A 288,358-nucleotide genomic window follows, 5' to 3' on the forward strand; every position below is an offset into this window, starting at 1 on the left:
GAGCTTACCGCTTATGTTTGTTGCTTTTGTTGTTGATAAGAGATGATTCGCTTTGCGTGTTTTAGTTAAGCAATTAAATTGGCCAACAACAAATAAGTCAGAGTTATTGTGGTTTTATCGAAGGATAATGACTTTTCATGTTTCGGATTTTCTTGTTTGGCTTAATAGACCGTGTGAAGTATAAATAACTTATTTTTAATTGATTTAAATTATTACTAGGCCCCACCACTTGGGTGGGTCATTTCCCTTGACTGACTATCAATACTTTCAATAATTCCAGTCCCAGTTGTCTTACCATTTTTAAAAAAGCTGGTGTTTTTAAGAACACAAAATTATAGTCAGATGAAAAAGCGCAACAAGAATGGTCTATTTGCTACATCATTAACTAAGTATATCTTTTATTTTCACTGGGAGTTTAGAAAACTCAGAATTAATTTAATTTTCTGAGGAGCTGCGTGAATCGAAGGTTCAGCGAGCGATGTTTTACATCCAATAAATATGAGTACTTAAAAACGCTTTTAAAATGGCATATTTCTTGCCTACCTCTTGAATAAATTAAACTCGTGTGAATTACGGCCCTCGCTTCGCTCTCGCCGCAAAGTTCACACTCGTTCAAACATTTTAGGAACGAAAAAAATTCTTTTAAGAATACGGATTTCACGCAAAAATTGTCGTATATCCCAGATTACTAGTCCAATTAAATTCCAATGTTAGAGTTTAACCACGTGAATTACGCTACTGGTCGAAATTGATTTTTGAAGCATCTGAGAATCTGAGCTATCGGTTTCTCAAGCAAGGAAAAACTCTTTTGGTAAGTACTTCTTAATTGTTTCTGGAAATCCGTTGCAAAAATGTCGTGGTATAACAAGTTAGGTTTGCAACTACTCCAAACTCACTACTCCAATATCATTCTCTGTCAATTAAAACAAAAGATTTGAAAATCGGGTAAAAATTACTCAAGTTATCGCGTGGTAACAAGAGAAAGCGTCTGTGTAGAATTTCTCCCATCTCGTTGTTCGAACATTATCCATCTGCAAACTCAGCCTCAAGAGTTTCAATCTTCGTCGATTAAGACAAAATCTTTGAAAATCGGATAAGAATTATGGAAGTTATCGCGGTAACAAGTAAAAAAATCTCTTGAGAATTACTCCCATCTCATTACTCCAACATTGCCCATCTACGAACTTAACCTCATGATTTTAATTATCCGTCGATTAAAACCAAAATTTTGCAAATCGGTAAAGAATTACTCGAGTTATCGAGTCCACAAATGTACGGACGTTTTCTGTATTTAACGTTTTTTGCCAATGTAGAACATTTTCAAAATATCAAAGTGAACTTAGCGTTACGGACATTTAAGGGTATTTTCTTTCATAAGACCCTGACTTTCAGTCAAGGGAATTATGTAGAACAAAAGTGCAAACAGAATATCTGAAAAACGTCTGCTTGATTTTGTATCTCACTTTAAAAGCTGTAATTTGAATGAGACTAAAAGGATATCCGATCCATTCTAATTCATTCTAATTGTATTCTTACTTAGATTCTAATAAGTGGGATGGCATCGGGATGGCAACAATATTTTTCAATAATTTCTATAAAATAAATTAAATATTTTTGTTCAATGGTTTTCATGGTAAATCTTTATTTTATTAAAATATGAAACTTTTTTCTCAAAATCGCACACGGTCTATTAATTGGCCGAGGAATATATTCTTGTAAAAAAAATACAAACAAAAACCCAAAATATTCTCTGAAATAATCCCAAAATTAACTCCTTCCTTCATATGGTGGTATTAGATCATCCTCTTCCCTCTTGGTCAAATGTTCAGTTCATTTATCTGTATCACTCATCTGAATGTAGCGTATGAATTTCGCAAGAGACTTCCACAGTTTTTATTTTATTCACTGTCAATGCGAAATGTTTTTGACGTGCTGTTGTGGATGATGAGTAATGATAATAATGTGACCTTTCAAAATTCGTTAGATTTTCATCGGATATTTTCAATTTTGGAGGTATAATGAGATTTTCCAATTCTGTCTCTACTTCGGAAACATCATTTTCTTTGCACGAAACAGGATTTAAATTTAAAAAATCAATTGATGCATCACTCCTAGTCCACAGCGATGAAATATCAATGTTTGGTTACAATGGATGGAAACGACCTACAGTCCATGAACTGAATGCGAATTTAACCTGGAATTTGCGAACACTCTAAATAGGTTTTTCCAAGAGGGTAGATCAGGTGATGGTAGATGTTATGTAGAAAATATCAAATTATGAAGAAGGCAAAAAAAATTATTAAAAATCTCAAATTCTGTTCGAACGCGAACTAAAACTCAACCGACTCAAACATATAGCTTAAACGGCGTTTTTTTGGAACTTTTTTTGATTATTATCAGCTTCTGCCGAAGTAGTTGATTTCGACAATTTCTGTTTCAACTCTTCATTTTCATTTTTGGCGTTCAACAGTTCCTTTCGCAATGACTCTAGTTCGACTTCCATAAAACCCACAGGGGCGTTCAATTCTATACTTTTCGTAGTTATTTGTTGATGCGCCAGCTCAATTGATGTTTTAGCTAAAATTAACTCTGTGTCTTTCGTTGTTAATTGTTGCCGTAGCAGTTCCACTTGCGATTTGGCGTTGTTTGTTTCCGACTCCAACAACTCCAATTTGGTCTTAGTTACTTCAAATTCTATATTTTTGTCCCTCAGTTGCTGACGCAATAGATCCACAGTTGATTCGCCAGCTGCCATCGGACTGGATTGAATGAACAGATTATTTGGACTTTTTCACCGGGTAAAAATAGTTGACGGCAATTTTAGCAGTATCCCCTTGACGTTATCGACATCACTGCTTCAACACATCACGAAACACAATCGTGCTTTTTGTAATTCTCATCTACAATGTTATTTTTAGAAACGAACGAATGCAGTAGCTTTGGATCCAGACCCCCAATTTCAGCAATAAACGATTGGCTCAAGACACGGCCTGAAATATGAAATGTAACCTTTTTGTTGTTTGTTGATACGGGCCATTATTGTTAGTTGAATTGAAATTAATTTTGTTTCGCCGATTCTCACGAATTGTGCAAAAAACAGGTTATTATTATAAAAATAAGTTTTACCTCCTATGTGCTGCGAAAATTAATTTAAAGAAAAATTCACTTTCACCGCACTTAAGAGGTAAAATAACTTACATTTCCGCACAAGTATGTAATCTACTATTGTTCGACGATGACTCAGACTTAAGACTGAAAGATTTAAAAAAAAAAAAACATTTTTTAAAGAATTGGATTTTTTAGAATTCTTAAAAGTTTTCAATAATCAGCGCTGAGGTCACTTCTTCGAATAATAGAGCTATCTCAGTTAGGATATAATAAGTTTTATTTGATTTTCTTCAATGAACACAATGTACATAAAAGGAAATGATTTCCACATCCACATCGCAATGAAGCGACCAAGTTCAATTGTCTTTAGTTACCATTAACAGGTCTATGTAGCTGGTCAATCCACTTTGAACTCAAAACCCTGAACTAAAAATAAGCCAAGAAAAAACTAACCGAACGGAGGTGTTGGTCGCTGTGTATATATTCTGATGCTCTTTTTCGGTTTTTCATTGTTGCAACCTTGAAGAAAACCTTTCAAGATTTCACATACACAGAGTCTCCCGTTTATTATATTTTCTTTATGGAATAATAAATTATTAAAATTGCCATCATTTCATATTTGGCCAACGTCCAACGTTTAACAGAGAATAAATATAATACACAATACGCATGCTGGGCAGGTTGTTTGGCTTATTCATACATTACAAATAATATAAACGTCAATTTTCCCTACGTTTATACAACACCATTAACATCGTGATGCTTTAATTTTATATATCGTACGTACAAAGTTCTTTTCATATCTTTTATTGGTCCTGGTGGCTTCGATACATTGTCTGTAAAACAAGCACCGAACGTAAAGAAAGAAAGGAAGATTTTTTGTGTGTGTGTCCATTCATTATTTCAACCAAGAAATTAAATTTTACGGAAAGAACGTGCTACTCAAATTAATGGGTGCATGTTACGAGTTCTCAAAATTAAGAGTCATATAAAATCAAGAACATACGAAGACCACACTTGTCGTTTCTCAAATATTAGCAATCATTCTCTTTTCTTTTTTTAAATTGGGGCTTGAACCAGGGCAAGTCACAATCCAACTGCAATCAGAAAATCGTAAACCAATTCATGTTCCAGGATGACCGATTTTTAGATCAATGGATACCTGACCTGTTTCGAACCGTATTTGAAAGATAAAAACTCAAGTTGCCAGTATCTAAAGTTTCTAAACCTTTCACAGACGGCAGACACATCACCTGTATAATTATCAAGTTCTTTCTTGTTATCTAAGTTTTTTCAACAGTGGAGGAAGTAGTAGTTTAGCGACCGCAGCTCGTGTCTAAATAATAATCCATTGCGTAATATATTTTACTCACGAAGACAACTGAAAACGCTACTGTCATTGACGGAAATTGAGTTTACTTCCTTGTTTGGAACTTTTTATATTGATAAGTGTCAGTCAGGACTCAAGATGGGAAGTGAGTAAACAATTATTGCCTGCCCCATGCGAAAGTTATAAATACTCGAATTACATGAAGAATATTTTCAGTTCATGTTAGTAAGTCTTAGATCCACTAATCTATATGTGTATGGGGGAAAAAATCAAAGTGACAAAAGTTGTTTAACTTTAAAGTTTAAATTTTAGCGTTTTTTTAGGTAAAATGGAAAACTGTGAAAAACTCGTGAGAAAAGGAAAATTTGTGATTTTTTTTTTCACTAAAATATAGTTCGGTCTTTTACCTTTCATTTGAGTACCATATCGATATATTTTAGTCGGACTTTCTATCTTCCATAATTCATACAAAAAGACTCTGCAAATGATCTTCAAAGGGCGCCCAGGGCGCGGGGAGTGAGGAAAATTTTTGGCTCCCCTTCCAGGATCTCTTATTTTTCGACCCTTAACAATATTTAATCATCAAAACGCGAATTCCCGAGTTTTAAACGTTTTGGTCGTTAACTTCCTAACTATTACTGTCGTAGCATCCAACGTACTATTGCTTCTCATTAGTTTTAATATTTCCTATATATTTTGCTCTTAAAGATCAAACCATAGCTAAAGATTATCAAATATTTTTGTCGTCCCCGCCAATCATAAAAGTGTAAGAAAAGTAGGGATGGGAGGCGTTCAAAATTATCGATAATATCAATCGAAAGAAATTATCGATAATCGATTAATCATATCGTTATCGATAATTTAATAATTATCGATAATTATCAAAATATCGAAATTCGATAATTATCAAAATATCGAAATTCGATAATTATCAAAATATCGATATTTTGATATTTATCTGAAAATTCATGATAATATACCGATATTGTTGGAAGAAACAAAGTAGCATGATCTACTGGAAATGATTATCTATCTATCATACATAGTAGACCTAAGCTAAATTCTGAATCTACGTTGTCATTATTAAAATTATTTCGGTCCAACAACATCGTTCGTATATTTATCCGTCCTCAGTTTCCAACAGGTTATGGGCCCAGTCGCGTTTAATAATATCGTGTGCGGGAAACGAATAAGTATAATTGCCAAACGTAATTTTGCATAGCGGCATAGCAAGACATTGCAGCATAGCAAGACATTGCGGCATAGCAAGACATTGCGACATAGCAAGACATTGCGGCATATCAAGACATTGCGGCATAGCAAGACATTGCGGCATAGCAAGACATTGCGGCATAGCAAGACATAGCTGCATACCAGCGTAGTCCGGCATAGCAGCGTCGTCTGGCATAGCAGCGTAGTCTTGCATAGCAACGTAGTCCGGCATAGCAGCGTAGTAAAGTATTGTTTGGGCAATTACGAACGATAGTGGCAAATGAAAAGGATGAATGCTTCATATTTTTAAGGAGGAGCATGGATTATGCAACTTTGAGGAGGAGTGTTGGAAGAAACAAAGTAGAATGATCTACTGGAAATGATTATCTATCTATCATACATAGTAGACTTAAGCTAAATTCTGAATCTACGTTGTCATTATTAAAATTATTTCGGTCCAACAACATCGTTCGTATCTTTATCCGTCCTCAGTTTCCAACAGATATATCGGAATATATCGATAAATATCGGATTTTCGGACCGAAATATCTTTATATCGAATTATCGATATTTTGATAATTATCAAAATATCAATAATTATCGATTATCGATATTTTTTTGATAATTTTCGATAAAAAAAAGTCGATAATTATCGATTATTGATAATCGATAATTATCGATAATCATTATCATTATCGCCCATGCCTAAAGAAAAGTGCGATCCAAAACTTTGCGTAGCTCTTTCATCTCATATATCTGTTATTTAAATTTGTGTATTATTCTTTAGACGCAACTTAGCCGTGAATAATATTTATTAAATAAGCTGTTAACAGATGGCAGCATGCCATTTCTATCATCCAACAATTTTGAGCGTAATATTTTGACGATGCGAAAATCTAACACAGCCTAAATCAACAATGTCGATTTTATTTCGCTGAAATAAATTTAAAATACTTATAACGATGCGGCGCCGCCATTTCGTGTGATTTATAAGTTGTACACCAACTAATATGAGTATATACATACATAGGTGTGCGAATACCATCTTCAAATTCTATATAAATAAATAAATATATCGAACAATATTGTATATATAATAACGAATTTTCCGAATTGTTTAGTCCGGTATGTTGTGTTCGGTGTGCGCTAATACAATTTCGATTGACAGATTGAATCTAATTAACATTTTTCACGTTGAATTTGTGTGATGATGCAGTATTTTAATTATGAAAATTCTGAAAATGAACTCACCTGCAATTTGGACGTTTTTATGTCCTGTTTGAAGGTTTTACTCGAGATTTCTGAGCCAAACACTGAAAAGAGAATAAATTGAAATTGATTTCCGGCAACGGCTTTCAGTGATTAAAATAATTATAGATAATGTGGGCGGTTATTCCGCTGAATCAAAATTTTTTCGTGATTTGTGATTTTGTAACGTTTTTGCTTGAAAATGTTGGACTTGTCTGAGAGAGTGAACCTTTTTCAGTGCTAGCATCAGTGCACAATCATTAAGTCAAATGCATCTCCGACACCCAAATTATAATCTATAATTAGATCAAGGACTATTCTTTTAATTTTTTTTCCATATTTTCCTGAATTTTCCCATATTTTCGTAGATTTTCCAATATTTTCTTATATTTTGCTTAATTTTCCCAAAATTTGTGAAAATTTGGAAAAATGTAGAAAAGTTCAGTAAAATTTGGAAAAATTAAGGAAAATATTTTCCAGAAAAATATATATTCCCTGAATCAGACACATTTGATTTCGTAGATTGTCCATTTTCTGCGTTATTGATGATATAAATGTGTTCACACTCTGACACAGATGGATGAAATAAGTAAAATCTTCACAAACACAAAATAATGTAGGCTTCAGAAGTAATGTGAACCTTTCTCGCCCTCATTCCGCAAGTAGTGACTTATTAGGGGATTTTTTCAATGGCCATTTAGGGTATATTTTTGGTATTTTGAATTTGACCGAACTTACGTTTTAGTAATTTTGTCAGTAATTTGGGTTATTTCGGTAATTTCATCGGTAAATCAGTTAAATTCATAACTGAATGTGAATACGGGCTAACATACACCACATGACACAATCTGTTCCTTTGAACGTTTCGTGTACAGACCCTTAGCGCAGCAACTGCCTATTACAGTGTACACTAATAAAAACATCTAGAACTTCTAAAATTTGTTGGCTAGACACGGCATTAGATTTTCAACGGGCATTTAATTAGGTGCAGTAATTTATAGGTACAAATCCACATTTATGTGGCATGAATGTATGTGGGCAATAAATCATTCAATTCATGTCTCGGTTGTCGGTATAAACGTTGTAAAATCTAGTGAAATTATAGTTTTAAAAATTCATTACGAAAATCCTTGGAACTAAATAAGAATATTGAACTTCTCATGTTTCGTTTAATTTTTGTTTGCTATTTTACGTTGAGTACTTCCAGTTCATTTGAAACATGTTTGAGCTGAGTGTTTTCTGAATTTTTCGTAATCATTTCCGTAATAACTCTTTTTTCGTCGCACAAATGGCACCACTTTCGTGCAACACAGTTTTCCATCTGGACTAACGCCACATTTTCTCGAATTAAAATTCAAATTCATTTGAAAATTTTCATTAAGTTTGTTTACGCTTATCTGATCAACTATTTCGAGAAGTGAAATGAAGTTGTTTTTGATCACCATCAACACATCATTTATATAAAATTTACCTTGCCTAATTTTAAAGTCACGGTTAAATTCAAGGATGTGTGATCAAGAAATGCATAATATTTTAAGTGTGTCGATTGAATTATAATTAGTGCCTGTCATTTTCAGTTAGTACGATTACGTGCACGCATACTGAATCTAGAATACAAATTTTAGATGCCAAATTGGTTCAAGTTTGTTTGCATTTAGTAAATATATTCAGAGGATAGAGTGAACTTTAAACACATTTCCATGGTCTTGGTGTTGCATTTCTATCCGTGTAATATGCGCAGGGCACAGTAGGAGCCGTATTTTGTTTTAAATCGTTAAAACGACGAAATGTTACCCAAACAAGAAGGTGTGAATTTAATTTGGTTTATTACAGTTCCTTACGATAATCCTAATACAAAACTGTATTTGTATAACTTTTCTAGGATCACAAGGGCCATAAAACTACTGGCTCCTCAAGAGGTAGGCCAAAATCATAAACTTGAGGTCGCGTACCGATATCTCTACTCTATGGACTTGTAGGTCTAAAACAAAAACGTAACTCTTGTGTGTATAACAGTCAGAAATTCAAAAATTTTACTGGCACATCAAGCTTTTAAATAAAATTTTATTTTCAAATTTCATTCATCATTCAAATCGGGTCAAACTCAAGTAAAGACGATTCAGGTATCTATATGGTGAAGCACTGTACACTGTGTTATTGAGCAACCTTCGATACGGAGGCAGTATCTTTATTTTAAATAAATGTTTTCTTCTTCCCCTGATTTTAATAGTTACAGTGGTAAACTCTCTAAATGACAGTCTTTTTCTAAATCTCTTATTTCTCCAACTTCTCTTGATGTTACAACGTATAGAGTGTTATGATGAAAGAGATAGAAATATTTTGACAAGTACCCCAAAGCAACTTATAATAAACTGGTCTTCGGTCCTCTCGCTCTCAACGTAACACGTTGAAAGAGAAAGCAATATTTTGACAAGTACCCCAAGGCAAGTTAAATTAACTAGTCTTCGGATCTCTCGCTCTGATCATAACAATCTATTGAAAAAAGCATTCACGCACCGGTCGTCAACGAATATATAGAGAACTGAGAGAAGTAAGAAAAATAAGAAATTTAGAAAAAGACGGTCATTTAGAGAGTTTATCACATACCGATTTGACCGTCTAAACTCTGCAAAAAAGTCAAAAGCTACATTACGACTACGACTAATGAAATCTTCTAGGATGTTTTAGTTCTAGATGTGAGATGTGACTGGATTCGGGATAATAGCTTCATTTTAACATGAATTTTTCTTTGGCGTGTAATGGCTCTAATACTTCGAATATATGATCGAAATATAAAGGTCACAGAACAAAAAGGTTTTTCGTATTTAATAGTATGACATAAGTTTCAAACACTATACTCTTTGAGAGCCCGATATGCGATCAGGATCTTTGCCTGTGCGGTTGAGGACTCTTGAGGACTTGTAACTCTTTTATTCGTAGGAACATGTTGTTGTTAGCCCAACCATTTCCATGAAATTGGGTTAACAGCAATATGGCATAAACTACCTATCGCCAAGGAAGAGACTTTGTAGACAATATGTTCTCGATCACCGAAACTTAATTCAATTTTTGGTCTTGAACTATTTCCCACCTTCTACTGTTTCAGTCAGTGATCAACATTTTTATTTCACGCATTGTTACCGTAAAACCATTAACAAATTGTAAAATGTGTTGTTCATAAAACCGACCGAATTGATTGAAAAACATCAACTACAGCAATAAAAAGCTGTAAATTTAAGCACCAAAGCGATGATTCTCGTTAATGAAACATTTCATTAAAATATTTATGTTCAAATAAATGTGCCAAGAAGATGTCAAATAAAATTCATGCTATTCGAAATGACGATTTTTTTTTTCTCTACATTTATTCTGTATGGGAATTGTTAAAATAGTTCAGGTATAATGCCCTGTGAGACAATATAATCATTATGTGAAACATATAAATTAATCTCACTTCATAAATCTTTATTTATTTGGGTTTGTATTTTGGTCTTTAGATATTTAGAAATGAAGACAGAGACATGTTTATATCTTCGGGACCAAATTGGTTTTTATAGAAAGGGTGTTGGCTGACTTAAATCACTAAGAATAAGAACTGAATTGTCTCTTGACTGTAACAGGCAGAGATGTATCTTTGGACAGGAAACCTACACGTAAAACAAATTGCGTCACAAATTCGGTTCGGTTTAACTGCACTAAAGACTTACTGCATCAGAGAGAAATGAACCTAGCATAGTAATATAACCATTGGTTGTGTCAAAATATCGCTCTTAGTGCTGAGGGTATTAAATAATAGTATAGTTAACCCCAACCAAGTTTGTGATGCAATTTGCTTCAGCTGTTTTTCATCTGGTTCACTCATACTACCACTGTCTAATACGAGCTTATTAGATTTTTATAGTCATACGCGCTCGAGATAAAACCGTATAAAACAGTAAGGCTGTATCAGTGGACCAGTTGCACCAAAGAGTCAATGCACCTAGCATAGTAATACAATACTTGGTATGTCAAAATACTAAACTATTGGAACTACACATACTTTTTCAGGAACGTTATAAACTTTTAAGAAAGTAAATAATATTCGAAAAGTGCCTATGGCGGAGTAAGTTAAAATTTACGATAATTTAGACTTTCGAGACTACAGCAATTCATCGAAAAAGCAAGATTTATCCACAGTATTGTACTTAGACAGTTATAAGCTTAAATCTGTTATTCTAATTGTGCTCTAGTGTTCAGTGTACCCTTCAGTCTGTTAGTTTTTACATACAACTGAATTTAGAGCGCCTTAATGACTTTTACAACTAAGCCTGATCCATCCCAATAGCATACTGCAATTCATAAACAGTGTGAATAGAATCTAACTTAAATGGGTACGCACAATAGGCCCAACGGAGACTTAGGTGCAACTATTAATCTTACTCACCTCTAACTTAACATAAACCACAGGGAAAGTTTTTCACAATCCTAACCTAAAGAACATATTTTTAACACAACCTGTCTCTATGCCATTAATACTAAACTATTATGCATTGATTGTCACTGACTTAGTCTGTTATGTTAAGAGGATTGGAATGCAGTTTCGTATCGGCACCATGGATGAACATGGATGCTTCACAGACGGCAAATATCATCAATAGACGAAAATAAAAGAAAGAAGAAAATAGCTGTGCTAAGTGTTTTCAAATTTTGTTGTTCATTTGTGAAAGCGTTGCATGCAACTTGGTGATAAATACCCTGCTGAGATAGCCAAACGTTTAAGTGGAGCAATACGCTCAAGTCGTACATACCTGTTTTCCTTTTAACAGAGTTCATCGTTCCTTGATTTCAAAAGTCTCCAATAATCCAAATTGTATGTTTCGAGTGCGTTAATCCATATTACTGTTCACTCATTCATTCATTCACAATTCACTTGAATCCGTTAACAATTTCAAAAATTATTTTTTTTCTTCATTTATTTTGCCACTGATTTAAATCAAAAATCATTCTTTCTTGTCACAATACGAGACCAATTTATTTCCGCATTGTTAATTGTGTTCGCTAAAATACCGACGCATAGAACGCACCACACAATTTAATTATCATACTCTGCTTAAAAGTTGATCGGTCCTCCGGTTCTATTTTAATTCTTTTCTAATTCACTGATCTCTCGCAATATCATTACACTGGTTATAAGATGGTTTTTGATTCGACGTTTTAAAACTGAAAATAAAATTTCGAAAATTCATTTTAAATACGCGATGCGATGAACTACATTAAATTTTTTTTTTGATAAATTCGGTATGATTTAACTTCATGTTAAAATTATTGAGATTCACAAATATTCCGAAAATAATTTCTTTCGTTTTTCCTACAGAAAAATTTTATTATGAAATTAATCCACTAATGAATATGATCATAAATTTGAAACCACACATCGCCATCAGTAAAATATACGAGTGAAAACAAAAAAAAAATCCAATTAAAATCCAAAAATATCTCAAAAATTACGGTTTGAAAAATCCGACTATTCAATTCCGTGTTGACCTAACTCAAACTAATCACAAGAGAGTTCGTTGAAAACTAAACCTTATTTCAAATACTCGGATTGTAAATACTAAATAGTGTGATGTGATTGAATGTACTCGGTACATATTATAAAACATAAAATAAATTCAATTTATAGTTACACCGAATACACTCTATACCCGTGTGTACACCGATGTATTGTCTAAGTTAAGACAAGTTGGATACACAGATAAAACATACAATTTCGTTTATACACTTCAGAACACACGGTACGATACCAGAACAACTTTTACTCTATTAAAGACTCAGTTCTATTAGATGCGTACGTATCTATTCTCTATTCAATATACGTATGTATAAATTGGAAGCTAACTTTACATAAATACTGTTCGAATGATGAACATTTGATTACGATAAAAACTAATGCAGAAGCCAGCAGGTTGCAATCTAAAACAGTACAGACACGTATTCGGACTTTAATTTTCCAACAGCACAATTCACGAGTCGGTTACTTCTGTTGATCTAAGTCTCATGAACAGATTGACAGAAATCTATTACTTCATTGTTTGAACACAATATAAGACCACAGTAGACAGTAGTAGAGTTGCGAGCTGATTGTATGTTGATTAAATCGTCAAAAATCTATCTCTATATTAGGCTCGTGTTAGTGCAACATCGGCATTTGCACTAAATATAGGGCATTAATTCGCTCAAATGTCCAACACTGGTCTTGCGAATAATTTAAATGCTGCCAAACTCTAAAATTAGAATCACTCATCAGCATCAATATCATAGAAAGAGAATGTGTAAATACACATAAAAATGATTGCTCAGTGCGGTTGGGTACATGGTCTACGCAGTCTGGCTTCAACGAAGAAAAAAAAATCGAAAAATAATCTAATCCAAATATAATTAATGGCAAATAATCAAATATACACGCAGTGTTGTTGATCTATCTGATTGGTTTAGAGTTTATTCGAACATGTAATTATGTACACACAAGACGCACTTTCTCGTTTACATTTCTCAATTTCTTGTTAATTTTCACAAAATACATTTTTCCCAGACACTTGTTAATAGAGCCGGTTAGGATATTTACGATCATCGCTAGAAATCAACACATCAACTTCTGGAAAGAATTTTAGATCAATTCGGTTCATTTATCAGAGCACGACTGAATCTAACACTGAATTATCCACATCGTGAAAGTACCAATGAAGAAAAGGCATTTAAGTTTCGACCAACAAAAAATATCTTCACACACAAGCGGTAGCCATAAATTCAACAGCCAAAATATCAAAGAAAATATAAAAATGTGATAAAAACATTATAAAATGTAGTAGAATTAGTAGTTTAGTTGAGTTGTCGCTGTCAGACATAATAATTCTTCGGAAGGATTCAGATAGTATCATTGTGACCAATTTTTAATGTGTTGACGATAATCTGGATGTACACTTTACCAGTTTTAACGGGTAAGTATGTAACTATCATGGCAGCTCGACAGCATAGTGGGAAAAGGGAAATCGAAAGCAAATCTTTCGCAAACTGACAATAGCCATAGGTATCGAGTTTAATAGTTCTCCACGACATGTGACATGCAATTAGCTATTATAAGACAACGTTAGAATGACTATTACTTCATCGCTGATTTTTCATCGTCACTGTAGTCAACTGATGAGATAAATAACCACCTGCTAAAGACTATAAAAAAATGGCAAAAATATACTCAAATAAAAACGCGCACAAAAATACAGGAAACTTAAAATCCTCTAACACAAACTCTAGTAGATTTTCAGATTTTCCGACAAAATTTTTTATCGTAAAAATCTCAACGTCGAGACCTTGTTAATGTTTGGAACAGGGTTAACACACGCGTTACATAATCTTGTTTACGTTTTAAATCAGACGTGGATACCTACGAGAATTCGATAACATTAATTTAAGGCCAGTTCATGGTCGCATATATCGCAAAAATCTATGCGAGTATGAACTGGCCTTAAGATGTTACGGAAAAGTCGGTCGGTTCAACAAATTGGAAAATTATAAATCTTCGTAGAATGTGAAATTTAACAAACTCGATAGTCGTCTGTTCGAATCTATTTTTTGTCAATAGATCATCTTCAAAGACGTTTAATGCCGTCCACGTGAAAAAAAACTCCTCTTTTAAGAGTGTCAGGCGGAAGCATACGATTTCAGCGAAATTCAGTGGTATAAGGTAATCGTATTTGCTTAATACTGTCTAAACGTTGGATAAAAACTTTAAAGATCAGTTTGCCGAGCGACGGTGATTATTGATAGGACTTATAGCAAAGTATGAATTTTGCAAACTGAATTCGAAGACATACCAACTAGCAGGTGCAAGAAAATTAGTCACAAGAAAATGTGATGATGAAAACAAGAAAAATGAATTTGCCTTAACGTCGAGATCCGTAAATTTTTCTGATCCGCTGAGGGTTTCAGTGTTTATATACTTTGTTTATTAGTTCCACATCTCCAAGAGCGACACTGTGCAATGCACGTTCATTATAACTAGGGACTAAATAGCAGACACACGTAGAAAACTTCCACTATAGGTGACCTCATGTTCAAGCTCTTGCGAGGTTGTAACGGTCATGGGTACAAACGTTACAAAATCCCAAAGGAATACTAACCAGTAAACATCACTGCGGTACCCAGTGGGACCTTTATTGCTTCCGAGATAATAATTTTACTGGATAAGACCCAGACCCGGGTTCGCTTCAGACATTTAGAAAAAAAACACCCTAATGACCCTAATCTTTGCAGTAAGACAGAGAAAAAAGTCGGATTAAATGTTTAATCTACAGAAAGATTACGAGTATTTCAAATATTTCGAAAGATTTCGTTTCAATCTTTTTTCAAAGATTACAAAAATAAAATCTTTCGATAGATTGCGTTTCGGGTTAAAATGACTAAAATTGACAGTATCAAAGAGAAGTAAAGATTTTGCCATGAAAATGTTTTGTTTTTGTGAAAGTTCGTTGTTCTGGTATCTAGAGTTTATGATTAGAAGCTACTGCCATGTGTAATTTTTAGTCATCTGTTAGCGATTCAAAAGTAAAAACCATAGCACACATAGCACACGCAAATGCTTGAGATTTTTTTTCTTTTCTTAAAGGATATTGATTTCCGAGTACAGAAATCGTTAAAAAAGTTAATAATTCTTCCATGCAAACTGGTCTGTTATACTTCTGAATCAATGGTACAATTAAATATGGGTGCAAAATATCGTTTTATTATAATATTTTCCAGACGTTTATGGTACTTTTCAATAGTTTTGCCAGGCTCGACAGGCTCAACTTCCTTATCGTTGCTCATACAGATTTATGAAGTATGACAGAGCCTAATATTTGGGAATTAATTCTCTAAATTCCCAAAATTCCCAAAAATTCCCAAAAAAAACAACAAATATTTCAGAACATATTGAATATGATATATTCAGTAAATTGAGCTTAAGCGGCATATCGCCAAAACTGGAGGTGATGGTGATAGGGGAACAAGTGGTCTCCGATTTTAATGAGTGATAGATTCGTCTTCAATTCTAGAGAATCGTATCTTTCATTTTTTCGAACATTTTTTTAAATTTTCGGTTAAAGTGTTCAAAGGTGAAAGCATGTCAGAGGGTACCGAAAACCCTTTTTCGGCTATAACTCAAAAATAATTATTTTAAGAGCAATCTACACTCCGACCTTCTATGAAAAACATTTTCGATGATAACTTCTTATTAGAATATTTTTTTTAAAAATTGGTTTCATCGTTTGGTGCCACAACATATAAAGTTTCGATAGCCACCAGAATAAACCGCGAGCCTTTTTTAATAAAAGTCTATTTTTGTTATAAACACTTTTTATATTTTTTTATAGAATCACTGCCATGATGAACTCACGTACGGAAACTCTAAACAATCGAAATGGGATATTAGGTATCTGTCAGCTGATAGGAATATTTTGTTTGGTAGTGTTGGTTTTTTGGTTATCTCGGTGATCACAATTAAAACAAACTGTCAACAAATAAAACATCCCAATTTGTTAAGTCACGAAATTGTTTTTTTTTTCAAGCGAGAGATTTTTTGAAAATTGGAGCGGCTTTTTAAACTGAAATTAAAAATTTCAAATTCCACTTTTCCAATATCAATATACATTTTCAGTGTGTTTTTGATGTGTTCATTGAAAAAAAAATAATATGGACAAAGGCTCGCGGTTTATTGTCAAGATTGATGCAGTCTACGTCGAGAAAACTCAAAAGTCCAAAAAATATCATAAAAACACAAATTTTAGGAGTTTTGAGTTTTTTCGCATCAATCTGGACAATTCCAGTGGCTATCGAAACCTTATGTTCTCTGGCACCAAACGATGAGGCCACTTTTTTCAAAAATAATTCGAATAAAAAGTTATCATCAAAAATGTCTTTCATAGGGGGTTCGAGTGTAGATTGCTCTTAAATTATTGTGGTGTTGTACTAATGTCGGCCTACAAGTAGAGTATACGCCCTGGCTGGTGCGAGTATATCGACGAGAATTATATCCTTCAGAGCATAATATTTGGGAACCAATTTTCAAAAGTTCACTAAAATTCCAAAAAAAAACCAATTTTTTTTCTTTGCTTGTTCATAGTTTTTAAAGGTTTTTGAACTTTTCCTGATCTTTTACGAGCATTTAATTATAAAAATGCAAAGAAAAGAAATTTTTTGGGAAGTTTAGGGAATTTTTGGAAATGAATTCCCAAAATTCCCAAAAATTCACAAAAATTCCCTAAATTCCCAAAAATTCCCTAAATTCCCAAAAATTCCCAAAAACGATTCCCAAATATTAGGCTCTGAAATATGATAATAGTTTATTGAATAATTAGAAAAATGTTGCCTTCGATTAGGATTTGAACTCGTTTACTATGATGGTTACCTCAGTTGGTACAAAGGTTTCGTTCAGAAGATTATTTTTTAATCTTTGAAAGAGTAAAATCTCCGCAACAACGGTTCGAAAATAAATCTTGCTAACACATTGAAATTAATTGCGGCTCGTCAACTTTCGGCACCCTGGGTTTTACTTAAATAGTCCTGGAATGCCTCCAAATAAATTTCTAAAAATCTAGAATTCAGTCTTGGATTTTTAGAAATTTATTTGGAGGTATTCCACGACTATTTAAGTAAAACCCAGGGTGCCGAAAGTTGACGAGCCGCAATTAATTTCAATGTGTTAAGAACCCAATAGCTCAGTGGTAAAGTACAGGACTGGAGATACGGAGGTACCGAGGTGAACGAGTTCAAATCCTGATCAAAAGTGTAAGTAAAAAAAACATTTAATTTCAACTAAACAAAGAAAATTTCCAATTTCAGAATAAATAAAACAAATAAATCTGAGTTAATATTCAAATAAATGTTGAAAAAAAAAATAATTTCAAAATAAATAAAATTAAATCTCTTGTAAGATTTCGATCTAATACATCGATAGATTATTTTCGAAAGATTAAATGCAAGTAATCTTTCGAAAAATTAGATTTCAATCCAAAAATAAATTTGGTCCTATATGTAATCCGAAAAAGTTTTAAATCTAATCCAAGATTTTTCTCTGTGTAAGTTGATATCAACAACAATTTTTTCCACATATGAATATTGAATTTTCGTTAAATTTCTATTTACAACGAATGTTGTTACAACCTTAATTAAAATTTCTGAATGGTGTATCCAACGGCAACCGTAAAAAACAAACAAACGAATGTTATTTCCATTCAAGAAATATACCACTTGTGAAAAAATAAATTTTGGACATGTTAAGCAAAAACTAGTAACAATTCAAATAAAATTCATTTTTTTCCAAGATGTTACGGAAATATTCGTCCGTTGATCGAATTGACAAGGAAAACAGAAGGTACTTTGAATACGTGCATTGAACAAATCGAATTAATTTTCTTACCGAAAACTTGAACAGAAAACCATTGGATCCATCACCATATTCATTGCATTACAAATCGAATTTAACACATGACCAAAGGGAGTTAATTTCTCACAGGCAACATGTTAAGAAATTGCATCGAAACGATTTGGAGGATCGTTACCTGGAATTATTGGATGAAAATTTTGCTATCAAAAAGGAGAACACCAGCAATCATGATAAAATACGGAAACTAGTCACGAAGGTCATACGTTTATCCTCCGATGATAAACGGACCAGACCAAGTTCTAGTGATCCAACGAATACGACCAAATCAAAGCTGTCGACCGATGAGAATTTAAAAATCAAGTAAAATTTCGTTTATGAATTACACTCAATAAATCGGTTCACAGTTCATTGATTTTTTTCGCTTTAGAATCATCGATCTTGAATCGTATAACGCGCAATTAAGAGACCGCTTGAATTTAGTTATTCGTTATGTGAATTCGAACAAAAGGAGCACATCATCGGCTACATATCGTAGGACCGGCTCAGGACTGCTGAAGAAATCTAAAATGTAAAGGAAATGTAAAAGTCACTGTGTAGAATCATTTGTATTCGATGTTTTGTAGGTTCAAGAGTCAAGACGAATTTATATTCAACATTCCATTATCTCGACCAGAGACTCAGAACAGCCGAATGTTGTGCTTTGAAGACGAAAACATAAAAAGTGCAGTTGCACACTACGAAGACACTATTACTGAAACAGACGAAACTTCAAAACTGGAAATGCAGAAAGAAGTTGGCAAAGCTGAGGATGTTCTTAATACACTCAAAGTGACTATCGAGCAGCTTCAAAACGTAATTGATTAAATCATGCCACGGCATATCATAAGCATAACATCGCCACATAAAGACTCAATCGGTCCCAAGTGTCACAAAATGTTTGATACCAAATCTTGTACTTCATTACTTTTACTATAATATTTGCTGTATATGAGAGAACCCTAGCTCAAGACAATCGTTTGTGGCTGACTTCATTGTCAATTAACAGAGGATTATCTAAAAAACGAGCCATCAGAACAGTCGGAGCGTTTGCTGCGACTGAGCCCCGTACAAACCCGTATATCTATTGCGTACGTGACCCTATTGCGTCTGTCACCCTACTTTGACCGTAAACCTATTGCGCCGGTTAATGTAGTTAAAGTAAAATTATTATGGAATGTGTACATCTTAGAAATTGCGCATAGCGCAATTACGAAGCCCCGTACGACGTTCCTTTCAAATGAAACAAAAATTTCAAATAGCCCTAAAATTTTAATTTATTGAGTATAAATACACATAGGGCCCTAGTACCGGCCTTAGTCCGAGGACCCAAATTTATTTTTTTTCAACTATATTCTATTCGGCCTTCGATTACCTTCTAAATTAAACAAAAATTACGACAAACGGATGAAATTTACGCGAGTTGTATGTAAAATACACATAGGGCCCTAATACCGGCCTTAGTCCGAGGACCAATTTTTTTTTTTTTCAACTACATTCTATTCGACCTTTGATTACCCTCCAAATAAAACAAAAAATACGGAAAACAGATGAAATTTGCTCGAGTTCTATGTAAAATACACATAGGGCCCTAGTAGCGGCCTTAGTCCGAGGACCCAAATTTAATTTTTTTTTTCAACAACATTCTATTCGGCCTTTGATTACCTTCCAAATGACACAAAAATTACGAAAAACGAATGAAATTTACTCGAGTTCAATGTAAAATACACATAGGGCCCTAGTAGTGGACTTAGTCCAAGGACCCAAATTTAATTTTTTTTCAACAACATTCTATTCGGTCTTTGATTACCTTCCAAATGAAACAAAAATTACGAAAAACGGATGAAATTTGCTCGAGTTATATGTAAAATACACATAGGGCCATAGTAGCGGCCTTAGTCCAAGGACCCAAATTTATTTTTTTTTTTTCAACAACATTCTATTCGGTGTTCGATTATCTTTCAAATGAAACAAAAATTACGAAAAACGGATGAAATTTACTCGAGTTGTATGTAAAATACGCATAGGGCCCTAGTAGCGGCCTTAGCCCGAGGACCCAAATTTAATTTTTTTTCAACAACATTCTATTCGGCTTTTGATTACCTTCCAAATGACACAAAAATTACGAAAAACGAATGAAATTTACTTGAGTTCTATGTAAAATACACATAGGGCCCTAGTAGCTTTTCACTTCTAAGGCCCTAACTCCCGGTCCACTCACCCGATTTAAAAAAACTTTTTTTTCCTGGATTGGTATTGACAATACCTATCATTTGCCGTGTCATTTACATTTCCATCGTTTATTTTGCCATAAATATCACCAAAAGACCTTAAATCACTTAGGTGGCCCTAACTCACGAAGGGCCGACCCGAATATCTTCGAACCCATCTACGAACTTAGCCTCACTATTTTGACTATCTTTCAGGGAAATTTTTTTTTTTTGAAATCGGATTTGATTTACTCAAGATATCGACGTGACGGACAGACGGACAGACGGCCCAAATTTTTATTGCGGATTCGTCATCTATGAACATAGGCAAACACTTTGCCCTTACCGTCTGCTTCGAATTCCATCAATTACACACGGCATCGTAATCCTATAAGCCCCTTCGTACTTCGTACGGGGCTAAAAACGGTCTACCGAAATCGAACGCATTTTCAGTGGCACCGACTTGAAAGAACAAGTGACAAGGCTTGGGTACCGCTACTCGAAGGTTGATTCATACTGAGAGCTAGTTCATTTACAGCACGATGAATTAAAAGTTTCTCGTAAACCCCACTACTCATAAATACAAGTCGGCTCCCCTGGACTTTTTTTGGTTGCAGAAGAACTGTGAGAACCTCGTCAAGATAGTCAAATTTTTACCAATTTTTTTTTCAACTACTTAACATATCTCAGTGCGGATGAGTTTTAAACCCAACAAGACCCTATTTGTTTCGAAAGTAGATGCAATTGCCTTCCTAGATGCAAATTGACACCTAACGCGACCTTTTATGTTTCATGTAGCTGGAGAAAAGTGCATTTTTGAAAGTTCTTTTGGCTTCTAGTGAAAAATAGAAAAGTTCACTCGATAATGCGTCCGATTTAGATAGATTTTTTTAAAGAATCCCTCAGCCTCAGATGATTTTCCGACCACTTTAGTTCCTAATTCTTCTAATTTGTTTTCAGGATCTGTCCACCGAAAAGCTAAACAATCAGCGATTAGTACAGATTCAAACCGAATTGGAGAAGACGATTCAAGAACAGGAAACGAATTCAAAGCAGTACGTCGATAGTAATGAATTGGATGGAATGAACGAGCGTCTTCGAAATTATGAAATTGAAATCGGTCAATTGCAGAAGGACTGTTTGAATATTAAAAGTATTTCAGAGAATGAGTTGGAAGACGAGAGAACAAAGTTGTGTAAGTTACTCGAGAATTTAAGAAAAAACAAAATCCAAAAAAGTAATTCTGAAACCTACAACCATTAGTTGAACTGAAGGCCATTCTCGACAAAGAAATGGAGAAAAATAAAAAACTTCTGAAAGAAAAAGAATTTCTTGAGGAGAAGGTCGAAAGTGCAAACCAAATGAAACAGGAATCGTGTGACATGCAGGTACATACTAAGCGTCCTAGCTAGAGACAATCATTTATTGTTGGCTTCGTTGTCGATTACTAAATGATTTCTAAAAGATTTTTGTAAATGATTTTTTTCAACTTATATTTGAAAGGCGGAAAACGAACTGCTGCGAAAACATCGCGAAAATATTTCTTCATTGGCATCAGAATTGGCTCTAAGAAATGAAACGATCAAAAAATTAACCAAAACAAATGAAGAGCTCACGTCTGATGTTATGGATAGTAAGGCACAATTACAGGCGTTGAACGATATCCATCATGATTTGATGAACAAAATACGAGATTTGCAAGATTTAAATGACAGTCTGACTATTCAAGTCGAAGGATTGAAGGCAAGATGTCAATGTTTGATGGAACAAAATACGGAATTGAATAAGAAATATCACTCGGTGAACCTAATAATTGAGGTTTGAGGTTGAAATTGTATCGCAAATAAATCGATTTTTGTTTGAATAGAAACATGTTCGTTTAGAAATGGACAGGATTCTACATTCGGGAATCGCACGCCCATAGAAAAAAATGCCCCAAAACATTATCCTCTCCACCACCCTATTCTAGCAAACGCCTATGAATTTCATCAAACATTTCTTTTGCAAAGTCTAGTAGTAAAGTTCTTTCTGTGGGCACCATTCCACATTTTACTGTAGAAAACCCATGCATGTTTGACGATTTAAACCTTTGCAACATTGTTTTCATTGAGCTGCTGACGATGGTGTGCGGAAGAATTTTGATGTTAATTTACACTTACCATTCTTCACCAGACACGTCCTTTTTTCGAGTATCAATAAATCGGTTTCCTTTAGATGTTATTCACGAACAACGGAGGTTGGGATATGTCGAAGAGAATCAGTTGAAAACGCAGCCTATCAATATTTCCCAATTTTATTATCAGTCAAATCTCGTTTTACAATTATTCTTCTGGCTTTTTGAGCTGAGGTTCGGCGATCTCATCATCCGAAGGTTTATTTTTTTTCGGCTGATGGTCGACGTCTTCTTTGTCAGGAGATTTAAATGTACGTTTGGTTCCCTTTGGTGGTGATTTGGATGCTTCTTTCGGTGGTGACTTGGGGACCGTCCTGGCGATTAGCCTTGGCGGCGTCCTGGTTCGGCGTTTTGGCGACGTCTCGGTGACTTGTCCACTTGTCGTTGACGGCAAATTCGATCCTTCTGATCGTATTGTTATTTTCGGAGATTGCATTGTTGTTGGCGACGAACGTATTGTTATCGGTGGCGAACGCAATCTTATTGGCGGCGAATGCATTGGTATTGGTGGCGAACGTAATCTTATTGGCGGCGAACGCATTGGTATTGACGGTGAAGTGGTGCTTTTTGTCGGTGAAGTGGTGCTTTTTGTAGGCGAAGAAGTGCTTTTTGTCGGCGAAGTAGAGCTTTTCGTTGGCAAAGTCGAGCTTTTTGTCGGCGAAGGAGAGCTTTTTGTCGGCGAAGGAGAGCTTTTTGTCGGCGAAATACTGACTTCTACCTTCCGCATTAGTGGCCCCTCATCAACCAAGACATATGTGATAGTCTTTCGATTTGGACTGGTTTGAGTTTTGCTGCTTCCAGGTATTTTTCTTTCATCGCGCTTAGATACGTTGGGCTTATCACGCTTAGTTTGTTGTACACCACTCGTTCCCGGTTTCGGTGCATCGGCTACGTTGCCTGCCCGACCAGCTACATTGCTACATTCGATCTCGTCGCAATATTGGTTGATCCTGTCTCTGAGCTGAGAAAATTTGTATCTTTCGTTGTAATCGAAAAACACCTGTTGTTGTAACAATGTACGATCCGGAAATGGAACTATTTTATGAGCTCGGTTGCATATATTTTTCATTTGCAGTATCCTGTAAGCTCTTATTATGTGTTTGTCTTTCACCACGTTTCTCGGTGCTTTGAATTCATTTTCCACACGCAATTTTAAGTCATCCACATCCACGTCTAGTAAAACTGATCTGCAGAATTGTGGTGTGATATTTTTGTTATCCTCAGGTACATGTAGGGCCTTGACAAGTAAATCTTGGACCATTTCATCTAAACGGTTTTTAACGTCGAAATCGTGATACTCGATGACAAGTTCTGCGATTCTAACAATTTTACTTCGTTCAGTCTCTTTCAATTTTCCGAAATTATTTTGGTTAATTGCAGTCAATGCTTGTCTATGATATGCAGTAATTTGTTGTAGAGTATACCTCGGAAACAAACGATAAAACCATGCCATTAAAGCGTTTTCATCATTGAATCTCGATTTTTCCAATTGTTTTATGATATCCTCCTCGTGCATCAGTAAGGGAAAAAGGCTACCTCCTTGATCTAGTTCGTATTTTATGTAAAATTCAGCTTCCTTTTTGATAAGGGACTTTATTCGATCTATCAGCGATGGATCCTTCAGAATGTTTTCGAAAATTTCTCTACTCTCAGCGATCGAGTGTTCACTCGGATGCGTGTCTTCCATGTCTTGCATCATTTTCTCGATTTGTTTTTCGTCAAAACCGTGGAAATGTAAAAATTTGGCCGCTTTCTTGTTGATTTCACCGAGTTCCTCCAGTGCATCCATTTTCAAGTCGATTCCAATTCACTCTGTTGCACCAAGCTTAAAAAATCGTTGTCGTCTGTTACGTATTTCTTTGTCTAAAACGAACTACGTCCGATGCTTTTTCTGCTTTGTCTGGCACTAAAAAATGTTTTGCTGGGAATCTCACACCGCACTTTTTTTTATAAGCCACAGCCGTCGTAGCTGTTGCTGCTGTATTATCTTCGAAATGTTTCATATTGCGGTGAACATTAAACACCAATTTGTTGCACCAGATAATTTGAATGAATAAAAATTTAACTGAAAATTTATTTCAACACTCAAAAATGAGTTGAGACCATGGCCCTCTCGCAGAAAGCATGCACACTCAAATGTGATACTGATACATTTTCTGTTAGCATTTCTCGAACATTTTGCATAGACCAATTTTTCACTAACTGCGTACTTAGGTTAGTAGCAAATTTTATGCAGACGCCACAGTGTGGAACTTTTAAAAAAATTGGGCATTTCGATAACTTTTCTGGGATAATACGTGAGAATCCGGTAAAGACGGTTCACAAACCCAAGCTGGAATCGTCTATGTATACACATATGTGTATACTTGTATACACATTCGACAATTCCAGCTGGGGTTTGTGAACCGCCTTCACCGGATTCTCCCGTATTATCCCAGAAAGTGTTAGACCAAATGTCCATTTTTTTAAAAATTTCACACTGTGAGACGCCCGTTTTTTACAGAGGCAGTGGAAATTGTACCTTTTTTGTCATAATCATGGCAACACGAGGAAAACTTACCGAAATTTTCTGATTTCGTTCCAATGGTCTGCTTTACCTCCAAAAACAACACATCATTAGCGTATCCCTACTAAGATTAATGTGCTATTGGGCTAGTAAAACCTGTATGTTGATCTCTAAATAAATAAACAACAACACCAACAAATCTCTAAGAATTTCCGGTGACGTGCCTACTGTCGAATTGTTGAATAAATTTGCAGGTCCTTCATACGTTTTTCATAATTTCGGTGGGTGTGACGAATATTTTGAGTCAACCGGGTCAACCGCTAAGTGAACTGTTTGAGAAACACAAGAGGCACATGTACGCACAAAATCTGTTTTAAATAACTGAAATTATTACATTTTTCGCAACAAGTGATGAAAAGTAGGACTTTTAGTTCGTTGCCTTTACTGCGAAAAATGTTATATATACAACTCGATGATGAATGTTGTTTTAGGTCTACACATCTAGTGCCTAAAAAAGCATTTATCACTCGGTTGTATAAATAACTATTTCAAAACCGACAGTAAATTTCTGATCTGACGCTTTAACAACAATACTCGACTTTTACCGACGATTTTACTATATCTTCTTTTTGTAAAATCTTTTGAAAATGTTTCTTATTTTTCGTGTTTATGTGACAAAAATAACGAAAAAAAATTGTTCTGTACCTTCCTTCATAAACTGCTGAGTTTTCTCAGAGCAGGTCAAACTTCTGCAATCAAATATTTCTTCCAAGGGCTCTCTCAATAGAACAAACTGACAAATTAAAATGAAAAATCATATATTTAAATGTGTGTGTGTATGTCAAAAGAATACTAAGGTTGACGTTTTCGTTTTATTGGTCAAGTCAAAGTCCTCACGTTCAAATAATCTCATGGGTGAGCCCACAGGGGCAAGCTTGTTATTGCGAAAGTCAAGTCAAGTTGACGTTTTCGTTTTATTGGTGTGTGTGATATAACTTTTCAATGAATTTCGAGTCATAATTCCTCTAGGTAGACTCTCTATGATTTCTTCTGTTCACATTCGTGGTCGTTATTGCGGTCCCATATTTCTGAAAAAAGATTTTGGTGGAAAGATATCATCAAAAGTAAACTAAAATCCAGTATTTAAAAAACGTCAAACAAGGCATCAACACCTCATAAGAGGAATCACAACTTAGCAAATTTGTAGCCTAAATGTGGACGCAAAAATTTTCATTTTTCGATGTTTTCTGAGAACCAAAATCTTTTTTCGAAAAAGTAAAACCATCGTATCAATAAATAGAACCAAGTTCAAATTAAAAATGCAAAACTGTGAAATCTAGGTTTTCAATTTTTAATGTGCCAACGCACAACGACACAAAAGTGACAGATGCGAAATTTTTCTTTTGTTCTTTGACATTAGAACAAAAGAAAAATGTCGCATCTGTCACTTTCGCGTCGCTGTGCGAAGGCACAGTTAGAATAAGCAAAAAACAGTTATAAAACAATGTTGAACTCAAATGTGCTCTTTTAACACGTTATGTAAATCCCACAGTTTTTTGAATTTGCAATGCGATCCGAATTTACCGATTCAACCGTAGTGTAGCACTTTATTCAGCCCTGCTCGTAGCATTATGCAGCTTAAAAAATGTCAAAAATTGTCAAAAAAAATTGTTCGTCGTACAGTTCTTATGAAAAATATAGCGAAAATTAAAAAAAAAATGTTTTAAACGATTGATAAAAAATGAGTGGCAAAATAAATGCAGAAATTGAAGAATGTGTCCGATCCAACGTTAAATGGCAATTGTTGCCGGTGCATTTGAAACAGGTAAATCAGAAAATGAAATGAAAACATTTTATTGACGTGACGGAATTTCATGTTTCGTGTTATTGTTTTGTTTTCTTGGCAAATGTCTCGTCGTGTTACGTTTTGACGAGACTCGCAAAAGTTTCACATATCAAACATTGAATGTGGCTATGCCTTCATTTAACAATGAAATTTTACAAATTAGGTCCTCAAAAGCACCCCGAAGAGCTACGACCGATATGTTTTCAATTACAGTCTTAAAAATCAATTGAGATACAAAGGGAATTTGGGTGAGTTCCATTTATGTCGTGTGTGTGCGTTAAAATAGTTTCGCTTAGCTGATAAATAACCATTATCTAATACTTACACTTCCGATGATTGCACCACACACCTACCGAAGTTAATTTATTTATTTTGTTGTGTTTCGGATTGGTTACGATAACAGTTCGTCATGTATTTCGCAACGAACAACGATACTACGAGTTGTTATTGGAAAAGAGCAAATCGAGCTTGTGTTTGTTTCCATACCATTTGGCTGATATTGTGACGAAAGGATTGCGAGTTACTCCTTTTAACTACTACATTGACGTCCTATGTTTGCTACTCAAAAACGACAAGAGCTATGACACGCTGCCTAATTTTACTGCCGCTGATTGTAAGTCCCTTTTTGCATTTCATGATGTTTGTAATAATTGTTATAGTGAAAAAAAAGCTCGCTAGGTCCAGAGCCCATTTGCATAGTCATTTATTCGGCCACGGTGAAACTTATGCCTCAGGTGGCAAACCGTGACCGTATGCAGTTGCATATGGCCCCTGGACCTTCTTTATGCCTTTAGAAACGGCAAGCGTATCTCAGTACGGATTAAATAATCCTGTTACGGACGACCCGTGACTAGCCGTTTCTAAAAGACTAAGTGGTCTCACACTTCGTTACTATTTTCATCACAATCTTTATATCCAACTATTCCACACAGGCCTCCGTGTGATTGGTATCGGTCGCAATGAATATTTGGCGCTGGTTAGTGATCTAAAAACCAATTCATCGAAAATATTCCGGAAACCGAATCCGATAAACATTCTGCCAAAATTTCCGGTTAAGGTGAAGATCGAACCGTGGTGGAAAGTGGAAATTGGCTATGTGCTGGAAAGTGATATTGCATTTGTAACCGAAGCTGAACGATCGATGATTGACGATCTGATTGATTTCGGTTCGCAGACGGCTGGCAAAATGAATTTTTATTCGTTGCACAGTCTGTACAAAAAGGGTCTCATATACTTGGACGTTCCAATTAGTGGTGAGGATTGTATATGCATTCCACCGCTTCGGAATTTCGTTATGAATCGGATCAGCGGCGATTACTTCGAGAATTTACTCTACAAAATATTTGTCAGCGCTGATGAAACAACAACCATTTCGGAGCTGGCACAGATGTTGCAAATTAATTTGGACACCGTCAAACATGCAATTTCACTGATTTGTCGGCTCGGCTTTGCTAGAAAACAGATTGCCAACGATGACCCAACGAATGCCACCTTACACGAAAGCTGGCACAATCGAGGTCCTTTGGACACCGAACTTCGACCAGAGATAACGCCATTGAACTATCATGCGCTCTTGGTGAACGAAACGAACGATCGACTAATTGGTATGGAATCACCGAAAGTCTCGAATGCGAACACTGCAGCTGTAAAGCGTGATTCCACCAGTCCAGTGAAACAGCAGCATTTAGACGCTCTTAGCAATTCGAATGAGTACATTTCGTCCGATGGCAATACTAGTGATTTTTCTATTATCAGTCCCGGTGGATTGGATGTAAGCAAAAAGAGTTCCGACAGCCAGAACGAGTGCTCGGAAATCGAAGAGATTCCACCGATTACCATTCCGCTACCAATTAGTCCATTGACTAAGACGGGAAAACGTATCGCATTTTTGTTCGATTCCACGCTGACGGCATTCCTAATGATGGGTAACTTATCACCGGTAAGCCATAGGACTCAGTAAATGTTCGATAGGCAGAAGTTACCTTCATACCATTTCAGGGCCTAAAAAATCACGCTGTGACAATGTTCGAGGTTGGCAAATTGTGTGATGAAAGTATGGATTCGTTCCTCGGAGAGTTGGAAAAGGTTTCGCTGATAGACGCAGAGGGCGAGGGAGAAGTTTCGCGCTACTTTCAACATGCTGTATGTCTTGCTGTGAAGATAAATCGCCAGTGAATTAATCCTTTCCATCAATGCAGGTTATATTGAGGTCAACCATAATTGCCCTGCGTCATGTGCTAGGCGCTGGACTGGACCTATTGCGATTGGAATGTTTGGAAAGTTTAGACACAAAGACTAGAGATCGTCTGCTGGAGAAGAAGTACAAGTAAGATTGTTTTGCGATTGATTAGTCTCTCAGGGCACTCATCCGATTCGTTTACAGATTCATAATATCGGCATCACCCTTATCGAGCGCTCTGTCCAGCATGTTCACCATACCGTTTTTTGGTCAATTTTACAAAGGAACCGACAATTCACACATTTGGTCCAAAATGTTTTACTATCACATGTCAGGCTATGGACCGCCAAGTTTGTTAATCATTAAAGGAACCGTTCTGAAATCCTTACCGCGCATATTTCTGGGCTATGGCAAACTGTTAGTGACCATCATACATACAGACTCGTATGTCATCAATTCCGAGAACTATCGAAGCTTGAACGATCAGCTGAAGAATGGCTGTGTCTTGGTGCAAGGTTATGGCATCCGTAATCCGGCTGACATTCATTATGAAGCATTTCCCTTCAACAAATCGGGTAAATGGTTGCCATAAGTTGTACCACTGGTCATCTTTGTAATCTTGCAAATCTTCTGATCTCTTTGCAGATTCGTCCAAAGTCAAATGGTCGAAACACAAAGGAATTGAAAAGCTAGGCCAAGTATTAAATATGGAAAATACTTGCGGCTACTTAACATTCGTCAAAACCGGTGTCACCGATCTGGGTTGCGAGTCATACGACGAGAATGTTTCGCTTGCCCGTCCTAAATCGCGAAAAGAACGAAAAAATTCTTCAGCGGGTGGCATCATTCCACGGATGGTGAATTCGCCGTCCGTTCAAAGCATTACGTTACAATCGCCTGTGGATGAGATCACCAGTTTCAATGTGATTAAGAAATCGGACACTACGTACACACTGAAGTCACCGAATGAGGACTACTTTGCGGTGACGCCGTTGAACAGTTCGCCGGCAAATGTTTTTCGAAGTGACGATTGCAATGAGTTGCTAGCTAAGGAACTGGCGGGATTAGAAGAGAATTCATCCGATCAAGACGATGGTAAGTTGTGTGGTGTGTGTGGCTTTGTCTCATCATTCGATCGTTCACCGTATGACCGTACTACCAGCTGATTATTTTTGATCGAGGGACAAAACCCTTTGAATTTATGGTTTTACGATATGCTGGACGAACAAATGAATTTTGCTGCGTCGATGATCAAACTACAATCACTCGTTTCTTCTCTGATTTTTTCCAGGCAAATCGAAGAGACTCTACTCCCAATCATCCATCGAAATTCCATTCGATAATCATTCCATAAATGAAGAGGAGGACATTTTGTCAGAGTCAAAGGAATTTTTCGGTGAAGAGTGGACAATATTGGACTGTCACTTCGGTATACCATTATTCGATGTGGACTGCAATACACGCATATGCGAATACATTGTGCGAAATTTGTGCAACGACGGAAAGTGAGTCGAATTGATTCGCTGGTTCAAGTTCGAATTCGGGTTAACCTTTTTTTTCAGTTTACAGAAACTGCCGGTAATCAATGCGGAGATGAATAAAAAATTCCTGAAATTTATCGCTCAATGTTTGTACTTTGACGACGAAAATATGGAATTGATCAAAATTGGCAAATTGATTCCGCAGCCAAGAATTAATTTAGCATTCGAGAATGGCAAAATCTGTTACTGGAATGGCAAGTAGTGGTGGCACATAAAATGTAAAAGTTATTTGGCACAGCCAAATGTCTCAGTGAACAGTTTTTATTTTGATACGTACTAATCCCTCACAATATATAAGACGAAGATGAAAGGAAAACAATTTTCTCCCAACCATGGTGCTCGTTGTCCAAATTATGTAAAAATTTAGCGAAATGATTAAATTCAAATGCCACAGAGAAAAAAACGGATTTGTTTTGCTTGATTTTTCCATTTCTTTTTCTCTTTCTTAAATCGATCGTTAGTTTATAAATTTACAGAAACAAAATGACTAAGATTATACGGACAATGTTTACCGGCTAAAGTTTTAGTTTCTTAAAAAATACTCTTACAAGCGTTATTACTGTATATCGCAAGAAAAAAATAATTTAAATTTCGTTGCCAAACGACTACGTCAAATGCTACAAAATTCTGCACTTTTTGAGCATTGTTTTCTTTCGCGATGACTTCTTTGTTGGTCTTAAAATAATTGTTCCATTCGACTTTGTAAAGGTCGGGCTAAAGGCACCTGAAAAATAAAACATTTTCGTCAGTCCAACGAATTCAATTTCGGAGTTTCAACTAGAATTTCGTCTTCAATTAAGAAACCACAACTATGACGCGATATTGATAGATGCCTTTCAAATTCAAGTCTTCTGTTCGACTTGAACAAGAACTCGACTACCTTTTAGTGTTGTGCTTGTTGGTACATGTCGATTGACAAACCAATAGAAGGAAAAAGAAACAAAAGGAACTAGTACATCAATGGAAGGAAATGGCACCACAACTGCACCAATAGAAGGGTACGCCAAAACTGAAATACTTTCTCCCACACGTCATGTACTTCCTTCTAAAAATCGGTGTCCCACGACAATTTGAGTCCCTCACAACCCTATTAGCAGTGGTTGGTATTGGTAGACGGGAAAGCCACGGCTTGAAACCTGTGCCATATTATTACTTTACCCGATACGAAAAACATTTGTTCTACCACTGTTTGGCTAACAAGGGCAATTCTAGTGTATTCTCAGCCGTCACACATACTAGAAAATTGATGTCAAAATGGAGGTGCTGGTTCCGAATGAAGAACTGACGCTATTAGAACTTACATTTGCCGAATGACAAAAACATATTTCTCGAGATTTAAAATACGAAGGATTATTGTCTAAATACACGGCACAACGACTATTTTTGGGAAATTAGGTTTTTTTGGACTTTCGAGAATTTTCTCTAATTTTATCGGAAGCTTAAGAGTTTTGGTAAAAAACCAGAAAATTCGTGACAATTTAATCAAATAATTTTTCAAAAAAACGGACCTAGAACTCATATCATTCGTTAATATAACCATCTTAACATGTGCCCAAAACAGAAATTATGGTTTCTCTCAGAGAGAATCTTTCATTTTCAGACTTTCATAGACTTTGATCTTCATCTGATCTAATTTCATATAAAATCTTCTACTTCATTGGTTTTAATATAACACACATTTGCTATTTGTGGACATATTATGTGCGTTCATCTCTTATTCTCTCTTAACTGTCCATAATACAAGTGATAGTCGAATGATTATACTTACTTATCGTTGGCTGACCAACTGGCACAACATTATTATATTGCTGCATCATGAGCTGATGGCATTTTGTGGCTAAAAATCGGAAAACCGTTGCGACATTCACATCCTCCTTGACAGATGTTCGAATTAAACGACAGCCTAGATTTCTGGATAAATTGTCGGCTTCGTCGCTAAAAGTTAATTCAAAGAATTTAACCACAAAAATTCGATAAAACGAATAAGAAATGGCTTACGGCGTAACGACCGCTTGTTCCATTAAATCAATCTTATTTTGGACGATAACCGTTGGCACCTCACCACATTCGTTTTCAACCTAAAATCATCCAAAATCCATTCTGAACAGAAAACTAATTTTTTGTTGTTGTTTTACCTTCATTTTCCAGTCTTTAACTGCCTCGAATGACATACGATCGGTCGTACTAAATGCAAGGACACACGCCTGTGCGCCTCGATAATAGGCTTTGGTAATAGCATCGAATTCCTCTTGCCCGGCTGTATCCCATAACATAATTCGAATGTCTTCTCCATCGATTCTGTAAGTAATTTCAAATTTTAAATCCGTGTCTGAATATCATTAGACATAGGTCATCACTAACTCAATTTGTCGCTCAAGAAAATCGACTCCAATTGTCTTTTTGTAGTCTTTTGTGTACGTTCCTTTGCAGTATCTCTGAATCATTGAACTTTTACCTACACCTCCATTTCCAACGATCACAACCTGTTTGAGTGATTTTGGTAAGTTGAAATTTTGATTGTCAAGATGATAAAGTCACAGCAATTTACCTTGATCGCTATTTCCAATTCCTCCTCTCTCATTTTGTGCAGGCACTATAATTTATTCGCCAGAGTCATTTAGAAACTATTTGAAAATGTGTTCTCCACAAATATATGCCAAGCCATCACGTTTGAGTAAGTTTTCTGAAAGAAAACAAAAACGAAAGTCAATTTACGAATATTATGCATTGTGCAACAAGCATACGATATGAAAGATTAATTTAAAAATTTAATTAAACTCAAGCAATTTGTCACACGAGATAACGAGCATTTTCAACTCGTTTGTGTGTTGTTATTTTAGCATGAGAATAGAAGGAACGAAACTACGAAGACAGGCGAGATAGTTTAGATGCATTTAATTAGCATTAAAATTGGCTTAATTGTACCGGTAATTGCGAGAAATTCAATTTTCTGCTTTGTCTTTTCCATACAGAAAACAGTGTTTGTCCAGAATTTATGCATGAATTTTCACTTTTACAAACATTGTATCTTATATCTCTAAAGTCAGATTGCACTTGCAAAGCAAAAAAAACAATTAAGTTAAATATGACGAGCCAGTTAGCTTTGTTATAAGTTCATAAATTTACATGACCCTACGTTAGTAAGGGGCCGTGACGCACGTCCGTTAACTCTAAAAAATTTGACAGACTTTTTGTCTCAGGACTGAGTTTACATGGCCCTACGTTAGTGAAGGGCCGTGACGCAAGTCCGTTCACACAAAAAAATTGGAAAAAAGTTTTTCCGGAGGACTGAGGAATATATATACATGACTTCTCCCCTTCACTCCTGCTACTCCCCACTTATTTTATTTGCTGGGCGTCCATACGAGTTCAACGAGCTATCACACACTACATAAGGTTAAAATTTGGTTGCGATATTAAATTTCAAAACTTGGAATTTTGTACGAAGAAAGGGATTTTCACACATTTTGAAATAGAAGAATTTTACCAACCTTTGTTACTTTGTCACTTTGTTACGACGAAACTATTGAATTTACCGGTGGATTTGACTGAAATTTTCAGGGACGTTATTCTAAGAAACTAATTTGAAGGAATTTTCATAAAAGACCTACAACTCAGAAAATATGGCAGATAGATCGTTTAAAAGGCAAAATTATCGAGTTTCAAATTTTAGTCTACCCGTGTTTCATAGTTTTCCTAAAAAGTCGCTTATTTGGAAGCTATGAGCTTTTTAAGTGCGAACTATGTCAACCATAACTAGGAAAATATGGCAGATAGAGAGTTCGTTTAAAAGGCAAAGTTATCGAGTTTCAAATTCTAGTATTTTGTTTTGCAGTAAAAATAAGTTTGTTTCGCTTTGACATTGTCGTAAATTCAATTGAATACTTTGTAAAAACTACGTAAAATAATAATAACACAAAATAAGAACAAAAATTAGAAATAAACAGAAGTTTGTCTGCGTTTGGATTTTTCCTCTTAAGAGTGATATCGCCAAATCTTCAGGTGATTTTTTTAACTTTGGAAACAAGCGGTCTCCGATTTTAATGAGTGATAGCTCGTTGGATTCGTCTTTCAATTCTAGGAAACACGTGTCTTTCACTTTTTCCTAAAAAAAATTGTTTTCTTTGAAAAGAGCTCAAAAGTGGAGACATGTCAGAGGGTACCGAAAACAGTTTTTCAGCAATAACTCAAGAAAAAATTATTTTAAATGGTTGTAATGTTGTACGATTGTCGGCCTTGAAAAGACCTACAGGTGGCGTATACGCACCGCTTGGTGCTAGTTGATCCACTAGAGTTATGACTAGAAATATAATGAATGTTCGGAGAGTCCGCCTTCTCTGCAGCTTCGATGTACCACGGAACTGAGTATGGGGTGTTGTAGCTGGCCTCACCCACTATCGTTGCACATATAAATGAATCCAGTACTTTTGGTCTGCAAGCCTACAGGAGTCTTGAAAAAAAAGTTGGTGCCAAAATGTAGATTTTTTCCTTCTTTCTGAGGGCCCAACTGCCAGAACTGCGTCTGGAACGGTTCTACGTGAGTAATTTATCGTCTACTATTCCCTTACCGTATACGCTTCACTTTGACTCGAATATAGGTCGTTACAACATATCCAGTGTTAGTAATTCTTGTGAAAAATTATTAAATTTTTCTCGGAGGATTTTAGTCAAATAAAGTGTTACGATACGATCAAGTGGGAGCAAACGGTTTTCCAAACTCCTGTCACGTAGCAAATATTGGTCCAATTGAAAAACTAATTACTGTTCCGTAGTCCTGAGGTCATTTGCTTTACGCTAACACTTTATTTGACTAAAATCCTCGGAGAAAACTTTAATGATTTTTCTCTTGATATTACTAATAGTGGATCTGATATATTCGCGACATAGCGAAGCGTTTTTCTATTGAAAGAATAGTAGACAATAAAAAATGATTGCCGTAGTACCGTTCCAGATGCTCTTCTGGCAGTTGGGCCCTCAGAAAGAAGGAAAAAATCTACATTTTGGCACCAACTTTTTTTTCAAGACTTCTGTAGGCTTGCAGCCCAAAAGTACTGGGTTCATTTATATGTGCAACGATAGTGGATGAGGCCAGCTACAACACCCCATACTCAGTTCCGTGGTACATCGAAGCTGCAGAGAAGGCGGACTCTCCGAACATTCACTATATTTCTAGTCATAACTCTAGTGGATCAACTAGCACCAAGCGGTGCGTATACTCTACCTGTAGGTCTTTTCAAGGCCGACAATCGTACAACATTACAACCATTAAAAATAAATTTTTCTTGAGTTATTGCCGAAAAACTGTTTTCGGTACCATCTGGCATGTCTTCACTTTTGAGCGCTTTTCACAGAAAACAAATTTTTTTAAGAAAAAGTGAAAGACACGTGTTTCCTAGAATTGAAAGACGAATCCAACGAGCTATCACTCATTAAAATCTGAGACCGCTTGTTTCCCAATCACCTGAAGAATTGGCGATATCACTCTTAACTTTTTGACATTGCCACCGAGACAAGCAGAGAAATAATAAACAGGTGTTGCTGCTACAGATGCGTCACTGATAGAATCTGGGTCTCTGTGGTTACCGAACAACAACGGGAAGTTGTATTTGACACTAGAATCGGTATAAACGGAAGAGACTATTGTGCGAAAAACAATCAAAGTAAAAAACAATTAAGGGCACCGTTGGCTAAAGGCGCCCTTAGCATTTGGCGGGTTGACTGCGACAGCAATTATTTCCTTTGACATCAGCATGTCGTGGATAAGACTAAATGAAGCAACACCATTTTCCCATAATGGTTGCGACTTCACGCTTCGTGCAAGTAAGGTAAATAAAGCGAGTAAATATAAGTTGAGTGGTGATGAAGATTGTAGTCCTGTTGTCTTCGCAGTTTTTGTCATCTTACATATAGTTATACTGTCTGCTAAACTAACACAATCTTTGATTCCGAATGCTACTAATTTTAGATGTTCTGGTATCATTCTAGTCTTATTATGACCTGTTCACTTTCACACGTGGTATTGAGTGTAAAGGTACTAGCGAAGGTAAGCGAAGGCACATGACCTGCTCTTTACTGCTTTTCTCACAGTGAAATCATGATAGACAAAGCAGTATATTAAAAGTGTGTTATTGTTGCAATGATATTACTCTCGTTACCACCCACGGATGAAGCTATTATGATCGTCTATTACATGCGACCATCAATTATTATTGATGAAATTGTAATCTCCGTCAGTTTCTACAGACATCGTAAATAGTAAAAAAATTTCACTTTCTAAACGAACAACCAACGCTTCGGATTATATTCGTATAAAAGATGCAAATATCTACATGCAAATCCCATTGATTTATTGTGAATCTAGCATTTATAGCGCACACACCTTTTGCGGATAAATTGAAATTCACATTATAAATATAATTATACACCAAGTGTTTCCCGACAAGAAATGCTCGCGATTCTTTTTTTTTATATTAAAAACATAAAATTTGCATGCATGTTGCCTTTCATTGAACAGCATGAAGGTTTACAATTTCAGTTTTGAACCGATAATCTGCATTCTCTACAAAAGAATATGTAAATGGCCTATTGAGTAACATCGACGCGTATAAATAATATCAAACATTATCATACCACTCTCGTTTGGTTTACTATTCACATTTCACTACATCGGCTCCAATTACTGGCGGAGAATATTAGGTCTTCATACTTTTCCATTACTGCTTACAGTGTAAACCTATTCAGGTTGGTATAATAAACACCTCAATGTATAACATGATGTAGGAAACCATTCCTTGTTGGTACACCGTACGAAATTATTTTAATGGCTCAACCCATTGAATTTATCGAGTACATCTGATCTTTCTTTGTGTGGCTTGGATCTTAATAATATTCATTCTTGAAGCCATTATTTTAATTGTAAATGAAATACACTTACTGAATAGCCCTCGGATTTTTGTATCAGATTCAAAAAAAATCTATAATAAAAATCGAACTCAATTATGGCGTTTATGATGCTACATCAACGTAGCGGAATTAAATTTTAATTTTAAACTCTAAAAGAAAACGGTAAAGAAATTCCGCAAAGAATTGAAAGAAATCAGCTAAATAATTTCGAAATTTCTTACCATTACCAAAGTCGTAAAAATTAAACATTTCGACAACGTCTCCGATTGACATTATTATCAGAACAAGTCAGAAGGTATATGCACATTCAGACTTAACTTGACTTTCGAGCGTTCTCATGTTCACATCCCAATAGAGTCAATGAAACGTTTTCGTTAACCTGAACGGAGCTGCCGATAATTAAGTAAATGAAGAAAACATTTTTATTACGCTGGAAGTCTCACAGTGTTAATAAACAGGCGAATTGCATAATATATCAATGCGTCATATCTGCCATATATACATTCTCCTTGTTTAGCTTAGCTTATTATACATATACCAATAAGAATGCCGTCTGACAAGTCTTATGTTTCAAAAGAATATTTTTCATAGACGTGATAATTTATCCAATTTAACCTCTTTGGAAGAGAATAAAAGCTGTTCAGGAACAAGATGAATTCCGACAAATTATCGCCGTGCTAACGTTAGCTCTGTAGATGGGGGTCGGGGAACGGCAACTAGAAAATTATCGGTATGGCATCTTATGAGCACCTGATATCGAGAACGACGAAAAAATAATCAATGAGCTTAAGCTATCGGTCAATTATATAGCCATCATGCATATAGACAAATGAAGCACAGCAGAGTAAAATAAACCAGACAGGAGCGGTTCATTTTTGAAACATCAAATAAGGGACCTAATACACTGTATGAATATGAACTCAAATGAACACTGACATAAATTGAAAAAATGTATTCGTAAAACACAAATCAAGCGCTACTTCCTGCCTGGTTTACTTTACTCTGCCGTGAATGAAGTAATAGTAGGGAAGGAATTTGATATTTCGTATCCAGATGAGTAAAAGTGTCCGATGGCTTTAGCCCGAGGTACTTTTACTCATCGTGATAGGAAATATCAAATTATTATGTGATGTAACAATTTTTTAAGAATACATCAATACACCACACAGACGTGTTATATAGATGACGGCAACGATAGTTTTAACACCTTCCAAACAAAAAGATTTAAACTTTAATTACTGTTTACATGTTCTTATGTTTTTCTTTGCATTATCACAGTATATACGTAATACGAAAACTTTTCGATTAAGTAGGTAACTCTAAATTGCCAAACTTGTCCCATTGCCAAGTAAGGTATTTTACTCAAAAACTTGAGGTAAAGTTTGGCAATGTAGAATTTTCAGCATAAATAATCGTGAGAATATCATTGTTCCAAAGCGTTGTAATTGACCGCGAAACTAGCGTAGAGAATTTCTTAATATCATTCGTTTTATGGAAAATCCGGGTGATTTTATACAGAGCTATGCAAAAAAAAAACCTAATGAAAGCAGACGATAGAGTTAGCTGTGTTAACTGTATACTAAATATCTGACGGTGAGGATTTCTAATTAAAAAAAGACGAATTTCTTTTATCAGTAAAGACACGCTAAAATAGGTCAGGTCAACTGTTTCAACCTGTTTTTACGTCTGATAGGAATTTTCTCGTATCGTAACATATCTGTTGCCTTACATTTGAGAAAAAACAAATCCGATAGTATTTAGAACGGTCTTTCAGGTCTTTCCTGTAATATGATAAAAACATAGATCAACACCACATTATGAGAAAACATGTTTGTCATCTTATTAGATAATGCTCGCATAAGAGTCTTTAATTAAGCGATCAGCTGAAATTTGAATAATGGCGCCATAATGAAAGATGAATGAACCGTTAACGTTTTAAGCTTTTCAGCGGTGTCGTAATGGTGTTGGATATAGTAATGCGTTAAGAAATCAATTTACAGCAATGATTGTAATTAAATTGATCAGTTTTCGATAAAAGTTCATAGCTAATGCGTATGGCTATCTATTACACTGTATCAATGTGATCATCAACCAGCATCCATAAAAGTTAATTTCGCATTTGACTAACAAGGTTGAGTAGTTTATGATTATTTTCAATACATGGTGGTATGCTATGCACAGTGAATGGTATATTAGGAATGTGTTTAGTAATAGTAAATGCGAAGAGTCAGCGTAATGCGTATAATGCGAAAGAACTATTTTCCAAAGGTAAAAATAATGAGAAGGTAAATTTGTGTTTCGGTTCTAGAAAAACCACTCTTGTGTAATGTGTAAAGTAAGAACGCAATATGCAGATATTTGACTACACACGTTTTGTCTACAATAAATATTAATTTCTTAATTTCTTCTGACGAGACTTACACAAAACCCTTGAACATCGTATTTAGACGAAATATGCCGTATGCAGAGTAGGGAATGTAACCGGGAAATTAAAAACCGGGAAAAACCGGTTAACCGGTTTACCATTTCCCGGGAATTTTTTTTGTCATTTACCGGTTAACCGACCTTCAAAAATTGAATGATTTTTTCATTTTTCCTTTGCAATAATACTTTGAATTGAATTATTCTTCTAGTTGCATTTAAGCATTACATCTGATTTGAACTCGTTGTGAACATTTTCATCACCTTTTCATCGTAAATTGCAACTCAAGGTCAGCCCTAGGCTAAGAAAAAAGGATCAGTTTTGCGTTGCTGAGTTGGACAATCATGCTGTAATTTCTATTGTAATCGAATTTTCACCACAGGCTAAACAAAAGAAAATGCAGCATAATTGTCGATCTGAGCAACGCAAAATGTCTCATTTGTTCTTAGGCTTAAGTTTGCAACTCCGAAATTGCTGTTCCTTAGGAATTCTACAGAATTCGAAGTTTAGAAGATCGGGTTACTACATCTTTAAGAAACCAATTGAAATAACGTCCATCAAAAATTCAAGAAAACAGTTCAATAAGGAGCTTACCTTTCATTTATTTCCTTTTTCAGGATATGTAAAAATGCAATTTTTACACTGTTCAACAGAAATTTTGAAATTAGCTCACACGATCGATTTCCAATATTTCTGTTGAACTGTGTAGATATGGAATTCTTTATCATCCTGAAAAATGCAAATAAAGGAACGGTAAACTCATTTCTGAAGGGCTTCGCGAGCACAATAAGCCACTTAGTAGGGGTAGGATACAAGCATTTGCCATCGGTGCAAGTTACAAACTCCCAACTCATCAAAAAAAAAAATGTCTAAACGAGTACTATTCATTTCCCGGGAAATTTTTTCTCATTTACCGTTTTTCCCGTTTCCCGGTTTTTCAAAATCGACGGTAAATGCATTCCCTAATGCAGAGCCCTTCTTCTGAAGGACCACACTATTTTCTCGTTGGAATCTCGATGCTGGATATTTTCAGTCGCAATGATTGTACAGAGTTTTTTCGCTAAACCTTTCACAGACATCAAGCATGTCATCATAGCAATCATCGAATCTGTTACTTGCATTTGAATACTACGTTTGTTTAAATTTTTATTTTGCAATGTAAGACGCCGGAAGTTAGACATGGAGTGATTATTTGTTTTCGTAACTAGTGTTGAAATGTCGCGACTTTGTCGCTTATTTCCCACGTGTTTAGGACAAACGTTGTTCCTAACTTATGCTAAAGGGCTTTTTCAGCGAATTCGATTCGAGCACTCGCCTCAAGCTGCAAACTTCTGATTCGCTAAAAAAAACATTTTAGGATGGGTCATACGTTATAAGCAATGAAGAGGTGTGGAGCCGGACAAATAGGGAAGTGGATTGGATATACATTGAGGAGACCCGAAGGAGATACAGCAAAAACTGCAATGGACTGGAATGACTGGAATCCTCAGGGTACGCGAAAAGTTGGCTGTCCCAAAATTACGTGGAAAAGAACAGTCGTAAGCGAAGCAGGTGCAGCGAACAAAGAATGGCTGGAAGTTGAATCACTTGTAAAGAACCGAGTTAGATGGCGACATTTCGTGTTGTAGCGTAAATGACTAAAGGCTTTATGAGCCATTGAAAATCTGTTTATTTGTTATTCGCATTCGAGGCATAATAAAATCAAAATAAAGAAATAATTAATAAGCAAGGCTGCATACTTTGGGATGGTCACGCGGATGCAGATACGCGGGTTACACACCAAGTTTCATACAAAAAATTCACCACGCCATACAAATTCAATTTTGGTGAATTTGCTTGTAGGTAAAAGGTGTGTTCCCGCGTATCTAATAAAATGGTGATCTGCGTGCCCTCCCCAAAGTATAAAGCCTTGGTAATAAGCATGAAATGGATTTTTCGAATTAAGACTGAAACTACCGCACTTCAAGCTAAAGTGCTTGAAATGACAGCTGCCACTTAGAGTACTATTTTGTATGAAAAATTTTTCCAGATTTTTCCAGTGCAAAAAGTTGTTTGATACACTGTCCAGTTTCAGTACTCATTAAGAGTGCCACTCATGGTTGAGGTGCGTAGCTGGCTATTCTTTTCGAAAAACAAACATATTGGACTAATTAGGTCACTCGGCAAAAGTAAGCAAACCCTGAAATTGAGAGCCTCAATACAAACTTCATTAACCTGTCACCTGTCATCTGTTAACGATAACGAAGACAAAAATAATGACAAGCTCTGGGTAATATGGTCAGTTATATAGTAAAAATGTATGTTAAAACAATTGAAGTACAAGATTTGAAATCAACCGATTAAAAATAACTTGATGGATGGAATTAATAGACCCGATAATAAAACTGGTCAGATGTTTGCCGTCTGTACAGGTTAAACACCCAACAACACATTAATAGCGGAAGAGTCAAAATTTTGGTCGACAACCTTTTCAGTTGTTTTAAGTGGATCCTGGTTCCCGGAAGATTCCTTTGTAAAAAAAATAAAAGTGATGCAAGGAGAGGCAAGGAGCTACTTTTGAACTTTTCCAGAATTTTTTAAAATTGAAATTCACAGAAATAGGTGCTGATGGAAGGTCGCAGTCCTATTATTGATAAATTAACAATCTTCATTAAACCAAAAATTTAGCCGCCAGAACTTTGGTACATTTTAACTCAGCTCAACCGCTATTATTCGTAGTGTGTATTGTGTGAATTAAGGCTTATTACCTTACTCTTCTTCTTTGTCAGAGAACCGGGAAGACTAATGAAGGAAAATGAAGAACAGTCGATTGATCGAATCGTGTAAATAGAAAAGATGCACAAAATTCGATCCCAAATGTGTTCGTTTCTCATGCAACTGTCGTCTCAATGACCGAAAAAACTTGTAAATTTATGAGCATGTAGTTTGGAAATGATCACACCAAAATTTGTACTGAACAGATTCATTTTTTTAATGTGCCAGCCAACATCCATTAATATTTCTGTAGAAGATCAAACATTCGTTCTATTGTCGATTTACTATATGGTCTTCAAATACAATACAAACTATTATAAACCGGTTCTCTATAATTCCATTTGACTTATAAAATAAGAAGGAAAAAAAACCATAAATTTTTATAGAAAAATAGAAAACAAATAAGCACATCGTTCATTAAAATTCACCTTTTTTAGTCAGCGAACTGTTCACGTTCTTTTGAACGGCAAATTAACCCATCCAAAACCATTAAGAGCAAGAATATCCACAAAATATATTGAGAAAAGTTCTTTGACTTTGTTTCATTTAATTTTTTTTTCTTCGTATTATTCAAATTTTCTTTACAACAATTTTAATATCAACACCTTGGAATGATTTGAATATTCTTTTTTCCGTACACCTTTTTCTCTCGCTGCTTCTTGTGATTTCAATTAAACGCGGTTTCACATTTGTTTCGGTGTATTACTTAAAAATTTAATTTTTGCACACTGATAAATGAGTACACCAATTTCACATTGCTAAGAAGAAACCTTTCAATTCACTGAATGAAGATGATATATAGATGTTTCCAACAACAAGTACTACAACTAAGACGTGTAGCGCAATAATTCTTTTTTTCGTAAACTTTTTCTTCTCATCACTTCCACTTACATTTAACAATCAAACAGATGGCTGATTCAATGTAATATGCAGCAACATTATAGTATATCAAAGTTAAACAAGTGAAGAATGAAAATTGTGCATAAAACAGCCGGAGTTAAGTGACCTTGAAAGTTGGTTACAAGCAAAATTTGAAGATTTATTCGACGCAAACAATAAAACTACATTTTCACTTAATTCAACAATAAATTTCGATTAATCTATTCGCCAAGTTATAACCAAGTGATTGTTTAGTAAATTGACCACAATAATTGTGTTGACACGTCATATCGAAATGTAATTATTTATATATCCAATAAGGTGAAGACCGATTGAAAAAGACATCAATGCTTGGTTGGATGCGGTGTGAATATATTTTTGCTAAATACGATCACAACACAAGCAATGCTGCTGTTGAACTGAAGAGTGCGGTTAAAACGCTTCAGCAGCAGCAGTTGATGTTGTTGAGGATAGTTCTTTTCCCCGTTCGTTTTTATTTCGTCTTTCTTTTATGTGCGCGAGTATTATTACATACAACATTTTGTTTGGTCATTTCATGCATGAGAACTTTTATGCGAGTTGAATGTAATGGAGATGAAGTGTTTTTACGATGATAATACCAATGAACGAACAAGTGATTGAAGATGAGTATGGTGTGTCCATACCGTTTATATGTTGACATATTAATGAAAAAACGGTTTACGGTTTAATATTTAGCAATGGCTGTGGGGTATGGAAACGATGCGAATAACATTCAGCATGTTTACAGAATCAACAGCGATATTTTCACTTTAACATTTAATTCAATTTGTATTATGGATGTGAGAGTACGCACCTGCTCACAGAACGAAAGGTGTTTGGTTATATAACAAGGAATAAGATTTTTCGTTCGTATTACAGCGAACAAGTTGAAATGGGTTTGTGTTTTCGAAAATAAATGAGCTGCAAGCTACACCCCTTTTCAATTCACAAATGTTGTTGCTTCAAATACTTCATTTGATTCGAAGGGGTTTGCATATTGAGCCGATGGTGAGAGGAGCAATTTCACGACTAGTTACGAGTCAACAAGAATTCGAAGTATTATTGCACAGCATCATCAATGACAACATTACAAATGCGAAGCATTGAACATTGTATTACAGTCCGAAATCTGTTGATCCTTTATTTATAAAGTAATGATCCTTTCCCGATACTTGTCCGACGGGACAATTGCAAACAGCGATTCATCAATTTCGTTTGATTAGTGTACATAAGAACGGAATAATTTCAACGATACCAATACAACGAATCGTAGATTTTATAATAGTTCGAGGAATTTTTTAGCGCTGACGTCCTTCGCTTTCCGTGAAGAAAACATAATTTCCATCAGCCTTTTCTATTCTAAATAAATTCGCTAAGGTCGAGCACACCATGTCAATTTTGAGTTGCTGAGATAGCCAATTCAGCTGCTTAACGTATTCTAAAGGTCCAAGACGGAAAATTATTCGCAGTGTAGGGTTCCTATGTCTTCTTCTACTAACTAGTATTTCAATAGTTGATGAGACTTGTAGGTACTTATTAAGACTGGAAAACAATCCACATTTTCGTTTTACTGTCTAACTAGGACTCACATAGTAATTTACAGTGCTACTAATTTCTATAGTGAGTCGTTTTGAGAGTAAAATCTAGACTCTTTAAATAAACGAAATCTAGTACTTCAATTTTCATTCTCTAGAATAACCTTTGTTCTAAGATTGGTCGGTTTGTGCTGAATTCGGACAGATATACAATCGCACAGCTCGAACACATATTTTCTTCGAAATTCTACTATGTTATCGACGACAATAATTTTAAATTATTCGCGTACAAATGTGTGCATGATACTGACTTGAATGATAAAACGACAGCTCAGTCCTTATCATCTCGTCAAGTTAGTGTCAATGACAACAGAGATCAACATTATTTATATTAGCCGTGTATCTTGTAGATAGTATCTCATCAGACTGTAGTATTCTAATTAAAATGACCTTCATTAAAACGGCTGTAATAACTAGTTGCGTGATTTTACAACAATACAAAAATCAGCAAATATTTTGCCAAGCTGTACGACCGGAGAATAGGTAAAACCATTTTCAACAATTTAATCTAACGAACAGTAGGTACTAAGTAAACATAATCCTCATACAGACTTGCTTGTTACGATTTGGTAGTGGTTGGTGGTGGTATTGTGGGTGTTGCCACTGCAAGAGAACTGAAAGAAAGACATCCGGGATGGAAAGTGGCAATTGTGGAGAAAGAGAATAAATTGGCCGTTCATCAAAGTGGTCACAACAGTGGAGTTATTCATGCTGGTATCTACTACAAACCAGGGTCATTAAAAGCGAAATTATGCGTGGAAGGAATGAAGCTGATGTATGAGTACCTGGATAAGAAGAACATTCCTTACAAGAAATGCGGGAAGTTAATTGTAGCAACAGATGAGACAGAAGTGGAACAATTGAACGTAAGTTTTGCATTCTTCATTCGAATTCCTCAAACTTCTAGTTCTATCTACGTGTTAATTTATAGGAGTTACATCGCAGAGGTCTGGCAAATAACGTTCCAGATCTCGTGGAAGTAGATAAAGAAGGGATTGGTAAAATTGCTCCTGGTTGTCGGGGAGTAAAAGCTTTATGGTCACCTCACACTGGAATCGTCGATTACAAATTGGTTACTGAATCGTATGCTGAAGACTTTACAAATGCAGGAGGAGAAATCTACTTGAATTTCGAATTGGATCAATTCAGCGAAAGTCAAGGGGAAAGTAAGGGGGACTCCAGTAATTATCCAATTAAACTAAATGCGAAATCTGTAAAGGACTCTACCAACGAAATTCACGCAAAGTATGTTCTTACATGCGGTGGTCTGCATTCGGATAAGCTAGCTGAATTAACAGGTTGTTCAGCTGCACCAAGAATTATTCCATTCCGCGGGGAGTATCTACTGCTATCTAAAGAAAAATGTGCGACGATTCAGACCAATGTGTATCCGGTGCCAGATCCCAAATTTCCATTCCTAGGCGTTCATTTTACGCCACGCATGGACGGTAGCGTTTGGGTTGGACCGAATGCGGTTCTTGCATTGAGGCGCGAAGGATACAGCTGGTCGGAAGTTAGTTTCGGCGAGTTATCTGAATATGTACGGTATCCTGGGTTCTTACGATTAGCAACGAAATACTGGCTTTTCGGATTAAAAGAAATGTTCCGATCGAGCCGAATCGGCTTCCAAATCGACCACGTTCAACGCTTTTATCCAGACATTAGCGTAAAGGATTTGGGACCAGGTCCGGCAGGAGTTCGAGCTCAGGCTGTCGACGAAGATGGTTCATTGGTCGATGATTTCGTTTTTGAATACGGTAAGGGAGACGGAGCAATGTCGAAACGGGTTCTTCATTGTCGTAACGCACCATCGCCTGGAGCGACGAGTTCGTTGGCTATTGCTAGAATGATTTCTGATAAGGTCGATCAAGAATTCAAAATCTAGAGCATGGATTTTTGCTTGCTGGAATTAAGTCGTTTGAAATAGGATGACGGTTACTCATGCAAATGTAAAGCAGAATCTGGTGTTGGTTGTTGGTATAATGATAAAATTGTTTATTGTGAAAATAAATTTGTTTTAAATGTACAGACTGCTGGAAGAGCTTTTGCGTTCTATTACAGCCCCGATAAAAATACATTGGCAAATGTAATTCAAACACTTAAGATATCTTACAAATTGTAGGCGGTTGGATGATACTAGCACTGAAGTATGAGGCTTATCATAAGCGCATAAAAATGAGGAAAAGTTTCACCTGTAGTTAAGTCTCCGATTCCGAATTGACTATACCCAGCGAGTGATATATTTCAACTTTAATGCCTCCTAGATTGTGGTAAAGAATCATCTCACAAAGAGCCGACCATCAATTGGCGTAAATTCCGACTATATGATCAAGCTGTACAAATAATAACGAATAGGTGATCGAGGGGGAACTACGCGAGGAAATCTTGGCGCACTATTTTTCATAGCTGTTTCCCCCTCGTAGGAGACTCACTATGTTTGGCTAAAATTCCTTATCCGATCTTCTGGGATATTCACCTACTATATGACAAAATATATATGTGGTTATGCGTCCACTTCACCCGTGGATATACTTATAGTTGAATCTCGTACAGAAAAGGCATTACTATTTTTCATGAGATGTTTTACCCAAATTTTACCATAGTTATACAGACGATTTATTGTATTTGTTCAGCTGAAACCAGAACACACTTCATTTCCTCGTTCCATAATGTTAATACTGCCAACTAAAAAATTTATTGTTGCTAAATAGTGGTTCAAACTCAGCTTTAAAAATTATAAAATTTTTGTACTGAAGGAGACGGTTTGATCAGTTGCAATTTTAGACGGTAAATACTGATTAACAGTGAACGAACTCACATCGTTAACCAAAATGCCTATCATAAAAAGGGCTATTATATCCAGTTCGGTGATTTTGTACCACTATCGAAAATATCCAGTATTTTGTCAAGTAAATCAATCACAGAAGAAGTAAGTCAATTGATCGCATACAAAGTGTTTCTAATTTACTCACAACTCGATGTAGACTTTAATTCACTTCGCGATTGAAAAACTCTTGCTTGTTTTTTGTTTGTGGGACGAATGATGTAAAAAGCTTTCAGATGATTCTTGCCCTCCGCATGGATCAATTGAAATTATTTGGAATCCAATATTTTTACTCATTTATTACTTTTGTACAGACTAACTTGCTACGATCTAGTTGTAGTCGGTGGTGGTATTGTGGGTGTTGCTACTGCAAGAGAACTGAAAGAAAGACATCTAAAGTGGAAAATAGCAATTGTCGAGAAAGAGACTAAACTGGCTGTTCATCAAAGTGGTCACAACAGCGGAGTGATTCATGCTGGTATCTATTATTATGAATTCACAGAAATAGGTCAAAATTTCTAGGTATCCATTCAATAGGTATCTACTATAAACCGGGGTCATTAAAAGCGAAGTTATGCGTGGAAGGAATGAAGCTAATGTATGAGTACCTGGATACGAAGAACATTCCTTACAAGAGATGCGGGAAGCTAATTGTAGCAACAGATGAGACAGAAGTGGAACAACTGAATGTAGTTGGCGATGAACTTTTGTGGTAATTTGTTTTCTAAACATTTCTTCAACTTTAGGAATTACATAGCAGAGGTCTGGAGAACAAAGTTCCTGACCTCGTTTTAGTTGGTAGAGAGGAAATAGGCAAGATTGCACCTGGCTGTCGAGCAGTGAAAGCAATATGGTCGCCTCACACTGGAATTGTGGACTACAAACTAGTTACTGAATCGTACGCAGAAGATTTCACGAAGGCCGGGGGTGAAATACACTTGAAATTTGAATTGAATCGAATTAGCGAAAAAGAAGCTGGAGCCAGCGATTATCCAATTAAATTGATTGCCAAAAATGCAGAGATCTCAGACAAAGAAATCCATGCAAAATATGTTCTGACATGCGGTGGCCTATATTCTGATAAATTAGCTGAAATGACAGGCTGTCCAGCTGCTCCAAGAATCATTCCATTCCGCGGTGAGTATTTATTGTTGTCACCAGAGAAAAGTTCAACGATACAAACCAACATTTACCCGGTGCCAAACTCTAAATTTACCTTCCTCGGAGTACATTTTACACCGCGTATGGACGGTAGTGTTTGGGTCGGACCGAATTCAGTTCTCGCACTAAGACGTGAAGGATACAGTTGGTCGGAGATTAGTTTCAAGGAATTATTCGAATATGTACGGTATCCCGGTTTTCTACGCTTTGCATCTAAGTACTGGCTGTTCGGCTTAAAGGAAATGTTCCGATCGAGCCGAATCAGTTTTCAACTAGATCACATTCAACGATTTTATCCCGATATCAATGTAAATGATTTAATCGCGGGACCAGCCGGCGTTCGGGCACAAGCGATTCACGAAGACGGTTCGCTGGTCGATGATTTTGTATTCGAATATGGCAAGGAGAATGGAGCGTTGTCCAAGCGTGTACTTCATTGTCGAAATGCACCATCTCCCGGTGCTACTAGTTCGTTGGCTATTGCAAAAATGATTTCTGATAAAGTTGACATGGATTTTCAGATTTAGTGGTTGGATCTGTTCAATTTTCGTGTAAAACAAAATTCTTAGCCTTGACGTAATTTGAACACTTTTCCTAGACTTTATGGATGTGGTGACCTTCTTTAGCTCTTCCTATTTTCTCGACTAAACGTTATTTACTTAATTTTACGGAAAAACAGCTGGTCCTGCAGACCCAAACTGGGCGTATTGGGCATTTCCGAAGGGTTTCTGATAGTTTTATTAAATTGAGTTTATGACTGGTCTTTTTCAAGTTTAATGGGTCTTTCGCTAAGTTTTCCGAAAGGCCTTTTAATTGCCAGTCCAGCCCTGTATTGCGGTGATCGCACCTTCATCAACTTTTCCATTCCGGGCTGGTGTCTTCACCACATTTCGCTCTCTGTACGAAACTACATTCATTTGAGTGGCTCATCGGAAAAACCTTTAACAATTTACACGAAAATACAACCACTTACGAACACACCACCATTCGAAATCCAAGTCATTACTTTCAAAATGAGGAACGACCGAATTTTTCTTTTATGTTTTTCTGTTGTCAATCGATGCAACTCTTGATTCTCAGTAAAAAAAATGTTCTTCACTGTGCCTCGAAAACGTACCATTTTTTATATCGCTCCCCAAAATCTAGTCCTTCAAAAAAAACTTTCAAATTTTCAACGATTTCCATTTTTTTGTCGATATAAAATTTAAATCTGAGCAAAAAATTGTTCTACAAAGGCAAATGCCTGCAAGAATGTCTGTAGGAGGGGTAATTAAATTTATTTAAAAAAATCCGTTCATTTTCGAGGCATGTCGTAGAACAATTTTCTGTCCAACAAAATATCGGTTTCTCATCGGCTCATTGGTACTTTATTTTAGATAACTCGTATCGAAGAACGTGATTGCGAAAACAAAATTTGTTTGTTTGTTACGCACTTTTTGAATAAACAGATTGTGATGATTGAAATACCGCAGAGTTTCATTGTAAAAATATAATATTCTCATATCAAATTCCATTATCATATGCAGTAAAATACAAAAAAAAAGTATCTGAAATACCATTTGGTATTATAGCGGTGAACTTACATTATTATTAAGATCAATATTGAATGTCATTTCGGTCGTTGAAAATGTTTTTTTTAAGTTTTGTTGTTGTTTATTGGTAAATCAGACTTTCTATTGCTGTCGGTATGTGTCTCATGCAAAATATTGTTTATGTCTTTGGAGCACTTTGAGCAATTTTCCAAGCTATTCCTGGAATGCGGACAGGTCATTCACATTTAAATAAAATTTCAAACGGAAAATACTCTGAATTTGGCATACCTCATAGCCTTCTCCATAATGTCCTTCTCCAGCAGAGCTGCTTTCAATTTCTGTTCTAACGATTCAATTGTCTGCTCCTTACCATTCAACTGAATTTTCAAATGTGTAATCGTTTCCTCTTGCGCCTCAAAAATCGCCTAAAATATTCAGCCATCAGTTTTGCAACGACGTCATTCACACGTCAGTATTCGATTACTCACTCTACACTCTTCCATGCTTTCCGAATAAGTTGGTGGCTCGTCCAGGCAGAAAAAATCTTTGACTACCTGTAAATGCTTCAGACGATCATTGCCCATAATCGAATTGACAAACAATTGCAGGCCCTGAGCACGATTGTCTAGGAATCCCGGTCCAAAGTTGTCCCCGAAAATCTTTTTCCGCGGCAATGTCAATGTTAAGCTGGGTATCATTGACTTCAGCTTATTGTTCAATCGCACAAAGTCGGTGTATCGTCGCAGTACTAGCCAACAGTCGTTTCTGAATGGATTTTCCACGCGTAGCTTGTACACCTGTAACATAGAGTTTTCGTTTTCAAATTTTACCCACAGCCCATCATCGAATCGAACTCAATTGCTTACCGTAAATCTCGCCCGTTCCTCCATCACTTCGTATCCAATTATCGGAATTCGAATGTTATTTGGATCGGCGAATCCACGATTTTGCGATTCGGATGTTGGTGAGTGTGAGGCGCTACTCCGCTCCGACATACGTCTCGATTGTTGCGACGAATTCGGCATATTTTCGGATTCACGTAACCGTTCTGCAGCCATTGTGTGATGAATGGACAGTGTTTTCAAGCAAATTTCTGATTTGGCGTTAATTGAATTAGCAAATGTTTGTTCGATAGCTGGCAATTCATTCAATGTTGACAGCTGCGACTCGGATTTGGAAATGTGTAGGGCGACGTTCTGATGTGACGCGCTTAGGCTTGGATACGAATTAGATCTTTTCTTGAGATGTGTTTGATTGTTTGATATGTGATGCTGATTGAAGGAGGGCGTCTGTTGCTTCTGTAGCTGACTGCGCGTTTGATTTTCTCTCTTTTTTATTGCACGAACTGACATTATTTGGTAAATTATTTCACTTTTTTCGGACACTCTGTATTATAAACTATGTCATGACGAGGAATCAGTTGCACCGAAATTCGTTTGTTCGATGCACATATCTGCGTGCAAAATTAGAACAAGGAATTGAAAGTCAGAAGTATACAAAAAAAACAACAAAAATATTGCAATTAAAATGTGTCATCGACACCAGCTGATGAAGGAAAATGTCCCAATGGTCCCAATGACAAATTTTACAAGCTCTGTCAGAGACATGACTTCCATCACGAGCGCGCGAAAATATGAATTTGAAAAAGACTGTCTTAGAAACCGTGATAGATTTTTTTAATGTGTATGAGGGAACAGATTTGGATTAGTCTACGGGAAAATATTAACAGAGCTTCATACGAAGGGCTATTTTACACATTAGAGCATAGCATATTAGCATAGCCCCAATCAAAAGTTGATCAAAACACATCAGGTTACTCTCTGTGAAAATGATCTACTTCATTAATTGGGAATCAAATTACCAAGCGAGCCAATCTTAATCTATATATCTACCAAACTAAAGAATCTTTAAATGCAGATGTTTAATGGAATAATTTTTCTGTGGTGTGGAAATGGGATCGTGATCAGGGCGTTTCCAAAAAGTGTCCCTAAAAAGTCATCAATTTGGATATCATTTTTTCTGATCATTTCAAAACTCAAAACTCATTAGGACGCTAGAACCTTATATAGCTGCTCCTTATTTTTGCCGGCCGGCCAGGATCCATCCAGATGAACCAAGTTTTCTTCGGTCTTATAAAGTCTCATCCTGGCGCTCCTACATAGTCTTAGTTCTAGAAACTGGACATTTTATATGTTTTTGCCTATTTTATCGAATAACTTTTGGAATGATGACTTTTTTGACGCTGCCAAGGTCAGATCTAAGAAACACGTGACGTCATTTTGATCCACTGTCTTCCCTGTTCTAGAACTTTGGAACAATATTAATAATAGAGGTTATAGTAGAAATCACGTTTAAAAATTTATTTTCATTAGAAGCTAAACGACAGCGGAATTACGCAATCTCCTGGACATGTTTTTATCACAAAATCCAATGTTATATACTATTGGGATTTTAGGGACTTTTAAAGACAAATTGAAGATGGACAAGAATATTCAGAGAATTTAAAATATTTCAAATAAATAAAATCTATTAAAAAGCGAATGAAAATTACCTAAAATTAGGTGTAATTGATCGTACCCTGCTTTGACGTAATCGATGAATTATGTCATCTGTTATCGGCAACGATATGATAAAAATGAGCGACAATTTTTTTTCTGTTCGGTCTTACATGGCTTTATTTTCTTACACACGCGGAATTCTGAAAACCGACATATTTTCCTGCTTTTGTGTTTTACGCGAGTTCTTGATTTCTCCCTTTAAAAATACATGCAAAAATCACAAAACATTGAAAAAACACAAAACTGAAAATGTGTCGGTTTTCAGAAATCCGTAAGTGTAAACTTTAAGATCAAAAGAAGTAATAGATTCGCTAGTAATATACCTGGCGTCATATTTAAACTTAAAGAATAAAATGGGTATCAGGATGTTACCCTGTTAGGGATGGGAGGCGTTCAAAATTATCGATAATATCAATCGAAAGAAATTATCGATAATCGATTAATCATGTCGTTATCGATAATTTAATAATTATCGATAATTATCAAAATATCGAAATTCGATAATTATCAAAATATCGATATTTTGATATTTATCTGAAAATTCATGATAATATACCGATATATCGGAATATATCGATAAATATCGGATTTCCGGACCGAAATATCGATATATCGAATTATCGATATCTTGATAATTATCAAAATATCAATAAAATGATAATTTTCGATAAAAAAAGTCGATAATTATCGATTATCGATAATTGATAATTATCGATAATTGATAATTATCGATAATCATTTTCATTATCGCCCATGCCTATACCCTGTTACATACGGTTAATCATATGCTATCTATAACGACTACAAAAATAATGACAAGCTGTGGGTAATATGGTCCTTCATATAGTAAAATGCATGTTAAAAAAATTGAAGCACAAGAATTGAAATCAAGCGACTAAAAATACTTTGATAGATGGAAGTAATAGACCTGATAATAATACTGGTCATATGATTGCCGTCTGTAAAAGGTTAATAGTCCTAATGAGTAGGTCCTTAGTTTAAAAATTACACCCAGAAAAAGAAAATTCATACAATACTCCGGGTATGTGTAAAATTCTTCGGAAAGGTGGAATATACTTCATTAATGTATATGATATATGGACAATGTCTTCTATACGTGGAACACGTTGAAAACGTAGTTACGTATTTCGATTGTCAGATTAGAATATTCATGTGTTACGTATTGTGGTGATACACGTGGAATATGAATAACTTACGAGTGGGACGGAAGCTAAACGCACATCAAGTATGCTAAACGCACATCAAGTATGCTAAACGTATATAGTGGATGCTGGTCTCAGACATTAAATTTGGATCATATTTATATTTCTTAACACGAAGAAGATAAACGACAAAAAAAATATTTCAGTAAATTAGAAAAATTCTCGTTAAAATACTTTCATTTTTTATTAAGTAATTTCATTTTGATAAAAAGTGTCCATAGCTATCTTGCCATCAAGTTGTAGCTAATTACGCGTGCTTTATGAACTGCAATTCAATTATGTTAAAAAACGACATATCACCATTATTGTGCGCAACGTTATAACGTGCTCTGCGTAACTTATACGCCAAACACGTTTATGGCTTTCAAAGTACGCTTCAACAATACGAAATGTCCACCAACACTACTGTACTGCTACATTAGAAAGATCGTTGGCTCATGATTAAGAGGTCCCCGGTTCAATTCCCAAAGAAGTCAATTTTTAATTTAAAGTATTTGTTACCAATGACTACTAAAATGTATAATAACTACTATAAACTGGTTAATATGGTGTAAATCGTAGGTAAGTTCAATAAAATTCATATTTTTAAATCTCTGTCAAAGCGAAATACGTCTCTTACGTATTATATTCGAGCCCGCTGTATAACTACCTTACCACACTTTTTAACAGGTGGCACGAAGGATATACGCATAGCACGTAAGAAATTTCGCTCAGTGTAGGACAGTAGGAAAGAAACTTTCAATACCTCAAGTAACACAACGTCTAACTATAACAACTACAACTCTGCTTAGATAATTCCGAAATTTTTGTTTCTATTTGGCTGCTTTTGAGTTTTCTCTCTTCATCACAAACTTACTTTTACTGTATGGTGAATAGTAGTCAGCGTAATTTATAATTGTTTCAATTAAATTAAAAAGAAAAAAAATATTTTGTATTCATTTACTTAACCTTATGGTACTGACTGCTATAACACGATAACTTAATTTCAGTTTCTTTTCAAGAGCCATTTAATGCAACCAAACTATTTTATGCACATTACTTTGAATTCTGAATTCAATGAGTAGCTACATGCGTGCTCGTCAAAATCAATTTATACATTTTATGATAACCAGGACAGTTTAGAGCTGAGCGATCGAACAATGACCACACGCAATCGGATTTAAAATGTACGTACTCAACACACTCCAAGCAAAAGTGCTTTGATTGACACCTGACAAACAGAGTACTATTTTGTCTGAAATTGTATCCCCACTCTTTTTACAGTGGAAAATTTTGTATGGAGTCCTGTCAAGTTTCAGTACCCTATTTAGAGAGTACCACTTTTGCTTGAAGTGCGTTGACATATCTAGATTTTCACTGATGAGGCTAAAGTTAAATTGAGAAGCGTATGCATTACTGATAACACCATCAATACTGAATGGGTGGTATTAACCCCATTTCACACAAATACTTAACCTTTCAGAAGCGGCATGTCATCGATGGAAAATGTCGATCATCGATGTTATTCAGAATGCATGTTCAATCGAATGAAGTAAAAGATGTTGTGTTAATTGTTCTATGGGGGTACGCTTCCTGACGCCAAAATATTGAAATATTCTTATTCGGAGCATAAAATTTGTAAAAACTTTTGGTATGTCAATTTTTAGGTCATCATATCAAGTCCAAATTAATTACACTCGCACAGCTTCATTAAATTTGGATATATACAGATATAACAGCTACACAACTCTTCATACAAATTTTTGTCATACAAAACATCAAATATAAAAATCAAATTAATGCAAAAGACGGAAGAATCATTTCATTCAGCTTTTTTACAGTTCTATTTAAGAAACTTGATGAATACTGAAAGAAGAGAACGTCTCTTTTAAAACACTTTCAATTGGCATTAATGTTCCTTTATTGACTCGTCAACCATAAACGACCGCTTTCAGCACCAAAAGACAATAGCAAAACAGTATTTTTAGTAATCCAAGTATAGTACTTGGCAAATGCATGTAAGGATGTAGCGGTTTTAAATGTCTTATTTCTTGTAAGGCTCAGCCGGAAATACACTCAACTCAGCTGGTCCATCTGACCATTTTTTTAAAGAAAAAAAATTTTCAAACTTTAATTTTGTGCTACCGCCAGATCGATTTTTAAAAATTTCGTCGGTTTCGGTCCACGTCGCAAATATGGATTTTTTACGGTCGGCTCAGTGTACATAAAAAGTTGGGTCCATATGGTAATCTAATCTCCAGACTTCACAGATTATTTTACAAAAAAGATCGAGTCTTTTTTTGAGTTCGTGACTGATTGTCAAAGTTCACCGATGGTGATTTGGAGACTTTAATCTCGCTACAAAATTTGATGAAAATGTGCAAAAATGTAAATTAAACGTTAAATATGCAAAATGGACCGCTGTGAGTCAAGCAAAACATCTGATTTGATTTGGGATATCTGAATTTGATATTTATCTGACAAAAAGTTGTGATTTTGGTACATGGAATATTGGCGACGAAAGTCAAATCAATAATTTTTTTAGCTTAGAATGTGTTCTGACAATACGAAACCTTTAATATTAAACGTTTTCTAAGACCACAAATTAGAGATACCACTGTTCGTTGCTGGTATTGAAATCGTATCGTAATCGATCCTATACCACACTTAAAGCATAAAAATCATAAAATGAGCTGATAAATCGCATTTCTCAGATGCGCCACATTATGACATCATTGATATGCTATCATATCGTGCTTATTTTAGCACATAATAGGCGAAGTAATAGTTGGAAGGTTAGAATGGAAAAACTAAAAAAATTAAGAGGAAAAGACTTGTTAAATAATTAGTTTTGTGTTTGCATAGTAATAAGACGTCGTTCGTACTTGTACATGCTCGAATTCTTTTTATTTTTGCATAGATATAAGCAATAATAAGACAATGCCCGCTGTAAGTCTGATTCGAATTGAATTAAATTCAAAAGCAATATCATCCAATTTAACGCAAGAGCGTATTGTAAGGCCTTTTGAGATGCGCTGTAAAATTACAGTTGATTCATTTTGAATTAGAAGCAATTTTTATCTTAACGTGTGCTGCATTAGTTGCACTGTTAAGTGATAGTCGTATGACTTACACGTCTAAGAATTGAGTAATTTTTGATTTATCAAAGCTTTCGCAGAATCAGTATGAATAATTGAAAATTAAGAGACAAAATTGGGATGTGGGACAATTGGCATAATGGCTAATTGTTTCACGAAATGGAATGAGACACTCATTGAGCATAGTCGGAGTTTTATTTTTGGGGGTATAATGTTCGTACCCCCTGTGAATCCGAATATTATTGAAGATTTTATTATAGTCCTGGTTCATCGTAAAAGAAACCATTTTTATTTTTATAAATAAAAAGTCAGCAAATCAACCGCGTCAGATCACGAGGGTTTTTCTTCGTACAAATGGAACTAAAAGTATCCCTTCGAATGACATGATTCATTATTTTGCCTCCTGAGGCAAATGAATGGGACATTCACAGTGACCAAAAGACTATTCGCCACAGCGAACAGCATCTTCCAATTTTATACAATGAAAATGTTGTCCAATAATATATATAAAGACGAAATATAACTTTATGATACAGAGGTGATTAGTTGAGGATACGTAAAAAGATGTTCTTTCCATAGGTTAAGAAAAATCCAGTGAGACTATGTCTCGGTTGTACGAGAGAGTCCATACGTAAAGATGAGTATAATATTGCCGTCTAGGATAAGTAGCTGAAAGTTTTGGCAATCATTAATAGTACATTACGTCCGAGGTTCCAAATTTTGACGTTATGGCCCGATCCGAAGGGATGGGCTGTATTCTCACTCGTCAAAATAAAAATTTGGAACCTCATACGTACAGTGCTTTACGTGCTTCTGGTCGGTAAATGCGAAAAATGAACTCAAAAGATTACATCGATCGACCAGAAGCACGTAAAAGTTTAAAATAAGCGAGACTCATCGTCAAAATGCCGCTAGTTGAACTGTCAAAATAATTTCCATAGAATTTGGCTGATGATCTACTACATAGAGGTAGACTACCTAGAAGAATTATGACCTGAAATTCATTGAAAAATTGTATCACACACACCAAAAACATAAAAACGTCAACTTTGCTTCTTTTGACGTTATGAGTCCTTTTACTTGATCTACAATGATACCTCCATATATGGCCAAAGAAAATGTTAAAACAAATGAAGTACAAGATTTTTTCAGATACTACCGATACTTTGAAGAATGTATAGTAACAGATTTTTCTGGTTATATAACGATACTCTTGCCGTGTTTAAAAGTATGGAAAGTCATAAAATTCGTGTGTTAAAATGTAAGAAAAGGAATTAAAGTCACCTAAAAAGGACTCAAACGTCAAATATAAAAGATGGCGATGCTTCTGCCTCACCGGAAGCAGCGCTGTTTGTTATCATTTCTCTCATATTTAACGTATCGAGCATTCGATAGCATAGAGTCAGGAGTATCATAATTAAAGTCACGTTTTAGTCGTTTAAAACAAAGTATCCTATATTGAAATATTTCTTGAAAAAAAAACTCGTAAAACAATTAAACCGCAGTTAAATGCACCAAATTAAAACTGCTGTAATTAACGGCAAATTTTCATTGAAAAGAATTTTCATTAATTAATTGAGAACTTCTAATGTGATCATTCTAAGGCTTCCAACTAACAGAGAAGCAAATGAATTAATCCGCTCAGAGAGTAACATCAGAAGCACATACGAAGTGATGGTCTTCTTTTTCATTATTAGTGAATATCAACAAGTATTATAAGCGCACGTCCTAATGTAATCTCTCTTTAGAATAGAATACGCGTTCAGACCGAACGGACATATGAATATTTTTTGTGAAAGAAATTCTGGGTCGTGCTTATTTGTGCATTTTGAACCATTTGATTTTTATTTTATCAATTATTATTCCGTCGCATTGATAAAAATTATTCGAGCGTGAAAGTGAATGCATTATATACCTTTACAAAAACAATTTGAATTTTTGATTCAACCGTGTATCGAGATTTTTATTGAAAATTTTTATTTTCGTAAAAGTCGTTGGAACTTAAAATTGAGTTTGTAGTGAATGGGACTTTGCGAATTTCGTTGTTAACTATATTTCGCAAAAGTGTCCGAAATAAACACAGCGATGGATATACATTCGGACAAAGAATCGTCGCCAATATTCAAACTGTTTACGCCGCGAACCGCTTCGAAAGAAAATGGAAATATCAACAAAACAACGGAGGTATACAATTTTGAAAATAATTTTTGATTTTTGCTTCCAATTTTTTTGTTATTGAAGCAGATGTTAGGCATATAATATCTTTAAAGTATCTAATCCAACCGAATTCTATGCTTTGTTCAATTATAGAACTTCCGTAGTCTACGATGTATTACGGTGATAAACAATCTTTTTTTACATTTGCATATATATGCTTGGAACCATATAACCGTGACAAGAAAAAAATTCGTCTCTTTATTTATTGCGTTTGAATTATATTTTGTGCAGAAGTGCAAACGGTTAATGAATGTGATTGGACAATAATGGACTGTTTAACCTTTTTGTGTCAAATGTGTGTGCTGAGCAACTCAATTTAAAAGAAATTATTTCCATGAATATTTGAACTAATAAAGGAACTAATTAGGCGTATGATGCTGGTGTCTATTCAGTCACTTTAAAAGACAAATTTAATCAGCACTAAATATCATCTCCGTTAAAAATGGTTTAATTCATGTCTTTAGAGTGCGAACAACTGAAGAAAAGAAGTGTTGATAAAAGAGGATTGAAATATGATTCACAGAATGCAGATAAAGATTAATAAGGCGAACAATATTAGATTAATGTTGCTGTAGGTTATTTACGTATAATTTATTAAACATATCATCATTGTTAATTTGCACTTTAATGCGATAATGTTGACATGAATAATTTACTGGTTTCAAGACAGGGTCTAGATTGTTTCTAGTCAAATCGGCAGATTCGAATTTTCCAGGCCGCACACTTCAACAAAATTTATCTCAAATCTCATTGTCGTATTAAAAGTTCAAACTCAAAAGATTAAGAATTGGATATCGGTCACAGATGAGTGCTTTTCATTCATATTTTTGCAGAACCTACTTTTGAGAAAATATTTTCTTAATTTTTTCAAATTCTTTGAAAGTTTGTTATTTGAAAGTATGTTTCGATTTTGGAAAGATTATCAAAAAATTTCAAGAAAACCGAAGGAGAATTCAAGAAAAAAATTCGAAAATAATGGCTGAACAGATTACACAAAATCATAAGACTTTTCGATGTTCCAGTCTTGCAGAAATGTATTGAATATCATCTATATTGAGTTTTGTTCTGTTACTTCTTTTGTACGAAGTATTTTGGACAATTTAATAAATAGTATTTTACATGACTAGGGATAAAAAGATGAAAAGTAGAGTTTTCGTGTGAATTTTGTTGATCCGAGGCGAAGCCGAGGTCAATAAACACACGAAAACGAGACTTTTCATTTTTATCCCGAGTTATGTAATGGATTTGACATGCTGAGGGCGTTGAAAGAAGTGCTTGAAACATGAAAAGTACGGTTTTCGACGCATGTAGCATGTAAAAATCTTTTACTTCATTTGTTTCAACATTAATTTTAACATAAAATTTTACAAAAATGGTTCTATCACATGCTTCGAAAACCTTCGGTTGATCGTTGATTTTATATCGTAGTTTCAAAAAAAAAGTTTTAGTGTATTTTTCAATTTTTATGAAGATGCACTAGACTCGAGTAATTTACTTCTTATTTAAGTTTTACCTGCATTTTAATAGTATTTTGCATGCGTCGAAAACCGTACTTTTCAAGTTTCAAGCAATTCTTTCGACGCCCTCAACATGTAAAATCCATTACATAACGGCATGTAATTAAAGTGATAGCTATTTAATAAGAAATGATCACAAGAAAATAGGAAATGATCACTAGAAAAAGAGAAATGATCACAATTTTTTTATGATAGCAATAAAAATAGAATTTGATCACCAAAAAATAAGAATTTGATCACTAAATATATGCAATTTTACCACTAACATATGATCGTCTCGAAATAAGAAATGATCTACAATTATACGAATTTGATTACAAAAAATAAAGAAATGATCGTGCAAAATAAAAAATTTGATTGCAAGAAATAAGGATATGCTATCTATTATTCTGTTTGATTATTAGACGATGCAAGAGAAAAAAAAATTAACACCTAAGTTACCAACACCGTTCCGGCGCCCGGCTCGCATTGCGGCCCTCCGCTTCGCTACGGGGCAATGGGCCGGATCGCTCGGCGGGTTAAAACGCTTTTTATGTGCAATGAATTACACAGACTAATTATTAGACGATGCGAGAGAAAAAAAATTAACTCCTAAGTTACCAACACCGTTCCGGCGCCCGGCTCGCATTGCGGCCCTCCGCTTCGCTCCGGGGCAATGGGCCGGATCGCTCGGCGTGTTAAAACGCTTTTTATGTGTATTCGTTCGGACTTTTAGTGATCAAATTCTTTACTTTTAGTGATCAAATTCTTTATTTTTAGTGATCAAATTCTTTATTTTTAGTGATCACATTTGATTTAGCGGGTGGTAGGTACTACTTGTGATCACTTCCTATTTTAGGTTGATAGAATCTTATTTCGTAGTGTTATATTTGAAAAACTGGTTGTGATCACATTCTTATTTTCCTGCAATCATCTTTATTTTCAAGTGATCAATTCTTATTTTAGATTTATCGCTTTTATTTCTTCCCTTACATAACTAGGGGTAAAAAAAAATCTCGTTTTTGTATGTTTATTGACTCGGATCAACAAAATTCACACGAACACTCTACTCTTAATTTTTTTTATCCCGTGTCATATAAAATACCATTGTACTGAAAAAGTAAATTTTTCTTAGGATCTTTTTCGAAGGAGGCCCAAATGGCCTCAAATTATCAAACATGAAAGGGAGGGCGTGATATGAACTACAAGTAGACATTAAAGTAGAGTTCGGATGCTATGAAGAATTCTTTGGGTAAAATTACAAATAGAAGTGAAAACGCTCTACCATTTATCCAAACAATTTTTTTGTTTTTGTTGATTTATCATCTCCTATTAAAAGTTAACTTATTTTGCCCAATTGAATTAATTAAAAAACAATGAATTTTAGAAAAATATATGAACCGGCTTCAAACCAACTGTTCAATTTTAAATAATCGTTGAATAGCAATTAACTTTTAGTTTTGTAGTCACCCCATCATAAGATATTCAAAGACTCATGACGTTATTATAAGTTTTATGTGCGCAATATTTTGACTTAACTTAGATCATCTCCAATTTTTTGTTCTCGTTAATTTAATGATGTTTAATAAATACTCAGATAATTTTTATCAATTCAAATCAAAACAAGAAAAATCAAGAGCCACTATTTCTTCACAGGACGGAATTCCTCAATACATCCGGTGGATTGTACCAATTGTAATATACGAAACCGCGAATAATTAATTTTTTTTTCTCAATGTTTATAAACAAAAATGCATAAATTATCAATTGTAATTAATATTAAAATCAAATCAGCTATGAATATAATAATAATTATTTTATCAGCACATGCAATGTTACGTACATAATTCAATTTCCTTTAATCAAGATTTTGTTCCATTACAACTCGTTCATTACGAGTCAAAACAAAAGTTCTCTCTAAATATGTATTCATCTCTAAAATATGCACTGAGATTGTTGCAAAACGCTATTAAGTAATTCAAACGAATTTACAAATGATAAACCATTTAATGTGAGGATGTGTTTAGTGTCTGAGAAAACACACACTGCACCCTGGAAAGTGAATTATGTCTCTTCTCGCATTTTTTTATGTTCGAAAAAACTTACGAAAAGATCTATGTGCTTTTTATTTTGGCTACGGGTAGGAGCTATTTTTTCACATTTTTCTTCCTGATTTTTCTTTACTTTTTATTCCGTGTTTGTTCTGTTTTTTTTCTGATTTCACGGTTGTGGGGTTATCTCATTTTTTCCGCATAGTTGTTGATGTTGTTTATTATATTCAACGATTGAAATTTGCTTACAGTGTAATATTTCCTACTTCATTATTTAGATCAATCAAAATGATCAAATTAATATAATTTGTCGCCTTGCGATTGCGACAAAATTACAGAATTTTTCTCGTAATTTTGTCCCAAAGCATGGAATAGTTACTTACGTATCTGCTGTTGACCGCAGATACACAAAGCAACGCAAGTATGACATAAAAATCTTTTGTATTCGGGCAAACAAACTCTCAGCTCTCTGCTGTGTCAAATTCACACCTTACTTCTTTGTATTCTGCAAACACTATACATTTTGATTGACTACGCTGTAATTTACATGTAATTTCCAAAGGCTACTGACACTTTCACCACCAATAAAAGTAGTTTGTTTGCTAGAGAGAGTATTGGTTCGGGCCTTTTCCAATTGTTTGAAATTTCAAACTTGCAAATACTGAACTGAATTAATCAACCGAATTGCGTAGTCTTCGCAAGTGTTACATTTCAAAACAATTTTTCGCTTATCGTTACTTCGTTTGGGCTACAACTCGCAAAATTCTACCGTCCACAACAGATAGGTAGATAAATATTTGAGATATTTCCGATATTTGTGAAGAACATGTCTTTAACTTTTTTGATTTTATTGTGGTTGTGATGCTTGGTCCGAAGTCCGAACCATAAAACTTTCGCACTCACCTTGACGAAATTACGCTGTATAGAAACGCAACTCTGGTCTCTTATCAGCTCGTGCATGTTAAAACAACTGAAGTAAAAGATTGTATATATTACTTAATTCAATGAATAAGTGTAACTTTTCAAAAAGGAAATGTTGTTTCGATATTAGTTACCATACCTGAATCGAAAAACCTTGGCGAAATTTTCTATCTTTAAATTGTAAAATCGTTCATTTGAATATTATCTAATAAATCTAATAAATGTAGTATTGGGAGCACGAACATAATATCAAACACTTAACAAAAGAAGTAACAGATTTAATGGTTCGCGGTTCATGTATCCATAATAAAAGCTTAATTGATTTCGTACTTACTTTTTAATTAGTTGATTAAGCCGAGCCCCGCAAAGGGTTCACATGCGTCAGATGACGCCTGCATGTGTCTACTGCGATGAAAATATGTTTGATGTAAGGAATTATAAGCGATTCGTACTAATACTCGATCAAGCTCGTGACGTACACGTTGCCAATATCCTTCCTTATAGCAGTAATGTACTATGTAGTGTGTGTATTGGTTTTGTGTACACAACGAACGTAATGTCTTGTTCCCTAAGGGGCATGAAGAATTTTCAAGCAGAATTGTATCACTAGTCTCGATCGAGAAATTTCTAATACATACCTCGATAGGAAATGTAAGTAGTTAAAATTCGATTCTCCAATCGGACCTTTCTCCTTTTGTAAGTTAGAACATTAAATATCAACCGAATTCAAGATTTTTTTTTTTCGTGGGTATATAATCGAAACATTGCGTGTAAACTAAAAATAAACATCTTTCGGCAGAATACCACAGCCACGCAAACGAGTCAGTTAACCAACAATGATTTTGATGATTGCTCACAACTTCCGGACGGATTAAAGAAATGCGTTTCGACCGTACTTATTGGTAAACCTCTGGACGATCCATTCTATGCGAACAAAGAGGTATGTAGAACACATCCATTTAAAAGTGTTAAATTAAAATGGACAATTTCCTAGAGAAGCATAAAAGATAATTGGCAAATATTTTCGCTAACGCCAACGTTCTGGAACAATAAAAATGTTGATAAGAAAGACGAATGACTTCATCACTTCATTTCTAGTGATCTTGAAAAAAAATGTGCATGAAATTGATACCAAGTCGCGAAATTAAATATCGCCGTTATAAAAATGTTGTAAACAGAAAGGTCACATTTGTTTGCGTTCCTCAATTTCGTATACAATAATATTTAACATTAACATTTTTGATGTTAGGACAGTGCTTGATGGATGTTACTTCACTATATATTTTCCTGGTAGCAAAATAATAAAAAAATTTAATTTTCCAACTCCATTTAGACATTTGTCGTTGTCAACAACAACAAACAATTATTTCGATTCTCCTCTACAAACGCATTGGGAATGTTTGCGCCAACCAGTGCTATTCGATCGAATGCCATTCGAATTATAACTCATCGAATTTATGCGATTTTTATGGTGCTCATGATTTTAACATTCTGTCTAATGAATGCTACTGTTCGGCCGACTCTTTTCGATCTGTAAGACGCCGAGGAATGCTTGAGTCGATGCTACTAATTGCAATAATTTCAGACGCTACTTTTTGATCGTATTTTTGTTGGAGTCTATACTGAAGATAGTATCACATGGACTAATTCTATCGCCATTCTCCTACTTAAGAAACGGTTGGAACATCCTGGATGTCGTTTTAAATATTTTGTTGTAAGTGCTGGTAAAAACAAAAAACAACTCAGAAGTAAAACGAACTTTCTTAATGGCAGGCTCTGCGGAACATTCTACTTATCCGAACTAAGAATTTTGAAAATTATTTCTTATTCGCTGAATCTGCGTAGGACCGTTAGACTGTACTGGTCGTCATGTAAATTATTGAAAGATTTTATTATCTACATGGCTTTAATGATAATGATACTCGCGACGGTATTGCTTCAAGTCTATATGGGGATATTGACTCAGGCTTGCGTTAAAGAAGGTATTGTAAGGATCAACTAACTTTTTGTTGCTGTTAATAGAAAACTTTAATTTAATCTCCCAAGGACACATTTTTGAGTTAAATAATGAGGATAAATTGTGTGGAAACTCATCTGGCAGTCAAGAATGTCCATATTCGTACACTTGCATGCACGAAAGCATACCGAATCCCGATTTCGGTTATACCAACTTTGATAACATATTCAGTTCAATTCTGTCGACCTTTCGATTGATAACGCGAGACTTCTGGGAACATCCGCTGCAAATGGTGTTGGCCACAGCTGGTCCATGGCACATTTTGACTTTTATTGTAATTATTTTCATCATTTCGTATCAAGTACTATCGTTGATTTGGGGACAGATTGCTGTGTCGTATAATTATATAAGACTTGAACGATGGGAACAGAAATTGATTGGCGAAGATGTTGATGCCGAAGATACGGTGTCACAAGTAACGAATAATGACAAATGTGAGCACCTTCAGTTTGTGAAACGTTTGGTCACGAATTAAAATGAATTGTATTTTTTAACGGTTTATACAGCTCCTGGATGCTGGTCGAAATTCCAACGAGCTATCTTCTTCATAATCTACAATCCATTCGTTGTTTTGTTCGTAATTATTTGCATAATACTGAACACATTGTTCATGGCATTAGATCATCATGATATGTCAAGAGAATTCGAGAAAGTTTTACAATATGCGAATTATGTAAGTATAAGGCTGTGGAATGTGAGCAATGGGTTTTTTCTTGCCATTTGCGCTAATAAAACGTTTTTTCTTCTCTTGCATCCATTAATTTATTCATGTTTCTTAAGGCATCTCTTTTAATTAACACTCATCATCACCACTTGAGATCGTTTTAAACAAACTAAATATAAATGACTTTATCACTTGAGATCATTTTGAAAAATGGATTTTCTGAAAGTGAATTTTTGGCCTATTTTATCCGTTACAGGTCTTCGTTATAGTCTTCATCATTGAGGCGATTATGAAGTTGCTTGCGCTGGGTGTCAAACGGTATTTCAAGGATGAATGGAATACATTTGATTTCATCGTCACCGCGCTTGGTGCAATGGAACTGGCTTTGGAAGGTCTTCAAGGCTTATCCGTGTTTCGTTCATTCAGATTGGTATGTAAAATGCATCTCTAAAGTCCAATTAATTAATTGATCACAATTAAGAGGAATTCATATGATTTGTATGAGTTTAATTATCAAATATTTTGTTCTTGTCGGGTGGATACTACCGTGTTGTAAAGCAAAACATTATGCTACGCATTCATTTTTGTTAGCTTTGAAGAGCTTTTGAGTGCGTTGAGCTTGTTTTGGATTCTCGTGACATTATATTTTTCCAATGGAATCGAAAAGAATTTGGAGCTATCCAAATAGTTGACAGACTGAGTATGCGACACATGTGTCGTCGTATGTAAACCTTTCACGGGCGGCTTTTTCATGTTATATCTGGCTATGACGACCTTTATTGTAAGCTGTAGGTTAATGGTAAAAATTATGAAGTAAAAGATTTTCGATCAATGTATTGGTCTACTAAGTTCGAAAAGGTCTCAAAAGACAGATTTCTGAACTGGAGTGCCATATTTTACAAATCTATGTCTTCCTTTCTTATACGTGCCAATAGTTTCACTTTTTTATACGAACAACAGTGGAACTAAAAGAGTGGTACTGTTGTAACGCTGGTCTTTATTATCATAGCAAAAACAATTCCATTTCCACAGCTCCGGCCGTTACGTCTCGGTAAAGTTGTACCCGCCTTTGATTTAATATTAACACGTATGCAGCATTTGTTTTCGGTTGTGTCCGGTCAAACAATTATTTTCTTGATGGGCATTTACATATTCACCGTATTTGGATATCATCAATTCGCACAAGATTATGCGAACTTTGACTATGGTAAGTGTTGTATACATTCGTTCATTTATCGGCGCTGTATTACTATTTCTGTAAATGATTTACTTATCTTTGTTGAATGATTATTTATCCTAAGAACATTTGGATTCAAACATATTTGTTTTAAAAAGTAGAAAAAAAAGAAATGAAAATAGATTGATTCATTGATTAATCATTGGCTTGTCTTGATGGCTATACGTTGTTTAAATTTTCGTTTATTCGTCTGTCCCTGTTGGATATCTATGGTATAATCTACCTGCAATAATGTGCGAAATTACAAAAAAAGAATCAAGCAAATTGTTCATCTTCTTAAGCTGTTACGATATTATGGCATTGAACTTCTGTTATATGGAAAATAAATAAATGAAACGATCTAATCGGAAAATTTAAAATATTTTCCTGATTTTTTCAGTAACACAACAGTTGGGTGTTTACGAAAAGGTTATTTAAAGTACATTAAATGGGGGAGATGGTTTCTATATTGGATGGTTGTAGTCGTGGATTCTATAGAAAGAATTTCTTTGAACATCAAAATATTTTTTGACAATTTTGAATTTTTCTATTAGCTCGGCATGTTCGATTGATAAAATATCGATTATTTCCTTAACCTGTTACAGACGGAAATGTGACCAGTATTACTATTGGGTCTATTACTTCAATCGATCAAATTATTTTGAATCTGTTGATTTCAAATCTTGTACTTCAATTATTTAACATGCATTTTACAGTATATAAAGGACCATATTACCCAGAGCTTGTCATTATTTTTGTCGTCGTTATCGACAACAGATGAATAGCCGTATGTGACAGGTTAAGATCGGTTATCGATATTTCCAAAAAGGTAATTTCAATCGAATTTTTTATCGATAATCGGTGCATTCAACACGGTGATAAATTACTATTTCATCCTTTATTTCTCAACTGAAAAATAAATGGACCTAATTTACTACAAGGACTCTTTTCGAGAAAACATTTTCCAAATTATACAAAATTGATCGAAATAGTACATTTTGTTACAAGTGATGAAAAGTTGATTTTTCGGTACTAGTCGTCCTAACGAGGCGGAGCCGAGTGGGACAAGCTTAAGACGTGTACCGAAAAATTCAGCTTTCATCACGAGTCACAAACGACGGTTTTTGTGCTTGAAAACTGAAATGAGACCAAACCACAACACCATTAACATAGAAATCACTCTACAGCCGTTTCAACAACAAAGCATGTACACTTGATTCCGGCCGGAAAAATATATATGAAAATCCATTTTCGGCCGGAGAGAGCGTCCGATATAGTTATTTGTATGCTTGCTAAGAGGACCGAAAGTAAAGCTGTCAATTCGCGGGGCGAAAGCTTTCGCTTTCGCCCCTTGAATTGACATTTCTTTACTTTCGGTCCTCTTAGCAAGCATACAAAACTTAATACGTAACTCTTTCGGCCTACTCAATCGATACGTAAATAACTATTTCATGTGTCGGGGCCACGGGCTGCAAACTTCGCACAAGTTGAATCTTTTTACTTTCGTCCCTTGTGATCCAAATAACCATTCTTGGCCGCAAATACCTCTCTCTGAGAAGTACAGAAAAATTGAACTTTTCGATCGTAGATGCGTGTCGAAATCCGTCGAATGTCAGTCTTCAAGCACAAGAACTAGGACCCGAAGGTCTAGGACTAGGACTCATACCTAGGACCCAAAAAGTGCGACTTCTCACACGCTAACAAGGACTTTCAGTCCTATGTACGAAATGTACTATTTTTTTGTGGTAAAATCGAGGAAAACATAAGAAAATTTTGGGAAAATGGAAAAAAATCACAAAAATAGTGTCTCATATACTGTGACAACCCTTCTTATTTTTCCATTAGAAGATGCAGGTGACGAACAGACACTATGGCGATTCACAGATATCATGCACTCCTTCATGGTTGTTTTCAGAGCACAGTGCGGTGAATGGATTGAAACTATGTTTTTGTGCTTGCAAGTGGCTAGCAATCGTACAGTATGCTTTATCTACTACTTCATTTTGGTTACCGTCGGCAGTTTTCAAGTAAATTGACTGATAAATTCATCACTAAATTTTAAACTTATAATTTTCTTCTTCTGTAAGATAATGCACATATTTACTGCGTTGTTGTTCACCAATGACGATTCAACAGCCATATCAACGAAGAAGTCGCAAAGATTGTTTCAGAAAACGGCAGAACCCAAAGAGAAATTTCAGTTACAACCATTTTTGAAGGAAAAATTACTCGAACCGAGTGTGAAGAAAATTTACGGTGAGTTTGTGAATAGCGGCGTTTAAATAAAATCTAATTTTTGTATCCACGGTAGACGAATATAAACCTAAGAAAGACATTGAGTCGGTTGGTGAAAATCAAACCGCTAAAATGGTAACAAAGGCGCCAATAGAAGATGACGTCAGTGAATCCATCGACAACACAGACACATCTATTCCGATCGAGCCATCATCTACGAATAATCAACCTTTCAGTTTGAAACGCGACAAAAGAAAATATTTCCAACACTGCGTCACACTGGGTATACTTGCGTCCAGTTTCTCTTTAGTAAGAACAAATAAACGGACCGACGAAACATCATCATGCGAGTAAATTAAATTATTTTCTTAAAGGCAGTGGAATATGGTATCCACGCTGATTCTCAACCAACTCTTCTGATGGTTTCTCTGTATATTGATTTTCTGTTCATTGGACTTTTGAGTATAGAAGTTGTGACGAAATTAGTCGCACGTGGATGGAAATTGTGCATTACAGACATTTGGTATTGGGTTGATTTGTTCAACTTAATTGTAGGTTCTGTCGATGTTACCAGACGTGCAATCGATATTATAAGGAATTCAATTCCAGATTTCAATCCTTGATATGCTTTTCCAAAGCGAAGCGATAGCAGTGCTTGCATCCCTCCGACCACTATCTTTGGTGTCGCGGTTCCATGGACTGAATATAATCACAAATGCTATACTCAAACAGATGTGGTTCCTTGTCAATACACTCCTAGTTTGTCTGGCATTTTGGTTAATTTTTGCTATAATGGGAGTGCAATTGTTTGGTGGAAAATTCTATACCGTACGTTTCAACCGAATAAAGAAAAAGTGAATTTTTGTAAAAAAAAGGGTTTATTGCAGTGTGTGGACGAGAATGGTATTAGAGTGGAATCAGTCGAAAATCGGACAGAATGCAATGAACCATACCATTGGGTAAATGCATTTATGAATTTCAATGATGTGTTCGACTCGTACTATAGTCTACTGCAAGTTAGCTCGTTTAAAGGTTGGATTCAAATAATAAGTAATGCTGTGGATTCAAGAGTAAGTCATTGTTACCACCCCGATAAACTTATTCTACTCCTCCTATTGCCGACAATTAGAGCAATGAAACAAATCATATCAAAACTAGTGTGAAGAATCACTTTCAACAATTATATGTTTCAGGATGTACACACTCAGCCCATGGATGAGGTCAACATCTACATGTTCTTTTACTTTGTCATTTTCGTTGTATGCGGTGTTTTCGTGTGTACAAACGTAATTGTTGGAATGCTAGTTCAACATATGATGCATTTCGGTTCATTGACTCAATTGCTGGAAAGATCCAAATCTAAGTCAGATGAATCGAAAGACAAAGATGCCACTGATCAGGTATGATCAACCAAAGTATCTTAATCGAGATCTTAAATTTCTATTTCTCTTCATAAACAGAATCCATCCTATTCGAAATTCGACAGTTTTGTGCGGAGTCGTGCGTTTGAACTTATTGCACTTGGATCTTATATTGTCTACATTATAGTATTGATGTGCGATCACTACCATATGTCATCGGAATCTAACGATGCTTTGAATTACATTCATCTCGTTCTAAGTATTGTCCTTATTATCGAAATCGTTGTTCGAGCATCTGCGTACCGTAAAGAATTTGTCAACAATTCCTGGAATCGGTTCGACGTGGTTTTACTCATTTTTGCAATAATCGGTAAGTTGATATAGACAGTGGAAAAGTTGAGAAAACTAATTATTATTACCTACCCCAAGCGAAAGTTAACCATTACATAGCTGTTTGCCCCCTACGAAAATGATCCATTACATAACGAATATTTTTGGGTAATTTTATGTGAATTCCTTTGTAATATTAAACTTTCGCTTGGGGCAAAGTATACGCATGCAAATGAATATTCATGATTCACACGGTGAAACCAGCTATTTTCACAATTCTAGACATATTCCGTGAAATTAAATTTCTTCTTGCAGATCACGTTTTCGCAGATATGACTGCCAAATATTTCGTTTCTACATCGTTACTGCGAGCTGTGAGGATCGGCCGCTTCAATGGACTAATTGCGTCATTCTCAAAAAGTCTGGCACGATGTGGAAAGGTGATCACCAGAACGTGGAATACAGTCTCAATGCTGTATGTGCTCCTGCTGTTGGTCATTTTTGTCTATTCATTGATCGGAATGGTTTTGTACCAAGACGAGAAAATCGAATTCGGTTCTGTTGACATCCTCAATTTTGAAACATTCGGACACAGCGTTATATTAATGATTCAAGTGAGATTTGAACTAATGGAAAACGTAATTTATGGACGAAACTCATAGTAAACGTTTTCTTTCCCAGATGAGCACTGCAGCCGGTTGGGACGGTTTATTAGTGCAATTATCTGAAAAGCATGCAGTATCTGCTACTCTGTACTTACTGTCTTTCTTATATATTGTGTCCACAATTCTTTTGAACGTAATGCTGGTGATTGGTTTTGAATTCTACAAAGAGCTAACGTCCGTTGAAGATGAACGGCAACAGTTAAAAACAGATGATTTGAACGATTTCAACGAAAAATGGAAAATGTTCGCTCAAGACAATCTTAAGTATGTAACGCAAAATCGTCTCGGTGATTTCTTCAGATCGCTAAATGAGTCGTCAGCATTGCGTCCTGCTGAATTTGACGAAAAAGAATTTGCATTGTTGGGCGTCGACACGAAAAAAGAAAACAATTACAATCGATCCGCGTTGTTAGTTGCACTCAACAGAATGCGTTTGAATAAACACTAACGATTCCACTGCAACTGGTGGGTACAGATATGGTCTATAAAAAGGTTCTATTTAACTCAATTCAATTTTATTTTTGCACGCTATGAATGACACTACCGCAAAGTGTTTTCGTAATTTAATTTTACTTTATCATTATGTTAGAACACAGATCTGCCAAACAGAATGTTAAATAAAGATATGAAAAATGATTGCGTTTTATGTCTTCAAATTGGACCACGGACCCTTAAATTCGAATCAGGTCTGCAACCAGTTCTGACAGTTGATCGGGTAATGGAATACTAAAATCATTGAAGGAATCGAGTGAAACGAAGCGCAGGTAGGAAGATTTACGCGCCTCTGTTTTTTTTTATCTCAGTATGAATACTATGGCCAATTGTAGATTATCTAAGTCAGCAGCGTGAAATAGGGGTAGCGTTAGAGTAACCTTTGTTCCTGACAATTTTTCCTCTCAAGTACTTTAAATAACACTACGGCCAGACAACCTTTTCGTCAAAACCAATCTTACAGGAGAACTTGTCCTTTATAGTCACTTTCCAATAGCATTTTCGATGAGACAGTTATAGGTGCATCAGGTATTTAGTATGCTGTGAGGTCAAATTACCCCTCGATATGTCTCCACCACCCTTCGTTAGTATTGTGAGTAGTTTTTGTCTTCCTTCGATATTGTACTAACAATTCGTAGTGAAGACCTTTTAAAGTAGTTATTTAAACTCACTACACACACCAAACTCACCAATAACTGTCCCACTCCCATTATTAAAAAAAAAAAAAAATTGTAAGGCGGCTGCAACGGATCGACAGACATTTACAAGATTTATCTCTAATCCTGGTTTTATGCCATAAATTCATGTGGCTACACTGACTCTTCACACAAATTTTTGAATTTTTGGAAGCATTTAGACTAGGGAATGTAACCGGGAAATTAAAAACCGGGAAAAACCGGTTAACCGGTTTACCATTTCCCGGGAATTTTTTTTGTCATTTACCGGTTAACCGACCTTCAAAAATTGAATGATTTTTTCATTTTTCCTTTGCAATAATACTTTGAATTGAATTATTCTTCTAGTTGCATTTAAGCATTACATCTGATTTGAACTCGTTGTGAACATTTTCATCACCTTTTCATCGTAAATTGCAACTCAAGGTCAGCCCTAGGCTAAGAAAAAAGGATCAGTTTTGCGTTGCTGAGGTGGACATGCTGTAATTTCTATTGTAATCGAATTTTCACCACAGGCTAAACAAAAGAAAATGCAGCATAATTGTCGATCTGAGCAACGCAAAATGTCTCATTCGTTCTTAGGCTTAAGTTTGCAACTCCGAAATTGCTAGGAATTCTACAGAATTCGAAGTTTAGAATATCGGGTTACTACATCTTTAAGAAACCAATTGAAATAACGTCCATCAAAAATTCAAGAAAACAGTTCAATAAGGAGCTTACCTTTCATTTATTTCCTTTTTCAGGATAGGAAAAAATGCAATTTTTACACTGTTCAACAGAAATTTTGAAATTAGCTCACACGATCGATTTCCGATATTTCTGATGAACTGTGTAGATATGGAATTCTTTATCATCCTGAAAAATGCAAATAAAGGAACGGTAAACTCATTTCTGAAGGGCTTCGCGAGCACAATAAGCCACTTAGTAGGGGTAGGATAAAAGCATTTGCCATCGGTGCAAGTTACAAACTCCCAACTCATCCAAAAAAAATGTCTAAACGAGTACAGAATGTACTATTCATTTCCCGGGAAATTTTTTCTCGTTTACCGTTATTCCCGTTTCCCGGTTTTTCAAAATCGACGGTAAATGCATTCCCTAATTTAGACGGTTACATTGTATGTAAATCATGTAAACGTAACAGTTTTAGCTGTTCGACGGGATCTGAAAGGATCCCATCTCTAATTAGGGAAATTTAGTATTTTTGAGAGGGGAAGTCGTAGTTTTATTCACACGGATTATAAATGCAATCAACTTTTGTTAATACGAAGGGGATAATGCTCGAGCAGGCACTTTAGGCACGCCGGAAAGTGCTAAGGGGGTCGAGGAATACCTCCATGTAAATTTCTAAAAATCAAAAGTCAAATTTTTGATTTTTAGAAATTTATTTGGAGGTGTTCATCGACTCTCTTAGCACTTTCCGGTGTGCCTAAAGTTGACAAGTCACAATAACCGGCAACGTGTGATCGTTGCTGTACCTCAAAAATCTGTTACTTGGGGCTCCTTTTGTACAGATTAAATCGTCTCGAACGATCCATTGTACAATTTATTGTAATATTCCGAAAAAAACCGCTTAAATACATCTAACGTATTCTAACAATAAATTCACTACTCACTAGCAGCCAACGCGTCTCTTCCATCCAGAACTTAAAATAAAAAATTTAAAATATTGTAATATCCTGTAACGGCCATATGCGGCACATAGCACGACTACGAATTAATCCCTGCGGTATCGGTCCATAAAACCTCGAATCGGAACTGTTCCCCGAATTGTCGCCCTCGATCCAAACGTGTCCGCGAGGAACCACAACAATTTTACTGGATAAAATTGTCGTTGACGATTTATCATCCGTTTGGTCAACGGTTGAATTGCTGTCGTTGTTTGTGAATGGATTTAAATGGATCGGGGTGAGAATTTTGTCGCCCGGCAAGCCAATGACGCGTTTGCATATGTTTTGCTTCGGATTGTTGGGATTTTTCGCTATGATTATGTCGTTGCGCGATATTCGTTGCAGGCGTGGGCTGATTCGCTCGGTGATCAATATATTGTTCGAACGTAGAGTTGGTTCCATGGATGGTCCCGAACACTAATAAAGAAAGAAACGAAAATAGTTATTCGACATTAACACAAGCATTCATGGGCAGGTCAGGTTCTGGTTTTATGAATCTTCCTACAAAGAATGTGCGGGGCAGACGAATATTTATGGATCGTTGCTTCAGACAACCATCTGTCTAGGCTCTAGCACAAAGAAGTAGTGTCTGCTAGCGGTTAGCTTCTACCTCGTCAATTCGAAAGACTGAATGACAAACTGCCTAGTATCTTACACATCGTTCAGAAAAATCTTCTCATCTCTCTATCTGCAGTATGGGAATACAAACATAGACTGAGCCTCGGCCCTGGATTCCACGAAGCTCCCTGACTATTTACAAATCTGTTTTTGCGAAGCGAAGGCCTAATATATCAATGACTTACGATCACAAAATCACCGATGTACTCGAATACACAATGTGTCCAGCAGCCGTACTGAATGACATATCCAAAAACGCCGATAGTCTTTGCAAAACGCTTCAACATTTCACAATTTTCTTCTCACAAAACTATAAGCACAGAATCACTCACTGGCACGCACATATCGAAGAACGAAGAAAGTCCGTCAAACTTTTCGAATTCTGGTTTCGAATATTGTATACCGCACATGCACAATCAGCTGATTGTTGTGTTCGTGTTTCGTTTCTTTCCTTTTGAAGTTTGACATTGAGTTTGGTGTTTGTAAACAGTAGTGCAACGAGACTGTGTGCTGTATAAAAATATTTGAAAAACCGGCAACTGTTGTGATTCAGGTCTCCTAACTTAAATCGGTAACAAAGATGGATGAATTGAAGTATCTCACCAATAAAAACAACATCCAGCAAGTAACCGTCGGTTTGCAGAAATTATTGAAGGCAATTCGTGCTGTAAAAGCACAGGGCACGAAAGACAATCAAATCAAGGAAATTGACTTCCTGCGAGAACTCTGCACGTCAGAATACTCGAATTTAAGTTTGTTAGCTCACCAGGCATTCGTACGGCTGGTTGAAGATGGGACAATTGAAGCTGCCGCCTGTTTGTCAATGTTTATGACAATGTTGCCGAACACTAAGTAAGAGATTGAGGTTAACCTGTTACATACGGCAATCATTTGACCAGTATTATTATCGGGTGTATTACTTCCATCGATCAAGTTATTTCTAATCGGTTGATTTCAAATCTTGTACTTCAGTTGTTTTAACATAAATTTTACTATCTAACGGACCATATTAACCAGAGATTGTCATTATTTTTCTCGTCGTTATCGATAACAGCCGTATGTGACAGGTTAACTTAGATTTATGTCAACTCTGATGCAGCTGCAGTGACGGGAAGAAATATCAGCTGAAGTCAATCGAGACTTTGGATTGGTTTGTAATGAAATTTCTGCATTTTCCAGATACAATCAATACACTGCAGTAACTGAAGGAATCGTTGATCTACTCTTGTTGGATCTGAAACGACGTGGTGCACTAGTGGAACCAGCGAAAAATTATACTTGTCCGTTCGGTTTGAAAGCTCCACAGCATCCGATCATAACGTTGATGCAGAAGAATGAATCCAGCTTGGGTGACCTGACCAACAAAATAAACGGAATATGCAACCATCACGACAATGGGTACGTCTAACATAAGTCCACTCAGCCCATTCCCAGCAATGATTTTCCAACTTGATTACAGAATTCGGCAACACAGCATTGAATTCCTTCGGCCGGTGTTCCTGTACACTTTGTGTAATCCAACCAGCATACCGGACTCAATAACCATCTGGACATGCTTGCTATCGCATGTGAAAAAGTCAAGCAAAGCTAAAGAGTTGGTGGATGAAATTCTGTGCTATCGGAAGACAAGCTCGGCAACGGCAACATTAACGACCAGTTTATTGCTCAGTGATGCTATAACGATTATGGTGGCCCATGGTAACGTCAAGATGGCCGTTCAGTTTTCGTTTTATCTAACTGCAGTTTTGAACGATTTGGTAACGTGTGGCTATGATCCCAGACCTGGTTTCAGGATTATTCGACAGGCAATAAGTGAAATGAAGCCTGATCGTTTGACGTGTGACCTGTTGCTCATTTTACTGAACCATTCGCTGCATAATGTTTCGCCTGTTTACCTACCTGATGTCGTGCGGTTGTTAAAGGTACGGCTCCATTTTTTTCACAGTTCGCTTAACGTCGCTGATTTCAATTGCATTTTCTTGTTTCTTAAAGCTTATTTTTCTTCAAATTTACCAGCCTCTGATGATGATAGCTTAGCTATTGAAACCGGTTGGGAAAAATAAATAAGTTTTAAGTGCAATTTAAAATAAAAAAAAGAGTTTTAATTGGCTCAGCCCCTTTACGTTAAAGCTTATCATAATTACAATGGATGGAGGAAACCAAGTGACACGGGCCATGATCTTGGACGGACTAATTGTTTGGATCGCCAATTTTAGTTTAGTTCCGGCAGATGGATTGCATGAGATAAAGGAATTGATAGATTTCATCATAAAACCGGATGGACGGGTTCATCTTCCGATTGAGTCCGCCGACAGCAAACACGTTTGTAACGTTCAATTCCATCATCCGTCCGTAGCGATCGGATATCAATTGGCTACATTGTCTCATCGGATCGATAAGGACATTCACGATAGGGATGGAAAATATTTGAAAGAATTTCTCGATTCTGTTCAAGTACCATCGCAACAGCGATTTGGCAACCAAATTCAATTATTTCTGCGTGGGATTTTCCTGAATGACAAACTGCAAACGCGTCTTCGTCTGCAAGTTTTGGAGATTTTGCTTAAACTTGTTAAGGACGACCAAGACGTGGCCACTGGACTACTGCTTCCTGTGTTATTTAAATTGTCGAGGGAGAAAGAGCCGATCGTGCAACTGGAATTATTGAGAGGACTAACTCAATTTGCCGTTGTCAAGGTAATTGTCGTTAAACGTATGAAAGCAGTTGATTGATGGAAATGATTGAACCTTTGGGTGGGTTTTCGGTTCGGATAAAAATAGTTTAGAAAGATTTGGGTTCGGTTAAAAGCACTCTAATATGAAAATGCCTGGGGTTTCGGTCAAAATATTCAAATCAAACTATTTACCACAGGAAAACATCCCAACAATCTTAAACACTTTAAATTCGATGACTTCTGGAATATTGCGGTCCATATCGTTGGACTTATATCTCAGACTATGGAAGCAGGAAGTAAGATCTACCAAATAATCCAACACAAACTTTCGATTGATTGTTGATTCCTCAATTAACAGAACCGAACGTACCCGTTCTTGCACAAACTGCTTCACAGTTCAAAGGAAAAGGATAAAGAATCGAATGAACTGACCATAGCGAAGGCCTTTACAATCAAAGAGATCTGTGAATTAAAGTAAGTTCAAATGACCAGACACCCATTGAAGACACAAATGGATTTTTGAATTTCCCAAACAGACCAACGCAACACGGTACGGATCTGGTCGTTCATCTGTCGAATATTTTGAATCATAGTTCTGGATTGGAGGGAGAAACATCGACAACATTGGCCATTGAAGCGATTATCATCTTATGCAACAGTCACACAGTGAATATTGCATCTACGTGGAAGGCTTTGAGCCAAAAATTCGACAACGAGAACCGCAAGCGACCGACAATCACGCTCTGTAAATTCTTCGGTCAGGTTCCATTACTGCGTAGCCCAACCCAGGAATATGACCAACTTTATACCGAAGCAGTTTCCAAACTGTGGCACTACATTGTTCACTCTGACTGTAGTGAAGTCATTAACAGCGCACTTGCAGCCCTGCAAAATTTTGACTATTGCGGACTAGCGCTTGCACAAATCCCGGATGTATTTCGTCAAAATCTCGCTGTACCATCGGCATACATCAAAAATGTGAGTGATGTCAAAACAATTGACGCTGTTGACGTCTTAGATTACATTCCCGGACAATGCTGGATGCAACTGATTCAAAAAGTCAACCCATCAGCGATGGGGTCTGCAGCCGATCTAGTTTCGCACTACATACACAATGAAATCGAAGCGTATCGCGGTGGTGTCTATCATTTGCCTGAGGGTAAACCCGAACCCAATAATCTGAAGCAACTGCATAATAGGAGCCCTCTGCGTTACATTGTGGAATATTTGATGGTGGAGTCGAAAAAACCGATCGGACTGAATCGACCGGTTGTTTTGAATTGCTTGCGTTGTTTGAGCAAAAAGTTCCCGAAACCCATTCCACCGTTGGACATGTACTTTGTGATTCATTTCATGAACGATGACATCGAAATGAAGACCTACTGCATCCGACTACTGGCTAATCAAGTAATTCAATCGGGTACGGCTAAGAATTTATTGGAAAATTACGTTGCAAAATTTGGCGATGATCAGCTGAATGATTTCCAAGAAGTGGAGATTATTCTCGACGTGTTAGTTGATCTGGTGAACGGCATATCGGTGGATATTTCCGAAAAGTTGTTGAAACAAATGTTTGAATTTTCATTACGACGCTGTGCGACCGAACGTAAGCTCTACATTCGGAAAAATCATTTCTCGATAATCTAATGCCTCCGTTCATTTCAGCATTAATTTTTGAAAAATTATTGGCAGCCACCAAAGGCATATTCACGGAAACCTGTCGCAATGAAGATGCAATGCAAATGGTTGTCGGAATCGTTGAGTCGTACTTCGATTTAATTGCTCCAAACACAAAGGTATGTGAAGTAGCTTCTTCTTAATGGCTCTCCTCCATGTTCAACATTTCGTTGCAGATTTTCGACAAGTTTATGGAATTGTGTGAAGACATTCCATCACCCCGGTTAGACGACATGATTTCGCCAAACTCTTGGACAGAGATTCATTCGGGAAAATTTCGCAAGGCTACGCTTGTACGATGCCATTTAGCGATCAACAGTCAACGTTTGGACAATTCGTTATTTTGGTTGAGTCCCATCGTGGACAGCATCCACAAATTTAAAAAGTAAGCCGAGCCGGGTCGTATGGAACGATTGAACTTCCTTGAATTACCCGCTTCTATTTCAGTGATCAACCATTTGTGCTGGAAAATATTGCAGCTGTTCTGCATCGTTATGGTAATGACAAAAGCGCCAGCAATTGGACAATGGAAATTCAGAGTAGAGTTCAGGCTGCTCTGCTCGAGAAGAGTGAGCACTCGGAGTTTTTAATGGATCTGTTCATTTTGTGCCTGGTTGTCTCTTCGGGTTGTTCAACGTTGTATGGAAATATCGAAAATATTGCATCTTGTCGCCAGGATCGATTGGATGGATTCCCGGCATCTCTGCACATTTTATCGGAGCGGGCATTTTGGAGAGATTGCAGTGTTCGAGTGAGTTACAGCAATAGAAAATATTGGCAAGGCTGCCGTTTACTAAGCGAATCTCTTTTCTTTTCCCGTTGGTAGATTTTCGAGTTTTTGTTCCACGTCTACACGCACACCAATCTTCAAACATGTTTCATCGAAGCGGCTAAGAATGCTCTTATTTGCACGAAAAATGATTTTTATTTTACGCAAAAGAACAATTGGATGAAATACATTGGCTTGCGAAGGTAAACCGGTTGATTTTGATGTGATCTACAACTTCGCTACGAGACCATCATTCTTATTGTGCAATGCCCGGAATTTGTGATTATCATTCAAGAACGTCGTGATGTATTCGATGTAGAATTTTGACGTAATAATTTCCAGTAGAATGAACTTTGACGAAGTCAACCGTTTGCTGTCTGGTATGGAACGGCACATCGATTTGCGAAATTCACCGACGACGGTATCAAGTACCTTGTAAACCAATTGTCGCGTAACAAATGTGTTCTCTTTGCCTTCGATGGGTGCCTTCAAGATTTACAACGTTCGAGTACAACACGAACTGAATTCTATTCCGACGATTGATCTTACCGAAAATCGAATCCATTGCCATAATTGAGATCGAGATATTTCAGCAGTTGCTGAATCTTCCACTGCACCGTTGTAGAAGAAAATCCCCGAACCAGATAGCCAGTGATAGATGAACAGTAAAGCAACCGAAATATTCTGTCTAAGTCCATCCATCGTTACTCCACCTTTAGGAATATCAATTAGGGTCACTGGTTGGATGTCACTGACGTCCAGTTGTTTGTCCAGCTGATTGTCGCTTTTACAAAGACCTTGCCACAGCTCTTTGATATCGTCGACGATTCTCATATCGTAGACCATAAATCCATCAACACCGCAACGAATTTCGACTTCTTTGGCGAATTTGATTTGTTGGATCACGTCGTTCGGCTTGTTCGGTTTTTTCCCTGGAGGTAATACTTTTGCTGCCATCCCTGAAATAGGTTTATCAATTTGTAGATATGCTCCTCTCGTTTTCATATGTATATGTCATACCACCCGTAGCAAAAGCACCCCGTCTGTGACAGACTTCGATGACTAGACGCATGTATGAGGATAGAAATTTCGTGGACATGTTCACATATTTGTTGCGATCAGGAATAACACAATCGGCACTGTTGCCAAACTTAGCAATTATGCTAGCCGAGTAATCCCAGATGCCGCAATTAAGCCCGATTGCATGTTCTTTGATCGAATAAAGAATGTCTTCCATGCAATAGGCCGCTAGGATGTTCTCAATCAAGACACAAGCCTTGATTGTGCCGCATGGAATGTTTAATCGATTCTGTGTCCACACGAAAATGTCGTTCCATAACTTTGTCTCGATTGTATCTTCGATCTGAAAGTTAATTGAATTTGCCAGTCAAAATTACTAGTCATGGCTATCGCATTCACCTTAGATATGTAAAAGAACGGCCCAATGCCAAGTTGACTCATTCGGAATCCGTTGTGATACATCAGTAGGGCAAAATCGAACAATGGTCCCGATACTTCTTTGCCATTAACCAAACAGTGATGTTCGATCATATTGAAAGCTCTCGGTCGCAGCATCAATGTTGGGGCTTTAGTCATATCTGTAGGTGCTCCTGGTAAAACGGAATGAACTGCTGCCGTTACATTGTATATTCCTAACACAATATTTCTCCATGTGGGACAAAATCCGTCGTCAAAGTCAACCTAAAATTTCTGAAATTTGAATCATCCCTTCAACACATAGCGACCAAGGCGTCACACTGCTCCTAGCATTCACACTCGTAAGTCAATCGTCAAAAAGCGTCCGACTTTCGATCAGTTTGGGTGTAACTCACACCAAACAAGATGCTTGATTCCTATAGTACTGAGAGATATGCGGCACCTCCAAATATTTTCTATGTTACTGCTAGGAGCTGTGCTATGACCAAAGTTAATTCCAACCTGAATTCCTTGAACGTCAGCGAATAAAGTGTCGACAAAATATGCTGTACTTGCTGGCGAAACATCACCCAGATCAATTTTTCGATTCTGTAGTCGTTTTGGTAACGGTCCAATATTCCACTCTAACTTCTTGGAACTGTTTCGGAATTCTGGTTTCCACTTCCCTTCACTTATGACTAAGCGACGTCGATCGCGTTCAAGTAAAATTTTCTCCACTCTGCCATCGAATTCGGTTACCAAGTCTTCGATGAAACTCAATGCACTTTTTGTGAATAGCAACGAGTGCTCAGATTCCAATCGATGCGGTGGTTCTTCCACGGAAATGGTCATTGCTTAATTCCTCAGCGACTCGACGATCTTCTAGTTTTAATTGTCAAGAAAAAATGGTTTAGTGAAACAGTAGTTTGACCTTTGATGTTGTTAGATTAGAAGTAAACTTGAGAGGGTTTTGTGTCGTGGAGTTTGTGTCAACAATTGTAGCTCTTTTCAGAAACGAGTGCATTCTCGTTTAGAAGGCATGAAGTACAAAGCAGCTGGACAAGACAATAAAGTCGTTTCTAATATGAAATTAGTTTCTCAAAAGAAGGAACAATCAAACTTCAGCCGAAATTTGCTTCAGCTGACTCACTCATACAACCGACTATATATGCCAAAACGGTTCTACCACACGCATGCATGTACTGTTAAATCCGTATAAACATAAAGACTCGTATTCAGTTCTGTTTGTATAAACCAGCTGAAAAAATCAGCTGAAGCAAGCATTAGGCTTAATTTTGAAATTTAAAGTTTGAGTTAATGTTATGTCTTCAAGTATAATGCAAGTGCAGAGAGTAAAACAGAATAATCAATCCAATCATACAATGCCATTTACTTACACTGGAGTATCTGCGCCAATCAGATGACAGCATTTGCCTTATGGGAGAGAAAATTCCCGTTATTTGCGCTTGCCTCATATATTTTTCCTCATTTTCATCCTACATTGCTCTAATATACTTGATGCAGTATCAACTGTTTCCCATTTTCAGTTTCTGTGTGTATGCGCGTATCATTTTAGATAAGACGAGTGCTATTTGTTTGTTGATTCTCGTATTAACGAAGCTGTTGGATCTCACTATCGCATTTGTTTTCGTCATGCAAACAATCCGATTCAGCTTGTAATCATTTCCCATCGAAATTGCAATCAGTGCGGTGGAAAAACAAGCGTAATGGAATAATTTTTTGTTTCTAAATAGATGGAATGTTTATGCAATAAACGGGGCAAGTACAGAAAAACAATAAGGTCTCTTCGAGTTAAATATGTATTGACCTTTCTGGTTAGTGGTTAACAAGATATTATTTAGAAAAATGCATGTTAAGATGAATGATGTAATAGATTTTCTGTTACACATTAGGCGATGTCTTGCACAAATATGAAGTATTAGTATATGTCGCATCTGTATGAAAATTTCTATGCCTTCGAGGGGGATCATATCTCACGTCTTCAATTGGTGATACGAAACTTTCCTCACAGATAAAAACAAATTCTCCCATAGATGCGTAAGGCCCGAGGGGTGACTCACTTGGTATTAAATGGATTAAATGGTATTAAATGGATTTAATGGATTAAATGGATTTAATGGATTAAATGGAATAAAAATTGGATTAAATGGATTAAATAGGTAAAAACTTAATTTTACCAAATACTTTAAAAGTCTTAAAAATTGTTGATTTTGATTGAACGACGTACTCATACTACAACGTTAAAAAGCGTAAAATTCCACTTTTAGAAGTTTTTGGTGTAATGGATTAAATGGATTAAATAAATTTAATACCATTTTTACCAAAAAAAAAATCTATACCTCACGAGTACTTAAACGCCCTGGAGATCGTGCAGATCTAATTTTCGTAATTAGTTTACAAATTTTTTAGGTGGGTAGCCTAATTATTTCGGTAAAACTAAAAATTTTTTTGGATTAAATGGATTAAATGGAAGTGAGTCACCCCTCGGTAAGGCCCAAAAACACAATAGCAATTCCGCAATGGTTTCCATTGTTAAGCCTGTGGTTAATGTCTGCTTACAACTAAGTTCTAATTCAGTTTTGCAGAGTTTATTCAAAATGGTAAGATGCTTATCGATGATATTGGCTCCTGGTTGGATATTGGTATCAATCGCTATGCGGCTAGAAAATTATCGAAAAATTTCTTATTGTGTGACATTTTATTTTAAAATAATTTCTCAGTTTTGATCAGTTCAATATTTATTTACAAAAGTCCATAATCCATCCAACCATATTTTGTAAGAAAAACTAGGAGACGAAAAATGTCCGCCAAAGGTAGATAGCTCATCCTTTTATTGGTATATTCGGAAACTTTAGAAGCAGCTGCTGCCTACAAGCAATGTCCATTTTCACACTTTACTTGATATGGGTTTTTATTTTCTTTCAGGAAAAAATTTATTTCAAAAAATGTCGTGAATGTTCTGCGTGAGACAGCCAAAAAAAATAAAAAATAGTGGAACTCCTGAGTGTATTTCACGTTGGTAGTACTTTATAGAGTGGAAGAATAGTCTAGCAAGACTGACGAGCATTATTCACCTACTTTCTTCTAATTTGAAATTTAATTTCTAAATTGAAAAAAACATTGTTTCGCAAGTTATTCTCAAGAATAACATAGCTCAACTTTATTTACGTATATATTCTTTCTTGCAATTTATGTAAACTAAATTCAGTCAAATAATTTAGCCAAAAAGTAGCAAAAACAGAATTTGGTTGAGAACAGTTTATCGCTAAAAAATTGCTTGACTATTGCTTTATAAGTGTTTAACGCAGCACATAAAGTGTCTCACTGTTCACAAATATTTTGAAGAAAAGCGATGACTTCATCGTTTTGATGGTATCGACAATATCAAAGTCAAATCAATTACAAAGCACACAAAAAGTTCACTTTCTCGTTATATTTTAACAGATAAATAGGTGAGACATAATCAAATTAAATGTGAAAAAGAAACTGAAGACTCGGATTAACATGAAATCGTCTTATACGAAGTCATTAATTAATTAATTAAGTTCGGTTCCAAAGGTTTCGTTGTTGAGGGGTCCAAAATCCAAAATGAATTTTATTCATGGAAATTTATTTCTTTATTTTCAATATCTAGTCCCCGTGACAAGACAATTCAGTTTTAACCTGATAAAGGTGAGCGGAGGAAAGTCGTCATTTCATCACTTTTTTATGAATTTTATGCAATAATGTTGTTTCTTTTTTAGCATCTCTCTCAGCGTATAGAAGAGCAGAATGAAGGATACCATCATTGCCATTGTATTCTTTGTCACCCTCCAAAACAATGTGGCATCTTCAGTCGATGTTTCTCATACTGAAATCTATTTACTTGTAGAAAGACCTGATTTTCCTACAAATGGATCCGTTCCAGGGTTTCCAAAATTTAATAATCCCTACGCAAATTGTACTCCTCGTCTCACGTTTGATTCGAAAAATGGAAATGGATATTGTTGGGAACATCCTACGAAACTAAGTTTCAATGAGGATTGGGCACCTGTAGTCAGTGATCGAATGTTCACGTTCAAATTGATCTGTAATAGCACTGACCAAACAACCTGGAAATATAACCAAACAAATGTAGCTAAAATACTAATCTAAGACGAATACAGTTACTTATGTCTGCCTTTTTAATTAGCGTTGGGACTACAATTTGGATAATTATAATGCCTCACACATTACCTTGCCTTATGCTTCAGTGCTGTATATCCGAAAACCACGTGGCCTACATACGGGTTTTGATGAAATATCTACGATTGCTACCTGCATTCCTGCAGCAACAGAAAGCGAATCAGAAGATCAAGGTGTATCCGTAAAAATTTCTCCTTGGTTAGAGATAAGGCAATTGAAACTTTCGGACAATTTGTATAAAATATATTTGGGAAAGTAAAGTGAAGGTTTTGCATTTAGTCACACAATATGTTCTCCACCTACACGTTGAAATATACTTTACTTTACTAGTGAGGTAATATGGCCATTCCCTCACTAGTGAAGACCCTTTCCCTCGCTCGTAAAGTAAAACGCCATACTTTACACGTGAAATAATTTGATATCTCGTATCACGATGAGTAAAAGTACCTCGGGCTGAAGCCCTCGGATACTTTTACTCATCTGGATACGAGATATCAAATTACTTCACTGGTATAGTAATGTACTATTAATCGTAAACTATTCCATTTTTAAATCTCTATTGCCCATGCCATTACACTTTCAAATAGTTCACTACTATATATTTCCAAGGTATCCCGGAACAGAATTTCTATCATTAGACTCTCATACAATTCTTTCCAATCATCTTTCTGGATAATTTGACGAATTTCTTTATCGATAACATCAAATCGTTTTTTTTTTGTTACGTGTGCAGTGTTTTATGAAACAGTTGTGAGAAATTTAAAAGAGGTCTGCGATGCATTTCGAATTCCGGAAGACTTTTTGTTTTTTGTTTACTAGTTCACGCCGTAGGTGCGCTTCAGAATTTGAATTTTTGATGAATCGATGGATGAATTAATAAATTAAGTTCAACCAAAGCACCTAGCAGGGTAATAGAAAAAAAATAAAGTAGTACTTTAATCCAAGTACCTCTACTACCCTGCTTGGTGCTTTGGTTCAACGCATTCTTATATGACAATATGGCGAGTTGACCAATTACAACGCTGCCTTTGATTTGGTTGTTGTACGTTTCTTTTTGAATTTGCTGCGGACTTACGGTGTAAGTTGCTTAGGACTCAGGACTACCGAATTCGATCTGTTTGTTAACTTTTTTGTAATGACGAGCGTTTCTCCAAACAATCAGACGAATCTATTACTTCTTATTTTCAAAAAGTTTTACAGAAAATCTATTACTTCACTTCTTTTCACATAAATATTTTACTATAAAGGCCACACAAACCGGAGGTCATCGATTATTTTAGTCGTCACAGCAGATAACAGATCGGTAGTCGTTTCTAGAAGGTTATCACTAGAACAAGGATGGTATAATGCATCTGCGAATAATTTAAGAAATTCAATTCTAGAGCTTCGTAGCTATATTGATAGAATGACATAAAAACGACAATGAAGCATTAATTAAGGAACCAGCAATTTGACTATTACACAAAAATGTCATTCCTAGTTAGATTATTCTATGTAAAAACATTCTGACCTCGTCCCGTATCACTTCCACTACATTGCCAAAATATATAGCGAGGAAGCAGCATTTTCGATTTAAAGGTCCATGAAAGCCCTACTTTACAATTCAAATTATGCGCCATTTATAATTCAGCAAAATGATGGAACTTTACATCAGCGCACAAATAATGAAGAAAAACAACATACATTCAACGCACAAGCCGGACAAGGTAAAACGTCAATCTTGTTTCGACAATTTTTTCGACAATTATTTTCCTCATTGAAACAGATTGTTTGAATAATTTCCAATTTGTTGTTGACTATTGACTCCAATTAAACGGGGAACGGTGCGTTAGTGTTTATAAAATTCAGTAAGAGTAGCGAAAACAGTGTCAGTGAAATGGATGAAATAAAACAACCAAAAGTAAGAATTGATTAGCTTTTAAGTTCTGCATTGTTGTTGACAGACTCTTTTTTTTCGACAAGCTTTGTTGCCTAATGTTTTTGGTTATTTTTAATTAAATATTGAACATTTAACCCGACACATTCAATTATCATTTGAATACCATTCAGTCATCATCTACAGGTATCGTACATATAAACGGGACTAGGACAGTTTTTCCATCTATACAATCCTTTCACTCCGGCTAAATCAATAATAAATTGCAACGTTCAAGGTTACATTTATTATTTGATGCTGCATATTCCATTAACAATAATCACAGTGGAAAACAATGTGAAAACTCACTTACCAATCAATTTTCTTCAGTGAATTTTTTTACAAAACTTCTTTGGGAAAAGTGCCTCTCATTGTCGTTGTACCACTGTGTCGACGAAACTGCACTAGATATTCGAATTGACAATCAACGTCGTGAATTATTTATTGTTTTGCTTATAGTTTCGTATAATCATTTACGTGTATAAATGGTGGTGTACGAACGACCACTTAAATGGACTTAGATTCACTAACTTAATGAACCAGTGCTTATCAAACTTAAATTTGCAAAACAGAATGAGTCAGTTAAGTAGTCTGTAGATGTCACTTCTTTGATGGATTGTGTCTATTTTTCATTAATGTAATTTTCTTCCATTGAAGCCCGTACAGACTCATTATCTCATTTTTATCCATTTATTTCAAGATATGGAGGTCACATTATCGTTTCCTTTCTCTAATTATATAAAAATATGAGAACAAACGTTACCAAAAAAGATAAGACAGAAAAGGAAAAATTAGTCTGCGTAGCTTCAATACGCAATTTAACGATTCAGAGAAGCTACGTCAATTTTCATTAATTACTGGTTCAGGTTTCACCCAAGCGTTCTTGTTCTTAGACATTTCAAATATTTGTAAATCATGCAACAAGTGTGTTTATCTCACTAGCTACCATAATGATCGTCAGATAACGAATTTTCTAAAGTTTCAATGTAAAACCAATCTGTAAGCTCAACCCTGGAATATTCCTCTAATCATGACATGCATGACATTTCGAAATAAATATTTTGTGCGTGTGCCCTATATGTAGTTGACACGTAGTGATTGAAAAGGTCTAAGCATAACGTGTAGAAATTCGCAGAAACTTTTCAGCGAGACAATCACACTCCCCGAGTCGTTCACCAAAAATAAATTTTGATTTAATTAAATGCTATCTAATAGTATTTTACATGAACTTCTTCAAGGTTGCCGTGGAGATTCCATGTTATGTCAATAAAATTGTTAGGATGGGATAATATCTCTCGTAAATATCTCATACATAATTGAACGAATATATCAACTCAATAATGTCATGATATGACACTGTAACAGTTGTTCGAATAAACAGTTGTTGGAATAAAAATGCGATCAAAAGGTTTTACGACCGATACTAAAATTTATTTCATCAGAAATCCTCCATCGACAGGAAATAGAACGCCGGTAATGAACGATGCAGAATCACTAGCTAAATATGCGATTGCTTCTGATGTGTCTGAGGGTTCACCAATTCGTCCAATTGGATGCACATCTTTACCAGCTTCCATCCGTTTATCAGCTTCTTCGACACTCATTCCGGTTTTTTCAAAAATCGGTGTCCGAATCATTGCTGGATTGATCGAATTTACACGAACTCCTTTAGATGCCAATTCCAGGGCCACACATTTTGTGAATTGGTCTAGCGCTGCTTTAGATATGCAGTAGCTCAAAATACCCGGAAATGCTTTCAATCCAGCAACACTCGAAACATTCACAATGTTTCCCTTTGTCTTTTCCAAATGTGGCACTGCCAAACTTGTTAATATTGCGACCGCTCTTAAGTTAGTGTTAAAAATATCATCAAATTGAGTGATGCTGAAGTTGCTCACACTATCGCTTTGCAAAATGCCAGCATTGTTAACTAAAACGTTCAATTTTCCGAAATGATTTACTGCATCGCCTATTATTTGCTCCGCGTCTTTGGTCACATCAGCTACAATAACCAATGGCTGCACTAAAGAACCAGATGTTTTGATTTCTTCAGCCACATTTTTCAGAAGTTTCTCATTTCGTCCGACTAGACACACTTTCCCACCCAACTTAGCCAAATGTTTAGCAGCATCGGCTCCTATTCCACTACTTGCACCCGTAACTATTATAACTTTATCGGTAAAGCTCATTTTCAAAGAAAGAAAATTTCGACCTGACTTCACGAAGAAGTACAATCAACTGATACAGTCGATCTTAACTGGATGCTTTGTAGTATAGTACTAACCGGTTATCATCCAATTTCATAAAGATTCGAAATATATTTTCGTTCACCAAATTAAACTAGAAACAAAATGACTTGCTTATTCGTTCTTATAGCGAACAAAAAATGGTAAACATGATTTGGCACACCTTATGTTTTGTTTGCAAATTATGTGAATTGAGTGTTGGTTGGTGTGACTCGAAACAAATTATCTCAATCGACAGTTCTAGCATGTTTCACTTATCTTATAATTTGGAATTATTCCATCACGGTTCTGCTGTGAATTTGGTATTTTATGGCTTGAATCAGAACTACAGCAAATTGATTCCTAGAGCCTGATGTAGGTGCCAATTCAATGGCAGCACATCTTGTAAATTGGTCGAGTGCTGCCTTATACAGTTTGTTCATTTCATTTTTACACAGTTTCTAAAGATTGTCGATGTGTCAGAGTTTTTAATGTACCCAGTCAATTAAGTTCTTCCCAAATTGCGCAATATTTGAATTCGCGATAGAAATTTTAAATTTTGCGCCAAAAATTCATAATTTGGGAAGAACTTAATTGACTGGGTACATTTAAAACTCTGACATATCTAAAACTGTGTAAGAATGACATGAACAAACTGTAATCGAAATTCTATTCTACAGTGAACGACATCTCAAATGTCTCACTGTCAAATTTTTCTGAGAATTTTATTGTGTCATTGCAAATTCACAATGACATTCTCTGAAAAAAATGACAGTGAGACATTTGAGATGTCGTTCACTGTAATAATTTATAAATTTTGATGTAAATTAAAAACGAGCATTTTTCTCAAAAGCTACAAATCCTGAAATTAATAGTAAAATTTTGACATATTTGCTTAGGTAAATTCATAATTGTAGTGCGTATGCTGCAGAGCAGAGTCTTGCGATAGTTATTTTCCTAATGTATGCTAAAATGATTTTTCAGTAGCGAATGATAGCTTTGCAGCTCGAGCTGGAGACGAACAACATTTTTTCTAAACGACGTGAGAAATAAGCGACCAAGTCGTGATATTTTAGAACTAGTTAGGAAAAAGAAAATTTGCAATATTTGTTTATTGAAGGTACTATAACTGGTAGACTTTTACTAAATGACTATTATGACTATTAAACTTGCTGTTTTCAACCTTTAGTAAACGGCTAATAATCTATTATAGATGGCGAAGTCGACAATAAATAATTGTTTCTAGCTGAGGTTCTCAATTGTAGCAAAACATATACTAGAACTCATGAAATACGAGATTTGGTATAAAACATTTTGCGATACTTGAAAGAAAGGCAGTAACGAATCTATATGTGGCGATGCCATTTCTGTTTATAAGATATTGAACTAGTGTAACCATTTTCCTGATCGATTTCTCATTATTGTACCACTGCCTTTCATTAGAAAATTAATTAACGGTAAATTACCGAAATTATTTCAATTAACAGAAAGATGCTTTTGTTCAGGCTATTTAATTTTACCAAAAATATCTACCGGATTAATTGAAGCTCAAATGTGTGGATTGTATAAATTCAAGTGTCAATGATAAAATCTTACACTGTCCTTATACATAAATTGTCTACTTCGAACATGACTGTGCACGATTAAATGTACATTAACGTAAAAGATATCAAAGTTAGTACGTCATTTGAGAGATCTTATCAAGGGTCTATCCTTGTATATTATAATTCCCTTGACTGAAAGTCAGGGTCTTATGAAAGAAAATACCCTTAAATGTCCGTAACGCTAAGTTCACTTTGATATTTTGAAAATGTTCTACATTGGCAAAAAACTTTAAATACAGAAAACGTCCGTACACTTAAGGACTCGATAACTCAAGTAATTCTTTACCGATTTGCAAAATTTTGGTTTTAATCGACGGAGAATGAAAATCATGAGGTGAAGTTCGTAGATGGGCAATATTGGGGTGATGAGATGGGAGTAATTCTTAAGAGAATTTTATTCCTTGTTACCGCGATAACTTCCCTAATTCCTATCAGATTTTCAAATTTTTTGTATTATTCGACGAAGATTGAAATTCTTGAGGTTGAGTTTGCAGATGGATAATGTTAGAACAACGAGATGGGAGAAATTCTACACAGACGCTTTTCCTTGTGGACTCGATAACTCGAGTAATTCTTTACCGATTTTCAAAATTTTGGTTTTAATCGACGGAGAATGAAAATCATGAGGTTAAGTTCGTAGATGGGCAATATTGGGGTAATGAGATGGGAGTAATTCTTAAGAGAATTTTTTACTTGTTACCGCGATAGCTTCCATAATTCTTATCCGATTTTCAAAGATTTTGTCTAAATCGACGAAGATTGAAACTCTTGAGGCTGAGTTTGCAGATGGATAATGTTCGAACAACGATATGGGAGAAATTCTACACAGACGCTTTCTCTTGTTACCACGCGATAACTTGAGTAATTTTTACCCGATTTTCAATTTTTTTGTTTTAATTGACAGAGAATGATATTGAAGTAGTGAGTTTGGAGTAATTGTAAACATAACTTGTTATACCACGATATTTTTGCAACGGATTTCCAGAAAAATTTCTTATCTGACGAGTTGTGAAATTCTGGATTTCTGGTCTAACAATTAAGAAGTACTTCCCAAAAGAGTTTTTGCTTGCTTGCTTGAGAAACCGATAGCTCGAGTAATTCTCAGAGGCTTCAAAATCAATTTCGACCAGTAGCATAATTCATGTGGTTAAACTCGAACATTGGAATTTAATTGGACTAGTAATCTGGGATATACGACAATTTGTGCGTGAAATCCGTATTCTTAAAAGAATTTTTTTCGTTCCTAAAATGTTTGAACGAGTGTGAACTTTGCGGCCAGAGCGAAGCGAGGGCCGTAATTCACACGAGTTATATTTTTTCAAGAGGTAGGCAGGAAATACGCCAATTTTAGTAGACTATATAGGAGACTCATATTAGCTGTTAAACGTACCTCGCTGGACCTTCCACTCATAGCGCATGTTTTGTATGTTTTCTGTTATTTGACACTCATAGCGCTTTTTAGGAGACAATATAAAAGACTCGTAATAGAGTAAAATAGTAAAACATCGCTCGCTGGGCCAGCAACTCATAGCTCTTTTTTTTCTGCAGAAAATTAAATTAAATTTGAGTAAAATGAAGCATGTGATGGCTGCTGTTTTCTAAATAAAAGAGACATTGATTTTTCATGTGAATATAATTTTGTGATCGTTGTTACAAGATATGGGAGAAATTATACTCAGACGCTTTTCCTTGTTATCGTGATAACTTCAGTAATTTCTACCCGATTTTAAGTTTGTAGATGGATAATATTGGAGTAGTGAGGTTGGATAATAATTGTAAAAAAAAATTATTTGACGAGTAAGTGAATCTGGATTTCTGGTTGAACAATCTAGAAGTCTAGAACAATTTTGCTTGCTTGATAACACGATAACTCGAGTAATTCTCAGAGGCTTCAAAAATCGCAGATTTGAAAATATTAAGTGTTTTCGACCAGTATCGTAATGTGGTTAAATTCGAACATTGGACTTTATTGGATTGGTAATCTGCGATATACGACAATTTTTGCGTGAAATCGTGTTCTTAAAAGAAATTTTTTCGTTCCTAAAGTGTTTGCACGAGATTTTTGCCAGAGCGAAGCGAGGGCCGTAATTCACATGAGTTATTTTTTTTTCAAGAGGTAGGCAAGAAATTCGCCACCTGTTCAGCGCTTTTAGTAGACTATATAGGAGACTCATATTAGGAGTAAGACATCGCTCGCTGGACCTTCAACTCATAGCTCTTTTTGTTTCTTCAGGAAATTAAATAAATATAAGTAAAATGAAGCATGTGATGACTGATGTTTTCTTAATAAAAGAGACATCACCTTTTCGTGTGACTTTAATTTTGTGATCTCAAAAACACCACCTCATTTTAAAATGGTTAGAAAACTAAGACTGGAATTATAGAAGAAGAAAAACAGTCAAGGGACCTGACCCACCCAAGAGGTGGGGCCTAGTTTGTTAGAAGTATTGTTGGAACTAAAAAATTGCTGGAGCGAAAGCGGTAATCATATTATGTAGTCCCTTTATTGTAAATACTTTTCGCAACTAATACCACAGTACTATTTTATCCTTGCCTGGCATCAAAATTCCACACTCTACACTGATACCGAATAAGATTTTTCTTGTACTATGAAAAGCAAGTTCTCTGCTTCTTCTTCATGTGACATAGAACAAAATTGACTGAATGATAGGACAATAATGTTTCACGGTCTCATTTAGACGTAGTATAATTAAAAGAATTCGTATGGCGTTTCAATTAAATTTATTTCATCAGAAATCCTCCATCGACAGGAAATAGAACGCCGGTAATGAACGATGCAGAATCACTGGCTACATATGCGATTGCTTCTGAAGTGTCTAAAGGCTCACCGATTCGTCCTAATGGATGCATATCTTTACCAGCTTCCATCCGTTGATCAGCTTCTTCGGCACTTATTCCAGTTTTTTCCAAAATCGGTGTCCTTATCATTGCTGGGTTGATCGAATTTACACGAATTCCTTTAGATGCCAATTCAAGGGCAATACATTTTGTGAATTGGTCGAGCGCTGCTTTAGAAATGCAGTAACTCAAAGCACCCGGAAATACTTTCAATCCAGCGACACTTGAAATATTCACAATGTTTCCCTTCGTCTTTTCCAAATGTGGCACTGCCAAACTCGTTAATATTGCGACTGCTCTTAAGTTAGTGTTAAAAATATCATCAAATTGAGTGATGCTGAAGTTGCTCACGCTATCGCCTTGAAAAATGCCAGCATTGTTAACTAAAACGTTTAATTTTCCGAAGTGATTTACTGCATCGCCTATTATTCGTTCCGCGTCTTTGGTCACATCAGCTACAATAACCAATGGCTGCACTAAAGAACCAGATGTTTTGATTTCTTCAGCCACATTTTTCAGAAGTTTCTCATTTCGTCCGACCAGACACACTTTCCCACCCAACTTAGCCAAATGTTTAGCAGCATCGGCTCCTATTCCACTACTTGCACCCGTAACTATTATAACTTTATCGGTAAAGCTCATGTTCAATAAAAATTACGACCTTATTCCGCGAAAGTTTACAATCAACTGCTACAGTAGATCTTCACCGGGTGCTTTATAGAATGATACTAACCAAAAAAACCTGTTATCTTATCTTCATCGAAATTGAAGCATATTTCGCAACAATATAAGTGTGAAGCTAAGTGACTTGCGTAAAAAAAAGTTAGTCAGCGTGATTCGGTATTTTTTATGTGACGGCAATATGTATATTGAATGATGGATAAGTATTGATAGGCTTACGCTGTTTCTACGGATTAAGACGAAATGCTCACCTTTTGGTACTATTGGATATATTTAGTTCAAATCATCCGTTTTAGATCCATTATAGGTCAGAAATCTTGCAGAGCAGCCTAGCAATGCTAGGTCTGTTTCGATTTTGCAATTTCGGGTGAACAATTTTTGTGTTTCGGCACTAAATTTGGAGTAATACAAAAATTTGGGACAATTTCCTTGTCAATTTGTAAGGGGAGAATGACCCGTTGTTTGCACTCGTAACTAACCTAACTTTTTTTTTGAAAAGCTCATTTTCTAAGAGATAACTTAATTAACGAATTTAAATGGCCAAATCATAAAAGAATAATTGAAGTTCAACGGCGGTTTTTTAGAAACAATTCGACAACTTTCAAATTATCACATTCACGTCTAGCCTAGTCTAGTTAGGTATGCATGTACCATAACAAACGATACAGATTTTTTCATTATATCGTTTTGAGGGATTCTTCTGAAAAACAGAAGACCGAAATCGGACGCATTTTCTATTGGAATTTGTTATACGTGCCCAGTAAGGTATTAGACCCCAGAAGCCAAAACCACTTTCAAAAAAATTCTTCGAAGCTTGTGTGGCTAGTGTGAGGTGATCAAAAACTGGAAACTTGCACTTTTCTTACAAAAATTTCTCCAGTTACACTAGCCGCAGTGGCGCCGAGTATAGGGGGGCGAGGGGGGCGATTGCCCCCCATGACAATGCAAAACTTCTTTAAATTCCTAGGGTTTTTCACAATTTTTTTATCATTTTGTGCTCTTTGCCCCCCATGAGCCCCCCATGAACGAATTCAAAGTCGGCGCCTCTGACTAGCCGTACAGGGTCGTGTGGGGTGTCATTAGAAAGGTAATTGCATATACTTCCGGGGCAAATAGGATCTTATTGAGTTTAAAATTCATCTTCACTGAGATATGTACAGTTGAAGTTTTCAACCGAAAAAAGACTGAAAACTTACACTTTTCTTACGGAAATTTCTCGAGGTACACGAAACGTACATGGTCGTGTGGGGTGTCATTGCACATACCTTAAGGAAAAGTAGAGCTTACGAAGTTTGGTTGTATCTGCGATTTAATATAAGCACTTAAACATTTCAACTTCCAGTAAATCGTCGTAGATGCTTCCAAACCCTCTCGTGTACCTCGAGAAATTTCCGTAAGAAAAGTGTAGGTTTTTAGTCTTTTTTCGGTTGAAAACTTCAACTGTGCATATCTCAGTGTTAATGAATTTTAAACCCAATAAGACCCTATTTGCCCCAGAAGTACATGCAATTACCTTTCTAATGACACCCCACACGACCCTGTATGGCTCGTGTAACTGAAGAAATTTTTGTAAGAAAAGTGCATGTTTTTGGTTTATGATCACCTCACACTAGCCACGCAAGCTTCGAAGAATTTTTTTGAAAGTGGTTTTGGCTTCTGGGGTCGAATACCTTACTGGGCACATATAAAAAATTCCAATAGAAAGTGCGTCCGATTTCGGTCTTCTGTTTTTCAGAAGAATTTCTCTTTGCTAAAAGGTTAAAACTGAAGACATGAAACATTGACAAAAAATTGTCTTTCAAGCAAGAAATCTTATTTGTTTACTTGATTTACGAAGACTATTTTCGATGTATAATACAGATTTTCAATGTATTTGGTTTTATCCATTGTAAAGATGGTATTTCGTTACTGATATGTAGATTTTTAAATTGAAAATACCAATTTGTTGTGATACATAAGTCAACATGAAAATCAATTTACATTTACTTGGAAAATCTCGATGGTAATATGTCATTGAAAGATCTTATCGACATTCTATTTTTTGATTTTTTTCCATAAAATTTAGACTGTACGTATTCTCTCTGCCTAGGGCCAATTGTTCTTTTAAAATTGATTTCTGCACCGCTTCTTTTTCATTCAGTATCGCGTAATGTAATGTTCTGTAACAAAATCTTGTACTTCTTTAGTTTAACTGTACGATTTGATAAATAAGAAAACACTAGTTACATCTTAAATCATTATTTTGACGTCATTGTCGATAACAGATGTTGAATTGACAGTTTTAAATTATGAAATGTTTATGGGCAATCAATAACCTTTGCACAACTACAATCATAACATACGTCGGGTGCATACTGTCCGTAATAATGGTATTTGCACCATTGAGCAAAATAATGTATCGGAACTGTTAGGAAACAGCTGTTTATCGGAAAGATATCACACAACTTGCACACATTACATGCTCAAATCGTACAACATTTTTATACTTCCACCATTTCCCCAGGGGGCGAATAACATATCCACCCAATTTATTTTTGATGAACGGCTTTTCGACTTACGAAAGCTATGTAATGATTTTCAATATACAAAAAGCTAATTCAATTTAAATGGAACATAAAAAGATGCTGGTATGCGATAACAAGACGCCAGAGTGAAATCGACGACATAAGAACGTTAATATTTTCTCTCTCATTTTCGACAGCCTCATTTTGTCGTTCAAGGTCAAGTTCTTGTGATTTTGTGAACTAGTTGTGGAAGTGAAAGCAAATTGATGGTTGCCTCGTAGCAGTAGTAGTTCCTCCCTTACATTTAACGTTTATTGAAAAAAAATGTCGTAAAGTTTTGATTTCTTGCCTTTGTAAAGGTTAAAATCAATCCTTGTTTTGGTCCAGTACACACCCGTCATACCTATCACGCACAATCACAATCTCTGTTAAATGTAAATAAAACAAAAATTGAGTAAACAACATACGCTACATAGACGGATGCTATATAACCGCTATATAGATCCACAACCGTCAAGAATGAGTATATTTTCGCTACCACATTTTCGTTCGCTTCAATAACATTCAGTTCATAGTGAACAAGTCACTGGTGCGCACAGACAACCCTCACATCTTTCTGTTTGCACAATTTATCGAATTTGTTTGTGATTATGCAACCAACCCCAACACTAACCGTATTATCAGTTCGCAACGTTGATGGAGATTAAAATTGGAAAATTCTTTTTGTCGCGACACAATTTTCGTTCGATATAAATAAAAGGGTGTGGGCAATATGAACACTCAAGCATTGTCACCGACGTCGTCATTACGCCTACGGTTCGATCAATTATCACCTGAATGTGATGATGACACCGAGAAGCATTTATTGTGGTGGGGTGGCAGAAGGATGTCTGTGCCACCGTTTGTATCACATAAATTTGTGGCATGGTTTGAGGACGGTTTATGCCATGAAAATCATCGGAAACAGATGATTATGTTCAAAGGGTATAAAGTTTTGAAAAAGGTTGAATCAAGTGAAAATAATGTATTTGATGGTCATTTCAAGGTTTTTCTTTTTCACTTTATTTTAGGTTGACGACGTCAAAATGATTGATCGGTACAATAGCAAAACTCCTTCAATTGGGACGTTATATTTGACGGCAACGCATCTGATATTTGTGGATCCTGACATAAACAAAGAGACATGGGTTTGTATTGAAATGTAAAAAGTGAAAGTTTTCCAATCAACAAAAGCTTTTCTGCTTGTTGTATAGATTATGTTAACTCACATCGGAAGCATTGACAAGCTACCGTTGAGTACGTCAGGATCTCCTTTACTCATACGTTGCAAGAACTTTTTATCCGTTAACTTTGTTATACCGAGGGAACGAGAGTGCCACGATGTTTACACAACTCTTTTGAAATTATGTCAGCCAGGTAAACGTTGTCCACCTTTTCACCGGTTCCGTTGATGATTTGTTTTTTTTATTTCCATGCAAAGTTCACATAAAAAACTTGTACTGCTTCCAATACACATCCAGCAACGAAGATCTGGCAAAGTCTGCCGGTTGGGAATTTTTCAAATTGGAAAACGAATTCAAGAGAATGCGTGTACCGAATGATAAGTGGACGCTATGTTCGCTAAATCAAAACTATGAGCTCTGTGATACATACCCACGACAAATTTATGTACCTGCTGAAGCATCAACGGCTATGCTAATGGGTAGCTCCAGATTTCGTTCGAAGGGACGTCTGCCGGCACTAACCTATTTGCACAGTAATAAAGCGTCGATATGCCGATGCAGTCAACCGTTGTCTGGATTCAGTGCAAGGTGCTTGGAAGATGAACAGATGCTTGAGGCTATACGGAATACAAATCCGAATCCAAATTCCGATTACATGTACGTCGTTGACACTCGGCCGAGAATCAATGCAATGGCTAATCGGGCGGCAGGAAAGGGATACGAGAATGAAGCGTTCTACGAAAATATTAAATTCCAATTTTTGGGCATCGAAAACATTCACGTTATGCGAACGAGTCTGCAGAAATTGGTGGAAAGTAAGTGATGAGAACATAAATTGATTGAAATTTGTTCATTCGAATTTGCCATTATGAAACATGTAGCGTGTGAGCAGAAATCACTTACGATGAGTGGATTTTTAGGTTCATTGGAATCATCCGGATGGCTTAAGCATATACGTGCCATACTGGACACATCCCAGTAAGTTGTCTTAAAAAACGAATCTTTAGCGAACTTTTGAGCTAATTTTGGGAAAATAAAAGTTTTATAGCGAACGCTGTTGACAAGGGAATATCCGTGGTCGTTCACTGTTCAGACGGATGGGACCGAACAGCACAAGTATGCGCTACTGCCGCGTTGATGCTCGATCCATTCTATCGCACGATAAAGGGTTTCCAAGCACTGATCGAAAAAGACTGGCTAGCCTTCGGACATAAGTTCAGCGATCGGTGTGGATTCATACAGGGCGACCCCAAGGAAATGTCGCCGGTGTTCACACAATTCCTGGATTGTACATTTCAAATGATGCAGCAACGCGTTGATGCATTTGAGTTCAACGAAAGCTTTCTGCTGACACTACACGACCATGTGCAGTCGTGCCAATTCGGCACTTTTATCGGCAACTGTGAAAAGGATCGATTGGATTTGAGATTGTCGGAGAGTACGTTTTCGTTGTGGGGATACATGGCTAATCATCTGAACGAATATATCAATCCGTTGTATCGACCGGAAATGGACGAGATTATTCGTCCCAATTTGGCGCCGCAAAGTATTAAGTTAGTATTCTGGTGGTACTACCCCATTGCTTCATAATTGAGACGTGTTTCGTTTGTTGATTAGATTTTGGAGAGGAATGTACGGCCGATTCGAGAGCGGTGTTCATCCAAGGGAACCATTAGGAGACTTACTACTGTCAAGCAGAGATCATTGTACTTCTTTGGAAGATCATGTCCAGCATTTAACAAAGGTGAGTTAGGTTTTGACTTTCAGGCTGTTCTTTGACCTTTTGGAGAATAATTTTCTTGTCTTTGCAGCGTATCACGAGTTTCAAGAATTTAATTTCAAAATCAGCCAAGAAACTTCAGAACGTGTCGCGCCCGAAGGAACTGGTAGAAATCAACGACAACAAGTGAGTGTGCCAAGCGAACGATTATGAACGATTCACTAATGATGCTCCCCATCCACAGATACAACTACGACAAAAAAATGAGTGATCTCTATTCGGCTGACGACGACCATCCTCTCAAGTCGACCGACATTTCGTTTTCGAATTTGTCGATAGCCGAAAATACGGCAGACAAAATCAATGCGGAATTGCAATCGGTTGCTGTGGATTGGAAGCCACTACGAAGCACAACTGTATGCGCCTGTTCGACACCATTCGATCAGATTGTGCGAAAGGTATGAATCATTAGGTCTTCGGCTGGTCAAACAGTAAAATTGCTTGAATTCGGATTTTTTTGTTGTTGTTGTTGCAGAGTCATTGCTGGAGGTGCGGTGACGTATTTTGTCCGCGGTGTATTGATCGTACGATTGCTTTACCTGGTCATGCAAGCGGTAAGCCAGTTCCGGTTTGTCGAACCTGTTATCGAATTGTTCAGCAAAATAGTCCGTAGATCATCACCGCTACGACGATGAGTGTACAACACAGGACAAAATACGCTACAATTTATTAGATAAAGTAAAACAACCCCCTGGTTTGTCGCAACTCTTTGTTCCCATTAAGATGATACCAAAGACAAACATTATTGACAATTTTTAGGCAAAACAAAAACCAATTTATTTCAATTCTTAAACTGCACACACACACATATTATAGACAGACATTGTCGTGTCGAAGAGTATTTTTGTTGTGGATTTTCCATAGATTCAATGCAAATGTGGAAGATCGATGAAATTTGTGATAAAATTTATTGGAATCTGTTGGTAAATAACTTAATGTAAAGGAAAACCAATTTTTTTTTAAAGCTTTCGCTGTCATTCTTTAACCGACACAGCTTCTGTTAGTACCTTAATGTCTGTAAGAGAAAGAAAAATTGTTTAAAAAGTTATTTGAACGGAAGATTTGAATTGGTCATTCCAGAAAAATTTTAAAAATAAAAATATTATTGTCCTAAGATAGGCTTGGCTCATTATTTACTTGGTTGTCGTTTAGTGTAATAGACTTCAACCGAATGTACTGTTTAATTGCGGAGAATTTCTGTTTCTGACCGATGATAATTGGCTGTCGCACTTTGCTGTTTTCTTTCAATCGCAGCGGAAGAGTTCGACTCTTCTGATTAACTGACTTACTTACTCACAAGACCTGTGTTTGAAAGCTATGTCAAATGGTTACATTATACCCAATAAGAAATCAATTTGTTTTACTTTTATTTTTGAGCCCTAGAAGGGCCCTATCGAGGATTAGTATATGAAATTGACAAAATGACGAATGGAATTTAAAAATAAAATGTGTGTTCAAGGACCTGTCGTGTCCATTGATAACGCGTATAGGATTAGGACATGCATCAGAAAAATGTTTCAAATTCGTTGAAAAATTGTTTGGCTTCGGAAATTATCGAATATCTAATGAAATGAAACGAATTTCTACAGATTTCTTGTCGCGAAGAATCCTTAGCGCAAGAATTGTTTTATTGCATTTTTAAACACGAACATAATGACGAAATTTTGGCGGTGAAAACAGGTGAATCCATCGACGAGTCCGGGTCAAAAAGGTTGATTTTTCGATTGTTGAACATTTTAAATTTCAACCGCCCGTCGAAACCGTAACAAAAATCTGATGGAACTTTACTCTCTTCCGTCAGCCGATACGATGCACTGTAAAGAAAATATTCCAGATCTTAGCCTCGGACAGAACGAACACCAGACATTTTTCAATCGAACACGTTGGGTAACATATGACGGTTAATTGTGTACCGGTTTTAGACGATTGATTTGATGCAATTTCACGAGTTGTACACCGAGCAGAGCGAGTTCAATCAAATCTATAGTCCCAAACAGATGCACATGTAATTTTTCATGCAAATAGCCGAAAGCTAGAAAAAAGCTAGAAAATTGCACTCATTTTCGGCCTGAAGCATGAAAAATTTTAATTTGACATTGACACATTGACTTTTTAAAAATTCACACCTATCTTACATCACATCTTTTACATCTTGTTCAGGCCTCTCACACCTCCTTATTTCCTTATTTTTCCTTATTTTTATAAAAACCTCCTTATTCCTCCTTATTTTATTAAAAAATCCTTATTTTCCTTATTTTTTGCAAATTTCATCGACGAAAATCAAAAGCATAGAGGAATTATGACCCGAAATTCATTGAAAAATTATATCACACACACCACTAACACAAAAACGTCAACTTTGCTTTGCTTTTGACGTTATGAGCCCTTTACTTTTGACATTAGGAGTCCCTTTTAACTGTATGTACACGGAGCTGTCACACACACATTTAAATATTATGATTTTTCATTTTAATTTGTCAGTTTCTTCTATTGATCAAAATTAAGAAAAAATTCGCTGCGCGGCAAAATAACAATTTTTATTATTTAACACAAAGAACTTTAATAAAGAGGTGGTGTCGTAGCTCATGATCGTACCAACATGACTGCTTTAACATATATTTTTGTGGTTCCACGCCGCTTCTCGGCTGGAGAGTCTTGAGTAGAACTATTTGATTTAACATGTAAATCACCCTTAACATTGTCTCAGACATGCGTCCTTATTACAAACAATTCAAGGTTTTAGCCTTATTTACACTTACTTCTTTCAAATTTATACTTTAACTTTTATACTTTCACCAATTTATTATTTTTTCGAAATTCGAACGGGATAACAAACAACAGCTTTTGCAGTTAACGAGATCAAAATCTAATCCAGCAAGTTTTTAAACTTGAGGGTGGGGTTAAGTAAGAATTCACGCCGTAAGTACGTCTTAAATTTCAAAAATTTTGTCGCATCGAAAACTGATTGAAAACTGCCACCCTACAAAAACGATAGGTACGTCAAAATAAACAGTGATGCGTTTTATTTTGAATTTTGAAGCGCTCTTACAGTGATAATTGGTAAAGTTAGCTAAGCTTTGCTAAGAATCTAATTCAAGCCTTAAACGCGCCCAAAATATTCAAATTTTCATCGTGATAAAAGTGAATTTTACGATCCAACTTTACAAAACCGATACGTCAGAATAACAATAATGCGTTTTATTTCAAAGTTGAGGCGGACTTCCTATGTTAATTGCTGTATCTTAGAATAATTTCGATTTTTATCGAAAAATGTCTCCTCATTTTTCCTTAATTTCAACTAACAATTTCCTTATTTCTCCTTATTTTTGTGCTAAAACCTCCTTAATTCCTTAATAAGGAGTCCAAATTTAGAGTGAGAGGCCTGATCTTGTTTAATTGTTCAGCATTTAGTACAAAATCTTTTACTTCATTTGTTTTAAGAAACAGTTTTTCACCGTTAGTTAACCAGAGGTCTTCCGTTACATTTGTCGATAACAGATAATTAGAAAGGAAATGCATATTTGAATTATAATTGATTCCGTGTCGTTTGTGGTAACGTTTTCGGTAAATGTTCTAAATTAAATTGCAAAATATTTAGTACAAAGTCACTACAAAGGTTATAATCGTTTTGCAATTTCAGCAAAGAATAATAAAAAATTATCCGAAAACATCTTTACCTTGCCATCAACTGCTTGAAAGATTGATATAAATCTGGAGAGCTATGCTTACTGAAATGAGTGAAAAATGTTCTTGTCTAAAGTGGTGACACCTTTCTGCGATAATAACAAAAACTTAGAAGCCCACTGGTATTATTCAAATAAATCAAAAGACGATAAAACCATCAGTTTATTGTAGCTAAATCGAGTCTTTCAAAATTCTTACCTCTTTTAATCAACTAACGCCTGACATGCAGCTGATATTCGTTTACATCCAACTTCTAATTGTTCCCGCGAGTAAGCATAGCATATTCTGATATGATTTGCCATACCAAACGAGCATCCCGGAACAACACAAACCAAATAATCTTCCAGCAAATATTCGGCGAAATCAACGTCGTTGGCAATTAGCTTCCCATTTTTTGTTCGCTTGTTTATCACTCCTTTGCACGAAACAAACAAATAGAATGCACCTTGAGGCCTGGCCACTGATAGACCGTTCATTGATCCCAACTCAGACACCACAAAGTCACGTCGATGTCTGTATGTTGCTGTTCTTTCTGCCATGAACGAGTGATCACCGTTCAATGCTTCAACTGCAGCTTCTTGGGCGATAGAGTTCGGATTTGAAGTGCACAGTGATTGTAGCATTGTAACAGCTGCAATAACTTTGACGTCACCCACAACGTAACCGATTCGCCATCCAGTCATTGCATATGCTTTGGATACGCCATTTACGACGAAAACACGATCGTACAATTTTGGTTCGACTTGAGCGATCGTACAGAACGTTTCGTCGTATGTTATGAACTCATAAATATCGTCGGAAATGATATTGACATGGGGATATTCTAGTAACACTGCAGCTAATCCTTTTAAGTCGTCCCTTGAGTACACAGCTCCACTCGGATTATTCGGAGAATTTAAAATGAGCCATTTTGTGTGTCGCGTAATTTTACCCTTCAGTTGCTCGGGTGTTAGTTTAAAGTCTTTTTCGCATTGGATCACCACAGAAACACCACCGAATATGTTTACCATATCAACGTAATTGTCATAGTAGGGTGCTGGTACAATGACCTCATCACCTGCACTGATTGTTGCCATAAATAAATTGAACAGGACCTGTTTCGCGCCTGCACCAACACATATCTGATCTCGTTTATACTCCAACTGATTGTCTCTGCGAAGTTTGGCAATAATTGCGTCCTTCAGCTCTGCCGTGCCGTCCATAGCTGTGTACTTAGTTTTACCATCGAAAATGGCTTGAATGCCAGCCTTTTTAATATGATTTGGTGTGTCGAAATCTGGCTGACCGATTGATAGCACGCAAATATTTTTCCCTTCCATTCGTAGTTTGTTGGCCTTGTCTGTTAGTGATATCGTTGATGATGGTTTGATTAATGACATTCGAACGCTTAATTCCATTTTTATTAGCTGGATAACTAATTTCACTGATCTGGACGAATAAAATCTACGACGTAACACCTTACACCAATCTTAGCGAAATTGGAATGACTTTCATATTTGATTTGCATAATCCAAGTTTGCACGAGAGAATATTATAATCAGTCCTTATCAAAGAATTTTTTTATGGGTTCACATGCAGTCTGACGAGTTTTTATTTAATGTTGAACCTAGTTCATTGGCAACAAAATTGAGGTACATGTCGATGGCACCGCTATTATAATAATCTTGTGCTGAAGAAGGGGATTAGATGAGACGAACCATTAGCAATTTAAAGAGAGTTTGCATTCTTCGAACAGGAAGACTACAGTTTTTATGATTATGCTCAGCGCAACATATTTTAAACAGTAACCTGAGTAGTAACCTTTAACGCGGTATTATTTTGTCTATTACTTAATTCGATCAAACAATTTTCAATAGGATGATGCAGAGTCTTCTACTTCATTTGTTGCAACAAACATTTTTCTATACAAGCCCACATGAACAAGAGCTTAACTCTTATTTTTGTCGTCACTGTCGTCAACAGAAGATCAAGAGATTGTCGTTGGGTCAGATGTGACTGTCCGATTGTGGTACCTGATTTCTAATACTCTTGTGCACGGTGCGTTGACTCAATTTATATACTGACAACCGCATTTTCTTCCGTAAATAATTTGAGTCAGTTGTAAATTGATATCTTAATCATTCGAAAGCGTTGTTTTGATTCAATAGTTATCTGGCTCTGACTGTGTATGCGATATTTATACAAAATTTAATGATTTCGAAACATACAGAATTCAAAAAAGAGAGTTCAACGAGAATATATTACGCTCCCCAAGCAAAATTTTCAGTGTGATTTCTACATGTTGCTGTTGTATGGTAGAATATTGATCTCTGTTCGTTTGTTAGACATAATTTTCTTAATGGAGAGAAAAATTCATTCACAAAAACATTCACGATTTCGTAATTTTATTGAATGGTTGTAGCGCCGGCACAGCTGATGTGTACATATAGGTATTCCAGTTTACAATCGTCCGAACGTCACACATCTGATTCAACGGTGTTCTGTGTTATCTGCGACCGTTGATAGAACATGACTGATTTCAACATAAAACGAAATTCGAAGAGACGAAAGCTATTAGTGATTTGTAGAAAACCCATCTCTTTGAAATTAGTTACATAATGACTATTTTCCTAAGTGGCCACTGATTGATTATACTACTTCACATATGGTGTATACCTCGTACGTAGCAGTTACGAGTTCGAAAACCTATGGCCAGTTTTTCGTCCTGATTCTAAATCACTAATAAAAAAGTTTCTAGGACTTCAGGATCCGCTGTCCCAATGTTACGAACGCGCGCCAATCGAGAGAAATAAATATTTCAAGAAGAATTGTGGACGATTCATTGATCGTTGCCACATGTAAATTTATAACGAAAATCATTTTGTTCAGTACCGGACTGGCTCGAAAAAGCCCATCGGGGGCTTCATGCAACTCAATTTAAAAAGGCCCACAATTTAAAAATTCTCATACAAAAATCCAAAAGGCCCATCGGGAATCCCCCGAATTCACCGTATGGCCAGTCCGGGCCTGATTTTGTTTGTATCAAAGACATTACCATAAAAGCCAGAATCATATTGGAGGTTGTACGGAACAGACGTTCAATTTAGATATTTGGTAAAGTTCGTCTCATCCTAAAGAATTTCAATTTATTCTCAATTCGTTTGTGTAGTGTAAATAGCCTAGTAAATTGTGCGCGGTCAATTTATGTTGTAAAACCGTAACGTAGCGATTATTTGAAGAGGAATTGAAGAGGAATTGAAGAATTGCACAACGACGATTAGTTTGCGACAGGCGTGCACGAGAAATACTATTCGTAAGTTAAATCGCGGCGTTACGTATGATTTTAGGAATATATTGTAATTCTAGCTGTTTTCCAATGTTTTAGGATTTTAAAGCCCTCTCTAAGTTGACTTAGAATCAATAAACGAATTTACTGAAACAGAAGGATCGTTTTAGTTCCCAGTCAACGGTGCTGTTAAAAGTTTAGTTACGCCTCGTCACAACACCCAATTTTAAGTTAAATTGAAAATGCATTGGTGCGAGCGAGATAAAACCATTTGGCATCGTTTCATGTCCCTCGCACCAGTGCATTTCCCATATAACTTAAAATTTGGATAGCTCTAGATCCTGGCGTTCTAGAAACTATTTTATTAGTGATTTAGAATCAGGACGAAAAACTGCCCATAGGTAATCGAACTTGTAACTGCTACGTGCGAGGTGTCAAACAGAAGAGGGAATAAAGGGTATTCAGGTCTGAGGTCACATCACGTCATGTTCAATGGACAATTCGTTCATCGCACAGCATTTTAGGACTATTCGAATCTATCACTTGAATTCATCTAAGTATTTTCGACAGACTGAAATTAAATCTATCACTTCATTTGTTTGAATATGCAATTTGCTTATATAGGGACGATATCAGTTGTTGTCGATTACAGATGATATAGCCGTAAAGTTCAAACAATAATTCCCTTGACTGAAAGTCAGGGTCTTACACCAGAAAATACCGAAATATGTGGGTGACAAAAAAGTTCACTATGATTGAAAATGTATGAAATGGTATGAAAAACGTTAAATGTGGGTGACAAAAAATCGTTGAAGGCACGATAACTTGAGTAATTCTCAAGCAATTTGGATGAATCTTTTTTTTAAATTTGTGGAAGTAAAATACCGAGGCTAAGTTCGAAGATGGGCTATGTGGGACGAAGGATCTGGAAGCTATCCCAGAAAAACAGGATTTTACACTGTTGATTATAGCCTCAATCGAAAAAGATTACTTTGATGAAATTTGATTTGGTTGCGTAGTGTGTGTAAATCGTATAAGTATGTTCTCGATAGAGTTTATTTAATAAGTGGAAAGAACAATTCCATCAGTCGATGTCCAGCTTTGAACCGGTAAACATCTCATGCTAGCCAATTATCAAATTTGATAGTCAACTATCAAGTTGATAGTCAACTATCAAGTTGATATTCAACTATCAAATTTGATAGTCAACTATCAAATTTGATAGTCAACTATCAAGTTGTTAATCAACTATCAAATTTGATAGTTGACTATCAACTTGATAGTTGACTATCAACTTGATAGTTGACTATCAACTTGATAGTTGACTATCAAATTTGATAGTTGACTATCAACTTGATAGTCAACTATCAAATTTGATAGTTGACTATCAACTTGATAGTTGACTATCAAATTTGATAGTTGACTATCAACTTGATAGTTGACTATCAACTTGATAGTTGACTATCAACTTGATAGTTGACTATCAACTTGATAGTTGACTATCAACTTGATAGTTGACTATCAACTTGATAGTTGACTATCAACTTGATAGTCAACTATCAAGTTGTTAATCAACTATCAAATTTGATAGTTGACTATCAAATTTGATAGTTGACTATCAACTTGATAGTTGACTATCAACTTGATAGTTGACTATCAAATTTGATAGTTGACTATCAACTTGATAGTTGACTATCAACTTGATAGTTGACTATCAACTTGATAGTTGACTATCAACTTGATAGTTGACTATCAACTTGATAGTTGACTATCAAATTTGATAGTTGACTATCAAACTTGATAGTTGACTATCAAATTTGATAGTTGACTATCAACTTGATAGTTGACTATCAAACTTTGATAGTTGACTATCAACTTGATAGTTGACTATCAACTTGATAGTTGACTATCAACTTGATAGTTGACTATCAACTTGATAGTTGACTATCAACTTGATAGTTGACTATCAACTTGATAGTTGACTATCAACATTTGATAGTTTGACTATCAAACTTGATAGTTGACTATCAACTTGATAGTTGACTATCAACTTGATAGTTGACTATCAACTTGATAGTTGACTATCACTTGATAGTTGACTATCAACTTGATAGTTGACTATCAACTTGATAGTTGACTATCAACTTGATAGTTGACTATCAACTTGATAGTTGACTATCAACTTGATAGTTGACTATCAACTTGATAGTTGACTATCAACTTGATAGTTGACTATCAACTTGATAGTTGACTATCAACTTGATAGTTGACTATCAACTTGATAGTTGACTATCAACTTGATAGTTGACTATCAACTTGATAGTTGACTATCAACTTGATAGTTGACTATCACTTGATAGTTGACTATCAAATTTGATAGTTGACTATCAACTTGATAGTTGACTATCAACTTGATAGTTGACTATCAACTTGATAGTTGACTATCAAATTTGATAGTTGACTATCAACTTGATAGTTGACTATCAAATTTGATAGTTGACTATCAACTTGATAGTTGACTATCAACTTGATAGTTGACTATCACTTGATAGTTGACTATCAACTTGATAGTTGACTATCACTTGATAGTTGACTATCAAATTTGATAGTTGACTATCAACTTGATAGTTGACTATCAATTTGATAGTTGACTATCAACTTGATAGTTGACTATCAACTTGATAGTTGACTATCAACTTGATAGTTGACTATCAATTTGATAGTTGACTATCAACTTGATAGTTGACTATCAACTTGATAGTTGACTATCACTTGATAGTTGACTATCAACTTTGATAGTTGACTATCAACTTGATAGTTGACTATCAACTTGATAGTTGACTATCAACTTGATAGTTGACTATCAACTTGATAGTTGACTATCAACTTGATAGTTGACTATCAACTTGATAGTTGACTATCACTTGATAGTTGACTATCAACTTGATAGTTGACTATCAACTTGATAGTTGACTATCAACTTGATAGTTGACTATCAACTTGATAGTTGACTATCAACTTGATAGTTGACTATCAACTTGATAGTTGACTATCACTTGATAGTTGACTATCAACTTGATAGTTGACTATCAACTTGATAGTTGACTATCAACTTGATAGTTGACTATCAACTTGATAGTTGACTATCAACTTGATAGTTGACTATCAACTTGATAGTTGACTATCAACTTGATAGTTGACTATCACTTGATAGTTGACTATCAACTTGATAGTTGACTATCAACTTGATAGTTGACTATCAACTTGATAGTTGACTATCAAATTTGATAGTTGACTATCAACTTGATAGTTGACTATCAAATTTGATAGTTGACTATCAACTTGATAGTTGACTATCAAATTTGATAGTTGACTATCAACTTGATAGTTGACTATCAATAATCTTGATAGTTGACTATCAACTTGATAGTTGACTATCAACTTGATAGTTGACTATCAACTTGATAGTTGACTATCAACTTGATAGTTGACTATCAACTTGATAGTTGACTATCAAATTTGATAGTTGACTATCAACTTGATAGTTGACTATCTATCTTGATAGTTGACTATCAACTTGATAGTTGACTATCAACTTGATAGTTGACTATCAACTTGATAGTTGACTATCAACTTGATAGTTGACTATCAACTTGATAGTTGACTATCAACTTGATAGTTGACTATCAACTTGATAGTTGACTATCAACTTGATAGTTGACTATCACTTGATAGTTTGACTATCACTTGATAGTTGACTATCAATTTGATAGTTGACTATCAACTTGATAGTTGACTATCAACTTGATAGTTGACTATCAACTTGATAGTTGACTATACTTGATAGTTTGACTATCAACTTGATAGTTGACTATCAACTTGATAGTTGACTATCAACTTGATAGTTGAACTATCTATCACTTGATAGTTGACTATCAACTTGATAGTTGACTATCAACTTGATAGTTGACTATCAACTTGATAGTTGACTATCAAAATCTTGATAGTTGACTATCAACTAATCTTGATAGTTGACTATCAACTTGATAGTTGACTATCAAATCTTGATAGTTGACTATCAACTTGATAGTTGACTATCAACTTGATAGTTGACTATCAACTTGATAGTTGACTATCAATTTGATATGTTGACTATCAACTTGATAGTTGACTATCAAATTTGATAGTTGACTATCAACTTGATAGTTGACTATCAAATTGATAGTTGACTATCAACTTGATAGTTGACTATCAACTTGATAGTTGACTATCAACTTGATAGTTGACTATCAAATTGATAGTTGACTATCAACTTGATAGGACTATCAACTGATAGTTGACTATCAACTTGATAGTTGACTATCAACTTTGATAGTTGACTATCAAATTGATAGTTGACTATCAACTTGATAGTTGACTATCAACTTGATAGTTGACTATCAACTTGATAGTTGACTATCACTGATACCTTGATAGACTTTGATAGTTGACTATCAACTTGATAGTTGACTATCAACTTGATAGTTGACTATCAACTTGATAGTTGACTATCAACTTGATAGTTGACTATCAACTTTGATAGTTGACTATCAACTTGATAGTTGACTATCAACTTGATAGTTGACTATCAACTTGATAGTTGACTATCAACTTGATAGTTGACTATCAACTTGATAGTTGACTATCAACTTGATAGTTGACTATCAACTTGATAGTTGACTATCAACTTGATAGTTGACTATCAACTTGATAGTTGACTATCAAATTGATAGTTGACTATCAACTTGATAGTTGACTATCAATTTGATAGTTGACTATCAACTTGATAGTTGACTATCAACTTGATAGTTGACTATCAACTGATAGTTGACTATCAAATTGATAGTTGACTATCAACTTGATAGTTGACTATCAACTTGATAGTTGACTATCAACTGATAGTTGACTATCAACTTGATAGTTGACTATCAACTTGATAGTTGACTATCAAATTTGATAGTTGACTATCAACTTGATAGTTGACTATCAAATTTGATAGTTGACTATCAACTTGATAGTTGACTATCAACTTGATAGTTGACTATCAACTTGATAGTTGACTATCAATTTGATAGTTGACTATCAACTTGATAGTGACTATCAAATTGATAGTTGACTATCAACTTGATAGTTGACTATCAACTTGATAGTTGACTATCAACTTGATAGTTGACTATCAACTTGATAGTTGACTATCAACTTGATAGTTGACTATCAACTTGATAGTTGACTATCAACTTGATTAGTTACTATCAACTTGATAGTTGACTATCAACTTGATAGTTGACTATCAACTTGATAGTTGACTATCAACTTGATAGTTGACTATCAACTTGATAGTTGACTATCAACTTGATAGTTGACTATCAACTTGATAGTTGACTATCAACTTGATAGTTGACTTCAACTTGATAGTTGACTATCAACTTGATAGTTGACTATCAACTTGATAGTTGACTATCAACTTGATAGTTGACTATCAACTTGATAGTTGACTATCAACTGATAGTTGACTATCAACTTGATAGTTGACTATCAAATTTGATAGTTGACTATCAACTTGATTAGTTGACTATCAAATTTGATAGTTGACTATCAACTTTGATAGGTTGACTATCAAATTTGATAGTTGACTATCAACTTGATAGTTGACTATCAAATTTGATAGTTGACTATCAACTTGATAGTTGACTATCAAATTTGATAGTGACTATCAACTTGATAGTTGACTATCAACTTGATAGTTGACTATCAACTTGATAGTTGACTATCAACTTGATAGTTGACTATCAACTTGATAGTTGACTATCAACTTGATAGTTGACTATCAACTTGATAGTTGACTATCAAATTTGATAGTTGACTATCAACTTGATAGTTGACTATCAACTTGATAGTTGACTATCAACTTGATAGTTGACTATCAATTTGATAGTTGACTATCAAACTTTGATAGTTGACTATCAACTTGATAGTTGACTATCAAATTGATAGTTGACTATCAACTTGATAGTTGACTATCAACTTGATAGTTGACTATCAACTTGATAGTTGACTATCAACTTGATAGTTGACTATCAACTTGATAGTTGACTATCAACTTGATAGTTGACTATCAACTTGATAGTTGACTATCAAATTTGATAGTTGACTATCAACTTGATAGTTGACTATCAACTTGCATAGTTTGACTATCAACTATTGATTAGGTTGACTATCAACTTGATAGTTGGACTATCAACTTGATAGTTGACTATCAGACTTGATAGTTGACTATCAACTTGATAGTTGACTATCAAATTTGATAGTTGACTATCAACTTGATAGTTGACTATCAACTTGATAGTTGACTATCAACTTGATAGTTGACTATCAACTTGATAGTTGACTATCAACTTGATAGTTGACTATCAACTTGATAGTTGACTATCAAATTTGATAGTTGACTATCAACTTGATAGTTGACTAACAAATTTAATGCGTCTACTACCAAAGAAAGATGTTTTTTTACTCAAGGTCTTACGACAGAAAAATTTCATGAGCACACTATGATTGAAAAGTGTACGAAATTTTATGAAAAACGTTAAATGTAACCATCATTCTTTGTAGGCAATATAAGATATGTCATTCTCAACAAATTTCTGAATATTTTTTTTAAATTCATTATTCCAACAATCAAACAAAATATGTTACAACTCCCATACGAGTGTGAAGTTTGCGGCCAGAGCGAAGCGAGGGCCGTAATTCTCACGAGTCGTAATAATTTTAAGGGATATTATATTCGACCAATAGAAAAATTCAATTTTACCGATAAAAAATAATAAAATACCGATAGAAATGTGGTACATGTCGCTGGCACCTCTTCAGTAAATCAGTAAAAAGTAAAAAAAAAATTGTCTTTGCTTCACTCTTTGTCGATTTCCTAGCGAATTCATCCTTTTACAAAATGTAACGAGAAGGCGTTTTGTTCGTTCCTAGGGAAATTCATCCTTCTACGAAATGTAACTTAAAGACGTTTTGTCAATCCCTCACTTTTGTCGTTTTCTGAATCGACAAAAGTGAAGAAACGAAAAAAAAAAAAATAATTAATTTATCGGTCGTTTATTACCATCCACATTTTATTCACGAGTGACGGTTTTGTAAAATACCGGGGGACTTCCTTTTTGTACAAAAATGTAAGAGAAGAACATCTATCGGTTTTTTTTAAATTTTTTACCAAAGTGAAAGAGTTGTCTCATCGTTCCACATTTGTAAAACTTCGCATCTACTCTGATTAAATTCGACAAAATGGCAATCAAACAGAATAATAGATAGCTCATACGAGTGGGAAGTTTGCGGCCAGAGCGAAGCGAGGGCCGTAAATCAAACGAGTCGCATTTTATTTACGTTTTGTGTGGTTGATTGAAAATCTTTCTGCAAATTTATAAGAAAAATCAGAACTCAAAGATCATTCGGTCTTCGAAGGTTTATTTGAAGAACTTTTTCTGTCAAATTTCGTTGTCATGTTTAGAGTAATCGATATATTAAATGTAGGCATCTGTATCACTCTGATGCTTTGGAAGTTCAACAATGAAATTGGTCAAAAATATATTGAAAAAATTGTCAGTCAAGGGACCTGACCCGCCCAAAAGGTGGGACCTAGTTTGTAAGGTAATGTGTTCCCCGGAAAACGAGTCGATTCGAAATTTTTAGTAAGTATTTCAAACATACGACGAGAGATTGGGCAGTACTACATAATACCATACACACACCCCCATACATATCAATCTCAATATATTCATGAATGGAAATTCCATTATGGAATTCAATTTTAACAATCTCTCAATAAAGCAACAGGTAAGTATACTGTTTACAATTTATTGTGTTTATTATCAACTAACGGGGATACAACTGATACCGTGAAATGCAAATTACTGAATTTTCTGTCTGAGTCACTTTAGTAACTCATATCTTAAAAAATCTGGTCTACCATAATCGTTTGAATGACTCGTATTGATTCGTTCGGTCTGTTATTATCTGATTCTCTGCGTATGTGTGTAGTATACATTTTTGTTGATAAAAAAGTTGACGATTTCTACATAACGACATTCAAAAAAAGAGCAAAACTTTTTGTGATTTATTCTTTGTTATTGTTGTGACTGTAATATCCAGCTCTGTTTGATAAATCGTTCTCATAAAGAGAGTGGCTCATTCAACATTTTTTTTTTTTTAAACAAATTGTTATACGCGATCTCTTAATTTTATTGAATGGTCATTTGAGTAAAGCCGGCGACTGGAGTGGATTGGTTTTCGGTTGTATTATTAGTTAATTGATTATTTCGCAATGTTATGTTTGTTATTATGTGTTATTATAATTTGAAGATTGTTTTTATGTACTGCAGAGATCGCTGTGTGTATTGGCAGTGTTAAATATTATGATAATAAGTGCGGTTGGCTTGAATATTTGTAATCATTTTACTGTTAAATTGAGAATACAGTCTACTGAACCATAACATAATTTGAATTGTTGTATTTAACCAAACCAATAAACATAAGTGCAATCAGCCTTCTTTACTCTTCCACTATGGATGAATTTTGTGGGTCCGAATTTTGGGTAAAAAAAACGATCTTCGATAGAAATGGTGAATCATTTTTTTGGATATCAATTTTAAATTCTAGAACACCAACTTAACATGGCACACAAATGATCCTGATCTTACGCTGTGCTTCCAAAAGACCATATTAATTTGGACACCGTGTCTGCTTTTGTGGTTATTTTTGTGGCTGGAAATTGCTTATGCTAAACGATCGATGAATCGAAATATTCCATGGGGAATCTTGAATATTAGCAAATTGATTTTTACGGTGTCATTGATCTTATTAACAACAAGTGATTTTTGCATAGCAGTAAGCTTGAACAAGAGCGGGAATATATTCCCAGCAGATTATTATACACCGATGATAAAGGTTTCATCATTCGTAAGTATCGAATTGTTTTGATTTTTTTATTTTATTTTAAATGAATTAGTAAGGCAAATATTTGGATCACAAACCATGAACCATTATTGTAGTTTCTCTTTGCATGTTTTTAGTGACATCAAGTATTATTTCTAGCAGTTGATTTTGATTTCTATTCGCCGATATGAACTTCAGAATTTATATCATTTTGCTGTTTCACTGATTTTGAACCCACTTGACAATACTTAACAATTCGATTAGCGGTCGAACGCTATACAAAATTTACAACGAGTAAATGGGTCGACTGACTTTTAAATAGGTTTGCTCAAAGCACCTGGTGATTTGATTTGTTCAATAATCGAACGTAGCAAGGTAGGGAAGTAAACTGAATTTTTGAATCCCTGACTTACCCAAGGTTCTGAAAGAACTGTTTAAGACACTCACGAAGGCACACAAATTTTGACAATTTAGACATATTTTGTTAAAGTCACTTATTAAAGATCGTACGGAAAGAAAACGTGAAGAAAACAAATTATTTTTATCAAGTTGACATTTCACACAATCTGTAACAAAAACCTTCCTAAATTGTCAAAATTTGTGTTTCACCGCCTTCGTAATCAACTCAGAAGTGTCTCAACCTGTTCTTTCAGAACCTTGGACTTACTGTGCCGTCTCATACTTTTGACGTTGAGTGCATGAAATTTGACCAGACCTCGTCAGTTTTAACGCCATTTATGGATGACTATTATAATTATAAGGCAACACAACCAACTTCGCTCGGGAGTAACTATAATTTCCAAATATTTTCATAGAATTCGTAAAAATGTTTGATCTGTTGCTTACTGTAAATTCAATGAAATTGATATGCGATCATATCACATCGTCATCACATTTTTGTTGTCTGACTGATTCCGAAGAAATTGTAGGGTGTTGGAGAACGACGACAGTAATTACATCAATAAACAAAACAATACCCAGTCAAAAAAATAGGTCACTGTAAATGCATGGATCATTTGTTAATTGATCTTATTGTTTATCATTCTTAGAATTTGGTTGAATGTCCAATAATTTTATTAATGAAATTCGTAGATCTGATTTGTGAAAATCTAGTGACACATTTTCTCTTTTTTTAAAAAAAACAAAACTATTCAACGATGGAGACAATTCCCATACCCTTAACAATTTTACCTAGTTGCTATGTAGATGTAGAGAATTACAGAATTCAAAAATAAACTTCGGGAACGGGAACAAACTCAAAAAAATATATTTTAAATTGCAGATATTGTCCGGCTTTTTAGTATATTTAAATAAAAGAAATGGCTTGCAATCGTCGGGTGTGCTGTTCCTCTTCTGGTTTTTCCTGTTTCTGTTCAGCATACCGCAATGTCGAAGTGAAATTCGTCGCCGTAACACCAGAAAGCAGAATGGAATCGAAGACTTTTGGGACGATTATAACTTCGTTAGTTTCATGGTTTTCTATGCGATTACATCGATTGTATTTTTATTAAATTGTTTTGCGGACCAAGATCCTCAAGAGACCAAATATCCAAAGACAAAGGTTAGTTGACATACTTAACCTTTCAGAAACGGCAATGAGATAAGTTAGGCAATTAGCTCTACAATCTACATATCGTTGTCATGAATGTAGTAGCAAATTCGGTTGAACTAAAGAAACAATTGCATTCAATAATTAATTAAGTTAGCCGTTTGTGGAGGGATAATTACCGCAATTTAATCGAAACTAAATTGAAAAAGTGATTGTAATTTTAAAACTTATTAGAAACCTTGTCCAGAATCAAGTTCCAACTTTGTATCGAAATTGTTGTTTTCGTGGTTCGATACAATGGCGTGGAAAGGATATAAAGCTCCTCTAACACAAGACGATCTATGGGATCTTAAACCAGAGGACACAACCACGGAAATCTATCCTGAATTCACCAGGCATTGGGAAGAAGCTCGAAATGCTTCGGTAAAGAGAAATGGGTAAGAAATTTTCTCTGCCATTATCAGGCTTGCGTGTATGATTGTTTTTATCCATATCTTTCAGAAAATCTTCAGTTAAATCACAGAACAAGGCATCTATACTACCAGCTCTGTTTAAAACTTTTTGGACTTACCTTCTTTTCGGTTGGCTGCTGAAGCTAGCCTGCGATATCATTACATTTATGCTACCACAATTGCTTGGTTTAACCATTGAGTTCGTTGATTCTAGCACAGGCGAAAATCGACCCGAAATGTGGAAGGGAATCATGTACGCAGTTTTACTATTTATTGTTGCCAGTCTTCAGTCTATACTATTTCAACAATACTTTCACCGAATGTACATAATTGGTTTTCGAATCCGAACGGCATTAATCAGTGCCATCTATCGCAAAGCGTTGGTGATCTCGAACGCAACGAGAAAAGAGTCGACCGTGGGTGAAATTACAAATTTGATGAGCATCGATGCTGATCGTTTCACACAAATAATGTTGTCGATTGATCTGATATGGTCAGCTCCACTGCAAATTGCCATAGCAATGTACTTTTTGTGGTCAATGTTGGGTGCGGCTGTCTTAGCCGGTCTGGCTGTTATGATAGTGTCAATGCCGATCACGGGCATTTTACTAAATATGATGCGAAGGTATTTTACGAAGCAAATGGCCAACAAGGACGAACGAATTAAGATGATGAGTGAAATCTTAAATGGAATCAAGGTGGAGTAACATTTCTTACATTAGGATGAAATCGAATCGAATTCATGATCTTTAACAATTTAGGTACTTAAATTGTATGCCTGGGAAAACAGTTTCCAAAATTCAATAAGCAGCATCCGTAACAAGGAAGTGAAAACTTTGAGGAAGTCAGCATACCTTTCGTCTTTCGTCAATTTGATTTGGTTCGTTGTGCCGTATCTTGTAAGTATTCAGTAATCGTAGTAAATACCGACCACAACACTTGAAATTTATGATTCGATGATTTATGATCGTTAGCTTCTTGTAATCCAGTCTAGACTTAGCATTACTAAAGCTCAAAATGTTTTTTTTTCTCGAAAAATATCACTAGGTGTCGCTGTTCACCTTTGGAGTATTTGTACTGATTGACGAAAATAACGTCTTGACTCCTCAAATCGCTTTCGTTTCATTGAATTTGTTCAATATAATTCGCTTTCCATTGATACTTCTACCAGACTTGGTGTCTCATTTGATTCAAGCCAGAGTATCCATCACTCGAATTAATAAGTTCCTAAACAGCGAAGAACTGGACATGAACAGCATCGAGTATTTAGTAAAAGAGAGTAAGACAATTTTTTGTAGAGCGCGTTTCGTTATACTGATAAAAAATTTAATGTAGATTCGCCGCTACTAATGGAGAATGGAACGTTCTCGTGGAATGATGAAGAAGAAATACTTTCGTCCATTAACGTGAGAGTAGAAACTGGAAGTCTTGTAGCTGTGGTTGGAAACGTTGGTTCAGGTATGACTGAATCATTTCAATAATTACAGTTCTTGAAATGATTTCATTCAAACAGGCAAGAGCTCTCTACTGTCTGCTTTCCTTGGCGAAATGAACAAAATTTCTGGCAGAGTACACATCGTTGGAACAAAAGCTTATGTAAGTATTGAAACCATTGATGTCAACTGATTGGACTCGTTTGTCCAATTTTGTATACAACAAAATGTTCTTTAAGGTGTCCCAACAAGCATGGATCCAAAACTGTACGTTGCGAGCAAATATTCTGTTTGGGAAGCCATACAACGAGCACAGATATCAAAAAGTCATAGAAGCTTGCGCCTTGAAACCAGACATCGAGATTCTACCAGCCGGAGATCTAACCGAAATTGGCGAGAAGGGAATCAATTTGTCGGGTGGCCAGAAACAACGAATTAGTTTGGCGAGAGCTGTGTACCATGATGCCGATATTTATCTTCTCGATGATCCATTGAGTGCGGTGGACGCTCATGTTGGCCAGCACATTTTCGAAAAGGTCATTGGTCCAACTGGAATGCTGGCCTCTAAGACAAGGGTTATGGTGACCCATGCAATAAACTATTTACCGAAAGTGGACAATATTTTCGTCTTGGAAAATGGAAAAGTTTCCGAGTCAGGCTCATATACCACACTGTTGACAAAGAAGGGGACATTCGCCGAATTTCTGTTGCAACATATACAAGAAGTTAACTCAGATGATGAGGAAATTGATGATTTGAAATTAAAAATTTCAAAGTTGGAAGTAATCGATGATGAGCTAGTGAGGAAATTGGACAGAAGCATCAGTAAAAGCAGCCAGAAAAATGACAACGCAGTATCTAAATCACAAATCACCAATCCATTGTCAAGGCAATCATCGGAAACCAGTGAAAAAGACGAGATACCTAAGGCCAAAGACAAATTGATTGATGAAGAGGAGCTGCATGTGGGAAATGTTAAGTACGAGGTCTACAAATATTACATCAAGTGTGTCGGTATTAAATGGATAGTATTGATGCTGTTGGCCAACATAGTGTTTCAGAGCGTTTCGATTGGCTCGAACATATGGTTGTCGAGATGGTCATCAGACTCTAACGCAGCAACCGATACTCAACTTCGGGATACGTATTTGGGAGTTTACGGTGCGCTTGGTCTGTTAATTGTAGTCTCAGGATTTGTACTTGACCTTGCACCTCGACTCGGCGGATTGGTAGCGGGAGTACGTTTGCATCTGACGTTGTTGCGTGGAATCCTTCGGGCTCCGCTATCATTTTTCGAAACCACTCCAACTGGACGAATTTTGTCTCGATTCGCTAACGATATCGATGGCATTGACAATACTCTGCCAGAAATGTTAGCAGGTGCAGGTGGACTTGTCTTCGAAGTTTTGGGCGTTATAGTTGTGATATCAATATCAACAAAGCTCTTCTGTGTTGCTATCGTTCCAATTGCTATTTTGTATTACTTTCTTCAGAACATTTACATATCCGCGTCACGACAACTGAAACGTCTTTCATCTGTATCAAGGTCCCCCATTTACTCTCACTTTGGTGAAACACTACAAGGTGCGCCCACTATTCGATCGTTTTCCGTTCAAACGAGGTGAGTCGTTAGACCTTTTTTTTCGATTTATTCTGGACGGATGTTTACGATTGTTATTTTATCTTCACAGATTCATAAATGAATCTGATGAACGAGTCAATGCTAATCAGGCTTCACAACACGCAAACATTGTAGCTAATCGTTGGCTTGGTGTTCGATTGGAAATGGTTGGCGGTCTTATCATCTTCTTTGCTGCATTGTTCGCTGTTTTGAATCGGGATACGATTTCATCGGGAATAGCAGGGCTATCAATTGCTTATTCGCTCCAAATAACGAAGAGCTTGAATTGGCTAGTTCGTATGGTTTCAGCTTTAGAAACTGAAGCTGTTTCTGTGGAACGCCTTAAGGAGTACTCTCAAACTAAGTCTGAAGCTCCCTGGAACATACCGTCGCAATCGCTACCGAAGAATTGGCCAGAGATCGGTACAGTTCAGTTCAATAATTTCGACCTGAGATATCGAGATGGTTTAGAGTTATCATTAAAGGGACTCTCGTTCAAAATAAATGGCGGTGAGAAGGTTGGGATTGTCGGTCGCACTGGAGCCGGAAAGTCAAGCTTAACGTTGGCATTATTCCGTATCATAGAGTCTTCTGGCGGATCGATTCTAATCGATGGACAAGACATTTCGCAATTGGGTCTCCATGAGTTGCGGTCACGCTTGACGATTATTCCCCAAGATCCGGTTTTATTTTCGGGAACGCTTCGCTTGAATTTGGATCCATTCGAGCAGAAAAGCGATGACGAACTATGGATGGCTCTGGAACACGCTCACCTGAAATCATTCGTTGGAGAACTAACAACCGGCTTGAATCACGAAATCACAGAGGGAGGAGAGAATTTGTCAGTTGGTCAGAGACAATTGGTGTGTCTCTCTCGAGCGCTGTTGCGTAAAACTAAGGTGCTAATTTTGGACGAAGCAACAGCTGCCGTCGATTTGGAAACGGACGAATTGATTCAACGAACCATCCGCACGGAATTCAACGATTGCACCATTTTGACAATTGCACATCGGCTGAATACGATTATGGACTCCGATAAGGTCATTGTACTGGACAAGGGGCAAATATCGGAATTTGCGTCTCCGATGGAATTGTTACAGGACAGAGCATCCGTCTTTTACGGTATGGCGAAGGAATCGGGATTAGTGTGAAAGAATCGGCTCTCTTTAAAATTTTAAAATTAAATTTATTTCCACTACGACTGGACATTTTTAATCAAAATTGAATCAATACAAGATCATACACGCTGATACATCGTTCATCATACTGTCTTATCAACAGAATTTAATAATAGAACTTCTTGACCCTGAATTTAGCACAACAAATTTTTCTCAAGAAAATTCTTCTGGTCGATTTTCTTGATGTATCAATATTTTTCATTACGGTATTTTGTTATTATAAGTTCAAGTTCATACCTCAATTACATTTCATTTTTTGCCGTAAGTTGATATCTACTAGACATATCAAGATTCTTCCTATCTTGATATAACCAACATTTTTGTTACTGGCATCTCAATCAAAATATAATTAGTAGATTACGTCTCTATGGGAGAAATGATGGAGAATTCCATCCCATAAATACGGTAGCTATTTTACTCGACAAAGTAATGTAAGTTTTGACACCATGAAATAATAACCTATTTACCTTCCTATGGGAGGTGCGTTGATGATTTTTATTGATTTCTTGGTTTATCTTCGATTATATTCCTTATCTTCAGTCATCATTGACATGAGCGTTAAGAGTCATATCGCCAAGACTTCAGGCGATTGGGGAACAAGCGGTCTCCGATTTTAATGAGTGATAGCTCGTTTGATTCTATTCTAAAACTATTCTTCCTTTTAAATCACTTACATTATCCACTCTTTGCCTTGTTATCATATACAATTAAATTGCCGGAGGCAATATAGACAGCCCCGTACGAAGTCAAATTTCATAAATTCCTATTTAAACAGCTAAATACCGCTATATTTACCTATATTTCACTGTAAATAAACATTTCACAGAGGAATATGCTATTATATAGCTCTATATGCCTGTATATAGCTCAATATAGCTGTATATATAGATGTCCATATATGGAATCCCTGAAACCCCTCACACTTAACACATTATTTCCATGTTAACAGAAACTCTCTAAGCATCATTTTTCCCACTTTATATCACTTTTAATAAAATCCAATATGGCCGCCGGCAGCCATTTTGTTAGGAAACCGAAAATAGTACCGACGCTTTACATTCGTTAATACCTTTCAAACAAAAAAAAATCATGAAATTCGGTCAAAATTTACTCGAGATATTGACAAAATACTCCACGTTCACTGTACGGCCGAGTAGCCAGATAAGAGCTCACTCCAAGAGACCTAGCTCACGCTCCGGAGAACATAATTTCATAAACTTTTTTTTCCCTGATTGGTACGGTCAATACCTATCTAATAAAGCTAAAACGAACGAAATATGTTCAAATTTGGCCGACCTACAAGCAAAAACTGCTTGCCGCCCTGTGCCTGTTTCACACCAAGGGGTCTAACTCACAAGTCGGTCATCCGATTTCCATCAACTTTTTTTTTGTCGATCGGTATTGTAAATATCTTTCATTCGATGTATCATTTACGAGTATAGCGTTTAAATGTCCGGAGATATCTTCGAAAAACCGTAAAGCACTTATTGGGCCCCAGCTCAGGAGGGGTCGATCCAAAATCACTCATCTTCGAACTTAGCCTGTCTTTTGACATTACCAAACGGGGAAAAAAGAATTTTCAAAATCGGATGCGTTTTACTCAAGTTATCGTGCAGACAGACAGACGGACGGACGGACAGACGGACATTTTTTTTCTTGCTGATTTGGCATCTCTGGACAACCACAATAGGTTTCCCCTTACTCAGGGAGTCCAATTCGACGTGTTACAAACGTATGCGTAAACCTATAAGACCCCAGTACTTCGTACGGGTCTAAAAATATCGATAATCGATAATTATCAAGATATCGATAATTCGATATATCGATATTTCGGTCCGAAAATTCGATATTTATCGATATATTCCGATATATCGGTATATTATCATAATTTTCAGATAATTATCAAAATATCGATATTTTGATATTTACAGTTTGTTCATTTCATTTTTACACAGTTTCTAAAGATTGTCGATATGTCAGAGTTTTTAATGTACCCAGTCAATTAAGTTCTTCCCAAATTGCGCAATATTTGAATTCGCGATAGAAATTTTAAATTTTGCGCCAAAAATTCATAATTTGGGAAGAACTTAATTGACTGGGTAAATTTAAAACACTGACATATCTAAAACTGTGTAAAAATGAAATGAACAAACTGTATCGATATTTATTAAATTATCGATAACGATATGATTAATCGGTTATCGATAATTTCTTTCGATTGATATTATCTATAATTTTGAACGTCTCCCATCCCTAGTGAGGCCAGCTACAACACTCCATACTCAGTTCCGCGGAACAACGAAGCTGCAGAGAATCCAGACTCTCCGAACATTCTATATTTTTAGTCATAACTCTCGTGGATGTACTCGCACCAAGCAGTGCGTATACTCTACCTGTAGGTCTTTCCAAGGCCGACATTCGTACAACATTACACCAATTTAAAATAATTTTTTCTTGAGTTATTGCCGAAAAACTGTTTTCGGTACCCTCTGACATGTCTTTACTTTTGAGCTCTTTTCCCAGAAAACATTTTTTTTTTAGAAAAAGTGAAAGATACGTGCTTCCTAGAATTGAAAGAAAATTAAAATCGGAGACCGCTTGTTCCCAAAGTTAAAAAAATCGCCTGAAGATTTGGCGATATGACTCTTAAGAGGCCTCGATGCTTAGCTAAAATTGTAGACTACATTTTCGTGTTTCTTACTTCATTTTTAATGATATTTATCAAAAAATATCATCAAAAATAAAATACGAGTAACACAAATGTTGGCTACTATTTTAGCAAAGCACCGAGCTTCTTAAAGTTCATTTACCGCAAGCTTATTGAGTAAAATGGCTTACTTTATATTTTGCCAAGTGTGAGTGTTGCAGCCCTATGGCAAGAGGTACAACCCTCAGACTTTGTAAAAAAGAAAGTTGTAAACAAGGACGTAATCTACTATTTCCGCATATGCTCAATATATGTCACCTATTTATTATTCGAAACTTTATTTATAAACATAATGAAGATCTGTTATGGCAGACTATATACCAAATGCAAAATTTTCATATTTGTGTTTCGTGAGGGTTTGTGATTCACAAATATGAATGAACTACCATCAATCATATTTTTTTTTACTTTTAGCAAATTGATCAATTTATTTGTCAGCGATTGTACAATCAATCATAAAATTTTTTATTAATATTTTGAAAGAGTTAACATTATCTTCACAAAACTAGCGAAAACTGCATATGTTAAATGTCTTTGATGTTAAAAATGTTGTACTGATCATCTTCAAGTTACGGTACTTGCAAACCAAACCTCACTTTAGTTTTGTTCATTCGTTCACTTGTAGATTTTTTAAGGTGGATAGAATTTTTTAACGTGGATTTTTTTTTTTTTTAAATAATTAGAAGGAAAAATACCATAGCATTTTTGCTAAAAATGTTGTCGATTTCATTGACCGCATACTGGACTATACATTCGAGGACAATTTTTTTACGACGATCGGATTTCGAACTTGGCCCAAAAAATCGACATCCGACAGTTGGGCTCCGCAATTTTTGTGAATTTCTCGGTTTATTTGGGGTGAAAATTGTTTCCGATGGATGTGAGTACGATTTAAAGTTAGCTGGAACTGTCCCGTGTGTGAATAATGTGAAGTGTGAGCGTGAGTGCTGCGTGAATAGCCGGTTGAGTCGGTGTTTGGCGCCGTGACAATGCGATGCAAAATGAGTGAACTGCACAATGCTAAACGCTGAGATTGCTACGGTATGGTATACGTTCGCCCATGGCATCGAAGCGAGATGCTGACGGATGTTTCGTGGAAGGAGGAATGATCTTTCTAACATGTATATTGTATGAAAATTGACCCCTCGACCCTACGTAAGAATCATCTCGAGCAAAGGCTCCGGCGAGCGGTTCATCTCCCTGCTGCCAATCTTCGGGTCTACGAACGTTGTTATTACCGTGCCCGTAGGCCCGTCGTTGGCTAGAACAGTCGGCTTTATAAACGGACTCAGGTAACTGGACGAATACAGGTAATTTATTGAATGCAGTGGGATGACAAAGCAGGTAACAGGTAAATTTTCCTTGCGGCATTATATTGTGTCGGACTGTATTGCAAGCCTATGAATGATATATGCAAAAGTAGCTAGTCCAGTCACTTAGTCCGGCGACGGTGATTGTTGTTAGTCTTAAGTTTAACACATTTCGGATGGCGGTCCGGCGCTGTTCAATACATCGATACGATATACACACAGAGTAACAAAGTATTGAACAAGGAGGGCAAAAAGGGGGATCCAAGTAGGTCATTCCACTGTGAGTGATTCAACGTTCAAGCTCTTCCGGAAAGACCACAGGGTCCTATTCGAAATGTGCAAGGTCAAGGTCAAGGTGGATGGCATTTCAAACGTTCTTAAAGATGACCTATTAAACTTTTTATAACCTGTTACAATTTCCATACATACGATTACTCTTTCAAATATTTACAATAGACCGTGTGCGATTTTGAGAAAAAAGTTTCATATTTCAATAAAAAGTAGATTTACTATGAAAACAATTGAAAAAAATATTTATTTTTTTAAAGAAATTATTGAAAAATATTGTTGCCATCCCGATGCCATCCCACTTATTAGAATCCAATTAGAATGAATTAGAATGGCTTGGATATCCTTTTAGTTGCATTCAAATTACAGCTTTTAAAGTGAGATATAAAATCAATCAGACATTTTTCAGATATTCTGTTTAAACTTTTGTTCTACAGAATAATAATCTACATTCAATTGAAAATAAATTTTTTATACTGCACACGGTCTATTTAACTCAAAGATGACTTCATATTTCGTCCATCTTCACAGTACCCTGAATGGTACAGTTCTATTATACTGACAACATTGTTCTTTTGTATAGCCACTTTGGTATAGAAATTGAATGTACCTTGCTGTTGAACTTCAACACTAATTTTTTCGGGGGGATGGAAGATATCCTTTGCATCTATGGACCATGAAGATTAGAAGTCGATTTTGCCATTTCAAAATTCAGCACCTAATCCCTGTTGCAGCTTGTCGGACGAGTTGTTTTTCTGCTTTTTTAGATTTCATTTCAGTCGATTTGAATATTCCACTACAGTTTTGACGATTTTTCAGGGTCCTGTGAACTTTGAACTGTATCACTGCTGCAAAAAACCGCCGATCATGATTAAAGTTCACAGAGCACCCCAAAAAATCGTTGAAACTTACGAGGCACAAAAGTAGTGGAAATAAGAAACTAATAATGCAGAAAAAGTCGTCTCGGCAAGCCGCAATACGGGCTAGTACTAGTGTTAATTTTCAAAATGGGGAAGTCGACCCACCCTAATTGAAGATCCAACTCTATCTTCTGCAACAAAACTACAATTTTGACTTACAATTAGTTACCAAAACCATCATATCATACTATCGGTCCGATATTATCGGACCAGAAGTGTAATGTTATTGATGTGAAGATTGACCAGCTAAGAAAATAAAAACTTATATTACGTACCGAGCTGCTTTTAATGCTATTACATGCAAATCACCCCCACGGGAAGTATCCATTACATGAACGATTTTTAATTTGGTGTTCATGTAAACTTCCCATTCTGACGAAGACAATCCCATATGTATCGAGAATGTTCATAATCAAAAAGTGGTACCCGTAACGAAAATCTTGATATAATGTGAAGATAGCGGTCGCCATAAGAGAAATGTTGATATATCAAGATAAAGACGAACGACGGTACCAAAAATCCCGATACATCAACTTGCAGAAAACTATATGCTTTTTTATAGGCGAAAATGGAAGTTGATTTTTTGTGAGATATCAAAATTGAGAAAAATCTTAATATTATTTTCTGTCACACTGGTTTGTGGTTTACGTCATCAGTATGGAAAGACGCTTACACTCATAAAAAAATCCAGCTTTTTACGTCGGATATGTATGAAATGGACTTCAGACAGTGCACACTTCGGGCATGTATGCTACTAACGTGCAGTATGTATATAATCGTCTTGCTGTATGTATAATCATATGTTTTGCTTGTAAGCATTTGTGTGACTCGTATGATTAGTGATTACACATCCCGCGAGATTATTATACATACCGCATGTGTGTGTAACATACATGCTCAAAGTAAGCACTGTCTGAAATCCATTTCATACATACCCGACGTATATAGCTAAAAAAAAATTATCAGTGTATCACTCATGCTTATTAAAATTCCTAAAAAGCATCGTAAAAGAAAATCCACTGACATTCAAAAAAAAATCCTTTCTCACTCAAATTTACGACTATCCTCATATCGGAGAAAGGATTTTAACGCAAGGCCAGATAGACATTAACAAAAAAGAAATTACAATGTAATCAGAAATGATCTTTATGCGAAAAGCATACAATGCACGTGTTTCGTCACTACATAATAACACACAAACATCAACCGAAGTAAATTTATGAATGGAAGTCAAGTTTAATATCATCTCTCAATGAAACATTATCAGCAGGTGGATGGCTTTCATGGCAAGTGATTTATGATAAAAATGCAGACACTTAAAACACGAAATTTTATTATATTTTTTAAATATTTGAGTCATTTTAATGGACTAACAAAATTCTGACTGGGAAGGACAGTGTTCACCTTAACATATTTATTTCAAAACTGTGTAAATTCGTGAAACGAAATTTATTCATCACTTCACATTACTGTTCATTTTGGCTGTCATTTTACTCGTAAAGGTTTTTAATATAACCACGGACTATTTTTGTGAAAACCATATTCCGCATTTTCCTAAATTTTCCTAAATTTTTCCTAATTTTCCCAAAAACATTTTTTTAGGAAAATTAAGGAAAATTTGGGAAAATCTTGTAAATTTCAAGAATAGGGAAATCTTTTCCCAAAAATACATAATTACACTGTAATTAAACTGGATAGAGTAGGTCCCCTGCAAAGTGACTGGGTTCATGTCCTAGCTGTGTACCAATTTTCTATTACACATCCACTAGCCCACTAGAGATCACCAAACTCACAACGTGAAAATTGTTGAAAACTGTCGCTTGTAAAAATCGTACGTACTTAATGGGTCCATTTTTTCGCTCGGGACTATAATTACTAATTACCAAATTACCATAATGTTGACCGCCAATAATTGTTTGAAATAAAGCTTACAACCGTTCTGTGATTGAAGTTAATTTATCGCTTTGTCAATGAATTTTCTAAAAATATAGACAAATTTCGAAGTAACGAAATTGAGAAATAAGGAATAAAAAACTTTTATTGAGCCACACGTTGTTATTGTTGCAACTAAATATTTGTATATAAAAAAAAAGATTCATCTCTCATTGAAACCGTTTCTTTTCTTTCTAAGAGAATCGATTTGCGCACTCCCAAAATTATGTATAAACAAAAACCTACTCGATCTCTTAATTTTGAATAGTTATTTGAGCAAAGCCGGCAGCTGGAGTGGATGGATTTTCAGTTTTTCATTAATCTAATTAGTTTCGCAATGTTATATGTTGGACTGTGCGTTCAGTTCATTTATTAGTTTATTACTGAAGGGAGGATATGGTGATAAGCTAAAATATCGTTCTAATGTGCGAATGTGATGTCAGTTTTATGTTGAATCGCTGCGTACAGTAGCAGTGTTAAATATGAGAAAAAGTGTGTCAGCCAAGTCGATTTTAAATTTTTTTTAATTATTACAGTTGAGCTTAACAGTTCCACTTTACCTTACAAAATAAAGTGTTCTTGTGGTTCCAATCTAAAGTGAAATGAATTATTCGATGGATAAATTTTGTGGGTCCGAATTTTGGGTAAAAAAGAAAATTGCTAACAAATCGGTTTGTTCGAACATTAATTTCAATTTTAAATTCTAATGTAGAATGCCAGCTTATCGTGGTATACAAATGATCCCGATTTTACTGTATGCTTCCAAAAGACGGTATTGATTTGGGTCCCGTGCCTGTTTTTGTGGATGTTCTTATCGTTGGATATTGTGTGTGTTAAACGGAATCAGAGTATCCCATGGGGTGTATTGAATATTAGCAAATTGGTTTTGACGGGTGCATTGATCCTACTAACAGTAACTGATATTTGCGTGGCAATGAGCTTAAGCAGAAGCGGAAATATATTTCCGATGGATTATTATACGCCGCTGATAAAGATTGCAACGTTCGTAAGTATCGAATTTTTTTAAATTTCTTTTTCGTCAATTTACCAGTCTTTTTCTTCTTAAACTGCCGTAATTTTAAAAGATTTTCGAAATGTTTTCGTGTATTTAAACATATTAAAAACAAACAGTAGTCCATAAAGAGTAATTAACCATTTGCAGACGGCTATTTCATTTGTTAACGACAAGTGCGACATAAACTCTGCCTATATTATATAGCAAAATTTATGTTAAAATCAATGAAGGAGAAGGGTTTCACTAATTTGTTGGCAAAATACACTATGAGCTACGCGAAACTCGATATTTATGATGAAAGATACGACTCTAATTATTATTTATTTTCTGTAACACTTTTATTACACGAAAAAAACCTTCCCGTTTTCTCGTACGCAATTTAGAGATAGAGGAGAAGGGTTCACTAATTTGTTTGCCGAATACACTACATGAGCGGTTGTGGGCGAGACGAAACTCGATATTTATGTTGAGTATGTTACCAGAAAATTCGACTCTAATTATTATTTCTTTCCTTTAACATTTTTATTTCCCGTGTATGCAATTAGAATATTCACACTTGATAAACACGAAAATTCATAAAACATAATTTCAGGAGTCAGAAATTTACTTAACGAATTTTCACATGGATCCAATCCACCTCGATATTTGAATTGTCTCAGGCACTCACTTCCTCCAGCTATTGATTTCAGCTAAAATACTTAGTTCTTCGAACACATTTTCAACAACATAACTTATTTAATCAGATACTAACAGTAAGACTCACTCTAACAGACTGACTTGCATAGTGCTCGTCCCAATTACTTTTAAAGTGATCCATCACCAGCTTTCAAGTGAAGCATCATACACATTGAATATACAGATTTCTAACACCCTGCATCTCATGTAAAAGAAAAGAAAAAAAGAAAATATTTAAAGGGTGAAAACATGGTCGCGACATACAGTTAACGGAATAGAACACCATGTCAAGGGTGTGAGTATGGTGACACTTTATTCAATCGGTGGTACGAAATATAACCAGGTGATTAAATAATTTGGCCAGTTGAGAAAAAAGGGGGGTTTGAGGATTGGTCATAAATCTATCTAGCGTTGGAACCGTGGAATCGGTTTGTGATGTAATAATTTGTTTTTGTTTTAACAGGTAAATAGAAAAAAGGGTGACGAATGGTCATAAATGATTTTCAACGGTCAGTAGTATGGATGGTGATAGCATAGTATTTCATGGAATATATTATGTAGATATAGATGAGATGGGGCCGGGGAATGGTCATAATTTCTCTATCTGATTAGGCAATGATGTAGTATAGTTTGGTAAATGGAATTGGTGTGAGGGAACTTTATGGATGATAATAAACTGAGTAATTCGCTTTCGTTTATTATATTTGATATAAATAGAGAAAGGTGTGAGAGAATTTTAAATAAAGAAATATTACGGCTATGCATCGACGCACGTTTCAAATAAAGGATAATATGTCTACCGAATTTCTCTAAATAATTCCCTTGCCATTATGCTACAGTGTAAAAACAAATTGATATGAAACTTTAGAAGTACGCTGTTCGAATAGCCAGTTATAACAAAATCTTTGTTTTTGCAGATCTTGTCCGGCTTGTTAGTGTATGAAGACAAACGAAATGGGATGCAAACATCGGGCGTACTGCTTCTCTTTTGGTTCTTTCTTTTCCTGTTCAGCATACCGCAATGTCGAAGTGAGATTCGGCGTCTGAACGCTAGAGCGCATAATGAAACCGAAAATTTTTGGGAAAGTTATAATTTTGTCAGTTTTATCATTTTTTTTGCAATTACATCGATCGTATGTGCCCTAAATTGCTTTACGGAACAATTGCCGACAGATACTAAATGTCCAGGAACAGAGGTAAATTTAAAATAGTTTCGCTTTTACTATGAACAGCTGATTGGTAATTTTCCAATTATTTAGAATCCTTGCCCCGAACTAGGTTCCAATTTTGTATCGAAATTGTTTTTCTCGTGGTTCGATAAAATGGCGTGGAAAGGATACAAAGAACCTCTGAAGCAAACCGATTTATGGGATCTGAAACCAGAGGACACGACAACAGTAATCTATCCCGCATTCACCAAGAATTGGGAAAAAGGAAAAGAAAAAAACAAGGCATCAATCTTGCCTGCTCTGTGGAAAACGTTCCGAGCGTCGCTTCTTTTCGGTTGGATGCTGAAACTAGCCTCCGATGTCATAACATTCTCTATACCACAATTGCTTCGCCTAATTATTTTATTCGTTGATTCCAGAGCAAGCGAGAATCAACCTCAATTGTGGAAGGGAATCATGTACGCAATTTTACTCTTTGTTGTGTCTAGCCTACAAACAATAATACATCAACAATTCTTGCATCGAATGAGCACAATGGGTTTTCGAATCCGAACGGCATTGATCGGTGCCATCTATCGCAAAGCGTTGATGATCTCGAACACAGCGAGAAAAGATTCGACTGTGGGTGAAATCACGAATTTGATGAGCGTCGACGTTGACCATTTCACGCAAATAATGGTGTCGATTGATCTGCTGTGGTCGGCTCCGTTTCAGATTGCCGTGGCGCTGTACTTTTTATGGTCAATGTTGGATGTGGTTGTCTTGGCCGGCTTTGCTGTGATGCTGTTGGCGATTCCAATCACAGGTATTTTGATGATTATATCAGATGATTATTCTACGCGGCAAATGGCGAAAAAGGACGAACGAATTAAGATGATACACGAAATTTTAAATGGAATCAAGGTAGAGTGCCACAGCCACGTTCATTTACTTATTAAAATCGAAATCAATTTACAAGATGTGTGACACACCATACAGGTACTTAAGCTGTATGCCTGGGAAAACAGCTTTGGAGATCTAATAAACAGCATCCGCAACAAGGAAGTTAAAATTCTAAAACAAACGACATACCTTTCGTCTTTCGTCAATTTGATTTGGCTTCTTGTACCGTATTTTGTAAGTAGTAGAGGAGCAAATACAGTGATGTAAACACTAGTATGATGGAGACGAAATTTTCTTTTACATTTACACTTCCAGCGGCCGAAGCATCTACACTATACCAAAGTTGCAGACGTTTCGGTCCTCATTATAAGTCCTTTGTTTCCTTCTAATGCATTTTTCATCACCAGGTGTCTCTGTTCACGTTTGGAGTGTTTGTACTAATTGACGAGAACAACATTTTGACTCCTGAAATTGCTTTCGTTTCATTGAATTTGTTCAACATAATTCGCTTACCATTGGTATCATTAGCGGATCTATTGCCTAAATTAACTCAGACTCGAGTGTCAATCACGCGAATTAATAAATTCTTAAATCGAGAAGAGCTGGACCCAAGCAACGTCGATCATTTTAAAGATGAAGGTAAACTGAATTGACAGACTAAACTTTCAGTTACGTTACAAATATCTTAATTCAGATTATCCACTACTAATCGAGGATGGAACGTTCTCGTGGAACGATCAAGAAGAAATACTTTCGTCCATTAGCATGAGAGTAGAAAGTGGAAGTCTTGTAGCTGTGGTTGGAAACGTTGGTTCAGGTATGAATGAATCATATCAATGATTACAGAGCTCTTGAAGTTATTCTATTCAAACAGGCAAGAGCTCGCTACTGTCTGCATTCCTTGGAGAAATGAACAAAATTTCCGGTAGAGTAAACACTGTTGGAACAAAAGCTTATGTATGAATGGACTGAGTCCATCGGACTGTTGTGTTTAGAATACATTCAAATAAAATGTTATTTAAGGTGCCCCAACAAGCATGGATCCAGAACTGTACGTTGCGAGCAAATATTCTGTTTGGAAATCCACACAATGAGCAAAGATATCAGAGAGTCATAGAAGCATGCGCCTTGACAGCAGACATCGAAATTTTTCCTGATGGCGATCAAACGGAAATTGGCGAGAAGGGAATCAACCTGTCGGGTGGCCAGAAACAACGAATTAGTTTGGCGAGAGCTGTGTACCATGATGCTGATATTTATCTACTCGATGATCCATTGAGTGCAGTGGACGCTCATGTCGGCCAGCACATTTTCGAAAAGGTCATTGGTCCATCCGGAATATTGGCCTCTAAGACAAGGGTTATGGTGACCCATGCAATAAACTATTTACCGAAGGTGGACAACATTTTCGTCTTGGAAAATGGAAAGGTTTGTGAATCAGCCTCATATACCACACTGCTGAAAAAGAAGGGAACATTCGCCGAATTTCTGTTACAACATATACAAGAAGCCAATTCTGATGATGAGGAAATTGATGATTTGAAATTAAAGATTTCAAGGTTGGAAGGAATCGATGATGAGCTAATATCACGAATAATGTCAAGGCAATCATCGCAATCCAGTGAAAGAAGTATTCAAAGCGAGATAACTAAGACCAAAGACGATGTAATTGATGAAGAAGAGCTTCATGTGGGAAGTGTTAAGTATGAGGTCTACAAATATTACGTCAAGTGTGTCGGCATGAAATGGATAGTATTGATGTTGTTGACCAACGTAGTGTTTCAGAGCGTTTCGATCGGCTCGAACTTATGGCTGTCGAAATGGTCATCAGATACAGTTGCAGCAACCGATACTCAACTTCGGGATACGTATTTGGGAGCTTATGGTGCGCTTGGTTTGTTAATTGTAGTGTCCGGATATTTTCTTGATCTTGCACCTCGACTCGGCGGACTGACAGCTGGAGTACATTTGCATCTGACGTTGTTGTGTGGAATCCTTCGAGCTCCGCTATCATTTTTCGAAGGTACTCCCACTGGACGAATTTTGTCACGCTTTGCTAATGAGATCGATGGCATTGACAATACTTTGCCAGAAATGCTAGCAAGTGCTGTAAGCCTTAGCTTCGAAATTTTGGGGGCTATCATCGTGATAACCATGTCCACATACATCTTCTGTGTTGCGGTTATACCAATTGCTATTTTGTATTACTTTCTTCAGGACATTTACATTTCCGCGTCCAGGCAATTGAAACGTCTTTCATTCGTATCAAGGTCACCCATTTACTCTCACCTTGGAGAAACACTGCAAGGAGCGGCGACTATCCGATCGTTTTCCGTTCAAAACAGGTGAGTACTCAGACCTCTCGAATGCTTTCTCTTTACATTTTGTTGATTTTTGAATGTTCATGCCCTCTTACAGATTTATCGACGAATCGGATGAACAAGTAAATTTAAATCAAGCGTCTCAGTTCGCAGATCTCGTCGCTAATCGATGGCTCGGTGTTCGATTGGAAATGGTTGGCAGTCTTATCATGTTCTTTGCTGCATTGTTCGCAGTTTTGAATCGAGATACGATTTCATCGGGAGCTGCAGGACTATCAATTGTTTATTCGCTACAAATAACGAAAATCTTGAATAAGTTAGTGCGAATGGTTTCGGTTCTAGAAACCGAGGCTGTTTCTGTAGAACGTGTAAAGGAGTACTCTCAAACCAAGTCCGAAGCTCCCTGGAACATACCGTCACAATCGCTACCGAATAATTGGCCAGAAATCGGTACAGTTCAGTTCAATAATTTCGACATGCGATATCGAGATGGTTTGGAGTTATCATTAAAGGGACTCTCGTTCAAAATAAATGGCGGCGAGAAGGTTGGCATTGTGGGTCGAACTGGTGCCGGAAAGTCAAGCTTAACGTTGGCATTGTTCCGTATCATAGAGTCTTCTGGCGGATCGATTCTAATCGACGGACAAGACATTTCGAAATTGGGTCTCCATGAGCTGCGATCACGCTTGACGATTATTCCCCAAGATCCGGTTTTATTTTCGGGAACGCTTCGCTTGAATTTGGATCCATCCGAACAGAACACTGATGACGAACTATGGACGGCTCTCGAACATGCTCACCTGAAATCATTCGTCGGAGAACTTAGAACCGGCTTGAATCACGAAATCACAGAGGGAGGAGAGAATCTGTCAGTTGGTCAGAGACAGTTAGTGTGTCTATCTCGAGCGTTATTGCGAAAAACTAGAGTGTTAATTTTGGACGAAGCAACAGGTGCCGTCGACCTGGAAACGGATGAATTAATTCAACGGACTATTCGGATGGAATTCAGCGATTGCACCATTTTGACAATTGCACATCGGCTGAATACGATTATGGACTCCGATAAGGTTATCGTACTGGACAAGGGGCAAATATCGGAATTTGCGTCTCCAACGGAATTGTTACGGGACAGAGCGTCTGTGTTTTACGGTATGGCGAAGGAATCGGGTTTAGTGCACGGTTCTGATAGAGTTCACAAAAGTTTGTCTCTCTAAAATTTAGGAAATTAAAATTTGTTTGTAGAACCAGAATTATCGTTCATTTTTACAACTTGACCGTGGATGAGCACGACCCATTTTTGGTGTTTTCAGTAGATTCTAAAAAACGAATCGTTTCCTGGCTACGTTTTTCTAATCTCAACAACAAAAATGAGTTCCTGAGACACCCGTCAAAGAGAGGAATTCGTCAACTTTCATCAATTGATTTTCACTAATTCTGAGTCAGATCTACAAACACCCTTATGATGACAATTTCTTTCGAGAACAAGCAACTAGCATAAGGTAAGATGATTTTGGAGCATTTGAAGAATTCAGACTATTGCTCGGTTCATGTTTTTTTTATTGGAATTTAATTATCGTAAGTTACGATTCGTAACACAAGATTTGGACTCGTAATCATATTAAATATAAGTTTGCGCAGTTTGTACTTAGTATACCCTATCTTGATAACTATTGTCCTGAGATCTGTTTTGGATTTGATTCACACCCATTTGCTGCTGATAATGCCTCATCATTTGAGTGGATCGTCGCGGCGGTGCCAAGTATTCGAACATACTGGACAGATGATGTGACAGCATCTTACTCAAATCAGATGGCATCGGATCTGTCCAGAAGAAATCGTGATTCAATGCAGAGTCTGCGTCTATGCGAGCGTTCGGGTCCAATTGAAGCAATTTGTCCAGTAAATGACATCCGTACTGATTCTGAACGTATGCCTTCAAGCGATCTTTCACCTTACGCTTGTGTCCCATCGGCAATTCCATTTTGTTGTACAGTTCCAATTTCTCAATGCCGGGCCACACTTCTGGTGTGAATGAACCGCATAATTGTGAAATGAAAATGATTTGCTGCTGTTCGGTGTTGCCTTGCATAATTGGCGAACGTGTCCACATTTCGGCCATAATACAACCGGCACCCCACATATCGACGGGTGGCCCGTAATTACGATCGCCGAGCAACAGTTCGGGTGGGCGATACCACAGTGTGACGACTCGATTGGTGTAACGATTGGGTACGCCGGTTTTGGACACGCTAAATGCACGGGCTAGACCAAAGTCAGCCAGTTTGAGAATTCCGTTTTTTGTTATCAAAACGTTGGCCGCTTTCATGTCGCGATGTAAAATTTTGTTGCTGTGTATGTAGTACAGGCCGTTCAGCAGTTGCTGCAAAACCTTTTTTATTTCGCCCAAACTGAATTTGACGTTCATATTGGATAGCAGTCCAGCCAGATCGTGTTCACAGAAATCAAACACCAAGTAGAACGTCGATCTGTAGCTGTTGTTTTTGTTCGCCTTTGTGCGACAAATTTCGAGAAGATTGACGACGTTCTCATGCTTCAACAGTTGTAGAATGCGAATTTCACGTAATGCCGTAATGGGGAACTGTTTTCGATCGGGAAATATTGTCAATTTTTTGTAGCAAAAAATCTAATTTCCAAATCATCAGCTTACCCCTTCCTTTTCATTTTCCATTAAAACTTTCTTCATGGCCACGAATTTCCGAGTTCCGCCCTTTTCGCGCGCTTTGAACACCTCTCCGAAGGTGCCTTGTCCGATTTTGGCTACTTTCTCGTATTTGCTTGATTCCGCACAGCAAATGAAATCATAATTTTCGATGTATTTCTCTTTGATAGCCAAATTTTGCATTGTCTTCGAAGTTTGTGGAGCGGCGGTGGTGGTGGTATTCTCTTCTCGACTTGTTGAAGCCATGGTCACGTCCTCGTTCAATCTTCCGGAATTATTCTGAGCAATGTTGGAGTTTGATTGGATGTTCATCAATCGAAAGAAAAAGTTTAGTTTTCAATTCTGAAATTTATTGCTGGTATCAAGGTGAATGTCTTTTTGTTTTCGATTTCAACACACAACGAAATCATATGCGTAGACGATACAAATGTCAAAATTCTCCTGCCGGTAGCGTTCACCTTCGTTTCGACTTTCGATATCGATAACGGTTCAACTTCGACTTTCCACTTTCTTTAAACGCACGCATTTTGAATTTCAAAAATAATGTATTCGCATCAATGCTTGTAATGTTTAATTCATTTTCCTAATTCTAAATCCACTTTCTACAATACATTGCTTTGTAAACGAATCGTTTGTTTATTCGCCGTTCCGAGTTATATTCCAACGTGCATAACGATTTAGATACAATCCATGCTTTTCAACCAAATGCCTTCCAATATCCAAGTAAAATGCATCATTTTCCTCAAACACCGGCCAATTCATTGTGGCCAAATGTTCATCAGTGACGTTATTGGGATTACTGACAAGAAACAGGAAGAAATATTCACAAAACGTCTTTATCCAAACCACTTCAAGAACTTGTATGGAACTTGAAACGTCCGTAACGCAGTGGCATTATGACAACCACGGCAAAGTAAAATGAACCAAGCAGGAGCGCTTGATTTGACTATGAACCAGAGGCCTCATATTTTGCAAATACAATTAATTCAATATATGTCAGTGGTCATTTGAGTTCATTTTCATACAGCGTATCAGTCCCTTATTTGATTTTTCAAAAATGAACCGCTTCTGTCTGGTTTATTTTACTCAGCCGTGCACCAACATAAAAAACTGAATTTATATGAAAATTTTGGACTACTGCGCCCACTGCGTCGAGAAGGCCCCTTATTCCCCTTATTTAAATTCTGTTCGTATACCTGTTCTTGTAGTGCGTGTTCTTTCAGAACCTTGGTTACCTACCCATTCTTAGCGAAATTCTCGTAAATACTTAAGAGCCGTTCCACCACAAAGTTATCAGGACTCTCTACGCCTATCACCGGAAAGAAATTCCACGGAACCAAATAATGAATGTCGTCGCCATGAGCAACCGAGAAAGGCAGATTCCTCGGAAAAATGAATAAACTGAAACTTCCCACGTAGGAGAATTTATAGTAATAAACGTCGATAAATGCCGATGCCAAATTGACGAACAGGTGAGTGGGATAGCCAATGGTGCTGTCTGAGAAAAGGTGACTTAAATCATCGAATGATCGCGCATCGATGACATCGTATGGAAAGTATGATTCTCGGAACTGTTTGCTAAGTGCTTTTGATGTGTTGGTTCCCTCTTCATATACAAAGCAACGGGGTGCTATGTCGCTAAATCTCTCATTCAATTCAGTCATAAACGACGAGTTGGCCAAAATACCTAGAAATTTATCGAAACTATTCGGTTTTGTTGCTTAAACAATGGTTTTGCCGGTGTGCTATACCTGGAACTTCTTGGGCGAATTCTTCACTTATGATTCCAATTAGAGTTGGTACTTTTGTAAAATTTCCAATTTTGAAGAGATGCGTCGGCTGATCTTCAAGAAATCTTTTTTGTCCGAAATCCGGTTCGACTACGGGCCAAAAATTCAAATCAGGACATGGACCATTCGCTAAACTCATTTGCACCGATAAAATTTCGTCTTCAGTTTTATTTCTCAAGCACTGTACTATTGCATCCCGACTATCATTTTCACAGTTCAGGTTTGTAGCAAAAATTCGTACTGTGTCCATTAAGTCACTCGTTAAATTTCTGTGAGACACAATTGACCCACTCATCCCGATAACTCGATGAAAAAGACCAGTTGAAAGTGGCGATGCCATCATCGCTGTTACCGAGAATGCTCCAGCACTCATTCCCCAAATGGTAATTTTGTCACTGTCGCCACCGAAAGCAACGATGTTTCTTTTGATCCACTCTACTGCTCTCAATTGATCTTTCAAACCGGCATTTCCGGGTGCTTCTGCTGAACCCGTTGCAAGGAATCCGAAAGCACCCATTCGGTAATTGATTGTTACGAAAACAAGATCACGATCCATCATTACAATTGGACTAGAAATAATTGCACTGCCCATTTCGAAACCACCTCCATGAATGTACACAATTACAGGTTTTAGACCACTTCCGCTATCCGGCAAATTCTCAGTGAAAACATTTAAATGAAGGCAGTCTTCTCCTATGTTTCTTGCCGCTACCAACCCTGCAGGTTGAGAGCATGCGAGCCCGTACTTAGTCCCATTAAGAATTCCAGTCCATGGATCGTTCGGCAACGGATCCTTAAATCTAAGTGCTCCAACCGGTGGTTTCGCAAATGGAATACTAAGAAATGCGTGGAAGGTCACGTTTCGTCTTGATTGCATTGTTGTGCCTTCGATTCTCCCATCAGGCGTGGTTACAATTGCACAAATTGTGAATTCAACGATTGTAAATATAACAAAAACAAATAGAGCCACGCGCTGATAACCCATAGTGTTCGTTCAGCAGTATAAAAGTGAATGAAATTAAAATGTGTGTACCAACAAACAGTATATATACACACCGGCATGATAAAGAGAATCCACGAGTCACTCCACATGATAAAGGTAATAAAGTAAACCAGGTGATTCACAATCATTGAATCAAATACGACATCAAACATTTTAGCTGAGATACAGTTAAGCTGCGTGACTTAAATTGCTTGGGGAAAAACTGAGTAAAATGTAAAATGTTTCAGTACACTTAAGTGGTGGTCACAAAATTATGTCACCAATTTAACCGTTGAAGAGAGAATTTATCGCTGGGTGGCATAAATTACTATGAATTATGTGAAATAGCTCCAGAAATTACCTTTTTAACTTATCTCATTAATTAACGAAAATCTTAACGTTGAATTTTCTTGCATTGGTCATGAATTTTATGACTTGCGAACACATTTCTACATATTTTTATATATTTCCCATTTTACAGAATTTTACTAAGTTTTCCCAAATTTTTCTACATTTTCCAGAGTTTTCCTGAATTTCACCAAATTTTTCCTAAAATATTTTTTGTGAACATTAAGGAAAATATGAAGAAATCAAAGAAAATGTTGGAAAATTCACGAAAATATAAGAAAACATTTTCCCAAAAACAGTCACTGATTTATATGGGGAAAAAAAGGTTCACGACTCCCTTACTATTACAAGCAAGCAATACTTTTAGTACACAAATACCGGATGCTACAATCCCCCTGCACAATGGGACTTTCTCGATCATATGTTCGAAACCTTCTAGTCGACTTTTTCCATCTAAAAACTCACAGTGGACGCCAGTGAAATTTAGGGAGAAATTTTCATCAGTTGATTGTAAGCTGTCAAACAAAAGTGCTTATAAATCTTATATAGGTCTAATACGCGTGCGTGTAACCCGTATAAACAAGTACAAGCAGTTTTGTTTGTTTGAGTGAGCCACCGAAAAACAGATGAAGCAACGCGCTTCAAGCAACAGTGCTATTAATGACAGCTGCCAAATAGACACACAAGCTTCGAAGAATTTTTTTGAAAGCGGTGTTGACTTCTTAGGTCGAAGTCCTTTCTAAGTACATATAAAAAAGTTCACTGGAAAATGCGTCCGATTTCGGTAGGCTGTTTTTCAAAAGATTCCCTCTCAGGTGAATTTACATGTGAGTGGTGTGATACCATGGTGTTTAGTTGTAGAAAGTTTATTGCCAAAGCACCAGTGCTTTGTTATTGCTCAATCTCTTCAACGAAAAGTTCAACGCTAATTCCTTTAGAGAGAAAGTCATCGGCAATGTTCAACAACAAACATTTCGCCGATGCTTCTCATCGAGGCATAGACTTTGCTTATTGATGGGATGAGTTTCGAACATTTATGGATAATTTTGGGTATAGGTACAGGAACAATATTCTGTGTAAATATTTCCCTGTCGACGAGAATTTATCTAGGAAATTCGTCGCTTAAGTCACATTTATTTATTTATTGATGAATACATCAATTAGTGGTCTAACAATATACCGTCAGTGCATACGTGAAAGAATGGATATTTTTTCAAATTAGAAACAAATTCGATAAATTTTTCCGAAAATTAATTAACCACAAGACGAATTGCGGTTTTGTACAAATTTATCAATGAAAGGGATATATATATTGGACTAATACCACTTCACTTCCCCAGTTAAATGATTAAAATTAACATTTGTCAACATCTGTTTTTAAAACAATTTTCGATTTCACTTCCCTATCATCCAACGTGTTTCAGCATAAAAAAACATAATTTTACCAAAACAAAAACGAAATGAATTTCTAAAGCAAAACATTTTTTGGTTGTTTTAAAGTCAAGTTGGGTTACCGACGGGGTGACGAGAGAGCATCGTCATTAAATTAATTTAGAAATTATTAATAGATAAAGGGAGTGCTGTTTAAACAAAGAAGAAGAAAAAAGAAGCTTTAACTAGATTAAATGTAAAGTCTCTTCCGGTGTATTTTATACGGTAGACTGTGTACAAAAAGTTTAGTGGAAAATTGGTTCGTTATGGATGATATCAAGCACTTTAGACATAATTTTTGATGAATCGATTGAAATGTTTTTCTAACCCGTTCGAAAGGGAAAATGACCTTTTGAAATTGAATTTTCGTGGAATTGATTTTATTGGGGATCATTAGGCGAACGGCTTTTTGTCCGTAATAAGGTAAAATGAGCGTTTCCAATTTTCGATAAATGAGGATATTGGATTTAAAAGCTGTTTTCTTCTGTATCATGAATTGAATGGTCGTATGATAGATTCGCTTATATTTGAACTTTTATGGAACGAAAATCCATCGTAGCACAATCAAGAGCACAATCAGAAACAGCAAAATCAAATGGTTAACATTTTTACGTAACGAGATTAAAATGTCAAATCACTGGTAATTTTGGCACCATTATAATAATTTCTGTTATAGACGTACCCTATTGCCCAGTCTGGTCCTGCATTACATATTCACTACAAACTCGATTCCGTATGTCCTGTATTTTCCACAGCTCAGACACATTCTTTCTGAGAATTCATGAAATCAAAATGATACCTAAGTCACTCCCTTTTGAGGGCCCTGTCCCGCCCTGAATTGATCACTCAACCACTTTTTTTATCTTTTTCCTTACAGCCTAATCCACTTCCTTCAAAACAATACAAAACTGTACATTTTTGAACAGGAATTGCGTGTTCCGCAAGGATTACTATTGAGGTGCTTTCTCTTTTCGAGTAGGACGACTCTGGGTCGTTTCAGGTTCAGCCAAAAATCTAATTCATGTTCAAATATGTCGTGTGGGGTATCGTTGCAAAGGTGATGAAATACAGTTTCAGATAAAATTAAATTTTGGACAGTAAAATAAATTGAGTGCGCTACAGGGTGGTTCAAAGTTCGCCGAGATATTTCTGTTTTTTTCGTATTCTGGGTACCTAAACATTTTTCGAAAATAAAAAAAAGGTGCAGGATTTACTTATTTTACCATTACACGTCATTTAAAAACAAAATAACTAAAAAAATTGACAAATTATTTTTGACACTTTTGAAATACCCTATGAAAAAGTGCTCTCTAGGCTTTGAAGTTTTTGACCAATTAAAATTTTTTTAAAGCGTAAAGTATAGGATTTTGAATTGGCTACAAACTTCCCGAAGAAAGTTTTCGTGATTTTTTAGTATTTCGATGGGATTTCAAGGTTTTAAACAGAAAAAATGAACCTCCAACTTCCGCCATTTTTTTCGGCCATTTTGGATTTTTTTTGTCAACAAAAAAATTACTATGAAAAAACTTTGAACATTTAAGAATATTTTACAGCTTATTCCACATCGATATCAGTTTGGAAATGGGCATGAAAATTCAGTGACGCCAAAATGACATAACGGCCACTCCAGGCGGAACGAGTGAGCTGGGAGTAGTGCTATATCGCAGTATTGAATAATTCTCTAACGCAGCAACCAATGGTGCCAGGGTGTAATAACATGATGTGTTAACATTTCGAACTTGAACCTATTTGCCTCGGTCCTTTAATATTCCCATAAAGTTACACGTTCTTGCAAGGCCGTAACCTTATTATACTGTATAAGTTAGCCAGATAAGTTGACGGTAATTTATTGAATTTTTTTCCAAATAAACAAACACAAATTTTAAATTACCATTCTTGACTCGTATTTCCATATTACATCTTTCAAACTGAAACGAAAACTTTTCAATGGAATAATCTTTAAAAAATATTTGTGCATTGGCATAAACTCCTAGATAAATGGATGATAATGCTATGTGTACATATATTTCAATTCAATCTGTGCTCAGCTCATGTGCTTCTCTATGTATTTATTTTGAAATCGAATTGCATTCAGAAAAATTCTGTTTCGTACTGGGAAGGATATGTGCGGAATTGAAATGGATGGGAATTATATACCATCCATTCACTATACTTACATATAAATATGCTGTGGTGTGGTGTATGCATGCATGGGTACAATAAATAATCGCAGTATCTAAGATAACTTTACATATTTTTGTATGGTGCACTTAGTGTCATAACACCAAGCAATCCCTCTGAAATTTTGTTAAGCTGGCGAAAATGGTTTTGGAAAATGCATAATTTCAAATAATATGTGTCGGGCTGCATTGATTGTGGTATTGATACATTCATAGTTATATGTGTGTACGAGTCAGTATAATGAAGCGTCAAACATTATATTGTGAGCTAACCGATGAAAATTGTACTTTGTCTTCATCACTTTCAAGGAAGGAAGGAAAGCAGATAAAACTGTTACATTATTACGCACACCTATATCTGTACCATATTTTTGTCATGGAGAAAAGCTCAAATGATTATTTCAAAATTGAAATCGAAACAAGACAAATTGTTTTGGCAACTAAAGCTCGGAACAGGTCAGGTCAACCTGAAATTACCTGAAAAAAACCTGAACCTGTTTTGACCTGAACCTGATTTCAAATTTCAGGTTCGACCTGAACTTGACCTGAAACCTGATTTTGGATTTCAGGTTCGACCTGAACCTGACCAGGTCGACCCGAATTTTCGAATTAATTTTAAAATAAATTAATTGAATATTTAATATTCAATTGGTAATTGGTTGGTTTGATATGATGTTGAGAAATATGATTAAAATTAAAGTGCCAACTGAGTGCTCCTTTGGTGTTAACGAATGTCATCAATTTAGAGATTACTGTCGGCATCTGTTGAAGTATCTCAAACTTTATTACAAAGTAACACTTATGCTTGATAGTACGACACACATTTGCGTAGGATAAATCTTACTCAGCATGTCCAATCGAAAAGACTAATAGTTTTTTGCGTCTTTTAATTTATAATAAAAATGATTTAAATTAAAGTAATTCGTTCAACTTCAGATATCAAACTTACTTGACTCTAAAACTATATGCCGCAATTCTCATAAAAAACCATCTGGAAAAAGAACAAAAGAATTCTCTAATTGTTTTTCCACAGACTATGCGGTAGGGATATTCCCGTGCTACAATTTGCACCTGAAATGGTGTTTATTAGGTTTGGAGGGCAAAAATAATGGAAACGTATTTTTTGTAAATTTTTTAAAGACGTTTTAGGACATTCTAAGGCAGCTGTTTGTAATCACTCTAACCATCGTAATTGTCAATACGAATGAATGATTCTTTAGAATGGCCTAAAGATTTCTTTATTTTTCAAAGCGAAAAAATAGACTGCTCACATACGGCGCAGTCAGTAAAAAAACGATCTTTTCTAGCAACAAATATTACAATAAATAAAAATCATTACTTCTATTACTTCCTAAAGCGTTTTTAAAAATTTTACAAAAAAATACGCTTCCATTATTTTTGGCCTCCGGACCTAATAAACACCATTTTAGGTGCAAACTTTAACAAATTTTCCCTTCTATGCAGATCAAGTTCGAAAAGTGTTCAAAATAAAGAATTACATGTTGTTCAGTTGCGAACTCTTTTTAACTTTGGGCAGCTGTTACTTTCTCAAGTGGGCCTTTATTTTCGTGGTATAATTTGAACAAAAAAGACTGCTCACAATAATGGCGCAGCCAGTAAAAAATCGATCTTTTCATAAAAATTACAATAAATAAAAATCGTCAATCTTCTGTTTCCCTAATGTTTCCACGTTGTATACCGATTGAAATTCTTTGTAAAAGGTAATCCTTTGAAACAGAAATGTTCAGATCTAATGAAAATTCTAATTAAAAATATTAACGCATTACCTTGGAATGGGCGAAATCCTGACATTTTGCTTAACCCCAAACCCTTGCAAGTAAATTCGTTAAATAATGAAAATATTTGGAACGATTTCTTTTTATCAAGATCAATAATAATTCTCAATTGATTCCTAATAAATAAATACATAACTACCATGGTCGACCTGTTCCGAGCTATAGGCAATTCAGTGCAGGATTATATTCAGAATAATTTTAAGATCAGGCATCAGCAAGCACAATAATTAAAATGATTATTGAAGTGGCCAAAGAATTGGCATATTCCATAGTCGCTTCGTATGTCTGTTGTTTCGAAATCTTGGAAGTAAGAACTTAAGCTAGACTTTAACTACCCTACCATCTTCCCTTTTAGAGATTTGAATCTCAAAAAACTCTACGCTCAATACTCGATACAATATTACGGAAAATTAAACTCGTCAAAACATTTATGTTAATTGCTACATTTATTGGTATTACACAGCGGTCTCTAGCCAATGAAGCAGCATCGTAAATTAGATGTAGAAACAAGAAGACAGATAAAAGAACTGAGTAAAAAAAAATTCATTAAGCTGAGTAGTGAAACCATTAAAAAAATTAAAAGAAAGAAAATCCAGTTCATTCTGCATCATCAACAAGAATAAATTTAAAGTCGATATTGCGAAATTGGGCATACTGCTCCCCTTAAACTTAAACCATAGATGAAACACTGTATATATAATAGTAGTCTGTATACGACAAAAAGACATTATTGGTCTGGAAATCAATAAAGTATTCGCAGACACTATTGGAATGGCTGTTTCATTTTGTTTCCATCTAATAAAATAGTTTCAACGGTTTTACAACGGGTAAAAGCATAATTTTACGACTTCAACCCTTATGCAATTACTTAGCTTACGTGTGTTTGTGTTTTTTTCGTTGTGTAAAATGAAACTCTATGGGTTCCACATTCATGTGTTCTTACTTCCTGTCGTATTATCGTTTTAGGAATTCTCCTGTTTTCATGCTATACGCTTAGTTTCTACTTAAACTTTTATGAAACAAATTAAGCACTTGGGCACAAAGATAAAGGTTTCTTTTATATGGGACAAGGACTATACGTTTCAATGATGTCTGTTCCATCTGAAAAATTTATTATATTTTTTACTGCGATGTATAGACCTGCGGGTCGACTTTGACAAACTTTTGGGATAACCATAACAGTTTGTTCTTTTTCACTTAATCCGTAGTTCACTTGATGAAAGTCTATTTTCGTTTGTTATCTGTGGCTTCGTTGAATTCGGATTTGAGGTTCGTTGTTCTTATCGAACGAGGTAGGAAGATTCATTTGGCAATAAATAATTTAAAAAAATTCTATTTTATTGATTACGACACTTGGAGATTTTATTTAATAAATAAGCAAACACTTCACACAACAACCAAGATGTGTACTTGAAATCTTATCGATACAAAATTGTATAACTGGAAAAGACAGAAAAACACACAAATACACAAATTTATACCTTCGAATCCTTATCCGTTTTTACATCCGATGATCTACCCCATCCACTGGCAGCCATTACCGGATTTGCAGGTCTTACGGAATATCCAGCGGGTCTACCAAACATTCCTTGAATTAAATTATTCACATTTTGTAAGACAGAGATTGGTATCTACAGAAATGGAGAGAGAAAAATTTCGTTTTGTTAAAATATTAATTTTGAAAGTTTCATTGTTCTTTTATCGGTCATTTTATTACATTGAAAATATCGTCGAAAAATTTCACTCTGTGCGAGTATCCTCGATCAATGTCGGATGCAGATGCGACCATTTCTTCATTATTATCATTGGTCACAATCCGAACGACCTCAACATCTTTCTTCTCATCGAAAGCCATTTTGGTATTTTGTCCCACAGCGCCAGATGAATGGAAAAACACATTCGTAAGTGCAATAATTACGGTGACCCATACTACACATCGAGTGCGGTAATCGAACACGTCATGTAATGACATTTTATTGATGGAAAACGATACTCGTCCTAAACGTATTGATCTGTATGGAAGATCGGAATGAACTAAAAACTTTGTTCGGAACAAATCGAAAGTGATGGTTATGGACGGAATAATAAACGAATGAATAATTCCTCATGGTTTTGCGAAACTGTGCCATCATTTAAGTGAAATAGTTAAATATTTAGAAAGGTTAATGATCCGCAACTGTTATGCACTAAAACTTTTTTTTTTGTTAAATTATAATTCGCATTACTTTGTCATTCTCATCGCACTCGCAAGAGTACCCACATGAGTCGGAACAGACTATGCTGAGGATCAGTGTTTAGTGCATAGTCGTTGTATTGACTTATTGCTTGCATAAACATATAAACATTCGTTGATAATCGGTATTGCTTTCCGATATCAAATAGAGTATTACTCATATTGCAAATCAAAAACCTCTTTCACAAATGCCTCTGAGTTTTGAACAACTCTGCGCTTATAATATCAAATAATATCAAATCGTAATATGTAATTGCAATATCATTACGATGTTACGTATCACAAACATCACAGTTGAAAATCTGGTCAATTGCGATTTTTTGTAAATATTTTTGTTCGGAAAGAAATCAGAGTGTAGGTAGATAATTCGATTATATTCAGGGAAAGTTGTTAAACATAAAGTTTCCATTCGCGTAATTGTTCATACATTTCCATTCAAGTACTATTTATGGCTAAATAAATTCTCCTAAAATAGGCCATTACGTATGTATTGTGTCTGTTAATTAACATTATTAAGCAATTAAAGGAAGCCTCGTATGGTATGTAGAGGTCGCATTTTCAGGGCATATATAACTTAACTCTGGTAAAATATCCATAAAATGTCAAAACTGTGAAGTTGACAAGAAATGTGATAGATTTATTCGAAAACCTATTACATTTGAACTTTAGTTTCCAAACAGCATTTCCCTATGCTACCGATAAATCGTTGAATCTTTTGCATCTTTTGATGAAATTATTTTCCAAAATTTTTGAAAAAAATCTTTTACTTCATTCGTTTTTACATTCAATTTTATACATAAGAACGCATTAGTCATTTGACTCATCGCTTACGCTTTTCGTTACTGTCGATAACAGATCAATAACAGCCGTTCGTTAATAGGATGAGTAAGAGATTAAGTGGGTGGAAATATTGGGGACCCAAGAAGTTCCTGACCTCAGTGAGTATTGAACACACCTCCGTTGGTCACATCACTTGCTACCACGGCTACCACAAATAAAATGTAAAAACTACCTGCGATAGAATCTGCTGACTGCTGACGGTGCACCAGATCATCCAAATTCTGTGTATTCAATAAACATCTACATTAGGCTGCAGCACCTATCGTTAGTTCGATGTCAAGGGAAGACAAAAAAAAATTACTTTTGCGTCTGTTTTGTCTTTCAACTATTAAACTAACCAGTTACGCATCAGTGTCGAATGCAGTTGTATTTTCAGCTCATCACAGAATCCTGGTGACCGACACAACACCGACAATCGTCGCTGACGATCTTAAATTAACAAGTTCCAAAATTCGCATAACATAATAACATATACTGTGAATCTCCACTCTAAGTAACCTTTCTGACACCACAGTTCGAGACATAACATGCAATTAAAATCCATTTTATTTTAATTATTTTCTCAGCAGGAAATAAATGAGTTGTAACTAAATTCTGGCTGTAGCACACATTATATGTACACTTGAATACAACATCCATTATTATAAATTCATTCCTCACATTAATCACAACTTTCACGATTTTCGGCAAAGTAATACTGCAGCCACTGCAGCAAAACGCACAAAGCGATTACTTTCAATTGTGTGCCCCATATCTGTCGTAGGAAGCGTAGTAGTTTTAACTTAAAAGCGTAACGGTTAACACTTTAAAAGTTTTCCGTACTAGGACGACAGGGTGGTTTTGATTGTTTGACTATTTAGTTTAGCGTAATGTTTGGTATTTATTTATGTAATCGTTGATGGCTTATAAAATATTATGCGATGAAACCGGTAAGTGTAGAAGGACCTTCTACGGGTACAAATCAACGTGTGGTAAATCTCTCAAGAGCAAGAGCACCCTATTGCCGTTAGAACTAATATAGAATCCACTTATGAGGGAAACGTGAAATTCTAAGTTTCTACTCTCATCAGAATAGGTAGGTTTCATTTTGTTTTTCCATAATTTGATGTACATGTTACTGTTACGTGTGATACAAGTTCCATCTAAAACTTACATACTTTCTATGCGAAGTTGTAGCGTGCTGTAGTTGTAAAAGTGAGTTTATTCAGCTACATTTTCTACTGTACATCATCGTAAGAGAACAATCGAAAACAATACCGTAGAACTTTGTTAGAAATTATCAAATCCACAACTAAAACAGTTGTTGAGCATAGTGTGTAGAAAATGTAAGACTCAATATTTTGCTGGTGTGCATGCATGAATTCACTGCACTTGATTCTCGACTTAAATGCAACTGACCATAGAAAAAACACTTTCCACGTATTATACGTAATTTACAATGGTGAATTTAATGTACGTTGTACATTTATATATATGTGATATAACGTTTGGATACCGGCTGTGGTATATGCTATATTATACTGAACCATTGTGTCACTGGGTAATGAAAATCAACCACTCTCTACTATATTGCTGATGTATAAGCCTCGGTATAAGCACAGTGTTTCATGTGTAATTGAATATTGAATAATACATTTCTGGTGGCAAGATGGATGGGAGATTTATTACAATGGTTTTGAAATCAACGCAAATCTGAAAGTATATAAATACGAGTCAGTATAATGCAGACGAGAGAGGTACAGTATTCATTAGGTAAAGTTAATACAATCCTGATAGTTTGATTGGAATTATAACATTCCTTTGATTGCTATGTTTCGCTTGCAAATCGGATTAGAAAAATGTAGTGAAGACATTAAGACCCGTAGAGAATTTAATATACTGCCCTTGTGTTGTTTCAAATGCATAATTTGGGTGATGAAACGGAATCAACATGTAGTACGTTTACAGTGAAAAGCATTTGAACGTTGTCTCCTAGTTTATAGTCTCCTAGACAGTGTATAAGGGAGATTACGATTTTCACTCATAGTTGTAGGTTGATTATAATATGATTATAACATATATGTGTAGTGTAGGTTGACGTAAAACTTGAAAATTTTAAGTAACATCTCCATACGTAATCTCTTTAGTATCAATTAGGTTGAGGTGTAGGTCCCTTTAATTTCCGTTGTCGATCGATTTTATAACATTCAGAGCTTATCGAGAACATTCTTAGGTAATCGGGGGAAAAAGATGGATCGAGGCTATTATTTTGCCAAGAATAGTTTTTCTGAGAATTCAAGTTATCACTTCTGATCGACCTTGTGAAACAAAATATTTCTTGAGTCCACAATAGGATTGAACGTTGTTTGAGAGAAAAAGTTAGTAACGAAATGTTTCCTTTGCAGCTATTAAACACCAAAAATCATGTTAAATACAACAAGGACTTACACAAAGAAAACACGTTACTGACAGCTATTCGTATGTCACCTAAAACGACGATTAAGATAAACATCAACCTCTGCTCTAATGCGGTCTTTTATGCAGTAAAATACATGTTCAAAGAATCGAAGTAGAAGATTCGATATCGATAAATAGAACATACTTCGATCGAAAGACGTACAAAGTTCGATAGAAATTCTGCTGATATCCTCGGAGTCCCTAAGGTTAAAAAATTTAAAATTTGCAACCCAAATATCAATCCGAGAGATTTTTTTCAAAGACAGCCTAACGAAACTGGACGTATTTTCCAGTGAAATTCTTTATATGTGCAAATAAGGTCTTATGTACATGTAATTACCATTCAAACGACACCCCACAATACCCTGTACGTTTCGGGTATGTGCATTACGGAGACATTATGTATGTAACTGATTTAAAAATATTTTGTTGGAAAATGAATCTCTGGAAGCCCTCTACGACGGGAGCTTAACAGTGACAATACATTTCATAGTGAGTTCTGTCCTTCATTTCTTACCAACCATCTTTGGCAAAAGACACTCACAGTGATAGGATAGCATATGTAGTGACAAAAATGTCTCATTTCTGTCAGTGTCAACTTTACTACAAGTATACAATAATAGATGAGAGGTGACATGGTGTCATTGATGCTAATAAGCCCCCAGAACTTGTATTGATGAACCCCAGACTCGTTTAAAAAGATGGCGCAAAATTTTGTATTACCGTTTGCTTCTGTGACACAAAGAATGGTTGAAATGTATTGAAATCCCAGCAAATGTTTAAAGCATATTTTGAATAATACAATGCCCAACGTATGTTTTAAGCAATAATTGAACCTATATATCTTTATTAATGCTGCTAATATTGGTATTAATTAAACAATAACAACCTCGGTCGTATCATTGCATCTAGATGAGACAATGAATCTATCTGAAACCACAGAAATTTACCATCGTTTAATCGAATTTCAATTTAGATTAGGTATTATATAATAGATGAACGATTGAACTGTATTCCAGACTGTTAAGCGAATTAAAGTGCCACTGCACTGTGCAGTCTGCACACATCTTAAACAAAATCCAACGAAAACTATCACTAGCTCATTGTTACGTTTTTAACTTTTCCCAGTATTTCAGCTCGCATTTCAACTGAACAGAGAATACGAAGAAGAAAAAAAAAACAAACAAATCCAATTAAAAGTAGAGTAAACGGAAATTTATAACAGAAGTTCTTTACACAGACCTTTTGGTATTCTTCGGGAAGGACTAATAAAAAAGTATTGGAGAAAATTAAATAACTAAAGGATGGAATAATGCAATGTAGAATCATTTAGGTTAAGCACCTTCAAACTATAGTAGCAATTACGAGCTTCATTCATTTTTGTTTTCTTTTTTAATTTCCTTCGTCTTCTGTGAACTTCAATTGTTCGTTGCCAATTAAATTTTCCAACTTTAAAATGTTTCCCCTAATGAAATTTTCTTTCGAATTATAAGTTTCAGTCACTTATGACCCGGGAGCAATGTTACATTGTAAAATGAGCATGTACAACAATTACGTAATGTTACTGTGTGTTATCTATATGTCTTCTTAGATGGAGATACATTTTGAAATCCTTTAAGTAATGTTAAATCAATGACCATCAATTAAATCAATACATAAGTGTGTATTGGTCAGGCGTGTTCAATATGAATACACTCTCAATATAATATTGTAGAATTGTTGTGGTTGAATGGTAATTAAACACGAAGGCAATAAGCTATAGAAACCTGAACGAGCAAGGACATTGCCAGATTCGGTGCGATTTAGTTGTTGGAAAATGTAGGAATTGCAATCTGTGCAGTACATCGTTTAATTTCAATTACTTTGAGTTAATTTCAAGTTTAATTGAAAGTAATTTTATTCACCAAAAACATCACAACATCATCCTAACACAATTTCGTACGAATATAAATACTAACAGTGGACAACCAGTGGAAAAAAACGTCCTATTTATACAAATATAATAAATCGGAAACTTGAATTCTATAAAAAAAAGCAGCAGCTCCATGTCAGATTTATTTGAACAAACATACTGTCCGAAACAAGTTTAGCATTGGGATTTACCAATGCAAAATTATCTCTTTATTTAGAATCTTTTTTCTGACATGACAACTTAATATCTACGTATCAGATATTCATTTTATGCAGAATTCAGACTCAGTAATGTTTAGGCTAATAATGTATTTGCAACGAAATTACGCCTTCGAAATTTTGTGCTGATTCGATGTTTGTTTGAAACATACATTTTGTACGCCACTGTGTTGGCTTTGAAGTACTAGATTTTTGTTAAATGTGGGTGGGTTGTTCTTATTAAAATCAAATAAAATCCGTTAAAAGAAAAAAAACATTCCTTGCACTTGCGGATGAGATAAATATAAGCTAAAGAAGTTTTCTTATCAGGACTAGTGTTGAGACGACTCTAGTGAGTGAACTGTACCTCATTTTTACGTTGAACATGAATAAAATAGTTGCGAACACCGGATGTCATGCTTCTCTGAAATTTACCGAAATTTTAAATATCTTCCGCTCAAAAGCGAGACTTTCCATTTTTATCCTGAAGTATGTAATGGATTTTGCTACGTGTCCTATGCGAGAGTTGACTTAGCAATTTGCCCTCTGCCAAAATGTTCTGTTACATATTGACTATTCTCGGATGATTTTTGTTTCGGCTACTATTTTTCGACAAGTGTAGTTGTATAGCCTGTATGGTGAAGTCGCACTTTTCGGGTCCTATGTATGAAAAAGTCTCTTACTTCCCAAGTTTTAACAAAAGGTTCCTTATAAATAATCTAAGAAAACACTGACTGGGGCGCATATTCTATTCGTCCCTTTCGAGCAATAGCCGTACTAAAAACGTAAAGATCCAATTTTCTGTTGTTAGTTACTAGTGTGTGTTGTTACGTTTGCATTGAGAAAGTAGCGATTAATCCAAGGTTTTTTTTGTACATGATAAGGTTGAATGTTAACTGATGCATTTTTAACGATGATCGATAGTACGTTAGTTTATAGTTGAATTTATATTGCGGTCATTGCTCAATGCGTTGCAAAATGCCTTATAATTCCCTTTAATAGTCGCAACAGCTACCAGAATCTGTTATTGTACTTACATTGAATATTTGAATCGAGAACCAAAGTCAATTAAAGTCAATCGTCATTTTAAATAACCGTCTTTTTAATATTATTCATAAAAGTCTGCTAATTGCTACCAGCTATAATTGTTAAATTAAAATATTTTTTCTCTACGGAGTTGTTAGCAAAACAATTTTAACTTAATAAAAATTAAATTCATTCACTCATTCATAAGAAGCGGAAATTATTTTTATCTTCATTTTTTTTTCTTCTTTTGAGTATGTATTCGTATGATGAAGGTATTAATGCGAACTCACCTGCCACCAGGTAGATATGACCTTATAAACAAAAATGATCTTACTAGTCAACAAGCATAGAATAAGAATCAGCAAAGTAAAATTCAGTGCGAGTTGATCATTCGAGCGCGTAGCATTTATATACCGTGGCGTGATCCAGTGTAATAAAATTCGTTGTACCGAAAGTTGTTATTTTATATTCATTTCTGTTAAATTATTGAAGTGTGAAGTTGGTGAAAAAATTGCAATTCGACATGATTTTTAAGTTGATATCGATTTTAGTGCTAATTCAAACAGCAAGGTCTAAACCGCAAGTGAGTTGGATTTTTCAGTTCTTTCACTGTAGATGTTAACTTTAATCACAACTTCTTTTGATTGTATTTTTCGGCATAATTTTTTTTTATCTGTTTGATTGGTTAGTTTATGATATTAGCACTGAATAATGAAAGAATTTTGCGAACTTCCAAGTAAATATTATGCAAATACAACGGCTATTATAAATGGATGAACGGAAGAGACAGTCAAATAAAAAAAACTTTTTTTTCGATTTCGTGTGGATGTAACAAAAATTTAAATTTTCAACTTAAACTAACAAGCTGTGCATGCAAAGATTTCATTTTTTTTGTGTTAAAAATGTTAGTAATCGCTCAGTTGAATTTTATTATCTTCCATTACATCAATGTCAATAAAAGATTATTGAAAATTTCACTGGTATATAAATCGACGACATTACTTATATCTACTCTTTTCTTTTTGGGATGGAATTGTGTCAATAAAAGAATATCAATTTTAGCTCATGATTTTCAAAGTTTCTACAAAAGTTTGCTTAATATACATAAGTGTGTAATAATGACACAGAATCGATTTAAATATGAACAGGCATAAAGTTCAGGTATTACATGGCTATTGAGAAAAGGTTCTCCAACAATTTGATTAAGACAAAACTTTTATTTGAAGAAGAACATCAACAGTTTACCATCTGGTAGCGGTCGTATAAACTACATATATAATTTGAGTACATGATGAACAGAAAGAATAAATAAACTTCATTTGGTAGAAGAAAAGTTCAAGGTGAAATCAACGGAACGTGTAATCAAATTGGTCAAAATCAATGATCATTGTAGTTCCCTCATTTTGTTAAATGAATGTATTGGTATGAACAGCCAGTACAATTACTGAGTCTTTCAGCCCTTTCGATCCTTCCAGTCTTTTTAGTGTAAGTAAATTCAACAGACTAGTAGAAAATCTTTTACTTCATTAGTTTTAACATTACAGCCTGGGCCAGTCAAAAAAGTGCATTTTTATTCTATACGTGTTTCATCGATTTCAGTTGTTTTGCCATTGTAATTTGTATTGTTAAAACAGCTGAAATCGATAAACACGAAAATCATAAAAATACACTTTTTTGACTGTCCTTGGCTGTAGAGAAAACCTCGCAAGGTAAGTGATGGGCTCAGATCACGATAATTATTTTACGAATTTTGCTGATTTTGCTACCACCTTCTGAGATCCTTTGATTACCGACATGTTTACACGGTTTTAAATTAGTTTTGGGACGCTACACACGAATGATGTCGCAGTTAAATGACAACATTTTCACTTTCGTTTGAGTAAAATGGCATCAAAGCTGGAAATTTTGAATTGAACGTTCGTCTCAACCGTTTTTATTTTTACATGTAAGCTGTGAGACAGACCCAGACTGGGTCACCCAGTACTAGCTGTTTGATCTACTAGGAGAACAGTTTATTAGTTTTAATGATGAAGGAAGAAAGGGTTCGAATGTTATTTGTCTTTTCAACATTTTATAAAAGTAAACAATCTTGCAGCCATAAATTATTCTGCAAAAAATGATTCTTCCACAAAAGTTTTGCTACATTGCATTAACAACCAAAAAACAGGAACTCTACAAAGTGGGTTTTTACGTAAGACATTCGACACAAGAACAGGTAAAACCAATTCTCACATCAGAACAAAAAATTGTTGTCCCATCTTACAAATATACTTACGAAAACAACACGCGATGAACACAGTGAGAGAATTCTTTTTATATCAACATGGATTCGCTTGTTCGGAACAACGTGCAACCCTCAATGTTATTCCCTTGACTGAAAGTCAGGGTCTTATGAAAGAAAATACCCTTAAATGTCCGTAACGCTAAGTTCACTTTGATATTTTGAAAATGTTCTACATTGGCAAAAAACGTTAAATACAGAAAACGTCCGTACACTTGTGGACTCGATAACTCGAGTAATTCTTTACCGATTTACAAAATTTTGGTTTTAATCGACGGAGAATGAAAATCTTGAGGTTAAGTTCGTAGATGGGCAATATTGGGATAATGAGATGGGAGTAATTCTCAAGAGAATTTTATTCCTTGTTACTGCGATAACTTCCCTAATTCTTATCAGATTTTCAAATTTTTTGTGTTATTCGACGAAGATTCAAATTCTTGAGGTTGAGTTTGCAGATGGATAATGTTAGAACAACAAGATGGGAGAAATTCTACACAGACGCTTTTCCTTGTGGACTCGATAGCTCGAGTAATTCTTTACCGATTTGCAAAATTTTGGTTTTAATCGACGGAGAATGAAAATCATGAGGTTAAGTTCGTAGATGGGCAATATTGGAGTAATGAGATGGGAGTAATTCTCAAGAGATTTTTTGACTTGTTACCGCGATAACTTCCATAATTCTTATCCGATTTTCAAAGATTTTGTCTTAATCGACGAAGATTGAAAATCTTGAGGCTGAGTTTGCAGATGGATAATGTTCGAACAACGAGATGGGAGAAATTCTACACAGACGCTTTCTCTTGTTACCGCGCGATAACTTGAGTAATTTTTACCCGATTTTAAAAATTTTTGTTTTAATTGACAGAGGCTTCAAAAATCAATTTCGACCAGTAGCGTAATTCATGTGGTTAAACTCGAACATTGGAATTTAATTGGACTAGTAATCTGGGATATACGACAATTTTTGCGTGAAATCCGTATTCTTAAAAGAATTTTTTTCGTTCCTAAAATGTTTGAACGAGTGTGAACTTTGTGGCCAGAGCGAAGCGAGGGCCGTAATTCACACGAGTTATATTTTTTCAAGAGGTAGGCAGGAAATACGCCAAATTATACTCAGACGCTTTTCCTTGTTATCGTGATAACTTAAGTAATTTTTACCCGATTTTAAGTTCGTAGATGGATAATATTGGAGTAGTGAGGTTGGAGTATAATTGTAAACACAACTTGTTACCGCGACATTTTTGCAACGGATTTCCAGAAAAAAAAATTATTCGACGAGTAAGTGAATCTGGATTTCTGGTCGAACAATCTAGAAGTCTAGAACAATCTTGCTTGCTTGATAACACGATAACTCGAGTAATTCTCAGAGGCTTCGAAAATCGCAGATTTGAAAATATTAAGTGTTTTCGACCAGTATCGTAATTCATGTGGTTAAATTCGAACATTGGACTTTATTGGACTGGTAATCTGCGATATACGACAATTTTTGCGTGAAATCGCGTTCTTAAAAGAAATTTTGTGATCTCAAAAACACCACCTCATTTAAAAATGGTTAGAAAACTAAGGCTGGAATTATAGAAAAAAAAACAGTCAAGGGACCTGACCCACCCAAGAGGTGGGGCCTAGTTTAAATAACTGCAAGAATAAATGCGATGGTGTAGACATAGACAGAAAGACAACAACGAAAAACTTTAAGCTTAAAGCTCCGCAAGTACCAAATTCTGATAGTGAGAATGCAAATCGAATTTCATGTTGGAATAATTTTTCCTCATTTTCTCACGAACCGGGCATTATCAGAATATTTGTTGAACGAAAATTAAACCATTTTTCTATGAAATTCATTTACCAGACAGTTCTCTTAATAATAAGTTTTTCTATCAAATCAGTCTATCTATATAGTTTACCGAACTCTAAAATTGCTCCATATTTGCATAATGTAGACTGTAAGCACTCAAATAATATTAAATTTGTTCAATTCATTGACCTGATACACATCCTTTGAATCAACGACCTTCATACAACTGTTGCACTTCTTATCCATCCTTTCTGCTGAATATTAATGGCATTACAAAACCATAACATTTCCGAATTCAAAGCATTTGTATACGTGCACTGCACATACCATCGTTGGTACACATAGCGTGCACGAAAAGGAAATCAATTTAATTACTGAAGTGTATCAATATTGGTTTTGCTAAATTTCGATTATTACAATTGGCTATATTGCATTTACTAGACATAATTCGTTCACATTCACCTACAGTTTCGTTACGAAGATGAATTCGTAATTTTTTGTTAAAGATTTTATGATCATTGCTTCATGAATGAAGACATAATGACATGAAAGCATATTGCCCGCATATATAGGTGGTGTACATAGGTAGACGAACGAAACTACGGTACGGTGCACTTTGGGTTTAACCATTTACCTTGATCTCAAAAAATTAAAAGTTTAGTTCCACGCTGTAGTTTTTTTAATTACAAGATTTTCACATTGTTTTGAAGAAAAAAAAAATTGCAATTAAACTATGAAAATTGCTAACATAACCATACTGAATACCTTATCCATGTATTCGACAAAGTATTCAGTATACGGCTTATACGAATTAAAAGTTAATTTAAGTTGTCTAGAAAATTTCATTATTATTTTGAAGTTCAAAGAACTGAAGGAGTTGTTGTTTGGTGCATGGTGCAGCATTTTGTTGTAATGAAAAATGCTCGATTTTTTTTAAATGAATATTTTGTAATTATAAATTATTTTATCTTTTTTCATCACTTTTATTGCATCGCTCACGATTTTTTTTTCTTTGCTTCATCCCAGAATAAATTTTTGTGTAATTTTCCACGTTCTTTGTCCCACATAACACACAATGCCTCAACTACCATTCTTCTTTTTTTTTGCGAATATTTTGAAAACATACATACAATGCAGGTACAATGTACATAAAAATCCTTCTGTGGCATCCAAACTATACTTTGGATTTAACTTTTTATTCCATTTTACATACATTTAGACTTGCCAAGGTTTTAGAAAGGTGATTGTTGGTTGCGTTTTTTCTTTGTGATGTGTATGGATGACAATCAAGTCAACATTTGAACTTAACTACTTTACGACGAGGGGAAACTTTACTGTAAATGTTAAAAAAAAACCTATGACGATAAATGTAGCTAAACACAAGTGAACATGAATGTAGAAAGTCAACAGGAACAGTTAGTCATTTGTTATCGACAACGATATATAGAGCGGCTGGTGTTGTCTAACATATAAATCAAACTATACGTTAGAACTAACGAAGTACAAGATTTTGCATCAAACATACGACACAACCACAAAAGTAATAGATTCAAAGTTTGTGTAACACTTGAAATTGAGCTATGGAATCGTACGAGTTCATAACAGACAGTGAATCGTATGGGTTGATCTAATTGCGCTATTGCGAATTTCTATAAGTTAAACATTTTCCTGCATTAGGTATATGTTTCGTTTGGACCTAGCACCATTGATGACCCATGCCGTACGATTTTTTTTCCACACTTTGATCGGAAGCCTAAATATTTAGTTTTATTATTCAAAAAAAGACATATTTTTTGATATTGGAGAGATATTGACTTTCACCTATGATTATAATTTGACTAAAAATGTTGGAAATTATAAGTCGACTTTCCATTGTACTATGCATGGAGATGGATAATATTCCAGTTGTCAACATCAACCTTTAGTTATAAAAGGAAATCACAATCTACCCCCATCCCCCCATTTAATGATTCATTTAACACAAACTTGCAACGATAATTAAATTTCGGCTATTGCCTCCAACATTATTTTTCAACTGCTCTCACACGTCTGAACAATGCACACGAGTTAGATTTTGTGCTGCAATGAGTTTCCCACAGATTGAAATTTAAAACTGCATCAGCAGTTCACTATTGATGTATAGCCTTAGCCTGTGATACATGTTTGTTTGCACGTACATACACATTCACCAACAGTAAATATGTGGCGAAATGAAATGATCCAAACTTTAATAGACCCGATGGACATTACACGCAACCAATCAATTAGAAATATATTGGGAAAATGCGGAAATATTGTTTAAAGTACTAGAATTACAGAAAATTATCATGAGCTTAATATGTGAACGTAAACGTTTGGTTTGTGAAGTGTAGTTTTAAGGTTTTTTGATGATGAAATCAGTAGCCCTCATCTTTAATTTTAACACATCTTGTATGTTTTCAAATACTATATTTTGTATGACAAAAATATCTGAAAAAACCTCGAATTTACGAAACGTATGACTGTTCATGTTCATGCCTTTATAATATGCTTACATGCCGATGGTTTTGTTTATTTTTTATGCCGGTACCGTAGAATTTAAATGCTAGATAATAAAATGTAAAACGTGTTTAATCTATGTAATTTCAGCTACACAAAAATGAATAAAAAGAAATCTTTGAGTTGTGCTAAGCGGAAAGTTTATGATATCCGTGGCTTTAAATAATTTTTTTTGTGAAACCAATGTAATTCAAATTTAATTTTAGACCCGTGCGAAGTACATTGAGCTATTGGGTTGAAAGTGTCTTCGGTAACATTTGAAATTCGCGAGGGGGAATTTACGCGAGAGAATCTTGTTCCATCTATTTGTTATTGGTGACTATTGACGCACTATTTCCTTCTATTTGCCCACCATTTCCTACTATTGGCAACAATAGCCAATATCACCTGTCCCAGTATTTGCTAGCGTAGTTTCCCCCTCGGCAATTCGTAGCGTTAAGTAAGGGCAAAGTGTTTGTCCATGCTTATAAGTAATCCATAAAAATCAATTTGTCCAATTCAGTCTACCCATAAAATAGTATAACTTGAAGTATTGTTGAAAAAGACGCAATTGCGTCTTTCGTAATTAGTTTTGAATGATTCTCGAATGGAAAGTAAACGTGTGCCTTGCAGTAGTGTCAGCAAATCGTCAGACGCTTGTTATATAAAACTACAAGAATGGTAAAATGTCACTTATCTCGGATCTCGGGTTATCGCAGTAGGTCCTTGATATCGTCCACATTGATCCGAGAACGGTTGAATATTATACAATAATACAATGAAAAATATCTGTTAGAGGAATATTTCTTTGGTCTGCCTCTTCAATGAAGAGTCTTCATTGATTAGTATTCAATTTATCCGTCCAAGCTTTTGTTATATTTTCAAATTTACAGTTCGCGAAAGTTTAAAAAAACATAGCTAACGCCGACCCGTACGAAACACCTATTCGTATCAAAAGCCTTTAATGTGAAACTCTTCATTTCTCTTACTTCATTTTCTTCTCTGCTGAAAAACTATTCTCCCTTTAAAATCACTTGCATTATCCACTCTTTGCCTTGTTATCATATACAACTAAATTGCCGGAGGCAATATAGACAGCCCCGTACGAAGACAAATTTCATAAATTCCTATTTAAACAGCTATATACCGCTATATTTAACTATATTTCACTATAAATAAACATTTCACAGATAAATATATGCTATTATATAGCTCTATATGCCTGTATATAGCTCAATATAGCTGTATATAGGTATATATAGATGTCCGTATATGGAATCCCTGAAACCCCACACACATAACAAATTATTTCCATGTTAACAGAAACTCTCTAAGTATCATTTTTCCCAAGATATTTCTATTTTACTAAAATCCAATATGGCCGCCGGCAGCCATTTTGTTAGGAGACCGGAAATAGTACCGACGCTTTACATTCGTTAATACCTTTCAAACAAAAAAAAATTCATGAAATTCGGTCAAAATTTACTCGAGATATTGTCAAAATACACCACGTTCACTGTACTTCCGAGTAGCCAGATAAGAGCTCACTCCAAGAGACCTAGCTCACGCTCCGGAGAACATAATTTCATAAATTTTTTTTCCCCTGATTGGTACGGTCAATACCTATCTAATAAAGCTAAAACAGACGAATATGTTCAAATGTGGCCGACCTACAAGCAAAAACTGCTTGCCGCCCTGTGCCTGTTCCACACCAAGGGGTCTAACTCACGAGTCGGTCATCCGATTTCCATAAACTTTTTTTTTGTCGATCGGTATTGTAAATACCTTTTATTTGACGTATCACTTACAAGTTTAACGTTTAAATGTCCGGAGATATCTTCGAAAAACCGTAAAGCACTTATTGGGCCACAGCTCGGGAGGGGTCGATCCAAAATCACTCATCTTCGAACTTAGCCTGTCTTTTGACATTACCAAACGGGAAAAAAAAGAATTTTCAAAATCGGATGCGTTTTACTCAAGTTATCGTGCAGACAGACGGACAGACGGACAGACGGACATTTTTTTTTTCGCGGATTTGGCATCTCTAGACAACCACAATAGGTTTCCCCTTACTCAGGGAGTCCAATTCGACGTGTTACAAACGTATGCGTAAACCCATAAGACCCCAGTACTTCGTACGGGTCTAAAAACTCTGAATATGCTTATGCTTAACGCGTCATCGTATGATAATAATAAAAATTGTGTCAAATTAGTGAGCCACTGAATATTATAGAAAAAGGTATCTACATGAAAACAGCATTCTATAGTAGTGAATGATGTCTATACTTCATCCGATTATAATTTTTAGACCCGTACGAAGTACTGGGGTCTTATAGGTTTACGCACACGTTTGTAACACGTCGAATTGGACTCCCTGAGTAAGGGGAAACCTATTGTGGTTGTCTAGAGATGCCAAATCAGTGAAAAAAAATGTCCGTCTGTCTGCACGATAACTTGAGTAAAACGCATCCGATTTTGAAAATTCTTTTTTTCTCCGTTTGGTAATGTCAAAAGACAGGCTAAGTTCGAAGATGAGTGATTTTGGATCGACCCCTCCCGAGCTGTGGCCCAATAAGTGCTTTACGGTTTTTCGAAGATATCTCCGGACATTTAAACGTTACACTTGTAAGTGATACGTCAAATAAAAGGTATTTACAATACCGATCGACAAAAAAAAAGTTTATGGAAATCGGATGACCGACTTGTGAGTTAGACCCCTTGGTGTGAAACAGGCACAGGGCGGCAAGCAGTTTTTGCTTGTAGGTCGGCAACATTTGAACATATTTCGTCTGTTTTAGCTTTATTAGATAGGTATTGACCGTACCAATGAGAGAAAAAAAAAAGTTTTTGAAATTATGTTCTCCGGAGCGTGAGCTAGGTCTCTTGGAGTGAGCTCTTATCTGGCTACTCGGCCGTACAGTGAACGTGGAGTATTTTCAATATCTCGAGTAAATTTTGATCGAATTTCATGATTTTTTTTTTGTTTGAAAGGTATTAACGAATGTAAAGCGTCGGTAAAATTTCCGGTCTTCTAACAAAATGGCTGCCGGTGGCCATATTGGATTTTAATAAAAGTGATATATATTGGGAAAAATGGTACTTAGAGTGTTTCTGTTAACATGGAAATAATTTGTTATGTGTGTGGGTTGTTTCAGGCATTCCATATATGGACATCTATATATATATCTATATTCACCTATATTGAGCTATATACAGGCATATAGAGCTATATAATAGCATATTCATCTGTGAAATGTTTATTTATAGCTGTTTAAATAGGAATTTATGAAAGTTGACTTCGTACGGGGCTGTCTATATTGCCTCCGGCAATTTATTTGTATATGCTAACAAGGCAAAGAAAGATAATGTAAGTGATTTTAAAGGGCGAATAGCTTTTCAGTAGAGAATGAAGTAAAAGAAATGAAGAGTTTCACAGTAAAGGCTTTTGATACGAATAGGTGTTTCGTACGGGTCGGCGTTAGCTATGTTTTTTGATGTCCCTGCGACAATTTTTTTTATTACAAACTTAAATTATTGAACAGCATGCTTGCATATTATATTGATGTCCACCATTGATCACGCATCAGATATTTTTAATCAACTCTTTGACAACACAACTTAATCAAAATTTCATTTACCACCTACCACCATTACTGGCTCCCACTTTGTTCACTTTGATTGTGAACAAGAGAAATTATTTATTTATACGAACTAATACCGTGCGTACACTGCTCAGTATCATACATAAACTATGTATAGGTTTCGATGCGATATGTATTTTGGATGGAATGGTAGAGACACCTCTTATAAACTCGAACTGAGGCTAATCCGAATCGGACAAAATTAAATTTTTCGAAAAGCCACCAGATCTAATGCGATTGTGACCATGCTGGTTTGAATCTTATTCATCCGCAAAGCTTTGAACGTTGATGGGTTATTTAGAATGCAGACTTCACTTGATGACCCAATCGAAATTTGACGATCTACTGTTTTCGATGATGATCTAAATGTAAATGACAATATTTGCTAAGCTGCAAGTTATTTACCATTCAGGCTTATTATACACTGCAGTCTCAACAAACTAATTTCAACAAAACTTTACAGTCTAATTCGACGAAACAGAAAAAGACTCAAACATGCTTGGCAGCACTAAGTTTGCGGCCTATCAATTTTCCCTCTTAATCAACAATTTGCCGTACCTAATTTGATAATGTTACATAATACTAAATTGTAACGTAATACCAAAATGTAACATGATATTTACTCAAATGCAATGTGTACGTTGTGCACAACTTCTATCTCGAATACGAAATTAAATTTCGAAACTCCACGTATATAAAACCGAACGAGAAACCAATTATTATTCGACTCTTTTTTTGTGCGTATTCCTGCAACGGCAAACAATCAGTGTGTATTTTGGGAATGTTTATTTTTTGCATGAAAATCTACACACATGCAGCATAGTTAATGTAAACTTTTTACTAAATAAGGGCCTTTGCGGTTGAACACTGAGGGCTGAATATTATCTCTCCGTAATTTTACTGAATTTACGTTTTTCCTAAACTAAAATCCAACAAATTATTGGAAATGTGCACCGAAAACGGTTTTTCCAATACGAAAATAACCTGTGCAATCAATATGTGAGCCGCATTAGAGTTTGGCCCGTTCGGCCACATAATTTGCGTGTGTAAAACGCCACTTCAATAATCAAAAAAGTGAATTTTCATTCTTCTGGTATGTTTGTCTTTGTTTTTTTTTATTGTTCCATCGACTTGCTATGAATACAAAGCTACAATTTGCGCTATTTTTTATATGTGCCACGTTCTATCACAGATTTATGCAAAAAATACAAATTACCCAATTAAGTTAAGGAAAAAGCAACGTAACAATAATTATTGGCACAGAAGTGTACAACCATTTTGCTGGAATCAAGACATTAAATCAAGAATGATTGTTGTAGCTTTACTAGAATTTAAATGAATAACGTCCACCAGCGTGTTGAATTGAACAATTTAATTAAACATTGAATAAATGACTGTCGACTGTGATAAATGTACGAGTCGCTGTATAAGTACGTGAAACAAATACGTTAATACTTATGGTTTATTTACAACGAAACATTAGTCATATTTCTTTCCAATGAAGAAAAAGTTTTTAGCTGTGACTGTACTAAAGCTACAGTACTAATTATTATAAGAATGTCTTGGCTGCCTGATAAAAACAGTTTTTTTTCAAACAAATTTCTTTTCAATTGTTTTATTTTTCAAGAAGAGTCTCATAGTGTCGGTCATTTATTTTGATTTTTTCTTTCTTCAATGAAATTGTAGCTTTACCTTTGAAAAGAATGAATATTGGTTAGTCTGTCGCTAACTCATTTTTGCGATTTTTAAGCGAGAAATATATAAATGTTTTAATTTCCTTAGGGTCCAAAAATGACTTATTACAATACTGGGGAAAACAAGATAATTAATCCATTACAAAAGTCTGGGTAAAAATGAAAAGTCACGATTTGCGTGTGATTGTTGACATCGGCTTCGCCTCGAATCAACAATGTTCACAGTAAAACTGGGCTTTTTAAAAGTTATCATTTTTCATGTAAATAACTAAGAAATCAATCTCTTGAAAATACACAGATCAAATGGGGTAATAGATCCGATAGAAAAACTACTGAAATCGAGGTTTTATGAAAGGTTCTGTTTTCAATAAATGAAACTTTTCTGGAATTACCAATACTTGTTGGCGCCTCTTATTAAACGTTGAATGTCTTGTTCATCTCCTTGAACTACCTAGAAATTACCTTTAGGTCAACTACAATCAAATTATTGTGTTCGAAAAATTTCAATAAGCACTGCTGCCTGTATTTTAATTTGTTTAACATCTTTACGAGTCAACAAAATAATTTCGACAGAAAATTACGCTTCAAAAGGCATTATTACCGCCACCCATTGACGCAAAGTCATTAATATTGTATAATTAAAGAATGAATTTTGAAACCCGTTTCGAAATAATCATTCATAATATTGTTAAATTTAGTGAACATTTTGTATCGTTTCCAGTCGACCATTGTCGAAAGTTAATTGAAATGTATAAATTCTGCTATGAATATTATGAATCAAAGAAGAATAACTGGTGTAGAACCTATGAAGACGGTAATGAATTGTGACGCGATTTGCTTTAGCTACGCTAATTAATAGCTCGTCACATAAATGATGGAATATTGATTTAATTATAAAACAAAATCGTATTTATTACATTCAAATAATTCAGTATTTGTGTAGTCACTTCACTAGACAATCAGCCGTCTATATGGCATATAGTAAATATAATGCAAGTGTCGAAACCTGCTGAGATCTGCTTTATATTAAAGGAATTCACGAAGTCAAATATACAGAAATATACTCCGTATATATTTCGTGTATTTCTGTATATCCACAGCACTGCAACTAGCATGAACACTGAATTGACAAGTGCCAAATTTGAAGGCTTTAGTGATAAGAGCTACCGATTACGATTTATTTGGGCTTTAGTGATAAGAGCTACCGCTTACGATTGTTTGTATTGTATGTATTAACTCACACATCGAAGTCATTTATAAATCTTTGCAAAAGAAACGCAGTGCCTACTGTCATTTCATCAGCCTCCAAATATTTTTTATGTTCATGCTAGTAGCAGGGCTGTGGTGTATCTCGTATATCTTATAACTCTGTATAAGTTTGACAACTGCCACCTGGAAGAAAATTATATTTTTTACGCAACAGATTTACGCTGATCTCAGGAGTCTATCAATGCAATTAGTTTTTCAATCGGACTGATATTTACCGAGCGATAAGACTTTGGCATATTACAAACATCGTGTTTCCAAAGTCTTATCGCTCGGTAAATATTGGTCCGATTGAAAAACTAATTGCATTGCCGGACTAGCGTAAAAAATATCAATTTCTTCAAGGTGGCAGTTGTCAAACTTATACAGAGTTATAAGATATACGGGATATTCAGAAATATACGAAATATACGGAGTATATATTTGACTTCGTGAATTCCCTTATTAAATGAAATGCGTTAGTGCAGTAAATATGTATATGTCTAAACAGTTATATAATGGAAGAACAATATACATTAGTCGCCCATAAGTATCTAAATAAGCAATTACCTATTCACATGTGCGGTGGGATTAACCCTATTAACCCTATTTTCTCCACTCAACTAACGCTTTTTGTAGTGACAGTTCGGGGGAGAAAATGTCTATTTTGTCTATTTGTTTTACCAGGCGAGAAAGTTAAGAATTTGTTTCTGTTTTGAAAAATTTAGTAACAGAATGATGATTTTGTGTCATGGAGAAAAATGGCTAATCACACCTTATGCATATGCACCCCATGGATAAAACCTGAGCCGGTAGGTTATCTAAAAAAATGGCCAGATTACTTGACTCTAAGTCACTGCTTTTTGACGGCGCCTCCTTAAACTTTCTGCTTAAGCTCGGTGATTCAGGTTATGTAACCTGAATTTCTTGCAGGAGCTAATAAGATTAATATGATTGGCATGATTAAACTGGGGTGACAACTATTAGTGGCACAAGCGAACGAAATCTAAGCATAAGGTAATGAATACTGTATAGAGTAGATCATCTGCTGCCCGTATACACCACGGGAAATAAACTCATCAAATTTGTGTTGTTTCCAACGCTTTTTTCTGGGAGAAAGGTTTTGTTTGTATTAGCAAATCAGAAAATTTCCTATAAAAAGGAAACCAATTCTTTCTATGCAAACAGAAAAGTTTCTTCAATGCATAAAAACTTTGTTATTTTAAAATCAACAACGTAAAGCCGAAAATTAATTACGTTTTTCCCTTTTTTTTCTCTTTCGTGGAATATATTAGAAATTTCTAATACCAAGTTCATAAAAAACGTGAAAATCCAATATTAATAAGAAACTTCCAAAAACTCAAGATTTCCACTTTTGATTTCCTCATTTTACTTTTACCAAAATCTAGTAACAAGTCCACTCTGCCGTTTTCTTTGCATTCTTTTTTTTTGGCAATGGTTATTGTTTGATGTATCTCAGTTATAACATCTCAAAATTAATTGTAAACAATTTTTTTTACGTCTCCAAATACTTTTCGACAAAGTGCTCATAATCTCCATCGTATACCGGCGATAGCATAAATTATAGACTTTTCGTCTTAAAACAGAAAAAAAGCAGCAAACACAAAAACTTTTTTATTAAATATTAATACCCCTTTTTTGTTCGCCGTTGTATGGCCAGAACAATGAAAGTTTCTTTTTTGTGATTAATGATAAAATGAAAATTTTTCAAATTGCCCGTGAGCATTTTCGGTGGTGTAAAAAGCAATATGTATACTGGCATATCATTTATGGATAGAATTATTATCTGTCTCATTTGGGATTATTATTATAAAAACCATTCTTTATTGAACAAAAATATTTATTTAAAAAAAGTATTTTTACGAAGGAAGTAAAATACAGTTCTTGGAGCATTATATTTTGATTCGCTTAGAGACCTCACTAACACCCTTTCTTTGGCCAATAACAAGGGCAGCCTGGACAACAGCCTTAATGTGACTTCCGAACTACGCCTCAATGCGAATACTCTCTGACGAAACTTAGGTGCTAATTGATATCTCGCCACAATCTAGGCTAGGTATATGAACAAAAATTTATTGTATTTGGGCCACGTCATACGAGTCATTCAGTGTTTGTGCCACCAAACACAAATTATAAAACTTGAGTGAACTTTCGGACGTTAGAAAAATTCCATGTGAATTATTAATTTGTCTGACACAGGAATTGAGCCTGGATCTGTTTGTTTACCCATCAGTGATGGGCCATTACTCCAGTAAAGCGTAACGCATCGCATTTGTGTCTAGCTTGGGAGAGCTGCTGATAATGTGGAATTTATTCTGGATTTCACTTCTCCAATGGAATCCAAAAGAAGTTCAAAGTTCACTAATGCTTTCCTACGCTTTTTGAATAAAATACAAAATGGTCCGTTATAGGTTAATTTGAAAATGTACTTCTCAATGCATTTTGTAGTGCTGCTGAAAAACTACGTAGCAGTTGTAATTAAGTGCACGCTTTCCCATGCCCTCAGAAATGTACAATAATATTGTTTCAATCAATTGTAAATATGTAACACTGCTGCAGAATTATTTCTCCTCATTATCCTTTTGAATTTAGTTTCATTTCAAGCTACATTTTTTAATAAATGAAAATGCAAAATGTTCGAGTACATTGGGATATATTATCACTAAAACTTTCCAAACTGTACTTACCATACAAGAAATTTATTTCACAAAAGTTTTTTGTTTTTCTAAATTGATTCGTTCAAAGATGATTACACAATCCATTGATGTAGATGAATCGACAACAGATGCATCTTATACATCTAACTTTATCCAGACTGATATCGAACAAAGTTCTTTCAAAATTGAAATTTATTTCGACGCAACATACCACTTCCAAAACTGTTACCTGCATAAAGTGAAAAGGTAGTTCAACTATATACTGCACTCTACAGTTGTTCTAACTTTCGAATCGAAAAACGAAGCTCGTTATTTAGGATTTGAATATAGAACAAATGAAAACAAATGACGCAGTAATAGAGGTGTTTGTTGCGCAAATGTATTTGTTCCAGAGAAAGAATAACGAATGACGACAATTTCTTCAATTTTTGGTGTTACAAGCCTGGAGACGTCGAGCAGACAGAAAAGATATGAAGTGTGAGACTGTCACACTGTGAGAGGGGCTATCGACCATTGAATATAAGACAAATCAGCAAAAACAAACGTATCCCAAGATTCGGATGAATTAGAGTGCAGCGCAAATTCACTTCATTGTATACGACTTATGATTTAAATAGAATTTTTGCAGAGTTGAAATACTTTTTATGCTGCCACATTCAACTTATTCAAACGATTTTATATGGACGTCGTAAGCGCTACACTAAACGAAATATGGCGCAGCACTTAAACTCATCCAAAACTTGGGTTTCCGCATTTTTGGTGATAAGTGAAGATTTGCGTTAGTGAAAACTTTCTGACCTGTTGCAGTTGTAAAAAATGCACTGACGCCGCAGGGTGATTTTTGAAAAATTGCATTTTGAGAGTGCAAAAATTAAAAACATTAAACTTTTGACTCGGGCGGTCGTGACTTTTCATCAGCATTTGTTGGATTTTATGCCATACTGTGACGTCGAGGGTATGACGGTGCGTGCACGTTCATATATTTATTGTCTGCAAGCTTTTTATACAGTGAGCATTAAAAGTTTGGAAACATATAAGAATGTGAACAAAAGAACAATAGACGTGAATACAATATAACAATAGAAATTTTTCTTGTCTATTCTTTTGTTTATATTGCTCTTATATGTTTCCAAACTTTTTAGGCTCACTGTATTAGAATATACACACACGGTAATTTGAAAACCGACGCATTTTCTGTTTTACTTGAGTTTTTGATTTCTCCACATAAAAATACATGCAAAATTCACGAAAAATCGGTAAACCTTAAAACAGAAAATGTGTCGGTTTTCAAAATTCCGCGTGTGTAAGTAAGTTATCGATTTTTTTTCACAAAATACGGACAAAAATGGTTCGATTTTCCCACATAGCCCTTCACTGTTTGGGCCATATCATAATGTCGACAGTAAACATTTTACCAATTTCTATCTATCGTCAAATAATGAAGAGACGGTCAAAATTCCTCAATTGCAACTACGAACCAAATTTCACGTTAGTGCACTTTGTCGAAATTGTACTTTCAGACTTTTTAATTAAATTACGAAATTTAAATTGATTTAAGTTTGTGCAGAACGAGAACGAGAACCTGGAAAATGGAACGATTTTTAATCAAATGTAACATGAGTTGAAAATTTGAAAATTACGCATAAATTAAAGTTTAATAATAGTATTTTATTGCTATGTGAGACAAAATCGAGAATTACTTCGTATGTACATATTGTATATAACAAGTGAGCGAAGCGAACGCGTGTGTATGCAATATGTACATAAGAAGTGATTCGAGATTTTTCTCACATAGCAATACGATATTTTATCTTCCATGTGTGACTATTTCATACATTCAGCGTTTCTGTATATAAACTCGAAGACATACAAACACCACTGAAAGGTTTGGCTTATGTGTATACAAAAGCATCATGTGTGACAATTAAACAAAATCATGGCAACAAATCGAAACATCATCGTGAATCTCGGTGGCCGAATCGGCTAGAGCGCGTCAGTTTTATGCATATGATCGTGAGTTCTATCCTCATAACAAACATTTTTTTCCATTTTTTTTTTCATTTTCTATCACAAAAAATAGTAAATAAACTGATCTCCAGTATAGTAGCTAGATTTTTAATCGAAGAAATATCTGCTGGGCACCGAGGCCTTAGCCTTTTTGTCATATTGATTACACCATATTTGCAATGACACATTTCTCGGCAGATATTTGTCCAATCGAATAACTAATTGCGTTACCGAAATCCTGAGATAAAACACTACACAACGTAATTTTGAATAACAAGAATCCATTTAGTCAAAATTTGATTATTTTTTGTTCTAAATAAATTATGCGAGTCACACATACACTCGCGACATTTTGTCGTGCATGTTAAATACTTATGTACTTTTTAAAATGATCAGACTACCTGCGACAGAGTCACTAACACATATATGGTCATTGCTTATGTTCTACATACATGCGGGGTTTCATGACAACAAAATCAAATGTAATCATGAGTCTCAATGGCCGAATCGGCTAGAGCGTGAACTTTTTATGCATAAGATCGTGAGTTCTCTTCCCGCAACAAACATTTTTTGTTTTTTTTCTGTTTTATCAAAATAAATTGCAAAGAAAGTATTCTGATCTCTTTATCGTAAGTAAACTTCCAATCGAACGAATATCTGCTGCGCACTGAGACCTTACGCTTTTTTACATATTGATACACCAACACCACGTATGGCAATGGCATATTTCTCAGCAGATATTTGTCCAATTGAAAAACTAATTACGAAAGACATCCTTCGGTAAAACACAAAACAATGAAGTTTTGAATGAAGAGAATCCGTTTAGTCAAAATTTGATTTTTTTTTCGTTCTAAACGAAAAAAAAAACACATGGCGTCAACACACACACACACACACACACGAAATTTTGTAGTACATGTTGCTTATGTACTTTATAAATTGAGTCCCACGCTGCAACATTAGAGTATGCATATCTGGTATATTAGAAGACTCGGTGGTGTAATGGTTAGCGTAGTTTGTTGATATGCAGGAGGTTCGGAGTTCGAATCTCCGTCGGGTCATTGGTTTTTTTCTTCAAAATAAAAAACGGAAATAAAATTTACCCTAGAAGAGTAATAAAATTATATCCCTAGACAACCAGAATAACGTATGGCTTAGAGTTTATATACAGAAACGAGTAATGTATGAAATAGTCACACATGGAAGATAAAACTTTTTGTGTAGATGTGAAGTGGATGGTAATGTTTTATCATACAATGTTCTGACGTTGAATTGTCCATAATTGAAACTTTTATTTTGTAACCAATTTTTACACATATAGAATTATATGTGCTGATTTTGCCTCATATTTCATACCCTGGTAAAATCAGATGCAACGAATTATTTTCCCATTTTTTATCCATACCAAACCATATAAAAAACTATGTGCGCCACAAACTTTCGGTAATATTCAGATTGAATTACAAAGCAAATTGGTTTCGATGGAAACATAAAATATTAAATTCAGTTACAAGAGTATTTAATTCCACTCTATAACAAAAAACAAGGCATCAGAACAGTCGGAGCGTTTGCTGCGACTTAGCCCCGTACGATCCGTAATCCTATTTCGTCCGTAACCATAATACGTCCGTAGCCGTAATACGCCCGGAACCCTAATACGTCTACAACCCTCTAATGCGTCTGTTACCAAAATGCAAGTCAAGTTGGGCATGGTCAAATTTACTGAAAGTGTTCATTTTTAAAATTGCGCATAGCGCAATTACGAAAGCCCGTACGAAGTACCTCTCAAATAAAACCAACAATTTACGACATTATTTTATAAACCCAAATTTTTTTGCCAACTTTCCATTGGGTATTCAATTACCTCTCAAATAAAACAAAAACTAGCAAAATCGGTTGAGATTTACTCGATTTATGTGCAAAAAGCACTTAGGGCCGAGTAGCGGCCTTAGTCCAAGGGCGCAAATTTGAAACTTTTTTTGCCATCATTCTATTCGGCATTCAATTATCTCTCAAATGAAACAAAAACTAGCAAAATCGGATGAGATTTACTCGATTTATGTGCAAAAAACACTTAGGGCCGAGTAGCGGCCTTAGTCCAAGGGCCCAAATTTGAAAAATTTTTCGCCACGTTCTTTTCAGTATTCAATTACCTTCCATAAAAAACTAAATCTAGCAAAATCGGATGAGATTTACTCGATTTATGTGCAAAAAACACTTAGGGCCGAGTAGCGGCCTTAGTCCAAGGGCCCAAATTTTAAACTTTTTTCGCCACGTTCTTTTCGGTATTCAATTACCTTCCATAAAAAACTAAATCTAGCAAAATCGGATGAGATTTACTCGATTTATGTGCAAAAAACACTTAGGGCCGAGTAGCGGCCTTAGTCCAAGGGCCCAAATTTGAAACTTTTTTTGCCATCATTCTATTCGGCATTCAACTATCTCTCAAATGAAACAAAATCTAGCAAAATCGGATGAGATTTACTCGATTTATGTGCAAAAAACACTTAGGGCCGAGTAGCGGCCTTAGTCCAAGGGCCCAAATTTGAAACATTTTTTGCCATCATTCTATTCGGTATTCAATTATCTCTCAAATAAAACAAAATCTAGCAAAATCGGATGAGATTTACTCGATTTATGTGCAAAAAACACTTAGGGCCGAGTAGCGGCCTTAGTCCAAGGGCCCAAATTTGAAACTTTTTTCGCCACGTTCTTTTCGGTATTCAATTACCTTCCATAAAAAACTAAATCTGGCAAAATCGGATGAGATTTACTCGATTTATGTGGAAAAAACACTTAGGGCCGAGTAACGACCTTTGAGCCCTCCCAACAAGCTCGCGTTGCATCCTACACAAAAACAATGTTCAGCAACTTTGTTCTACTCGTCAATACCTTTCATTTGATATATCACAAGCAGCTATTACGTGCGTATTTCGGTAGATATCGTCGAAAGACTGAAAAACACCTATAGGGCCCTAGCTCTGGAAGGGTCGACCCTACCATGCCCATTTTCGAACTTGACCTTACTTTTGTCGATACCAATCGGGGAAAAAAAGAATTTTGAAAAAAGGTTGTGATTTGCTCAAGCTAGAGGGGTCACGGACGGACGGACGGACGGACGGACATTTTTTTTATTGCGGATTCGTCATCTATGAACATAACCAAAAGCTTTGCCCTTACTGTCTGCTTCCAATTCGACGTGTTACAAACGGCATATTAATCTTATAAGCCCCCAGTACTTCGTACGGGGCTAAAAACCGATGGTGGGTGATGATGATCGACATAATAATGATGAATGATGCCATGGTGATAATAATTTTCTCTGTTTGGTGCATTATTTTTACCCGTGAGGAATGAGACATGTAAATTGAAAATATTTTTTTATATGCATGGCAGACAGAGAATGAAGTAGTATGGTTGTTGAGCTGATGAATGTTGACATAATTGCATATTTTCACAGAAATATGCTATCGTCATTTTCTAAAAAAAAAAAAAAAAATTGAATCATTACAAACATGCCACTTCATGATGCACACAACAACCAGTTTTTTTTTCCTTTTAATAAAATTTAAATAATTTATAAAACTCCACTTCATACGAACTACAACGAACCAGCTTTACATTCTATAATTATTATGCCTCTTGTAGCTTAAACGAAGCTTAGAACAAAAATGCTTTGCACACATAGCTCATACATCATTCGTTTTTTAGTTAACATACCCGCTGACGCAACTAAAAGAATAATTAATTGAAGGACTGAAATGGTTCACATTTCCACACTTTCAGATTTTTAAATTGTAATTGTGTATGAATAATTTTCCCGGTAATTACATAAAATCATTTCACCAGTTCTACAGAAAAAGTTATTTTTGTGCTACGATGAAGCACTTTCTGCTGGAATAAATGCTTTGTAGTGAATGCATTCATACTTTTCACAGCAGACTTTATACCTCAATTTTCACGGCGTACATTCGTTTCGAACAATGTTGTAGGTGTTCATTGTTTTAATTTATTCATTTTCAGTTTTTGACGTTCGAGAATGGAAAAATAGGTGTAAACTTTGGTGGATACCATGCCGAAGCTGGCCTAGGAGGTTTACTAACGGGTAATGCCGCTCATGGAGGATTGTCTGCATCAGCAGGAACACCATACGGACAAGTTGCAGGTGCAGGCCTAGGAGGGAGCCTAGACGGTAAGTTGTTGTGCAATTTAATTGATTTTGGATAATATTGGGACAATTAGTGAAATTAATTTTTAAAAAAGTTTGGAGGTGATATTGTTGAAACTCTGATTACACTGAAAAAAAGAGTTGCAAATTTCGGCTGCAGAGCATTATGTTGAGAAAATTTTGAAATATTTTGGGAAGCTTAGAGTTCTCTTGCACTCCAAGGATTATTCTTTGTTAAGAAAATCCTCAAAAATTTTTGAAAATCAAAGAAAACTAAAGAAAATCCTTGAAAATTAAAGAAAAAATTCTATTAGGATTTTCTTGTGGAAAATACTTTTGCACTCGAAATACACGCGATTATTTCCCCCACTGGATCATTGTTAAAGTGAATTTAAACTTTCCTAAAGCCTTGAATATCAACCAATCAACTATAGCTTTAATAAATATGCGTAATGATTGACTATCAGGCAACCCAGTGAAATAATTATTTACATAGCTACGAAAAGTTAAGTAGTGAAACGAGCAAAATATTGAACTGGTTGGCTTTCATGCGACTGTTGATTTGAATTGTAGCAGTGACAATTTGAACATTTTTCCAAACTTCCTTTCACAAATTTTCCCATATTTTCTTTCATTATACCAAATAAAAAAAAATGAAAAATATTTGTGAAAACAGAGGAAAATGTGGGAAATTTGGGAAAACATTAAAAATCTATTTCTGAAAAATAGTATCTGTATTGTAGCATTGAATCTGATTTTTTAATGAAACTTTGTGAATTTTCGTGAAAAACAATCAGGCGAATTTTTAACAATTACTTTCTGTGCCACTTAAACTTACCCACGAACCTTTGCGAATTGAATTTATGCTTATCTGGCTTCAAATTGTGTCAGTTTTTCGGTAATTAGTTTTCAGTAATTCAGGTCATGAAATCACCATACTCAGAATTTCTGCAACTACCAATGACGTGCAGAGAGAGAATGTCAAGAAGAGGAAGAAGAGGAACTGGTCATTTATTTCTCTCCAACGCCCTTTTAACAATATATTCGTCTTTTCCTGTTTAGTCATAGGGTATTACTGTTTTTCGGATTTCCAAACGAGAATGACAAACGCATTCCGTAATCAGTTCATGTCTGGTGTAAATAAGTCATTAAAAATTCCATAAAATCATCAGCAGTTATTTATGTTCTATTTTCTGTTGACACGTGTTCCGGCTGTCCTTTGTTTACACAAATTTAGTTGTATGATTTTACGGGTTACGATTTTATTAGCGCCGTCGATATATCAAACCGTCGTGTTTATATGACGTAACGTATACAAAAACCATATTTCTCTGTTTTTCAATACCACTCCTTTCGTTCTTTCTCTTAACCTTTTTTTATTTAGAACGAAATTTAATTACTTTTTCCAACGAACTCAAGTACCAAATGAACCGAATTTATAGCAATAATCCACCGTAATGTCACTGGGATTCATAAATTGTGTGGCTTTTCGGTTTCACTTTATAAGTGGGTTTGTGTAACTCAGTCCTTAAGCAAAATCTATAGGATACACACGCCATAAATGCTCAACGAAACCATACATAATATATGAACGTAACTGTGGCACTCTGACTCTGTATACAATACATATAATATGGAAGTGACACAAAAAAAATATTTTTTTTTTATTTTCAAAGTTCCATACCCTTCAAGACGTTTTCCTTCATATCTTCGAAATATTATCCTGGTTCACAGTAAGACTAATGCGGGTCGTATACAACAATAAGCTGGCCATATTGGTGGTCTATTGCCTTAATGCTTTGATAAATCTCAAGTATATTGCTTATAATAGTCCCCAAGGCAGTATTTCACATTTTGATAGAAATCATATTTTGGCGAGTGTGTAACTAAGTTATCTGAAACCAAATTTATTGTGCATGTTTCCCTCTTATAAACATTTTGCCTAAGCAGAACAATTGGGTTATAATCATCATTCTGTGGGGGAGTAGATCTGAAGTTATTACAAATTGGATGGGCTTTAATGGTCTTTTAACGATGCCGTATATCATGTATTTGAAGTGTATGCGATTATTGAAACAATATGTACGACTAGAGATAAACAGCTGTGTTATTTGCTTAGTTTATAGTAGTTGATAGCAGACGTCCAAGCAAGTGTTTTCAGCACGTAAATTCGACTGTTATGAGAGTAGAATGTGAAATGTATTATGAAGCTGTATCACGTAAAATCTTCTTTGGATACGTGTCTGTGTGGTCAAGTCCGAGTACATTACTAGTACATCGAACAATTGAAAATTGCTATTTTACAATGGCAGAATTCGAGAAATTCTTGGAACAATTCTTCGATGCGTTCATGTCCACAAAGTCTTATGAATGGGACTGTAAATGTGGGTGTATAATTTGTAGAAGAAAACGTATACAAATGAATCTCTACCTTCACAACGTGCCTCCGGTCGAAATCGTTTAGCTTCAATTCGTTTCATTTCATTGTGGGCAGCGCAACATGTAGAATAATAATTTTCAAAATAAAAGCCACAAATTGGTAAATACAATTTTTCATGAAAGCGGAGACAATTGTTTGCATCCGGTGCAACCCTGTGCGTATATTAACATCATATTTTTTTAAAAGCCAATTGTGCAGCGAATATTTTACTATTATGTTTTAGCTCTTTAGTGTCAATTGTCAATTCATTAGCATTGCATACTTCACACGTGTTTGAAAGGTTGAACGAATAGTGGGAGAGCAACTCAGGTATATTTTTCCATCTTTCTAGCACTTGTTCAAAAGTGATTTTTCTAATTTTCTTCAAAAATTTAAAACATGATCCTGATCCCCATATCTTTCTGTGAATGCATTTTTATGAATCACTACATGCTGTCTGTGCAAATTAATTTTGATCGAAATTCGCGATTGTTTACATGAAACAGGACATTGAAACATCTAAATTTAATTTTTTTCAAATATAGTGGAGCCTTTCTATAACGAAGTCTTTCCAAGGAGAAAAACCTTGCAGCGTGTTAGAAAGTCATTGTTCAACGATATCCACTAGTATTTGAATTCCACTAGAATTCCCGTGAGTAGGGACTTGACCCTTGAACCAACAAGAGGAAAACTACGCGTCAAATCGAATCATGTCCAAACTACAGAGGTCGTCAGTGAAAAACTTGATTTAACTGTTTTACAGCTGATCCACTCATACACACAAAAGTAGGTCTACGTCTTTACCTCTACGTGATTCATGTCCAAATTTCACTGACGTACACTGTATTTCCATTGGAGTTCTGCTAACTTACTATACATTTCTCCAATTCCTTCCGCAAGTTTACCTATAACAAGTTTTGAGCCTTAACAAATGTTTTTTTCTCTCTTGAGAATTCATTACAGCCAGGTTCCAATGTAATATAATCAAAAAGGAGGGAAATTCCATTTTAATTTCGTACAATGAATACGAACGAATCAATATAAAAGTAATGCATAAGTCAATTATTGAAACGCTTTATAGCAGAACAAACTAAAATACGAAAGAGCACTTAGTTATTGGAATTAATTTGTAAATTTTGCCCAAGTCGAAAAACGCATTTTAACTTAATAAAACTTTTAATTGGTCAATATTTGCCCTCTTATTATCGTTTCTCCTTTCAGCGTCTTATACTATAGCACCGTTTGAACAGCTAAGAATTTAATTGTCTAAGTAAGCATGTTCTTCCATTTATCCATTTCGTTTTTTTTTTCGCTCCACAATACACTTTACCGACGAATGAAAGCTTGATTGTGGATTAGCTATTCCACATATACCATTAATGACATCACATTATTTGGAAAACATTAAATTATTCATGAAATGTGTAAAACGTGAGATGTTCACTGAATTTTAAATTTCGAAACGCGTTGAGTTGCGTTCAGTGTTTTTCATTTTGGTACCACTCAGTCGTTCTTTTCGTTTTAATTTTTAAGAAAAAAAATTATTTTGGGTCGTTTATACCATAGAGCTTGTGTTGATAACGTAAAGTAAAGTAAAATATGATTGTAGCAGTAGCACACATCCATGCATCGAAGCGTGTGGTGTCGCATTTATTCTTATTTTTACATTTATGAATAAATTTTATTTCACTTTCAATTCCTTTTTTTTCTTATTCTTTAAATATTTTCCCTCAGAAGATTGGCATTTGTGCTATGCTATATAATATAATAATAACTGAAACGGTTGTAAATTCGAAATGCTGTTGTTGTTATACTTCTGAGTAACTCACAAAAGAAAACTTTCGTATTCTTTAAGTGCACTACAAAATGTGTTTTGTATGTGAATTCTCTTTATAACCGTACCGACAAAACTTGAAGTATGTACATGAAGTTATGCCAGTTCGTCGGTTGTTTTTAATATGCGTAATGTTATATAGACGAAAATATGAAAAAGTGAAAAGTTTAATGGTTTCCGGGCACAGTTAATGTTGTATATCAGTGGGCATCGGAAAATGAGAAAATTAACGTTGAAAATAGTGAAATTAGTTGGTCTTTTCGGGTATAATATATTGTTAGATAAATTATTGACAAATCGAAAAACGAAACTTTATTTGTAAGCCGACCCCCAAAAAGAAATTCAAAAATAACTTTGCGTAAAGCAAAACAATCTGAACCTTCGCTGAATTTTTTCTTCTTCTTTCTCTCTGAATAATGAATTACGGATGTTAAAATCTTGATTGAACTTGGAAAGCGTGAATCTTCGATTGTTGATTATGATCATAATTTTCTTGACAGAAAAAATAAACACAATTCTATTTCAAGCTTTGTGGATCACTCTTCGGTGCGTCATTTATTCATCTCAAACACGGCAGAGTAAAATAAACCAGGCAGGAGCGGTTCATTTTCGAAACGTCGAAACTCAAATGAACACTGTCATAAATTGAATTATTTTATTCGCAAAAAATATAGGGCTACTAGATTATTCAGGTCCCTAGTCAAATCAGCGCTCCTGCATGGTTAGCTTACTCTTTCTCAAAGGTTTTTCTTGGGACAGCGAAAAGCTTTACATAGTAAAAACATACTCACATTCAAAGTATTCAACTAATTTATTCACCTTAAAAACTTTGTATGGTGCAAGGAAAGTGTAGTGGGTACAGACTGTACCGTACGTACAGTAACTCAACACTTAGAGCATTCAATGTACTTAGAAAATACATCCGTAATGAGTATGCATTCTTTACGTTAGGTTTATAGTATTTTATCTACCTAGGTGAAATAATAGCAGTGAAAAAGTGCTATTATTTCGCCGTCGGTAGATAAAATAGCGTATTCACCTCTGTCCAAATGTTTATTTAGACACTTGGGGTTATAACATTCGCCTTCGGCTCATGCAACAACTCCCCAAGTGTCTAAATAAACATGTGGACAGAGGTGAATAATCTACTATTAATATTCTGAAATATTCTATTCTATACATGTCATGGGAAATCGATTTTAAAGGTATTGGTTATTGCAACCGAACCGCATAATCACATTGAGGTTTAAAGTTATTGATGTGACATAATTGTCCCAATAGGGTAGTTGCCTTGAGGGTAGTTCTTGTGTTATATCTCAGACATCACACAAATTGGTGTCAGTATGATGGTGTTGTGTTAGTCCCAAGTTAAATATAAACAGAATATAAACAGAATATTGTTATTGAAAGGCCTGGCAGGACAGACAAATTTAGATTTTCTACAATATGTGACAACTGAGACATATTTTTCCCACCCTCTCTAAGCGGGCCACAAAAAAGAGAAACTTGAAGCACTACATTTTCGTATGGTGCAGCGAAAGTCAGTACACTTCACATGAACCCATGTATTATCAAATCAAAAAATTTCGATTTGACGCTAAGCACAGATGATGGAAATGGAGCCAAGTGATAGTTATTTACATGACAATCGTCACACTTATTTATGACGGGAGCCAAGTTACCTGCCGAACAAACTCCTTATTCTTCTACAGACCTACGTCTATTTTTTGGACTCGGCCTGGTCCAGAGCAGACTGCAACCTTTCAGAAATAGTTAATCATCTGTTATCGACAGCATAAAGAAACGATGACCCACTGTTGTGGTCTTATATAGTAATATTAATGGTCACCACAACAAGGTGAATTTTGTTAGTACGGATCCCACTCGTGCACCAATTATCCATTTGAAGTTGCATGCCCATCAGTTCAGCATGTGCTAGCACACTACATCATTTTCGCTCCTATGTACTCTAACGGTCCGTTGCAAAAGCGTAATTGTAAGAATTTAAAACGGCGGAAAGTAATAATTTATAGAATTCGATTATTCGACCTACAATCGAGCCTATACAACACTATAATAACACTATAACAACACTATAACACGAATACATTAAGACTTAAGTGGAACGAAACTATTTTAAACTTGCACCAATACAAACCGTTTGGATTTCTTATAAGAATAAGTAAAATCAATAAGCATAGAATGCGGGATAAATCAACCCCACTCCACCAATTTTATGTAAATGAACACAAAAGTACTTTTCCGACGTACTACCTCTTATCAGATCCAATAAAAAGTTTTCGCATTACATTTCCAACCATGTTCGGATGCACACTATACGATTCAGAACCATACGTGCTGCTATTGTTACAATAATTTACGTTAAATTATTACCAGTCCGAGTTCCGTATACAAATCAAAAAAAAAAATTAAAATTCAACGCCTCAAATCATAAAATCAATGAGCAACTAAATGGTAAGCTTGTATCATCCTGTAAATATATAGCTATAAATGCACAGCATCAAGTACAGCATTTAACATCATGTTCAACTCATGGACCGATAAATAAAAATAAAACATTGAAAATGAGCGTGTGAATAAATCAGTTTGAAATTTAAACACCAAAAACTTTTTATTCTACAGGAAGGACGGCTGGTGGTTTGTATGCCGGAGCGTCAGCTGGTCACGGTGTTGGTGCTAGTGCAGCGATTGGCGGTGGTTTAGATGCGACTGGAATGAGTGTTGGTGGCATCGGAGCGGAATCACATACCGGCAGCGTCAGTAAAAAAGTCGTTAAAGTAACGGGAACACAACCAGAGAGCATAAAAACGGTAAACGTAATAAGAATTTGTTCGTAGCATTATGGTGCTACGGTTTAGGTTTTATGTTATCTTTAACATGAATTTTATGTGTCTGAACATTTACGGTAAATTTATGTTGCATTTTCATCTATGTGTTTTTCCGGCAAAGGTTACATATGTCGATGAGAAACCACCCAGTGTAGATGCAACCTACAACAACGGTTTCTCAGCTTCAAGCACATTTAACGCTCAATCATCAATAAATACTGGCGTTAACAGCCAATCATCTCTAGCAAGCACATATAATGCACAATCACCATTAGGTAGCGTAGATAGTCAGTCAACCGTGCATACTAACGTTGAAACAGCTCCTCAACAAACCGTGCATGTACAAAAATTGAAAAAACGTCTACATCACCGTCACCATCTTTGGCCGAATCACAACAAAGTGAGTATGACATCAAAGACATCACATAGTGTTACCATTCGCATTGTCAAACAATTAAACAACCTGTTCAAATACGCAAGACAAACATTTAACTCTTATGCAACCAAATCTCATTCAGGTACTAACAATCGAAAAACGTGTTCAAGTACCACAATACCAGACAAACACACAATCACAAACTCAAACAAATATACAGACGGGATGGGGTCAACAACCAGCTGGTTTCGATTTTCGCAAATTTTTCGATTTTAACTTTTCCGGAAACACCGGTTTCGGCGGATTCCAACCACAGCAAGCACATACCGTAACCGTTGAGAAAACTGTACCGCAACAACCTCAAATTGTTTACGAAGAACGTGTCGTACCCAAAGTGGTGTACGAAAAGCGCATTGTGCCACAGGTCGTTGTTGAAAAGAAAATTGTCCCTGAAACTGTTATCGTACAGAAGGTGGTTCAACCTGCGTCAGCTACAACCACTTTCACTGGAGAGGTAAATAATGCATCAGAGGAATATTTTCTTTATTGCTAAAGTTTTATGGCACCCTAATGGTTGTGCGATTATTATTAGTATTATTACGTTGTGTAACATGCACACACATTCGCTTGTGAATTTAAGGTGCCTTGCTTAAGGTGAACATTCAGCATACCGGAACTTTCTCTGCCTCATTTTACATTCACTTTCTTTTTACATCTACTAATTGTTCATTACATCATACTACACATACACGGTACTTGTTACACGAATATTTATTCCACTAACTTTGTCTCTTATTGCATGGCAGGAATATGAAATAAGTTTGCAAAAGCATTTCTGTAGGAGTGCATGTTAATACTTCGCTTTATTTTTTGTTTAGCAAGATCATGTTCGTCTTATAAAGTTTAGTTTGAGAACCAGATTATTGCAGCCAGTAAAAAAACGAAGAAACAACGTTCGCAGGACAATATTCTAAACAAAAAACTGCTCAATGTGACTATTCGCACCAGTGGCACTATTATTTTAGTCGTTATTGACACCCAGAATGCGAAAATGTGGTGAAAATTTAAAATTGAAACGAAATTTTATCACATTAATGTTCTACCACATAAATTATGTTCTTTCCTTGCACTCAACGCCGCAATAGCCACAATTCGCAATCAAACCTACATTTCTCTGATGTAACTTCAATTTCATTCTGAACTTGAACCTCAATTGTGTGATACTAGCGAACTCACTCGTATGTAAAGCAACTAACTAAATTATTATTTTGTACAGTTGTATACCTCACATCCAGCACGGTTGTATAGTATACCCAAATTTTTATTAACAAATAATAACGATTTTGTTTTCGTTTCAACCACTTACGATAAGCGCAAAATTGAAAGTCTAATCATATATCATCAGCTGTCGATGAACCCTTTGTTTTCGTGTTGCATAAATTTGGTTCACGTTTTCGCAATATCATCTGCTTTAATACGTTCAAGATGCTCTTTCGAATTCCAAATTTTGTCTTGCATGTAAATGGGTCATTCTATCGACTTTTCGCATGCACATATTTCTGACTATAAATTGTTCTATGCACTGGATACGCCTAATAGATGATTGTTATCTTGACATAAATACGAATACACACTACACAGGTTCAAGCAGATAAACGTGTCGAATCCGGTTTGAATGTACATAAGGAAGTGAATGTTGTGGCCAATCCTGTTCAAACACAAGGCTCTTATGCAAGCAGTAATTCAAATGTCGGATTTTCTGGTGGTGTTGAATCCGGTTTGAATGTACATAAGGAAGTAAATGCTGTCGCCACTCCTGTTCAAACACAAGGCTCTTATGGCGGCGGAGGTAGTTCAAATTTCGGATTTTCCGGTGGATTCGACCATCAAGCTGGTTCTAAATTCATCAATGACATATTTAACGTAAGTTTATTTTTACCAAAAACGTTATGAAAACTCTTTTTAAAATTCACTTTTCATTCAGATTCCAATTGCTACGTTGCAAGCAGTAAACCGTTTGGTTAGTAACAAAGTTGCATCTGGAGGTGGAAATATTGATATCCAGAAAACCATCACTGTAAACCATAGTTAGACGTAGAGTAGAGTTAGTAGTAGAAAGTTCTTTTTCAAACGTTTTTACTCATTTTGAAATAAAATCTCCTAAAGAAGTTGACATGATGGTTTGGTTTGTTTGACTATCATTTGTTATCGACAGTGACAACAAAAGTAAGCGTAGAATGCGGCCTTAAATAGTAAAACAAATGAAGTAAAACATTTTGTATCAAACACTTAGCAACTGTTTGGACGATAGAAGTATAACAGATCTAATGATTATACCGCAATCAGACAAATATATTTTTAGATCTTTGCTAAAAGTCCGAGACCTAAAGATAAAAAGTAATTTTATAACAATCATGAAATTTTAAATTTGTTTGACTTGTGAAGTCCAGTAATGTTCGTAATTCAATTTTTTTTTTGAACATTTTAGTAAGTGCAATAAAATTAAAAAGCTCTCATGCTTGATGCGAAATCTTTTCCTCAGGGCCGCCACCGAGACTTGTAATAAAACCGTTTTTTCTTTAAATTCTCCATACAAACCTGTTTTCACGGTTTTGAGCCCACAATGAAAATCCTGACTGGCTACGTTCCTTCTTTCACAGCAATATAATGTAATTCTGAGTATAACATCTACGTTTGGAGCCTCGGCAATTCTTCGCTATTAAAATTTTTTCTCCGCCAATAACGGATTTGTTCCACAGTTTCTCCGGCTCTTTCCATCCCCGAAAGTTTTGGATGTCCTCCCACATAACTCGGCGGTTCGCTGATGGTAAATTTTCAAAATCTATCAGCGGACGCCTGAGTTTCTATGGTGAACGAATAAAACTTGCTGCAGACGATAGAGCGTGAAAAACTATGGAACAAATCCGTTATTGGCGGAGAAAAAAATTTGATGGCGGAGATCGCCGTAGAATATGGGTTTAAAAATGCAGACCTCCGCCAATTGCAATAGTTTTGTATGACCAGTTACCTCAGATCAAATTTTTAACACTTTGAGGCAATAGAGAAAGGACCAGTCTAATGCCTGAAACTACGATTTTTTCTTGAAACTAGAGTTTTCAGTCTTAAAAATTGTAACGCAACAGACCGTCATTGGCGGAAGCTGCCCTTGTGAATAACTTTGGCCATGTTCTATATATGGGTAATTCCAGCTAATTTGAGACTTTTCGAAATATTTTCACCAAATGAAAGCCGATTTCAGTAAACTTTTTTTTTCTTGAAAGCTGTTGACCAGACGCGTCGTTCAAGGCCCATCGTCGGTGGCAGTAAATATCGGGGAGAAACCACCATAAAAATCTATGTTTGTTCCTTTGATTGTAAGTCAGAGCCTTATGCCGGAAAATACCCTAGAAAAGACCATTTTCTGAATCGTTATTCAAATGTATGTAATGACACTAAAAAACAATCAAACAGAAAACTTTAAAACTCCCACAAATGTGATGTTTGCGACCAGAGCAAAGCGAGGGCCGTAATTCGCACGAGTCGTGCTATTTTATTCATGATTAAAGGTTATGTGAATGTAGTAAGTACCGGGTGGCTATCTTTTTGTACATAAATGCAATGGAAGAACGTCTACCGTACTATTTTATATTGTACCAAAGTGAAAGAGTCCTCGTTCCACATTCGCATCTTTTACTTTTGATTAGCGTTAGCAATAAAACTATGAAACTAAATAATAGACAACTTACACGAGTGGGAAGTTTGCGGGCAGAGCGGAGCGAGGGCTGTAATTCACACGAGTCCTTGTCTATTTATGATTTATTGTTGATTAAAAATCTGGCCGCAAATTTACAAGAAAATAGAGAACAGAAAAATTACTTTTCCAAAGAATTTGTACTCAAACGGTTTTCATATCAGTTATTTGTGATGTTTCGGAAGTTTAACAACGGACAATAAAATGAAATTAATTAAAAATATAAAAATTGTCAGACAAGGGACCTGACCCGCCCAAAAGGTTGGGCCTAGTTTCACGAAATCTGAACCGGGGTAAAATTACGGCTGCAGTTTTATATATAGAATAGAATGTTTTCTCCTTTTTTTACTTAAAACGTTTCATTTTTAAAGTCAATAGTATGCGTATTCGTAGTAGTCGTAGTTGTTTGTTATAATAAAAATATATTTATCTGCCTAAGTAAAATAATAGCAGTAAAAAAGTGCTATTATTTCGCCGTCGGTATTATAGCGTATTCACCTCTGTCCAAATGTTTATTTAGACACTTGGGGTTATAACATTCGGCTCATTCAACAACTCCCGAAGTGTCTAAATAAACATGTGGACAGAGGTGAATAATCTACTATTAAAATATCCCAATACATAAGGTGTTTACGTACACACCTTTGTATATTGGGCTAAAATATACTATTTCTTGTGATTCTTCCGGAGGTTCACTACTATAAATGTGAACTAAATGAATTGTGTGTAGCTCCGTAACTGATTTGTTTCTATAACCACCCATTACATACACTATTCTTGATTCAATATATCGCCCCACCTCCCCAGCATACACATGCACAAATATGCAGTCAGTTGTAAATGATTCCATTTGACTTCCAAGTATCAAAACACTCAATCAAGCGAAAAGTTATTTTTTCTCATAAAATCGGGAAAATATAAATGTTTGTACTTTATGCTTGACAGTGATATTGTTGACGCTTAACAGGGGCTTTTTGTTAAGTTATGTGATGTATTTGGAAGCATGAATCTGTATATGTAAAATATTTATCTAAAGGAATACAGTATCGAGACGATACCCTACTTTTTATTCTTTGCATGAATAGAGAAAGATATCTCAAAAGATATGAGATATGAATGAAAAAGGGTAAAAATATCATCAGTTTGTTGATGTATACTGTGTACACCTATCCTCGTTGAATGGATATGCTTTCTTTGTAAGCACAAGAAATATACAAATCTGTATTTGACGCTGACAAGTTTACCCAGTCAACAAGCGATACTATCTACTCTATACATGCTGTTGTTAGTCATCAAAACGATTTAGCGTAAACGTTTTATGATGAAATCATATTTCGGCGATCCGAATAATTAAAAGCAAAGACATTAATTCAGCGATGCCTTTGTTGTCGTCATTTTGGCAAAAGGTATTTCTTGCAAAATGAATCTGGTTCATTGATCTTCTTCTTCCAATTATTATTTAAGGACGACATATTCTTTGTGTTTTTGAACTGAATAGATTGCGAGTGTCTGTCACATATTTTTAAAAGGTCTTTTTACGGCTAAAGAGTTAGCTATTGTGGAATTAGAAAGGATTCACAGTTAATATGGATTTCATTCGCAATTTTCTAGTCCAATAAATCTTCGACAGATTTGTGAAAATTGTCAAAAAGTTTTTATTTTGCTGGCAAACAGTGCAGTTTCTTTTCTTAATGATAATACATTTAATTCATTGCCGTTGACATGCACAAAGAAAAACCTTTGGCAATCAGCCCAAATAATACGTTAAATCGATAGCGATAAAAAAGTATCACAGTAATGATAATATATACTTTTAGGCACGTATGGGGCGCATTAGAGTCCAATGATTGGACAAGTTGCATTGTCTTTGCATTTGTAGTAATTAAAACTAACGATTATACAATTTTTTTGTTCAGTTTTTTTTTAATTTCACACATTTTCCTAGATATTCCTGTACTTTCTTAAATTTTCCCAAAAAAATATTTTCAGGAATATTTAGAAAAATGTAGGAAAATACTGGAAAATATTTTCCCAAAAGTAAAGATTTGTTGGTGGCGCAACGTTGACGTTTCAAAAACTTAAACAGCTCTGGAAAGCTTCCAAATCAGTCAGCCAAATTTTTCCTCAAACTTTTTTATTCAAATTTAAGACAATATGGGCTTTTCGAGGAAAAAACAATGTTAGCAAACCACCTACTTCCATTGTAGCATGTATTTCCTTTTATTATGGGACACTATTTCCTTCTGTTGGTCACCAACAGCAAATAGCACCTGTTCCAGTATTTGTCCGAGTAGTTTCCCCCTTGGGGCTTTTGTGGGCGCTATTTCTAGCGGATATACCGTTTTTAGTGGGATTCGTGTACATAGTTGGCATATTATCCAAATAAATCTTCGAAGAATCTAAATTTTCTGAATTTATTGAGCCGTGCTTCAGGTGCATTTTCCATTTGCTCTTTGCGTTGTTCGCACATAAATTTGGATTAAAAGAAATATCTGATATGTATAAGCACACTTATAGCAGAGCCAAGCACTATAAAATTGCACAAAATTGACGATGTGAAACAATATCTCAAAGCGTTTTTTAAGTTGTAAGTAGTACATAATGCTGCTAAACAGAAAAAGAGTTCTCTATCAGAAGGTATAAATAAATAAATTGTAACGCAAAAATTCGATGAAAATCCGACTTTTAAGTGGGGTGCGTTCGATCAATAAATAACACACCATTCCGCGTATCCAGTATATATTGTTCTACAAATATTTGAATTGAAACTGAATAAAAATTCAGAATCGACAATGGATACTTTATACACACGTACATTACATACAACCATCTCGTACATCCTCATTTTTGTTGTTTTTATTGCAATTACGTGATTTTTATATGAGAAATTTCTATTGTATAAAATGGGAGGGTGAAGTTAAGTGTGTCTCTCGTATGAACAAAATCGAAATTCCTTTTCCCCATCTTAAAGACCGAGTCTCTTTTTTTATTTCGCTGTCAAACACTAAATGAAAATTGTGTGTATATAAATGGGATTGGAATTTTCGAGTTATTGATGACGCGACTATATTGTATTGAAACTGCCTGGTATGGAATGAAGAAGCCACATATTTTATAATATTGTTAAGGTTGATAGATTTATCTCTGCAATTAGATTAGATTTTTATTTGTATTTTTGGTGGAAAAGAGGGAGCATCTTCTTCCTCTGCTTCTTTTTATTTTTCCTGTTATTTGAACCACATTCGATAGATATCGATTATGTAAGACTGTGCTAATTAGAAAAGTTATTTGTTCGAAAAGGAATTGGTATTTCAGAAATACTTTTCTAATTCATGTAGAAATATACATTCATTCTGTTTTCAACAGGACGGAGACACAACTCAGATGGGATATGTTTCGAATATATAAAGAGGGTTTCAGTTTTGTTGGAATTGATTCCAGACACACAGATGGAAAGTTCGTGTAATTGAAATTATAATTGAATGTTCATTATATTAGTCACATAATGGTAGGTGAACAAATACCAGAAGTGATGACTTCGCGAAGAAATGACTCAAGGTGAGTTCCGTGTACTCAGTAAGAATTTAGAAGTAGTATGTACAACCCAACTACATACAGCTTTGTTTCCGTTCACGACGTAATGAAATATACGACGATAATTTGATTCAAAAAAATGGTAAAAGTCAAAAATAATAAAATAGATATTTACATCACACGGAGCGCGAACATATGAATAAGTGTGAATTTACATAAATATACATAAGCACTCGTTCGTAATTTAAGTTTTTCGCTGTCTTGTGTAAGAGACTAGCGGAAGCAACAGTAGATGATCAGTCCACCCTGACCTGAAACCGCGCAAGTTCTCGAGGTCGAAACAACTTTTTCTTGATTTTCTTTGTTGCTACTTTACGTGATGTTCGGGCAAGGGAAGATCGATAGCTCTATTTGTCGTTACGAATGGTGTTTTTTTAAAGTTCATAGAAAGTGAAAGGAAGTCCGGTTGTGGTTTCTGTATGCCAAAGTCCGTTTTTTGCACAAGGTGTGCGCAAAGTTGATGGTTGTAAATAGTTGATGGTTGTAAATGAGCGCAAAGTTGATGGTTGTGGATAGATGGTTGTAAATATCCTACTCGATTCGTGTGTTTGATCGAGACGATAGCGAGGCAATAACACTTACATGTATGCCAGAGCAAGAATAATTATCAAGGTTTATTCCATGTAATGTACAAAATTTGACACGCGTAATATCACGAATACACAGACGACACACACATATCTAATTCGATCTCGCATGTGATTCGTTTGTACTTTCGCGATTCAGAAAAACATCGATTCCACTTCTAGGAGTGTCTTCGGGTTCATACAAAGAGAGACATAAGAACGTGTCGTTTCGCATAACTTTTGACGTTTATAAAATTTTGTTCTAGTTGTAGGTGTTTTGTACAAAAGCGTCAGCTTGGCATTAATTTTTTGAAAAACATTTTTTTGAAAAATTATTTTCAATTTTTTTAGCCAAAATTCGGTACGCTTCATTGAAATGACAGGTAGCGCAACGCATTTGTCAACTAAGTCCTCATTTTCTTAGAATCACTTATATATATGAATTAATGTCCAACGAGAATATCAAAAAACACGAAAAAACATTAATGTTCGAGCACTGTGGAACTTAATAATTAATTTTTAGGTATATCAGCCTTATAGTTCCGACAATTACATTTAAGACTTTCAAATGACGCGACAACCGAACGTACACGACATAAATTAAAACTCAAAAATTATAAAAAACAAACCTCTCAAACGTTTTCGAAATCAACGATTTCATCTTCGGGAGATGATACATGATACTGAAGCCAAAATCAAATTTTTATATCAATCTCGTACTTTAAGTACGTCGTCAAATGCTCATTGTATTACAAAAAACAGGATTTTTTGTACACATCCATAACATCAAAAGCACTGATGTTATTTCGTGCAGTCTAAATATCAAATGTTAGGTCATATGCAAGAATAAAGCACTTTCCAGTGCAGGCGGTTTTACGTTCATAATTTCACCTTTATGTTTATCAATATAAAATGACTCCCATCACTTATTTTACATTTTACCACCACTTTCAACTAAGTTCAACTATGCAACCGAATGCAACATAGTGAGTGAATCTGTTACTTCTTTTGATTAAGTAACATCTAGTGTTCGATACATATTTTTTACCTCGTTTTAACATACTTTTTGACATTAGCTGTAGCTGGTCGCTTATTCTTGTCATCGTTGTCAACTACAGATGTCTAGCCATTTCCTCCTACTACTTTTTATGTTATACCTATTCAACATGCAGTTGTTGATCGATGCGAAGTGAGAATTCAATTGGTTTATTCATGAAATTGATGTAAAATTTACTTATGTTGCATCAAATTCTGGTGTACGTTTATGTTTTCGGTCAAGAGACACAAATTGACATATTCAACAAACACCTCGTGATTCGGTGAAAACGTGCTGAACGTTTACGGTTCTAACAGAACGACAGGATTGTTTAATATTGGGACAGCTATTTTGACAGCAGGGATGTAGCGGAATGGGAAATTATGTGAGACTCATCGAAAATTGTATATAGATGAACTCAATAATGTGGGAGAAATGATACAGCGCTTCGCATGGAATGACATTTACAGAAGATATATAAATATGCGAAACATGAAACTAAATATTCTATTTGAATATCATTTTGTAATAACGATTTCAGACATATTTTCTTGTAACATTTGAGCTCGGAAATTAAAAATGTTTTCGGTTAACAAAACTTTTGTTCGCTCACTTTATACTGAATTTCCTGTTATTTACTGTCTGTATTGGATATGCACTTCCGTATTTAAGCATTGCTACAATTCCAGGAAACAAAATATTTGCTAGCGGTTACAACGAAATCGTATTTAAGCAAAAGTTATAGCAATGGTCACTCTACGACCACTATCGTAATTACGGGAGCACACACCCAAAATGGTTTCACAACTAATTTAATTTGTGGGGACATGTAGATTACAATCAAATTTGTAACAAGAACTTAATGCAAAAGTTCTGTCCGCCAGTCGGCAATACAGTGTGGAATATGTTATAGTAAAGTCAGAGAGATGCTAATATGACGACTGGGACGTCGTTTAGGCATATTTCCTCTAACCGTCGAAAAAGATAGAGAAGAGATTAGACCAGAACTGGCCAAATGAGACGAATTCAATAGAGCTTTTTTGCGCCTTTTCTTTACTTTGAGCGCCTTCTCTTCTCCTCCGTTTCAGCGCCTTTTGGTAGCCCTGGAAAGGTCGCATAATTATTTGAGACTTCTTTACAAATTTTTTTTTGCGACTAAGGAAAAGTGTTGTATGGTGCAGACCATATTTTATCTGTCGAGAACAGATATATCGAGATAAGTAAAAACTCCCTAGAGAGATAAGCTCGAGATTATCGTTCTAGACAGATAAATAAATATAACTACAACGAATACTGCAAGACAATCATTGACCACAAAACATGCACAAACTTAATTCTCTTTCGTGTCATACACTTCCCATCTATAACCTATAATCATTAACTGCATTTTATATTTTGCAGGTAACATTAAAACAAGAAAGTGAAGTATTAGTAACGTATAAATAAAGAGTTTGCTGTTGTACGTAGTGTAAAACCATATAATATGTACCGTAGAAATTAAACCCCGGCCAAGGCTCTTCCATTCTTCATTTTTCGCTAGAAAATAAATGGAATATTGTCTGCTCAGGAACATGTGTAATATTTATACATATGTATAGCTGTGTGCAAGTCAAATCGAATTTCATTTTGTAGAAATTTTACAGGTTATCACATGAGCATATCGTATAATGTGCACAACATTATAAGTACTGCTGTGTAGAACATATGAATTTGAAACCATTTAGTTTTAGAATTTAATTTTTCGTTCTTTTTTATCGTCTTTTTAACGATTTTGTATATTTCATTTGCAAGTAAGAACGGTTTTCTCATCGAACGTATTCGCACGATCTTGATTGACAAGTATTTTTTTTTATATCAGCCATGACAGACATCTTAACACGGAAACTGTGAAAGAAAACTTTCATGTCACACATATCCTTATCCCAGCCTTTTGAAAGTATGTTTGAGGCAGGTCTTTGTCAACGTTGTGACACTGAAAACACGAAACAAAACAAAAGAAACTTTATAGTCAAGCTTCAAACTTATATTGTAGCATTCTATAAAGGAACATAATTAATATCACAATATGTGTTCATACTGTCGCCGCATGAAACTGTTAACTTTGCTAATGTTGTTTATAAGTAAGAATTAAGATGATTGAGGTAGTGTAAATTATTTTTGTCTCGTCGAAACATACTGAATGCACAAACAACTTAAAAAATTGAATTGATTTTCAAAATATCTTCGTCCTAATCAAAATGGTACACAGTTTGTTCGCCTTCACTTTGTTTGTTTGTTCTAAATTTTAGATTTATCAGAGGTCTTAGACGTTACCAGACCAGTCAATTTAATGATTGCCAGTCAGATATTTTGGTGAAAAATTTGAATTCACTGAGTGATTTTAAAATTTTGCACCAAAATATCATAACCTGGAAACACTTAATTGAGTCCATCGATATGCTTTAAAGCTCTAAAAAATCTCAAATATGTTCCGAGCTAAAAAAAAAGTCGGCTATTTCTTCCCAGAATTGCTGCATTATTAACGCCAGCAATACTGAGAACAATTTGGAACCGTTTTTGCATACATTCTGTGACAAATTAAAAAAATATGGTTTTTCTCGTAACATTTTCTACACACTAGAATGTCATGGAATCTGCAACCCGGTGAATCTTTACGTCGAGTCTATATTCGTTTGAAAGCTCTTGAAATTCCCTTTAAAATGAGCTACGAAACGACTATGTCCCTTTCCAGTGACATATTTTAGAAAGCTTTAAACCAAAAAAAAATCTGAAAAAGTCATGGTCGGGAGCACTTTTTGTAATTGTTCAACGGTAACTCAAATTTTTAAAAATTTTAAAGTATGCCAAATTGAAGCCACTGTCTCTACAATTAATTATCATATAGACTTAAGATATATTTTTCCGCACAGCCGGCAGAACTAATCTCACTATGGCGGCTTTGGGACCAAAAAAGTCGGTTTTCAGAGGTGCGCATGGGAGCTTCGAACTTCAATTTTTTTTTGGTATTTTCGTGTTCAGTGGACCATTCTGCATCGAACCTACCCGCAGGCCTTAAAAAACAAAATACTTTCGTCAAAACGCTACACCCTAATCGACATATACATTGTGGACTATAAATCATTCATTATCCTTGTATCGCTTGCTTCCACTCAATTGAGTGGAAGCAAGCGATGCAAGGATGAGCAATTAATCGTCTCCAAACCTAGCGATTCAAAAACCAAGACATTAAATCATTCTACGAGGCGACTGACCTAATTTTGTATTGCCTGAATTTGACTCGTTTTTAGCCTAAAGTCAGTGCTAAATGTCAGCCGTAAATATGAAAGTTCATACCACAATTCCTAGGGGTCCTTGCGTATCCTTCGTGTTGGTGTATGCATTACCACACTCAGTCAAACACGTTAAATACTTTCAAAACAAAATATTATTCAATCTCAACAATTAATTGGAGTCCTTAAATTCACAAAAAAAAAATAAAGAAAAATTATTCGAACGAAATAAATAAGGTGTACGACTGGATAAGGTACTTTCGCCACCGTATCTATCTCTGCAAAAAGTAATAAAAAAAATTTAAAATAACCGCAACAATGATCCCGGCAAAAACTCTTTCAGAGCAAAGTTGGACGCAGTCTACAGTCTATATGTGTGATAACTTCTAAAACAAGTGATATCGCTAGAGGTGACGCTGTCAGCGTCGTTACGCAAAATTGAATTTCACAGCCAATTAATTGAAATTAGCTGATCTAGTTTTCCAAACCATTCGCCAATTTTTTTTTTCAGAAAAAATTTTAACCAACAGAATTTTGACTGAAAAATTTTCAACAAAAAATTCTGCGTCGCATGTGGCAGATTAAATGTTCTCGTAGGTTTGTCCGTGAGCATCTGCCACTTTGCGACGCAGAATTTTTTGTTGAAAATTTTTCAGTCAAAATTCTGTTGGTTAAAATTTTTTCTGAAAAAAAAAAATTGGCGAATGGTTTGGAAAACTAGATCAGCTAATTTCAATTAATTGGCTGTGAAATTCAATTTTGCGTAACGACGCTGACAGCGTCACCTCTAGCGATATCACTTGTTTTAGAAGTTATCACACATATAGACTGTAGACTGCGTCCAACTTTGCTCTGAAAGAGTTTTTGCCGGGATATCAGTCGTTTTAGAAGTTAAGTCGGAAGTTGACGAAAATTAGAGGTGTGTGCCGGTTTTAAAATAGTCGGCGGCGGTGCGCCGACTGGTAAGGGATCGGCGGCGGCTAAATTATTTCAGAACGGCACATTGACTTAGTGTCAAACTTCGAAAGAACTCAGCTGATAACATTGTGATGCTGAGTTGCATAAAGTTGTTTTAGTAACACGCTAATACGTACCAATGATGAAATGGTCCATAATTGTGAACAAAAATAGTGTTGATAATCAAGGCTCCACATTTTGTCTCTTTTTATACACTTTAGGATATGCAAAAATTTCAAAAGTCTTTTTGTTACGCTAATTTTGCACATCTTTGATTTGAAATGTTTCAAGTATGTGCATGTTGTCAAAATTCGCAATAGTAAAGTCTACCTCTACACAGTAATCTTTGCATAAAATGCGTAATGTGCAGTGCCGCATCTAGTATACTCATACTCAGTGCTCCGGACCATTCTAACCTAGCGCACTTACGATCTATATCCATAGGATACCAATATTAGTTGTAAGACGCCGCTCAATGAAACCATATTTTACTTTGAAGTAAAAAAGTTGGTGCAATATTACGTCTTCTTGTGAAGATGTGACACTGTTAATTTTTTAAGTTATGGACTATGTATGCAAATGATTTTATTCTGCCGCTATTTTGAGCATAAAAATGTTTATACTAATTATGCAAAAATAAAAGATATCAATAAATATCGTTTCATCTATAAATTTATTCATTACTTCATATGAAACCTTGAAATATGTTTATGAACATTGTAAGAGTAACATTTGAAGTCGTATTCCAAATTTTTATTAAAATCGTTGTAAATGTTGCACACATTACAAATGCAAATAATATGAAAACCTATATTCTATATAACTTAACGTGTAGAAACGCTTTCATAGAAGAGAACATATACATTTTTAGCCAAACGTGGCCAACGTTTTGTCGTTAAGTTTGTATCATTGAGAAGGTGTCATTGATTCCGAATTGTAATGTAAGCTGTGTAGTGACCGCTATGTTGACTATTCCCTGAAAATTTGACGAAATTCGAAAATTTGACGAAATTTTAAAATTTAACGAAAATCGAAAATTTGAAGAAAATTGAAAATTTGACGAAAATCGAAAATTTGACGAAAATCGAAAATTTAACGAAAATCGAAAATTTGACGAAAATCGAAAATTTGATGAAAATCGAAAATTTGATGAAAATCGAAAATTTGACGTAAATCGAAAATTTGACGAAAATTGAAAATTTTACAAAAATTGAAAATTTGACGAAATTTGAAAATTTGACGAAATTTGAAAATTTGACGAAATTTGAAAATTTGACGAAATTTGAAAATTTAACGAAAATTGAAAATTTGACGAAAATCGAAAATTTGACGAAAATCGAAAATTTGACGAAATTCGAAAATTTGACGAAATTCGAAAATTTGACGAAATTTGACGAAATTCGAAAATTTGACGAAATTTGACGAAATTCGAAAATTTGACGAAATTCGAAAATTTGACGAAATTCGAAAATTTGACGAAATTCGAAAATTTGACGAAATTTGACGAAATTCGAAAATTTGACGAAATTCGAAAATTTGACGAAATTCAAAAATTTGACGAAATTCGAAAATTTGACGAAATTCGAAAATTTGACGAAATTCGAAAATTTGACGAAATTTGAAAATTTGACGAAATTCGAAAATTTGACGAAATTTGACGAAATTTGACGAAATTTGACGAAATTTGACGAAATTCGAAAATTTGACGAAAATCGAAAATTTGACGAAAATCGAAAATTTGACGAAATTTGAAAATTTGACGAAATTTGAAAATTTGACGAAATTTAACGAAAATCGAAAATTTGACGAAATTTGAAAATTTGACGAAGAAAGTAATTCTCTATCTGCCACCATTCAAGAAATATCTCCAAAACCCCAATTGACCCACCCATTTCCAACTTTCGACATTTTTCGCAAATGCCCTTCTTTTCTACTCGTAAAACTCTGAGACTTTGCCGAAGAAAGTAACTCTCTATCTGCCACCATTCAAGAAATACCTCTAAAAACATAATTGACCCACCCATTTCCAACTTTCGACATTTTTCACATATGCCAATGTGTTCTACTCGTAAAACTCTGAGACTTTGCCGAAGAAAGTAATTCTCTATCTCTCATAACCCAAAAAATATTAGTCCTTTCATCCTACGCTCGAGTAGCTCAAAATTTGGTCACTCTGACCACTCTAGCTCAACCAAATCTGCACCAATTTTTCTAATTATTTTTTTGTTCGATTCGTGTGGCGAATACCTTTCATTTGATGGGTCACACGCCCCTGCAGGTTTCAATACAGCTGAGCTACAGCTGAAAACGCGTTCCCGACCCTCGAAAACCACACTCAGAAACCACTTCGAGGCCAATAAAACAAAATTCTGGTTTTTCCTGGGGTAGTGGCGTAGCACATTTTCATTTTTATGCCCACCCTGAGGTTCCTGCAAAATTTCATGGAGATTGGCTGACTAGTTTCCGAGATCGACCGTCGATAGATAGACAGATAGACAGATAGACAGATAGACAGATAGGCAGATAGACAGATAGACAGATAGACAGATAGACAGATAGACAGATAGACAGATAGAAACATACAGAGTAAGTTGAAAGATTTTGATTGTTTGGAAAACGTTAATTTGGTGCATTTTCTATCAAAATGACCAACTTCAAAACGATGTATCTCCGGCAATTTTAAAGTTACATAGTCGAGTGATAGCTCGTTTTGCTCGTATTTGAAGCGCGAATAAGATAGAATAGGATTTGTGGTGATACAGGCCAAAGGAAAGAAACTTAAATTCTCGCCTATATATAGTTGCCGCGTCTCAAAAAATTTTCTTCGTTCTTTTTTTGGAAGTTAGACTGCGTCAAGTCCTCCGCTATCGCTCCGGACATGATATAGAACCTTTAGTAGAAGGAAAAAAGTAATTTCTAAAATTTTCTCAAAGTAATAAATCTCTCTATAATTCTTATCTTATAACTTGCTGTTCGACAAAAGCACACAGACTCGAAGTTGTAAAATGTTCGCCGACCGAGTGTAATGAAATTTATGAGTTTTACATCCTAATAGATTGTACGTGTAATGTTTTTATTTTTAAGCTTTTTTCACTTGCTTTACCGCGTTGTTTTGCTTTGTATTTTTTTTTCCTTTTTTTATTTCATTATTTTCATTCCTTGGTTATATCAAGCAAGAATTGCAAACGAAAAAAAAAAATGAAGCAAAAGCATTCTTGTAAACATTTTTATGAGATTTGTGTGTGTATACTGATTTTGTTTCCTCTTTCTCTTCATTTTTTTTTAGTTCTTTGTCCGAACCGTATTAATGCTTTTTTGGGGGTAAAGTATACAGAAAAGTACATAAAACATTTTTTTTTTCGAGGGTATTTAAGTTTTGTAATAAAGAAAAGTTTATAAAAATGTATTTACTTTTTCAATGATTAAATTTAATAAATGAACTTTATTGAAAATGATTTATCTTTCATCTTTAGAAAATCGTTGACGCTGAAAATTTCTCCGATACGACGTATGGTTGGTAATAAACACACCACAGCAATATATTATTAATTCACTTTTGTCGATAAATATTTTGAAACTTGTTTTAAGCTTTTCTCAGTGAAAAATTAATCGATGTAATGAATATTGAGATATCGAGAGAGTGTTTGAAGATAATGTCGAATTTGTTGTTTCTATATACACATCTTGTAGTTCCATGCAGAAGCGTATTTTTATTGCTTCCGCCAATTTGGTTTATAAATATTTTCGTACGAGACGTTGATGTGAAACTGTAATTTGATACATTCTCTCTAGCTCTAAGTCATGATATTGAAGTTTGTTGAAAAGCTTTCCGTAAACAGACAAACTTGAATAAGTCTTCCCATTAAATTCAAAAATGAATTGAAGCTGAGGCAAAACCTGGGTGGAACAGACAGTGTATAATTGTACCTTCAGGGCGGAAAAAAAAGAGTTGAATTTCAATTAATGCAAACAAAATCGTTATTTGAGATGCTCCATTTTCTCTAGTTAATTATCAATGTAACCCGTTGCCAAATCGTTTTTTTAGTTCGATAAATTTCCTAAGGTACATTCGATATACATTCGATACGATAATGTTCAATTGCTGAAAGCTTTCCGCAGCTCTTGCAACTTCAAATAGGCATTTTACGGACCATTGAACTCTGATTCCATTCCAATGAAATTACTGTCGAAATATCTCGATATACATTGGATTTTGCATAAAATACACATTTTGACGATTTCATCAACGAGATTTAATCGAGAAATCAATGAGTGTAAGTTACACATAATTTGAAGCTTTTTTAACCGTTCAACTGGCTTGGGCTATCAAAAATTGAAAAGGAATATGAGTGGAACATCAACTTTGTGTATTTTCAACGTCAATTGAAAATTGGAAATTCTCGAGACCGATGTTTAAATTCCGAGTTAAAATTGGCATACAGGTAAGGGAGGAATTTCGTTCATAAAAAAAGCAAATCTCCAGTACCAACAATTTCGTCATAGAAAAAACCCCTAATAATGTAATTTAATAATAATATTTTCGAGCTTCAATAGTTTCGCCCTGCAACTTAACCGCATGTATATACATACACACACACAGAATAAGCTTTAGACGTAACGACCTTATAAGAAAATTACATTACAATTTTTCCATAATATTTTCGCTTCACCGAGCTCATTCAATACCGGAAAATGCATACTCATTTCTGGTTTGATATTACGACGTTGCATTATACATGCCTGTAATACACTCTGTGTGTATGACGACGCAACTATACCTGTGATTCATTTTCAAAATTTCTTTTACCATAATGGTATTCGAGATGTGCGAATCGTCATTGCTACGAAACCCGTTCTACCAGTACTGACATTTCATTTATCAAAGTGTTGAATCACAAAAACAAACGTCTCGACCAAATTCTGATCCGATTTTATCTATAATTGAATAAAAGTGTTTCGGAATGTAGGAACTAGAGAAAGGGGATCAAAGTAAGACTAGAAGGATTATTAACCCTCCGAATGTATCCTGACAGGACAACATGAAAGATCGCTTTTTATAACCGGATTTAAAATTTAAATGCTTTAACACGAAGGACGGATTTTTTGATTGAGTTTCAAACAATTTTACACATTTTTTGTTAACAAAAGCTTTTTTTAATTTCAAAAGGCTTTTCTAAGTTTATCTCCCACTCGCTTTAATAGCTCGAAGAGGAGTTAGTACAAAAAAATTACACTAAAAAACGACACAGCAAGAAAAAGATTGAAACAGTTTATAGGATCGGGCGGTTATTTTTTTTTCTTCCTGTCGTAAAGCCCGCTCACCTCTAGGCATATGTAAACGTATACGTGCACAGCACCATTATACAAAAATTTATGATTTTTGTGTTGGTTTGCTGAAATATTGAAATGGGTTCATTCATTTTTTGTCACCAAATTATCATATTTTCCTGCTAGGAAAACGATATCGCAAAAATAATTCAATTTGAGAGATTGAGTTGCTATAACAACTGAAGTTCTTTGAATGGAAATAAATCTGAAAAAAATTTGATAGCTTACTTTGGCATCAGCAGAAGTACCGAATCCTTTTGATGCATCTTGTAAAAACGACCGAGTATGTCCTTTTCGATATCTGGCGGAAGAAAATCAGAACATAGGTCTGACGATATCGCTTTTAACGTGTTCTACACAGTGTGTAGGTGTAGTGTTTGGAGAAGACATTCACTTAACGACATGCTTTCAGAAATTGTCGTAAAAATAAAATATTTGCAACTAAACAAAGTTTGTTTCATTGAATGAAAATTCGGCACAGAACAAACTTTCTATTACAATATACTTTGATGAAGGGAAAATGTGGAAAGCTTAATTATATTTTCACTTAAAAATAAGTCGGTTCTAGTCCCTTTCTATGCCACAAAAAAACCGATCCCATCCAAACATAATGACACACCAACTATCTCCGTCGGGATATATATATCAGATCTCCAAGGAACAAGAGGACCACAAAATAATAACCAAAATAATTTCACAAAAATATGGCAGAATCTATGAATAAATTTGTCCTCTTTTTTGTTCGCACACACGAATGTAAAAAGGTATGGGTCATTGTTAAAATATCAACGTAAAGAGTGTAGATAGTATCACTGGAACGAACGACGACACTCTCTCCGATGAACATTACCAGAGTCCTGTATCAATTTTGTTATATCTGTTCCCAGCGAGGAGTAACAAAAAATAAATCATTCAAAACCAGTAAATTTATCGCATTTCCTTCGAATGCTTATCCACCTAAAAGAAAATCGTAACGACCTTTTATTAACACCCTTCACTCCCATGGTGCTTTATTTACATTTAAATATAGAAGTCAAACATAAAAAAGGAAAACTTTTGCTGAGGAAAAAGTTTTTTTTTCTCGTCCAAAACTGAACTTTATGTGCCACTAAAAGAGATTTGAAATTGTTCTATAAATGCTGTTGTAACCCGTAATAACTTTAGCATACATAGTTTATTATGTCGAACACGGGCATAGACTGTGTTATGTGTTATAGCGTTCATATAGAACATTATTGTTCCCGAATACCATGCATGCTACGTAATCTTTAAAATCCTAAAGTTTTGCTGTTTCACGAAATATTCCCGTTCGAATAATAGGATGGAAAAGAAGGTCTTCAACCATTTACTACACTCTTCGTATGTTTTAGACATATCAATAGTGTAATATGTTATGCTTCTTTATGTGTTGTAGTAAAGATACCTTTTCTCCCATTGATTTACAGACTTTATCGACTTATTTTTGTCATAAAGCTTTGGATTATACTTTGTTTTCCTCTAAAATAAATCGGTTTTTTTGAAGAAGAAAAACTTTATGTTTGATGGCGTTTTTATTATCTTCTTGCTACAAGTGTAATGTCTCTAAGTGCGACGTGAGGTATGATGTGTGAAAAAAGGCTTTCAGACGAGTTGATATTAAATAACAGAAAAATTGAAAGAAATTGCCATTGATGCGACTCTTTGAAAATAATAGTCTTACCACCGGATTTCAGATCATCATCGTCATGATATGAGAGGCAGGGACGTATCTGAACGGGGTATACATTCGAACACCAGCACAAAGGCTTGAGAAGAGCCCACTAAAGTTTTAAAAAAGGGTTATTCATTCAAAGAGGAAATTCTCCGGAAAGTCGTGGTACATTTGCAAAGAAGTCATACAGTTATCAGGAAAGTCACAAAGCCATGCGGAAAATCAAAAAAGTCCGGAAAGACAATACTCAGTCTCAGTAGAACGTTTATTTTATTTATGCAGGTCAATAAGTACGCATTTTTGTTTTCAATTCAAGGTCAATTCAAGGTGATAACTATCGGATATGATGATTATTACGAAAGTCACAAAGGTCAAAGCAAAGTTATAAAGCTAATAAGGCCTCACCAAAATCCTCGTACTCATCTGCTACTTATAACGATTTTAAAAATAAACAATATGCTTTAATGTTTAAACTAATGAAGTAGCAGATATAAGACATTCGACTGTTTCGATCTGTTTCGACGTTTTGCATTAATATGCAATTCAAAAATACCATTTCTCATCAGGCCATGGCGACAGTGGTACTCGATACAATGCTCTAAGAACACTATACCGATTTGCACCCGAACAAGTCTAGTGAATCACCAAATATGCTAGCTCGTTGCGATTGAGTGGTTTCTTTACCAAAAGACCCCACATTTGGGCGAACCAAAGCAAAGTTTGCACGTATGTCTGATTGTATGAACGTGAACAAATGAAAGTTTTTTCAAACCTTCATAAGCCACACACATGCGACTATGGTTGATTCTTCTATAGATACGAGGTGCAATGTATCTGCATTTGTTGAATTTTTAACCACCAGACGACTAAGTCATCAATTATATGTGGTTGAATCGAATGCTAAGCATTCAGCACATCAACAACGAATCCGTGCCATTAGACAAGCACAATGTCGAATCCAACATAAGACACAAGATCCTTAAGTAGCAGATCTTGTATCAGACATTAGGCGATATTGTAGACAAAAGAAGTAACAGATTTAGTTATTGAACATGAAGAGTTTAGCCCTAATTGTTACAGATTAACAGGTCGTTCAGATAAATTATCCATCGCATCCATACCTACATACAGCCCTGCTTTATTAGATTGCTGAATGGACGAAACTTGTGATAATGTTATTTCAGATTCTGTGAGAGGAAAATATACGATCTCTGTACATCGGAAAATCTAATATCATTTTCGATTAAGCCGATTTGAGTGTTTAAAAAGAGTTTTGAAAGAAACAAACTTTCATTTCGAAATTTGTTCATGAAGTGTATACAACCGAAAAAAAGGAATATTTTGTTGTTATTAGATTATACATATTTCTAGGCCCACCGACGCGACACTGACAGCTTTGAATGGTTTTTCGGACTTTGTCACATCTGTCAGAATCTGTGGGTCCTCAACATATGTCCTTAAGGCAATGGGTTTTACCGATTTATATTTGGTAACACAAAATTAATGGCAACGTCACAGCTCCCACAATACTTTCTCAATAAAGAAGCCAGCCTGTTGGTGTTGAGTGAACAATAGTTTCCCTAAGTTTAACTCAAATCTTCTTTATGATTTTTCATGAGTTTTTTAACATTATTACATCCGAGATTTTGCTGCTCCTTAAAACATTAGTCACACGGTCATGGTTTCATTGAACCCAGTCCAGTCCTAAAGAGCGATTCGATAATATCCTATCTTATCTCCATATCTACAAAAATCGTGAAAATTCCCGTAAAATCGTGAATATTCGTGAAAACGATTTGCCGATTGCAGATTCTGTTTCAAAGTATAATTATCGAATTTACGACTTCTTTTCACTAAATTTTTACAAAATCTTTTACTTCATAAGTTTTGTCTGACGTTTTTCTATATAATAACACATTAGCTATCGCTCAATGTTTATTTTGGTAGTCGATATCAATAACAGATGAAAAGGTAATAATCTTAAATTCTAACCATATACGAAAAATCGAGAGTCACTTAAAAAAGTTTTTTTTTCTCTAAATAATATTTAGTAAATATCCCATTTCAGAACGAACACAGAAACGCATAGTCCGATATCCCTTGACCGGGAAATTAAACCCCTATTTTATAGCACAAAGCAAAAAAAAAATGGTTAACATTTAACCAATAACATCATCAAACTCAAATAAATACACAGCTCGTCCTGTTGATTTTCTAAAGTGGTTTGTTTATAATCGTAAAATTTTGATTTTTCTTTTTTTTATTCGCTGATGTTCGTTGAGGGGCTCATAAAAATTATTGATTGTTGAGTGGTAATGCTTAATATCAATCACATTTTTATTTAGATGATAAAAGCATTTTATAATTATTTTACGATGTCATAAAACTGTGAACAATTTCGAAATGACATGATGTTATTATATCGTTTATTATAGCCGAATGAAAGCTGGTGACTGCCAATTAATTAAATTCTAAATAGCTCGGGGTTTTCGTCATAAAGTAGGAGGTACACTTGTGATAAAGCGCAAATAGCAGCATTTGAAAAGGTATAATGTACAAGGGAAGTTATATGATGGTGGAAATTACAACAACGAAATGAGATTTATTTGCTTTGTCAATTCGTCGGTCATTATTGCTCCGGTTGATTCCATTATGTTTCTATATAAGTATATGAAATGTCGCTGGTTAAAATTAGCCCTCGAATTAGCCATTGTGACTGTAGTTTGGTATATGTTCAAGGGTCAATTGTGTAATTTCAATGATTCGTACACGAATTAAAGTTTTAAAATTATTTTTGAATGAAGCCAAGTTTTACGAGAATTTCAATGGAAAATGGAACAATGAACAACAATAATAGCATACCAACGATGCCAGACCCTGTTGCTGTTGTTATTTTGTCTGTTTCGCAATGCAAATTAATTTCAAATGCCGAAGCAAATGCCAGAACGACCTAAAGTCAAAAGGCCAAATATGTTCGTTGATCTGAAGATCGATCTAATCTCAACTTCGATCAACGTATCCACTTTGTTTCGTTACTCGTATTTTCCTCACACATCATCAACCGGAAAAAAGGGTCTGACCGAAAATACATTCCTGTTACCATTTAATTTAGCTGATAACATGTGTGTGGCGTAAATCGAAATTCTTTCGACCTATCCCTTTTCCATACACACAATACATTTTCTATTTTCTTATTTCTCGAATACGCTAAGAGAACCGACTTCCAGCTTAATGTAAGGGAGAGGAAGAAGAAGAAAAGCAAGAATAATCGCCAATAAATATCGTATTTTGCCGGAGTTTTCCATTTCCGTGTCACAAATTTAAAAATGAATTTAATGGAAACTATGTGAAGGAAGAAAAAAAATCATTTTGTGTTACGATGTGGTATGCATGCAGAAGCAGAGTATCTTGCGAATCAAAAAAATCTGTTGTAAATATAATGGTGAACGTATCTAGGATGAAATTGAAAACAAAGAAGCTGGAAAAAGAAGTGTTGTTGACATTGTCAACAGGGATTTCGACACCAATTTTATTTGAAGGAATGTTTTCAGTGTGTTTTCGTCATAATTCAAATAATGTAGGCTGCGTGATGGGATGCTGTGACAAAGAAATGAATTTTTAGTAATATTTTTGGTATACTGGGAATGTACTGCTTGCAATTTTTATACAAGCAACTTCAAACAAAAATCTTCGTCGGAAACGTATTTAGCTTGAAGCATATACCTTATATGAATTCCACAAAACAAGCGAAAAAAATGGAAATATCTGAAGTGTTCAACAGAAAACGTTATTTGTTTCATCTTCTCACTCGCTTATCCTGTACGCTCCCACCGGTCTAAATACGGAACAGCTATAACTAAATGACTTCGTAACTATTACCTATTCTTGTAAATCGACGGTGTTCACTCCTCCGCAGAGATTTTATTTAGATTGCAGTCGTATAATTTGATGATGGAAATAAATAGAAATTGTAAAACGAAAAGTAATACGCATTGCAGCATCTGTTTACTAATTTCGTATACGCATTGAAAATGTGACTCGAAGAAATTTATTCCTGAATAATGCTTCGATAATAAATGTTCATTAAATGTGTATAATGTACAATGAGACCTGAATATTTTGCTACGAATAAATCTCAGTCACAACACAACATAAATGGTATGGTATATACATGCACGTTCTGTATATTTATTTTTCACAAACTATTTGCATTCATTATACCATGTCCTTCGAGAATTTATGAAGAAATCTAAACGGAATGGAAGCAAATTTATTCCGAACCACTTCGAACAGAAAGACACGGAAAAATCGTGTTCTGATATTGGGAAAAGATTAATGTTTCCCAAGTTGAATAATTCAAAACAAACATAGATGATAGACGGATAATGAATATTTCGAGTGTATATGGCTTTCTACACAGCAAAAATACAAATAATTGAACATGTTAAACATAATTATTGCTCGAACTATGTGGTGTAAACTATTCATCAATTCATTATTCGTGAAGTGTTCAGCATAGAGAACGCGAGAATAGAAGAAGAATTAAGAGATTCACTCTGACGGTATAGGTATTTCGGATAAGATGAACGTTTACCCTTAAATATTCAAAAATTACTATGTTCCTTGACACAATATTTAAGCACAACACTGCTGCAGCATGTACATACACAGAACATATTTCGAGGCTGATGAAATACAAATAAGCGCAGTATTTCTCTGATTAAGACGAGTTAAGCATTCTTGTCAAGAATTTCTTTGGTGAGTTTAAACCAGATACTGTTTATGAGAAAACATCCTCCGATTTCCTAAATTTCTAAGAATTTTCCCAATTTTTCCAAATTTTCCCAAAAAACTTTTTTGGAAAAATTAAGGAAAATGAAAAAATATTCGAAAATTCTAGAAAATGTGGAAAATGTTTTCTCAAAAATAATCTTTTGCTAATGTGTGTTTTACAATCACGTTTGACTTACTGGTGTTGATGCTAGGAGCAGTGCTATCGCCTTTAATTTTCACAAAGAAACATGGCATTACAAGTGATGGAAAACCAGTCAAATTAGTCAACTCAGTTAAGAATATTAAATTTTTTTGACCGGAAAGAGTATCGTCACATTACGGTTAAATCTGTTACTTGTTTTGTTTATGGAATCGCATAATGTTTAATATGTGGAACTCGTCAAAATAAAAATTTGGAACCTCGGATCTAATGTACTAATAATTCTTCCTCCGTAGTAAAATTATTTATTTCATTAAATAGTTTTAACAGCTTGATTCAGAACAAGGAAATCAAAATGGTGGTGGTCCAAGTGGTCCTGGAGTGGGTGGCATTTGTGTCGGTGGTGGCATGGGAGGCTGTGTTGCAGGTGGTAATGGTGGAGGACCAAGAGGTGCCAAAGTTGGTGGGATCATTGGCGGTGGTGGTCTGCCGAAAAAATCATCTTGTCCTAAAGATAAGGTAATTTTTTGATTTTCAATTTCTCATCTATATCTTGGCATGCATTTACCTTCAACATTATTAATTTGTCCAAGCGATGCCACGAGTAGCATGCCAATCATCAACGTCAATATTTTATTCATTTCTCTAAATTTCACAGCAAATTTATAACACTAGGGATTCACAGTCAGATTATTACTTACGATTTCACATTCGAACTGGCCCATTTTATACTAAATAGCTTAAAGCAAACATACACCACATGTCTGCAATGGAAAAATATTTGCGCTGTTCCTATTGTTTTTTCATTTCCGTGAAAAACAAAACAACAAATTAGTATTTCGCATTAGTCAGAATCGGTACGAACAATTTGAAAGTATGACAAAATATTGGTGATGCATCTTATTGGTAATTACTTCTCTGGATATTTTATAGATTTAATTGCGCCAAAAAGAAGCGTCATTTATACAGTTTGCCCTACGACGACGTTGATTGATAAACAAACTCCCTCATTTTCGGCCCGACGCATGAAAATAGTATTTTTCGTACCAAGTCAGGAAATTACGATTTTTTCAGCACCAGTCCTAAGTTAGGACGTGTGCTGAAAAAATCCATTTCCTGTCGAGGTACGAACAACGTTTTGTGCATCGAACAACTGAAATAGACAAAACACATCAATTTACTTGAAAACATACACACTTCCAATACCCTCTCCAGCAACCAAACTAGGAAAATTAAGGTGGTAAAACTGTACAGTGTATTCTGTCATAGAAAATTTTACACTTTTAAAAATAAATTAAATGAAGTATGAGCAGCGATGTCCTTTTTTGTGTTGAAAATATTACGTCTTATGTTACCATTTTGTTGTTCGAAAATGAATAATTTGTAATTGTGACGTCTTTTTTTGTGTGTTGCTCCGTCATTTTGGTGTGCAAAAATGAAAAAAAATTTAAAATTTGTCTTTTTCGCGTGACGTCGATATTGCTTTAAAAAAGAGCGCGGTACGGCAACTCTACTACAAAAAAAGTCAGTGTCACATTTGTCAAAATAAGGTGGTATTTTGACTGCGTCAAAACGAAGTTTGGTTGCTAGAGAGGGTATTGACACTTCACATTCACCATTTTAATCAAATTTAATCAATCGTATAGTCATAGAAAAATTCATGTAATTCTTTTCCCGCACTATAAATCGTAAAGAAATGAAGTTTTTTCCCGCACGTTATATAGTTCGGGAAAAACTGACATTTCTTAATGGAAAATCATGGCAAAATAGGTCGTATTTCACAATGAAAGTACAGAACAGGTACGGCCGATCGGCAAATTCACCTTAAACGCATTCATAAATTATGTCAAAATAATATGAAAATGAGTGCGTTTGAGTGCGTAAATCAAATTTTTATGTCCTCCGGGCGAACGATCGACCATACCTGCTTTACACTTTCATTGGTATTTCAGTTGTCGGATGCACAAAAACTAGTCTGTCCACCCGAACAAATTTTCTGAAAATATCAATTATGTAAATCCAACCAACGCATTCTCACGGTGGGGTTGAACGAAACTTAAATAGAGTCGCGATACCACCTCTGATTTTTCCACATGTTCGTATTGAGGGACTCGAGTACTATAAGGAACCACATTCAGTTCGCGAATCCATCCAACCGTTTCGGAGAACCGTCACTCATGGCCGTGCAGGACCCACGAGTCAATTTGAATACAGATTGTTATCGCAACGGATAGAGGGATTAATTCAAAGCAAATTCGTGTTAAAATGGCTTCTATCGACAACCTGACCACGTAGCCACAGCCAGGTAAAGTCGAAATTTCAACATTTAAATCGTGATATGTCCAAGATGAAGAGAGTGTGAAACTCTTTGAATGGCGACATTGGTAGAGGATTCCATGCTCCATTAAACACCGAGAATGAATTTTACGAAATTTGTCTGAATTGTACAATATTTGAAAAATGTTATTTTCACCATCCTCGGTAAAACTTCGACTCATCTGTAATACACATGTTGACCCTGTCTGCGACAAAACAATAATGCCTGATCAGCCTGCAGTCTAAGCTTTACAACGATACTTGTCATACCAGCCTCACAACAAGTATCTGTTACATTTTGTTTGCAGCAAGTAGTTTTGTTCCAAGTAACTGTAAACACGACCTTTGACAAACCGAACAACGACAATTTCATCCACAGCAACGTCGAGGTGGTTTCAACGTTACGACTTTTGCAACGTACTAAAAGTAACAACAGTGCAAACCCACAGCGCAAGGCTATTGGACCAACACTCAGGAAGCCAAAAAAAAAAACATTTCTCCTTTAACAAACGCAGTTCAAAAGGTTTTTTTTTTTTGAAAAGTGTGGAACTGTTGGAACTGAAAAAAAAACAATCGAACACATGAATTTCTTGCTCACAAAATTGAGTAAGTGTACATTGCAGGACCTATATTCGCGAAAATATTTTCCTGAATTTTCGTTAATTTTCTCTTATTTCTCAAATTTTTGAGAAAACTGATTCAAGAAAATTCGCAAAAATTTAGGAAATTCGAGAAAATTATAGAAAATAATTTCGCGATTATAGGCCCTGGTACATTGATGAATTTTTTCATTACCGTAATCGGGTAAGCCTCACAATGTTAATTAAAATTCCAGACTACTGTGGTAAATAAAAATATCGATCAACACATTCTAATTATACGCAATTGCCAATTAGTGTCGATGGCATGAATTTACCATATTATGCGAAATCCATTCGACAATTTTGTTAGTGTTCCAAAGTTTAAAATGGAACAATAATCACAATCATGGCATGTTATGTATCGCATACACATTTCACAGATTAAATTCTATGAAAATCGAAATAGAAACATTTCACAAATTGGTAAATAATTACACACGAGGCTCGTACATATGCTTCAACAATATAGCGAAAAGATAAGTCAAATGCAATGTTGACTTCATTGGGGATTTACACACAGTGAATGTTTATATTGTGCACTCGAGAGCGAACGAGTCGAATATTTTCCATTACAGAAGAATGAAGTACTTAATATTCCTCGGTTTTCCAATTTGCAAAATTAATAATATTTCTAGAGACTGGAGAGGAAGAAAGGAACAGTTGGCAGCTTTTAAATAATAATAAAAGTTGAGGGGAGGATGGAATATTTTATATATTTTATGTATTCATAGAGTACTTTACGCTTAATGTATAAAAATAGGGTTTTAAACCGTAATCCATTAAAATAAAAAAATTCAGTGGCGACAAATGATTGAAATAGTTTTCTGAGAAATGAGGTTTTTTCCGAATCATCGTATGTAACAAAGCTCCCGAGAAACATTTTTTATAAGTAGCATGTTGCACAGAAAATTATGAAGTCCAGTGTTAAATTGGCAGTTACTATTTTCGTGGTGACTATTTGGACCCAGGTTCCTGGCAGTATTATTGTAAATTTGCACCCAAAAAACCGAAAGGTATAAATTTAGACCGACCTTGATCGAGGACACAATTCGAACCATTTGCAGTATATTACCATTTTTGCTAAAAGTCGTTTTGGGAATTTATTACTGGAAATGTAATTTGATGACGTTTTGTTTCATGGCACTGAATCGAATTGTTCATGGTGCGAATAGCATTTCTAAAAACGTTTCTGCACCCAGTTGGGGACCATTCATAAATGACGATGACGATGACCATTCAAGAAAACGCGACGTCCCTAACAAAATTGGGTCAAATTTGACCATGGACGTTATTTATGAATTTGCGAATAGTTTCCAGAATAATAATGCCAGCCTTTGTACATTTTTACCTGCCATGGTGCGAATAATCTTCATAATACCACTGCTACGACTATCCGTATATGGGTGCAAAAAGCATCTACTTTTCATTTTTAACATTAAAATTTGAAGGATAGAAAATCTCCGGTAAGTGGTCTGGTATTATCATTTCGTTGAAAGCGCCTTCAGCGCTTGTCACTGGCTTGCTAATTTAAGCTCAATGATTTTTAGGAAGACGTCGTTCAAAAAGGATCGAACTACCCGATAGTCTGGATGGGGACATATTTTTCATTCGGTTCGGTGACTAGTCAAGCCGTTTTTTTTCTAATTCAAAAATTTATTTTTAATCCGAACGAAAAATCCTCTAAATTATACTAACTAACTCATGTCGCTCCGTTTTAAATTAAACCAATTTAGCATTCATTTCGATGCAGCTCCTATACTGTTACCATATATCAAATCACATTCACTGATGAAATATTATCATTAATCTATCATAATACCAACCACAACAATGGGTATCATTCCTCACTCATAAATGAATTTAATAATTTTGTAAATCACACAATTTATGGCAGAAATTTTAATATAAATCCAATTAGCATTAATTATCGGCCAATCTAAACCCTAAATGGAAACCAAAGCCCTAATTAAATTTCATAAAAAAAAAATTGGTTGAGGTGTTGAAACTATCATGCATAAAATATTGGTCAATGCTCCGTTTGAAATTGCATAGCCCTCGGTTAATAACAAGCACATGTGATATAAAAATACAACGACGCGTGTTTTCTCATAGCGCACCCGTTCTCTTCCATAGTCATAGTATTACAACTCTCCCTTATCAATGTTCGCATTCGTAACATAAAATATACTCTCGAATTTATGAATGGTTTCAGGGGAAACAGCGGCACTCACTGTTTTTTCGTTAAGTCTCCTCCGATAGATTTTCACAATTTCCACGAAGCTTTTTTTAGGTGCAAGAAGTAACTTTAATGTTCAATCCATCTTCAGTTTAGATAGAGGCCGTCTGGCCTTCGGACGTTTGATCGTTTTAGCTCTTGAATCGGTTCCACTACAGTTGATACACAAAAAATATTAATTCAAAAATATTGAAATATTATCCTGATGATGAGAAATGAATTTAAATGCTTTGCAAATACTGTGTGCGATTAATCTGAAAAGGGTTTGTGTGAGATGATGAATACGAAAAAAAAATCTGTGAAATTTAATTTTGATCAAATGGAAAAAGTTTAAATGAAATATTCAATGCATTAAAAGGCAAAAGAAAAAAAAAGAGAAAATAGATTCGAATAAGTGAAATACATTAACACACTGTGAATAATTAAATTTTATATTTTCGAATAATAACCGGAAGGATTTATATCAAAGCGTATTTATCTGATGGGGTATACCAATTTGATTCAATAATTTTTTTTTATACTTATAATTAATGCACGCGCATATTTTATGATAATATTGGTTGATATATAATTTTACTTAAATGTCCTGTAGTCACGGGGACATAGACATTTATTGTAGAAAATTGTAAATTAAAAACACATACCATGTATACACACACACCCGTTATAGAAAAGAAATGAAGACTAAATTAATAAAAAAAATGTCCCCAGCGAATTTAAGCAGAATAAAAAAAAATCTAAAATATTCATAACCTTTCTGGTTGGGGGGGTTAACATAAGAAGGACTTTATTTGTGTAGGTAGGCTTAGCGTGAAATTTTATCAAGACTTTTCTTAAGTTCAATGCTTGTTTGTACATATTTATGGTGAATGGTAATAAGGTTTTTCTTTTCGGCAGATTTTCCAAGAAAACATGGAAATGTTCTTTAGAGAAATAGGAAATTAGGTCAGACAGCCGGAAAGCTTTTTTTTATTCCTTGATTATTTATTGATGTAAATTAATTAACTTGCTTTCGATTTTTCTTTCATTTTCAAATGGAAATTTTAAATTAAATATTGTAGGGTCTTGTATCATGATTTGGAACGATTCACAAAAATTCGACAGAAATCATCGTGAGCATGAGTCACTCCAAATTGTTTTTTTTTGCTGTTGCTCTAACAGATAGCTTTATCATTCTTTAATTAAATTTAGCTATGAGATTAGAATGAATTCTTTTTATATTTAAATGAGAATAAAAAGAAAGTGGCAATGTAATGTTCGAACGGATAATTGTAATTTGGAACGATTTTGGAACGACAATTAGTAGTCGAATCATTCGACCAATCTGACCAAATTGACAGCACAAATATTTGCATAATCGTATAATTTGATTGTACAGATTCAAAAAATCTTGCATTTGTCTCACGTTAATGTGTTTCTTGTTTCTTCTCATGTGTGGACGCATACTTACCCCATACTTTCAACTGGTTTATTTGGTTCGAAATTCACACTCAAATTATTTTTTCTTACAAAACAGATCTTTATTCACTCATTCTTTTGCTACATTTCGCTAATAACAAATTAGTTAGCACTTGCTGGTTGGGGTATTACAACGTTACCTCTTTCTTTCTTTTGTTGAAGATCATTTCTGCGTTTGGTAGCCGCTGCCTTATTCGCCGTTATATGATCTGCTTTCAACGACTTTAGTTGTTCTCGAAGAACTTTAAGTTCCGAATTTTTGGTCTCGATTTTTGTTTTGTTCTGCAGAATAGTTTCGTCGAGATTACTATTGCTTCCACGTTTCTTGGACTTTTTCTGCTGAGCTGCTTCTTTTACATTGGATGCATTTTCCGCTCTCAATGTCGTTAGAGCTTGCCGAGTTTCTTGCAGTTGATTCTCCACATCTTCAATTTTCTGCTCGCGTGCTCTCTTTTCTATTTCATTTTCTTCCTGCTCTATTTCCAACTGGCCATCCAATATCTCTCGTTCAGCTATATGATCCAAGACCTCTTCAGCAGTTGCAACCCCGTAACCAACCTTTACATTTCTGTGTGTCTTAGCTTTAACTCGTTGTGGCATTGTCGGCGGTACCAAAATTGTTTTGATTGTTCGCGTTTCGCTTAAAGGTTCTAATGGCATTTCTGAGCAAGTCTCAGGAGGGTCAATCGCATTTAACTGCTGGTTGATGACAAGTATGTTGATCAATTTCTTCTTGTCAGTGGCAGCACATAACAATCCTAGTTCTCTTATATCACGTCGTATTTTTTGGGTCAGCTTGGTTAGTTTACTTTGATTTTGCAAACTTTGTGATGTCGGAATTTGGTCGGATATACCAAAATCAAACATATCAAAATCAGTATCCACATTTGAACGAAAAATTCGATCTCGACCACTCAATTCAGAAAACGTAACAGCAACATTTGACAATCGAGATTCATTCTGATGTTCAATGTGAAGAGTTTGGTGCGGTGATGCACAATCTACGTCGTCATTTTCTCCTATGTACTCAATGTCGTTAAAAGCAACGTTTGTGCTCAGCAGGTCATTAGAATTTATAATAGGAACTTCATGAATCGTAGAACACTCTCCAGTGTACGCGCTGAATATAGTACTGGAATTCTCGGGATCTACATGATCTGTCACTGACTGGTTGACAGTCGATAAATTGGTACACAACTGAGCGGCCGATTGTTCTAATTGTGCAGGAAAGGCGAAGGAAATTCTTTGAAATCTCTCATAGTCCTCGGTTCGCTCCAAATCCATTATCAACGTACGATCTATAAGTTGAATGCTACAATTGATGCGACAAGTTTTAAGTTTAAAGAGCGTACCTTCATCTCTACCAGCTGCAGTCGTGGATGATTCAGTGTGGTGTCCTTTAAAGTCGTAAATGAAATCTGGAGATTTGCTCAGTAGATCGTCACATTTGAGATTATTGAAATTAAATGGTTGAAGACCCGTTGCTCTCCATCCATTAATAATACTCTCCTTTCGAATGACAGCATCGTTGACCATTTTAACCAATTTGACAAGCACCACATCGTTACTGTTTCCGAATGGATTTTTCAACCGCCACTGTTGGTATAATTCTGTGTGTTTTTCTTTCATCGGCTTAAACATTGTAGTGTCGCACATTTGAAGATATGGTGTCCCATTCGGATATAAAACAATTATTATGCAATCGTAAAGTTTTCCCCAACGGAGGAGGCGAACAGACAGATGGGCGCGATATCCATCGATGATCAAAATTCTCGGTTTTGGGCTTCCTTTAAGTTCCCATTGCTTGTATAGATGCGTCGTTACGTAGTGGTAAAAAGAATCCTCCTTAGCCCATCCTGAATCCGTTTGGTTTATCGCAAAATTCGCACCGACGGCTGCAAAATGTGATCGTTAAATCAAAATAATTACGAAACAATTGCTTGGACTTACATCCGCAAGCGAAAGCAATATCTGCTATGTTTGTTGCTGAGTCTTTTAATGTTATCAACGGTTCAATGTAGTCGCCAGAAGCAGAAAACGCATACGTGAACGTCGTATTTGCTTTCGGTGGCCCTTGTTCACGCCGATGAACATTTTTACTTCCCTTTCTTGCCAATACTTTCCTGGGAACAGGATCGAGAGGAAAGCTTGTCTCGTCGGCATTCCACCAGTGCTCTGGCTTGTGAAGGAGATCAAGCTGATCGGTTTTTTCCAGGAAGTCGTATATGTTTCGCCACAATTTCGAAAAATCTTCCTTTGTGTTGACTGCAGCGGCCTTACTGATCGTTTCTGGTTTGCGGAACACAATGTGAGGGTATCGTTTTAGAAACCCTTCAACCCAGCCTGTTGTTGGTAATCCGTTTTTGAAATGGTTGGACGAATTATCGTCAAGCTCTGCAATTTCGCGAGCTGTATTCATGATGTCATGTTTAGTTCTCGGATCACCGTATTCTTGATGCTTTAACACCCATTCAGCAAGTTCGTCCTCTTGATCTTTTGTTAGTGTTGTTGTTGCTCCCCGAGGACTGTTGTGGCTGTTTTTCATTTTGTTATAAAGCGTTGTTTTCGGCACCCCATAGAATCGACTTGCCTCGCCATAACTCATTTCATTTTTCTGGATTTTGTCAACTGCTTCTTGAACTCTATCTTTTGCGTACTGGTAATACTGCCCTCTTCCTACGTAAACAACGTCCAGCTCATCCGAATTGATTGCAGAATCCATAATTATGTGGGTTCACTCACAGTATTTCCAAAATTATGAGATTATAAACCGGTGAGACGACGGAAAAAATTAACCTGAAGGCGAATAATTCGTAAAAAATGTTCATTTCATTTGTAAAAAGCTCGAACTTTAAGTTTTACCTGCTTCTCCAATAATAAATACAGAAATTTACTGAGATTTTGTTGGTTTCTTAACTTTCAAAATTTTAAAAATTTGAAATAAGCTACATTGGTTGGTATAAAATTTTATAAATTTTTACGTTGGTAGCCGTGAAATTTTTTCCAGCTATCTGCGATCGAAATCATGATTTTTTCGTTCGAAATTAAAAACGGAAATCGAGTGTAGGAAAAATTGATTATAACGGGATTATTTGCATTTAAAACAATAATACAAATCATTTTTATCGAAAACGAGATGTTCGTTTATCGTTTTGTTGCTAGGAAATAGCATGACATAATTCCGAGGCTTCGAAAATCGGACTCAAAACCGGCTGAAATTTATACCAATTAAGTGCAGTTGCAGCGATTCAGCTTAATTCTATTTATTTTAAATTATCACTGACTTGTCTATCAAGAATTTGTATTATAAATTATAAATCCAATTTTTATGTGATGTTTATAATATTCTTTATTGATATTCAATTAGAAAATTCAGATATTTAGGCAAAACTTAGAACGTTTACCAAACGTTCCAAATTAAAAAGCGTTCCAAATCATGATATAAGACCCTAATCGGTTAGGAAGTTAAATAAATTGAATTTCGTGATGATGAGCAGTGGTAGAATTTTATGTCAAAATTGTCGATTAATTTATTGAATTAGAATGGCTAAAAGAAGGGAGTTGTTGGCTATATAACGGTATCCTACAGTAATTTAACGCAATCATGACCGAACCTGTTACAGACGGCTGTCATCTGTTATCGACAACAACAGCAATAATAAACGACAGCTCTAACTAATGAGTTTTTATATAGCAAAAAGCATGTTCAAAACAAATGAAGTAAAAGATTACTGCAATCAATCTCTGAAATTTTTTGATCAAATGAAGTAATAGTAATAGTAATAGTAAAATGTTAATATGCTTTCCGTCTGTGACAGGTTAAAAATTTTAATATCAAACGGTGTTACATCACTTTATTCAAGCGATGTGTGCATTGAATATATCTTTTGATAAAATGTTTGCGAATTGATATACCGATTAAGTGCCGCGGTATATACAAAATCCAGCAATAAAATCATATCCGCCAAAAACCATGTAATTAATAAGGCGATTTGACGCCGATGATACAACACAGGACCACTTGTTGAAGTAATTGATACAGTCTTAATGAAGAATCCTCCAATAATGAGGTCAATTTATAAGTGGGAATTCTCGTTATCGGTTCTGTACATTCGATTAAATGGAAATCATCTCGAAGATGTTTGCAAAATGAAGAGCCATTGTACGGAGAGGACGGAGAGGCATTACTATTTTATTGTTAGTACGTGAATGTTTGCATTGCTTCTTATGCTCAATTCGTTTTTCTTGTTTACTGTTTTTTTTTGTATGAAACTAGTGGAGTGGATTAAATTCAATGGTGTTTTACCGTGTTAAGGAGGGACAGGTTCGTGTGAACTATCGATCTTATAATAAAAATGTGGTTCACATTCTACTGTTAGTTCAGTAAAATCTTATAGAAACGGCTAGTGGTGTATTTAGCTTAGCAATCTTTCGATGAAAATAAATGAATGTTTTAAAGAAAAAGTCATCTATTTTCGACAAGGACGTTCGATGTGTTCTGTCCCGTGTTCCTTTTATATCGAAACGAATAGTAAAAATATCGAAGTACTAGATTTTATATCAAACCCTATATATACAAATGAAGTAACAGGTTCAATCGTTTTAAATAGTGATGCATCATTTCTAAAACGTTAAAATTAGAACGAAAGGGTTAGCAAAAACATCATCCTTTTAACTAAGAGAAAGTCTGACGTGTTTGGTGTTGCTGGATATGTATCAGATCAGATAAAGTGATAAAGAAAAATTTACAATTTCAATTACAACATTTCCGCTCTAACACATATGCTGTTTAATCAAATTCAACCATTCCACCACAAAGTATTAACAAATTCATTTTGATAAATTTACCCAAAAATTTCTTTCATGTTTTATAAGAGAATTACACAACTGCTTTTTGATTGATCGTTACAGTCCTCTGATTGATTGCTTGGAATTAAGAGGAATAAATAAATGGAAACTGTCGGTTACATTTGCTACAATGTTTCATATATACCTGCCTGAAATGTCATTTATATTATACAATATGCTTGTTGGATATGACATTTATCTTAAGGCAAGGATAAGACTATGAAAGGAAAAAAAACTGTCTTTCAAATAATTTTTCTTCCTCAGCATATTTTCCAGCATACAAAATTTTCGTATGAACATCCCAGTCCGTCACCGTATAGAAATCGCAGCAAACGTGTAATTATATCAGCAAAAAAAAAGTTGCCGTAGAAAATTCCCTTTTGCATCTACAACGTAAAGCATCTTATCTTCAGCTTTGAAGTTTTACATAAAACAAATCGCTCACCGTCTCCACCCTCAAAGTTTTAATATAATCTTTGAAATGGGAATTATTGCACGGCGAATCATATACCAATAATGTTGTCACTCGTCAGGTAGAGGGAATTATAGCATTAATAATTGTTCCTCTGTGAATGTAAGTAGAATTAAATTTCAATTAAAAGTTTCAAAGAAATCGTGAAGCTTGTGATTAAGCTTTTACTATGAAACTTTGAGCACAGTCTACCTCTACGGACAATATCCAAATTTTGAATAACAAATAACATTGCACAGATGACAAATATCATCAATGTAAGTCTACTACTTCTTTCGTACTAACATTTTTTGATAGATTAACAGTAACAGTCTTCTACTTCATTAGTTTAAACATAAATTTTGTTATAAAAGACCACATCATCCAGAGCTTGTCGCTTATTTTTATTGTTACTGTCGATAACAGATGAAAGATCAGCTATGAAAATTTCATTCGAACACACGGGAAAATTTCATTGTGTTTAAAAGTCTGCGCAGGTTTGTCACGAGATAGGCGATTGGTCTCAAGAAATCAACAGCGATGAAGATGTCTTAAAAACTGTGAAGTAACGTGGAGCATGAACGATCCCCCAAATGATGTTTATTTATTATATTTAATGCGTGTGCTCTATGATAATAACATTGAACAAAAAAAAAACTTACAACCGTAAGTAAGCTTCGGCTTCCTGATTATCTTAACACCACACTTTATTTTTGAAATATCAAAACGCTCCACATTTGCATTATTTATGTACCGTACACACATCCAACATCCAGCCACGCATACAATATTAAGCGTAACATATGACACAAGAGATATGAATGAATGCCAAAATATATTGACATTGTAAAGTGATCTGGTTCAACTTACAAAACCTATATGTGTATACACTATACAGTCTTGGAGCATGTACACAAAATAAATGGTGATCAATTCAAAATGTCGTTGAATTTGATATTAATATTGATGTTTGATGTAGTCTGACACACTGTTCGCTCTATTATTACCAATTCGATATTTTTTTTCTTCTTGTGTGATATCCGATTTATACAGCCAGGTGTGAGTCATGAGAATCGGTTGATTGATGATGGAAATGGTTTGGGTAAAATGGCGAAAGGAACAAAGATTTATGTGTCTGTAACTATAAAAAGCTGACATAATACGTAGAGAAAAAAGTTGACGACATCAAGTCAGTAATTTGAATCATTAATTAATTTTATTCGTTTCTCATTTCTGTGCTATGAATTACGAGAAAGAAAATTTTATTTTAAGAGTTTACAGTACAAATTGTACGTTGCTAATTGTCTGATTCAATTTGATCCATGCAAATAGATCTAACACTTAAGTAAGCAAACCAAAATATGCAAAATAAATTAAACGAGCTTTAAGCCAAGCACCATTGCAGTGAATTAGGCTAATGATAATTCATTCGTTTGCATAAACCATTTAATGAAGTTGTCAAACAGAATAATGTAAGATGAACAAAATGAAAAACTTTTGATGGTCCTGCTATCTGTGTTTAACAGATGAGTTACCCATTTGAAGGCACTTAAAGTGGAAGAGTGTTAACGTCCAAACATTTATAATAAGTCGAAAACGTAGAAAAGACGCAAAACCAGATGAAGTTTCTAGCAGTACGAAGCAATTAACAACATTTCCAACTAAAAGAACTTTATAAATACGAAGCAATCTACTACTTCTGTTGTTTAAACAATTTTTTAGTGTTCTAACGTATGGAAAAAAACTAAATTTTTGAAGTAAAACGAAGTCGTAAGTCTAACTCTAACGTAAATATTTATTAAAACAATGCACTAACAGAACGGTGCACTAACAAAATCAATTGCATTATACACACAATAAAGGTAATTCACATCCTGTGTTCCATAAAATGTACAACAAAATAACTGAATTCAATTGAGACTCTAATTACTCGTCACAATTATAGTACTTAACTTTCCGTTTTTATTCAAATTTCAACTAAACTAATGAACTACCAGTGCTATATGTTTGTAAATAAATATCGTAGCAACTCACGTATCGTACGGAGAAAATTACATTTTAGTTTTGTGAAAATTTTGCAAAGTTTATTTCCTTTTACGGTTCCAGTTTCCATGCCATGAACGAAATATATAGTTTTAACTGGAGACAGTCGTGACATTCACGTACATGAACCCTTCAAAGATAAATGTTTTACGGATTTAACTTAAGTAACTTTATTATAACACCAAAAAAAGAGAAGTTTACATCACTTTAAGAAAATGTTGCAATAATTTACACCTGTGAAGCTGAAGCTTTGTACTTTGTACATAAAAGGGAAACTCGTAAAAGGAAATTTTAAGAGTTAAGATTTCCTTAAAATGCTTTTTCAGGTTACAGCATACCATTTAAGTTATAACTATTGTGTTTGCGGGTGTTGTTATAAAACAGCCAACAACAACAACAACAAGAAATTTATATTTATTTATATATCGAAGGTTAAAACGTTTTATGGGTAAATGATTTTTATGGGATTCGTTTGAATTTGAAATATTTTTTCGCCGTACATTGTTCGACATAGAAGCGCAAGGCCTGTTATTTTTTATGATGAGGACGCACGTGCTGTTTGCCTTTATTTTTCAATTATAGAGCGTTTTGAAATCTTGATTTCATGATTAATGGATTTCTTTGTCGTTGAATGGAGGTTTTGAAGGAAGGAAAAAGTCAACGAATGTGTATCCATTGTCTGATGAAAATTTCATCAACATTCTTTTCTGGTTTGGTCGCATGGATTTTGAAAATGTTTTGCTATTTTTGTTGGTAATTGAATTTGAATTTTGTATCGTCCGTAATAAGTTCAGATCTTTTCGATTTAGAAAAGATGTCTTGAAGACGGTCCCATTGTATTCTCAAAGGAAAATGTTGCATTTAAATTAACTAGAGTCGGGATACTAGTCCGACAAGGATCCTTGTACATCATCAACAATTCCTCGAAATGCGCTTCCCAATCAAGTACGTATTACCCTTCAACGGGAGGAACAAAATTTATAATCAACAATCGAATTCAAATCTGAACAGAACTGACCAATCTCCTTTGACGAACGAATGGAAATGGTGAGCGATGGGCAGATATTTGTAAATTTTGTTGAAAAAGGAATTTCAAAAAGACAATTTTCTGAGGATTTTCCTATCGTCTGGATCGATTTTCGAAGGTTTTTCTTAATTTTCTTTTTATTTGATTTTCATGAGCCATTTAAATGATTTCTATGATTTTGCGGATTCTCTTGAGGATTTTCTATGAATTTTCTAGGATTTTCTTTCGTAAAATTTTGGAGAATTTTCATTTGGCTGACAAAAGATTTTCAATGAATATTCGCCCTTCGGTACCAACACTAAAGCTAAAATGCAGGAAATTGCATTAGAACTGATTATCGGAAGCAGAAACGGCAGGACGGTTCTAAAAATAAATTTACTTTCAATTCAGTCGTTCCGAGAACGAAAGTTCAACTATTTTTTACTTCACATTCGACAAACTTCTTTTTGTAGAATTCTCAATTTATAAATATTGCTTCAAGGTCCTTCCAGTCTAAAACACATGCAAAAATGTACAACGTTCTTTTCATATTAACGAAACAAATATTTTCTACCCTTTATGTAATCCTCTCGATGTTCTAATTATAGTGGGAAATTTAGGTTAAAAACTAATACACAAAACTATCTGGGTTGACCTTTCACATGTCCATATATGCAAACACCTTTCTAATAAATTAGGTAAATTTTTTTTTGAAAAAGTATATGGAGCTACACACCGTTCTTAACCTTTTAAATAAATGTTCCGCAAATTTATCTCACCTTTATCAACCTATTACTCTAAATAATGTTGGTAAAATGTTGAAACATATTTTATACCTTTAAATGTGTAATATATGTTAACCACCACCACCGTCACCACCCGCTGTATATATACTCTAAATCATAAATAAATATCCCTTTTTTGAAAAAGTTCTTCCATCAAATGGTACAAATAACCCTGAAAATGTAGAACAATAAAATATTCACGACGCCATTTATCTAAGCGATACTGCACAAAAACAAGAGTAAATATTATCTCATCGTCGTAATGATACACTAAGATAGGCCAAAGTAGACACAAAACAAAAATAAAAACAAAAAAAAAAATTTATTCCAATTTTGTATGGGAATTTATCAAATTCACAGATCACAAACAAAAGAGATTTTCTTCTGACCTAGAAATGAATGGTGTAGTCATTGTCAATGACTTGTCGGCATTGTGGTACTACCATTGGTGTGAGATGAATTGACGATGTGGTTTTATTTTTGGTCAGTTATTGGGGTTGTGAAATGCTTTTTAATGAATCGTTAAAAGACATTGTGGATACGAAGCTGTACAAAAGAATTCTCCTTTTAAGTACCGTAATGCTTAAGGCAAGATGGGTAATAAATACCAAATAAAACGAAAATGAGTTGACTTGAATTTCATCATGTTATGTCTTTAGGCCATGTAAATGGATTGAATGAGAATATATCAAAGGGCTGATGGAATGATATGGGTTTTAGCATTTAATGCGAAAATAACTCGGAAACATGAGTACGTTAATCACCAAGATTTTATGTTAATTACGACCTACGCTATTGTGAACTTTGAATTCCGTTTTCAATATGTTTCGATACGCCGAGAGCGTTGCATACTAAAAAAAATTCCGTGTAAAGAGATTTCGATTTTTTTTGGATCCAGTACAAACAGACCTCCGTAAATAAGAGAGCATTCAAAAAGAACTACGGTATTCTTTCAAAGCTACCGTGTCCGCACCTATTCTGTTTTCACATTAAATAAATAACAGGCTTTTGTCAAGCTCAACCTATTCAGAGTCTAATCTTTAACTAAATCTGGAAACGAGCGGAATCGATTTGTACATTTCGACAGGGGATGATACATTTATTGATCCTGTGCTTTAAATTTCAATTGACACTTATCCCTACGTTCATAGTTCATACACATATGGTGTTAAGCTAACGTGAAAATATCGATGTCGGTTTCCTCTACATAATTGAAAAACGATTCTCTGTACAATCCCAATGAAAACCTAAAGCTTTTACTGTTTTGTTTGCGAAAATGTCTTCTCACTTTTTCCTTGTTGTTTCGGCTACTGTGCTAGCTACAGTGTGAATGGAAGTGTTTCTGTTTAGTTTAGGTTTTTTTTCTAAGCAAAGAAAAAAGGGAATGTTTTTACTTAAGAAATGTCACTTTTGCTTGACGGAAACACAAGTTTATGTAGACATTGATACAGTAAACGCAGAATATTTTTTTTCGGTATAATATAAGATTGAGGAGACCTTAACTTCGTTTGCTGTATTCGGAAAGCCTTTTATAAATTCACCCCTTTTTTCTATGTGCCGAAAACAGACGTAGATATATCGACAAATATACAGAATTTTATACGTAGCAGATATAGAGCTTTGTGCATATACACTCGGAAAAGCACCGAACAACAACGCGTGTACTAGGTAGGTAGGCTAAACAGTCTGGTATAAAATTGGTTTACTTTGGGAAAATATTTTTTTTTCTCGTAGGCTTATTTTATTTTAAACAGGGTTTTCCGTAGAACTTTAAGATTACATCATTTGTTATTTCATGAAAAATGAAGACGTAGGAGATATTGTATATAGACTGAAGGTTTTTTTCTTCTTCTTCATCTTGCGAGTGTTGTTTTGGATATGGAACTAAATGTTTATCTTTGACGGTTAGACGTAGAAATTTCTAGTAAAATGTAAAAATAAACAGATTCAGATTTGTTTGACTTTATACATGTTTTTTTTGGTTCGATAAAAAAATATGTGCCGAGCACAAAATGAGCTATTATACCGGTACTTATGAAGACAAATCACTTGATGGAGACTCCATCAAAATTCGTTCCACAAATTGGTAAGACCGTTGTAATATGTGATTAAAGATTTAAAGAAAAAGTTTTTCTTTCCTATCGTACTTAATCACTTACCGAACAACTCTTCCTTTTCTGAAAGAATTTTTATAATGCGTTCTGATTCCATCAAGAAAATTTATTTTTAATTTTGTCAACAGATTATGGTTGCGGATAAAAATAAATCTTTTTACTCTTTTTGTTCTGCTATATACATTCCAACTTCCAACTGGGGGTTGTGCAAAATATTTACAGTTGTTATTCTCTGCATTTAAGTCTTCTAAAGTGTCAAACAAGTGAGTACGGGTCGGTTTCTCCGAGCTTCCATATACCTAACTAAGTTATTATCGATCGAAGTGATTCAGGTTTTGTTTGGGATTGGGACTAAGTTATGGTTCACATAAAATTGTTGCGTCAACTATAATTTGTTATAAGGTCTGCACCAGCTGTCCCAAAAGTCTCCATTATTTTTATATAAAGTAGAATCACGTTCCGAGAAACAAGCCTATTAAGCCAGACACCTACCGAAGAAAATGTGTCTGATTTCGTTTCGATGAACAAGACTTTTTAATTTTACAAATTAAACAAAAAAAACGACTTTGCATTTCTAAACGTTCCCAATATCGCATATACCGTCTGACACCGTGTTTCGATTCACACTCTATTTAGCACAATTTGAACCCTTTTTTCAATAAAATTTTCTCACTTTGTTATCTCTCTTTTTTTCTATTTTCCAGCTATAATTACAACACATTTCAAAGGATTAAATAAAAATGTGTCTCACGAATTGCGAATTCAGTCACTTTAATTGAAAAATAAGCCTACCAGCATAAAATATCATCGAAAAAAAGGAAGAAGAAAAAAGAAACCCGAACAAAAAAATGATTTTCCCCAGCGGCCGGTATGTGTGTGCCCTAAGCTACGTGCCAGTGAGGGAAAAAAAGCTAAACGAGTCATGCGGCAAGGCAATACCAACCCAATTTTATACAAGAATAAAACCGAACATAATTCAATTTAAATGACTTGCAAGCTGAAAATTATAGGCGGATAAAAGAAACGCAAATCCGAAGAGGGAAAAAAATCGGTAAAATATGCTCCTTTCTAATACTGCTTATAAAACAGTTACCTGATTTGGTATGTTGCCAAAATATTAGCAGAGAGAAAGTCCTTCAGACACAAGTTATTGTTTTTATTTTAAGTAGCACAAGATATAGCATCATCATGTCATGGTATTCTTTATTTAGGATTTCTTTATGGCTCTTATCCGATGGAATTACCATTAATGTTGTTCTCGAAATATATTTCCGGATGCTTTTAAAACTTTTTTTTTTATTATAAAAACAGACATAATATCGTAGTTGGGTCATGTTTCACTGTAAAGTATGAGTGAAGTGGATAACGTGATAACAATTGGGCATACATTTTACAATGGCCGTTGACATAAATCTTTTGTTGGATGCATTTATGTTGAGAGTGAAGATGGTGGATAATTGCAACTTGTTTATTTCTTTGTGGTTTTTGTACATTTTATTTTCGTTTTCGCAAAACGAACGGATAATTGGGATGTTTTGTATACTTATCAGAAATAGCGCTCATATGAGGTCATTGTTGATACCTATCATCGGTGGTTTCTAGTGGTGAAAGCCTTCAAATCTAACCACCATTTAATTAGGATAAATTGGTTAAGTTAATATCCACTTAACCTAAAGGTAGCAACGCGAAAGAGACCTAATTCAAGGTTTTCTTTTACACTGTCAAACAAAAGAAAAATTTGAATAAGGTCTCCTTCTCGTATTTATGTGTAGCTAGAGTAAAGACCTCCGCAAACTTACATCGTTTAGCTCTCCGTTTACAGAACGGTTTGTTTAAACAATAAAAAAGTGGCGGAGATTTCATTGATTACGCAAAATATCAAAAAAACAGGGAGCTAAAAGGTGCGCCTCCAATAATGGTGAACCTGACTATAGCTGAACATATAATGACGCGTGTCGCTATGTGTGTCTGGAGTAGGGCCATCAGCCGCCAGGTAATGGGTTCAGGAATGAATGTGTTAAGAGGTAAAAAAGACGAGAAGAAGACGATTGCTTCATGGATCGGCAAATTACCGAGCCACGTAAATGATGAACTAGCAAAAAATTCTCGTTTCTAAAATTTCGTAAAAGGAGAACTAAGTTGATGGCAGGGCTAACAAATGTTTTGTAACATAAAAATTTGCCTGTGCAAGATTGTGAAAAATTTATTTTAAAAATGACGCCGTGTGCCAGATTACCCGACACCATTTTGCATACAAATTTTTGTGGTTTCTCATTTTTGAGGAATACTCATCTGCGGAATTTTTTTTTCAACCGCTCTCATGTTCCGGTTCTCCGCAGAAAGGAGACAATATAACTAAATCAACCATGCCACAAATTTTTCTCCACATCTTTTTTAATTGAAATGATTTATGTGGGTTCTGCAGTGGAGTGAAAACATTTTCTTATTTTTTCCGTTTTTAATAATGTGCACGTTTGTGTAATTTATGTCTTTGTAAAATAAATATTTGCAATTAATATCGGTATGGGAAAATTTAATGAAAAAATAATATATTGTCGAATTCGCTTATTTATCGACGACGACGATATTTTCTTTACCTCCTAATATTTGATAACATTGAAACCATCAACATTCGGTTTGGTCTTGACAATTTTTTTTTCTTCTTCTCTCTCAACATTGTGTCTTCCATTTCTTCAGATTATAAAGTAAGTTTAATTAAAATTAAAATGTGTAGCGTAGCAAAAATGGCATGGTTACAAGTTATTAGGTAAAAAGGGTATTATGGAACAACATTTTAAACCGCACAAACAAAACAAAATTTCGTTTTTATGTGAATACTAAAGGGAACCTCGATTATGAGGGTTTTCGCATATAAAATGTATATAAAGGTTTACCTCTTCACCTTTTTAAAGCATGTTTTTGTGTGTGTGGCTGTATACATAAGTTTAATTTTCTCATTTTGTAGTAAAACAAAATTGTGTGTACTGATCCAATTAAATTCAGTAATCACAACCGAATTCCATTCTCTCCTTAACAGAATGTATTCAAATACTTTGTTTCATTAACAAACAATCGAAAAAAAAGCAGCAGAGAACTTCAGAAAAAGGGACTACACTTAATGAATGAAAGTTTTTTTTCTTTTATTTTTAGATTTTTATAATTAATGACAAAAGGTTGTGGTTTCCGTGCTTGTCGTATAAGAAGAAGAGTGTGTAATGATGGTACATACAATGACACTTTTTAGTCAATACAATTATTAAGACTGCAACTGCACTTTTTATATTATTTGCAGTCTTAACTTAATCGTAAAGACAGTTTTTATAAGATTTAGTCAAGCTGAGAGAAAAGTGGGAAGGCATAGTCAATCTTTAACCTGTTATAGAATACTTATCGAATATATTACTTGAGTTGATCTAAGTATGTTCAACTGATTAAAATTATAATCTCTTACTTCGTTTGTTTTAGCTTGTGTTTTACTATATCAGACGACGTTAGGTATAGTACATCGCTAATATTTCTTCATTATTAATGATAACAAATGATTATAAGGTATCAAATGTAACACGACCTAATAAAATATATTCTGCTTAGAGTTCAGGCGTCAAGTTTAATAAAAAAAGTATCGTCCGTCATAACATAAAACACAAAGAAAACTTTAATTGAAAAGAGTTACTTCACGGTCTTGTAGTGGCTGTATGTTATAAGCTTATTTTCTTGTTACTTTAATTAGCACTACCTTCAACCATAAAGAGGGTGGAATGCAACAATAACAGCTTAAAAAATATTATTATGTTGCAAGTTTTAACTATGTAAGTGCTGCACTTCTGGTGAAGGATAATAACCTGAGTAAACCGTTTAAAAAGAATAAAAATCTTTTGATATAAAAGAAGTGTTTCTGTAATAACTCAGAAGTGAAACGGAGTTTCTTTTAGTATTCCGAAAATAAATTTTAAAACTCGGTGCTCGCGGCACTCAGTTTTAAAGAAATAGGACGAATTTTCCGTAAAAGTTATTTAGAATTAATTTGGTAAGTTTTGTAAGTTGTAGATGATGTTTGTATGCAGCTCGTATAGAGATGCAACAACATTTATTGTGATGCAACCGAGAAAAAGGAGAATTCTGTTTTTTGAAGTTTATGATCGTGTTAACGACTCTGCCGTAATTTGTATAGAAACTTAAACGAATTATTCATTAATGTTATACAAAAAAACTAATGAAGTCAAAGATTTTGAGCTAATCTGTAAAAAACACTTTACTCAAAAGAAGTAATAGATTAGATCAGTACTTTTTGTGGCTCATACTAAATACACCTTCTGTAGGTCTCCTAAAACACTTAATAAATCACAGTTATATTGGCTAGTAGCTCTATTGAAGAATAAGAACTTTTTGCAAGCAAATTGTTTGACTTGCTAAAATCGAAAGGTCTGATGACTCGCATCATCGTAAGTAATAAATATCTATCCTTCAAATCACATCAAAGAGCGGTAGATCAGAACATCGCACAATAGGTATCTATAATGTGAGATTTCCCATTATCTGTTCGTCATAATAGAATTTTCACATCAGCCTATTGTGAGCATTTCCATGTCATAATCATAATGAACATCACCCAGTTATACCAAGCAATATATCCCTTAACACTAAATTACCATATCTATCAACATACTTAACGAAAAATGATTAATGAAGCTATAACACAAATTTATTATCGACGAGTGAATTGGCCATTTTTGTACAAGTGAAAATCAAATTCATTATAACTCAGACGATTGTCGGCTTGTGGCTTTTAGTCCTTATATTATTTTCGTTTATCCGTTTTTTTTTTCTGGGTGGTATTTTTCCCCGATTCGGATTATTTGAATCTGCTTATTTATTGTGTTAGAACTAAATGAAATTCGTATTAAAGGCCCAGCCACTTCAATATTCAAATTTATTTATGAAGCATGATTTTCATAATTTTCCACTCACCAAATTTGCGCCTTACTTTTTTATTCGATATGTTATCGAATCGAAATTATTCTATCAATTTGATATATTAATCAAAAATGGATTGACTTGGAATAGAAGACGATAGCTGCATACAAATCAAATGACTAAGGACAGTACAAGTTATTCGATTTGTCATAAATTTGGTAATATTTCGAATTGGAATTGACGCATTTTCAGTGGACATCGTTAGGCCTAGCACTATGATTTGCCTATTGTTTGCTAAATTACGGCGAACAATATATTTGCAAATGTTTGAAGAGTGAAAATGTACGACGGGGCTTTGTGTGCAGCCAAAGTGTAGTTTCCCTCCGAACTAAAGTTTTAAAGTCAATATTCAAATTGTTCATGACTATTCGAATTATGCATGCACGGCTCGTTCCATCCAGAAAAGAATCTCATATTGTGCACGTACAGTTCGGTGTATTTATTTAACTTGTATTTTCAATGAAATCTTTCCTTCTGTTGAACTTAGTTGCTTGCCAAATCGGACAAATGAAAGTAAAAATGTTTACCCCAAAAATGACTTTATGTGCAGAAGAGTCTGTGTTCACTTATTTCATGTGTATTACAATCAGATATAATTCAAGTCAGAATTCCTATTTCTTTCGAATAATCTTTGCAATAAGCACAGCTGAGACTAAAAGTTATCATGATTAGATTAGTAGCATATTGGTGACGGTAGCAGTAACATAAAATTTGAATTTTTTCATTTGTACGAGGATCTGATATAGGTACTGAATTTAAGAGTAAATTACATATTGATTGGAAAATGATGGAGATGGTTCATCTCGTGTGAATTCTTTTTTAATCCGAATTCGCGAGGTCTATAATCAAACAAGAAGCACCACTTCCACAATTTCTCCCATTAAATAAGAGTGTATTTTAAAAGGTTTGAACATTTCGTCTGTTACTTGCTACCCGTGTTATCTCGAAATGGCAAATAGGTTCTCGACTTCGTCTCGAACCATTTACCATTCCTCGAACATAAAACACCCTTTACTGTTCTTGTAGCATAAATAACTATTAATTTCAGTTCCGGCGGAACAATGCAAAGAAATAAGAAACCAACCCAAAAATTACACGTAATTTTAAAATGAATCCAATGAATGACAAGATTCGCTGGCTTTTCGAAAATCAAATCATCAAATCTTGCAACGTATTTCAAGTTGGTTGTTAACATGAAAGGTAAATACGACATAATCGGTTCTTTATTCAGAGAGGACGGGACACTGCAAACAAACACATTAATGTAACAAAGGATGAAGTATGCGAGCGTGAAAGGTTCTAATATCTCATCAGAAATCCTGCACCGCATTGCCTAATAATCCTAAAATTATGTCGTTTTTTTCATCAGGGATGCACTAAGTTGTGAATTTAGCTCTTAAAGAACGACAACCTTTTGGAGATGAATTACAGTATAATTTTTAAATGTGAGCCTCTGTTATGTTCAACGTATCTATGTGCAAAATCTATTACTTCACATACTTTTAACATTCATTTTGTTATATTTTGCTTGACCGTGGCTATCGCTGAGATGTGTTGTTACCATCGATAAGAGATGATTAGACGTACATAAACTCTGACACTTGCGTCACACTTCAGTTTATGGCGTTTTTTTTTTATTGTGAGACGATTGTTTTAGATTGATGAACAGTTAACCGCTTGTTGAAGAGTTTTCTTTAGAAAACTTGAAACGAAATTGAATTTTCAACTAAACTAAAACTTCATTCAGACTTTTATTTTTCAATGAAAACGGTAGCATGAAGTCTTTTGTTTTGCTTCTCATGTAATTGGCAAATTAATTTGACATAATAAAAAACAATAGAATTCCGTAAAATCCCATACAATTATGAATGAATTCCGCCTAAGGATAAAAATAAAAGCTTTTCATTGCACTTTATGATGCGGAATGAACTTTTCTCATTTTAACATCGCATCGGAAACTTTTCACATAAAATATAAGAAAAATAGCTTTCTCACATATTTAAATTAAAGTTCTATAACAAGGGGTCGGATATTAGTTTTATTTCTGTTGTATTGTATAATTTTAAGCTCGTAAAGCGTTTTGCTTCTTTTCAGAAATTTTATTATATTAGCTGAAAGAAAATTCCATACAAAGATTGCATCGCATTTGAATATACAGTTCATGGAATATGGTAGCACTGTGTAAATGCTAAATTTAATCATTTTTGTTGTCGAATATAATAATCCCGACCGTTTAAGCTTCAACCATAAAAAATGTTTTTTCTTTGTAAATTGTTTCCATACAAAGCGAATCAAATTCATAAAATGCGGAAAATGTCGAAAAACATAAACTTTGCACACTACAGACGTCGTTCTATTCATTTCAATATAGAAAAAAATGCGTATGTTTACACTTATACACACTTGAAAGCCATCAAACTTTCGAAAATGTGCTTCAGGCTAAAAAGTGTGAACAATGAAAACTTTTCTCTTAAAAGATTCATGTTAAAAATCCACCCTAAAATTCTTTTAAATTGTTTGGAAAACTAAAATAATTCTTTCACTTCTTCACACTGTAAATTTAATCCAGAGTGGAGAGTAGCCGAGTTTCAGACGTCAAAGAACGGCGGCTGGGTCCACTATGATTTAATCTAGTTCCTTGATTTAAGCTTTCAGCTTGCTTGAACATGGTATAAACGTATAAACATATGTTAAAGCTAATGAAGTAATAGATTTTGTATAAAAACAGAAGTAGGGTAGTCGGACATCTATTGTTCTTGATTCGTAATTTTTTTTTATTCTATTGTTCTTCATTCATTCAATGGCTGCCCAAAGACATTTCCGGTAATGATTAACCATTACCACGTGTTATGACATGATATCAGTATCAGTACTTGCCTTTAGACGATTTTCCATTCTGGAAAGTTATATCATGCCGATTCTTTGTATGAAAATTTTGCAAAAATTCATGGGTGTATTGTACATTGCACATATGTAAAAAGTACGTGCATATTCAGCTAGGGACAAATTACTGAACGCTGTCTCTTCGTAGTTATCTGTTTTTGTACGTCTATTTTTCGTTTCTTATCAATCCCTGTTTTGCCTTTAACCCACAGCGGACGAGGTAGGTCAAGAGTCACTTTATATCATTTTAGGTTAATATGATAATCGATACATCTATTGGCTTAACCTAACATAAATAAAGCAAATTGCTGAAAGCTCAGATGCGGGCATAATACATTCAAGTCTCGACAAAAATGTAAATAAAAAAAATAAAATAAATAAATTGCCAGACTGTCTATCGTCATATTCCAAAAGTTTTTTTCCGTCTTGCCTGTAGCAACATTTGCGTTTGCTTCTTCTAGAACTTATGCAAATTTTTCATAAAAACAGAAAACTTTTCATCGTCTCCAGAATTGTAGAAATTGTAATATTTTTATCAACGCATAAAGGGCCAGCAACCATACACTACACATTCTCGAAGTTCCAACATAAACAAAATATGCTGGTGTATAAGATGAAGTTATGATTTACTACCTGGATAGCTGGATATATATGTAATGCCATTGATGATGCTTATAATACCACACGGGAGTAAAATATTTTTTCTTATTCGTTCCTTTTTTCGGAATATTTTCTTCGTACTTTTCTCGTCTTCCATCCGACCATTTTAAGTTTGTTTGCTGAGGAAAAATGTTGATAAGATTAACCATGCCATCTAATGTTGAGAACATAAATAACACACTAAACATACATGTTTTTCATTATTTTGACATTAGTGTCGCCATGGGAACTAGCTGGAGCACATCTTGAATTCCATTCTATTTCTTTTTATGAAATTAAGTGATAACCTTAAAGGATGTTGGATACATTGGAAAAAGTTGTTCCGAATCGAAACAGTTGTTAGATAAAGAGTACTTTTGGGATTGAGCTGTTTGAATAACCTCGATAAGTCGGTTTCGCCAGGGATATAATTTATTGTCTCAAACTTATTGCTATACAGAAAAATTTATTGCTTTATGACAGTGCGCTGAAGATGCGAGAACTTATACACTCATACATACATAAACATTCCTTCCGTTACCATTATACTCATCCAGTGGAATATATTCTTTAAAATATAAAGAGACAGTTTATGTGGCGTTTAATAAAAGCCCTTAAAATGTTATATATGTTTGACAGCGACTGATGGATAAATGATCTACGACTTCATTCCTGTGAAAGCAATGAACTTGCTTTTATAGGATTCACTTCATATTTTCACTGTTCTTTATTAAAAATGACAGTGTAACGTTGATTTCTTTTATATCCAAAATTTTTCATTTTTGTTACGTACGTTGTACGTACATATCTACTATATGCTGCTCTCAGGTAATAAATATATATTAAAGTGCTTCCATCCTTCCACTCACTCTTCCATACCATTTCCACGTTGTACTGCTTTTCCTACTTGTTTATGAGGACAATATTTTAGAGAACCGATTCAAAAGTAATATAAAATTTTCACCTGCCCGCCTGTCGCCACTTTTTCTCCGGAAATTCTGAATCGGATTCGGAAACTTTTTTTTATGATTTGGAGAATGTTAAATCGCAAGCCACTAGGGAAAGAAATTCGTTACAAACGTATTTTGGTAAGAGTGGGATTTCGAATACCAGTTTTAGCTGAACTAGGTATAAAAAGTGGAGTTTTCGTGGGAATTTTGTTTATTCCAGACGTAGTCGAGATCAGTAAACACAAAAATGTAACTTTCATTTTTATCCCGAGTTATTTAATGAATTTTACATGCTGATGTAAGTTGGGTTTGAAACACGAAAAGTACGGTTTTTGGCGCACGAAGCATGTAGTAGCAGTTTACATGCAACATGCGTCGAAAACAGTATTTTTCCTAACTAGTGTTGAAATATCGCGTATTTCGTACCTCGTTTAGAAAAAACGTTGTTCCTAATTTATGCTAAAAGGCTAATTTAGCGAATTCGATTCCAGAACTCGTCTCCGGCTCGTGCTGGAAACATCACATTCGCTTTTAGCATGCGTTAGGAATATGAATATTTCATAATTCAATCACTAAAAAGTTGAAAGGTCCAGAGGATGTTGTGTTTTGATTTACATTTGTGTAGCATTTAAACTATGGTGATGGACTTCTTAAGCAGCTTTTTTATGGCAGAGGTTTATCTGTCAGTGCAGTTTCCGACAGAGCAGTTCTGACGTCAGAGTTATGAATTTTCCTCGAGCTCTGCATTGTACTTAATCAGAACAACGATAAAACAATGGGTTACACTCATGAAAATTTTTAAATTTCCGCTATTTTTTTGTACCATTTCAACGGTTTATTCGTGCATTCGATAGCAATAGCTGAACCATTACAGAACCAAATCTTTCACAAATTTTTATGAATATTATATAATTGACTATGCTATAGAAAAATATGTCCAAGAGTTATTGTTCCTGTAATTACAGTTAAAACTTTAGTCACAGTTTACTTTTGTTGTAACAATTGTTCAAAATTCTCTGTTTTATGGAAATGAAAGAAAAAGAAAAGAAAATTCACGTACATAACTGTGAGATCTGTCAGTTTTGCTCTGATTGCACAAAATTAAGTTGGAAACAATTTTAGTGACGATTGCATTCATTTCCGAAGAAAAGAAACAAAAGATGAAAAACTTTGATTAATTCACATTTCCACATTTCCTTAATTCGTTGGTAATTTGTATAGTGTGCACTAATAAAAAAATTCCTTTAGTTTTAATAACAACTGAATTTCGACAATGAATTATTGGCGGTTACATACAGAATGGTTTAAATTTGATCAGTGTATTGTGATTTAGTCAGAAGCTCCAATCAAATTGATGGCAATGATTATATTAACTTAAGCTCGCATACAATTTATACAAAATGTAAGATTTCCCTTGACATTGGCTTCGTTTTTATTTTATTTCGTTGTTTCGTCCCAAAATAAAAATGAAACAAAAAAAGAAAACAATTTCTCGACACAAAAGTTTTTCTTTTTTTAAATGTTCCGATTAAGTATTTTGTATTACAGTGTTATTACTAGCAAATTACTTTCTATTCTCCTTTTTATATTTAGAAATATAAATGTAGGCACACTGGAAGCCATATCTCCAGGGCATATATAACATCTTCATACCAACTAAAGCCATAAACTTAGACAAAAAAAATTCTTCTTAAATTTTCATAATTTTTTTCATGTTTGTGCAAATTTCGTCACTCATTCTTATAGAGTACAGTCATAAAACGAATTTTCATTTTTATATTCTCTTCCTCCTATTACGTAATTTATAAAGTCATATTTTCCTACTGTGAACAATTCCTTTGTGATTCCTCTTTCTTGTACATGACTTTATTTTTATTGTGGTTGTATGATGGGTACAACAAACTTTTAATAATATGGTTTATTAAAGAAACGGTTTTCGCAAAAGGTCTCCAAATTTGTTTAGACATATAAATATACCACACAAATTAAATGTTATACACTATGGTGTTTCCGCCAACAATAGCGAAGATGTATCATCGTAACAAACATAAAAAAACATTTACTTTGTGAAAAGTGGGCCCCATCGAGTGTATGCTCAACAATAACACATTTGCCTTCTATTTAAGCACGCTATTTTTGGAATGTCTGCAATGCTTTTATGAATAAAGACTTCTCTGTATCTTAAATATAGCATCGGTGGTAATACGGGTGCGTATATCAACTTTACGAAATGTTGGTGGGTACAATTTTCGTAATATATACAAAGTCCCCAAACATTTCGCTTTGATTTGCTCATATAGCTCATATAGTACGTGTACACATATAACATAATTTCGGTTTCGATCATTCTATTCGTTAGGGATATCTCGCACGGAGAGCAACGACAATATTTGTTGTAAATAAATGGAAGTGTCGTCTCTAGTTTGACACCTGTGTATGGAGTAAGAAGGGGTACGCACTCTAATTGAAAAGATTGCAATTTTTACTCAACTCATAGCTGTCCTAACATTCCATTGCGTCGAGGGAGTACCTTTAACAAATAATGAGAAAGATCTGTACTCGTTCTCATATCACATTTTTCCCTCAGTGATGTACTAATCATAAAATGTATCACGTCTTGCAAAGTCCTCTTCTAAACATACCTACTTACGTGATAGTGGCTGTAAATTGTTACATTTCTTGTACAAACAATGATCAAATATCAAATAAGCGAAATTTATATCTAACACTCGGAGTATTTGACATTGTCGATTTATCATCGAATTTCTAGTTACATAATATTTACGGGTAATAAGAAGTCATTGAGGGAGGAGATGATACGTGAAATCGTTTGGTCTCTATAGGAAAATGGTGCCTAATTTACAATATTTTAATATATTTCTTGGAAGTCGAACAGACCCCTATGAATGTGGAGGCCTTCGGTAGTAGATACAGCATCTGTTATCGATAACTATGACAAAAATGAGCAATGAGCTGTGGCTTACGTATATAACAAGATATATGCTAAAACAAATGAAGTAAAAGATTTCATGTCAAACACCAGACGTTACTTTCAACAGGAAAAGTAACAGATTTTATGATGAAATTCATGAAGTGGCATGAAAACCAAAGAAAAGTGGCGTTTTTGAGTAGTCACATCTATAGATTATTACAAAAAAAACTTGTGAGAATTGCAGATATTCTGACCTCGAAGCCAAGTGCTAGAAAGGCGAAGGGCAGTTGAATTTTTAAGAAAATTGCAAGACGTATTTTATGCCAGACGCTTATCTGATGGTAGGTATTGATCCGAATACATCTATTTATCTAAATACATAATTCTATGTACATCTAAACCGATGATGAGAGGAAAATCAAATATAAGCATATAGTTTCCACCAACAATGGAAATAATGGGAATTCAAGCGGAACACATTGAAATTATATTAGACTTTACATAAACAGTTGTTAGTATAACACAAATAATGATTTTATAATTATTTTTTCGCTTTAGGGTCATTCCACGAGTACGGGTAGCCCATTTGCTAATTTTTTGGTTGATATCTAAAACAATACTACAAAATCTGCCGTCAGTCGTAGAAAAGGGATTTTGTCTTTTTTTATATTGAAAGATCTTTTATGTGTTGGACCCTATTAAGAAATTGGGGTTCTTTTTTCTGACCCGGTGAGCAAAATAGATGCATAATTCACTTACTTTTTGAAAAGACGTTCAGTCCACTTAACTCACAACAGCTGATTTGACTTCAACTGACCTCTGTTCCATTATTTCGCCTGGAATGGCCCTTCAATATTCGCATCCTCTAATTACAGAGTGATCCGATTTGTTGTACGCGTTGAAATTCAAAACAAATTTTCCTCTGAATAATACATTTGGATGAATAATTTGCAGAATAAAGGCTTTCTTTCTACTTATAATCCTTTTTTGCCCTACAACATTATGTGTTTCGTGTTAATAAGACGTACACAAAAGATATGACGGAATGGATATGCAAATATTTTTAATTTGCGCGGTAAAAGAAATCCGGTTAAGTCTCGAAACCTTTGTGCGGATTCTTTTTTTTTAGCTCACTTGAATCTTAGTTTAAAATCGTGATGGCGTAATGTATGTTTTAATGGCAAAACTCATCTTTTTCAAACACAGACACTTGTCCCACATTCTTTTCTTTTTTTGTTCGTCAAAATTAAATGAATTGAAATATTTTTATCCATGAAAAACTGAGTGCATTGAAGTAAGATCATGGTTTTAAATGAGCTTTTGCTTTGAAAATAAGGTCAACGGAAGAATTTTTTTTAGGGTACATGAAGCACATAATCAGGAAGATTGCTCTTAATATGAATTTAAAAAAAAAGAAAAGAAAACAAAATCGTTCATGAGCCAAACCAAATATAGACTAATCCCCAATAAAATATTAAGAAATTTCTGATCTGCATTCAATTCCCATAAATAAATATCCTCTAGTCTATAGAAGAACATTTATTGTTGTTACCATGTTTATTCAACTTTGTTATTTTTTCAAAAAAAAAAACATTTATTTTGGTTAGCTCATGGGATTTAATAATTTTTTTTTTATATTTTTTGCTGTTGTTGTGTAATTCATATAAGCGTAAAAATTGATTTTTTTGATTGATTATTTTTTATCGGATTTTAGGATCAAAAAGTAGGAAATAAAAAACCGTTTCTATAGAGCTAACCATTTATTATATTCAGTTCGTTCAATGCGAATTTTTTCATATTTTCCAACAGGAGAGAGGATACATCAAGCCATTGAAATACCTCTTTCTATGCTCGCATACTGTACATAATAATACCTAGATAAAACATATATATATATATATATATATACACCATCTGCCTATACAAATGGATGGAAAATCCTAACCAACTCAATGGAAAATGTAAAAAAAAAATTCGCTAAGAATTCTTTGAAATAAATTTTGATGTTCAACAAGAATAGGAAAATATTTTCCTTTTGATATATATGTTTCTGTTTGATTTGTAATATTTAGGATCGTGTAAGTAGATGTGACAATGGAAATATTGACACGGTTGGAATACGTGGTTGCGTGTATGGAATTGTGTAACAAGAAAATAAGTTTTTTTCTTTCTTTTTAACAGGAAAAAATAAATAAATAAAGGCACAATGAAGTTGATAAGAAAGACACTTTTGTTGAAAATTAAGTACATAAATTAAGTAGGTGTACTGAAATTAATTTGCTCTTCCTTTTAAAAAGCTTTTCCGTTACGTTTTACGTTAGTGAATGGGAAGTTTCTATAGAAATGGTTGGAATTAGGGTAAGAGCGTGGAATAGAAGACGACAAGGCACATGTGTTTGCTGTAGTGTATTTCACGAACTATGTACACACACAAAACTAGCAAATTGAGTTAAGCTTTATTTGGTTGAAATAAGTGTTGCTTTAAATAACACAGAGCTTTTCCTCGTTCTATTGTCTTTCTTTGTGTATCCAGAGTAAACGTTTCACATGTTTTTGTTGGGACACGTGGAACTTCTGTGAGTCCCGTAAAATTGTCTGACCCATTAAGGAGGCCACACATAAACAGATTGGATATGTTAGCTCTCATTCGCATCTGAGCCACAGCACTTATACAAATAATAGACTCATGACGGCTCCAATTAAATCGCACAATTAGTGTTTAACGGTGAGTTCCATTTCACTTATGATTCGATAAAGATTTTCGTGTGCTATTGGTATGATTAGTTTCTCAGAGCAAGTTGTGGTGGATGTGTTCACTGACTGGCTCTTAGTATTAAAATGTTCTCGACACAGTGACACAACATTACTGTCACTTCTTTTGTATATAATGTTTGATGGGAAAACTGGTAATTCCTTAATTCTACTATTTTTGATACATTAAAAAACGGTAGCCTGGGATCATGATGTATTGTGGTCGTTGTTGTCGATAACAGAAAACTAGGTGTTTCTGAAAGGTTACCGTTTACAGTTGACACCAGTGGGCTCAAAAGTTCGAATATATACTGACTTCTGAAAAGACAATAGAAGGCGGGACTTTTTAAAAATTTTGTGACACATGGTTTTTCGCCAAGGATTAGTTAGCAACTATATAAATCCAGCACAATAAAATAGTTAGTGGACCCTATCATCACCCTATTCCAATTAAAATTAAATAAATTAGCTCTCTCAAAAGTAGAATTCAAGGCGTCGTCACATCCGTTTGAAATTGAATTTAGCGTCCCTGTTCGTAAAATCGTTTTCCAACTCAATCACAATAATTTCAAAATCACACATCAGGCTTGTGACAATGACATATGACTCAACATACCTTTCGCTATTCATTTTTCTTCCTTATTATTTTCTCTTCATTCTGTCATTTCGCGGAAAAGCTTTTTTCATTACATAATTCCATAACATTCTTCAATCTCATTACGTATTACGAAAGGAACTTTTTCTTTTTTTGTAAAAGTGAATGGATCTAAAATTTCGTTGACATGAAAACTAGATTCTGGGAAAGACAATTTTGAAAAAGTTTTTCCATTTCAAGCGAGTTCGAGATGTTCTGAAGAGCAAAAATGAGGGCATTGCAAGACTAATACTTTGTTTAAAAAAATCATTTATGTACTTTTTCACTTAATGTTTCGGTTATTGTTAAAATATCAAACGAACAGTCGTTATATTTGCAACTTTTTTTTCTGAATCTGGGTTTTATATCTTTCGCAATTGGAAAATTCTCTTAGCGAAGGCAGTTCACATTATGAGATATATATCCGAGGCAAGATAAAAATTTCTGAATTCTACTCATGACCAAGAAATGCGGATAGGAGTGCTTGATAGGCAAATACCGGGATCGACCCTTTATCTACTATTTCCCGAGCCGATTGGAAAACCACAGACTGCAGTAGTAGACGCAACTGCACACATGTTATTAGTGAAACTATATTTGAAATAGTCTTTGAATAAACGAATCTCCAGTATAACTTTTCGAATCTGGTACTTCTATTGTTCGAAGTGATGCGACATATAGAAACAAAATCTTTTACTTCATTAGTTGTAACATTTTCTTATTATGAAAAATCTGGTAAAGCCTTGACAGATTTCAACCAATTTGAAATGTTCATGGAGTGCTAAACATATTGGAAAATTTAGCTGCGTTTCATATTTTCATTGCGTCAGGTTTGTACGAACGACAGCTTAACCGTAGCAAAAACAAATAAAATCACGTCAATAACTAATGTTTTAATAAGTTCCCCAATGGTATACATTACCCTGTTTTTGTAAGTAGTTACCTATCACTAAAATTGAGTGCTAAACCCAATGGCATTCAACTTTGTATGTCTATGGTCAATGGCTACACTTCGATACTATGCGAGTAGATGACATCAGTTTCTTTTCAACCTTTCAATGTGATTTAAAAAATTTTTATCTACAAAGTTTCTAATCCAGTCTATGGACGTTAAAGCAACGATGCGATACGTTTGGAAAATCAAAAGATTTTGCCATGAATTGATTTTCCTTATCAAAATTGATGACGAAAAAGATTTGGTTAAAAGAAATTCAAACTTTAATCCAACTAACTGAAAGTTTGCTACCTGATGTGAATGAAAATGAAGGAATGAAGAAAAGAAAAGAAAAAAAAACGCAGGAAAACGAAATGAAGAAATAAAATTTCATTTATATCGAATACAGTGGAACAACAACCTGTTACCTTTAGCCGCTGTATAAATCTTTATCAAAATTACAAATATATTCTGCTAACGGATGCGGATGTACTGTGTTCCCCATTATATAGCAGATAAAACCAAGAAAATTTATTCAAATAAAATCAATAAACTCAATCCCTTTAAACTCCATTCGTGCATAGATATGTGTATAAAAAAAGCAAAGCAAAGCAAGATCTTTTCGATTACAATTTTCTCCCGCATAATGTAATGCAATGGTTCCACATTTTTCACGCAAACAGTTTTGTATCTGGTGTCTATGAAAGCAATTTCATTCACATTACACACTTTATCCGAGTTATAAAATGAAATTTATTTCCTTCATAAATATTGCATTTCCTCCACATCCACACATTACACAACACTTGGCTTACCACACACACAAACAATGGACAGACATCATTTTTGATTATTCAATTATTACAACGCAATCAATTAAAAATTTAATCTAACAATCAGCCACACGCTCCAACCCATAATATAGTGTGTGGATGAACTGTGTAGTAGACTCTACAATCCGTATTTATTTATTTATAGTTTGTTCATGTTCAACCACACATAATGTAATTGTAAAACGCTAAGCACATTATATAACACTAATAGCACTAATACGAAAATTTAATTTTTCAGCACAACACTATTTGGGGGACAAGAGAATAGAAGCGTCAGCGTACATCACCGAAAACAATGCGTGTAATGGAAATGTGAAAACCATTTTCCCCTCTCGAGAGTCTATCCTTGGTTGTCGTATCCAGAGATGAAATCCATTGAACAACGAAAAACGATCAGTCTAACAATGTTCGTCTCCATTTAAATCTAACTACCAACTTAATTAATGGAAAACGTCATTATCGTCTGTTGATGGATTCATCGTAAATTGCGAGAGTTTTGCTTAATTCTACGTATAACATCGGTCTCGGTCACACATCTATACATGTACGGAGATATGCGTTTATAGAATGAACATGATTATGTTCGGTGATTACGGTATTGTTGAACCATAAATGCGAACTTTAAATAAGTAATGCCTTTATCTACTATCCAACGAACCCATATTCGAAATGGCATTTAAGGCAGAGATATTGATGTGCATGGTACAGTATCTCCATAATTCGTTTTTAGCGTGTAGTGTGTGTAGATGTAGATCCGAATATTATGAATAACCACAATGACTGTATACTGTCCAGGTGATAAATGTGCTAGAAGTGAACCGACCGAACAATATTCACATCAAATATTTTATCGGCTGTGATTTAAATAGTTGCAGAAAATATACATTTATCCAATCAACGTTCCCGAAATTAATAACCAACATGAATCGTCTTGTTCACAAATTCTGGTGCATTGTGTTATGTCTGAACTGCATGGAAATGTTTGCCACATCTTCACCATCGGATATGCTCATTATACGCCATGGTCGATCGCGTGTTAGACATTCATCCGAAAAGGATCATATACGTTGGGGTTTAAAAGCTTTCGATTTGGGTAAGTTTGCATTAAACATTTCATAAATGTCGCCAACGCGCACCGGACCGCAATGTACATGATTTGCTGATATTTTCGGAATGTGCACACATAGATGCGGGTTGGTGTGCATCAAGTGTTACCATATAATAATATATGAACACCGTTAAATGGAATCGAATTCGATGGAACCACACACCATTGTTTAGAAATTAGATTTATAGCTTTGCCGAATCGTTATTCATGAATTTCGATGAGGTGTGAATTTAAGCGCATTTATCAGTTCTATTATTCCGAACACGAACTCGAATCATTCTTTACAAGACGATTGATTCCTTTCAATGAACTAGAAACGATCTTAAACGGTGCCATATATTGATGGGCTTCAATAGACTTCACATTGTGTGCCTGTGTGTCGAATCTCTAACTGACACACAAATACCAAAACTGTTTAATTCAGCAAGAACTTTTCATTCGCCAGTGTTTTCCGTTGAATAATTGACTCATGTACAATACGCTCCCGTATCCCATTCAGAGCATGTAACTCCTTCATTCATATTTTAAGTAAACCAAGCAAAGTGTCTCACGTTCACCTTTCATTGCTTTCCAGAATTTAACTCTACCGTCTACGAGTACGACAACGACACAATGGAATTGAACGGTAATCAATCCTTTTACGGCGACAACAGCAGCGATTTGTTTTACTTGAATGGCAGTGGTGAACGTATGGGTTCCAGTAGTCTATCGCCAGCCGAATATCAATTTAACCCGACAAGAGATAACGATGATGAGGGTGGCGGCATTAACAAGGCAACAGTGTCGACACCGAAAAATAAGTTAGCCAAAAAGCAAATTATGGCAAATATTCGAAAGACGGTGGAAAAAGGTGTTGAATATTTAAAGTCTCACGCCCATTTGAATAAAGACAATATTGAAATTAATTCAGTGATGCCAACGATTACGGAAAATAATTCCGATAACAAAGACGTTAATGGAAACTCGTTGAAAAGCGATAACAATAACGTACTTTTGTCACCGTTGTTAGACGATATAATGAGCACGTCTACTTCAATAACTCAAACGAAGGGAAATCACGTTCAAAATGATGATGGTGAAGCACATCTCCGTCAATTAAATGTAACACCCACCAGCAACCGTTCCATGAAAAATTCTACATCACATAGTAGCAGCACGAAATTTGCGAACAATACGCCCGACGACCAGCACAGCAATGTAACTCATATAAATGACACCATAAACAAACCCATAAAATCATTGGAAAAACATGAACAAACAAAAACTAAAAAATCTGAGATGCATATCCGAGATAATAAAAACAATCGAATCGACAGTTTTAAAGAGAAAATCGATCGAAATACGGAAAAACCTCTGTTGTTCGACGAAAAAGCGTTTAGTGATAGTGGAGATTATGAAAGTGAATCGATTCCAAGCGGTTTATATTCCGAGAACAATGAACAAGCCAACACTGAAGATGACAGTCAAATAGGAAATTTCGATTTGAATGAGAACAATGATTTTTCCAATGTTATTCGCCGTTTCGATGAATATGTCGATTTGGAGGGCTTGGATGAAACGAGCAGAAATAATCGCTTGAACTTATTGCAGGGCAGAGATTTATTGACAACATTTTTACGGATTGTTGAAACGCAACATTTGCTGGGTTCGAACTGTACAGCTGGCACAGCATTAAATCTGGGAGAAGGTGTTGTCGATCGGTATGCGCACGATCGATTTCGCGTCGAAGCGGAAATTGCCGTTAATCGGGCAAACATGTTAACTAGGTAAGTCCATCTTGTGCAACGTTGCTTTTTTTAAATGTTTATTCTCATAAATCAAACGACTGTGACAAACGAATTAAGCTAAGGTTTAGTGCTGGGTTAAAAATTGTTTTGGTACCACGCCTATGAAAACCCTGTACGTGTATGAAATGTACAAGAACCACTTATCTCCACATCTCGTCACGAATTCATTTCGCACTCTCAATGAAAAGATTTAATTTAACGCTTCCTAATTGCATTGAAAGGAATATATATCCGTTCTGCACGTTCGTCTGCCAAGTATAGATAAATGATTGATTTAAGTGTTAAGCTGGTCTAGTTTGTAAAAAAAAGCAAAAGCGATTCGATTGTGCAATGAGTGCTATTTATTAACTCCTTTAGATAAAATCGATCGACATCAATTTCGGAAAAGAACAAAGCGTTTAATTTCTTGCTCTCTGATGAATTTAATTGGATTTTATGATGGTTAACTGTATTGTATACCTTACTACATACGTAGCAGCGAAAAGATGTTTTGTGACAACTGAGGGTGTGGTAGAAGTGGTTAGATTTATTCCTATGATGGCAAGAATATAAGGGCAGATGAACAATCTCTTGTAAAGTGCTAGTCCGGCACGTTGTTGCAGAAAAGGTCGAGTGGATCGATTTACTTTTTTTTTCTTTGTCTCATGTGATTGAGAATGGAAAACTGTCGAACTGATTTATTTTCTCGAAATGGAAAAAATCGCTTATCTGTCTGGAATAGCGGTATAAATATAAAAAATGAAAGTCTAATTAATTCCCAACATTTCAAGTGAACGTCTTGAAATTTTCCCGAAAAAGTGATCCGGAGAAAATTTCTAGTCGATTTACAAAAAACATCTTTATTATCGCTCCCAGCCCAGTCAGATCAGAATCACAAAATTCGAAACCGATTTTAATGATTTTTTCGCAATTCCGGTCCATAATCATCACCTTTCCATGCATCCATTTAATGTCGTTTTGAAGGTATTTTTTTCACTGTATTTCTGGACACAGTGCGATATTAACTTTTTTCGCACGCAGTGCGATATCAACTTTTTTTTCGCACGCTAAAGAACCTATTACCTTCAACAAAGGCTAAATTTTTATAAATAAAAATCTTGCATTGACCAGAAATCGAACCCCCGACACCAAAAGTTTTTTGAACACAAAGCAGCGATTATAGCCATTCGGCTATAGAGTCACACAATTAAACCGAACGTATTGTTGAAGCGTATATACTAAGCATTGACTACTCGATTTCATTCAACGCGTCTCTTTACATCACATTGCAATGTGTATTATAATGCAGCCTTCTTGATCGTTCAAATGAATTTCTGTATATACAAGAATTTTGGAACAAAATGTAGGACGTGTTTTGCATTGGAAAGGTGATTATGGCCCGAAATTGCGAAAAACGTTGTCTCTACCACGATAGGTATGCCGGTATTTTTTCGCACACGACGTCTTGTCGACCTCGGCTTCGCCTCGACATCTAAAAAATACCTTCATACCTACCTTGGTAGATAAATAACTATTACAAATTGACGATGTGAGGTAACCATAACGTTTTGCAATTTTCCGCGTCACTTCTTAGGAAAATCCTTATATCGACGCCATTTTGTTCTACTTTAAAAAAAAGTTGTTTCACAAAATTTGAGATATGCGAATTTTATTTTTTTCATATAAACCGCAATTTCGGCCGCAAAAGAGATTTATTATTTTCCAGTAAAAATTTAGTTACACAGCTTTTCATATTTCATGCTCAATCGCATGAGAAAAAGAAAAAATGGAGATCATACGGCTTGATTTCCACCTACCAAAAAAGTACTCCGTGTGAGAGACAAAATTGAGTTTTTTAAATGTTTGCTTTGTTTACTTGACAGCTCGCTCTCTTACGGCTCTCACACGGTGTACTTTTTGTTGAGTGGAAACCATACTTACAGCAAGCAAACTGAAACAATCTGCCGGACTCTGCCGGAATGAGATTGTTGATGTGGCAAAAAAAAACAATAAATTTTAATGGTGTCTCTTTCTAGTGGAAAAAATTTACAATTTGAAATGAAACCTAATAGAACAAACTTTAAAAATGTAAAATTAAATTTTTTCGTCACAACAAGACAAACTGACATACCATAATACGATGACGATGACAGTTGGAAAGCCGCATTTCGGGGCTATTATTCCAAAAATAGTCAAATTGAAAAAAGGAAAGAATTTGTCATACTTTGTAAAATTTCAGCTGGTTTAAATCAATTAGAGTAGTCGCGGTTGCCCCGATATACGGGATATACTCAAATATACTGGATTTACTCGAGTATAAGTCGCAACCGCGAACACACTTGTGAATATTTGCGTTACAACTGGCGCATGTGAGCGTTGCCGAAGGCAAGTAGACGAAAATTAAACTTTCCCCGCATACAAACATATTTTCTATGCCTTAGAATCATAATTCGACGTATTTCGTCACTGCACCTACGATCGAAAAGTGATTGCTTGATTGCTAAGAAAAGCTGAAATTGTTGTAATGTTTTTGTTTTGTTTTTCGTCTCATTATGATCCTTACGGCACAGAAGACGTAGTTCGTGACTCGTGACGAAAGCAGAATTTTTTCAGGACACGTCTTAAGCCTCGTTAGGACAAGCTTAAGACTGGTCCTGAAAAATTCTACTTTTCGTCACTTGTGACGAAAAATACTATTTTAGACACATAAACCGATGCAAAAATGTTAACCAATTTAATTTAGCTCAAATTAAGTTTTCACCTTTTCACTGACTAACGAATGAATTCGTCCCAATTAATTTCACCGTCTAACTTTTTTACTTTGAAGTTTCAGTTGTAGAACCTGTTCTGAATGTTGGACATAAGTTTGGTCAACTATTGCAATCTCCAATACATGGTTCTTGTATCTTTTTCAAAAGCTTTGACAATGGTGTAGTTTGTCAAAAGGTGACAGTAGTACACAGTTTTCTCTCAAAAAAGATTCATTTTGACTCACTGACCTTTGTTTAATTGTAAACGGATGAACCGAATCCTAAACGGAGTGTTGTGCGATCCATGCCTTAATTCTTGAAGTATTGGCGACTTTCACGATCAAACAGATGTCTATTGCTTTCTATATAATGATTTACTTCTTAGTAATGCTTGTTCCTCTATGAGTTTAGGCAAACTTTATTTTTATGTAAGTTTAAAGTTATAATGAGAAATTGTCTCTGCATCGGGAAGATATCTAGAAGGCCACAGATGCACCATTTACTTCGTATGTTTATTTACTAGTAGCTTATTGTTCTGAGAGTAAAGTGCTAAGAGCTTGAAATATTTTTCAATTAAGCTCATTACATTGAACAAAGAATACACCTAATAAGAGTAGAAATAACTCACAGAGAAATTATTTCAAATTTTATCCATTCTTTTCAATGAAGTAAAACGCGGGCTTTCATTTCAACGATGAATTTATAAGTATGAAGAAGTTTTAATACTTCATCATTCATTCAAATTTGGCTTCTTTCATTATAGCATGTAAACCATTAATTACCATTTCTTATAATCATTGAACATGAATAAACAGAAATAATTTGTTGGATCTACTTATCTAACTTTTAATTAGATGTGAGTGTGTGAATAGATTTCATTCATTTGAAATGGCTTTGTGTGGAAAGCTCTAAATTATCATAAAGAAAATTTGTATTTCAATTAAAGGGAAGAAACAGAAAGTACACTAGCGGTGAAGGGGTTGAAACCAAACCATTCCGATTACCCACACAAATGACCAAATATCTATCACTCTTTCTCGGCGTCTAAATGCAACAAGAGGAAAGGGGGAATGAGAAAACAAATGAATAGCCACGAGTCGAACCATAGTCAAAGGTGTTCATTGCGTAAAACTCAATTTAACTACAATTTTTCACAGGATTTTGCTTCACTAGTGTGGAAAATTATGTCATTTTCACACTGTAAGCTATAACACCTAACAGAAGTTATCTCTTTCCCGAAAAATCTACTGAAAAGTAAGACTGCGTTTGATGGTGCTGATGAGATTGTTATTTGATATAAATTTTTGCACCCACCCACCCAAAACGTTGATCAACCTAATGATGAACTCTTCCGGTGCTATGAACAGTCTTCTACTACCCACAAATTGCTCTCTTGGCATTAACCTTTCAAATAACTGTCTATCGTTACGATTCTCGTGTGCCTTCGAACCAATATTTCTTAAAATTGTCTTTTTCGGATGAATTTAATTTAACAATAAAGGTCGGTATCTTGCAGTTACGTGAAACACAGACATACGACAACTTGTCACGATAATTTGATTATGGCTCCGAAGGGACAACGACATGATTCTTTCGATCCACTGACTGGGCACCTATATAGAAGGAATATATTTTTGCTGTTAATATTGTCCTTGTATTAATACAATATGTATTTGCCATAAGCCCGTACTGTCGCCTGGATTCGGAAACATGTTTGACACAATTTTAACGCGAGAATATTTTCTTATAATGATATGATTGATGAAGGTTCTTCGTACTCATTGTTTTCGATGAGATGATAACTAAAAGTCTTCACAAAGCTTTATCCTGTTTCTAAGCCTGAATAACGTTTATTATGTGGGCTATGTTTAAATATTTGACAGTATTCTGTGTGCAGATATTATTAAAGTTACAGGGCATAAAAGACTATTGCTTTTGAAGGGATAATCTCATATATGGTACGATATGTAACTGTCGGGAAATTGAAACCGAAATGTGTTTGCCCAACGAAAGCTTTTTACTTTATGTTCATTTCACATCAAAACAAACAGCTGATTTTTCTTCGTTCCTATTTTCGGTATTTTTTAGGAAACAAATAGGGAAAGGTGTACAAATATACGTTGCGTTGATAAGTCTGTAAATATATGAACACGTGTACCAGATTCCCTATAAATGAAAGTATATTTGACGAAATATTATGTCTCATTTCATCAATATTTTTGAGGCGATGAAATAGAATTTCGTTTTTGACATTGTATTGACACAGGAAATTGATTCAATGTTGACAACTTTCATATTTATCTTTTCGAAAGGATCTGCAGGCTGTATTAATTGAAAGAATTTTTTCGAGAAAGTTTACTGAAAATTTATTGATCCAATGACAGTGAGATTAGTTTTTTTTTCTTCAATATTTATTTATTTATTTAGCTCTTATTAAGATTGTGCTGCGAATCATTATTTCACGTATGTTATTCCGTTACACATATTTTGGAGAGTCTGCGCCGAAAATACACGAGCAATTTTGCGTTGATGGAATTGACAATTATGTTCCCCAAAAACGTATCGGAAAAACCAGAAGAATCGTCTGAATTCCGTGCAGTTCTATAGTTCTAGAATAGGGATGATAGTAGACCATGAAGACGTCACTTATTTTTAGGAACTGTCGTCTGGTGACTTCAAACTTGTTAAAATTCCAAATGCTACCCGAAAAAATATGAGGGAAAAACTTTGAGCTACTGTCGGTCGTTGGTAGAGGAAAAGTTGCTCTACTGCCAGAACTATTTATTAGATTCATCCCTCAAATATCCTCGCCTCTATACTGTTTGAAAATCACGTTTTTTTCAACTTTAGCCTGTCTCTGCCGGCTTCATTTGTACCCAGGGTACCAAATTTTCGTACAATTGTTATTAGAATTTCAGGCACTATCGATTGAAACCACAACCAGTTTACCACCACTCTCTCTCTGTAGACAGGATGGGCAATGCACCAATGTCACCGACGGTACGGATGAAAATCAAAAATTTTTGTTAAACCTTGTTCATGGCTCCAAGCTGACTAATAATATCCAAATATATCAAAAGTGCATCGAAATGCTCAGTTAAAATTCATTCAACGGTACCGTGCCCTGTTAGGACATATCTCAGGGTCCTGAAAGTGGATCATAGCCGGCCGGCTGAAATCGGAAGTACTTGAAAATAGCTTTCGAATGACATATCATTTATCAATAATGGAATTAGAAATGGCCAAGTAAAATGGTCACTTTTTGGAGCAACCATACTAACTACAAAAAAAAGTTCTTCAAAAAGTTTCCTGAGAAACAACAAAGGAAAATCTTAATGAATTTAAGTTGCCGGGACCAATTTTTTCGACACAAAGACCTGGACTATGTGGTGAATATGGGATTACAATGAAAAGGCTAGCATAATTGTCGATCTCATCAATACAAAATTGCTCGTGTCAATACTCTCCCTAGCAACCAAACTACAATTATTAAGGTGGTAACTACGTTTATGAATCACTGCTACTTTGTTCGCTCGTGTTGTTGTTGTTGTTGTTTTTAAGCCATATTAAAAATCAGCGTTTCTCAAACTTATTTTCCCCCCTAAATCGATTTTTTGAGAGAGTTTGGATGCTAGGGAGAGTATTGCTCGTGTGTTTTCGACCTTTTAGGCACTTCATATACTCAATTTTGCCACTTTCAAGTATTTATTATATGACGTCAGCGTTATTTCGTGCAACTGTCAGTTGAAAATATTTAAATTTTTGGCGCATTTATGGCGTGAATATCGGTCCTCAGCAATATATATACTGAATTTCATTGCTCATTTCAGAGTCAAAAAATCTTTCAATTTTCAAGCACTATTATCAGTACATTTATAGAGAATAACACCACCTTTTGGACACCATATTTCAAATGAACGCTAAAGTTCCAACTTTTCGTATCCAGCCATGTAAATAATTATTTCAGTTCGGGAAGTTGTATTACAAGAAAAATGTCTACACTTCTTCACTAATAGCTCGTCGTTGAGCAATTTGATAATTATATTCATCATACTCGTATTTCCTATTTCCTACCATTGTAAAAATATTTGCTTTCATCTAAGTAGTAAACATTTGATCATTTTGTGAGCTTCTAAAACACAATTACACGCTTCATCAATATTCTTATTTTAAACATCCTTTAGTACATATTATGATAAACATCCTTTCGAGAGTAATAGGAAATTCAAAGAAACTTTGTTGCCCTTTTACAGCCTGTAATCTACGTTTCAGAATCATGTGAGCATTACTTGCCTTTAACTTTAAGCGTATTTAAGTATTAATAAAACCTTTATTCTTGAAATATAATTAAAACGAAAATTAATACCGAAGAGAAATTCTCATTTTATTGTAATATATAACAAGACAAGTACCAAAATTCATTTTCGTTTACTACTTGTATCAGTAATTATATTCGTAAAACAAACATCATTTTCATCAACACAATTTATATGCGAGAATAAGTTATGGGACAGCCATGTAGGCAAGATATAGTTTTATCATACAGTACGTTTGCAATAAAGATTCGGAGATCAAAGTGAAATCATGCTGTCCTATTGTACCATTTTCATTTGTAAAGAGCAAGGTACGAGCATATGCGATTTGAAAAATGTGTGAAAATTGTTTTTACCACCTTCAATGACAGGAGTATGGTTGAAAAATGAAAGGAAGTACGAGGATTCAGAAATCTGTAAAAGGTCATTTCTATAGACACATAAAACTATGAGTCAGACTCTGACTGTCAGAGCGAGTTAGAAATAGTAAGATATGGACATGTTCTTTTCTTAATTCTATCTCAACTCAACCTATAAAGTACGATTCACTATTTCACTGAAAAATGTCGCTGAAACAAAGTCAGTGTCAACAGAAAAATTGAAAAATAATTAATTTTGACTTGACGGATTTTAGTCAAATAAACTGCCATCTTCAAACGAGAGAGTAACTGCATCTTTAGATGTATTGTTTTCCCCAAAATAGAGGTGAGAGTTAAATTAAATAACTTTCTCTTTAAATAAGGGACGCAGCCTCGGACTCAGCCCATCCTGATTTCCTAGAAATCACCTTGACTGATTCTATGTAATTCATGTGCCTGACTTGAAATACTTTATTATGTTAAAGATAGATGCCCGTTGACTCACGTAGAGGCTATCGATTCCAAGAAAATGTTCAAAATAAAAAAAAATCAGGAATCGCTTCAAAAAAAAAAAAACAATCTTCCCCACTTGAAGTGGTACATAATTCGCATAACTGAACAATCAACACTTTAGATCGACAGTACGCTGGATTGTATAGAGATAGCAAAATAAAATTTTCCAATTTATTTCCAATCATTTCATTCATTAATTATTTATTTTGTTATTTCATTTCACTGCTCCTAAAAATTCCATAAAACATTGTAAAAGGCATGGTACATTGCCCATTCGACTGTAGCTGGCATTATCGCTTTCCCTCAGTTGCACTTGCTTATCTCGTTAAACACTCATTTCCGAGTAGCAAGCTAAACGAATCATAGTGCCAGTTACATCAACACTACCCATGTGTGTAATACATCGTGCTACAGACAGGATGTCTTCATTGACTTAATTTTAATTTGTCTACAGCATAATTGTCTGCCTTTATACATGCTGTACAAGTTTTTTTTTTTTGTATATACCAATGCTATATAGAATGGTATATCATGACAAACTTTATGGTAAACTTTAATAGTCACTCCTGTGCATACGACATATTTGAATAACAAATTAATTATTTTAAGTTATGCAACAATATTCAACAAACTAAATTTGCTCAAAACTAAGTTAACAACACCACAAAATGGTCTTTGTCGTGTCCGTAAGTGTTTATTCCAAAATTTTCCCCCGTCAATATGGCTCTGGTATCTTACTTTGTAACCTAAAACACTAAGTGATTCGGAATTTTCTTCGAAAATGTTATTTTGCTTGGAAATAATTTTAAATTATTTGTCAAGAGGAAAATGTGATAATATGCCAAGCGAATTAATATAAATAACACATTGATTGTTAACAAGGCATGAGGCATGAGGACGCTCATAATATGCCGTTTAATCAAATTTCCCTCGAAAAGGATCACAATCATATTTCACTTGAATAATATCGTTATAATGAATTATATAAATTACACACATCCTCTTATCTCTTGTAAAGGTACACATAATTCAAAAACGTATGAGAGAAGGTGTTTTAATCTAATTCATATAATGTTATGGGGTCTAGTTGTGTACACATCTCGTATAATAATGTCGTTCTAGGCATGAAAATATATTTACTGTGACACTATCATTCCTAACCTTTTTAGTTCGGCAAAAATGGCAGTCGGATGATGTTCACAAAAAACAACTTAACTCAACGAATTTGCTTTTCCTCACTTAATTAATAAAAATGTTCATATTGCACAACAAAACGTGCTCATCATAAACTTCTAGATTTTTCAACTTAACTACCTTCTTATCCCCCACTCCAGGACAAGTGTTTCTTATGAACGTACCCCAATCCTGTACTTCATATCCTTTTTCCAGTGTTATTTCCGTTTATATTTTGCTCGAATAAGTATAGCAAGCAACATTAAGATGTGGTATATATGTTTATGCTCTTATTATCACACGTGCTCTGAGAATTAAGTAACGGCTTAAGATTAACTTCATTCATTTCATGTTTAAAACTCGTAGGAATGTGTTCGGTTATTGCTTGCACGAATAAAATTCTTTCAGTGCAATAACGAGCTACTAATGGACCGAGACGTACTTTTTTTATGATTTTTCACTGTAAATAGCGAAACACAAAAGTGTACAGAAATGGTTTTAATAATAGGTAGTGGCAGTGGTAATGGTTTAAAGTTTGTTTTTATTTATTTTTTTTTAAATAAAAATGGAATCGCACAGAAAGAAAGCTTAAACTATGCTTTTTCTTACTAGGCCCTACGACTTGGGTGGTGTCAGATCCCTTGTCAGATTTTTTTTTAAATAGAAAATACGCCGTACGTAAGATCACTATGATTGAAAACGTTAAATGCAACACTTTTCTGCTCTTTGTTAACACGATAACTTTTTCAACAACTTTTTTCTATTCGATAAAGTATTGAAATTCCCAGGTCAAGTTCGAAAATGGGTGGTATCGGTTTAACCATCTGAGAACAGTACTCAAAAGTGAACTGTTGGTTGTTAGTTCCATTTGTTTTCTGACTTAAGGTGAAAACCGTTTCAGCGAATCCGATTCCACAACTCGCCTCTTGTTCTGTTTTAGCTCGGTTGAAGTCTTGAATATGGTGAGAAACTGACGCTGTGACTCTGAGTGAACGATCAATGGACGAAATTTCTTTTCTTGCACAGATAATCCCCTCTAAATCCCTGTGCGTCTTTTTCTCAAGACGACATATGTGGTATTGGGTTCAGGAATGAATGTGTTAAGAGGTAGAAAAGACGAGGAGGAGACGATTGCTTCATGGATCAGCGAGTTATGATTCACTTCAGGTTATACTCTTCAATGAGTATATAGAAGAGAAACGGGCAAGGTAGGTTTAGTCCCAAACACACCGAGGTAGCAGAGCTGTGCTATGATACATTCACGAACTCAGTCACATTTTTAATAACTCTTCGACTCAAGCAAAAATTTAGAAAATCGGGTAAGATTTACCAAAGGTTACGTGGAAACAAGGAGAAACGTCTGTGTACCTCAACTATTTAATCCTTCGTCGAAGATTTGAAAAGTTAAGTTATTGTTGTAACAAGAAAGTAAATCCTGTTTAGAATTCAGGGCTTTTTATTGCGAATTTGGAAGAATTCCGAAAAAATTCAGATTTTTTTAAAAGAATTTTTCAAAACTTTTTCAGAATTATTCGGGATTTTTCCGAATTTCCAGCATTAATATTCCCAATAATAAGCTCTGTTAGAATTACTCCCATCTCGTAATTTCAACCTCAAGAATATCATTCTTCGTTTATTAAAACAATAATTTCGAAAATCGATGAAGCCTTACAGAAGTTTTTAGTTTCAAGTGATTTTCTGTCGTATGACCTTGAGTTTTAGTCAAGAGAATTATATTATTAATTTATTTTTGTGTTTATTTACAGAATTTTCAAAAATACTGCTCCAGCGGTTCAGGAATCCGAACAGCTGTTACATGCTTCGGTGCTATCAATGGTAGAATTCGACGACGATATTTTCGCAGCTGGAAACTGTTTTGACTGGAATCAACATCCCAAGAAAAAGGGCCTCTTTTGTCCGTTTGCATTTCGATTACCCTATCCGAATCACGGCGCTTCATTGGCCAAAGATCTAGCAGCAGAATATCACTACTTGGGCAACACGTCTGAATGGTTTTTCCTAGCCAGGAAAAATGCGGAACGAGTTATTGCCAAAAATGAGCAATACATCAAAGGTTCGTCACATTTTATGAAATTCTATGCGTTGCTCTTTTTTTTTAAATATCTGTCTGTCGTATGCCATTCTTTTTTTTTGTTCACACCGTGTCAGTTGATGTGTAGATCAACTCGTCAAACATTGCCTTGTTCAACACAATTTTTTAACAACTCGCATAAAAAAAATTTACATTTCATTCAACACTCACTTTCATTTTATCATTTACATCCACCGAAAATTTTATTATGCGAAAATTATTGAAACCGAAATATGCTTTCAGCCAGAGACACTGTGAGTGAAATTACATTTATTTTTTTACTCATTTAATTACGTATACAATATCAAACAATGCCTATATATATAATACACCCCCATATCAAAAAGAACGTCACGTAAAGGGAATCAGTCTGAAATAAAATTGAAAATATTAACTGGGGTTGTTACTTGTGTAGTATTTCAGTGTTCTCTGGTGTTAAATTTGGGGAATGTGTTTCGTGATGCTGTGTGAAGAGTCTTTGTGGCTGATAATAAAGATTATGATGATGATGATTGATTTCTTTGTCAGTCTTTACGTAGAAAAAAGAAGAAGAAAATGAATTGCTATTATGAGCTCCAGATCATTTTTCACCATCAGCTACCAGTTGGTTTGATTCAATAAAATGTTTTCTTGTTTGCAATGTGTCTGAAATGATATTGGTTTACTCAAACACGGGCTCAAATATGTCGAAATGTTTAGCAATTACAGGTTGATGGTGGCGATATCGTATTAAGTGGAAATGTGCTGAAGAGATATTAATCAAATATCTTGCAAATGAATTTGTAAACCTTCAAAACATGTTTTTTTATAATAAAGATTAGACTTAGAGCTCTAGTACAAATATAGACAGAAGTATAATCCACAAAATGAATATTAAAGGCAATCAATAAAATTATGCCAAATGTTCCTGTAGGTAAATCAATTTAATTGTAGATTATGATTCATGATTATGGTTTTAGAAACGTTCTCCAAGTCGTTTTGTATAACTAGAAATTGGGTCTTACGTGTCAGCATTCAATAACAATTAATGAATCGACCATGCAAATTACTACTAAATATTCACATTCCACTGTGAATGGCGCTTCGCTCATATGAAATATGCATTTACATTGCCTATTCACGTAAAGCACTGTACGCACGAGGTTCCAAATTTTTATTCCCCTTCGGGGCGGGTCATAACGTATCCACTCGTCAAAATAATGATTAGGCCTTCTGTGCAGTTTACCGATTGGACAAAAAATCTACTTAAAAAAATCGGACCGTTTTTGTGTGGGATGATCTATGTATGCCTGGAGAAGGCTTGAGCCGTTGGCGTAGACACCACTCACATTTTTTTTTCGAATTAAGACCTCTTCTGGCATATACAAACCATACCCCACAAAAATGGGTCCGATTCTTAGAAGTAGATTCCTCTCTTCTAGTTCTTAATCTCCACTTCAACTTCGACTTGTCAAAAATTGAAAATTCAGATTCGGAAAATGTCAGGTATCACTTGATCTGAAACTGAAATTCAAGTAAGACCTGAAAATATCTGAGTCTGAACTGAATTTCGGGTAGATTAAAAGAAATTCAGGAAATACTGGAAAAGATCTAAATATTGCCCTGATTTACCTGAATTTTTATTGGACTTCCGATTTCAGGTAAATTGGGGTCAGGTAAAAAATTTCAATTGAACCGAGAGGCGAATTCTTTTTTTTTCAATGGAATAAGATGTTCTACGTGTGATTCTACTAACTGTACTGGACCCACCACGTATGTCTCTAATATATTTCTCGTACGTTTGAATCTGGATTGAAATTGGATATTGCATCCAATTAAAATTCAATGAAGGTTATTCGAATCGTTGAATGAATGTAACTTCAAAAAATAATTGCATTGATATGATTCGTAAAGTTGATTTAGGATTTTTTTTTTTGTTAAAAAATGAAGCTCATCCACAATCTTTCATAATGAAGCTCTGCCAACAACCTCTTCAACTATTTTTCTCATATGAAATATTCGGAAGTAAAAATTGTTCCAGTTAATCTAAAAGTTACGGCATGTGTGTGTAAACATTTCAAGCACAGCATTTATTTGGAAAATGTTACGTTCGGTCATTCAAATAAATTTCCGCTGAAATATTCCGGTTTAATTCCGAATTCCTTCCCTTGCAGCAATGTAAATTGAACTGTTCATTATACAATGATACAATTCGTCATTCAATAACTTGAATAATCTGCTATTGATTAATTGCATAAGTTTGCCCAACTTGAATCAATGGAGAAACATTACAAATTGATTGAATTCAAAACCACTATACGATTTAATAGATAGAATGCAACTACAAAGTCAGACCATAATGCCGAATGTCGGTATGGCAATAAAATAAAGCGATTAGTGTCAGCAAAATTGAATTATTTAGTAAAGTGAATTTGAAACAAAGTTAATTTATCGACAGAAAAAAACAAAAAAATAATTCGGAGAGTCGTTGCTTTCGTACATTCGGTAGATTCGATGTGAATCGATATGTTCTTTCTTTATCCGTAAAGGGCAAGTGAGTTAAAGGGCTCTCGGCAGAAGGTACAGCACCAACATTAATTATGGATATATGTTGACACAGCATGGGGAAGATGCTGTTCCCTATTGTGAATGAAAATTGTTTCACAAAAGGGAGTTCGATCAATTTGCGATTTCCCATTTGAGATTTATATAGCCGTCTAAATCCGTAAAATAGAATTTATAATAGAACTAATCTATTGCCGATGAATTGAATTGATTGGAATGTATACGTTTTATATCCTGTGGATAAATAATGGATGGAGTTTGTTATCAACAAACTAAGCTCAGCACTTCTTTTGTTTAATCAAGTGCTCAACGCAAAATCTATTACTTCATTTGGTTAGAAATACCTCTTGTTATGGAAAAGAACATGAACCACAGTATATCGCTTATTTTTGACGTTGCTGTCGATAACAGATGTTTAGTCTTTCGCCCTAAGTATTATCCATTTCTAGAAAAAGACAGTGATTATTTACACGAGTCGTGTAACAACAGCAAACAGTTGTGTAGCGAATGCCACAGTCAACAACAGCAAACGAGGGAGAATCTATTCAGAACAGGTCGTTAACGTAGCAAAACATCGTTTTCAATCCTTGTACTGATTGCTAAGAGCATCAGATATTGATCTTTCGGCGCGTGCTTTCATAGTACAACGCATGGAAAATACTTTTTCTAGATACATTTATACCTCTGCTCACCTACAAAAATTTACACTTAGTGAAAACACTTCAATCTAAAATACGAAAACCACTCTCGAAACCGCTTCATTGATCCTTTTAAAATTTTATTGAAATACATCAAAGTTTACTTTCCCGCCACAACTATAACCATTGCAACAACTTTACCCACATTTATTGGTGACCATGTGCGCTATTTCGATCCCAGCCAAATGACGATTAACTAGCTGACATTTTCCAAAGCGCTGAACATGCAGAGTTTTCCGCAAGATTTAGTGACTCGAAGAACGAACAACAATTACACCACAGTGTTGCAATGCAACACATTATTATATGCATGATAAAATGTAAACTACATTTTAACAGCTTTCTTAACAAATTAATCTTGCACAAATACTGTTACGAGAGAGTTACGATGCTTTATTTCTGATAAATGTTTTAGTCAAATACTTTCAGTTTCCATTCTGTACGTAGTGTTCGTTCATTAAGCTATTTCGTGGTCAAACCAGCTTGAATGTAAACTGTAATTAAAGTTTTGATGGAGGTGTTTATGCATAAAATGAAGCTATTTTACTAATTCCGTAAGTTGGAGATAAACTTTATGTTAAAGAGTGATGATGATGTGCGAATATTAGCACTCGAATGTATTTCTTTACATAAAGTTAAGAAACTGTCTGTTCTCTGGTTCTTTCCATTTGAAATTGAAAAAGTTTTGTTTGAAATGAAGAATTTTCTTTTTATAATTGTTGATTCTTCTTATACAAAATTTATAATTAAATGTTGTGAATGCAGGCGTATCATTTATCCAAATTTATTTAAATTGTTGGCAAATTTTGTTGAAAGACTGTCCAAAACATTTCCCTTTTTAATATAGAATGTGGAGCAATCAAGTTTTACAATCAATGTAAGACCGGTCTCAGACACCGTATCGTTTTCGCGATGAGCTTCTTGTAAAAATTTGATTTGGCTAGCATTACTAACTTTTCAATAAAAATTTTTAAATTTTCATACCATTTCCATTCCTATTTTACCCAGTCATTTTTACGACCAAATCATGAGCTCATTTTGCTGTATGTAACATTAAAAAAATGCAATATTCGATGTTAGCCATGTTGAGACAATTTGCAGTGATGGAGTTTTCATTGGTGATAGGTCACTTTCCAAAAATCACATAAACACGAAATTGATAAAAACGGTAGTGCTGTTCGCTTACATATACGATAAACATATGAACATGTAAAACTTCCGTTCCATTCCGAACTAAAAATCGTCGATGTAGAGGTTTTAATTTTGTGTGCACTTTGGCATGTACAAATTAATTAGACCAGTGTACGAACACAGACTGAAGGGTTTCAGTATTTGTTCTAACTTTTGTATCATGCATAATGTCTATCAAAATTTGGTATTCAAATCAGAGAACGAAATGGAGCAATATTTTTAAAACCTGTTTCTGTTGCTAGTGTTCATAGTGTCGACAGGAGAATGACTATGTGGCTATTACAAATTTACCGCAGGAACGTAAAAAAGTAATTTTGATCGTGCGATGGGTGTTAATTTCGTTGACAAAAGATTTTCAAGGTTGTCAACGGTTTTTTAGAATTTTCTTTGCCTGTTTTGGTGGATTTTGCTGGTCCCAAAACTTTAAAATAAAATTCTAAATATCAATGAAACTCAAGAGTTTCAACGTTTTGGGGATTTTCAATGATAAGTTAAAAAATTTCATTTAATTTTTGAGAATTTTCGGATGAAAGGATTTTCTAGTTTCCAAAAATTTTCGTACATTTTTTTCGACTTTCGACTTTCGACTTTCTAGTTCATGAAAAAATGCATATTTACGTACGGGTCACCTACCTCCCGCAAGGAAGATTATTCTCGTGTATTTCCAATTGAAAAGAACGCTTGTTAATGTGTGCGTAATCTACCTGCACCTATGTATGGAACTGTAACTAAGTGATTTTCCATGGCGCGCGGTATATATGTGTTTTAGATAGAGTGCTCAAACAATAACGTCGAAATTGTATCCTTTCCATTTAAAAACAGAAAATTTAATTATTTTTTTTAATTACAAAAATCACAAAACTCTCAAAATGTCTATGAAGTGGAAAAAGAAAAATAAATTAGGAAATCCGTTTGAGGTTGGTGTTTATACATCAAATTAAAATACACATTCAACCCGGGCTGGTTGTATATAATACCTTTACCATACGCATGTATATATATACAGTACCATTATACAGTTGTTCATTATGATGATTCTTCAAACCATTAAGATAAAACGGATGTGATCATAAATTACAATTTTTTTTTTCTCTACAAATTCATTAAAAAAGGTCTTCGCGTAATATTACTTTTTTATGTCATCAACATGGAACATGCAATCGCTTCTAAATAATTCAATATCAATATATCTGTGCTATAAAAATCAATATGTATCAACTCTATATAACATTCGTTCCTGCTCTTGTAAACTCACATAAAATAATTGATTTTTCTGATTTGCAGCATATCACCTTTACTCCAACAGTACCGAACGTGAGGTTGATAAAATATTATCGGTGAAATATGAGGACGGACGTTGGTCAAAACCCTATTACGATTGTGGCGGTGGAAATATATGGATGCTAACGTATACGGTTCCATTTTTCGGACATGACAATGGCACCTATTTTTTTAAGTAAGCCAAGCACGTATAATAAATTTTAGTTTTATTTTTTTGCCTCCTCTCTATCTGCTCATACACTTTTATATGTGTTATGCATTGAGTGGGAATAGACATAGTGGAGGTTTTTATGGAATTTTTATTTTCATTTTTATGGATTCAATATAATTCACTCTTATATGGATGGGTTGGTGATAATTCATAGATTTATCTATAATATTCTTAGTGACTTTTATGATGGCATTTACTTAATAATGACTAAATTCTTTTTGGGTTAAAAGGTATGTACCGTGGAGACTCATAGATATGTTTTCAAATTACTTTTTCGCTGTGGAGATAATAACAAATGAGGCTACGTAGGAAGTCTGTAGGAAAGATAGTTGTGTAATATAAGTGTTTAAGACGCGTTTTCGATAATACTGTCCTATTGCACCGCTTGACACAAAATGCAAGTCTTAAAACTCGAGAAATCAATACGGAACTTTGTTATGCAATTCTGTCAAATGTGAACTAAAACTTCCATAGAACACTTTTCAAAATTCCCATAGCGTGCCAATGTAGTCCCTATCAGTCATGTCTAACTCACCGACTAACCAAGTCAATCTTTCTCATTAGAAGTAAGAACCGACTGAAACCCCGATCGAAAATGATCTAAACTGTTTTGTAAGCAATGTTTAAAATGTTCGTTCTAGCATCGGTTCTAGCATCGGTTCTAGCATCGGTTCTAGCATCGGTTCCAGCATCGGTTCTAGCATCGGTTCCAGCATCGGTTCTAGCGCAATAAACATTCTTCAATAGGCGGAACCGGAATTGTTCCAAAGCTATCTGTTCAAGCTCAACCTTCCACCTTAGAGATATTTCAGCGATTTTGAAATTTTTCCAAAGAGCAGAGGGCTGATTAAGAGTAATATTCACTTGTCAAATTTGTAGCCTACATTTGGGCACAAATATGTTACATTTTTGACGATAATTTTGCCCTCGCATCCTTTTTGGTAAAAAAAGTAAAAACATCGTTTGGTGTTGAAATGTGTTAGCTTTGAATAAAAAGTAGAAATGTTTGTGGTGATGTAACATAAGTCCGAGGAAACTCAAAATTTGTGTCAGTTTTCGTGAACTATTGAGTTTTCTCTTACTTAGGTTACATCATCACAAACCTTTCAATTTTTTATTAAAACCTAACGCATGTCAACCAAACGATGCTTTTACTTTTTCCAAAAAGGACGCGAGGACAAAATTATCGTCAAAAATGTAACATTTTTGTGCCCAAATGTAGGCTACAAGTTTGCCAAGTGAAGATTGCTCTTAAACTGCCAGCACCGCAGAAACGATAAAAAAATTTTCAGCACACATCGTAATTTCTCAGTCGCGCCTTCGTCTCGTTTCAAACTCAAAGTAATAGAGCAACAAAAACTACTATTTGCATGATCACGATAACTGAATTAAAGTTCACGTCGTGTGTATTAAAACTAGTGATGATAATGGTAGATTAAGTTCATCCGTAGTGCTGTACCTTGCATGGGTAGTATTGTATAATCCATAATAGCGATTTTATCAATTGAGTTATGAAATTGGAATGCGAGTATCAGTTTAAAGCATCTCGTCCAAATTGCATTCCGTTTATTTCGTAATTTTTCGCTTCATCGAACAAATGATTCGTTTCCGTTAGTGTGCATGGGAAAATAACAATCAAAATATTACAGAGATTGTGCGGCATTATACAACCTTAAAATCAGCATATGCGTACGACCCTCGATTCAGCCGGAACAAAATTTTGTATCTTACAAGGAAACTTAATTATAAACTTAAATACTTAGTGCTGTTAGCCAGATTGATAAGACAAGACATTAATTGACTCATTATGTGGAATTATGACGTCTGGTAAGCCATGAGAATGATAAATCTTTTTCACACTCACACCACTTCTCACAGTGACTTACGGACCTTGTCACTTGTCACCTAATACATTATTAACAGCAAAGCGCAATCTCCCTACTGTCAATAATCCTTTATTTCATTTGGTTGGATATCACATCGCGTATCAAATGCGTAGAAAGAGATTTGAATAGTAATTATACCGCAACGTTTACTACATTTAACTAAGCTCATAAAATCCCTTTGTAATACCTATTAGCCTGTGGCTATAATTATTTTTTTTCGGAACGGATCAAAAGTTATGCCGTGTGTATATATTCACTTCGCATTACATTCGTCAAAATTTAACAAAGGACTTTTGTGTATTCCTAACGAATGAACTCTATTGAATGCATGTCGAGTTAATTAGTGAATATAATCAAAGCGACTCATTTCGATAAGCTTCATTTTTGGACTGTGGTATTGATGCTGAAATAATTTAAAGCTCACAGCGAAGCATTCAAAAGATCTTCTCGGCTATTCAATGATTTTATTTGATGCCGATTGTAGTCCTAGTCCGGTGTTTTTACTTAGATAATTAACTTTGGATTTTGTGGAACGAGTAGGTGATTCTTAACGTGCCATTGCTTCAGATGATATTCATTACATTTGTGAATGCTTCCATGAATGATTCCATCAACTCGAATAATATGATTGAGTGGATGTTAATTCATTAAATTAAGTTGTACGGGAGATTATTTACGCTTCGAAAAGTGGTTTTTTTGCGGCAGAGGAACAGTCCGAACTGCATACCATTCAGAAACGGAGCAAAGGAACAGAAAATTAAAAGTATTTTACAGAACTTTGTGTGCAAAAAAACATCAACCAGAAAAATAAAAATTACTTTGCTAAGTAATGTTTATGTTCTTAACAAGGTTAGCAAATTACTTTTCTTTGAACGGCAGGCGAAGACGTATCAAATTTGTTTAATCATATTTCATGGATGCTTGCTTAATTGCAATTAGTGCTAACATTGCAGGCTAGTCGTAAACTAAAACTGTGTCGTATTACATGCACCGTCCCATCACTTATTTCTTACACCATTTTACCAGATGAAGTCTCAAAACTCAAATCGTTTTCATAGCTAAATTGTTTTAAAACTATTAGAGTTTTGACGTCCTTCGTTATAACAAGTGGATTATATATACAACAATGCCAAAATAGATCTTTTATCGTTCTAATAACTATAAATATCACATTTAATTTAGCGAGAGAACGCAAGCATTTCATGCCGTCACGAATGGCAAGTCAAGTTGAATAATAGAAAACTTTATCGACTGAATAAATCTTCTTGGTATAACCTTAATTGGGTCAGTTAGGTTTATCGGGAGACAAATAATAGAATTTGTTTTACGAGTTTTAAAGTAATTAAAAATGTGTGACAATTTGTGCTGTAATCCAAATTTGGTTCGTAATTAGTCTTATTGCACAGAAAAAACGTTTTCGAAAAATGTTTTAGATTTGACGATTTGTAGATGATTAGATTCGTCGTTGATATCGTGTAAAAAAAATATTTAAAGTTTCATCAATTTTTACCTTTAGACAGAGAGATTCAACAGCACCAGAGCGATACATTCGCTTTAGATAGTGTTTACTCTACTTTAATTGCAAAAGGATTTTCTAAAAGAAACTCATCCAAGGATTTTTCTTCGATTTTGAAGGATCTTATTTGAATTTCAAGGATTTTTCACAACGTTTCAAGCGTTTATACACGACTTTTAAAGATTTTGGTTTGATTTGACATGTCTTTGATTTCCAAGGATTTTTTTTAGACCCGTACGAAGTACTGGGGTCTTATAGGTTTACGCATACGTTTGTAACACGTCGAATTGGACTCCCTGAGTAAGGGGAAACCTATTGTGGTTGTCTAGAGATGCCAAATCCGCGAAAAAAAAATGTCCGTCTGTCCGTCTGTCTGTCTGCACGATAACTTGAGTAAAACGCATCCGATTTTGAAAATTCTTTTTTTTCCCGTTTGGTAATGTCAAAAGACAGGCTAAGTTCGAAGATGAGTGATTTTGGATCGACCCCTCCCGAGCTGTGGCCCAATAAGTGCTTTACGGTTTTTCGAAGATATCTCCGGACATTTAAACGTTAAACTTGTAAGTGATACGTCAAATAAAAGGTATTTACAATACCGATCGACAAAAAAAAAGTTTATGGTAATCGGACCGACTCGTGAGTTAGACCCCTTGGTGTGGAACAGGCACAGGGCGGCAATCAGTTTTTGCTTGTAGGTCGGCCACATTTCAACATATTTCGTCTGTTTTAGCTTTATTAGATAGGTATTGACCGTACCAATCAGGGAAATTTTTAGCCCCGTACGAAGTACGAAGGGGCTTATAGGATTACGATGCCGTGTGTAATTGATGGAATTCGAAGCAGACGGTAAGGGCAAAGTGTTTGCCTATGTTCATAGATGACGAATCCGCAATAAAAATTTGGGCCGTCTGTCCGTCTGTCCGTCTGTCCGTCTGTCCGTCTGTCCGTCTGTCCGTCTGTCCGTCACGTCGATATCTTGAGTAAATCAAATCCGATTTCAAAAATTTTTTTTTTCCCTGAAAGATAGTCAAAATAGTGAGGCTAAGTTCGAAGATGGGCATATTCGGGTCGGCCCTTCGTGAGTTAGGGCCACCTAAGTGATTTAAGGTCTTTTGGTGATATTTATGGCAAAATAAACGATGGAAATGTAAATGACACGGCAAATGATAGGTATTGTCAATACCAATCCAGGAAAAAAAAGTTTTTTTAAATCGGGTGAGTGGACCGTGAGTTAGGGCCTTAGAAGTGAAAAGCTACTAGGGCCCTATGTGTATTTTACATATAACTCGAGTAAATTTCATATGTTTTTCGTAATTTTTGTTTCATTTGAAAGATAATCGAACACCGAATAGAATGTTGTTGAAAAAAAAAAAATTCGGTCCTTGGACTAAGGCCGCTACTAGGGCCCTATGTGTATTTTACATATAACTCGAGCAAATTTCATCCGTTTTTCGTAATTTTTGTTTCATTTGGAAGGTAATCAAAGGCCGAATAGAATGTTGTTGAAAAAAAAATTAAATTTGGGTCCTCGGACTAAGGCCGCTACTAGGGCCCTATGTGTATTTTACATACAACTCGAGTAAATTTCATTCGTTTTTCGTAATTTTTGTGTCATTTGGAAGGTAATCGAACGCCGAATAGAAAGTTGTTGAAAAAAAAATTAAATTTGGGTCCTTGGACTAAGGCCACTACTAGGGCCCTATGTGTATTTTACATAGAACTCGAGTAAATTTCATTCGTTTTTCGTAATTTTTGTGTCATTTGGAAGTAATCGAACGCCGAATAGAAAGTTGTTGAAAAAAAATTAAATTTGGGTCCTTGGACTAAGGCCACTACTAGGGCCCTATGTGTATTTCACATATAACTCGAGTAAATTTCATTCGTTTTTCGTAATTTTTGTTTCATTTGGAAGGTAATCGAATGCCGAATAGAATGTTGTTGAAAAAAAATTAAATTTGGGTCCTCGGACTAAGGCCGCTACTAGGGCCCTATGTGTATTTTACATACAACTCGAGTAAATTTCATCCGTTTTTCGTAATTTTTGTTTCATTTGAAAGATAATCGAACACCGAATAGAATGTTGTTGAAAAAAAAAAAAATTGGGTCCTTGGACTAAGGCCGTTACTAGGGCCCTATGTGTATTTTACATATAACTCGAGCAAATTTCATCCGTTTTTCGTAATTTTTGTTTCATTTGGAAGGTAATCAAAGGCCGAATAGAATGTAGTTGAAAAAAAATAAATTTGGATCCTCGGACTGAGGCCGATACTAGGCCTATGTGTATTTATACTCAATAAATTAAAATTTTAGGGCTATTTGAAAGTTTTGTTTTATTTGAAAGGAACGTCGTACGGGGCTTCGTACAGAGCGACACGCATACAATTTAAGATTGGATCCCACTCTTTCAATATAAAGTTAATTGTTTCGTTTCCAAAAATATAATAAAACGCGCGCGCGATTTGTGTTCATAACGAAAATTCAAAACACTTCCATAAATAATCGCAAACCACCTGCGAACAATCATAAACCACTCAAACAGAACAATATTTACAATTTGAATTCAGAAATTTTGGAATGGGACCATGTCAAATATGTGGTATGCTCACAAGGATATTTCGAATTTTTCTTGGATTTAATTCGAGATGAATGATCGCTTTTTCAGAATTTTGCGGTCGGTACATTGTGAATGTGAAGGACACGAAATAACGTGTTGTTGTTCACTAATGAAGAATAGGTCAGGGTTGTTTGGGAATTCGACCAATCGGTTTTCAACAAGTGCAACAATTTTTCACGGTCGACGGTTTAAGTGGTAGTAAACCTGAAGTAAGATTTCGTAATATTCCAGTTGGAATAGTAATCGAAATTTATTCCGAATTTGTATGAAGCTTTGAGCCTAATCATCGAAACTAACGTTACACGGTCTAACCTTTCTAGTCTTTGCTACCAACCCTCCTATATTTATGAATCACGTACCGACAAAAGTTCTGATCGACTCACAATCAGGATAATCATTTAACTCAAGAACCCGTTCAGCAACTCATCGTTAAGTTTCACTGGTGACGATTTTGACACTTCTTTCATATAAAATATGTCAAAATCTTCACTTTGGGTAACGAATTTTTAGTTCCTGAACGAGCTCCAAAGTCACTTATTGTTTTGCTCACTCCGCCGAGCTCTGGTGTCTGGTTGCATATTCATTTAGTTTCTGTAAACTGATTGAACTGAAAGGACTTCATTTTCTCTAGTAATTCTTCTGGAACGTCAGACTCTCGGTCTTACTTCTTGTTAATAATTCGATTAGAATTTTCACCACCTTTTGATCTGTTCCATATTTGGGAGAAAATCAACGAAAATTTTCATTTTTTTTTCACCGAGAATTTTTTCTTGTCCCCTTTTGTAGGACCATACCGGTAAAAATCGGGAACGTCTCAATGGTTAGAAGTTACCACTGTACCAAAGCACGACAGAGTAAATACAGGCAAGAACAGTTGAATTGACTAGGGACCTGAATTATCTAGTGGCCTTATATTTTGCGATATAAATTTAATTCAATTGATGTCAGTATTTGACATCCGAGAAATGAATCTCTCCTGCCTGGATTTACTCTGTCGAGATACATCATTAAAAAAAAATTAAATTGGAAAAAAGTATTAGCCCGCTGGTACCCTCAAAAGCTCACACCAGCTTAAGCAATAAAATAAAAAATTCAAATTCCTAAGAAAGCGGAAAAAATTTCAAAAATGAGATACAATACAACAGTGTGATCAACGAATATAAATTAATTCCATCCTTTCGTTAAAAGCAGTTCGTTTATTTAAAAAAAAAATCACGAAAACTGTATGCCGTGTCTCCGTTTACACAAAATAAAGAAAACAAAAAAAAAACTTTTCCATCATTTTTAAGCCGCAATGAACATTAATTGTTTAAAAATAATAACTGCCGCTGGTTCCTGAAAGTAACGTGTGAATATGGTTTGATTTATGCGTCTTTGGGTTGGTATTATAAAAGAAATGTTTTAATTATGACGATTGAAACATGCAATAATAAGTAATAAACGACAATAAAAGCAGACCCGAACACACGATCGAGAAAAACAACTAGGATCGTTTCAGATTTTTAGGTCTTATTTCTTTGTTCAAAGTACTTTACGGTGGACAATTCAGTTGTTCAGTACGTTCGTACAGTTATAGATTAAAGTCAGATTGATAGATTGACACCCCATCTTGCAAGGACTCGACTAAGTTCTTGCCTTACCTGTGCGTGATTCACTTGATTAGTCTTTGTCATGAAAAACGAAATATTTAATTAAATTTTCATCCAAAAGTCTTTTAAGATCTGATTTTTCGCGCGTTGTATAAACTGGAATTTTGCTCTCAGCTTCCCCTCGCTCGGGTTAACAATTTTCACGTTATAAGATTGTAACATTTCACAATCGAGATTTCTTCGCTCGGTCCTAAAAGCTGAAAATTTTCATATTTCGAATGCTGCCCGATTCGACTATTTCTAGTAGCCTTTGTACATGGCCTTCTACCTTGTAATTAAAGATTTATATGGTAGTCTGTTGTCTGTCGTCTGTTGTCATTTTCTTTAACTTAACGGTATAAATGTTTGTTTAGTCAACTGGGGACATATTCATTCTACCCGAGCAGGTCTTCTTCAGAGGGATTCTTTTGAAAAACAGCCTACCGAAATCGGACGCACTTTCTAGTGGAATTTTCTATATGTGCCTAGAAAGGACTCCGACCCTAGAAACCAAAACCACTTTCAAAAAAATTCTTCGAAGCTTTTGTGGCTTGCACTTTTCTTACAAAAATTTCTCCAGTTACACGAGCCGTACAGGGGTGTCATTAGAAAGGTAATCCCATTTACTATTGAGCCGAATAGGGACTTATTGGTTTTAAAATTCATCGACACTGAAATATGTGCAATTGAAGTTTTCAACCGAACACTTACCCTGTTCTTACAGAAATTTCTCGAGGTACACAAAACGTACATGGTCGTGTGGGGTATCATTCGAAAGGTAATTTTATGTGCTTTTGGGCCAAATGGGTCTTATGTGGTTTGGATGCATATGCGATGAAATAAGGGCAATTAAACAGTTCAACGTCTATTTCACCGTAGATGCATCAAAGCCACATGAGACCGTATTTGGCCCAAAAACACATTAAACTACCTTTCAAATGATACCCCACACGACCATGTACATTTTGTGTAACTCGAAAAATTTCAGTAAGAACAGTGTTAGTCTTCGGTTGAAAACTTCAACTGCACATATTTCAGTGTCGATGAATTTTAAACCCGCAATAAGTCACTATTCGGCTCAATAGTACATGTGATTACCTTTCTAATGACACCCCACACGACCCTGTACGGCTCGTGCATCTGGAGAAATTTGTGTAAGAAAAGTGCAAGTTTTCGGTTTTGATCACCTTTCACCAGCCACACAAACTTCGAAGAAGTGGTTTTGGCTTCTAGGGTCGAATACCTTTCTAGGCACATATAAAAAAGTCCACTGGAAAATGCGTCCGATTTCGGTAGGCTGTTTTTCAAAAGAATCCCTCTGAAGAAGAAGATACCTTCGTCAGTTTTAAATAACTATATATGATACTATGATAGGCTAGTTCAGGTCAGGCCAACGCACTGCTCCTAGCATGAACACTACTTTGACAAACGTCGAATTTGGAGGCTTTTGTGATGAGAGCTACCGCTTAAGATTGATTGTATTGTGTGTTTGAACTCACACAACTAAAACAAGTCACCTATCTTCACGAAAGAAACGCAGTGCCTACTGTGACTTCATCAGCCTCCAAATATTTCTTATGTTCATGCTAGGAGCAGTGCGTTGGGTCAGGCTCAAAAACCTGACGATACGATTCAAGCAGAATCTAAAACTTAAATTCAAAGTTGTCCTGTGAACACATTACTTCAACTACTTAATCTATGTCTTTATTTCCGTTTACACTTTAAACAATAGAAAAGAGGCTAAACGGAGGCGAAACGGAGTGGTTTTTTTGTGAGTGGAAATCAGCCCAAATGTCGATAAACAACTTGTAATAGTTATAATGTTCGAAATCGCCAAAATGTTGAAATGAAATTGAATTTTCGTAAATTCAATCAACGAATTCACCAAAGCAACATAGCTCGATGAAAGGACCAGTTTAGGTTCCTGGTTTTCAAATTTCAATTCGATAGTGAGAATATTTAAATGTACTGAACAATTACAGAAAAAGACCTCACTCAAACACCAGCATTCGTTTGTTCACCGATTGTGTTCCTCAAAAAATTTGTTAATCCAAAACTATGTTCAATATTCAGTTCTATTTCCTACAAACAATTTTATTTTAAGATTTCAATGTCACGATTCTCATTTGGATTCACGTTTGTTAACAGGCTTAGCTTAAACCACATTAAGCTAAATTTATGTTGCCATTTTCAACTGAGACAACAAATAATGTCGGCACATTCGAAGACACAAACGCGTTCCATCGAAAATTTACTAATGCTTAGGTCAAGTATTTAATAAGCGAAAATCAAATTCTATTTGTTTATTTGTAAGCCATATTTAACAAAGTTCAACAAACTTAATTTTCCACCTAATTCGATTTTTTCTGAGACTCATATTGATAGTTGATTGACTCAAATGTAGCCTGAAATGTGGTCTGAAAATACATATCCAGCAATTGCCGTTAACCGAGGCGTAGATGCTTTTGAAAAACGATTTTATTGTGACTTCCCACAGAGATTAGTTGGATACCGTGACATAGCATAGAATTAATAGAATATTTGAATAAATGACATCCTTCGGGATTAAAGTAAATTGTAGGCAACGTCCTAATAAAGATATTGGCTGATCAACGTTTTGCAATTTTGAAGTTTTTACTTATTGTCGACTTCACCTGAACTCACCACAGGATTGATTCAATCCTACATAAACACCACATTAATAGGCGATTAGTCCACCTAGTTTGGTGGCACACTAGAAAATAGCTTGCCCAAATAAAGTAGTAGAAGATTATATATGTGGTAAGGCTAACGCTAAGCAAAAACTCGGAGGGGTAGTTTGGGTTTATCTTTGCATCGACACATAAAAAATGACACGCCCAATGTTTATTTCGAAGAGTTGGATTATGATCCTCGCCTTCGGCTTAGGATCACAATCACCAAGTCGTTAAAATAAAAAAAAAATGAACCTCGGACGTAATGTGCTATAACATGCTCTTGTTTTTTCCTAGGGTCGAAAGTGGCTTGTTACACATCTAGGGAAAACAAGAAATTGGGGTTAAGGTTTAAATACTTATTGACATAACAAGTGATGAAAAATTGAAAAGTAGAGTTCAAGTGTGAATTTTGTTGGTACGAGGCGAAGCCGAGGTCAATAACCACACAAAGATAAGCCACCAAGCAAAGATAAGCATGTCAGTTGCCGAGCAAAGGCAGAAAATCCAATTTACAAGCGGAGTAGAATTTGAAATTGTTATTACTGGGGAAGTTTAATCACCTTAGTTTGGGTGTTAGTTCGGAGGCTGGCTGGAATGGTGAAAAGGATGGGCCGATATGCTTACTAATTTTTATTTTGCTTTTAGAAAATAATCATGAATCATAAGTTGTGGTTCACGAATCGAAGGAGAATCAAGCTGAAGTCCAAATGTAAAAAGGAAGAAAAGTTGAAAGAGTGAGACTGACAGTAACGATCAAAGGGTGAAGTGTTAAGGATCTTATTTATCGATATTTGTCGATATTCGTATTTGCATTGTATGATGTTTAAAACTGTTGAAATTTTTGAAAAAGAGGGAGTGGATGTAGTATCGTAGTATGGTGTGAATGTCGAATAAATAGTTAGTTTTACTGATACAGTACAAGAGTACACACGTGTCTTATTACTAAATATTACACTTAGGTGTGTAATAAGCGAGGGGGACCGCACTGAAAAGAGTTGCACAGAGTTGCAATCTGAAAATAAGAGTTGCACGCAAAAATAAAGAGTTTCAAAAGAGTTGCACGCGGAAAAAGAGAGTTGCAAAAGAGTTGCACGAGGAGAAATAGTTGCAAATTCAGTGCGGTCCCCCTCGGTAATAAGCCACTTTCGACAAAAGCATGTGACACCCATTTCATAACTCTGGATAAAAGTCTCGTTTTTGTGTGTTTATTGACCTAAGCGAGGACCTCTACTTTCTGTAACTGCGTTTCGGTGGCAATCGAAGGGTTTTTAGCCCCGTACGAAGTACGAAGGGGCTTATAGGATTACGATGCCGTGTGTAATTGATGGAATTCGAAGCAGACGGTAAGGGCAAAGTGTTTGCCTATGTTCATAGATGACGAATCCGCAATAAAAATTTGGGCCGTCTGTCCGTCTGTCCGTCTGTCCGTCACGTCGATATCTTGAGTAAATCAAATCCGATTTCAAAATTTTTTTTTCCCTGAAAGATAGTCAAAATAGTGAGGCTAAGTTCGAAGATGGGCATATTCGGGTCGGCCCTTCGTGAGTTAGGGCCACCTAAGTGATTTAAGGTCTTTTGGTGATATTTATGGCAAAATAAACGATGGAAATGTAAATGACACGGCAAATGATAGGTATTGTTAATACCAATCCAGGAAAAAAAAGTTTTTTAAAATCGGGTGAGTGGACCGTGAGTTAGGGCCTTAGAAGTGAAAAGCTGCTAGGGCCCTATGTGTATTTTGCATTTAACTCGAGTAAATCTCATCCTTTTTTCGTAATTTTTGTTTCATTTGAAAGATAATCGAACACCGAATAGAATGTTGTTGAAAAAAAAATTAAATTTGGGTCCTTGGACTAAGGCCGCTACTAGGGCCCTATGTGTATTTTACATATAACTCGAGCAAATTTCATCCGTTTTTCGTAATTTTTGTTTCATTTGGAAGGTAATCAAAGGCCGAATAGAATGTTGTTGAAAAAAAATTAAATTTGGGTCCTCGGACTAAGGCCGCTACTAGGGCCCTATGTGTATTTTACATATACCTCGAGCAAATTTCATCCGTTTTTCGTAATTTTTGTTTCATTTGGAAGGTAATCAAAGGCCGAATAGAATGTAGTTGAAAAATAAATTAAATTTGGGTCCTTGGACTAAGGCCGCTACTAGGGCCCTATGTGTATTTTACATATAACTCGAGCAAATTTCATCCGTTTTTCGTAATTTTTGTTTCATTTGGAAGGTAATCAAAGGCCGAATAGAATGTTGTTGAAAAAAAATTAAATTTGGGTCCTCGGACAAAGGCCGCTACTAGGGCCCTATGTGTATTTTACATATAACTCGAGCAAATTTCATCCGTTTTTCGTAATTTTTGTTTCATTTGGAAGGTAATCAAAGGCCGAATAGAATGTAGTTGAAAAATAAATTAAATTTGGGTCCTTGGACTAAGGCCGCTACTAGGGCCCTATGTGTATTTTACATATAACTCGAGCAAATTTCATCCGTTTTTCGTAATTTTTGTTTCATTTGGAAGGTAATCAAAGGCCGAATAGAATGTAGTTGAAAAATAAATTAAATTTGGATCCTCGGACTGAGGCCGATACTAGGCCCTATGTGTATTTATACTCAATAAATTAAAATTTTAGGGCTATTTGAAAGTTTTGTTTTATTTGAAAGGAACGTCGTACGGGGCTTCGTAATTGCGCTATGTGCAATTTCTAAGATGTACACATTACATAATAATTTTACTTTAACTACTTTAACCGGCGCATAGGCTTACGGTCAAAGTAGGGTGACAGACGCACTAGGGTCACGTACGCAATAGATATACGGGTTTGTACGGGGCTCAGTCGCAGCAAACGCTCCGACTGTTCTGATGGCTCGTTTTTTATGAAATTATGTTCTCCGGAGCGTGAGCTAGGTCTCTTGGAGTGAGCTCTTATCTGGCTACTCGGAAGTACAGTGAACGTGGTGTATTTTGACAATATCTCGAGTAAATTTTGACCGAATTTCATGAATTTTTTTTTGTTTGAAAGGTATTAACGAATGTAAAGCGTCGGTGCTATTTCTGGTCTCCTAACAAAATGGCTGCCGGCGGCCATATTGGATTTTAGTAAAATAAAAAAATATCTTGGGAAAAATGATACTTAGAGAGTTTCTGTTAACATGGAAATAATTTGTTATGTGTGTGGGGTTTCAGGGATTCCATATATGGACATCTATATATACCTATATACAGCTATATTGAGCTATATACAGGCATATAGAGCTATATAATAGCATATTCCTCTGTGAAATGTTTATTTACAGTGAAATATAGGTAAATATAGCGGTATATAGCTGTTTAAATAGGAATTTATGAAATTTGACTTCGTACGGGGCTGTCTATATTGCCTCCGGCAATTTAATTGTATATGATAACAAGGCAAAGAGTGGATAATGTAAGTGATTTAAAAGGAAGAATAGTTTTTCAGCAGAGAAGAAAATGAAGTAAGAGAAATGAAGAGTTTCACATTAAAGGCTTTTGATACGAATAGGTGTGTCGTACGGGTCGGCGTTAGCTATGTTTTTGTTTATAATGGATTTTCTTAAAAATTAAAAAGAATTTTTTGACGATTTACAATGAATTTGAGGATTTTTCTTATAAAAGATTTTCATGTGAGTGAGAATAGTATTTTTCGTTACGAGTGATGAAAAGTTGAACTCATCACGAGTCACAAACGACGATTTTTGTGCTTGAAAACTGAAATGAGACGAAACCACAACACCATTAACATAGAAATCACTCTCCATTTTCGGCCGGAGAGAGCGTCCGAGAAAGTACTTTCTTGGCCGCAAATACCTCTCTCTGAGAAGTACAGAAAAATTAAACTTTTCGATCGTAGAATGCGTGTCGAAATCCGTCGAATTTCAGTCTTCAAGCACAAAAAGATTTTTCCAATCCGTATATCCTTGCCATCCATGTCATCGGCAACGACGACAGTAATAAACGTCGATATATGACTGTTGAAATGAATTATCACATTTTTGTTTTATGTGGGATCTGATATTACTAGTCCCACAGATTCTGACAGCTGTTATATTGAATGCAGTTTTTGATTTTTTTTTCAATCGAAATTTTTGTCGCACATGTTAAACAGCCAGTTTACTGGTGTAAGAACCAAAAAACCATTCAATATCAAGACTATCTTTGTGGAACAGGAAATTATGTAGAATCTGTTGACAACAAAAATGTGATAATTCGTTAATTTTGTTAAGTGTAAAAGTATTGATGTGATAGATTTACTAACAAACACTATGACATAGTTCACAGTAATGAAGTAACAGATTCACTGATTTCGTTCCTGTTTTTGAAAGCTTCAGAATCTTGTCTCTCAAGAAATTCAGTAGTGGCGACCCAGTGCTCCAGAACTGTATCCTAAATTTAAATTTAAATATAATACAAACATATATCATTGATTCTAATGTTTTCTGTAATTGAAATTCATTTAATTTCATCTCAAATTGAATCCCACATCTTTTGCATATTTCAAATTTACGGAACAACAGATGCACAATTTACGGTAATTAAATCAACAATGACATGGAAAACGAAACATGAAAATAAATTTCATTTCAAATGGAAAACCTTTCATGTGTAAAGTGAAATGCATTGCATCTGTACTCAAGATTATTAGTTGCGGTGTTGTATCGATTTCAATCGTTTACTACAGAATATCCGTTGCATGTTCATTGTTGTTACACTAAACTTCAATTTTATTATTTTTTGTTACACGATGCAAATATTTGCAAAGTTCTATTGTGTGGTTACGAGCTGGTAAACAAATTGGCTTTATAATTGGCACGAGTCGAATTGATTTTGTACGAGAATTTTGATAAAAATTTGAAATTCTCAAAATTCACACGATTTTTTTTTAAAGAAACATTTATTCTAATAGTTTAATGCAGAAAAGCTGCGTGTCACATTAACGAATTATAAGAAAAATAAAATTGTCATGAAACGGAGCTCGATTAATGGAATTTCTTTGTTCTCATTATTCGCTAATTGACATACCCCGTTCCTGCATTTAACTATTCATGTGCCAATCACTCATAAAACCTTTATGTCTATTTTCTAACACTACAAACTGTATAATTGACGGTGAAGTCATTTCATGTTTCCCGACAGATCCCATGCAAATAGTATTTATTGTAAATCGTTACTATTTCAAATGTACGAATTGCATAATTTGGATTGCATGAATGGGAGCTAGTTTACTTGTTTCTGTTTAAGAGGTCGATTATTTGATTTTACCATAACTGATTTTAAGGATGCAGATAGCTCTTTTCAATTTACATCTTCAATGAAGATTCTTTATAGCAACGGTGAACAAATTTAGAGGTAAATTGAAGGTAAAATTCAATTAACCTGATTGCTAACAGATACTGTTGAGGAAAATTTTGTTCTACTTATTATTACAATTAGGTGGTATACATAACCTAGTCTAGCATTTAGATATATAGTGACTTAAAATTGTTATTCCATGCAGAACACAAAGCGGGCCCAAAAAAGATTACTTATTAAACGTTGATTTTAACTTTTTTTTTAATTAGGATGATTGCGATTTTCACTTATACACTGACAGAGCCTTTGGGAATTAAATTATTTATCCAAAAATTGCTTGCAATTCCCACATTTTTTCTTTCTTTCCTTGTTCATAGTTTTTAAACGTTTTTGAACTTTTCCTGATGTTTTACGAGTAGTTAATTAAAACGAGCCATCAGAACAGTCGGAGCTAGGGTAAAATTATTATGAAATGTGCACATCTTAGAAATTGCGTATAGCGCAATTATGAAGCCCCGTACGACGTTCTTTTCAAATGTAACATAAATTTCAAATAGCCCTAAAATTTTTATTTATTGAGTATAAATACTGCACCTATAGGCTTATCGGTCTGACGACCTAAATTTAAAAAAAAATGTAACAACATTATATTTGGTGTTCAAATGAAAAAAAAAATAGGAAAAACGGATGAAATTTACTCGAATTGTATGCAAGATACACATAGGGTCCTAGTAGCGGCCTTAGTCCAAGGACCCAAATTTAAAAATTTTTCAAAAACTTTCTATTCGGCCTTCGATTACCTTCCAAATGAAACAAAAATTACGAAAAACGGATGAAATTTACTCGAGTTATATGCAAGATACACATAGGGCCGAGTAGCCTTTCACTTCTAAGGCCCTACTTCACGGTCCACTCACCCGATTTTTAAAAACTTTTTTTTTCATGAATTGGTATCGACAATACCTATCGTTTGCCGTTTCATTTACATTTCCATCGTTTATTTTGCCGTAGACATCCCCAAAAGACCTTAATACACACCCGAATATGCCCATCTTCGAACTTACTCAAGATATCGACGTGACGGACAGACAAAATTTTTATTGCGGATTCGTTATCTATGAATATAGGCAAACACTTTGCACTTACCGTCTGCTTCGAATTCCATCAATTACACACGGCATCGTAATCCTATAAGCCCTTTGATCTTCGTACGGGGTTGGAAAGAAAAAAAAATTGGGAATTTCTTGGGAATTAATTCCCAAATATTAGGCTCTGTAAGTTGGCGTAGAATTTGAAAATTTTACATTGAATTTCCATGTCCTTTATATGGAGATATTTCTTATAGTTTTCTTGTTCCACGTCGACTTACTGTCGAAGAAAAATGGGACTTCGCAATTAAAATCAATTTCTCTTTATTAATTCGACATTTATAACCAATGTTAAGACGTTTGCGTATGTCTTATAAAGGTCGAATAAAGGTGGATATCGAATGTGGATTGAATAAATAGAATTGGAATGTATTTATAGAAAATGTGACTTCTTTCACCATATAACTGGGTCCCACCTGTTAGGTGGGTCAGATCCAATATCCATTAACTGTTTGTCTGAGCTTCTCAATAGTATTTTTATTGGCAATGATTTATTGATTTATTTCAATGAAATGTAATTTTGTATGTTGATGGCCACAAAAACGCATTTAGAACTACTCCCAGATGGTTGAACCGATACCACTCATTTTCGTTATGTTCTGAAAGAACAAGTTGAGACACTTCTGAGTTGATCACTAAGGCGGTGACACGCAGATGCTTTTTACTGAACAGACTCATTACAGATTGTTTGAAATGTCAACCTGATAAAAACTTCTTTTTTTTCATCAAGTTGACATTTAAAACAAACTGTAATGAATGTGTATCTATTTGTCAAAATGACACAAGTCTTCAATGAAACCTAAACTCGTGTGATTTGCGGCCCTCGCTTCGCTCTGGCCGCAAACTTCACACTCATTAATTTTTGTTCTATATATTCGGTATTCTGTTAGCAACATCAGCTTGTTCGGTAGACCAACGTAATCTATCTTAGAACCTCACTTCAGGAATTAATTCCATTCTCCACCAAACTTTTTTTTTTAAATCGGTTGAGAATTACTCCAGTTATCATGTTTACAAAGAGCTGAAAAGGCTTCTTTCGAGAACTACCACCAGATGGTTGAACCAATACCACCCATTTTCGAACTTGACCTGAGGATTTCAAAACTTCGTCGAATAAAAAAAAGTTTTTGAAAATCGGTTGAGATTTACTCAAGTTATCGTGTTAACAAATGGCACAAAATTTTAACATTTAACGTTTTTTCATCACATTTCCATACATTTTACATGCTACATGCGTCGAAAACCGTACTTTTCATGTTTTAAGCACTTCTTTCGACGCCCTCAGCATGTAAAATCCATTACATAACTCGGGATAAAGATGAAAGTCTCGTTTTCGTGTGTTTATTGACCTTGGCTTCGCCTCGGATCAACAAAATTCACACGAAAACTCTACTTTTCATCTTTTTATCCCTAGTCATGTAAAATACTATTTAATCATAGTGAACGTGTTATGTACGGTGTATTTTTTTTTGTAAAACCCATGACTTACAGTCAAGGGAATTATAAGTAAAATCTGCAATCACTCTATTTAGATAAGCGAGATCCGTTTGAAATCATTTTGAATTTGCGAAAATGCAGAGGATTTAATTTGTATTTTTATTCCTATAATAGAGAGTCTAGACTTTATTAGGCACAAACTCAATGAAGAGAAGATGCATCATTTCAACATATTATTCGACTTTCTCTTTTTACCTTTTCAAAAAAATTTGAATGTCCTGATGGGTGTTTGGAAAATTCATTTTTTATGTAGACTCGTTCTCCACATCCAAATATACAGTCTTGTCTTTTCATTTATGAGATGTGCAGTTTCTTTACTTCAGCTGAATTCAGCACTCGTGGTAATACCACGGTGGTAGGGTAAACAATCCGAAGACAAGGTACTAGATGCAAATAAATTTTGGAAAGCAAATTAATTACCGCTGCAATAATTTAGTCTAGTACTTCTTTTGATCTAAGTTTTTTCAACAGATTAACAAAATCTCTTACTGCAATTATTTTACAATATTTTTTAGCCTGAGTTGGTTCGTTAATTTAATGATTGTTGTCCATAAAACGTGCCATAGCCGACGTAAAGGAAAAATATATAGCTAGCTCTCTACTGTAACGAAAGCATCGGATGGACATAATTAAGTCTCGTAGAGAAAAACATTTCTGTGTTCATCTTTTTTTGATAATTCACTTTCCAGTTGAGTTTATGTTTTTCTGTGTTGGAAAAATTGCGATTTATTACGAACTTAATTCAGTTAATTTAAATGCCATAAGCAAAAACTTTTGTATTTATTTTTAGACGGGCTTAATTTAACGAAGCTTGATCGTTTTGTCTGAAATACTGTTTCCGGGAGTTGTATTGGTTATTATATTAATTCAGCACATTATTGCTCTGAAGTGGACATGTAAAGTTGGTAATATTGATTCTGGAGAAACTGTTAAGATAATTGTCTCGATGCCACTGTCGCAGATCTAATAACTTCTATGGATAGTATTTTCTGAAGTTCAAGAAATCATTGGGATAATTGGGATATGTTATGTCACTACACTACATACGACCACAAGATTAATTTCCTCGCTTTAACATCAAAATCGAGGTTTGAATTTTGTAAATCATTTTACGATTCAAAAAAGATTGCATCATCTCGCAAACGACTAGTCATTTGTTAGGGACAACGATGCCATAAATAAGAAAAATGACTGTGGTCAGTGGTCTCTTATAAGAGAATAAAACAAAGTGAAACTAAAGAAGTGAAAAATTTGAAAATCCCACACTAACCGATTACACTTGTAACAACTTCAATCGTATGACTTTTGGCGATGCTCATGCCGCATATAAAAGGTTTATTGTGTCCATTTGAAGAAAATGAATTTTCCAATTTGTATATAAAACAACCTGACATCCACATCACCATGTAAAACTCAAAATTTATCATAAAGTACGGCGCATCAATCGACTGAAGGAAACATGTATGCAGCAATGGCCTGAAACTTATGAAATTAAGTTAGTCACATTATAAGCACCATATCAACGATGCATCATATATGTTCTGCGAGAGGAAAAACGAACTCAAGCAACTAATGAAATTAAGTGCGCTACAGACACGTAGACACCATTATTCAAATTGATTAATTAATCAGACTATGATAAACGTCACGATATACAGTTGATACATTGATATATGCCATGTACTGTAGATAAAATTCTAAACGAAATTGTCGATACTGATGATATAAAGAGTTTAAAGGGAGCAAATTAGTTCTTGAATTGTCTCTACCTTTCTCTCTCGTGTTCTCTATTTGTCTTACTAGTATACTAGTATCTATAGACAAAAGTTCTCCTTTTTACTGTTATATTGTCACTGCAGAAAGATGATATTTCTTTTGTCTAGCCAAATCTAATAATGGCATAGATTAAATTATCTTCTTTTTCAAGTTGAATGCAAATGTTACACAACGACTGAAAAGTTATTTTGAAGCATATGAAAAAAAAGAAGGTTGAACTGTTGTCACTGCTACATTATACAACGTTCACAAGAAAAGGAACGACATAAACATCCAGAGACTTTCTCTTACACAAAATGCGAATAAATTGAAGAAAGGAAATGCTATACCTCTACCACTTCAAATCCAAAAGTGATAAATGTTATTGCTTTATATCCTTGTACATGCACATGAGAACCATAATATATGACATATAACCTACTCTCGTTGTTATTTATGCTTTGCGACATTTGAATCTCTATATTACCATTCTGTTCTTTCCTATCAAATCATTTTCATATGCTTGTGCACTTTTGATAATTTCTTTTTTATTCAACATGAAATGACATCGTTGTGAATAAAATGAATGTTTACTTTTGACGACAGGTCTTCGGATGATAGGTTTACTGGAGAAAAACTTTTCGTCTGACATTTTTGCTAACTGTTTTTTTTATTCAAAGTTTTCCATCAATTTAATTGAATTTTCACTATTTACCAGTAAGCATTTTGAGATGACGAACAAATACTGAATATGTACGTAACAAACAATGGATTTGACGTCCATAGGAAAATTTAGATGAGGTCACTCTAAAATTGTTTATTCATTTCATTACGTACATAATGAACGTATTGCACGGTTCGCTACTGATAATAAAGTTTTAATTTCGATGTTTACTTTTGACCTCGCCTTCGGCTTAACACAAGAAGCACTCCATAATTTTGCCTCGTACAACTTATGCAAACAACTTATTTATTTACAAACTTATTTAACTCTTTAGCTGACTTCGTTACTTAAACACAATATTAAAAAGTGGCGCGAATTTCCAAATTAATTTTTTAAAGTGAAATTTGTGTAAAGGTAAAGAACAAGGGCAACGCTTTCCAATTTGGCCAAAAAGAGGCCTCAGACGATTTCTGTTAAATCATCATAT

At 35.0% G+C, this 288,358-nt stretch overlaps 22 protein-coding genes and 4 long non-coding RNA genes across 29 annotated transcripts in view; 13 read left to right on the forward strand and 13 right to left on the reverse strand.

Moving 5' to 3' along the window:
- The first annotated feature begins 4,737 nt into the window (after positions 1–4,737).
- LOC119079584 lies at positions 4,738–34,461 on the forward strand. The gene is made up of 3 exons (XR_005088191.1): positions 4,738–5,081; positions 31,989–32,000; positions 34,448–34,461. It is a non-coding gene; the product is annotated as an uncharacterized LOC119079584 (long non-coding RNA).
- On the forward strand, positions 18,133–22,407 carry LOC119079579 (protein fantom-like). The gene is made up of 7 exons (XM_037187569.1): positions 18,133–18,284; positions 18,345–18,656; positions 18,724–18,864; positions 18,920–19,148; positions 21,503–21,737; positions 21,806–21,930; positions 22,046–22,407. The coding sequence occupies exons 1-7, from the start codon at positions 18,235–18,237 to the stop codon at positions 22,364–22,366; spliced, it is 1,413 nt and encodes a 470-aa protein (XP_037043464.1). The 5' UTR covers positions 18,133–18,234; the 3' UTR covers positions 22,367–22,407.
- LOC119079577 (protein FAM91A1) lies at positions 26,887–31,190 on the forward strand. The gene is made up of 10 exons (XM_037187568.1): positions 26,887–27,046; positions 27,231–27,315; positions 27,471–27,680; positions 28,000–29,006; positions 29,066–29,209; positions 29,266–29,393; positions 29,451–29,821; positions 29,892–30,341; positions 30,538–30,751; positions 30,809–31,190. Exons 1-10 carry the CDS (start codon positions 26,963–26,965, stop codon positions 30,987–30,989), a joined length of 2,874 nt encoding a protein of 957 aa, XP_037043463.1. The 5' UTR covers positions 26,887–26,962; the 3' UTR covers positions 30,990–31,190.
- On the reverse strand, positions 31,107–44,164 carry LOC119079583 (ras-related protein Rab-23). Its single transcript, XM_037187574.1, has 7 exons — positions 43,295–44,164; positions 33,336–33,470; positions 33,149–33,270; positions 32,923–33,085; positions 32,786–32,865; positions 32,556–32,722; positions 31,107–31,511 (listed from the first exon to the last, which is right to left on the reverse strand). The coding sequence occupies exons 2-7, from the start codon at positions 33,366–33,368 to the stop codon at positions 31,405–31,407; spliced, it is 672 nt and encodes a 223-aa protein (XP_037043469.1). The 5' UTR covers positions 33,369–33,470; positions 43,295–44,164; the 3' UTR covers positions 31,107–31,404.
- Positions 44,165–45,651: 1,487 nt separating this feature from the next.
- On the forward strand, positions 45,652–47,387 carry LOC119079580 (L-2-hydroxyglutarate dehydrogenase, mitochondrial-like). Its single transcript, XM_037187570.1, has 3 exons — positions 45,652–45,844; positions 45,912–46,227; positions 46,293–47,387. Exons 1-3 carry the CDS (start codon positions 45,747–45,749, stop codon positions 47,244–47,246), a joined length of 1,368 nt encoding a protein of 455 aa, XP_037043465.1. The 5' UTR covers positions 45,652–45,746; the 3' UTR covers positions 47,247–47,387.
- Positions 47,388–48,138: 751 nt separating this feature from the next.
- On the forward strand, positions 48,139–49,963 carry LOC119079581 (L-2-hydroxyglutarate dehydrogenase, mitochondrial-like). Its single transcript, XM_037187571.1, has 4 exons — positions 48,139–48,290; positions 48,500–48,663; positions 48,723–48,874; positions 48,932–49,963. The coding sequence occupies exons 1-4, from the start codon at positions 48,193–48,195 to the stop codon at positions 49,871–49,873; spliced, it is 1,356 nt and encodes a 451-aa protein (XP_037043466.1). The 5' UTR covers positions 48,139–48,192; the 3' UTR covers positions 49,874–49,963.
- A 1,013-nt stretch (positions 49,964–50,976) lies between these two features.
- LOC119079582 (sorting nexin-16) lies at positions 50,977–52,426 on the reverse strand. The gene is made up of 4 exons (XM_037187573.1): positions 51,745–52,426; positions 51,367–51,675; positions 51,167–51,303; positions 50,977–51,097 (listed from the first exon to the last, which is right to left on the reverse strand). The coding sequence occupies exons 1-4, from the start codon at positions 52,228–52,230 to the stop codon at positions 50,983–50,985; spliced, it is 1,047 nt and encodes a 348-aa protein (XP_037043468.1). The 5' UTR covers positions 52,231–52,426; the 3' UTR covers positions 50,977–50,982.
- A 7,045-nt stretch (positions 52,427–59,471) lies between these two features.
- Positions 59,472–73,548, forward strand: LOC119079585 (sodium channel protein para-like). The gene is made up of 19 exons (XM_037187575.1): positions 59,472–59,920; positions 65,221–65,361; positions 65,755–65,954; positions 66,007–66,135; positions 66,195–66,403; positions 66,468–66,872; positions 66,945–67,111; positions 67,359–67,532; positions 68,135–68,309; positions 70,164–70,345; positions 70,406–70,574; positions 70,630–70,862; positions 70,928–71,104; positions 71,163–71,381; positions 71,441–71,623; positions 71,747–71,953; positions 72,014–72,284; positions 72,560–72,858; positions 72,926–73,548. Exons 1-19 carry the CDS (start codon positions 59,822–59,824, stop codon positions 73,355–73,357), a joined length of 4,071 nt encoding a protein of 1,356 aa, XP_037043470.1. The 5' UTR covers positions 59,472–59,821; the 3' UTR covers positions 73,358–73,548.
- Positions 73,549–75,569: 2,021 nt separating this feature from the next.
- Positions 75,570–76,758, reverse strand: LOC119079591 (mitochondrial inner membrane protease subunit 1). The gene is made up of 2 exons (XM_037187585.1): positions 76,546–76,758; positions 75,570–76,159 (listed from the first exon to the last, which is right to left on the reverse strand). Exons 1-2 carry the CDS (start codon positions 76,645–76,647, stop codon positions 75,734–75,736), a joined length of 528 nt encoding a protein of 175 aa, XP_037043480.1. The 5' UTR covers positions 76,648–76,758; the 3' UTR covers positions 75,570–75,733.
- A 71-nt stretch (positions 76,759–76,829) lies between these two features.
- On the forward strand, positions 76,830–81,703 carry LOC119079586. The gene is made up of 11 exons (XM_037187576.1): positions 76,830–77,212; positions 77,540–77,758; positions 77,820–78,282; positions 78,491–79,057; positions 79,233–79,331; positions 79,394–79,509; positions 79,572–80,641; positions 80,701–80,831; positions 80,889–81,097; positions 81,160–81,463; positions 81,539–81,703. The coding sequence occupies exons 1-11, from the start codon at positions 76,941–76,943 to the stop codon at positions 81,686–81,688; spliced, it is 3,600 nt and encodes a 1,199-aa protein (XP_037043471.1). The 5' UTR covers positions 76,830–76,940; the 3' UTR covers positions 81,689–81,703.
- On the reverse strand, positions 81,618–89,329 carry LOC119079588 (malate synthase-like). 2 transcript variants are annotated; one of them, XM_037187582.1, is made up of 6 exons: positions 89,311–89,329; positions 83,420–83,779; positions 82,901–83,182; positions 82,502–82,844; positions 82,031–82,440; positions 81,622–81,967 (listed from the first exon to the last, which is right to left on the reverse strand). In XM_037187582.1, the coding sequence occupies exons 2-6, from the start codon at positions 83,747–83,749 to the stop codon at positions 81,710–81,712; spliced, it is 1,623 nt and encodes a 540-aa protein (XP_037043477.1). In that variant the 5' UTR covers positions 83,750–83,779; positions 89,311–89,329; the 3' UTR covers positions 81,622–81,709. The 2 variants fall into 2 exon arrangements, with proteins under 2 accessions (XP_037043476.1, XP_037043477.1); XM_037187581.1 differs by lacking the exon at positions 89,311–89,329 and having other exon boundaries at positions 81,618–81,967; positions 83,420–83,913.
- Positions 86,217–87,342, forward strand: LOC119079592. The gene is made up of 4 exons (XR_005088192.1): positions 86,217–86,370; positions 86,553–86,590; positions 86,662–87,031; positions 87,090–87,342. It is a non-coding gene; the product is annotated as an uncharacterized LOC119079592 (long non-coding RNA).
- LOC119079587 (myotubularin-related protein 8) lies at positions 88,764–102,987 on the forward strand. 3 transcript variants are annotated; one of them, XM_037187579.1, is made up of 10 exons: positions 88,764–88,982; positions 99,941–100,057; positions 100,124–100,286; positions 100,351–100,908; positions 100,975–101,071; positions 101,134–101,646; positions 101,711–101,837; positions 101,905–101,999; positions 102,058–102,271; positions 102,349–102,987. In XM_037187579.1, the coding sequence occupies exons 1-10, from the start codon at positions 88,959–88,961 to the stop codon at positions 102,484–102,486; spliced, it is 2,046 nt and encodes a 681-aa protein (XP_037043474.1). In that variant the 5' UTR covers positions 88,764–88,958; the 3' UTR covers positions 102,487–102,987. The 3 variants fall into 3 exon arrangements, with proteins under 3 accessions (XP_037043474.1, XP_037043473.1, XP_037043472.1); XM_037187578.1 differs by lacking the exon at positions 88,764–88,982 and adding an exon at positions 99,430–99,873 and having other exon boundaries at positions 101,014–101,071; XM_037187577.1 differs by lacking the exon at positions 88,764–88,982 and adding an exon at positions 99,431–99,873.
- On the reverse strand, positions 90,402–91,272 carry LOC119079590 (3-oxoacyl-[acyl-carrier-protein] reductase FabG-like). The gene has a single exon (XM_037187584.1). It carries the CDS (start codon positions 91,184–91,186, stop codon positions 90,428–90,430), a length of 759 nt encoding a protein of 252 aa, XP_037043479.1. The 5' UTR covers positions 91,187–91,272; the 3' UTR covers positions 90,402–90,427.
- LOC119079589 (3-oxoacyl-[acyl-carrier-protein] reductase FabG-like) lies at positions 95,561–96,342 on the reverse strand. Its single transcript, XM_037187583.1, has one exon. It carries the CDS (start codon positions 96,325–96,327, stop codon positions 95,569–95,571), a length of 759 nt encoding a protein of 252 aa, XP_037043478.1. The 5' UTR covers positions 96,328–96,342; the 3' UTR covers positions 95,561–95,568.
- A 2,714-nt stretch (positions 102,988–105,701) lies between the features above and the next one.
- On the reverse strand, positions 105,702–107,054 carry LOC119079593 (probable aspartate/prephenate aminotransferase). Its single transcript, XM_037187586.1, has one exon. It carries the CDS (start codon positions 106,952–106,954, stop codon positions 105,761–105,763), a length of 1,194 nt encoding a protein of 397 aa, XP_037043481.1. The 5' UTR covers positions 106,955–107,054; the 3' UTR covers positions 105,702–105,760.
- Positions 107,055–117,081: 10,027 nt separating this feature from the next.
- On the forward strand, positions 117,082–124,041 carry LOC119079594 (multidrug resistance-associated protein 1-like). The gene is made up of 11 exons (XM_037187588.1): positions 117,082–117,454; positions 117,520–117,819; positions 119,078–119,356; positions 119,579–119,781; positions 119,846–120,494; positions 120,558–120,695; positions 120,844–121,075; positions 121,132–121,254; positions 121,310–121,392; positions 121,469–122,850; positions 122,921–124,041. Exons 1-11 carry the CDS (start codon positions 117,425–117,427, stop codon positions 123,999–124,001), a joined length of 4,500 nt encoding a protein of 1,499 aa, XP_037043483.1. The 5' UTR covers positions 117,082–117,424; the 3' UTR covers positions 124,002–124,041.
- Positions 124,042–131,398: 7,357 nt separating this feature from the next.
- On the forward strand, positions 131,399–138,504 carry LOC119079595 (multidrug resistance-associated protein 1-like). The gene is made up of 10 exons (XM_037187589.1): positions 131,399–131,829; positions 131,898–132,191; positions 133,793–134,071; positions 134,135–134,947; positions 135,023–135,160; positions 135,334–135,565; positions 135,621–135,743; positions 135,801–135,883; positions 135,950–137,271; positions 137,345–138,504. Exons 1-10 carry the CDS (start codon positions 131,788–131,790, stop codon positions 138,459–138,461), a joined length of 4,443 nt encoding a protein of 1,480 aa, XP_037043484.1. The 5' UTR covers positions 131,399–131,787; the 3' UTR covers positions 138,462–138,504.
- A 283-nt stretch (positions 138,505–138,787) lies between these two features.
- Positions 138,788–140,342, reverse strand: LOC119079597 (cyclin-dependent kinase 9). Its single transcript, XM_037187591.1, has 2 exons — positions 139,916–140,342; positions 138,788–139,846 (listed from the first exon to the last, which is right to left on the reverse strand). Exons 1-2 carry the CDS (start codon positions 140,237–140,239, stop codon positions 138,893–138,895), a joined length of 1,278 nt encoding a protein of 425 aa, XP_037043486.1. The 5' UTR covers positions 140,240–140,342; the 3' UTR covers positions 138,788–138,892.
- Positions 140,343–140,480: 138 nt separating this feature from the next.
- On the reverse strand, positions 140,481–142,711 carry LOC119079596 (esterase FE4-like). Its single transcript, XM_037187590.1, has 3 exons — positions 141,679–142,711; positions 141,167–141,614; positions 140,481–140,726 (listed from the first exon to the last, which is right to left on the reverse strand). The coding sequence occupies exons 1-3, from the start codon at positions 142,700–142,702 to the stop codon at positions 140,564–140,566; spliced, it is 1,635 nt and encodes a 544-aa protein (XP_037043485.1). The 5' UTR covers positions 142,703–142,711; the 3' UTR covers positions 140,481–140,563.
- Positions 142,712–149,959: 7,248 nt separating this feature from the next.
- On the reverse strand, positions 149,960–150,642 carry LOC119079598. The gene is made up of 2 exons (XR_005088193.1): positions 150,172–150,642; positions 149,960–150,085 (listed from the first exon to the last, which is right to left on the reverse strand). It is a non-coding gene; the product is annotated as an uncharacterized LOC119079598 (long non-coding RNA).
- A 6,702-nt stretch (positions 150,643–157,344) lies between these two features.
- LOC119079599 lies at positions 157,345–188,783 on the forward strand. Its single transcript, XM_037187592.1, has 7 exons — positions 157,345–157,681; positions 178,980–179,148; positions 186,021–186,208; positions 186,348–186,626; positions 186,745–187,116; positions 188,244–188,525; positions 188,587–188,783. Exons 1-7 carry the CDS (start codon positions 157,622–157,624, stop codon positions 188,692–188,694), a joined length of 1,458 nt encoding a protein of 485 aa, XP_037043487.1. The 5' UTR covers positions 157,345–157,621; the 3' UTR covers positions 188,695–188,783.
- On the reverse strand, positions 159,087–170,737 carry LOC119079600. The gene is made up of 3 exons (XR_005088194.1): positions 170,610–170,737; positions 161,592–161,597; positions 159,087–159,097 (listed from the first exon to the last, which is right to left on the reverse strand). It is a non-coding gene; the product is annotated as an uncharacterized LOC119079600 (long non-coding RNA).
- Positions 188,784–212,019: 23,236 nt separating the features above from the next.
- LOC119079601 (uncharacterized proline-rich protein-like) lies at positions 212,020–212,552 on the reverse strand. The gene is made up of 2 exons (XM_037187593.1): positions 212,295–212,552; positions 212,020–212,234 (listed from the first exon to the last, which is right to left on the reverse strand). Exons 1-2 carry the CDS (start codon positions 212,365–212,367, stop codon positions 212,077–212,079), a joined length of 231 nt encoding a protein of 76 aa, XP_037043488.1. The 5' UTR covers positions 212,368–212,552; the 3' UTR covers positions 212,020–212,076.
- A 4,482-nt stretch (positions 212,553–217,034) lies between these two features.
- LOC119079603 overlaps positions 217,035–288,358 on the forward strand; it is a 118,804-nt gene continuing 47,480 nt past the window's right edge. Inside the window, exons 1-6 of the mRNA XM_037187594.1 lie at positions 217,035–217,405; positions 230,329–230,675; positions 247,393–248,247; positions 248,837–250,028; positions 260,903–261,210; positions 266,946–267,117. Coding sequence (XP_037043489.1) covers positions 248,076–248,247; positions 248,837–250,028; positions 260,903–261,210; positions 266,946–267,117 — 1,844 coding nt within the window. The 5' untranslated portion in view covers positions 217,035–217,405; positions 230,329–230,675; positions 247,393–248,075. The remainder of the gene's footprint in view (positions 217,406–230,328; positions 230,676–247,392; positions 248,248–248,836; positions 250,029–260,902; positions 261,211–266,945; positions 267,118–288,358) is intronic.
- On the reverse strand, positions 218,480–221,120 carry LOC119079698. Its single transcript, XM_037187756.1, has 2 exons — positions 220,328–221,120; positions 218,480–220,272 (listed from the first exon to the last, which is right to left on the reverse strand). The coding sequence occupies exons 1-2, from the start codon at positions 221,097–221,099 to the stop codon at positions 218,480–218,482; spliced, it is 2,565 nt and encodes an 854-aa protein (XP_037043651.1). The 5' UTR covers positions 221,100–221,120.

The sequence above is a fragment of the Bradysia coprophila genome, unplaced genomic scaffold (genome assembly GCF_014529535.1).
Source record: "Bradysia coprophila strain Holo2 unplaced genomic scaffold, BU_Bcop_v1 contig_324, whole genome shotgun sequence".
Classification (NCBI taxonomy): domain Eukaryota; kingdom Metazoa; phylum Arthropoda; class Insecta; order Diptera; family Sciaridae; genus Bradysia; species Bradysia coprophila.

Bases quoted from the DNA above. Each gene is read 5' to 3' on its own strand.
- LOC119079577 (XM_037187568.1), top strand. From the start codon at position 26,963: ATGAGTGGCAAAATAAATGCAGAAATTGAAGAATGTGTCCGATCCAAC. The intron at 29,210-29,265 runs GTATGTCTTGCT...CCATCAATGCAG, and splicing joins CGCGCTACTTTCAACATGCT to GTTATATTGAGGTCAACCAT. The intron at 29,394-29,450 runs GTAAGATTGTTT...ATTCGTTTACAG, and splicing joins CTGCTGGAGAAGAAGTACAA to ATTCATAATATCGGCATCAC.
- LOC119079601 (XM_037187593.1), bottom strand. From the start codon at position 212,367: ATGAATAAAATATTGACGTTGATGATTGGCATGCTACTCGTGGCATCG. The intron at 212,235-212,294 runs GTAAATGCATGC...CCTTATCTTTAG, and splicing joins ACAAATTAATAATGTTGAAG to GACAAGATGATTTTTTCGGC.
- LOC119079582 (XM_037187573.1), bottom strand. From the start codon at position 52,230: ATGTCAGTTCGTGCAATAAAAAAGAGAGAAAATCAAACGCGCAGTCAG. The intron at 51,676-51,744 runs GTAAGCAATTGA...TCTATGTTACAG, and splicing joins AGGAACGGGCGAGATTTACG to GTGTACAAGCTACGCGTGGA. The intron at 51,304-51,366 runs GTGAGTAATCGA...TGAATATTTTAG, and splicing joins AAAGCATGGAAGAGTGTAGA to GCGATTTTTGAGGCGCAAGA.
- LOC119079586 (XM_037187576.1), top strand. From the start codon at position 76,941: ATGGATGAATTGAAGTATCTCACCAATAAAAACAACATCCAGCAAGTA. The intron at 80,832-80,888 runs GTATGTGAAGTA...ATTTCGTTGCAG, and splicing joins TAATTGCTCCAAACACAAAG to ATTTTCGACAAGTTTATGGA. The intron at 81,464-81,538 runs GTGAGTTACAGC...TCCCGTTGGTAG, and splicing joins GGAGAGATTGCAGTGTTCGA to ATTTTCGAGTTTTTGTTCCA.
- LOC119079579 (XM_037187569.1), top strand. From the start codon at position 18,235: ATGTTACGGAAATATTCGTCCGTTGATCGAATTGACAAGGAAAACAGA. The intron at 18,865-18,919 runs GTAAAGGAAATG...GATGTTTTGTAG, and splicing joins CTGCTGAAGAAATCTAAAAT to GTTCAAGAGTCAAGACGAAT. The intron at 19,149-21,502 runs GTAATTGATTAA...ATTTGTTTTCAG, and splicing joins CTATCGAGCAGCTTCAAAAC to GATCTGTCCACCGAAAAGCT.
- LOC119079596 (XM_037187590.1), bottom strand. From the start codon at position 142,702: ATGGGTTATCAGCGCGTGGCTCTATTTGTTTTTGTTATATTTACAATC. The intron at 141,615-141,678 runs GTATAGCACACC...ATAAATTTCTAG, and splicing joins ATTCGCCCAAGAAGTTCCAG to GTATTTTGGCCAACTCGTCG. The intron at 140,727-141,166 runs GTAGGTAACCAA...GTTTCTTGTCAG, and splicing joins GAGAATTTCGCTAAGAATGG to TAATCCCAATAACGTCACTG.
- LOC119079580 (XM_037187570.1), top strand. From the start codon at position 45,747: ATGACCTTCATTAAAACGGCTGTAATAACTAGTTGCGTGATTTTACAA. The intron at 45,845-45,911 runs GTAAAACCATTT...ATCCTCATACAG, and splicing joins GCTGTACGACCGGAGAATAG to ACTTGCTTGTTACGATTTGG. The intron at 46,228-46,292 runs GTAAGTTTTGCA...GTTAATTTATAG, and splicing joins CAGAAGTGGAACAATTGAAC to GAGTTACATCGCAGAGGTCT.
- LOC119079585 (XM_037187575.1), top strand. From the start codon at position 59,822: ATGGATATACATTCGGACAAAGAATCGTCGCCAATATTCAAACTGTTT. The intron at 59,921-65,220 runs GTATACAATTTT...ATCTTTCGGCAG, and splicing joins ATATCAACAAAACAACGGAG to AATACCACAGCCACGCAAAC. The intron at 65,362-65,754 runs GTATGTAGAACA...AACTCCATTTAG, and splicing joins CATTCTATGCGAACAAAGAG to ACATTTGTCGTTGTCAACAA.
- LOC119079591 (XM_037187585.1), bottom strand. From the start codon at position 76,647: ATGTTGAAGCGTTTTGCAAAGACTATCGGCGTTTTTGGATATGTCATT. The intron at 76,160-76,545 runs GTAAGTCATTGA...TTTCTTTATTAG, and splicing joins ACATCGGTGATTTTGTGATC to TGTTCGGGACCATCCATGGA.
- LOC119079581 (XM_037187571.1), top strand. From the start codon at position 48,193: ATGCCTATCATAAAAAGGGCTATTATATCCAGTTCGGTGATTTTGTAC. The intron at 48,291-48,499 runs GTAAGTCAATTG...ACTTTTGTACAG, and splicing joins GTAAATCAATCACAGAAGAA to ACTAACTTGCTACGATCTAG. The intron at 48,664-48,722 runs GTATCTATTATT...TCCATTCAATAG, and splicing joins CAGCGGAGTGATTCATGCTG to GTATCTACTATAAACCGGGG.
- LOC119079698 (XM_037187756.1), bottom strand. From the start codon at position 221,099: ATGGATTCTGCAATCAATTCGGATGAGCTGGACGTTGTTTACGTAGGA. The intron at 220,273-220,327 runs GTAAGTCCAAGC...CACATTTTGCAG, and splicing joins TATTGCTTTCGCTTGCGGAT to CCGTCGGTGCGAATTTTGCG.
- LOC119079594 (XM_037187588.1), top strand. From the start codon at position 117,425: ATGGATGAATTTTGTGGGTCCGAATTTTGG. The intron at 119,357-119,578 runs GTTAGTTGACAT...AAAACTTATTAG, and splicing joins CCAAATATCCAAAGACAAAG to AAACCTTGTCCAGAATCAAG. The intron at 121,076-121,131 runs GTAAGACAATTT...AATTTAATGTAG, and splicing joins CGAGTATTTAGTAAAAGAGA to ATTCGCCGCTACTAATGGAG.
- LOC119079588 (XM_037187581.1), bottom strand. From the start codon at position 83,749: ATGACCATTTCCGTGGAAGAACCACCGCATCGATTGGAATCTGAGCAC. The intron at 82,845-82,900 runs GTGAATGCGATA...ATTAACTTTCAG, and splicing joins CGTTCTTTTACATATCTAAG to ATCGAAGATACAATCGAGAC. The intron at 81,968-82,030 runs GTAAGATCAATC...TAAATCTTGAAG, and splicing joins GGCAATGGATTCGATTTTCG to GCACCCATCGAAGGCAAAGA.
- LOC119079587 (XM_037187577.1), top strand. From the start codon at position 99,643: ATGAACACTCAAGCATTGTCACCGACGTCGTCATTACGCCTACGGTTC. The intron at 99,874-99,940 runs GTTGAATCAAGT...ACTTTATTTTAG, and splicing joins GGTATAAAGTTTTGAAAAAG to GTTGACGACGTCAAAATGAT. The intron at 100,909-100,974 runs GTAAGTGATGAG...TGAAACATGTAG, and splicing joins TCTGCAGAAATTGGTGGAAA to CGTGTGAGCAGAAATCACTT.
- LOC119079590 (XM_037187584.1), bottom strand. From the start codon at position 91,186: ATGAGCTTTACCGATAAAGTTATAATAGTTACGGGTGCAAGTAGTGGA.
- LOC119079589 (XM_037187583.1), bottom strand. From the start codon at position 96,327: ATGAGCTTTACCGATAAAGTTATAATAGTTACGGGTGCAAGTAGTGGA.
- LOC119079595 (XM_037187589.1), top strand. From the start codon at position 131,788: ATGAATTATTCGATGGATAAATTTTGTGGGTCCGAATTTTGG. The intron at 131,830-131,897 runs GTAAAAAAGAAA...ATTCTAATGTAG, and splicing joins TTTGTGGGTCCGAATTTTGG to AATGCCAGCTTATCGTGGTA. The intron at 134,948-135,022 runs GTAGAGTGCCAC...CACACCATACAG, and splicing joins AAATTTTAAATGGAATCAAG to GTACTTAAGCTGTATGCCTG.
- LOC119079597 (XM_037187591.1), bottom strand. From the start codon at position 140,239: ATGAACATCCAATCAAACTCCAACATTGCTCAGAATAATTCCGGAAGA. The intron at 139,847-139,915 runs GTAAGCTGATGA...GATCGAAAACAG, and splicing joins TGGAAAATGAAAAGGAAGGG to TTCCCCATTACGGCATTACG.
- LOC119079593 (XM_037187586.1), bottom strand. From the start codon at position 106,954: ATGGAATTAAGCGTTCGAATGTCATTAATCAAACCATCATCAACGATA.
- LOC119079583 (XM_037187574.1), bottom strand. From the start codon at position 33,368: ATGAGAGAGGAGGAATTGGAAATAGCGATCAAG. The intron at 33,271-33,335 runs GTAAATTGCTGT...TCACTCAAACAG, and splicing joins AATTGGAAATAGCGATCAAG to GTTGTGATCGTTGGAAATGG. The intron at 32,723-32,785 runs GTAAGCCATTTC...ATTAACTTTTAG, and splicing joins GAACAAGCGGTCGTTACGCC to CGACGAAGCCGACAATTTAT.
- LOC119079599 (XM_037187592.1), top strand. From the start codon at position 157,622: ATGATTTTTAAGTTGATATCGATTTTAGTGCTAATTCAAACAGCAAGG. The intron at 186,209-186,347 runs GTAAACGTAATA...TTTCCGGCAAAG, and splicing joins AACCAGAGAGCATAAAAACG to GTTACATATGTCGATGAGAA. The intron at 186,627-186,744 runs GTGAGTATGACA...AATCTCATTCAG, and splicing joins TTTGGCCGAATCACAACAAA to GTACTAACAATCGAAAAACG.